Consider the following 288,358-nt stretch of genomic DNA (forward strand, 5'->3'; position numbering starts at 1 on the left):
ACAGAAATACAAGTTGGAGGCTTTAATGGAGCGAAAGCGGTTTTCTCATAGTTCTAGAGACTAAAAAGCCTAACTAATATTGTGGGTGCCTTGACTCCTTCCTGTAAGTAGTCCTGGGCATTGCTAGGTTGGTTCCTTGGCTTGTATGTGACTCTCACATAAAATCTTCTCCCAAGTCTGTTTAACAAGTTCTTTTCATAACTCAGAAGTGATTAGATTAAAAGCCCATTCTACACAGGTACCGGCTAATGAACAGAACAAAGAAAGCGATTTCTAAGGAGGATTTCACCCATAGGCTACAGGCTAGGAGTCACATATTTTAGGATGGGGGCATAATTCAATCCAAAAGAGATGTTGGAATCTCCCACTATGATGATAGAGTTCGTTAATTTATCCTGTCCATGTTTGTTTTATACATTTTGAAGTGTTTGTATTGGGGACACACATGCTTAAAATGGAAATCTCTTCTTGGTGAGCTTATTAACCTTTTGTAATTATGTGCCTTCCTCCCTTTCCATCCTCAATGCTGTGTTTTTGTCTTAAAATCAATTTCTGCTGACATTAATTCAGCAATACCAGCTCTCTTCAGGATAACATTTACCTGACATGCTATCTTTCATCCTTTTACTAGCAACCTTTCATATTTTTGTTTTAAGAATGACTCTTACAAATAGCATTTCTCTCCTATTTTAATCTCCCTGTCAATATTTTTCTTTTTATTGTGCTAAATATGTATGTAACAAAAGGTATGCCATTTCAAAATGTACTATTCAATGACATTATGCTCATCATGTTCAACTGTTGCCAGTATTCATTTCCAAAATTTTCAGCACTTTATCAGAAGTTTCGTGTTCTCTAAACTGTGCGCCCCCTTTGTCCCCTCCATCTCACCTGCCCCTGGTCACCACGAGTGACTTTTGGTATGTATAGACTTGTCTATTCTAGATATTTCCTATAAGTGGGATCATATAATGTTTGCCCTTTTGTGGTTGACTTACTTCACTGAATATCATGTTCTCAAGATTCATCCATGTTGCATCAGAACACAGGAATAATATTCCATCATGTGTATGTACCATCGACAACTCAATTAAACACGGGAAAAGAACATCAATAGACATTTCATTAAAGAATATAAATGGACAGAAAATACATGAAAAAGGAGATGCAAGTCAAAACCACAATGAAATATCACCTCATCTTCACTAGGCTGGCTGTGGTGCAATGAGGGGAAACAATAGGTGTTGCTGAGAATGTGGAGAAATTGGAGCCCTCATCCATTGCTGGTTGGGATGGAAGATGGTAGAGCCATTGCAGAAAAAAGTTTGGTGATTTTTCACTTTTCACAATAGCCCAACTTGGAAACAATTGATGAATGCTCGAATTAGTCATTTCTCTCCTCTCCATGTGCTGGTTTGATCAACAATTGCCAGGTATCCCCTGGAGACTTGGGAGCCAGCTTCAAGACCATGACTTTGACAGAATACACATTTAATTGTTTGCCACTTTTGGCCCCTGTTGAGGGTAGGCTAGTGTGGAATCCCCTGGTCACCCTTAAATACCCACATTCCCCAGCAAGTGTGTGAGGATAACTAAGCATTCAGGGACAAACATAATGTAAATTAATAATAACACCACATCTCAGAGGCAGCAGTTGATCTCAACACCCTTGTGGAAACCAGAGAAAGCAGCAAAGTAACCATAACCACACACTACACAGATGTGGATATGGAGGAGCCCCTGAAGGAGAAGTCTACCAATCCTCCCACGATGGAGATTACAGTGATGGTGTCCATTTACTGTAATTGACTGGATTAACCATTAGCTATAGAAAGGAGATATGTGCCATAATTCAAGAAATCAGGTATGCCTTGAAAGAAGATGCTGACAAAAGGAATAAAAAGTTAGAAGCAATAAAACTTCAAGCACAAATATAGTAAGTAAACAACAAAATATTAGAACTTGACAACATTGTGAATGAACAAAACAACAAGATACAAATATTGGAATCAAGAATCAGTGATCTTGAACATGAATCTCTCTAGAAAAAAATCTTTCAAGAAGACTGGGTTATAAAAATGACTCCTCCCAAACTCTGGAGATAAAATAAAAATGCTATGGGATACTATCAAAAGTAACAAAATATGCCTGATAAATTTCCTAGAATATAAAGAGGAAATAACAACTACTGAGAAAATACGAGGGCGTATACCCCCCCAAATGGATTTTTTTCAAAGCTATGTATTTAAATATTTTTATAAAACTTTCACCTTCAAAGTACTCTCCATTACACTTAATACATTTGTCAAATCTGCCATTCCATTCTTGGAAACATTTTTCAAGCTCATCAGTTTGTAAGGCTGAGTGCACCTCCCTTGTATTTTCCTTTACCTCCTCTATGACTTCATATTGGTGTTCTGTCATGTCCCTCTTCATTCTCAGAAACAAAAAGAATTTGCACAGAGTGAGGTTGGGCGAGTCAGGTGTGTGGGACAAGAGAGGCATGATGTTTTTTGCCAAAAACTGGCACACACAGATGACTGTGTGAGCAGGTGCATTGTCGTGGTGGCAAAACCAGTTCCCTGTCTGCCACAAATCAGGCCTTTTTTGGTCACACACTGTTATGCAATCTTGTCAGAACCTCTAAATAGAAAGCTTGATTAACAGTCTGACCTGGTGGAATGAACTCCAAATGTATTACGAGTCAACATTTTTTTTCCATTCGGGAAGTTGAGGATGTCCAGAATGAGGTTTGTCTGCAATGGACATTTCACCTTTTTTGAAATGAGAAAACCACTCGTACACTTGAGTTTTTCCCATAGTACTGTATTTGTAAGCTGCGTTCAACATCACAACAGTTTTTGCGGCATTTTTCCAGAACAGGAAACAAAATTTCACAGCCATACACCGTTCTTTTAAATCGGCCATCCTAAAAAAACAAGGTTGGAGCGAAACTACTTTTACGAAAAAATTCACTGTGACCAGAGAGAATCTTCCTAGGCAACAGCACTGGGTGCACTAATTAAGAACAAGTTGCTCAATGTTTGCCTAGTGGGAAAAATGCATACTATGAAAGCTCTGCTATATCCAGTATAATTCCATTTTTTGAGGGGGTACCCCCTCATAGTCAATGAAATATTAAGGCAGAACTTCCTTGACATCATTTCAGAACATAAAATAGCTATGCAGGGAGTCCACAGGATGCCAAACAGAATTCACCCTTAGAGGAAATCACCTTGATATATAAGAATCAACTTTTCTAATATTAATGATAAACAATCCTGAAAGCTGCATGGCAAAAAAGAACAAGCATATACAAAGGACAAGCAATCAGAGGAAGTTCAGATTATCTACCAAAACTATTCAGATAAGAAGGCAACTTATTCAAATACTGATTTATTCAAAATACTGAAAGAAAAAGTTGCCAACCATGAATCCTATCTATATCCAGCAAAATTATCCCTCAAATATGAGGGAGAAATAAAACCATTTACAGACAATGAAAAACTAAAGGAATTCATAACCATAACCACCTCTATAAATATAGTAAAACTAATTCTATGAACAGAATATCTACAACAACACACAATCTAAAGCATTAGAAAAGAAATTATGGAGAAAACATTCTACTGAAATAATACTCAAAATGAAAATGGAACTAAATAAATTAAAACAAGTAATCATAGATAGCATTCTGCTATAAAGATAAAATAAATCAAAGCAGAGGGAACAGAATAGATAATAAAAACTTGAACCGAGAAGATACTGAAACATTCACAAAATAAAACAAAGTATTTTGAAATGCGGAAAGAAAACTACACATATACATAAAAGCAACTTACCAAAAAATGAAAACTTCAACAAAACAAACACGATGAAAACCATGTATGACAAACTGTAAGAAAAAACAAAACAGCAAAGAGTAACACTAAGACAACTAAATAACTACCGGAACACAACATGAAACATGGTCATGAAAACTAAAAACAGTAACACCATATAAAAGATATAGCAAAATGACATCAACAAAACAATGTTTATCATAACAGGTGCCATTGAGTTGGCTCCAATGCCTAGCAGCCCTATGCACAACAGAATGAAACACTGCCTGCTCTTCTGCCATCCTCAAAATTGTTCCTATGCCTGAGCTGATTGTTGCAGCCACTGTGTCAATACCGAATGTGTCACACTGAATGTAAATGGACTGAATTCACCAGTTAAAAGACAAAGACTAATAGAACAGATTTTAAAAATGAACCTTTAATGTGCTGCTTATAAGAAATGCACCTTAGATATGTAGATAAACCTAGATGAAAAATCTAAGGATGGGGAAAAATATCAAGCTAACATCGGTCAAAAAGCCGGAGTAGCAATTTTAATTGCAAACAAAATGGAGATCAAAGTTAGTGGTATAATGAGAGACAAAGAAGGTCACTATATAATTATGAAGGTTTTAATTGAACAAGAAACCATAAACATAATAAACACATACACACCAAATGAAAATTCAAACTCGCTGCCATCGAGTCAACACTGACTCACAGTGACCCCTTGTGGGTTTCTGAGATTGTAACTGTTTACGAATAGAAAGCCCAGTCTTTCTCCCATGGAGCTACTGATGACTTTGAACTACCCACCATGTAGATTGCAGGCGAATGGAAACCACTACTCCACCATCAAGATACATTAATCTAATTCTTATAGAAATGAAGAGACAAACAGATCATAATATGATACTAAGAGACTTTAATATATCACTTTCAACTAAAGATCAACCAACTAGAAAGAAAATTTAACAAAGATACAAAACATTAACACAATCAACTAGATCTCGTATATATATAAAACACCTCACCCAACAAAACTTCATTTTACTTTCTTCTCTATAGCCCACAGAAGCTATTCTAGAAGATGCCATATTTTAGGGCATAAAGCAAACATCAATAAAATAAAAAATTAGTATAGTACAAGCCATCTTTCCAGATCATAACATTGTAAAATTAGATATCAACTATAGAATGATCAACTCTAAAACAACCCAAATATATGGAAATTGAATAAGACTTTACTTAAGAACCACTGGGTAATTGAAGAAATATCACAATTAAAAGATTCCTTGCAACAAATGAGAATGAAAATACAACACATCAAAACCTTTGGGACACAGAAAAAGCAGTGCTCAGAAGACAGTTTAAAGTAATATCTGCCCACATCAATAAGGGCAAAAAGAATTAAAGCAAACACACTACCACAATAAAAAATGTAGTAAAATAAACTATCAGATACTAGAGGAAAATAAATAATAAAGATTAGGGAGGCAATAAAGAATCAGAAAATTTGAAAACTATAGAAAAAATCAGTAAGACAAAAAGTTGGTTCTTTGAAAAGATTAACAAAATTTATAAACTAATGACAAACTTAACAAAGGAAAAGAATGGGAAAAAAACTTCTACAAATAAATTAAATGGATGATATTACAACAGAATTAAATGAGATTAAAAAATACAACCACACAGTATTATTGAAAAACTGTTTTACAACTAATTTGAAAATCTACAAGTGGATTAATTCCTAGAAATGCATTATTTACCCAAATTACCACAGAATGATGAAGACTATCTCAATAAACCTATATAACATGAGAAGAAATAAGTCTAGTCATAAAAAAAAATCTCCCCAAATAAAAAAGTCTGGGACCAGATGGTTTTACTGGGGAATTTTATCAAATATTAGAGAAGACTTAAGACTAATTTCATATATGCAATTCCACAATTAAACAAATGGACAATATACGATCAAACCTTGTGAAGCAACCATAACCCTGACATAAATCAGGCAAAGACCTCACCAAAATTGAAAACTACATACCAATATCTGTAATGAATATAAATGCCAAGATAGTCAATAAAATACTAGATAACAGGATTCAGCTAAGCATAAAAAATATATTAGGATCAAGTGGGATTGATACCAAATATTCAAATATTGGGAAAACAATCTATGTAATTTATCATATAAACAAAATAAAGAATAACCTTATATCATTTCAGAAAAACCTTTGATAAAATTCAACATCAGTTCCTGATAAAAACACTCAACTAAACAGGTATAGAAGAGAAATTTTTCAACATAATAGAAGCCATATATGTAAAACTAATAGTCTGCATTTCACAAATGGAGAGAAATTGAACTAATTTCTTCTTCAAACAGAAACTAGACAAGGTTGCCTTTTATCACCACTTTAATATAGTTCTAGAAGTTTTAGCTAGACTTATAAGACATCAAAAAGAAATTACAGATGTGCACATAGGCACAGAAGAAATAGAAATATCTTTATTTGCAGATGACATAATCCTATATAGAAAACCTCAAAGATTCCATTAAACAATTGCTTGAACTAACTGAAAAATTTGGAAGTGGAGCAGGTTATAAGATGGACAAACAGAAATCAGTTGAATTCTTGCATATTAAGGATGATGACACTGAAAAAGATACCAAAAGAACATCATTTATAATATTACACAAAAGATAAAATATTTCAGAATAAATCTCATCAGAAAACCAAAATACTTATGCAAGGAAGACTACAGAATACTTCAAGAAGTTGAAAGGAATGTCTACAAGCGGAACACATTACCATGTTCCTGGATATGCAGATTAATATTGCAAAAATGTCAATACTATGAAGATTATTTTACAAATTCAATGCAATTCTGATCCAAATGCCACCATAATTTATCAAAGAAATGGACAAACTATTACCAACTTTATATGGAAAGAAAGAAACAGGATAAATAAAACACTACTGAAAAATAAAACAAAGTAGGCTGTGGTAGTTACAAAATTGTCCATTTGAGAGTGAAGGGGTGGAGTCTAGTCTGTCTACTCTATCAATTGGGTCATAGCCAATGAGGCCTCCGTGTGGGCATGGCCTTCTCCTGAGAATTCTGGGAAATCTGGTATTTCCTCGTTGGAGATGGGAGACTCTCTACTCATACCCTGGGAAACATGCAGCTGACAAGACACATGGACCCACCCTGATGCAGAGACCCCTGCCAGCGCTGAGATGTTTCCAATGACACTGGATCCAAAGATTTTCTACACACTAGTCTGTGATCATCTACATTTGGCATCACTGCATGTGTTTTGTGAGTCTGAAGAGGACTTTATAGATTGGTATTGGACATATGGGCTAATATTGGACTTATGGACTTGATCTGGACTGGGCTGGGATGTGTTCTCAATATTCAATGGCTCTTGTTTGTCCACTCTTTCTTATACACATATGTGTGTCTCTATGAATTTGTTTCTCTAGTCTACCCAGACTAATGCATAGGCCTTTCACTCTCAGACCCTCCCATCTATATAGTCATGGTAATCAACACAGCCTGGTACTGGTATTACAACAGATAGGAAGAACAATGGATTAGAATTGAAACCCCAGACATACAACCAAGTACCTATAGACACCTAATTTTTATATTGGTTTTTCTTTTATTCAGATTATGTACTGCAATTGTCTTTATAATGGTATTGTCTTTTGTTGTTTATAAAGAATATTAGACACAAGCAAGGATCAGAAAAATAAGTCTTTATCTTAGTATAAGGGAAGCGAGATATCATAATTCGTAATTTCATCTTTTGAAACATCTGGGCAGAGTAAACATATTCCACATAACTTATATACTGAGTATAATGAAAAAAGCATAGATAGTGGTATAAAATCAAGTCTGTTTTGAGAGAGCATTCCATTTTTGTACAGCTTGTGTGAACATGACAGCATTTACACAAATGACAGTAATAGTTAGGACAGGGCCTATACCATTTTTAATTAAAAGATCATTTTATTGGGGACTCATAACTCTTGTTACAATCCATACATCAATTGCATCAGGCAAGTTTGTACATATGTTGCCTTCATTCTTTTCTAGACATTTACTTTCTGTTGAGCCCTTGGTATTGGCAACTATCTTTTTTCTCTCCCCCCAACTCTTATAACCCCTTGATAGATAATATATTGTTATTGTCATATATCACACCGACCACTGTCTTCCTTCCCCCATGTTTTCTGTTGCTCTTCCCCCTGGAGAAGGGTGTATGGTTATGTGTCAATCATTGCAATCAGTTTCCCCTTTCTCCCTTCTTCTACCCTCCTTCCTCCTACCCTTCTGGTCTCGCTATTCCCACTCCTGTTCCTGAATCCACGTGTTGTCAACTCCCATCCCTTATCTATACCTGTTTACATGCTCCACGCTAGTCTGAATTGAGAGGCAGCACTGGGGTCATGATAGTGGGGGGTGAGGAAGCCTCATGGAACTGGAGGAATATTGTGTGTTTCATCGATGCTTTACTGCACCCTGAGTGACTCATCCATTCCCTGTGGGGGGATTGTTCTGCTGTCTATAGAAGGGCTTTGGATCTCTTCTCCAACCCCCCTCGTTTTCAACAACATGTTTTTGTTTGTTTGTTTGTTATGTGTCTTCTAATGCCTGTTACCTGGTCCTGATGACTCCTCATGATCGCACCAGCGGTGTGGTTCTTCCATGTGGACTTGATGCTTCTCTGCTGAATGGCCGCTTGTTTAACTTCAAGCCTTTAAGACCCCAGATGCCATATGTTTTAATAACCAGGCACCATCCGCCTTCTTCACATTTGCTTATGCACCCGTTTTGTCTTCAGCAATTATGTCAGGAGGGTGAACATCTCAGACTGCTGATTTGTTAGATCAAAATGTTCTTGCATTGAGGGAGGGTATGCGCAGAGGCCCGAAGTCTGTCCACTACCTCAGTATATTGCCATAAAAATATATGTACATAAGCCAATACCTCTATTTTTGTGAATTAATGTATTTATATATGTACATACCTATGCTTATACTTCTATCCTTGCTTCCTAGATCCGTCCTCTGTTTCCTTTTACTTTCCTCCTGCCCGAGCATCACTTTCCCCTTATTTCCACCTCTTGGCACCTCTTCTTAGCTGGTTTGCTGTTGCTCTAACCCCTGCCCCCCTGATCCATATCTCCTCCTTGTTGTTGACTCTAACACCCTAGTTCCCCTGTCTATGGAGCTACCTGTACACTACCCCCTTCCCCCATAGCCCTCACCCCGAAGGTCTCCCTGGTACTGTTGGTCCTGCTCCTTTTTCCTCGGGCTGGCTTCTCATGCCTATCTTATATAGGTAGGCACACTATGACATAGCCCAAACTAATAATAATATTTATAAAGATTGAAAAAAAGAAAAGGAAGGGAAAAAAACAAAAAGAAGAAAGAGACAAAATTCCAGGTCTGTTCACTGGCCTTCATGACTATCCGGGAGCTGCCCCTCCCAGACTGGAGTCCATTTCTGGGGGCTCTTCAGGGGCTTTGTAGCTGCGCTTTGCTCCAGTTGCTGGTCTGTTATTTTCCTTCTTGGTTTGCCCTACTGTGGAGGGTTCAGACGGCACTACCTCCCTGCTGTGTGACCCCAACATTGTCCTCCTTTGCAGTCTGCTCCAGTAAGGGGACAACATGACATGAGCTGTTGTCAGCCGCCCTGCAGGGCCGTCGTCCTCCTCCTCCTCCTCCTCCTCCTCCTCCTCCTCCTCCTCCTCCTCCTCCTCCTCCTCCTCCTCCTCCTCCTCCTCCTCCTCCTCCTCCTCGGGGCCTGGTGTGCCAGCATGGGGTCCAGTTCAGCTCTTTTTCTTCTTCCTTCTTGGTCTGCATCTGTGTGGGTGTGGCACGCTGGCCCCTCTCCCCAACCTGTAGGATTAGTGTTGTCCTCTGTCACACCTATTTGTAGGGGGGAGGGGCAGTTTGGCCCTGGTTGGGGCCAGTCCTGTAGCTCTCTGTTCAGGCATTCTTCCACGCAGCCATGTTGCCCTCATGGTTTGGTGCACCGTGGTAGGGTCTGCATTCCCACTCCCAATTCTGAGACACGGAGATTTTTTGTAATCATTTTATTGGGGGCTCATACAGCTCTTATCACAATCCATCCATCCATCCATTGTATAAGTACATATGTACATTTGTTGCCATCATCATTCTCAAAACATTTGCTTTCTGTTTGAGCCCTTGGTATCAGCTCCTCATTTTCCCCTCCCTCCTCACTCCCCCCTCCCTCATGAACCCTTGATAATTTATAAATTATCATTTTGTCATATCTTATACTGTCCGATGTCTCCCTTCACCCACTTTTCTGCCTCCCATCCCCCCAGGGAGGAGGTTATATGTAGATCCTTGTAATCGGTTCCCCCTTTCCACCCCACCCGCCCTCCACCCTCCCATTATCGCCACTCTCACCACTGGTCCTGAGGGGATTCCCTGTGTTTCCAGTTCCTATCTGTACCAGTGTACATCCCGTGGTCTAGCCTGATTTGTAAGGTAGAATTGGGATCATGATAGTAGGTGGAGGAAGCATTTAGGAACTAGAGGAAAGCTGTATGTTTTATCCTTGCTACCCTGCACCCTGACTGGCTTGTCTCCTCCCCATGACCCTTCTGTAAGAGGGTATCCTGTTGCCTACAAGTGGGTCTTGGGTCCCCAGTCTGCACTCCCCTTCATTCATTCACAATGATATGATTTTTTGTTCTTTGCTGCCTGATACCTCATCCCTTTGGCACCTCGTGATCACACAGTCTGGTGTGCTTCTTCCATGTGGGCTTTGTTGCTTCTGAGCTAGATAGATGGCTGCTTGTTTACCTTCAAGCCTTTAAGACTCCAGATGCTATATCTTTTGATAGTCGAGACACCTAATTTTTGATGAAGAATTAAAACCTATTAACTGGGCAAGAGGCAGTCTCTTCAACAAATGGTGCTGGAAAAAACTGGATCTTCACATGCAAAAAAATAAGTAAGACCCATACTTCACACCATGTATAAAAACAAACAAAGACCTAAATATAAATCACACAATTATGAAATGCATCACTGAAACATGGAGACAAACTTAAGGACACTAATGCAAGGCATAAACACACTACTGAACATAATGAAAAATATCCACACTATAGAAGAGAAAAGAACTGGGACATACTAAAAATATGGCACTTATGTACAATAAAAGAGTAAACAGGGAACTCACAGGGAAAAATGTTCAGAAATAATACATCAGATAAAGGGCTAATCTCCAAAACCTATAGAAAACTACAACATCTTAACAAGAAAAATACAAATAATCCAATAAAAATGAGCCCAAGACATGAATAGACAATGTACCCAGGATGGCATACAGGCAGCCGACAGCCATATGCAGAAATGTCCAAGATCATTAGCAATATGAGAAATACACATTAAAACAACCATGAGATACCATCTCATACTGATACTTTTGGCAGCATTCAATAAAATGGAAAATAACACGTTTTGGAGAGGATGTGGACAGATAGGAATGCTTTGACATTGAAGGTGAGATGGCAGCATTGGACAGCCGCTATGGAGATCAGTACGGCACGTCCTTAAACTAATGCAAATCCTAGTACTTTGTGATCCAGCTGTCTCTGTACGGGTTATAGACCCTAAGAAATGAAAAGTAGAACACAGACAGATATGTACACCTATGTTTAGTGCAGCAATGTCAACAATTGTAAAAACCTGGAAACAGTTAAAACCCCCAACTCTACAGAGGAATGAGCAAACAAGTTCTGGAACATTCACACTATGGAATCTTACACAGAAATTAAAGGCAATGATAACACGGACAACACTAGAGAACATTGTGTTTCGTAAACTCAGTCTTACAAAGATATTTAATATCACCATTGTTATAAGCAAAAAAAAGAAATATGGTTTATATACCTAAAGATATGACTTTGACTACTACACGGAGACCAAGGGTGGGGGTGAAGAAAGGAAGGAGGGATTGGTAGAGAGGAGACAAAAAATAGAAGGTTTAATAGGGAAAAAATGAAATAAAAATTGTTCCATCATAAAAACAAAGCCTTCCAGAGTCCTTACCCCCTAGATCTAAATATTGTTCTGAGTGTCTGATAAAGGAGGAAAAGTAAAATTGAAGTAGACTTTTACTTTTTTCAGAAGTAAAGTCAAAGTGCTCCGTAACATCCAAGTTCATTTCAAACACATGGAAAAATATGTGTTTAGTGCATTAGCTTTATTATGACCGTGTATCAGGGTTGCTTGTTTCTACCATCCTAGCTGTCAGTTTGTTGCATTGTGATAGCCTGCGCGTTGCTGTGATGCCGGGTAACTGTGAGACCCTTGAGAAGAATGGCAAATCCGGAACACTTCATTGCACTCATGCAGAACTTGCACATGGATCAAGAGGAAGTTGTGTGAACAGAGCAAGGGAATCCTGCATAGTTCAAATTCAGGAAAGGTGTGCACCAGGGTACTTATTCAATATACTTATTCCATCTATATGCTGAGCAAATTATCAGAGAAAATGGATTATATAAGGAAGAATGAGGCATCAGGATTGGAGGAAGGCTTATTAACCACCTGAGATGGTCAGATGACACAACCTTGCTTGCTGAAAGTGAGGAGCACTTACTGATAAAGTCAAAGGATTATAGCCTTCCGCATGGATTGCAACTCAATGTAAAGAAGATGGAAGTCCTCACAACTAGACCCATACATAACATCTTGGTAAATGGAGAAATGCTTGACACTGTCAAGAATTTTGTCTTGCCAGGATCCATAAGTGCTCATGGAATCAGCAGTCAAGAGATCAAACGATGCATTGCATTGAGTAAGTCTGTTGCACAAGACCCGTTTAAAGTGTTGAAAAGCAAAGATGTTACCTTGAGGACTAAAGTGCACCTGACTCAAGCCATAGTATTTCACTCCCCTCATACGCATATGCAAATGGGACACTGAATAAGGAAGACTGAAGAAGAATCGACATATTGAATTGGAGTGATGGCGAAGAATATTGAAAATACCAAGAGAGCCAACACATCTGTCTTGGAAGGGTTCTAGTCAGAATGCTCCTTAGAAATGAGGATGATGAGCCTTTGCCCCACATCCTTTGGACAAGTCAAAGAAAAGGACATCATGCTTGATAAAGTGGAGGGGCCATGAAAAAGAAAAGGATTCTGGACAAGATGAACTGGTCCCCTGGCTGCAACAATTGGCTCCAACCTAGGCACAAATGTGAGGATAGCGCAGGCCAGGGCGCAGTCTTGTTTGTTGTGCATAAAGTCGCTATGGGTCAAAATCAACAGCACCAACAACATTCACCAACCACTCAACCTAGTGAGGAAGAAATAGAAGAATTGTACCAACGTTTGGAGTCTGAAATAGTTTAAACATGCATGCGCAATTATTAGTGTTTGGAATGTGAAAGTTGGAAACAAAGGATCGCTGAAAACAATAGCCATGGTGATAAAAACAAAATTAGAGAGTGACTGATGGAATTTTGTAAGACCAACAATGACTTCATTTCAAATACCTTCAATAAAAACTCCATAAATGTGGACTTTGCTGGATGAAATACACAGGAATCAAATATCTTTATAGTCTGGGTACTTTAGAGAAACAAATCCACAGAAACTCATGTATAAGAGAGAGTTTCATATAAAGGTTAAGAAAACATCCCAACCCAGTGCTGCCCAAACCCACAAGTCCAACGTTAACCCATATGTCCAACACCAATCCACAAAGTCCTCCATCTCACAAAACACACGATGATGCCGACTTCAGGAGGAAAGCCAAGTCAGTGAATATGTAAGCATCACAGTGCTGGCAGGGGTCTCCACATGGCTGCTCCAGCACCCAGGGCTACATCGGGGTAGGTCCAAGCGGCTTCTCCTCAGGGATGTGTTGCAGGAAGTGAGCCTTGTCAGCTGAAGCAGGGAACTGGCTAAGGCAGCTGCACCCTGGTCCAATCTTCAGAAAGCAAGAGACCCGAGAACTAGAAAGGCCAGGCTCACCGAGCCATTTATCCTCCCTCCCCTCCCGCCCCCGCCCTTCAATTAACCCCACATGTGTTTATCGGTCAGGTTGGCAAATAAACTAACTAAAGAAACACACAGGGCCAGGTCTACCCTGCCCAATAGGGTGGCCATGAGTCAGAGCTGACTCGATGGCAGTGAGCTTGGTTTTTATCCGAAGAAATAGAGCCCTGGTGGCAGAGTGAGTTCCACGTTAGTTTGTTAAACACAAGTTCAGCAGTTTGAACACAACAGCCACTCCATGAGAGAAAGATGAGGCTTTCTATTCCCATAAAGATTTACAGCCTTGACAACCCACAGGGGCAAGTTCTACTCTGCCCTATAGGATCACTTTGTTTCAGAATCAGTTCAAGGGTGATTTTCTCCCCTATTTTAGATTTTACAACATTGTTTGCATTCCTGGTCTGGCCTCCAGGATGAGAGTCCAGAAATATCTCCCACGGTCACTACATGCATAGTATTTCCCAACCAGTGTTATCATAGGAGTTTTTGGTGGTAACATATAAATTAAGTCCTTCCCACATATTGTGTGGTTTATTTCCATGAAGAGTTCTTATAGGAGAACCAGTAACCAAATCCACTGCCATAAAGTCAATGCCGACTCATAGTGCTCTTATAAAGGACAGGGTAGAACTGCCCCAGTGAGTTTCCTGAGACTTCAGCCTGAGGGGGAGGTGAAAAGTGAGAGGGACAACTGCTGGCTTCTCCGCGTTCCTTACATCGACAAGTGTCGTATCCAGTGTGAGATCAACTTTGATACTCCTGTGATGTGATCCAGGGAAGTTTCCACACTCACGGCATTCAAAAAGATTAATTCCTGGAGGATTTCTTGAAAACACAGTGAGATTTTTTTATGTGGTATTGGCATATACTTCATCTCTTAAACCATTTAATTGTTCAATCATATTAAGGAGATTTGAAGCAGAATAAGGTTGTTCCTTCATTAATTTCATCGAGGTTCTTTCCTGTATGATTAACTTGTCTCCTCTGTTGTTGCTGTTGATTTGTATTCCTTGTGAAGCGGAAATGTCTCCTCACATAGAGAACTGGGTGTTATTCTTCAAGTGTTGCAGCATTATATATTCACTGGATAACTTCTCTCCATCTTTTTGGCTTTGAGGGACTGATCCTTTACATTGAAGTTCACACTATAAAACAAAATAGAAAGGTGACTGCGGTCAGGTTTCTGAAGGTTTGTCATCATCTCTCCATAACCCACTCTTCCTGGCTAACCACCACCGCCACATCCTCAAGGACCACTGAGTCCATTTCCTCCCTCTGGCTCCCAGAGGTCTAAGGGACTGTGGCCTCTAAGTCCCAGGCGCCCCTTCAGGAAGAAGGGTGGAAGTGGAAGCAGAGCACCGGGCAGTTTGGAAACAGATGCATGATGTTTGGTTCACACGAGTCAGAGCTGTTGAAATCCTTCCTTGTGATTTATGGATATGCAAGATAACCGTGCTGGATCTCCAGCTGCCTGGACTCGATTCGTTCTCCTGCATCACACAGGAGACCTGGGAACGCACTGAGAGACATTGCTCCACCCCAGCCAGGAGTTTTCCAGAAGCAGCTGTGCTCTGGCAGGGAAGGGGAGTTGGGGGACCCTCCCAGAGGTTCTGGGAGAGGGGGAGGAGGGGCAGGGGGCTAGGGAGAGTGTGTCCAGGATCTGCAGCCACAGAGGCACAACTGGCCTCTCACAGGAGCAGGAATGTGATCTCAGCAGTGAGTTATTTTCATTTTTAAAAAAGTTGGCCGGGTGGAATGAACGAAGGGCAGGCTCAATATCAGCCAAAATAAAGCCAGGGGCCCACTGTGGAACAGAGCATCCATTTCTCATATATAAGTTCATGAAGAAAATTAGAACAAGTCCATGAGAGCGGACATACCCCTGGAGTGTACGCCACCAGAATTTTGAGCACATTTTAAGAACAGACTTGATGCACGGAGCACCAGATGAGTTGTGGAACGACATACAGATCATAGGGCATGAAGAAAGGAAAAGGTCATTAAAAGGACAGCAAAGAAAGAAAAGACCAAAGTGGAAATCAGAAGAGCCTGTGAAACTTGCTCTTGATTATAGTCATTAAAGCTAAAGGGGGGGGGGCGGGGGGAATGATTGAGAAAGCCTAAGAGCCCCCAATAAAATGATTTATTAGGATTTTAAAAATCCCCCCCTAAAAAGAATAAAAATTAAAAAGCTGAACAGAGAATTTCAGAGGGTAGCTTAAGAAGAAAGGCAGAGTAAAATAACAAAATGCGCAAAGACCTGGAGATAGAAAACCAAAAAAACGAATAACACTTTTCAAACTGAAAGAACTGAAAAAAAGTCAAATCTTGAGTTACAGTATTGAAGGATTCTTTGGGCAAAATATCAGAGCCCTGATGATGTCATAGGTTACCTTTAGGCCTGTTAATTGCAAGGTCAGCAGTTAGAAACCATTCCCTGCTCTGTGAAAGAAAGATGAGGCATTTCCTGTAATGAATTACAGTCTTGGAAACCCACCAGTTCAGTGAGTCAGAATCAATTTAATGGCTGTGAATTTGCTTTTCATTGGGTGGGCAAAATATTGAGTGATGGTGATGCAGGAAACATCAAAAGAAGGTGGAAGGAATACACAGACTCTTTGTATCCAAATGAACTGTTTGACATTCAGCCATTTCAAGGGGTAGCATAGTGGTTCAAGCGGAGCTAATCATACTGAAGGAAGAAGTCCAAGCTGCACAGAGCATTAGTGAAAACAAGTATCCTCAAATTGGTGGAATACCAACGAAAACGTTTCAGCATACTGACGCAGTACTGGAAGCACTCACTAGTGTATGCTAAGAAATTTAGACAACAGCTACCTGGCCAACTGAATGGAAGAGATCCATATTTGTGCTTATTCCAAAGAGAGAGACCCAACAGAATGCACAAATTATAGAACTATATCATTCATATTACATGTAAGTACAATTTTGCTGAAGACATTTGAAAAGCAGTTAGGATTCAGAAGACTAGCATTGCTGATGTCAGATGGATCTTGGCTTAATGTAGAGAATACCAGAAAGGTGTTTGCTTATATTTTTTGGATTAGTCAAAGGCACGTGACTGTGGAACCCATCACTATGTGAGATAATTAGTTTACTATGCCAACCTGGCTAATAAACACATGTGGGGTTAATTGAAGGGCAGAAGGATAAATGGCTTGCTTGGTGAGTCTCACCTTCGGAATTCTCAGGTCTCTTGCTCTGTGATGGTTAGACCAGGGTGCAGCTGCCTTAGTCAGTTCCCTTCCTCAACTGGCAAGGCTCACTTCCTGCAAGACATTCCCAAGGAGAAGCCACATGGACCTACCTTGATGCAGCCCTGGGTGCTGGAGCAGCCGTGTGGAGACCCCTGCCAGCACTGAGATGCCTACGTATTCACTGACTCAGCTTTCCTCCTGCAGCCGGTGTCATATTGTGTGTTTTGTGAGATGAAGGAGGACTTTGTGGATTGTTGTCGGACATAAGGGTTAATGTTGGACTTGTGGGCTTGGGCAGCACTGGGTTGCGATTTTTTTTTTCATGTGCACTTACCCTTTATATAAAACTTCTGTCTTATACATGAGTTTCTGTGGATTTGTTTCTCTAATGTACCCAGACTAACACACTATGGATAGCCTTGAGAAGAGTGGGCATTCCAGAACATGTGTGGTCATGCAGACCAAGAGCTAGTCATGTCAAATAGAACAAAGGGATACTTGGTGGTTTACAATCAGGAAAGATGTGGGTCAGGTTTGTACCACACTTCTGCAGTCTGGATGCTGAGCGAGTCATCAGAGAAGCCGGATTCTAAGAAGAATGCAGCATCAGAATTGGAGGAAGGCTTGAGGACACAGCCTTGCTTGCTTAATGAACGTGAAGAGGACTTGAAGCACTTGCTGATGGAGATCAAGGACTGCAGGCTTCAGTCTGGATTACAACTCAATGTATAGAAAATCCCACATCCTCACAACTAGGTCAATAGATGACATTATGATAAAGGGAGAAAACATTGAAGTTGTTGGGATTCTGTTTTGCTCATGGAAGCAGCTGTCAAGGAATCGGGTGATATATTGCACTGGGAAAATCTGCAGCAAAAGACCTACTGAACGTGTTAAAGAGCACAAGGCTGTTGCTTTCAGGACTAAGGGCCACCTGACTCAACCCATGGCATCGCACTCCACATCTGCGTGCAAAATGTGGACAGGGAATAGGAAGACCATAAAAGAATCGATGGATGTGTCATGGATGCATTTGGATGTACCGAGGGCTGTCAGAAGCACTAACCAATCTGTCTTGGGTCTCCTCTGCATGCCCCTTTAGAAGCATTCGGTCTCACATACTTTGGACATGTGATACAGAGAGACCAGGATGCTTGGTAAAACAGGTCATCGAAAAAGAGGAAGACCCTCGGCGAGATGGATTGACACAGAGGTTGCCGCAATGGGCTCAAACAAAACCACTTTTAGGATGGTGCTGGACTAGGCAATGTTTCAGTCGGTTGTACATGGAGTCACTGTGAGGCGGAACCAATGCAGTGGCACCCAACACTGACAGGGCAGTGTCCGTTTGATTGGATAGGAAATGGTAGGTCCCATTCTTTCACTCCTTTGAGAACGCTGTTGTGTCTTGGATGCTGGCTTTGTGGATACTCTGGCCTGCTTCTTGCTACGTTGTCCACAGTCTGCTCTTTCTACTATGAGACCTTCCTCTCCATCTTTCAGTCTTTAACTGTATTCAAATGCGGCACAACTATGTAGGGGTGTTCTAATCACTCTCCTTAGACACTCTGTGGATCTGTGTGTGTGATGTGAATGATAGAGCAAATACGGTTTCCTTTTAACAATTCATGTTCATTTTGTTTCATGTTTCCAATTGCAGTCATCACCATGTCATCGTACTGCCTCCCTGTGCTTCCTGTTTCCATTTCTCCTTTGCTTCTTTCTGGACTTGGCCGCTAAGCACAAGCTGCTGCCCTTTTGATCTGGAATGGCCTTTTCCATCTTAGTCTTTCACCGTTTTCGAATTCTATTTTTTTTTCTGACACACAGCATACATAGGAAGACAACACCAATCCACTCAGCTTCGGAGAGTGTATGCAAATGTCCTGTGCAGCCCGCCCCCAGCAGAGGGGGTCTGTCCAGGGGGGCACGGGGATGGCAGGGGTTGATGGTTTGATTTCTGGAGGGAGTCTGCCTGCTGAATGTTGTCAGAGCTAGTCTCGGGAGAGCTGCCGTACAGGAGACAGCATCTCATGGGTCGTAGACTGGAGGGCTTAAGGGTCTGTTCCCGCCAGGAGGTGACATGGTTTGAACTAAAATAGCTTGGGAAGCACAACCCAGCAGTTCCTGTCACCTCCAGGCCTGCCTGCGGGACAAAGAAGGACTTGTCTTGAAGGTGGGTCACACAACTGAAGGGTGTATTCAAACAAGGTCTTCAGGGAGTTAACCTTCCCTCACTGTCTGCCTCGGCCATGCGGGAACCCTCAGCAGATTAGCCCTGGGGCTTTTCAGAAGTGCTCGAAGTGGTGGCTGTTCTTTTCCAGAACAGGGATTCCGTTGATAAAGTATCCTCCTGGGCAAAGTGCCCGAAACGTGTGGGAGCTGGCTGATCCCTCCCCAGGCCGGAACCCAAAGGCCACAGCTCAGTGCTTTCTGGCCTGAGTGCAGGTGCCAGCAGGGCTCTGGGAGTGGAAAGACCATCAGAAAGCACCCCTGCAGGGCCAGTCTGCAGGGAGGCAGCAGGGGGAACCTAGCTGAGCTCCAGGCCCCTCCCTCCCTGCTCCGCCCCTCTTAACAGAGCTCCCTATAAGGCTGCTTGCCTGGAGTTCCAGCTTCCTTGAAATCTGGAATATGCAGACACCTCCGCAGGTCCTGTGGGCATGCCCTCGCCCCCACCCTTTCCTCTAAGGTCCCGCTTCTGTAATATTGGGCCCAGAGGAAAACAGGAGGCGGAGGGCTGAAGAGAGAAGGGGAGAGTCCTGTTTGGGGCTGTTTGGTACAAAAACAATGCATGGAGTGTGTCCTAGCTCCCAGGAGCTCCCCCCACGCCCACTGTTTAGTGTTTTGTGCTCTCCCAAGCTGCTGTCCAGAAGCGTGTCCCCCCATCTGACAAATGAGGAGAATCGGTTTTCTCGTTCCCCAGCTAACCAAGTGGCCCGTCGCCAGGCTGCACTCTGATCTACGTGCATGTCCTGATTCAGTGGCTGCTCTAAGCCAGTCCCAGTCTGCCCTGAGCACTGGCGAGAGGCCAAAGGCCTGGGACAGTCTGGGCTAGGTGCCTTGGCCCCCACAGCGGCCTCCATTGTGGTTGGTCAGGTGACTGGCCCTTTGGTCCAGGTCCCTAGGTGGTTGCGTCCACATTCAAACAGATGCTCCGTATGGCGGACCTTGGCAGTTTGTGGGGCACGGACCACTGGTCATTGAGGAGAATGAAGCCGTGTCCAGGACAGAGTGGAGAACCCTTTGGGAGGCCTCTTTTGGGGGCCTTTGTTTTGCTGGGCTACGTGCTCCCACGAATCCCTGTAAAATCTGCCCTTGTGGCGCAGTGTATTCAGTACTGGGCCGCTAAATGGGAGAGAGATGCAGCACTCCGCTTCGGGCTCATAGTCTGCTAGCCTTGGCCTCCCTCCACCCTCTGAGGGGTGGATCACCCAGTAAGCAAGGTAAGCACGCGTGGACTTCTGGGTGTTTACTTCCTCATCTGTCGTGAACCGTTGCACATGGGTTTTGTCACATGATGTGGTGACGAAGGTGAAACACTTTTCACCACAGATTAGAAAGCACCAGTAAACCCATGCTTGCCTCCCTGTCAAGGACTGAACATGGGAGCAGCAGCGTTGGGGTTAGGGGAAGGCGCCCTGGGATTGGAGCTGGGAGAGCCACCCAACCCTGCTTCCTGGAGTCCTACCGCGCTTCTGCTCTTCCGAGCCCTTTAGGGGGCCAGCTCGCTGGAATGTTCCTCTGACCATTGCTTTTGCTGGGAGGCCCCCTCCCTCCTCCAGTGGGTGACTCACAGTTTTTTCCTTTAAGTTTAAAAAAGGAAACGTGTCAAATTTAAGACTCAGCCCAGCACATCTATTTACAGTGCAGAGAAAGCTTGCAAGATGTGAAGCCTTTAGAACCTTATAAGGCCTCAGCCTCAAAGTCTGCAGCTAGCGCTTGTCACGCTCCAACTTGCGAGCTGGGAGGACCGCCGCGAGGGCAGCTGGCGGCCACTGGGTTGCAGATGGGAACGGACAGGTCTGAGGAGGGACCCCTTTCGACACTTCCTAGAGCAGTGGTTCTCCACCTTCCTCATGCCGCGACCCTTTCATACAGTTCCTCCTGTGCTGGTGACCCCCCTCCCCCCGAACCATAACATTATGTTCATTGCTCCTTCATCACTGTCATTTTGCTACTGTGATGACTTGGGCGACCCCTGTGAAAGGGTCGTTTGACACCCCCCCCAAGGGGTCGCGACCCACAGGTTGAGAATCGCTATCCTAGAGCCTAGACCAATCTACTGAGGGAAGAGTCCGTAGGCAGGTGCAGGTATATGTATACGTACTGGCACACACACAAATGTATGCGTCCACGTGTACGTGCACGCAAAGGAGCCCAGGTGACTGAAGGGGTACGAACCCAAAGTGGGATGCCTTTGACCCACTCTGTTGTCCCCTGGGAGAAAGGCTTGGAGATCTGCTTCCAAAATGAACACCACGTGGAGGTGCTATGAGCCGGAGTCCGTTTTGAATGGGCATCTATACCGTGACACCTAACAATGTGTATGCGCCTGGGCAGACTGCCGTGGCTTGAATAAGGTATAAGGCTGTAAGGAGTCCTCGGGGTTCGGGGCGGTGTTGGGAGGGGGAGGGGAGCAGGACTACTTTCGCTTCCTCTTTCCTGTCCCCGAATGGGCGTCCGTTTCCAGTGGCTGGAGTCTTGCTCTAAGTGGCAGAGCAGGGTGCGCGCTCCATGGCAGGAAAGGCAGTCTGGGGCATGGGCATGTGTTCCCTTCTCGCCGCCCTCACACATCGCTGCTCCTTCCCAGCTGTCAAGTGGCCTCAGACTCCTGCCCAGTTTCCCTGCATCCCATTCAAGCAGTGAGCAAGGGAAACCTAAGCCTGCTTTGGGAAGGCTTGTCACTAATGTATCATTGCCCTCCCACATTCGCTTGGTGCACCCTTGCCCCCGTCACCGACCCGGCTCTTCCCTCAGCCTGGAAAGTAATGGTCTTGCTCTCTGAAGCAGCTCTGCTCTGGCAGCCAACTGCACTGCCCTTCTCCAGGCCTCCCTGCCCCCTCACCTGGCTGAGCAGCTATTGGCTCTGTCTTCTGCTGTCTGAGACCAGAGGAAGGTCTAACCAGGACTGGTTATTGTGTCTGGGAGAAGCTCCTGTCCTGGGCGTAGGGCCTCATCCTGGGTCCAAGAGGAGCAGTGGCATGGCAGACACAAGGGCAGGCTTGGAGGAGGCCCCCACCATCTGCCAATGTCACTGCATCCCCCTGCCCTGGAAACACTGAGCCTGGGGGTGGGGAAGGCATTGAATGGCAAGCTGCCCCTCCCGCCAGGCCCTCACCCTAGGAGCCTCCATGATCCTGTCAGTGCTGGAGTGTGCGCCCTGAGCAGCCAGCTGGGCCCCAGGTGCTATTGGGGATTCTAAGACAAAAGGCTCAACCACCGCTCTAGCACAAGCTGGCTGGCCAATTTAGGGACAGAGACCCCCAGACAACTTCCCTTTGAGGGAGGTTCAGGCTGAAAGTTTACAGGAGTCCTCTTAGCATGAGGGCTTGGCTGCTTTCTGGCAGGAAGAGCTGCCTCACCCAGGTGGCAGCACCTTAGAAGGGGAAAAGAAGTGGAGGAAAAGAAGGGGGCTCCATGGGACAAGGACGGACGGGGGTGAGGTTTCTTCAAGGAGCAGGATCGTTCGGATGAGAGACTCACAGGCTTGCCAGCAGCCAGGGGCTGGTCCCTGGTGACAGCTGGATGACATTCTTCACACTGTCAGGAGTGAGGCTGAGACCATGAATCTGTTCCAATTCTTTATTTTTAAATCCCTCAGCTGGTTAAAGACATTGAAGGAGAGATGTGACAGTCACTTGCAGTCCCAGATGGGCCGTCACTTAGGTCCAGAAAGAGGCTCAGGGGACTGGGCTGAGGTCACTGGCTGGCCCCAGGGCCCTTTGCCAGGCCTTGTGGAAGCTGAGTGAGCAAGGGGGTCCCGTTCATGGGACTCACAAATGTTCCCAGCCACCCCTGAGCCCAGAGGGGCTGTGGGACCAGCGTTCTCTTGGGAAGCGGCTGGGATGGTGTGCTAAGGCGAGTCCTGGGGGCCCAGGCCCTTATTTTCTGGGGTTGTGGCTTTAGTGGAGGCTCAGCATCTGGACCCAGGCCGTCTGAGGGACCCCCACCCCCCGCTGTGTACGAAGCTGAGTCCACCCTAACTCAGGAAGGGGGCCATCTCAGGTGCTGGCATTCTCTGCTCCCAGCCAATAACCCCGGAGTTCTCTGTTTCCAGGCAGCCACCGCAGGGGCAGAGTACCAAGTGAGCAAGGGAAGCATGAGCCTGCTTGTGTTACTCATTTGCAATGAACAATGTGGTGAAACATATGAAACTGTTTATTACAGGTGAGCAAGTAGGTCCAAGTAAACCCGTGCTTATCTTGCTTGTTGGGTAATCGAACACTGAGCCGAGGCACCAGTGGTTTTATCAGGGCTAGGGAGTGGTTTCGGGTATTGGTCCTGGCTGGGGATCCCCCAACCTGGGTCTCTGGCCCTGCTGGCAGCCACATGACTGACTCACCTGTTCTTCTTCCAGAGCCATCGTTCTATTCCAGCCAGCCTGAGGTGCTTGCAGATCAGAGAGTGACACACAGCAAAGGACAGCCTGAGCCTTGGAGAGATTTGAACTAGGGCAGAGCCAGTCCCAAGGGCAGCTCAGACCCGTGGGGCCCCCACGCTGGGGCGACGGTGGGCACTTGGTCCAGAGCAGCAGAACCCGGGGCTTAGGTGTCCTTTCTTTGAGGGGTTCTCAATATTCAACCCACCTCACCAGTCCCATTTCCGAGCACCCAGCAGCACTGGCTCAGAGCAGGTCCTGGGTGAATCCAACTGTCAGTCACAGAGGGCAGCTGAGCAGGTAGATGTCACATGACTGCAGAGTTCTTAAGTCCAATCCTCCCTTCTAAGGGGGCTCTTTGGCCAAAATTCCACACCCTTGCCTTTAAACTGTCCCTCAGAGTTTTCTGATAGAAAATTCCCCTCTCTCTAACCATCAATCCAACACTCCGAGCCTTCACCCTCAGGTGCTTGTTCAGGCCAGAGCATGCTCGGTGTAACAAAGCCGTGTCTTCCCCCAGATGGCTTTCTGAGGGGGTTCAGGGAGAAGGTGCTCCTGGATGTGGAGCAAAGCAAAGGTACGAGGCTTCGGGACCCTTTGATAACAAGAAGCCGGAAAAACAAAGTCAACAGAACAGAGATGACTCGGCTGTAACTGATATCGAGAGCAAGCAAGCCTCCTGTCTTCTTGTCCAGAGATACATGACAAATGGCGAAGCTTCTCCGGCTTCCTGAGAGCTTGACTCTTCTCCCCCCACTTTTGACAGCGGGAGCATTTACTTCTCCCCAGCCAAGCAGTTCATGCACAATCTCCCTCATAAACAGCTGTGGACTGTCCAACTGATCTGACAGGAGGCAGATCTCAGGAGCCTCTGAGCCTGGCAGAGTGCCTGTCCTCCTGCCTGCTGACCTTGGGGGTGCCAACTGGGCATGTCTGCCTTCGAATGAGCAGGACCCCACCACAGCCAGAGGCAGGTGAGTTGGGGATGCTTTGCTGTGCTCACTGCTTGCTTGTTGCAGTGCTGGGCTTTAAGCCTCTTGCACACTGGCAGATGGACAGTGGAGCACACTAAGCCTCCATGCCTTGCCCCCCAGGCCCTAGATAGAGGATTTACCGCTTCTGAGTAGGGAGAGTCCCTGGCAGTGGCTTGTCCTGAGACAGGCCATTCTAACCCTTCAAGGCCCAGCAAGGTCAGCGCGGGTGTCTGGGCTCCCAGGGGAGGGTGGCGATGCTGCTTTGGGCAGCGCCTCGCTCGCTCAGCCATCTCTTCGTGGCCTGGGCCTCAGCTGCTTGCGGAAGGGCTCAAGCCTCAGAAAGCTGCGCTAGGGGCTTTGAAGCTGACAGCTGGCTGCCTGTGGAAATGCAGTGCTATTTCAGGGTTTCGTTTTAAAGAGGTTTCAAAGGAGAAGCTTGAGGCTCGACGAAATTGCTCATTAGGGCTCCTCTCCCAGCTGCTGCTCGACTGCGGGCCCAGTACAGCAGCTGTGTCTTTCTAGCCATCCACAGGCAGGTGGCTGCTTCATGCGCTCACCTAGGGGCCGGCAGCGCTCTGTAAGTTTGCTCCCAAAATGCCAGCAGCACAGGCTGTGCGCGTCGGAAATGATTCTCCGGGGAGTGTCAGGGGACTGACTCAGGACGGGCGGATGGGGGGGGGGGGGGGGCACACACACTTGTACACAACTGCCCCTAAGGAACTGGGGGATTGTGACCATTGAACCCTCAAAGGAAAATGGACTCGGCACCCCCCACCCCAGGCTGTCAAATGTAGAGCAGCTTGTCACTTCTCTGGGTGTGGCCCGGAGCCAGGTATGTGCCATGAGCTGCTTGCTCGCTGCAATCTGCTGCACAAATGCAAATCCCTATGGCAGAGGCCACCTTCCTGGCGCAGGCCCATCCCTCTGATAGTGCCTCATGCTCTGAAGGTTTGGTCATCTTCCCAGGTCAACCTCTCACTGGGGGGTGGAGTGGGGTGTTAAGTCCCGAGGGCCAAGTTCCTATTCATTTCTCTTTGTATTTTCACACCTGACACTGACAGACGGGCAGCAGGCTAAAGATGTGTTCAGGAAGGAAGGTGCAGTCTAGTCACGGAAGGGTTTCATGTACTTACTGTCATGGGAAGGGGACAGGGGAGGCAGAATGGAGGGAGATTCCAGTGTCGGAGAATGACTGGATGGACCTTGCCGAGGGGGAATATGGTGGCTTCTGCGAGAGAGGGGACAGAGTGTGAGCCTGTGCTCAGAGATGCTGCCCAGGTGGCCTCTCCTGCCGTGTCTGTGTGGCATCCACTCAGGGCTGTGGCACACGTCCCCTCCATGGCAAGTGTGTAGAAACTGCCCAAGGCCAAGTTTCCATCCTAGAGGCAGTGTCACCCCCAGCGGACACAAAGGGCGGGCTCTGCCCTTCACAGCTGCTTGTCTGCAGGAACCTGTCCTCCTGGTGGGGGTTCACCAGGCCCAGGGGCCCTCTGATCACTACCTCCAGTCATACCTACCTGAGAGGTTTGAAGGGACCGTGCTTCTGGGGCGAGGTCAAGCACACTCTATTTATAGCAGGGAAACATTGTTTCAGTGGGAACACACCACTAATTTTCGTGGCAGCGGATGACTCACTCTCCTGACAGGATGGGCTCACCCTGAGCACTAGGAGGTGGCATCAGGCCTGCTGGGAGGGGAGGTCATGCCACCTGGGCAGCAAGCCGCTGAAGTGGGGCCCTCAGTGAAGGCACCCTTTCGTTTTTGTTGGGTTCTAGAAGCTGTGGAGGCATTGATCGGCCATGATAAACCCTTTGAATCCGGTGAGCTGAATGTAACTGGGAGTGACATTCGCAATCTTGACAACAGAGAATTATGGGAGGGGAAGGCAGCCATACCAATGAAACCACCAGAGCCCACCGAAAAAAGCAAGGCATCACACCACCAAAGCCCCGCAGAAAGAATCATTCTATTGGGTAATCAGTTTGGTCCAGACACACTGCCTCCTGTTAGACACCCCTTTCCCCAGGTCTGTGTGTCGAGCTATTGCTGCTGGAAGACCCTCTTTAAGATGTGCCACTAGCTCATCCAACCTATTTCTGGAAATCTGAGAGGGCCAATTGAAGCTGCCTTCACACTTCACCCTGCACTCAGAAGAGACCAATTACCAGTTCCTCTTGAGTCCACATGCCCAGCTGCTGAGCAGAGGACCCCGGGGGAGCACAGGGCACGGCGGCTTCATCCAGAGCTCGAACAGGCTTCAGAACTCTTCGCTGCGGGTCTATCTGATGGGACGTTCCTTTGTGGCTGCACAGGGAGGTCAGGGGAAACAAAGTTCCCGATGAGGCTAGAGGACTGTGACTGACTTAGAACACAGTCCCTTACAGCCGAGAGCTACTGCATCTGGCACCCTGAGTTGGGCAGCAACTCCTGCAAATGTGAGGTGACCGCTTTCGTCAGGTACGTCATGGTCCCATAGGCCCCGCTGGGTGCGCTGTCGTAAAATAAATGGCAGATCCCTGTGGTCTCGTCTTTCTCCAGGCTGTCCAGGCCACAAATGCCCATCTGCAGCAGGAAGGAGGAAAGGGATCAATGAGCAGAGGCTGGCTGCCTCCCTGTGAGGAGGGCACTGTGGGGATAGGGTAGGGACTCGGCCAGGGCCCTGGATGTAGCTTGTAGGGCTGTTTGGAGTAAAAGCTCCTTGGCAACTGGCCTACATGCCTCCCCAAGTTCTGAGAGTTCCCAAGGGGCCACTGTGCTTACACTAACTGTGATGATGTTTCCTGCTGCCCCTTTCCTATTGGATGCCCAGCCTCCCCACAAGCTCCCCTCAGGATACCCACCTGGTCCTGCACGAACAGCTGGTTGGCCATCTGCACGATGTGGTCCACATGGATGATGCCTCCGAGGCTGGTCATCTCCGTGTCTGAGAGCATCGTCAGCACCAGGATCGCTTCTACCAGCAGCTGCCGATACTCAGGCTGGGGTACTCGATTCAGCACAGACTCTACGTGCACAGCGAACTTGATCTCATGCGGGGTCATCTGGCAAAGCAACCAGCAGCAACCAGGAGTGAGGCACAGGGGCCCTGCGTTCTGCCCCAGGTAAGCCACCTCACTGAGCAAGTCAGCCAATAGCACCCTTTGCCTGTCGCCCACCCTGAATGTGCTCAGGAGACTCCATGAGCAAACCCCTGCCCTGGGGGCCATGGTATCCATGGTTCTCATATAGGCACTGGGATCAGGGACCCTGCCTCACTCTCCTTCACGCTTCCCTGTGGCATGGTCCCTTGGGCAGAGGGAAAATGAAACCATCTATTTTGAAAAGACTGACCCGAGTCAATAAGCCAAGGCAGGCAGCTGCATGCAGCTAAGGAGCCGGGGCCAGGAGAGGTTTGTATGCTATGGGGAGCCCCTCCGTTCTCTAGGGGGATCTCTAAGGGGTCTGTGCCTAGTGGGACAAATCTTGGGTTCTTAGCACCAAGAAATGGGCAGAGCGCAAGGGTTAAAGGGCTCATCCCAGACCTCCAGACCACCCGACCAGAGCCCGAGTTATAAAGTGAGGTGGAACCAGCATGTGGCAACTTGTCATACCTCTTGTGTTGCTGAGGAGGGGAGGACGTAGCCATCAATGGAGAGCCCGTGGCACTGAAGGCAGAACACATATAGCACTTCTGTCACATACCAGAATGTGACCAGTAATTGAACGTGTGTTCATGTGCGGGCACACGTGTACACGCGGGCACACACCTCCAGTCGTTCTGCCTGGAAACCCGCATGAGGGCTGGAACACACCAGACTGCCTGTTATTTTTAGACAGCTTGTTCTCACTGCCCACGGGCTGTGTTGTCAATGGAACAATTCTGGAGAAACCAGCAGGGGGTCTTTCCGAGCTCGCAGGACCAATGCCCTCAGGCGCTGCTGCGTCCTCTTCTGTGGCGCCTCAGTCACTTGGCATTGAACTTGGCAACCAGGCCTGGCGGCTGAGAGGCCCCCTTTGGCGCCATAATAAAGGGTGGCTTTCATGGCTCCTGCTGGTTGAAGTGAGGCTCTGTGCCTTTGCAGGCGTCTATTTTGGAGATTTCTATAATAAGCACCAATCACAAAGGACCGCGGCACGTGCACAGACGCGCACACGCCCGCTTGTGGGTATAAATATCAAGCAGCAGCACAAGGAGGGAGGCGGCCTCTTCACAATAAGAGCTTCTTGGTGGGGAGCCAGGGGCAGCCCAGGGGAAGCGGGTGATGCCCCAGGATGAATGGGGAGATTTTCAAGGAATAGCTGATGGGGGTCTAATTGACTTGGCCCTGAATCAAGGCCCTGGCCCAGCAGGGCCACGGCCTTTGTCCCCAGAGCAGTTGAGGACATAGTGGTAATGTTGCCGTTTTGCATGCAGGCTGTCTTTGGCTCCTGAGCAGCAGCAGACTGAGGACCAGAGGCGGGGGTCTGTGAGGCTGCCCGTAGAGCCCAGGCCAGCAGAGGCCCAGGGCGAGGCTGTAAAGCCCACGTGTCTTCAGGAAGGGGGTGCAGGCAGCCTGCATTGGGGGTTGCTTTTCCCTCGTGCTAGAACCAAGAGCAGTTTTGGTGTGGGCCCTGGAAGTCCCAGTAAGTAGGCTCTAGGGCGGGCTTTGGACAGACAGAGTCTGGAGCTCAAAGAACAAGGGCACTGTTTTTGCACCCTGCTTACTCCATCATGGTGCCTGGGGCTGTGTCCCCAACACGGGTTTCTGCTGGTACTTGTACCACCCCCAGGCAGTTGGGAAAGTGAGTGTGGTGTGTGTGGGGGAGGCACTCAGGGTGGACGGGAAGATTCCATCAGGACTCTCTCCGTACTTTCTAGAACAGTGGTTCTCAACCTTCGTAATGCTGTGACCCTTTAAGACAGTTCCTCATGTGTGGTAACCACCAAGCTTAAAATAAATTTCATTGCTACTTCATCACTGTCAGTTTCCTACTGTTATGAATTGGGTGACCCCTGTGAAAGGGTTGTTAGACCCCCAAAGGGGTTGCAACCCATAGGTTGAGAACTGTTGCTCTACCCAGGAGCCTGTTGGGTGGGCCTGGCTGTCACAGGGTTTTCATGACTTCCCTATTTCCGCACCCCACCCCCGCACTGTTCCTTGTCCCATTTACTATGCTTTCAGGAGTACTGGGCCTCTCTTCAGGTGAGCCATAGGGTCTCCATAGGGGCCATGTCTGGAGACTTTTTAGCTAACTGGGGAATGGGGTGCTACTGATATCTGGTGAGTAGAGGTCAGAGAGGTTGTTGAACATCCCACAAGACACAGCGCTGCCAGACCCTGAACCCTGGTACGTGAGACTGGTACTACACCACTTAAAGGAGCGACACGTGCACCTTTGGAGCACGTGGCTTCTAGCAGCGACATCCTGAGTACATGGATGTGTGGGGCCCAAGCTCACCTTCTGGAGGAACGTCCACACCTTTTGGTAGAATCCCACGGGGACTCTGTTAATAGCGCCATCCAGCCGCCGCCTGCGCAGCCACTGGCCCTGCCGCTCCCCCCAGCCAATGTGATGTCCTCCCGAGTCCGTCGATGACGTGCCCGTGGGTGAGGAGGGGGTGCTGGATCTCTGCAAGAAAAGGCAGCAAATGACCTTCAGACCGTCCCCGTGCAGGGGGCCACTGGCAGGTGCTCGTCGCACGCTCTGTTACCAAGGAGAGCTGCTCTGAGAGGGCGCAGCACCCTGACTTGGCCTGGCCCATTTCTGTTTGACCTCTTTCCTTAACTGGGGTGCTAACGTGCCCCTTCCGCACACTCAGACACCCCGCCTGCCCAGGAAGGGAGTGGACATGGTGGGCCAGGCACTGGATGGAGATGGCCTGAGGGCCAACCTTGACGCCCATATCTATCAGGCTCCTGCTCTGCTGCTTCCTTGGGGCTTGGTCTCATCTGAGTAGGGGCCTCAGGAAGACGTTCCATAGCCTGTGAACAACCACTGGGGGAGCTCGCTGTGCTCTGGGAGCATGCTGGCTGGTGGTGAGGGTTCATTAAGGGGCGGCTGTTAAGAGCAGGCCTGCTAAGGGCTCGGTGCCTGGAACCCCATGGCCTGGGATATGGGGCCCCTGCGCTGTGATGGGAGAGCAGCCAGCTGGATGCTAGCTGAGCCCTGATCTTCTGAGAACCCCCAACTGCCTAGGGGAAGACAGCTCGAGAGGCAACTGGAAAGGTTCTAGGGTGGGGGGCTGGAGACCTGGCTCCCCTGCCCACTCTCACTGCCATCAAGCTGCTGTCACACCCTGGGCAGGGAAGGGAATGTCTCCAAGTGGCAACCTCAAAGGTACTGGTGGGGCAAGGGAGCCCCATCTCCAACACTCTGGAGGGCCGAGGACGGGCTCTTCTTCATATACTCCTTTCTCTTTGTTGGGATCTTATTTTGAAAGGGTCCTAGAGGAAGAGTCAGACTGGCCTGTGAGACCAGGGACTTCTAACACCTCCAAGGCCATTCTGAGGGCCACCTCCTAGGCAGTGAGTGAGTAAATCACTCAGTACTGTGGTTCCATGCAGGGCAAGGGAAGCCAGCCCAGGTTCCAGAAGCTTTCAGGACTTGGTAGGGAGAGCATTTCTCCACGGCCTGCCGAGAGGCAGCAGAAGCAGAGAATTGAGACTTGGCTCCAAACAGAAAAGCAAGCTCAGTTCAGGAATTTCTCAGCCTTCTAGATGCTTCTGAAAAGTACAGGTTGGGGAAGGTGTCAACATCAAAGGAAAACACACACAATCTCTGCTCACATCTTGGGAAGTGAAGGATGGGGCGGGAGGAAGCGAAAGGCAGTAAGAGGCCCCAGACCCTACGGACAAGGAGGCAGTGACGGGCTTCCCGACCTTGTTTACCACAGACTTGGAGGCTTGTGCACTGTTCGGCAGGGCCTGGCCCACAGAAAAGAACTAGAAAACAAAACGAGTCCACTCAGTCAGGGACAAGAACACTGGAAGGAGGTGGAGGGAGGGGGAGCAGCAGCAGCCAAAGCGCCCCAAGAGAGGAGGAGCTGTTCTTACTTGCACCACAGGCAGATGCCCTGCCTCAGGCAGCACCTAGCAGCCGGGCTATGCGGCCACCTCCATAAGAGAACCTGGTAGGAGGCCGCCCTTCTAATGTCCAACGACAGCAGGATAGAGGGTGTCTCATCAAGTCAGGACACACTTTATTTTCCAAAGCCACACCCCGAGATGGGGCTCTCTTCTGTCAAGGGCTGTGTAAATCTACAGCAAGCAACAAAACATCCCTAACAGGCCTAGAACGATAAGTCGTACCATGAACGACTGAGATCCGGCTGCTGCCTGCTGGTCAACTAGCAGCTCATCTAAGAATCCAGATTGCCAGGTTCCCTTCACTGCCGTATGAGCACCCGGGTGCACCCGCGACACGGAAAATGACATGGAACCGCTTACATCGGGAACCGATCCTTGATGCACACGGCCCACTACAAACCTTTTTCTGGGCCAATTAAGGCCTTCATGGAAGGAAGGTGCCAAGACCGCACTGAAATGGAGGGAGAAGGAACTGGCCATCTTCCCCAACAGCTAGTCACTCGGATGAGGGTGACCGAAGGGAGGGTGCCACCGAGTGGCCGGCAAAGGGACAGGTTTCTGAAAATAGGTTTCTGGCTTGGGAAGAGGAGACATTGAAATGGAGATCAGATAACGTTTTCCCCAGAGCAACGCATAGAGGCCATGTGGATGTATTCTGGTCTCCAGTGGTTGTCTGGGGATGGAGCCGATAACTTGGAGAAAGGGGACCACAAATTTCGGGAGGAAGGGAGGATGCAGGCCACAGGGGTAGTAGGAAAGCCCGACTTCCCACAAATTTTTCCCTCTTCGATTGAAATCCCAAGTGACCAGAAAGGCAGATGCTGTTTTGGGTGCAGTGGAGATTTTGAGTGACGGTGACCCCATGTGAGGGACGTTCTGCATGGAAATAGCTCACGAGATCTTCCCGTGGGGCCACTGGGTGGGTTTGAACCCCCAACCTTTCAGTTAGCAGTCGAGCTGGGCTCCTTGTGGAGAAGAATAGCAGTAGCCTGGCAGTGGAGATTTTGAGTGACGGTGACCCCATGTGAGGGACGTTCTGCATGGAAATAGCTCACGAGATCTTCCCGTGGGGCCACTGGGTGGGTTTGAACCCCCAACCTTTCAGTTAGCAGTCGAGCTGGGCTCCTTGTGGAGAAGAATAGCAGTAGCCTGGTAGTGATGTAATCACTGGTCAAATTTCCCTTTCTTTCCTTCTCTTTGAACCGTAGGAGTGAAGGGGCGGTGCCCAGAAAGTGCAAATGGTTACCATGTTCCACTGCTCACTGAATGGTTGAAGGTTCAAGTCTACCCCACAGTGCCTCAGAAAAAAAGGCCTGGCAATCTACTTCTGGGAAACTAGCCTTTTTAAAAAAAACCAACCCTGCTATTTGAGCAGGCACTTGGACGCCTCTCTCCAAGTATCCCATATCAAGTCAGAGTTTGATCATCTTTTTTAAAAGTCTGGGGGACAAGATCTCCTGCTTTTGAGCTCAACTCCATGCCTGTCTCCAGGGGCCACCTGTCCCAGCACCTCCACCGCAGCCAGCCCCAAGCAGAGACACTTCCCCTGCATTCGCATCACAGCCTCGTCCACATTCAGGAGTACCCACCGCAAAGACTAGACAAGGCACAAAGGATTCACCTGTTCATCAGCACTAAACCGCCTGGTCATCTGCAAGTAAGAGCACAGCGGGGAGTCAGCAGGAGCCACCTGGCAGCGGGGCGTCCCTGCCCTGGGGCTCACTGTCCGATGACTCGGCACAACACTGCCCGTGCTGCAGGGTGGGACTCATTCCAGTGGGTCCTCACGACCCACTTATGAAACAGAACATTGGAACGTGTTCCTCTCTGCAGGTTATGGGGTGCAGCGCCTGGCCCATTAGGCCCATTCAGTCCAAAGGAACTGAAAATCCAGGGACTGAAGCCCACTCTGAAGCCACCCCTGGCTGAGGGCTGGTGAGCAGCGGGCATCATGTGCTACTGCTATTTCTGTGGGCGATGAGTGACTTTTTTTAGCAGCTGTGGCCCACTTGAAAGAGCAGTTGTAGGGGACGAGGCTGACCTGGAAAAGGATGCTTCCTGCCCAGGTGGTGCTAGGGATGAGGGAGTGTGTGGCCTCCATAGGGCGTTACGGGCCCTGGTTTCTGTCCCTTCCTAGGCCGAGCCCAGGGAGGCACACCTTCCCTCCCTGAGCTGCCATCGCCAGGAGACCTGCGTACCTGTTTCATCTCGCTCTTCAGCCTGATGATGCCGCTCCTTTCTTGTTTGGTGGCACCAGTGTGCCCCACCTCATGGATGGAGATGGCAGGGCTGGATGTGGTGGAGTGGATGGGGCGCACTGGAAGGGGGAGAGACACAAGTGGTTTTCAGAAATGGCAGTGCCTGCCCTGACAGAGGAAATGCAGGGCTGCCTGTGACAAGCTGCCTTTTAGTCACGTCCTAACCTCACCCCGACCAACAATCACTTCCCTTAGAGAAGGGGCCTCTGTGGCCCTGGCAACAGTTTTCAGCATGCAAACTGGTACCTGGTCCACAGCTTGGCTCAACATGGGCAGCTGGGACACAGAGGAGGAGCAAAGGGCAAACGTCCCTTACGTCACATGCAGAAAAGGCCTAGCAGTCAGCAAAGGTGTACCTGGAGGACCGTTGTCATCAAAGTGACAATGGCAACTTGAAAGGTTAGACAAGACCCTTGGGGGGCAGTGAGTTTACAGTAATGAGAGAGCAACAATGGGGGAAAGGGAGGGGGCGATAGCCACACAACTGGAAGCACACCATCGGTGTCACGTGGAGAAACGGTGGGATTGGTGGATGCTCTGCTGTGTGTGTCCTCAACCAAAAGAAAAGATTTTCAAATACGGTGAACTGCCCAAAAAAGAAAGCAAACACTCACTGGCCATAAAAGCTATCACAACTGAATATGCGCTTCAAAAATCATTTCCTTCTTCTCTTAAAGTGTGTCTTCTTGTTTAATGATCTCACAATCACCTTTTCCTTTTACTAGTTTGTTGAGGGAGGAAGAAACACTGGCAGGGGAGTAGAGATGGTTGGGAGGCCCCGTGGGGCAGGGCACAGCACTAAAGGGACAGCGGAAGGAGAAGGGGGAAAAGACATTCAGGACTGATCACAATTCTAAGCCTGTTCACACTTGCTACTTCATAGATTGAACATCTGCAAGGACAAGTAATGCCCACCACCTCAACTCTCACTGTGGAGACCCGTCCTCCCACAGGGGGTCCTACAGGACACCAGAGACTCTGTCCACCTTGCTCAAGCACCAGTACCAGCTGATGTGTCGTCTATTGCAGCTCATGGAGACCCCATGGGTAACAGACTACAACTGTGCTCTCTATAGGACAGTCAACAGCTAACTTTCCAGGAATAAACTGCCAGGCCTTTCTTCTGAGGCTCCTCAGAGTGGACTCAAAGGCCAAGCTTCAGGGAAGTCACTGAATGTTTAACTCTAGGGACTCTTTTGTTCAAGCTGTTGTTACTGTCAAGTTGGTTCTGACTCTGGGTGATGCCACGTCTGCAGAGTAGATCTGCTCCCTGGGGTTCTCAGAAGCAGATTGCCAGGCATGTCTTCTGAGGTGCCTCTCGGAGGTCAAACCACTTGAAGCCATGGCCATTTGCTCCTTTTCATAGAGAGAATCTGAGCTTCATACATCCCCTCTCCAAAGCTCTATTACATGAGGATGGTTTGGGGTGATGCCAGGTGGGGTCACCTGGGCAATCTCTGGTTCGCCCCCCTCCACAGAGTGAAATTGCTTTTACTTACTGCTTCTTTCAACACCAAACTCTTTGCCACTGAGAATATGGTGCAGGAGACTTTTCATATCAAAAGGACTCAGGTTCATCAAACTCTCAGAGGCTTCTTCTCCTAAAGGCAATGTGTATTCAGTGTCAAGGACATAGGGTTGGTGACCGATGAGGACAGAGCTGGGTAATAGGGGGAGGGGCAGTGCTGGAACTCCTATTCCTCGGTGCTTGTAAATGCTGCTGCTGACACATGGATCCTAAACTAGGTTTTTTCCTCACGCTTCTGAAAAGAAGCCAAACTCACGGTCACAGAGTCCCTTCTGACTGAGAGACCCTCCATCAGATTTGAGACTGCCAGTCTTTATGAAAACAAGCAGCCTCATCTTTCTCCCAAGAAGCAGCTTATGGGTTTGAACTGCCGACCTTGCAGTAAGCAGCCCAATGTGTCACCCATGATGCCACCAGGGCTCTCTCTTTGGCACTTGATATGCTTAAATGAGTGGCCCTTCTTCCCCACCTGACAAACCAAAACAAAAGCCACAATGACTGCTATCCAGTCAATGCTGACTTATCGCGACCTTATAGGAAAGAGTAGAACAGCCCCTGTGGGTTTCTGAGACTGAAACCTCATCTCTCTCCCATGGGACTCGCTCTCTGCACTGCAAGGCACTCGCATGGGAGAAACTAGTTCAGCATGAGCACATCCAAAGCTGGGAAGCTCTAGGTCGAGACTACCTGGGTGGGCGACCCAGCTTAGCACAGTGTATATGCAGGCAAGGTGGCCCAGCACTGAGTGGTGGCAGGGTGTGCACCTCAGACCCACCGGACCAAGAGGCAGGCCCAGGTAGTGGCGGAGCATCCCAGACCTGCTGGACAAAAAGGCTAGCCCAGGTCCCCTGCCTCTCACCTGAGCAGTTCAGGCTCCTCGCCAGCTCCGTAGCCATCACCTGAATGATCAGTCCGATGCGGAGTCGCAGCATCTCCACAAAGAGGCTGGGCTGGGCCCTGACATACATGGCCAAGTAGACAACAATCTCCTAATGCCAGCACAGAGTGGGGGCAGCACTTTAGAGCCTGGGCAGGGTATGCACTAGGCCCTTCAGGTTCTGGGGACAGAAGGAAAAGCCCGCCTCTCCTGGCAGCCCCTAACCTGAGTGAGGACGGCGATGCTGATGTCCTGCCCACTGGCTTCATAGATGAGTCTTGTGAGTTCCTCCGGGGGGAGTGGCCTAGGAGGGAGAGGTGGATCACAGGCATGAGACAGTACTCCCTTTCCTCATGAGCAGCTCCCAGGCCAGCTCCCCGCAGTATGTGGCCCGGCCACTTACGCGGAGATGGTCTTCTCTCGGGGCTCAGGGGGCAGGCCCACAGTGAGCTGCTTCTGGTGGGACAGCAAGTCCGTGCAGGCCTATGGATTGGGAGGGGAGGGGCAGGGCCAGAAGAGTCACTGCCAATAGGTTCAGAAAGGTACCTCGACAAACCTTATGACCAATATGGAAAACTCTACACCCCAGACTCAGCCACCCAAGCCAGAGCTGGGTCCCAGTGTGGCTCTGCAGGGCCCGTGGGTGGGGAGCAGGGAGAGGGAGGATTCATTGTCTCTCCCTAGTACTTACCCAGGAGGGGTGGGTCACTAAGGGTTAACGACCACCTTCCAGTTCCCAGTGAGTGACACAATGACTAAAATACACGTTCTAGACCTTCCAGAACAGTGTCTGGGTGGGTGGGAGAGAACTAGTGGTCTCTGCACTGTGGGTGCTCTCAGAGGCCCGCCCATGATATCTCAGGAAACCTCCTGAGACTAAACGGGCAGTGGGGACATCAGACGGGCCTGTTTTGCTTGGGGCAGGGGTCGGGAAACAGCAGCTCGAGAGCTATATGCGGCTCTTTTGATAATGCACATGTGGCTCTGAAGTCAAACTGAAAAAATAAAACCATCATAGCTTCATTTACAGGATAATATTCAGATTTAACAGTGGTTGCATTTGTTTGTAAAAATAATTTGCGGTGAATAAAATTTAAATTGTTTTAAGGACTGGCTCTTCCGTTTCAACAGTTTGCTGCCTCCTGGCCTAGATGCAAACCCAGTGAGAGGAGAAACAAAGGCTGGCAGGAGATAAGGGCCTGGGGTAAATAGAAGACCCTGGGACAGCCCTGCCCACCAGCACTAACCTCTTCCAGGACCTCCACTTTCTTCCTGAGCAGGCCCGAGATGTAGCGAATCAAACCCCACTCTTGGTGCAGGCCGGCTTTGCCATATAGCTCGCTGAGGAGGGTGTGCACCGTGACCCCGTGCTGGCCCGAGAGATTTGTGTCCCAGTTGGCACCCCTGTCACAAAGTAGAAAACCCCAGAATTATGGTGCTGACACACCTGGCGTGAAGGCTGGGAATAGGTGAGCTCTCACTGTTACTCAAGCATGGAGCCTAACCTCAGGGTTGCATTCTCCAAGGTCCTGTGCGATGGGGGAGAACAGAAAGGCAGGGCCTCGGTGTGCTCGGAATCAGGAAGGGGAGAAAGATCTGAGGCACCATGAGAGCTGTACACTTACTTGATTACATACAGCATATACAAGATGTCTGCTTGGTCCTGGAGATTGGAGCAATCCTTCAGCTGCTCGACCAACTTCTCGCAGTCCACATCACCCTGGTCATCACAGGGCCACTGGAATTCGCCTTCTGGAGTCTGGCCGTAGGAAGCCAAAAAGGGTGGCGTGGGGGAGGGCAGAAGGAATTCACAGGCTTTTAGTAGAGAAGTGAATCCCCTCCCTGTGCTTCTGGAAATTTGGGGTACCTTTTTATTTGTGTGTTTTAGCTACTTTTGATCAGTAAGGCACTTCGTTGTCCATTTGTGAGGGACTGGGTTGAAGAGGTGAAAACGTGGGTGCAAAACTGACCTCTGTGATTGGAAAGCGGTAGCCTTTGGGGGAGGGGGAGAGAGGAAGTGGTGGGGACTGCACGGGTACATGGTTCTTCAGATACAGATGCTTCACTTGGGCACCATGTGTTAAAGAAAACAATACAAGACACACACACACACACACACAATGTAAGGTGGGTTTAAGAAAACCTAACCAATTGGGGTTAAATTGAAACTTTCTCCAACAGAAACTAGATCTTTGTACTCATGAGAGAAAGTATCAGAGTATATGAAGGGAAGCGATGGAGAAGTCCCTGCCCTGTCATTCTCTTGAGCAAGCTTCACTGTCTGTTAACATCCCCTGATAGAACTCTGGGAAAAAAACTCCACCCCACCCCCGCCAGCCTCCCCACCCAGACAGCTTTGCAAGTGGTACCCCTGGGCGGGCCAGCACAGACCTGGTTCTTGGGCTAGGTGGGGGTTACTTTATTTCCTCTCATGCTACATAGGTTCTGAGGGAAAGGAAGAGAGCCTGTACCCTTGCCCCAGCCCCAAAGCATAACGGTCTGTGCCAACCAACCCAATCCCCTGCCCCCTCCATTCCGACCCATAGCGACCCTGGATGGGGTTTCTCAGGCGGTCAATCTTTACAGGAGCCGACAGCCTCCTCTTTCTCCTGTTGAGGGGCTAGTGGATTGGAACGCTAACCCAGTGGTGAGCAGTCTAAAGCGTACTCGACAGAACCACCACACCAACTCAAATCTGATTCCCAAAGACAAACTAGTTGGGTTCTCTTCAAAATCTAGTGAGTGCTTCTAATTCTACCACAAGAAACACGACCCTTTGAGTTCAACTGTTTTCAAAAGCACCAGAAGCACCAATATCGAATATCTTACCATTTATTTTTTTTAAAAGATCATTTTAATGGGGGCTCTTCTAGCTCTTATGACAATCATACATCAATATGTAGCACGCATATTTGTACCTAGGTTGACATCATGATTATCTACACATTGAGTATATTTAAGCCTTTGGTATCAGCTCTTTTGACTTTCCCTCCCCGCTCCCACCCTTGTGACCCCTTGATCAATGTTAAAATATTCAACTACTTTACCTTTTTCAGCAGGGGCTGAGGAGAGTCAACAAGATTCAGTGACTTCCGATGGACACTCAGCATTCTCGTTGGCAGAGCCATGGGAACAACTGGAAAACAGCAGCATCCCGAGGGTCTTTATGAGGAGCGAGTATGGACCCAGAGACTCAAGCAGGAAGGGGAGGAACTGGGAGACAGAAGAGGGCCAAGCAAAGCCAGGAGTGGGGGAGAAGGACTTTTGAGAAGGATGATGAAGGAAGATGCCAGGACAACAAGCACCCACACACCAGGCCAGAAGGCCCCGTCTTCACTGGGCCCTCGTCCTGTGAACCTTCAACAACAACAACACTTTAATCTACTGAAATGACTCGAGAGCATGCTCTGAATTGAGGAGGAGGACAAGTAGCTCAGGAAACAGGGACTATCCCAGGATGACAGGCGTGCCCGGGCCAGTGCACTATCACACTAACAGAAAGAGGCTCCAAGAAAAGTCATGGGCCCCAAGGTTCACTGTGATGACTGACCTTGTGAAGTGTTGTATTGCAAGGTCATTGGAAGGTATATGTAGAAACAAAGCAAAGTGAAAAGAAAAGGCAATTATTAATTTCAGAAAGATAGAAAGTAAAGCATCCTTAAAAACAATGACATATCTGTGTTCATGAGACAGGAAACTACAGAGGGAAGGGGAGCTGAAAATGGAAAAAAATGTGGTTCGATTTTTTTAGTATATTCCACAAACAAAAGGGGGAGATATATATATATATATATATATATATATATAAACTATTAATAAATAAAAACAAGAGAAAGGTCCCCGCTTTGAAGACCCTCCATTGGTCTGAGTGGTTACCAAAGGAGGCAAAGAAAAACTGAAACAGACCTGAATTCTATGGTAACATACAAGTTCATTTTAAAAACAAACCAACCCCAAACAAAGTAAAACTGGCAATGTAATCGGTATACAATAATGCTCAGTGGGAAGTAATATTTCAACATATGTAATAATGCAAACATGAACACTGATGTAATTACTGAGTTGTAAACACCTAAAACCAAACCCATTTCCATCGAGTCGATTCTGACTCATAGGGACCCTCTATAGTACATCTTTATGGAAGCGGACAGTCTCCACCTTCTCCCTAGAGCGACTGGTGAGTTTGAATCCCCAACTTTGTGGTTAGCAGTCCAATGTGTACTTGACAGTGTCATCAGGGGTCCTTAGCTACAGTGGAAGGGGAAAGTAGGGGAAGCAGAGGAGTGACGCTGTAAAACAACTCAATCCACATCCACAAAACAGGAAGCCAACAGCGAGAGAATAAAACTGATGTATCACCAGGCAGTGGTCTGAATCCATAATTTTAGGAAAATGGAGATACGTAAATGACAGAAGAAACAGCTAACAGTGTTGGAAGTGGCTGCCTCTGTGATGGCTGGCCTGGGAGAGTGGGAAGGACTGAGGCTGGAAACCCCTGCATGCTGTCATTTAGAAGCCTTTGATCTTTAAAATTATGTCCATATATTACTCTGATAAGAGAAAGTCATTTAACAAGCAAAGAAGTGCTAGTAACATACATGGAATTTCCAAACCCTTTGCTTTTGCCATGACGGAAAGTATGTCCCGAGTGGAGTGGACGGCACTGAAAACATGACGGTCTTCTGTCTTACTAAGAGGGGGCAGATAGCACTTCAGAGACGTGCTTTGTAGCAGGTGGTTGATATACTGGTCAAGTTCATCTTGGCTGTCTGTAATTGGACAGATGAGACAAAGAGCCAATGAGAAAAAGCCTATGGCTGTGCAGTATGAAAATCAATCAACTGGAAGATGGCATAAGACTGAGACATCTGCACACCCACGCAAATCCCAATCATGTCACAAGAGTTCTACACAGATAATATCTATGCCTGCAATTTTACTGTCTGGAAAATCTCCCTCCCAGGAAAGGGGTCAGGGTAGACTGTACATCGCATCATCTGAAGATGAACGACACCATTCAGAAGACGATGTGACTGGTCCTTTTTGTTATGATGAGTGAGCTGAGCATGACGGAACCCCCACCCCAATCTCAACTAGGATCGAAAAGATCGGTCCCGCTAACCTAAGAGTACGGTCTATTTGAGGAATGCACTATGCCTAAGGTTCTATCATTAATATACACAATCAAGTCTAGATAATTCTACATACCATTTCCTTTGAAAATCCAAGCCGCATATTTCTGGTTCTTTGGTGAAAAGCCTTAACTCCTAAACCTCTGTCTGTCGAGGTTTAATAAAGCCTTACTTTGGAGGGCCTCGCGTGTAGGTTAGCTTTTAAAATTGACATCAAATTCATTTTAGTAGCAGCCAGGTGCTGAAAGCACCGCAAAAAGCACTCACAGGCTTACCTTCATTACAGGTGTTTTCTAAATAGCATCCTACATCAGAATCACTGTTGGGGCTTGAGCTGCCATCGCTGTCATCGTCAAACAACTTTTCATCACAGTCGGGGTCCAGGAAGGTCAGGTATGTGTAGAAAGAGGTGGTAAGAAACTCGGATAGGCTTCCCAGTTGCACTCTGCCAAGAAAGGCATTTCAGAAATGCAGGTGGAGGGTGCCCACACTTCGGACACAAAATCACTGCGCAGCTTTTCAACACGCACTGGTGTGGCACTTCTGCTAGAATCAATCAATGCACTAGTGTGGCACATGTAAGTAGGCAAGGGATCAAAGTGGAAACATGTACCATAGTAAAAGGCCTACAGGAATCACTCATCTCTTCCTCCCAAAGTTGTCAAGGATTTCATTTTGCTTGGGTCCATGATCAATGTTCATGGAAGCAGCAACTTAAGAAATCAGGTGAAATATCGCCCTGGGAGGATCTGCTGCACAAGACCTCTTTAGAGTGTTAAAGAGCAAGGAGGTCACTTTGAGGACTAAGGTGCACCTGCCCCAAGCCGTGGCATTTTCAATCACCTCAACTGCAGGTTGGATCATGACTAAGAAAGAGCAGGGTAAAATGGCTGCATCTGAATTATGGTGCTGGTGAAGAATAGTCAAAGTGTCATGGACAACAACTGTTCTGTTTCGGAGGAAGTACGGTCAGAGTGCTTCTTAGAAGGAAGATGGCAAGGTAAGAGACCCACTGTAAGTGCTCAGCAAATGGCTGACCGTGTTACCGCTACCATGAGGAGAGCGAACCTGACGGAAGAACTTATTTTGAAAAGTTCTCCCAAATCTCACGTCATCCACTGGGTGGGAACTTTTACAAACTGGAGGTCAAGGGCCTGAATATGGGTGGAGCTGGTAGCCAGATGGCTACAGAGGGATGGGGCCAGGGAAACCTTGGCCTGAGCTTGCCTACGACGGCAAACTCTGAAAGCGTAACAGACACCCAACTCAATGCTGCTTGAGACAGGACTCTCTCTCAACCATTAACAGGAACAACGGGGTTCAGAAGGTAGAAGACTTGGGGAAAAGTGGTCAAGGTCACTATGGTCATTCCAAATCACCTTGCTCCTCCAAAGTAGCCATCCTCTAGTTTCCGAATTGTTGAGAGAACTGCAGAGTGAATGTCTGAGCCATCGTTTGCTGAAGGAGAGAAGAAAAGTGAAGGATTTATTTACTTAATCTGGGAATACAACTTTTATTTTTTTGGTGGCATGCATTGAAATGTCTTTCTTAAGACAACCCAACATACTTAGGGCATAGAAGATTCCCAAGATATGCAACCCAACTGCTAAGGGACGCCCCCCAGTGCACATGGCTCTTCTCAGGGGAGCAGTTGTTGGCACTTTGGAAAGGGCCCAACCCGACACAGGGCCTGACCCAACCAGACGAAAAGGATGCGTTACTGAGCATGGTGTGGGTGATGGGAAAGGTGAGCGTGGGGCGGCCCGTCATCCGCCAGCAGGTGCATAGGTGGGCCAACTCGATCCGCAGCATCTCCACGATCATCTCATTGTCAAGAGCCAAGTAGAAATGATGCTGGTCAGTAAACTGAAAGGTAAAACAGGCCAGGTCACGGCCCTCTGTCAACCACCACCCCTCCCCGGCAACTGCACAACTTGTCAACCCAGGATGTGGTTCTAATCTGCCTCATCCTGAAGCTGCTGGCCTCGCGATGGATGGACGGGAGGTGCCCCAGCTTCATTAGCATGGAAGCGGAGCTGTGTACCCTGATTTATTCTCCGTTCCTTTCTACTGCTGCTGTCCCTGAAAGCAGATCAATAGCTCCTTAATTCCTCCTCCTGGAGGGCTGCTGAGAGCAGGTGAGCATAGAGACTTTGTTTACCTGATGGATGACCTCGTTATCATGGGCTAAAGGTACTGCTGCCTGATAGTGGTGACGATCAAATTGTCCTCTGGGTCTCGGGACTAGTCCGTGCTCAGCTTGGGACTGAAATTCATTACTAGGAAACATAACTAACAAGATTTTGGTGAAGAGAATGGGCTAGGATGGAAAAGAACAACTTAGGGCTGCAACTGAAAGAGCCCTGGTGGCATAGTAGGTTATGTGTTGGACTGCTAACTGCAAGGTCAGCAGTTCTAAACCACCAGCTGCTCTGAGAGAGAAAGATGAGCTTTCTATTGCCGGAAAGAGTTGCCTTCTCGGAAACCCCCAGGGGCAGTTCTACTCTGTCCTATATTTAGGCTGGCTATGTGTCGGCAGCCACTTGATGGCAGTGTGTGAGTGTGAGCCCTAAGACCCTGCAGCCCTCCCGGACCCAGGGGGGTGGGGGCTGCATTCCACACTCCATGGGGACAAAGCCGCCTTCTAGCTGTGTGGATGAAGGCAACGTATTAGGTACGTACTTCACGGGGAAGGCCCTTGTGTTTTGGGAAACGAAAACTTGGAAGCGGACTTCTATAAGAAGTCTAAACAGTGTAGTCCGTCTCCAAGCCAGGGAACTGGAGTCTGGAGCTCAGGGGGCGTGAAATCGCTGCTGCAAGGCTCGGGGATGAGCGGTGAGCCCATGCTGGGGCATAAAGTGAGGACTCCTGACTAAAAGTAAGGCCCCACACAGGGCGTGCCAGGAAGCATTTAGCGAGCACCGGCTGTGAGCAGACACTTGTGCTGGGAAATGGATGCCATGGCACATGTCTGGCTGAGCTCCAGGCACGCATCATCTCCACGGTCAAGCACAGGGGACCGGGGAATGGGAGGCTTGCTGTTTTGCTCGGGGCCCACGCTTCTCACCTGGGGAGTGAAAGTAAAAACTTGGTTCCTGATCACGTAGAGCTTTGAGGTGCCCAGGACACCGATGTGTCGATATGGCCGCCCGCTCAGCTTCATTGTCTTATTGCGTCCTATTGGAAAACCAAAGAGAAACTGGAGCTGGAGTCACCCAGGCGACTTGGGTTAAGGCTGGGATTCTTTGTCTGTGGGTTGTCCTGGAAGATGAGGTTAAGATAAGAATGATGAAACAAGCGCCAACCACTTTCTTTTAATGCACATGTATGAACAGCTGCTTCGACGTCTGTATAGAATAAAACTGGGAAAAGGCCTTTGTAAGTATTCACGGTCCAAGTATTTAGTACTCAGCTGTAATGCTAGAGTCACATTTTTTTCCAGAACTCAAGAGAAGTCCTCCCGTTTTTAATAGGCAAACAGGTATTTTCTGATACTTCAGCTACAAATGATGGATATGGCGAGTGACGGCTCGGCTTGTGGCTTTTCAAGTGGGGGCTCCTTATTTGAAGCTGAGCCAGTTCTCATCCACCCACCTGCCTGGCAACCCCCAGAGGTACGTGAGAAAAACAGCTTAGGCACCATCCAAACGGCAGACACACAGGCTCTGATGCTCCCCACAAGCCCGCTGAACTTGCAGATATCATAGCTCACCCCCGACTCCCAAGCTGGAACTGTGTTCCACCCTCACACCAGCATGCTGGCTCGTCCCTAGACCTACCAAGCTTGGCATATATGTGGCTCAGAATCCGGCCAGGCTGGACGCGAATCGGATGGATGTCAGCGATACTCTGAACGTTTATCCCATGCTTCCTCAACAACTCCTTGATGTGATTGTTTTCTGCCAACACAGAGACTGGGGACAAAAAGGGTGGTGGAAGTCAGAAATGGGTCTGTAGGGCCGTGAGTGAGTTCACCCCTGAGCCTCTAAGAGGAGTGGAAGAAAGCCGCCATCACAAGGTTCCCCTCATCCGCACGGCATGAAACAGCGGTAGACGTCATGAAGTCTGGTGCACATTATTAACTGGGTGACGCTCATTGGAGTCCCTTGCTCCATCAGGACCAGGTATGGCCCAGTGAGGCAGTGGCCCCAAAGGCCAGTATTGTTCATGTGGTTGGTAATTGCTCTCATATATTAAGTGCACAGTGACAACCAAACGTGCAATCTACCAGAAGGAGATGGTTTTTTTCTGCAGAAACCACCAATCTTGAGGGGGGGAGCAGGTGTGTGTGTGTACTGTGCTGTGACATTAGGTGGGGTACAGGAGTTCGAAGAGGCAAGAAAAGGTTTCAGGGCTTACCAGCAAGTGCCCTTGTGGTGCCTTCCAAGGAAGGCCATGAGGCACTCAGCAGAGAGCCTCGCAGAGCCCTAGCTGGCTCTGGGCCCTCTCAGGAGATGGTTGAAGAGGAAGGGGGGTGGCGGGGGCCTGTGAGAACGGGGGCCTGGAGATCAGAACAGAAGGTGTGACGTGACCTTCCCGTGTCTGTCAGGACCCGGTTCTATTTTCCAAAGAATAATCGGTATGAAAAATGATGCTCAATGAATTACTTGTGCCCCAGATGGGATCAAGGCTTAGAAAACAATTGCTTTGTAGAAATCAAATTTGTGGCTGGGAAGAAGATTATTGCCTTTGGGAGCCTCTGAGTTACAGAAAGTATGGCACAGAGCTGCTATATGCTAAAGCGTGCACCGGCCTCTGCTGTTTTCTTAAATTCAATCAGAAACTAGGGAACCATTTGAATTAAAAATAGCATGGTTTTTTCTAAGTTAATACGAATAGTAAATATGCTCACACACCTTGCACGACAACATCAGGCTTGATGGCAGTGGAAAATCTTCGATTTAAGGGATCGATTTCCCCGGTGGCCAGGAATCCCTGTGAAGAGAGGGCAACAGTGACGGCCGAAAATGAAGTCCTCTCGGACTCTCGCTATGTCATCCCTTCCTGTTTGTCCCCAGTCAATTGCTTATTGATGCTGAAGCAGCAGGGGCTGTTCTCAGCTGCCACTGCAGATGGCATGTACTAACGCTTCCAGAAAGGAGCTCTGGAGGTTCAGTGATGACACTCAGCCCCATCACTTGATATGAGTGCTAAGAATGGTGCCTGCTGGGGACTGGGGGGAGCCACCTTGTGAGGTGGCCACTGCTTTCAGTGCCGTTCCACAGGTGCCCAAGGTCAGCGGCAGAGCATGGCCTTGGCCCATGGCTGACTATCTCGAGGCACAAGGTTCCCCTGCCTGCTTGCCATGTGGATCCTTTCATTGGCTCTCACATTTTCGATGAATGAGCCCAGCCCCAAGGGAAAGGAACATGGTGCTCAGGGAGTCCTGAGGAGGAACTGGGTTGGATGCTGGGCCCAGGTGAAGGCCTGACACTGGAGCGGAAGGCCAAACACCAGGGTGGAGCTTCTTCCATCTCGCTGATATGGAAGGAAATCAAGTGCTGCAAGTTATGAGATGATCCAGGCCAACTTTTTCCGTTCAGATGAGGGAACCTAGGCCCAGAGAAGTTAAGCAACCTGCTCCATGTCCTAGAACTAGTCAGAGGCAGGGTTGGCTTTCCCAAGCAATATATGCACATTTGCCTTACTTGCCCTACCCCTAAGGACAAGCCCAGGGAGCCGAGCTAGACTCGTGGAAGCAGTGCTCTACCTCAACACAGGACCCCTCCTTTCACTGTGAGAGTTTTAGGGTGGCCTTCTGCCCCAGTGCTGTTCTGGCCTCCTTTCCAGAGCCTGCATGCCAACTGAGGGCCCACCCAGCTCCTTGCCCCAGGTTCTTCCGCCATAGCTTCCCTAGGGTGTTTGGCTGGGCAAGTCCCTTGTGAAGGCCTAACAGTACAGACTGAAGTTCGAGTTGGTTCACAAACATCGCCATTTCAAAAGCGTAAACCTGGGGGGCAGTAAGTGCTTAACAAAAAGGAGTTGGTGGCACCGGATGTTCTGGGTAAGGTGCTGTGGGTGGTTTGAGGGAACTTTGGATTACAAAATGCACCACAGAAAACCCTATCAGCTGCCTGTTCACCTATGGGATCTTGGAGTCCTTCCATTCCCTCTGCCTAAGGCAGGGCTAGGGTTGCCGGAAGCAGATCTAGGCCATTTCCAAACCCTGTGTCTGCTACAGACATGCTGAAGACGCCTCCAGATGCCTGCTGGCCAATAGCTCAGAGGGGCTCCAGGAATAGGCCAGGAGGAGCACTAGCAGGAAGGTAGAGAGGGCCTTGGCCTAAGCTTTGACTCCGAGCTGCTTTCATGGAAATACGAATCCATAAACCATGGCGTCAGAGCTGGGGTGGCGTAGCCCAGTGGACGTTAAAGGTAAGATGATGCAAAAGCCACCTGCAGGGGGCCCTGTGCATGCCAGCTGCCTGCCCTCCCGTGCAGCCGCCTTACCTCTGCCAGCAGTGAGCCGAGGATGTACAAGGACTGGCCCCACAGATGGGGCACCTTCCCTAGAGGCATTCTGTCCACCGTGTGAGGGTTCTTATACTCTTCATCGACCTGCCAAAGAGGACACGGCATCACTGAACAAGAAGGCCAAACGCCTATCATCAGGGAGCATTGCTGAGAATTTACAAAAGGGTAACAAACATGTCCTCTCCCACTTCCAGCTGCCCAGTCCAGTTCTGTGAGGTCCTGGAGAGGCCAGCCTGGAAGGCTACGAGCTAGGCACCGAGGCCACACTGCTATTGGCAGTGGGGACAGTGCTGGAATGGGCCTGGTTCTGGCCTAGTGCCATCCCTAGAGATTCATGGCAAGAAGCGATGACAGAGGTCTGCCTCTAAGTGCACAGTTCTGGATAAAGAATCTATGGCTTCCCATATACTAACTCCAAACTTACTACCATAGAGTTGATTCTGATTCATGGATATACTATAGGGAAGGTTAGAACTATCCCTGTGGGTTTCCCAGACTCTAAGTCTTTCCAGAAGTAGAACGCCTCATCTTTCTCCCACAGAGCTGCAGCCCCACATGTAACCACGATGCCAACTGGGTTCACATGACCTAAAGCCTAGGCCTAATGCCACTAGATGACACCTAACAACAAATGTCACACCAGGTCATCACTGGGTGTGAAGTTGTCCATTGCCTGGGGCTTATAAGCTTGTGCTTGCCTCTGAGGAGAATTACCAGTAGATGGCACTATTTTACCGAGGAAATGCAATTGAAGTACTATACTGGACTCCATTAAAAAAACCAAATTTGACCTATAGTTACCTCAGATAATGGAAGTTTTTGCTTAGATATAGTTTAGGTTACGTTAATGGTGGTGGAATAATTTGGAAAAGGATATCAATAACGGTTATACACAAAGAGTATAATCAATGGCTCTGAATTGTACATATAGAAGTTGTTGAACTGGAAAATGTTTTGTTGAGTATATTTTTGCCACAATTAAAAAATGATTAAACGAATCACAACGATTACAAGGAAGAAAATGTTCTAAAAATGATTTGGGTAATGATTACTGTATATACTCGTGTATAAGCCGAGGTTTTCAGCACAAAAAAATGTGCTGAAAAACTAGGGTTTGGCTTATACACGAGTCAGTGGTACCCCATTGAGGTGTAACATCTCCTGGGGCCCCCCTAACGTAACGGGACAAGCGCCCTTTATCTTGCGGGTGATTGCCGTTTCTCCACTGTTCATTCAAAGCCCCGCTGATACTGCAGGGCTTTGAATGTTTGTTTACTCACAACTAACTAGAGCCGTCCTATGACGTGGACAGCTCCAATTTGCAGAAGCACCCATAGTAATTCACTTACGCTGGCAGCTGAACTGGTAAGGATGTGGCTGTGCTTCATCTCTTCCCTCTGGTCCGTGTTAATTCACATCCTGCATCCTCCAGGCTAACACGTTGTGTGTGTGTGTGTGTGTGGGGGGGGGAGATTACCATGAAAGTTCTTTTTCAAAGTCTTGTTTTTTTATCCTATTAGAAATGAATATTCTTGAACCAAAACAAAAACACCATTCTTATGAGGCTGGTTTCAAAATGAAGGTTGTGTCAAGAGCAGAAGAGAGCAATAACAGTATTGCAAGTAGGGAATTCTGTGTTGATGAAAAGCAAGTGAGGGAGTGGCGGAAAATGAAGGCTGACTTGGAACAGATTCCAAAAGCTAAAAAAGCTCGTCATGGTTTAATGTCTTTTTATGGGGCTCTAGAAAGTGAATTGCAGAAATGGGTTATGGAGTGTCGTCAAAGTGGTTACTGCGTAACACACATGGGAATCTGCATACGTGCTGTTACAAATGGCTAAGGATGACAAATATAAAGCACCAGGCATGGAAAAATTTGCTGTGCTGCGTTAGCAGGATGGTGTACCCACTTCATGAATAGGTTTGGCCTACTATGTTTGAGACAATGAACAAAGATTTCCCAAAAAGTGCCACAAGACATTGAAGAAAAAATTATGTCCTTCCAGTCATTTATTATAAAACAAAGAAGGATTTATAATTAAGTCCTGGTAGATATTGGGAATATGGATGAAACTGCCGTGACTTTTGATCTTCCAAGCAACAGAACTGTGGCAAGTTTAGAAGAAAAAATCATTTCTCTCAAAACCACAGGAAATAGAAAAAAAACACTGTACAGTTGTTCTATCATGTTTGGCTAATGGTACTAAGCTGCATCCTGTCATTATTTTTAAAAGAAAGACCTTGCCTAAAAAGATCAATTTCCCACCAGGAATTACTGTGCGTGCACATGTTAACGGCTGGATGGATGAAGACAGAACAAAAAAATGGCTGGAAGAAATTTGGAACCAACGACCTTAAAGAAAAAGCCATCGTTACTTGTTTGGGATATGTTCAGAGCCCACCTATCGGAGGACATAAAAAAATTGGCAAAATCTAGTAAAGTTACTTTAGCAGTTATTCCAGGTGGGCTTACATCTGTACTGCAGCCTCTAGATATATCTTTGAATAAGACTTTTAAAGACCGTGTGTGAATGATGTGGCATGAATGCATGTCATCTGATCAAGTCCGACTAACAAAAGGAGGAAATCTCATGAATCCTGACATAGAGTTAATAGCAAAGTGGGTTCGAGATGCATGGACAGACATTCCAGAAGACATGGTGTGACGTGCCTTCCAGAAATGTAGTATTAGTAATGCTATGGGTGGCAGTTAAGACTGCGCTCTGTATGAAAATGACAACAGTGATGGTGATGACGGCGATCTCAGTGAGGACAGCGTCTATGATGACCTCACACCAGCTGAAGCTCTGCATTGGGATATGGATGATGATGATGAATCCAGTTTTGAAGGATTTTAACTCTACATTTTAGCTTGGTTGCTGATTGAGCTCAAAGAATAGTACTCTTAAGGTATCACTGTTGATACCTTATTGTTTTGGTTGAACCTATTTTCCACTTACTGTGCTGGATTACTAATGTTAAATGACTTGTCCTTTTATTTATGTTTTTATTTGAAATAAATATTTAAATACATTACCCCACTGATGTCTCAATTTTTTGTAATTTTATTTTCATTTGTTTTGATTATTGAACTCACCAATAGCTTCTGCATTTTCCACCCTAGGCTTATACTTGAGTCAATCAGTTTTTCTGGTTTCCCAGGTAATAATTAGGTACCTCTTCTGATACTCAGGTCAGCTTATATTCGAGTATATACGATATACAATTTTTCTTGATATGACTGAACTCGTTTATGTGGATGAAATGCCAATAAAACTGTTAAACAAAAACCAAACTCATTGCTATCGAGTGGATTCTGATTCATAGCGATCCTCTAAGACAGAGAAGAACTGCCTCTGGGTTTCTGAGGTGTTACCCTCTATGGGAGTAGAAAGTCTCATCGTTCTGCTGCAGAGTTGCTGGTGGTTTCAAACTGCTGACCTTGCAGTCAGTAGACTAACATGGAACCACTATGCTATCAGGGGGGCTTCTCCATCAGGTTCTCAAAAAGCTGAAGCAATTGGAGGATTATGTCCCATCAAAATAGTCAATAGTTTTCTCTCTTTTAAAACCCACGATGGCCTTTGGCTTTGTATGGCCCGTGACAACACTGGGAGGGCAATGCTATAAGTTGCCTTCAAAGGGACTCTGAGTCAGGGTGACTTCATGTGTCACAGAACTGTGACCCACAGGGCTTTTGATGGTAGATTTTCCAAGATCGCGAGGCCTTTCCTTCAAAGTGCCTCAGGGTGGACTTGAACATCCAGTCTTTTGGTTAAAACCAGCCAGCTGTTCTTAATCTTTTGATCTTGATCTCCAGCAATGGACAACCTTAGTAACCATTTTTTTCCCCCTCCTCCAGTTAAACCTAACGTCCATCGAAGGAAATGGGAAGCAGTTCTTCTTCTCCAGTGAGGAAAAGTAGATGCTGAATGGGGCTCAGGTTCTGCTTGTGGAGCAGTGGCCTTATTAGTGCATGGAGTAGACTTTTCAAAACGTGTAGTTAGAGTAAACATTCAGAAAGCCTAACATATGTAAATGAAATCGAACTGACCCATCAGCTCTCAGATACCCCAATGGAGTAAGGCTGTGGGAGGCACTGCTCCAGGGACTGTCTGTTGCCCAGGTGGGGGGTGGGGGGTTCACAGTTCCCAGGCTTGCTTTGACAGTGTTGTTGAGGTACCAAGAAGATGTGTAGTGTTAAGAAGTCTGCAAAGATCTAGAATGATAGGCACTAGAGGCGAAGAACAGGAGGTAGACAAGGCATCCAAGTCAAAAGACAGTTTTGTTCTGCCTCAGCCCCACCAGCCTGGTCGCCCAGCTGCTCTTGAAGGCTGTCATTGGCATGGCACTTTGCCCACCACCATGCCACATGCCTGCCCCTCCTGCTCAGACTAACTGCTCTGACCCCATCTCTTCCCTGCCAGATGGCCAGGCGGTAGAGACCAAGATGGCATGGAGGTCAACTTTGTAGCCCCATCAGCTTTGGTGGACACATTTCCTTAGTCTCAGGCAGGGTGGGAACATGACTGAGGCTTCTGATGTGATGAAGGAACCTCTCAGCTGTCATCTGGAAGCAGCTAACACAAAATGAGCTGCACATCAGAGTGCCCTAATCCGGAGCCTGACACAATTGTGAGCATGCTGCCTGGACCAGGAGGGTGTGGCAGCAGGAAAGAGAGACTTGGAGGGCAGAATGGAGCTCAGTTACTCACTGCCCCTGTGAGTTTTTGAGTCTGTAACTCTTTACAGGAGTAGAAAGCCCGTCTCTCTTCCTCAGACTGGCTGGTGGTTTCGAACTGCTGACCTTGCTGATTGCAGCCTAATGCGTAACCATTACGCAACCAAGGCTCCTTGAACGGAACTCAGAAGAGCAAAAATTGCACAGTACTTTTTTCCATATGTGCAGCCAGACTTGCCTCTCTGAAAGAAAAACGCAGCTTATGACACCTAGCACTTACTCTGGCCATTAAAAGGAACCTTTTAGTAGAACAGGGATGGCTATTATCCCACAAAACCAGTGAAATGTTCCCAATGCCATCTATTCTGATTCTGATTCCAGCTTCTAAGCCACCTCTGATCACTCAGTTCCAGACAAGGAGCAGCTAGAGTGGAGACATGAACTGCCTAGCCCCCAGACAGCTCTCATATCAGCATGTACACATCATATAGAGGAAAGGAAATTGACGCTTATGGGCCTTAGAGAAAAGTCAGTCTCCATGGCTCCACGGCCTGTGTTGTTCAATAATTGAAGAACATCATTTCTTAACTCTTGAATCTAGAACCGAATGCAGTCCTGAGAGGGGTGGGACGGGCAAGCTCATCTGTGCCTGCTCAGGTGAGGGTGCCCTTAAGCTTCCCGAGCCCAGGGCTAGGGGGTCCAGGGCTAGTGGGGCTGTGTGAGACCTCCCGGAATATTCAGTGGCCTCCAAGGCAACCTAGGGAGTCTGGGAGTGACAGCAGGCCAGGCGTCTGGCTCTAAGCTCTGAAGAACCAACCCAGCCATGGCCACCAAATTGATTCCTACTCAGAGCAACCCTGTTGGAGAGAGTTGAGCTGCTCCCCAGGGTTTCTGAGACTGAGGATCTTTGCGGGGACAGATACCCTCGGCTTTCTCCCCAGGAGCAGGTGTTGGGTTTGAACTGCAGACTTTTAAGTTAGCAGTCCAATGCCTAACCTGCAACACTACCAGGATGCCTTCAAAAGAATGAAATCCTCCTAAATAACTTTGGTTTAAAAACCACACAGCAAAAGTATTGCTGTGGAGTTGATTCAGATCCATAGGGAACCTATAGAACTGAACAGAACTGCCCCATAGAGTTTCCCGAGCTGTGGGACTGCCATTGCTTTTTCCTACAAAGCGGCTGGCGGGTTCAAAGAAATGATCCTTCACTTCATGGTTAAGCACGTGACCACAGTGCCACCAGGGCGTTTTAAAGGCTCCTAGCAGCAGCATCTAGCAGCAGGAGAGCCCTGGTGGCATAGCTGTTATGTGCTGGGCTGCTCTGCCAGGAGATGAGGCTTTCTACTCCTGCAGCACTGGCAGTCTTCGAAACACAGAGGCAGGTCTACCCTACCCTATCCTATCGGGTCACAATAATTCAGAATCGTACAATGGCAGTGAGTTAGGTTTAGTTTTTAGTAGCAGAAAATTAGACTTCTCACTCGAACTTAACTCCTTTGTTTGACGTTCTCATTGGCTTAACTGGGTCAATTATCTAGCACATCACCATTCCTTCTATGTGAAATGAAGCCAACAACAACGCAGAACTACCATCAGCCTCACTTATCACGTCCGTTCCCTGCAGGAGGCAAGTGACGTCCCCCTGGGCCCTGCTTGTGGAAGCCCAAGTGAAAGCATCCATGGCATGGATGTTCTCCTGGAGAGGTCCTGCCATTAGGCAGCAGTGTAGGGCTGGGGGGTCCAGGGGGTCCTGGAGCTTCTCGATAGTGGAGATGATGTTGCTCTCTGATGGGCCTTTGCATCCCATAAATGCAACAAGGACATTTTGAAGAGATCGGACCACCTAAGGAGGCCTTATGGTGTGAATGTCTTTCTTGGAATCATTAGACAGTCACGGGGAGATCTTTTCCCCAAGAAGATATTTGTCCCCTGGGATCCAATTTAGGAAGCTGGGTATTAAGAAACAATCTTAGGGAATCATTTTCTCTCCCGGATGTAGAATAAAAGAGCCCTGGTAGCAGTGTGGGTTAAGAATCTGGCTACTAACCAAAAGGCCAGTGGTTCAAACCCACTAACAGCTCTCCAGGAGAAAGATGAGGTTGTCTGCTTCTGTGGCAGCACTGGAAACTCTATGGGGCAGTTCTATGGATTTACCATGCATAGGAATTGAATTGGTGGCAGTGGAGGGGTGTCAGAACAGGGTACACAGCCGTGCTCTGTGCTCTCAGGGTAGTCCAGCCACTGCAGAGCCTCAGCTGATGACCATGTTCCAGCACGCTCCAGGTATTTTTCCAAAGTCCAATACACTTTTCCTTGGGGAAAGTGTGAGTTAAGGCAAAAGGTGGATAAAAATACCAAATGGCTAATCACTAACTGCTTTTGTCCTGGAGAGTGGTGCACAGGGCTCTGGGCCATGGGGTTTACCTTATCCGGCGGGATGGCATACAGTTCTGGCAACAGGTGAATCCCATTCGTGCCTCTGATTAATATTCCTTCCAGGGCCTCTCGGTACTCTTGGACCTGGAAAATCGCCCCACACCATGGGGAATGAAAGAGACCTTGTTAATGCTGGAACCAAACTGCAGTGCAGCATTTGACAACAAACAAATTAGAACCGGGAGCTGGCACGAAGACTGCACAAATATCTTCAGCTCAGAATGCAAGAAGACAAACTCAATGAGGACAGTGAGCATTCTCGGGAGCTAAACCCATTCAAGGGCCCTTTTCCTGGGTGGGTGTGTTTAAGCTCAGCCCTGCCTGCCAGGCTGTCACGGACAGGGACACAGCGTTCTGTCATCCAAGAGCTGTTTCTTCCTCAGAACCCCCCAGATTACTCAGGTCTATATCATGCATTGGCTTTCTTCACAGAGCCTTTTTTTAATCCATAAGCTAAACATTTCACTCTGAACTACCTTTTCTTAACTTCATCTCATCCAGTAGATTGTACACTTTCTGGGTTCATTTGCCAGGTCGGTGGGAAATGAAAGGCAGTGGGATCTGTGCTAGTAGGGATGCTGTGGGAGCATCTAAACGGAGCACCTGGCCCAGCTTTGAAGCAAAGAGACGGTCTCTTAAAAGCAGCAGCATTTACAATGAACCAAGTGAAGTGGCTGGAGTTGGAAAGGACATTTTAGGTATTTGAGGAGAAGGAGGGAGTGGGGGAGACAGATAGGTAGGTGGGTGTTGGTCTGGTCAAAAGACTGAAAGAACTGTGTGCTTGGGACACATGACTCAAGGAAGGAAGACAGGGTAAGAACATGGCGATAACCAACTAGAAAACAAAGGAGTCCATCCCCATAGCAACCAGGAAGCCAATTTAAGACTTTTAAACAAGGAAATTTGCCTTGGGATCAGATCACTGTAGCATAAGTATGAAAGATGGAAACAGTGGAGAGCAAAGCCAGAAGCTAGATCAGTTAGGAGGGTACTACGTTACATAAGATGTTAGCCATAAGCACCTATAAACTAGAGTTGCGTAAGTGTTGGGCTGCTAACTGCTAACTAAGGTTAGATGCTTAAGCCCACCAGCCACTCTGAGTAAGAAACACAAGACTATCTGTTCTCATAATGATTTACAGCCTTGGACCTTTACAGCCTGTATTAGGTTGCTATGAGTCAGAATTGACTTGATGGCAGTGGGTTTGGGGTTTTGTTTCTCAAGGACAGCAAAAACCACTGGCTGATCAGAAAAGCAGCAGCCATTCTTTGGCGGGTTCTCAATGCGCCACCCCTCTTAGCACCATTGCCCTTGTATAGTCTCTCTCCTTGAATATGGTATGACTCAGTGACTTGCTTTAAACAACAGAATGGAAACGAAATGAGTCTTCTTGGTCTGGGCCAAAGTCTTAAGAGCACTTGGCAGTTTCTACCTTTGTGCTCTGGGGAGAGATATGGGCCCTGTAAACAGCCTAACTGCTGTGAGAAGTCAGAGACAGCCATGTGGAGAGGCTGTATGGGAAAATAACCAAAGCCCCATTCAACTTCCCAGCTGAGCTTCCAGTCAACAGTTAACACCAACTGGCCAGCCATGTAAGCAAAGCCATCTTGGAAGGGGATCCCCCAGCTCCAAAGAGCCATTACCTCAGTTGACAAAAGCCAAGCTCAAATTGCAGAATCACGAGCAAATGAATAGAATATTTGCTGCTTACATTTGGGGTAAGTTTGTTAAATGGTAACAGAATCAAAGGCCTACACGCAGTTTTGCAAAATCTATGTTCTAATAATTAATACGCCAAAATCTATGTTCTAATAATAATTAATATGTTCTAATAATAATAATAATTAGCATGAACATGCTAATTATCAACACAACATTCACCACTTCCTCACCTGAACGGCATCCCCATTGAAGACTCCATCAATTATGAAATACGTCCAGAACACAGGCCACTCACATTCGATGTTTTCAAAGAGTTTGAGTTCTGCAGGATCATAATGCAATCGATTTGGGTCCTGGAATCAAATCAAGCATACATGCTCTAAAAGGAAATAGTAGATTGCATCCACAACACCACAGTACCCTACTGGCTCTCTCTGCCTCATCTACTCCAAGGCAGTCTTGAAATCGGTCATGATTAGGAGGATTCAACTATGGCTTAGGCACTGGGCAGCTAACCACAAGGCAGATGGTTCAAATCTACCAGGCACCCTGTAGGAGAAAGAGGAGGCACTCTGCTTCCGTTTCCCTTTACAGGGTACCTATGTGCTGGAATTGCCAAGATGGCAGTGGGTTTATTTGTTTTTACTATAATGGGGAGACATTATTTTGGCAGTTTTCCACAGATATATTCCAGCAAGGTTAATCTGGAATATACATGACTCCTTGGTAGCTTATTAAATTAAGGCAATCTTTGTCTCTGACCCATAAGTAGGAATTTGCCTCCCAGAGTGTTGGGCAGACAGTCGGCTTTATTGATCTCATTATATTGGTCACGTTGGCTAAGAACTGATGACCCTTGTCTACTCCTAGCTCCCTGTCCTTTTGACAAGCTCACTCGTATTTTACTGCCTAACTCCAGGCTTGCTGACTCCAAGATTAATGCACCCTTTCCGGTACCCCAGCACATCGCTGTAATCAATAGAGGGAGACTAAAATCGAGGCAATGTAGGTATGAAGCAGTCAGTGGATCATAAGAAGCGATCTTTGAATACAACCTCTCTCGGGGTTTTATAACCATCGCGAAGGAAGCGGCAGCATCCATAACGGCCCTGATGATAAAGGAGAAAATGCATTCATTACGCATCAGAGGAAGCAGCAGCATTTTAATTTTAATGCTAGTCAGCCCTCCACCCTCTTTCCCCTGGATCGTTTCATAATAAAATTTGTACCGAATGTTTTTTTTTTCTTTGTGGTGTTTTGCAATCAGTACAAAGAGTTCTATTCAAGCCTAAGTACAGTAAATTCAGATTTGATCAGTATGGTCCATTAGCCTTAGGGCTGTGAGCACAATGAAGGAACTCAGGCAGAAGCCACCAAGACAGATACGAGGGAGGACTGGCTTTCTTAGACCATCCCGGGCCTCTCACATCAGGCCCCGAATGTAACAGAGTCTCTGCCAGTCAGCAGCACCCTGTTGGGACTTGACAGGGAGGGAAGGAGAATCTTCTCTGCCGGGTTTCCCAGAGGAAGGCTCCCCATGTTTCTCGTCAGCTTACTGAATGTTACGAATGAATGGAGGCAGCAGTTTCTTAAACTGACCCCTTAAGCCCTGGGTCGCAGCTAGCTTCACAGCTTTAGGGGTCCATTCTCCAGTTTCTGTAGTGTCTTGAGGCTGCTGCAGCTGACAGGGCTGTGGTGTTGGTGGTAGGGGCAAGAGCACCCCTAGTAGCAGGAGGCTCAGCTAAGCACTTCTGGGAAAGGCTTTGCTCCTGGTATTAACTCCCTGCCTGCACTAACTTGCTACTGGGGTGTCTTTTGTCTTTTTCTCTGTAGACTCAGAATAGAACTTTTGCCTTCTTCCTGGGGTGTGACTGGCGGTCCTTTAAACCTTTTGTCCTCAGTGTGAAAGCAACTTTCACAGAATCAAACTTCAGCTGAGGAAACCTACAGTCTTTGTTCATTTTGACCTAAAGTTTCAGTTGACTGGAATTTTTAATAACATGCTCAGATTAGGCCTGTGCCAGTTACTACATTTCACTGGAGGGCAGAGTTTTTAACCTCGGGTACCCCCAAATCCCCCTCCTTTAGGCAGAAAGTTTGAGACTATTGGTGTGTGTTTTCTGTCACCAATTCCATCACTTTCAAGAAATTCTCAAAAGGGGGGGTGGTGTCTGTGATCTCTAAAGGGTTAAGCAGCTCTGCCTCATTGGTGGTGGTGAGGGGCCATTGAGTCAATTCAAACTCATAATGTTTTTATGTACAACAGAACAAAATACTACTAACTACTGTACCCTCCCCCAACTGTTCTTATGTTTGAGTGAGAAAAGGGGTCAATAGTGCTCGCCGAAGTTTGTTCTCAGCGAGTTAGGAACAGACTCAAGTTACTTCCCCACTTGGAGACCTCTGAGAAATGGAGAAGCAAGGCCAGGCGCGCGGCTCCATATCATCCTGGGCAAGCAGCACTTAGCACAAGCAAAAAAGGCGCCGGCACGACAGGCGCTTACCTGGAGCTTGGAAATAATTTCATTTTTGGTCACATTCACTAGGTTGACATCTTCCACTGCGAAGGCTGGGAAGGAAATAATGGAAAGCAGGCCTGCATCAATCTCTTTCGACGTCGATGCTCTCGGCAGCATGGAGAAGAGGATGGACTGAAAGGACACCAGAGGTATCTTTCACCGGGTGGCACAGACAGTGAGATACAGAACCCAGAGCCCAGGACCCAGTCAGACGCAGCTGCCAAGTGGGAGTAGAGCTTGGTCTTAACAACAAAGCCCTGCAAGGCCTTGCCTGGTGGGCCAATGGCTCCCGTTTCTTGGGGAGAAGTAAGGGATCAGGGAGTTCCCTGTGCTGGGAACTTCACCTTCTCCCTTCCTTCCAGGCCCGCCACAGACGGTGGCCTTTAGGAAAGGACTTTAAGTACCTCCCCCAGGACTATCTGTGTTGGCAGGCTGGCAGACAGAGACACCAGGAAGAATACACAGGGAATACCTAGGTCCACTGGCTGCAGAGCTCATGAAACTTCCACTAGATAGCACATCTATGAACACACACACCACCAGATTCTATTGAACTACATGTTCAAGAAGGACCAGATTAAGTGGACTAGGGAGGATGGAGAAAGTGGCATGATTAAGGCTGCTTTTTCTGCAGTTCACTGGCCCCCAAGCCCATGTCTTCGCTTCCCACTGTTTTCTAGGCCTTCTCTTTCTGGAGACAGGCATTCACATCCATAGCCAGTGTTTTCTGCTGAATGCTTTTGATGTATTTGACCTCTTTGGGTCTAGCACAGGACCTGCGACAGTGATCAATTATGTAATTGGTGAGTGCTTAATAGAGACCCCTCCCAATCTGGATCAAATCACTATTCTCTGGTTTGCATTTCATAGAAGCTCTATTAATTTGTCATTTCTATCACCCATATCATCTCTCCAATCACTGTTCCACAGCCCGTATAGCCAAGTGACCCAGTGTTCCCTCAACATTCCATTTGGGGCATTGTGATAAAGACCCATAGGGAAACCCCCTGTATTGAATGAACGTGAAACTGATTTTGCTTCCAGCGAAGCAAGGTTGCCTTGATCACTGATTCTATGCATACCACAGCAGGGAAGTGTCTTTTATTTGTAACGTAAATAAATGGTCTGAACCAATTGAACCAGAGAGGAAGACCCTTGTCTGTCCGTCTTATGGATGAGGAAACTGAGGCTTAAAGAAGCCATGTGCCACCAAGCTAGACAGGCGGGGGATCGGATCTAGGACGACTGGATGAGGCCACTTCTCTCGTCTCTGAAACGGGGAGCCCTGGTGGTGTAGGGAGTAAGCTCAGCTGCTGATTGAAAGGTGGGTTGAGCCCTCCCATCGCTGCATGGGCGAGAGCTGGATGAACAGCTTCCACAGAGCTTACAGCCTAGGAAACCCTGACGGAGCAGTTCTCTGTGCTACTGGGTCACTATGCATTGGAATCGACTCTAGGGCAATGGGTTGTGGCTGGACTAAAAGATCTGTTACCTGGCAGTGCTCAACCTCATCTGGCAGGACGTGGATCACTGACTTGCGTCCTCCATGAGCTCCAAAAAGGTCCAGTTCATCAATTGCCTCGAGCGCTGCCTACAAGCACAGGTAAAAGTTACTTTTCTTTTCCAGTGCACATGCCCTCCCATGTCTGCACGCCTTCGCTAAACAATGCTGTTTGCAGTGGCTCGGAAGCAGCGCAGAAGGCTGCTGCTCACTGCAGGAACAAGGCAGAGAAAGAGAAAACCATTTCCCACAACAGAATGTCTATTTGACCAAAGAATGAAGCAGGAACAAGTTCACAGCATGGTGTGTGCTTGTGGCTAAGGTCGGGGCCAGCTGTTCTTTACCCTATTGTAGCCATTCATGCCTCACAGTCGCATATCTGGTGCTTCAGAAAGTTCAGTCAGCAATAAGGATGTTTGCAGTCAGTTTCCCTTAACAGAGCACATTTACAGGGTGTGGGGGTGGGGTGTGTGTGTGTGTGTGTCTGTCTCTTTTAAAGACTAGCTCTGTGGCCCTTACTCTGTCCTAAAATAGATGTCAACCTTGAGGAGGAAGGGAGAAGGAAGGGAGGAGGGAGGGAGGAGGGAGGGAAGACAGCAGGAGACAGCCCAGCCTGGGCGCTCAGGTTCCATCAGCCTCACAGGTGAGTTTTGTTTGGGCTGAGAGTCTTTTAAACATGATTTGGAATTGGAATACTTTCACAGGAAGTTTCTCAGTCCCCAGTATTGTGCAGATCTGCAGGCTTCACACATTTACGTTACTTGCCCGCCCCAAGCTACAAAGTGGGCCTACTCTTCTGGCCCATTTAGGACCCAGACATAAATGATAAGACATCCCGCATCTAAAACAACGGGGTGAACCTCAATGACTCTCACGTGAGAGCCAGGGTTAGCCGGAGCGATTTCAGCTGTGGTCGTTTTACCTATGAATCTCAGCAGCTGCTCACTTGCAGCTCACTTTTGAAAAATGTGCTCAAACTCAAAACTCACTGCCGTCGAGTAAGCTCTGAGTCATGGCGACCCTATTGGTAAGGTGACCAGACATCCTGATTTTTAACAATTTTCCCCGCGTCCCGCGGCATTTTTAAAAAGTCCAGATTTTTGGAAAGAATGCACAAGCTAGGGTATATGGTTTTCGGCTCTCATGTGGCTATTTCACCAGGATATGAGTTTTATCAATGGTGTCCCACTTTACCAATGTTAAAATCTGTTCACGTTGCCTATAGAGCAAAGCAGAACTGCCCCTGTGGGTTTATGAGACTGTCACTCTTTATGGGAGTAGAAAGCCTCATCTTTTCCCCTTGAGAGGCTGGTGGTTTCATAACAAAGCCCAATGTGTATGTACCCCACTATGCCACCAGGGCTCCCTTGAAAAATTCTAGTCAGATTAGATCCAGAGTGTTCATAAAGCGACTCACAGCAACGCAGTAAGAAAGCAACCCCAAAAGAACAAACAGGTGGCTGTCACCTTGGCCATTCCGACAGAGCTTGCATTCAATTCCGGTATGCCCTGGTTCGTCTTATCTCCGCGTTCCCACATTCCATAATCCTGGGGGAGAGGAAGGCAGTAATCAGAGTTGATGAAAAAGGCAGGTGAGGAATGAGGGGTGGGAAAAACAAACAATTCCGTGATGTGAAACCGGTGGCCTCATCTCAAAAGCTCCCAAATCCATGGTTTTCTGTCATCAACTTCAGCTGATTTGGCCTCTGGGCAGAATTTGGGAAGTAAAACTTAGGCGGACAAAAGCTATGCAAAAACAAAACAAAACAAAAAACCTCTCTTAAATTTCTTTCTCCAGAAAGTTACATTAATTGGCATGGATCTCCAGACTTGTAGGAAATAATCTTTCATTTATCTTAAAATCAAATAGCTGCCCCTCTATTTAGCGAATCCCTTTGAATGTATATCAAATTATAAGCTAGAATAAAGAAACTCCAGCAACGGGGTTATATGTAGTTGAAGCCAATCGAACCCTTTAAGCCCTGCCAGTGGGGGCAGGGAGAGGGAGAGAAGCTCAGCGAGTAACTGGAGCCAAAGTTGAAAGGGGCTGCTGAGAACACTGCTCTGCTGCCATGGAGGCACTGGCTCTGAACAGTCCACACAGCAGACTTGGTATACTAGGGATGTCCAGAAGTTTGCGGAAAATTCCATTTTCTTTGAACTCCATTTTTCTACAAACTTTTGGAAGCCCCCACTCTGTGTACTCCATGCTTTTTAAAAAAGATCGTTATTTTCACTTTAAGGAACAAAAGCATTTGAAGCTGCTTTAAAGGCCAGGATGGAGATGCCTGGTGGAATTATTACCACCCAAGATTACGGAGACTGGGACCCAAGCCAAAGAGTGATGGTGTTACATGGATTTCTCTCTGAAGATGGAGAGTTTCAAACATGTGAGCTGTAAGAAAGACTAGGTGGGCCAGCGAGCCCTGCGGTGGGGCCCGGGGTCGCTTCCTTGGGTCCTCGGCCCACGCAGCTGTGCCTTTCCTCACACCACACGGAGCCAAGTACCATGCCCTCAAAGGCTGCTTTTATCAGTCACTCCCCGGCCAGTGTCTCTCCACGGTGTCTGCAACAGTGGTTCTCAGGCATAGGAACCACTGTGAGGATGGTGGAGGACCGGGGCCGTGCTTTCTTCTGTTATACACAGGGTCACAATGGATCAGCGCCAACTCAATGACACTTACCACCACCATCACCAACATCAACACCCCATCCACCCCAGAGGTTGGAAGGCAAAGACAAAGCAGCCACAGAAAGGAGGAAAGCTAAGAAAGGAAGGGACAGAGAAGCAGCAGCTAAAGAGGTGAGGAGCCCTCCTGAAAGAGCAGTCTCACAGGTCCAGGTTCAGACACTGGCGATGGAGTGGCTCAGAGGGACCCGGTACGGTGTGGTGGTGGTGATGGCAGAAATCCGGTGTCAGGAAGTCAGCTAAGCGAGCTGAGCAGGGTGCGAGGGGGCAACTGCTCCCTACTAAGCTCAGAGCTGGGGCAGTGAGCAGCGGAGCGGCTACCGGCAGGGAGGCTTGTCCTGAGGAGCTCAGAGGATGCCTGTACATACTTTTGTGTACGGGATGTGCACAGAAGAGAGCAAGCCTACTTGCCAGTGCTGAGAGTGGGCCTGCACTATGGGGGATCTTCCAGACTTTGCCTGCATGCTTTCTGATCCTCTTACTTCCTAAAGAAACCAATTAACTGTCAGTCTCCTCTGTGAGTTCTGGGTGACCATTGCAATGAATTCTCGAACCCAGACAAGAAGTAGCGAGTGCCTGTGCCAAGAGAGGGTGGCTGCTGCCAGAACAGTGAGAGGGGGCGAATGGAGGTATGTCTGGCCCCATCTCATGGCGATCAGCCTTGTGCTGGTGATTAGCCATCCCCCCAAGAAGGGAGAGAACTCAGATGTTACTACGACCACAATGCCAACACAGAGAACCTGGATGCATTACAAAAACACCAGTCCCTAAATATGTCCCAGGACCAAAAGGCACACACTTTGTAAGTGCAGGTGACACAATCTGATGGTGGCAGTTTTTCTAACCTCTGGTCAGTCCCAAACAGTCCAGCCCTCAAAGCCCTGTAGGGTTTGTAAGCCTCTTTTCCAGTTGGGACCAGCCCCCTGCAGATACTCCCAGGGATGGTACTTACAGCAACTTTATAGGCAGCTTCGATGTAAAACACCAGATTCTGTATGAAGGCCACCTCATCCAGGGTGAAAATGATGCGTAAGCCTGGGAAAGAAACGCACACAGTGAGGATGAGGCAGAGTCCACATCTCACACTTGGAATGCTTTGATCCTCATTTTCACTTTCCCTGTTGAGGCGTCCAACATTAAGTCTGAAGTAGGTCATAATGGTTCAATCTCGGAAGGAAAGGGACCACGAGAGGAGAGAGAAAGAGAGAAGAGAATAGGGAGAGAGGGGTGACTGGAGTAGATACTGGCTGACAAAGGAGGTGGGGAGCCTGTTGGATCTGCTCAGAGAAAGTCTATTGGCGCTATCCTTCAGCAAGTCAGAGAGTGGGTGCTGAGAAAGGATAGCTCCCACCTCTAGACGACAGCTCAACTCTCCTATAAGAAGACCCTTCCCAGAACGTGCGCAGAGCCACATCGACACCAAGAGTTGGCTTTGCGCTGGTGTCCTTCAAGGTACAGGGAGTTGTGGAGTATTTTGAAAGTATGACTATAGTAAAGCATGCACCTTAACATTGCTAAGGGGTGTTTTATCATAGCAACTCTACAGGGCAGGATAAAACTGTCCCTGTGAGTTTCCGAGACGATAACTCTTTACAGGAGTAGAAAGCCTCGTGTTCCTTCCACAGAGCGGCTAGTCGTTTCGAACTGCTGATTCGCATGTTAGCAGGCCAACGCATAACCACTGAGCCATCCTATTGGAACTGACTGTATGGCAGAGCGTTTGGTTTGGGCTTTTGGAAGGGTACTCTAATTAGTAAAAGATTAAGACAATTTGGCATCATGTACAATAGTCTTTGAGTCAAGTGTATCAGAAGAAATTAAGCAGATGTGATCGACGTTGGTATCGCAACAGTAGGAAAATAAATCCACGGGAATAAAGGAATACCTAAATGAGTTATAGTGAGATTCATTGATAGTCTTTAAATTACGTTATGAAGAGCTTGCAAGGTCAAAGAGGAAATGCCTACATTATAATATGCTATGTCTTAGCCAGACTAGGCTTATGGAAACAAGATGGCCTTAAATATATAAATTAAAATGCTACTAAAAAAAGACTTGGAGGAAAAACATTCAAATGTAAATTGCCAGTGGGACCTTTTTTTCTTTTCTATTTTCTAACAGGTCTATAGTAAGCTTATAACTTTCTTAACCCAAAGGGAGGATTTCTGATAGTCTTAGAGTCTGAAATCAATGGGAACCTGGAACTCGGGAGCAGGTCAGTTTACTGTGGAGGTGAAAAGAACTTGGACACAGCACTGAGGTGACCGCCCCCCCACAGAAACATTGGTAGCCAATTGTGTCCTGATGTGTGACAAAGGGCCACAGCCTGGTGGTTATATGGCCTCCGATCCAGGCTACCATCAAAGCTAGCAGCCATGGCTTCTACGGGAACAACACAGATGGTCTGGAAGTTGTCAGCCAACTCACAGCCCAGGCATGACAGGCTGGCCAGACCACCATGACCGCACAGCCGAGCTCTGGAAATGACGTTGCTTGAAGGTAATGTGGGTAGACAGGGCCTGTCCAGAGGAAGGTGGTCTGGAGAGTGAGGAGAAGCGCTGAGGAGAAGGGCTGCTGCAGTGGAGGAATTGCGACATTAGGTGGCTCCAGTAACTCGGCGAGAGGCACCATGAAGATGGGATCAGCAGAGAGCAGCTGGCAGAGCTGTCTCAACAGCCCTTGACCTGCAAGTGTCTTTGGCACTCACATCACAGACAGGGATCTTGCATTACCTGCCTGTCAGAGAGCCAAGTACCAGCTCTAGGATAAAGGAGCCGGCTTCTGTTTTCTATAAACAGCTGGTTTTCCACACTGAGTCATGCACTCCTTGAGGGAATGAGTCACTGGGCCTTGGGGATCAGGACCATAGTTTCAGGGGACATCAAGGTCTATTGGCATAGAATAGTTTGCAAAGAGAATGTTGCACATCCTACTTTGGTGAGTAGGGCTGGAGTTTTTAAAGCTTATGAGCAGCTAAAGGAAGAAGAAGTGATGAAAACTGAAAGACATATGGAAGCAATTAGCCCAGCAGACAAATAAACCATACGAACATCAGTCTCTGTGACTCTGAGACCTGAAGAACTAGATTGTGCCTGACTACCATCTCCAATTGCTCTGAAAAGGGTCACATTAGAAGGTCCTGGATAGAGTGGGAGAAAAATGTGGAACAAAACAATCATGAAAGAGACCAAGTATACTGGTTGGACAGAGACAGGTGGGACCCCCAAGACTGGTCTCTTTGTCACCCTTCAGGTCTAGAACTGAATTTACCGCTGTAGTAAAATAATCAACCATTTAAATCAGCAGGGCAGCATTTACCCCAGGACAAAGTTCACAGGACTAGGAGAGGATGAGGACCAGAAACAGAAAACACAGGGAGAAAGTGGAATCCACACAGCAGTTGAGGGGACTGCAATGGATGAGTTGAAACAACATGAGGATGAACTGATGATCCGCTCAGAAGGACTTTGCCTAATTCACAAAATGCTTTTTAAAAATGAAAAATGAACATTATTTGATATTCACCCAAGCTCCTTTCTGGATTGTCCCGTCCTGCACAAAGGACCTACTCACCTGAGGCTGTCATCTGAGCTAGGAAGAGGAGGAAGAGGGAGGTGGCATCCACCTGGAGGTGGCCCCACTGGTCGTCGCCCACCACAGTGCTGCAGGTAGCTGTGTTGTACTTGGCATGCAGGCTGTCCTTGGTACTCTGAGATTTCTTGAACTTCTCCACCTTGTCCACCTGAGGCAGAAGGAAAAGTGAGTTCCCATTAATGAAGGCTCCAATACCTGCATCAAGCCTCCAGGAACCAGAGGGGCAGGCAGCAGCTAGTGTTTGTGCCTGAGCTCTGCCCACCTACCAGAAATGTCCCAGCCCACTTGGATTTTAACAAGCGCTATAAGGTGAGGGTCAGGCTCAAGGACTTCCTTGTCTCTGTATCCCCAGCTGTGATGCATGCTAGGCACTCAATAAGAGAAGGGAAGGAGGGACATGGATGGACTTTGAAAACATTATATTAACGTAAGTCAAACATAAAAGAGCAAATATTCTGCAATCTCACAGATGTGAGAGATCTCGAACAGACAAACCCACAGAGACCAAGTAGAATCAGGGAGAGAAGGAAGGAAGAGGACCTGTTTCAATGTCAGCTTCTTGGTTCCTGATGATGAAAGGAGAAGACCAACTATGCCTTTGAAAACTAGGGGGCAGCTGATTGAGGATGGGACTGTGTTTTTGAACTTGGGAAGATCCTATTTTAATGTTCTGTCTACAGTACTGTAAAACAAAAACAAAGGCCCCTCAAACTCACTGCCATCAAATTGATTCTGAATCTTTACAGGAGCAGAAATCCCCATCTTTCTACCTTAGAGCAGCTGGTGGCTTTGAACTGCTGATCTTTTGGTTAGTAGCCCAATGCCTACTCCACTACACCACCAGGGCTCCTATCTGTAAGAAGTGCTTCATGAATTGTTGTATCTTCCTCATTGAAAAGACCAGAGAATCATAGTGTTAAGGTTTCAAATGAAAAGCATGGGTTATTGTTTTTATCTCCACAGGAAGGAGGGATCAAATTTCAACCCAGGGCTCCAAGACATGAAAGCAACATACTGGCATGAAGCAGGGAACCAATAGAGATGGCTGAGGGGCCAGCCCCAATCCCAACTACGTGGACAGCACCCTCTCCCTGCAGGAGAATTCACTTCAGAAGACAGCACTGAAGATACAGCCAGGGAGAGGGACATGTCTGATCAGAGCAACAGGAGCAAATGAAGGGAGAGGAAGAGAGAGTGGAACACATCCTGGCCCACCAAGCCCCAAGGATATTCCCATTCAGAGAAGCCAAAGACAGAGAGGATCATAAGGCCAGCCCCACTATGGGACACGACGTTCCTCACTGACCCATAGTGTTACAGGGGATAACACTGGAGACATCATGTGGGAATTATACCCAATCTGATCCCACCACACTGAGGCGAAACACTAAGGGCGTGCAACAGAACAGCAAGGGGAACAGAGCAACGAAGACCTCAGAGAATACCAAAAACAGACTTTGGGGCCAGGGTGTGGCACCCCATCAGACTCGACCAGAAAACACTCCTAAAGGTTAATCAACAGACCTTGACCTATTTACAGGCTTTTCTCTTTTTTTGTTGCTTTATTTTGCTCTGTCTTATTTTTGGTGCATATTGTTTTCTCTGCAGGTCTATCTAGATAAGATAGGCGAGATAAACAATCTGGAGGAAAAAAACAATGGACCGATGATTCTGGGGGGACATGGGAGAGGGGAAAGCGGGGGAACGGAAGTGGGTGTTAACAAACCCAGGGACAAGGGAACGACAAGTGATCCAAAATTGATGGCGAGGAGAGTGTAGGAGGCCTGGTAGGGCTTGATCAAGGGCAATGTAACCAAGAGGAATTACTGAAACCCAAATGAAGACTGAGCATGATAGTGGGACAAGACGAAAGTAAAAGGAAATAGGGGAAAGAACTAGGAGGCAAAGGGCATTTATAGAGGTCTCAATAAAGGCATGTATATATGTAAATATATTTATATATGACAATGGGGAAATAGATCTTTGTGGATATATTTATAGGTTTAGTATTAAGGTAGCAGATGGACATTGGGCCTCTACTCAAGTACTCCCTCAATGTAAGAATGCATTGTTCTATTAAACTGGCATTCCATGATGCTCACCTTCCAGACATGAGCACTGAAGACAAAGCAGGTGGAAGACAAAGTGGGTGCATAAGCAAATGTGGTGAAGAAAGATGATGGTGCCAGCTACCAAATGATATAGCATCTGGGATCTTAAAGTCTTGAAGATAAACAAGCGACCATCTAGCTGAGAAGCAAAATAGCCCACATGGAAGAAGCACACCAGCCTGTGTGATCACGAGGTGTCAATAGGATCAGGTATCAGGCATCAAAGAAAAAATCATATAATTGTGAGTGCAGAGTGGATACCCAAAGCCCATATGTAGGCACCTGGACATCCCTTTATAGAAGGGTCCCAGGGAGGAGATGAGCCAGCAGGGAACAGTGCAGCAATGATGAAACATACAATTTTCCTCTCGTTTTTTCATTCTCCCCCGCCCCCACTATCATGATCCCAATTCTACCTTACAAATCTGGCTAGACCAGAGGATGTACACTGGTACAGATAGGAACTGGAAATACAGAGAATTCAGGACAGATAAACCCCCCAGGACCAAAAATGAGAGTAGCCATAGCAGGAGGGTAAGAGGAAGGTGGAGGAGAAAGCGGGAACTGATCACCAAGATCTACGTATAACCCCCCTCCCTGAGGAAAGGAGAACAGACAAGTGGGTGAAGGGAGACATCGGACAGTGTTAAGACATGACAAAATAATAATTTCTAAATTATCAAGGGTTCGTGAGGAAGGGTGAGGGAGGGAAGGGAAAAATGAGGAGCTGATACCAAGGGCTTAAGTAGAAAGAAAATGTATTGAGAATGATGATGGCAACAAATGTACAAATGTGCTTGACACAATTAATGTATGGATTATGATAAGAGTTGTACAAGCCCCCAATAAAATGATTTTATATATATATACACAAACACACACACACTCTTTTATATACTAGAATAGACTAGAAGCCCTTGCTCTTTTAGAAGTGGCTTAATAAAATGTTTTCCGTATTAATCTCTTGCAAAGAAATTCTTAGAGACAACAGCCTTTCTGGCTGTAGTCCTATCCATCCAAAATACCACTCCCACTGCTGTCAACTTGACTCGTCGTGACTGTCTAGGACTGAGTACAACTGCCCCTGTGGGTTTCCACGGCTGTCAACAATCTTGACAGGGACAGAAAGCCTCATCTTTCTCCTGTCGGGCGGCACGTGGTTTGAACTGCTGACCTTTCAGGGAGCTGCTGAACCACGGCTCCTTCTGATCCTGGTCATATAATGCAACTACTGAAGGTCCCTTAGAAAGAGAAATTAAGCAATTTTTTTTCATTTTCCCTTCGTCTGAGAAGAAAAGTTCAAATGCTTTAAGATCTAAAGCTGTCAGGGCACGAAATACCCACACCGATCCGTGTCCAAGGGCACGAAATACCCACACCGATGATCTGAGGGCATGTGGGTTGTTTTGCACCTACCTGTCTCATCATGCACTGGAGAAGTCCCCGCATCAGTTTCACCACGTTCTGTGGAATAAAGGGGGCTCAGTTAGGGTTGGTGCTGCCCGGAGACCTCCGGAAAAGGCAGCTCCCCAGCGTAACCAGGTTGCTGCCATTTCCACTTTTTTACTCCATCACAGAGAAGGAAAAAATCTTCACCAAGTGGCTTACTCTCAAATAAAGGGGTTGGACCAGATGGTGTCTTCCGACACTGAAATACTGTGACTCACGGCCATTTTAGCAACAAGGTTTTTCTAAGCCCAGGCCCCTGGGGCATTATTGCCACTGTTGTTAAGTCTACCACACCATGCCTGCCCCAAAGTAATGACGCTTTGCCAACGTAGCCAATTGTGACATGGTTAGTGGACTAGTCAGGAAAATTCAGACAAAATGCAAGTGGCAGCCAATGTTACTGAATATTACAAGTCACTAACACAAAAGAATCAAAAAGAATATTAATTAATTTATTAGACACAATGTCCAGGCAGTGGCCAAAGCACTTAATCTGGATTAGCTCTAATCCTTTCAACAACCTTAAGAGGTGGGGGTTACTCTTGCCCCACTTTATAGATGAGGAACCGAAGGCGGAGAGAGCTGAAGTAACACTGCTATAGTCAAAGCTGGCAAGGGGTGAACAAAGCCATGCAAGCAGGCACGCAGGCGCGCACAAGGTCTGACTCTAGCTGCATCCCTCACTTCCTCCACAACTCAGGCCCATTTAAAGACTATTTGTGGTAGTTATATAGTTTCATGTCCACTTGAAGGTATATAGAAGTGTAGGGGTGGTATTCAACCTGTCACTCAGGCCACAGCCTGCTGGTGCCTCCTTGTAGGTGTGGCCATTCTCATAAGGAGGGCCCTGGGAACCTCCCCCGCCCTCTGCCTTCACCTTCCTGCTGGTGGACCCTGGTTGCCGCCAGAGCCCTGAAGATGCTTCCACCGCTATGGGATCCACACAGTTTTGCACCCACTGACCAGTGAGTCCTGCATTCTGCATCATTGCATATGGCTTCGTGAGTTTGAAGAAGGATTATGCTCTAGTATCTTACTTATGGACTAGAGTGAGACTAGGTTGGGATGTTTTCCTGATACACAATTACTTCTTGGTATAAAACTCTTTCTTACACATATGAGAGTCCCTGGATGTGTTTCTCTAGTCAACCTGGCCTAAAACACTATTCTTTGTATGTTTGATCAAAACTACTGTAAGACTACTTCATGAGGACCTGGAGCGGAAGAGATTGTGTGGGTCAAAGTCATTTTGCTTCAGGGCCTCCCCTCACAGAATGTACACAGCTTGTAAGGGAAGATGTCGTGAAGGGCTACAAAAGTACATTGCCAGTGAAGTCTGGAATGAATCAAGCTTTTAAATCCTTCTACCTCTAAAATCCTAATATTTTAGAACTTGACACTTGGAGGTCATATACTTTCAGAGTAGAAAATGTTCCCTCAGAATTATGAGGGTTATATAGCATTGTTATAATTAACACTGCCTACAGTCACTAGCATAAACAAAGTCTCCTCAAACACAGACAAGTCTTTTTCCATTACAAACAAGCACTGGGGCGGGGAAGCATCTGGAAATGTGGGCGTGGGGGTGTTCTGCTTGTACCAACGGCAAGGAGTCAGGGAGGCAGCTGGCATTTCATGAATAGGGGCCTGAATACTGACTGTCCTACAGTGCCTGGGGAAGTCGAACACATTGGGGAGCTGCGCCATTCAAGCCCAAGTGTTCTACTTCTCTGAATTCTCACACCTATCTGTTGTTTTCTGTTTTGCTAGGAACAGCCATCCTAGTGCAAATGAAGTGGCGTCTCATTGTGGTTTACATTTGCATTCCCCTAACGACTAAATGATATTGAGCATCTTTTCACATGGTTATTGGCCATATCAATATCCTTTTTGGAGGTTCATCTATGAGTCCTTTGAGATAAAATTGCCCATTGGAGATGGGAATGTAAAAATGGCCCAGCCGCCATGGAAAACCGCTTGGCAATTCTCCAGAAAGTTAAACACAGAATTACCATACGAACCAGTAATTCCACCCTAAGAGACAGGAAAACAGGGACCCCAAGAGATACTGGAGAGCTCTGAAAAGTTTTTGACAAAATGGAATTTTTCTACGAACTTTGTGCGGCCCTTGTACATATAAACCAATGTTCATTGTAGCATATTCATGATAGCCAAACAGTGGCAAAAACCCCAGTCAGTACCCACCAGCAGAGGAATGGATAAATAAAATGTGGTACATAATACTATGAGATAATCAGCTATCGACAGAAATGAACTGATACATGGTACCATATAGATGAATCTTGAAAATAGTATGCTAAGTGAAATCAGTGAGACACAAACATCGAGTATTACACTGTCCAACTTCCTGCTATGTTGGATATCAATCTAGAATATGCCAATTTCCAAAGACCAATATTTATTAGTGATTACTAGGGGCTAGGAAAGGGTCTAGCAGGGGTTACTGCTAAAGGGTTATTAAGTTTCTATTTGGGGTGATGTAAAACTATGTGTGTGTCTTCATGCACACACCTACTGAATACAATTCATGTCACTCAATTGTTCAACTGAAGATAGCTAAAACAGGCAACTTTCTGTTCTATACATTTCACCACAAACATTTTAGAATCATCTTTGTTTAGAAGGATAGCTTGTCTAGAAATAGGTATAAAATGGATAAAGGCTATATGTGCGAATGTATAGCCGGTTAGGCAAACAGATATCTGGGGGTTAGAAGTTTGGAGGGCTACCTTCCTAGCCCATGCGATCATGTTGGTTTTGTTGATGGGCAGATTCTGAGAGAGAAGACAACTGAGAGGTGGAGACTGTGTTGCTGGACACAAAGCAGAGGTCGACACCTCATGGGCCCACACAGCTACTTCCATGCTGACATCGAATGCAAGGAAAAGGTGTTGAACAGCCAAGACAGACCCAGGCATAAGCCCCCATTATTACCTGTTCCAGCTCATAGGCCTTGGCCTTGTCCTCGTCCCGGTCAGCATTCTTACGGTAGGCCATTCCCAGGCCCCACACGGCCAGGATACTGTAGATGTTGTCCCGCACCCAGGCATCCTTCTGCTCCTGGCTGGCTGAGAGCAGTCCCGTGACGGGATTCTATCCAAGAAGGATATGTGAGGACATGTTAGCCCAATTCCCACAGCCCCTGGGCAGTGAATGCCTACCTTTGGGCAAGGGTGGGAGGCGGGAGGGTGGGGGTTGGGAAAGGACTAAGGAAATTGGGGTTCCAGTCCTTGCTCTGCCACAAAAAGTGTGATCTTGGGCAAGAAGTCGCATCGCTTTTCTAGGACTCCGTTTCCTTATCTGTAGAGCAAGAATACTGGACTCGAAAATCTCTAAGGAACCATCTACTCTCAAGATCTCACTCTTACGCTTGCTCCCAGACAAGGATCACACTGTTGCAGGTGACAGAGCAGCAGCAGCAGCCAGTCGTAAAGGCTGCAAGGTGCTTATACCAGCTCTTCGCGTCCACGGTTTTAGATCTTCTTGGGTCTCACCGTACCACTTGGGCTTGTGGGCCAGGGAGGCATTTACCTAATCCAGGCCTTAGCTGCCCACCTATACTCTCGATACTTTAAATACCTAAAAACCAGGTGCTGAGCAAGAAGACATCTGGGAGTCCTACTTACCTATGATGTCACCTGTACTTACTTCAAATGACCGCTGAGTCACAAGAAAGCCAGGCCTGCACTCAAAAAAGTGTACATGTATCTTCACAGATTATTCATAACAGCCAAAATGTGGAAGTTACCCAATTGCCCATCAACTGATGAACGGATAAAGAAATTGGGCTATATCCACACAATGGGATACTGTTTACCCACACAAAGGGCTGAAGTCCTGATACATGCTATAGCATGGATGAGTCCTGAAAATGTTCTACTGAGTGAAAGAAGTCACACATATCATGCAATCCCACTAGCACGCAAGCTCCAGAATAGGCAAATGCACAGCAACACAGAGTAAATTGGTGGCTATGGGGAGGGGAGAATAGGGGCAGCCCCTTAGGGGCACAGAAAATCCTTTGGGGATGATAGAAAAGTTCGGGAGCAAAGTAGAGGTGTGGGTACATAACACTGTGAATGGATCAAAAGCCGCTGAATCATACTCTTTGAACAGATGAGCTGTGTGGTGTGTGAAGTCTACGTCAATAAAGCTGTTATCTAAAAATAAGCCAGTCCTAATAAAAATGGGGAAGTCAGGGAAAGTAACACATAAACTTACACCTGAGGAATTTTCCTTAAAAATGTCCAAAGAAATGTGCAGCTGCTAAAATACACCATAACCATCACAACCTTGCCAGCTTAAACAATATTACTTAAATATTTATAGGAGGATTTGTGAGCAATTTCTGTTGGAGGCTTTCAGAGTGTCGATACCAAGGTTATTAGGTTAAGCAACAACAACAACAAAACTGGCATAGCTTTAAATGGCCCAGTCTAAGGGAACTGTTTCAGGAGCTCTGGTGATGTAATGATTATGAGATGGGCTTCAATTCGCAAGGTCCGAAGTTCAAAACCAACAGCTGTTCAGAGGGAAAAAGATGGGACTTTCTACTCCTGTAACCAAGTACAGTCTCAGAAACTCAGAGGTGCAATTCTATCCTGTTGAGTCTGGATGGCAGTGATTACATACTTGAGTTTCTCTGTTAACAAATTTCTGCCCTCTACAGGAAGAACTGAAACTCTACACAGTCAACCACCACAAATCAATACTATTAATGTGAATCAGAACTGATGTCTACGAATTGACGGGGTGAAGGTACAAGCCATCTTCCAATAGTGGACTATAGAGGCTCTTTATTAAGACCACTGTTCCTATTCCCTAGCAACAGCCAGCATACACTCCTTTATCTGCCGAGGCCTGTTGGGTCAACCCTAACCCAGGATAAAGAAATCACCAGGCGACCACCACCCCGGCAGGTGTGCTCAAGTTCACAGAGACAAACAGCCTTCCGGTGACACAGCAGTGACTGCTTATACACAGTCTGTGTGGTTTGGATTACAAAATGTCACTGTCACATGAACTAGAAGACACCTCTTTTCTCCTTTAGTTTGGGCTCAACTGCTAATGTGCATGAGTTTATCCCCACCCAAAGCTAGATTGTGCCCTCCACCTCCTTCCACGATAGGGGAGCAGCAAGGGGGTCTAATAGCTGCCCAGGTGGAGGGTGAGGGTTACCTAGCATCTTCAGCAAGAAGCCCTTAAGAAGCAAGGCAGACAGGCATAATTTTTTTCAATTGAAAAGGGGGGAACCCAGGAGAGCTACTCCAAGCAGAGATGAGAAATGGGCAAATTATTGCTGCTGAGCTCAGAATTCTCTAGTGCAGTGGTTCTCAACCTTCCTCATGCCGCGACCCTTGAATACATTTCCTCATGTTGTGGTGACCCCCAAACCATAAAATTATTTTCATTGCTACTTCATAACTGTCATTTTGCTATGGTTATGAATTGGGCAATTCCTGTGAAAGGGCAGTTAGACCCCAAAAGGGGTTGCGACCTGCAGGTTTAAAACCACTACTCCAGTGCCTACAAGACAGAGTCTAAATCCCCTAGGTTGTTATATGAGGCCCACTGTGGGCTGGCTCTTGCTACCACATGCAACCTCATCACCTGCCTTTCTCTCTTAGGTGGGCTGGGGGGCAGAAAACCCCAAGTAACTAAGGGTAGCTTCCTGTGCCTCCAGGCCTGGGACACATTCCCTCCTCTGTGAAACCTTACTCAGTGCTGGGGGCAGTCAGCTTGAGCTATTCCTTTACCTGCATTAAAAAGAGCCAGATGCCAGAGGCTCCGGGTTCATCCCCACACCTAGTCCTTTCTCCTTTGGGAAAGAATCACTCAGTGCCTAGCACTGCCTTGCTCACTTCCTAGAGAGGAAAAGTACAGTACCATTATGCATATGAAATACCTAGGAGAGGCTAGGATAAATGTCTAAAATACAGGGCTCCGGAGCACCATGGTGGCAAAGCAAAGAGTAGGAGGTGAAAAATTCTGCTATGAAAAATGGCATAAATTGGCCAAATTTATTTGTTGTACTAGACTTTTGTTATAGCAACTACTATTCAAAATATTAAGGGGACCCTGGTAATGGCCATTTTTTAATGGGAATTATGCTAGCATTTGTCTAAAAGGATTGCACTGGTCACCAAGATGACTGGTTGTATAAGTCTGTTTATTCCTGTGAATGGATAGCTGGTGTACAATTTGATAGGTTAACCATTCCAAGAATGGTCTTGTAAATCGAAACTTTAATGTGCAGCAGCCTCATTCTTTACCTAAAGGGATCACAGGTGGGCCATTCTCACTTTCAAATGAAGTCTTCTTTTAAATCACTGCTTGACAATTTGCCCCCTCCCTCTGGGTTCACAAATAACTACAGCCAGCTGTCCACTGGCTTACAGGAAAAAGAACTGGGCCTGGGCGGGAGCCACGCATTCCAGGCCTCCATTTCACTGCAGCTCTGGCGCAGACCACAAGGCTTACCTTAAAGTCCCTGCGACTCACAGAAACCCACTGGGTCCCTTTGCTGGCAACAAGTGCGCTTACACCTTTACCGCTCTCCTAACCCGTTGCTGCGGGGTTGATTCAGACTCATAGCAACCCTACCCAACACAGTAGAGCTCCCTCATCTCATCGGGTTTCCGAGGTCAAAGTGTTTACAGAAGCAGACTGCCAAATCTTTCTTCCATGGAGCAGCTGGTGGGTTCAAACTGACCACCTTCAATGTATCAGCTGACCACTTAATGACTGTGCCACCCGGGTTCTCTACCACTCTCCTTCAAACCAAACACTCATACCATGCACTGAATGCCTATTGGTGCCACTTTAGGGCAGCGGAGAACTGGCCCTGTGGGTTTCTGAGACTGACTCTTTATGGGAGTAGAAAGCCTTTAGCTTTCTCCCACAGAGTGCTGCTGGTTAGCAGCCGACACATAACCACTACGCTACCAGGGCTTCTGACCACTGTCCGAAGACTGTAATTCTTTGCCTCTCACAACCATTCCCATGATAAGGTAGGATCACTGAGCTGTTAGACCTTGGCCTGGCATTGTGGAAACTTACAGAATACGTTCAAAGTCAGTGGGGCTGGTAGGGTCTTCCTGGCCAACATGGGAAGTCCAGTCCTCTGTCCTCAGGACTCGCCTGGGGCTGTAGTATAACTTTCATTTGAACAGAACTGCAGAAGTCTGCGAAACTGTCAAGGCTGGGTGCTCTGAACTATCCCATGGGGCTCTTCATCTGGCCTCTTCACCTGGAGTCTTCAGGTATCTGCTGGTGGGCTTTGGGAGTGGGGGTTCTGTGAGGCACTGGGAACTTTTTAGTGTGCCTTTTTCTCAGAACGTGGAGCCCTGATTGTGTAGTGGTTAAGCATTGGTCTGTGATCTGCATGGTTGGGAGTTCAAAACCAGCAGGGTGTCACTATGAATCAGCATTGAATCAATGGTAGTAAGTCTGAGAATTTCTTTTTTCTCAGGGCAGGGTAAGGCATTCAGCTTTCATATCATACATGGGTAACAAATGCACTTGAGGAAGATCCAATTCTCCGAATGCATTTTATGGAACACTGCGTTGTCCAATCTGCTGTGAGAACGATGGGATATTTACTTCCCTCAATGATAGTGTGACCTTTAAATATAAGTGACAGGGCTGCCAGAATTCGGGAGAACATTTGAAGAAATAATCCTTTAAGAATGTCACTACTGAAACACACAGAGGAAGCAGCAGGCAATGTTACTGGATACTGCACTCTGGGCTATCTGAAGTGTGTCTCTCCACTCCTCCAGCTTGAACCCATCAAGACAGAGGGCTGCCAGCTCCTCAGAAGGGTAGCCTGGACAAAACGTCCCTTGGGCTCTCTGGACTGGAGTTCTTTAACTGTGAAAAAGCCCAGATGAGTGGACTCCAGGGGCAGTGCATTATTTACTGTGGCGCTTCCAGTCAAAATCTCTCCCACCAAACCACCTTTGCCTGAGTCTGGTAAGAAAAAGGGGTGAGGAGATACTGATAGGATACACCTGTGAGTAATTGAGACCCAGATTTCCCAGTGCCCTCCCATGTATAAAAGGAGCCCTTTATAAGTCACAGGAGGGTGAAATCTCATTATCAGCAAGAGCCAGGAGTGGAGCATGTCCTCTAGACCCCAAGATCTCTGAGCAGTGAACCTCCTGGATCCAGAAGACAGCTGTGACTTCAGAAGAGCAGTAACAGCAGAACCAGGAGCCAGCACATGAAACAGAGAGGTGGACTGCCCAATCCGTGGAGCAAGTATAGCTGAGCCATTTTGGGCAAGAGGAAATGGTGTGTCTCTAGGCACTAATTGGGGAATCTGGGCTTGCTCACTCACAGAAGTGGAGCTGAGTATCTTTGAGCTGAGGCTTACTGGAGTGGAGTGTCCCTGGGCACTTAAATCAGAGTCAGATTTGCTGATCCTCAGAGCTGGAGCTGAAGGCCTTCAGGTGGAGGCTTACAGCTGAGTAGTTTACCCTTGGAGCATCTATTAGCAACCGCGAAAGAACTTTATAACGTGTCCTGAGGAACAACTCTATCCTGCACAGTTCTCACTTGCATTATAAACTTTTAACTTCCTTAATAAGCCCTTTAATAATGAATATTGTCTGAGTTCTGTGTACCCATTGCAATGGATATTAGAACCTAGATATAAAAATAGAGAGATCTACTTAAGACAACACACTGACCAATCTTTTGAGTTTGCTGCAAAGCTTGAGACACCTGTAAATCTCTCCCCCCTAAGGACTATCACTTTTCTCAAGTTGTCTGTCAGTGGTAGAATCTAGTTTTGGGTAGTATTTTTTTCTAATGGCTCAAAAAAAATTCAACCTCTATATTTAATTACAAATATATTTAAAGGCTCTTATACGTGGTGAACTTGCTCTAAAAATTGAGAACTTAAATAAGTCTTCAGTTTTCTAGGGCACTTATATCTGCCCTGGTGGTGTAGTGGTTACAGGTTGAACTGTCAACAGCAAGTTGAGCAGTTCAAAACCACCAGCCACTCCAAGGGAGAAAGATAAGGTTTTCTACTCCTGTACAGAGTTAGCCTTGGAAACTACCTGTCTTACAGTGTTGCTATGAGTCAGCAGTGAGTTGTATAACTGCCAATACTGATCATCCTAGACAACATTTCTTTTTCTTAATTGCTGAATGCACCAGTACAACAGAAGAGGTGTTTGGGAGATCCTTGATGTTTCCTTGACTCTGTAGGACTGCATTGCTTTTAAAAAGATATATAACATTACCCTTTATTGAGCTAACAAGTCCTTTGTAGACTTACTTTATTCCCGTTAATGGACGCTGACTTTTATCAAAGGCTCTTCCTACAACTATTGAAATTGTCCTAGTTTTTGACTCTTTGATTTACTTATACAGTAAATTACATATTTTTTTCTAGACTCTCCTTACATTCCTGAGATAAACCTCATTTGGTCATGTGACACACAGACAGCTGGAACTATTAATATTTTGCCTTTTTGTAACACTATTCATAAGTGAAGGTGGTCTATACATTTTATTTCTCACAGTTCTTATTTGGCGATGGTATCTTGGGGGACTGACTATAAAAGGAGTTGGGAGCTATCCTGCTTTATCTTTTATCTAAGATTGTTTATTATGATGGGTGGCTCTGGTAGTCCTCTGCCCTTGTCTTATTTCATGGTGCATACTGGGAAAAGTCCTCCAAACAAGCCCACTGCCTTCAAGTCAATCCCAACGCATAGCGAGCCTATTGGGCAGAATGAAAGTGCACCAGAGGGGTTTCAGGGCTGTAAATCTTCACGGGAGTGGACTGCCAGCTCTTTTCATCCAGATTGGCTAGTGCAGGGGTCCTCAAACTTTTTAAACAGGGGGCCAGTTCACTGTCCCTCAGACCCATTGGAGGGCCGGACTATAGTTTATAAAAACTATGAACAAATTCCTACGCACGCTGCACATAGCTTATTTTGAAGTAAAAACCAAAACGGGGCAAAAACACCTGGCGGGCCGGATAAATGTCCTCAGCAGGCCGCATGTGGTCCTCTGCAGGCCGCATGTGGCCAGCGTGCCATAGTTTGAGGACGCCTGGGCTAGTGGGTTCACGCTGCCAGCCTTTTGCTTGGCAGCTGAGCATGCTTAACCACTGAGCCACCAGGGCTCCTGGGTAGACTTCAGCTCTAGTAAAATCTGACTCTTCTCCCTACTCAAAGGGTACCCCTGGACAGTAGACTGCGGCTGACTGACCTATGCTGACTTAACTCACTTTAAAGTAATGTTTAATGCTGTCTGACAATTCGACTAGAAATCGCTAGTTCGTTCACTTTCTTACTCTCCTGAAGGACTAAATCTACTCCTAACTTATGTAAAAACTCTGATTATTCTGCACATTAATAAAGTATGGCTGGCAGTAAGTAGCCAATACCAACATGAGATTAATGCCGGCTGGGAATAGTTGAGGGTATGTGTCAACTTGGCTGAGTCATAATTCTCAGTGGTTTGGCAGTTATGTAATATTGTATTCATTCTCCATTTTGTGATCTGATGTAGTCAGCTTCTATTTTCACATGCCATTGATTTTTTTTGCATTAACAGTCTGGTCTTTGCAATTGGACATCCCCTTACAGAAGGGTCACAAGGAAGAGACAAGCCAGTCAGGGTGCAGTGTAGCACCAATGAAACATACAACTTTCCTTTAGTTCTTTAATGCTTCCCCCACCCCCTACTATCATGAGTCTAAATCTACCTTACAAATCCGGCTAGACCAGAGCATGTACATGGGTACAGATAAGAACTGGAAACACAGGGAATCCAGGACAGATAAACCCTTCAGGACCAATAATGAGAGTAGCCATACCAAGAGGGTAAGGGTAAGGTGGGAGGAGAAAGGGGGAACCAATCACAATGATCTACATATAACCCCCTCCCTGGGGGACGGACAATAGAAAAGTGGGTGAAGGGAGACACCGGTCAGTGTAAGACATGAAAAAATAATCATTTATAAATTATCAAGGGTTCATGAGGGAGGGAAGATGGGGGGAGGAGGGAAAATCAGGAGCCAATACCAAGTGGAAAGCAAATGTTTTGAGTATGGTGATGGCAACAAATGTACAAATGTGCTCGACACAACTGATGTATGTATGGATTGTGATAAGAGCTGTATGAGTCCCCAATAAAATTATTTTTAAAAAACAACCTCGTCTTTGGACAATACCCATGTTTCTAAGTGCAGAGTGGGTGTAGTCATAATTGTTCACCTCTCTTCTGGAACCTCCAGTAACACTTCCCCACATGAACTCTGGAAACCCTGCTGGCATAAATGGTTATGATTTGGAAAGCACTCCACACTGTCATCAGTTTGAAACCACCAGCCACTCTGAGGGAGAAAAATAGGGCTTTCTACTTCTGTAAACAGTTAGTCTCAGAAATTAAAAGGGGCAGTTCTACCCTGTCCTATAGGGTTGCTATGAGTCGGCATCCACTCAGTGGCAATGAGTGAGCAGTGAATGACGCAGTCTGAACTGAGGACCTCGCCTCTCCAGTCACGAAGGAAGTAAATATGATAGAAACGTATAACATGCCTCCCGGTTCTGGGGGATAAGCCACGGTCCTCTCCTGGGTGCAGCTACTTTAGCATTTTTATGCCACACCATACCCTCTCCCACCCATGCAAAGATTGATTCCAGCAATTCCGACTCCCACACTTGCATGATCAGTGTTTTCCTGTAGGAGTTTCTTTAATCAAATGACTAATGTCTCACAAACTATAACCTCCCGACCTTTATTGCTTTACTACTTAATCCATGTCATCTTTTAATTAGCCTATTCTTCTCATTACCAATTTTCACTCAAAAGCACTGCGTTGGTCCTTTTACTAGACCAAATAATCGGCAGTGACAGTGGACACGGGGTCATTACTTTTCTTTCTGATCACATATAATAACCACTCTCAACAATTTCATTACTAAGCTATCAGTCATAGACAATTCTTGTTTCTTAGCTTAGCCCAAATCTAAAAATTTTATTAAAAACCCAGCAAAGTGTTGATGGTGCTTCTTAAACTAACTGTCGAAAATCAAACTTGCAAAGGCCCTTTTCAGAAACACAGCCTTTTCATTATTTGCCTTAAAGACTCACATAATATTTGGCAACAAGTATAACTGGCAAATGAATAATGGAAAATGTCTTCCCTTTCACAGATACAAGAAAAGAAAATTAGTTGACATGTTCACAGATATGAACAGGCTTACTGTTAACAGAAAAATTATGAGTATGACATGTTTAATATTGAATGATTCCTAACAAGTGAAATGAATATAAGTTGATCTCAAAGAATAAATCAAACAGAGGGTTGGTGCTTGTAACAGCTGACATTGGCAAATGCCTCATAAACATCTGCATATTTCTACAAAAGAAGATGGGACAATGAGGCAAATTTTGGAAATTATCCATGCAGCTAATGTTCTGATCACTTAATGAGCCCTGGTGGTTTAATGGGGGAAGCAGTGGACAAACTAAAAGGGCAGCTGTTCAAATGCACCAGCTGCTCCACGGGACAGAGGCGAGGCTTTCTGCTCCCATCAAGAGCTACAGCCTTGGAAATCCAAAGGGGCAGCTCTCCCCTGTCTTATAGGGCTAGGAGTTGGGACTGTGCGATGACATCAGTGGGTTAACATCACTCAGGGAAACTGACCAGGCTTGAAATGGGCTAACGCTCACCCTGTGAAGAGTTAGGGAGCTATTTCCCACCTTGGTAAGCAGCCCAACTCTGCCTTTGGGAATCCCCAGACAGGCCCTGCTTGGAGTTCTGGTTGGCCAGAGGAGCATGGCCATGCAACCAAGGGAGCACACATCAAACATAAGTGGTTCTCACCAACTACCCACAAAGTCAATACAAATATAGGCTCAGACAACTTTGTTTTTAATCATTAAAATGTTAGGGAGGAAAGTCCAACCCTGCAGATTTGCTTAAATAAGAGGGCAGTCCTTTTGCTCCTGAGGTCAATAGTTGAGTCATTAGCATGGCCCAAGGCTGGCAGGAAGTATTTGACAAGGACTTCTGATGTCCACCCTGGAGGCATGTGGGGCTCTGCCTGAAGCAAAAGCCAGGGATCTGATGAGGTCTCTGTGCTCGAGACCCTCACTGTATTCATCACTGGAGAAACATTATGCTCCAGGACCAGAAAGAAACTCGTTGCTGAGTCAGGAACTTCCAGAAATGTATCACGAGCCAGAGTGGTCAGGTGAGGACCACCAGGCCTGGGTACTGACATGCGGCTCATCTCAATGCCATCATACCACCAAAAGCATCCACTACTGACTGTTTGCACACTAGGTGCCAGGTGATATACCAGGCACCAGTTCCACTTATATCTGTTTTGTCCCCAACTCAGTGGAGGAAGGTACTATTATGCCTATTTTACAGATGAGGGCCTGGGCTTAGAGAGGTGGAGTAAAGTTGACCTAAGTCATAGACGGCAGAGCTGGGGATACAAAGCCAGTCTGACAGAGGAATCAAGCTTAATCAACTCTCCCTATAATCCTTTCCATCAGAGTAACAAGGGAAAAGACCTCTCCACTTGGATTTGAAAAGACTTTATAAACATAATCACAATAAATTCCTCGGAGGAAGGGAAGAAAGCACATCAATTTGCCTGCCTACTACTCCTTCACTTCTCAACTTGAGCATTATCTCTGCAGACCTCTACCCTGTGATCCCCAAACTGGGTTAAAGGCCCTTCCTAAAGGCTCTTAAACTAAGGACTCCAACCCTCCATGTAAAATTCCAAAAGCAAATAGCTCTGGAAAGTGAGCGTTTCCCTAAGTGACCAGCAGACTCAGTGGGTGGCAAGAGATGACCCGCAATGAAGTGAAATGATGTTCAGTCTGCCTCCCATTCAGTAAGAATATTCTTATTTCAATGAAGTAATAGTGCATTGGGATAAGGACTGCAGCCCAGACCCTACTGCAGTTATAGAGATTATAAAGTACATGCACACGACCTTTCTAAACTCCAAATGGTTCTAATTTGTCAGCCACATCTGGTGCCAAGGGCCTCTGGGCTTATACTCTATCTAAAAATGTCACAACTTTTCTATGTACACCTACTACCTCACAGACTGCCTTGTAAATATCTGGTAGCTCACAAGTATTTCCTGAAATAAGGAAACAGGATAAATGGATTGGATGAGAAGGGAAAATAGTCAACAGCGTGGGAGAGACCATGGTTCCCAACTTGCAGGCTTAATGCCACTTCTTTCTGGGCCTCTGAGGAACCTATAAATAGTTACTGTTGAGTGAGGGCAAGCAACTTAACTGCTGTCCTCCATATGAATAAAAATAGTCCAGTGGACTTACATGATGGCCCACACTTAACTTTCACCCATTAATACAAAACCGTAGTAATGACCATAGTCATAAATCAGATCACAAGGGCACCTTCACAAGGCCCCTTGACCTAGAGTTCAGAAAGAACTGGGTTTGCAACGACTTTTTTGGCCTTGTGTTCTCAACCACAAAATAACCACCAGAGCAGCGCCCCTGCCCTCTGAGTCCTCACAGGTGGTTCCTATCAAAGTAATTCATGAGTGGGGGCAGCAGGTTTGGGCGCGCCCAATGCTAGGAAGCAGCTTCACTAGTCTCTACAGTCCCGTATCCTGAATTCATGCTTCATCAGGCTCTTTTCAACCTACATATAACTATCTTCACTTTTTTCCAGAATAAACAGAGTCCGTGCAGAGACCTATTTTGTAACCAGGGCACTCAGGAGTTCTCTCTGGTCCTCAATCTCAAGCAGTGATCTAAAAATTCATTGGCGATGAGCTGTCACAATAACTAGTCTATCCCTGGACTTGTAAAAAGATCCAGGGTGGGGTGGGGTGGGTGTGAGTGAGAGAGAATGGGAGGAGAAAGAGGAGAGAGGGCGAGTCAGGTGGCGTGGGGTAAGGGAGAGAAATTGTGTGGGTGTGTATTGGCTGGGAGAGGGCGGTGATCACCAGTCAGTGGGAATTGGATTCTAAGAGGAAACCTCTTAACTGCCAGATCACAGGTCTTGGGCGGGCGGAGGCCTGGGGAGGGCAGAGTTACCCTGGAAGTGTGGAGTCCCGCCTTACCTGGTAACAGAGAATCGTTTGCTGCACTAGCCGCGCATACCCGTCTAGGCGGACGCCGGAATTGCTTCTGCTCCGCATCTTCCCGATGTTCCCGAGGCGGTGGCGTCCAGCCTGCGGCGCAGAGTTGAACCCCCGAGGGCGGACCTGGGGTTCCGACCAGCGCAAAGGAGGTTAGCCGGCCGGGTGGGAGCCCAGGAGGTCGCGACGGTTTGAAATGCTCGTGCCGCGGAGTGCGGCGGCGAGCGAACCAACCAGAGCGCCGCTCGGCGGGGAGGCGCGGGGGCGGGGAGGCGCGGGGGCGGGGCCGAGGGCTGGCGCGCCGCCGGCCCCGCCTAGGCCAGGCCGCGGAGCTCCGGGGAATCCCTGCGGGTTTGGGGAGCTTGAGGAGAGAAAGCCTCAGGCAAAGCCTCTTCCGTCTGTCTCCGGACAGAAGCTGAGGGTACGGGGCTGTGGGCCGCGGCGGCCGGGCCGCTCCGCCCCCGCCAGTTCCCAGCCTCGCCGCCTGGCGGAACCCGCGGGATCCAGTAGGAAGGAAAGGGGCCAGCCCGCGGGAGCGGCGGAGACCACAGCACCGGGACAGGCACCAGGCTGCCCCTCCGAGTTCCCTTTACGTGCCCAGCCCACCGCCCGCCCTCCGGGGGTTCGGAGGAAACAGGCCCTCCCACCTCAGGTACCTGGGTGCCGTCGACCCGCCCCCGCAGGGACCGGAACTGGGGAGCCGGGCCTGAGGGGGGAGAATAAGTAGGCGGCCCGCTGTGGCCCCGCCCCCCACAAGACGTCACAGAGGGTTTCACAGCTACGCTTGCAGCCCCGCCCCCTTACTCTGAGCGGAGCCTAAGGTGGACCTGAAGAGTCCCACCCAGGGGAAAGAAAGAGGGCGGGAAGGGAAAACTCAGGGCGGGCCGCAAGACTGCCACCTTGAGCGGCCTAGAGGAGGTCCAGGGGCAGGCCTCCAAGTTCACTCGAGGCCCGAGAAACAGGCTACCCCATACGACCTAGTGGGCGCCCCCCCCATAGGCCTGGGTCTAGCCCTGACCTTGAATTCCATCCCACCCTTCCTTCCCATGGAATGAACCTGATGAGTAGTGGGGACCAGGCCAAAAGAGTAAAGGGCAGTGGGGGAAGGGTTCTGGAGCTGCTTCCCAGAGCAGACCCAAACCCATACTCTCTCTAACTTAAAATGCTTTACAGGTTCTGGTGGCTGCCAATTACCTGTAGTTCAAAATCTTGTATTCATTGCCCAGCATGAGTTCCATCGAACCACCAAGCTAATCGTTTCTGTAAGCTCTTTGCCAGTCTACATGCATTTAACCCAAGCCTTCCTGATGAAATGGTTACTTGTTGGGCTGTCAATTGCAAGGTCAGCAGTTCAAAACCACTGAGGTGCTCTGTGTGAGAAACTTGGCTTTCTACTCCTGTAAAAAGTTAGTCTCAGAAACTTACAGGGACAATTCTACCTTGTCCTCTAGGGTCACTACGAGAGTCAGTGGGCATTTTTCAGTTTATGCATTTACCCAGTAGACCTTTCTCCTTACCTATCTGAACCCTATCTTTAAGGATCAGTTCAGCTCCTCCCTCCTATTACAGTCCCCTGGGTCTTTGAATCCCATCAGCAATATCTTTAGGTTAGAGAATAGGATTTGGAGTCAGACCAAATTTGCAAATTCCAATTAAACTATTTCCAATTCTGTATTCGTCTGCATTTAAAAGTCGAGATTGTGCTTACTGTTTATTATTGTTTGGGTGTTTCTTCATTTGGCAGCCATGGTGGGATTATCTGATGATCTTTGCCTATTACCTGGGATTTCAGTCCAGCATAGAAATATTTTGTTTCTTGATCTCATTCTTTTTCAGATCTGCTATGTGCAAAACACACACACACACACACACACACACACACACACACACACACACACACACACACACACACACCCCTCTTGTGATTTATAGCCAGTGTACTTAGTTTTCCTTCCAGTGTACATTCTGGGGCTTTATTTGGATCTATGCTATAAAAGATAGTGCCACATAAACTTGAAAACCCATGATGAAATATACAGCAATGTGAATCAAGAAAGAAGTTTGTTCCTTTTTAACTTTCAAGTTAGTTTCAGTGATTAATTTTGGACTAAGAAGCTATGTTATATAAATATCAGTCTCATATCTTAATAATGTCATGTCCCTGAAATAGAAAACCTCTCTCTTGTCATCCTTACCCAGGAAGGCTGGCTCTTGTTACCCAGTAGAAATCTAGCTCTAAGTCATTTCTCAAATAATTATCAGAATCGGACATGGTATGGGGCAAGGAATGGGGTTTTTTAGACCTGAAGGAATTATTTAATGATCTTCATATAGATAAAAGCCTGGCACTAAGCCCTGGGGTACCACCACAGAGGATATGTGATCTGCACTAGAGGGTCTGCCCATTGTTATGTCAGAGGTCTTGTGCCCAGGCCACTTGCCAAAGTCCCAACTGGACACCAACAGATGTTATGCTTGAGGGCTCAGGTCTTTGCCTCTAAAGAAAAACACACCACCTGTTTTGTTCAAAGGACATGGCCGTTTGGAATTGATGTTCTGAAAATTGCCAATGTGCCAAATTCATTACTTTATATAACAATTTAATTTTAATCAATAGAATATAATCTAGTTTTTCCTCACAATATTTTAAGAAACCCCGATTTTTATCTCTATTTCATCTTCCTATTGCTAGTTTGAGTCTGAGAGACAAAAAGAGATGTGGTAGTTACATAATCTGTCAACTTGTGAATGGGTGGAGTCTAGTCTGTCAATCAAGTCACAGCCAATGAGGTCTCTGTGTGGACTTGGCCTTCTCCAGAGGATTCTGGGCTCTCCTGTATTACTCCCTAGAGGCAGGAGACTCTCTCTGCTTCTTCTCCCTGCAAGACATTCCTGTTGACAAGCCACATGGAGCTATGCTGATGGTAGCCAGAACCTTGGAGCTGGAGGAGCCATATGGAGACGCATGCCAGCACTAAGATCTTTCCACCACTGGATCCATAAGACTTTCCACCCACTGGCCTTTGATCTTCCTGCACTCAAAGTTATTGCATGTGTTGCATGTGTCTGAAGAGGAATTTAGACTGGTATTGGACATATGGGCTAATATTGGACTTTTGGACTTATGGCCTTGATCTAGACTGGGCTGGGATGTTTTCTTAATATACAATTGTTCTTTGGTATAAAGTTCTCTATTACACACATATGAGTCTCCCTGGATTTGTTTCTTCAACCCAGACTAACACAAAAGAAAACACCAGGAAGTACAAATATGCGTTCATGAGAATATCATTAGAATAGAAAACATACATATGTGTTCATGTGTGTGAAAAAGGTACAACTGTATAATAGGATTTCTCCATAGTGAAGAATATATTTATAAAAAATATGATAGGACTTCAAAAAATTGTGTGGAAAATTCCATGATCTTTTCATTCAATTTCCCCACAAACTTTTTGAAGACTTGTCATATCTGATTGATATTCAATTTGTATCTGCCCCAATTTCGTTCTTTTTTAAAAAAACAAGCTATGGCCAGTTTTATTAAAGAAAGCTATTTCAGGATTTATTTTTCACCAGTCTGTTCTGGCAATTATTGGGGTCCATGATGGCCAGCGTGCATACCCTGTAGTACTTACCGCACGCTGTGCCCAACTCGATGTTGTGGCCGCTGTAGTGATGGACACTAGTTTGGGCCAACATGGTGTAGTACTCGATTTCTGATTTCCTTATGTTCGGGCAGTTGTTGGCCAGGATGGCCTGTTTCGCTTTGCCTTGCCTGATCATCTTCAGTGTCTGCTTGTAGCCCAGGACGTACTTCTCACTTTTCATAACGAGTTGGAGCCTCGAATTGATGGACTCCAGCGACTTTTTCGTCCTCTTTGAGGCCACCATCTTCCTGTCTTAGGTGCCAGACGGCCCCCCAACCAAGATCAGCCACCAAGATGGTCTGGAAGGGAGAAAAAAAAAGCCCCAATTTCTTGATACTCTATCTTTGAGACTGAGGAGAAAAAAACAAAAGAATATGCTGATGATCATTCTTCACATCAAGATTATGTTCTTTGGGGGCAGCTCTACTCTGGCCCTTTTTGTCACTATGAGTTGAAAACGACTCCACAACACACAAGGACACACCCCTTCAGTCTCTCTCTTTCCCCTCAGCTCTATTTTGTCCTTCAAACTTCAATTGACAGCACAGTGAGAAGATGAAACAAAGACAAAATGAAGCCCCTATACAAGCAGACTCACTGCCATTGCGTTGATGCAGATGCATAGTCATGCTATAGGACAGGGTAGAACTCCACTGTGGGTTTTTAAGACTGTAACTCTTTATGAGTAGAAACCTCAGTGTATTTTCTGAGGAACAATTTGTGATTTTGAACTACTGACTCTTCAAATCGCAGCCCAATGCTTAACTACTATGGCACCAGAGACAAACAAAATGGACCTGAAAAGATGGCGTTTTGTATGATTTTCTGTATATGAAATCCAGGATGGGTGTGGTAGTTACATAATCTCATGTCAACCTGAGGGTATTAAGAATGAAGGGGTAGAGTTTATTCTGTCAACCAGGTCTCAGCCTGCCTCCCTCTTTCTCTGCTTCACCTTCCTATTGACAAGCCACGTAGAGCCACGCTGAGACCAGTGAGAACACTGGAGATGCTTCCACCACCACTGGATCCACAAGACTTTTCACCCACTGGCCTGTGGCCTCTTTTGGAATTTGCATCATGGCATGTGAATGTGTGAGTCTGAAGAGGAATTTATGGATTATTAGTCTCACATTTATGGGCTAATATCAGACTTATGAACATGATCTGGACTGGGCTGGTATGTTTTCTCAATATACAATTACTCTTTGATATAAAAGCTCTCTCTTACACTTATATGACTGTCTCTGGATTTATCTCATCAACCCGGTCTAACACAATGAGTAAATCTATAGAGTTAGTAATTGAATTAATAATTACCTAGGCGCATGGCAGGGTAGCATGGGGGTGGGGAAAGGGGACCAAACAACAATGAGTATGAGAAGAAAATGTTCTGAAATTGATTGTGGTGATGATTGCCCAATTCTTCTTAATATGAGTGAATGATTAAATTCTTATGATATGCAGAGTATATGCCAACAAAACTAGTTTAAAATAAGAAACTGAGGGAAAAACTTGTTATGCAGACAAAATGATGCCAAACAAATTCATTTGGAGAATTAGTCATTGGCTGAAGTGGCCTTCGGCAAAGGGAGCCGCGTCTTAGATGTCCTCAGTCAATACAGCCCAGTATCTCAAATGAAACTCCTTCACCATTCTTAATGAGAATAAGCTTGATGCTGCTAACTGGAGTTACTAGGGTTCCTTTGTGGGGTTAATGATTACAGTATATTTGGGGGTCAAACTCTCCCAATTTTTATAGGAACATTGTTTTATTAAACACTAGCCATAGCTCTAACATTCCTTGCTTCCTAATATTGGCACTACTTCCATCTCCTTATACTAGAGGCACAGATTATTGAACCAGTTTTAGATTCAAAGAAGGATGCTTCTCAGGAACGTCTCATTCCCTCTACCTTGCTCCTTATCTTTCCGAAAGTAAAAAAATAGCTACTCACTGACAGCCATTGAGTTGATTCTGACTTAGAGTGACAGCATAGCACTGCTCCTACGGGTCTCGGAGACTGTAACTATGTGAGTTGAAAGCCTTATTTTTCTCTTGATCAAGAGAATTTGGCTTAAAGATCACCACCTAAGACACAAATATTACTAAACATTTTGATCAAAGATGCTATTGAAGAATGCTGATCAAAGTAGGGTACATGCTATTTTTCAAATACTCATGAATTAAAACTGCGGAATTCCAAATGCTTAGGCTTAGGCTGGAGGATCCCCTTGTGGTGGTTACATACTTTCATAATTTCCAACTAGTATTGGACTTCTGGGCTAATATTTGACTTATCGACTTGATCTGGACTGAGCTGTTCTCGATATCCAATTGCTCTTTTATATAAAGTTCTCTCGTACACTTATATTAGTGTCTCTGGATTTGTTTCTCTAGTCAACCCAGCCTAACACATTATTGTACCTTGGGAGTGGGGTATTAGAGAAATGAATCATGAAGATGGAGAGTAGAAGCTTGTCTGACCTCTGCCTCATGGCACTCTTTCTTCCTTGTCTAGCTGGAGGCCCTATATAGTCATGCACTTTAATTGTTTTCTAGAAAAAACATGGGAAGTTAAAGTTTTGATTATTTTCTTTGGATATTCCCATTCGAAATGGTGAAAATGAATGTGATTAATGTAAATTTTGAGCTTAGGGGAAAAATAGTCTCTTAAACTTTTCCTCTGAGACCATGATGCATAGTCAAAATGGCTGAGAGAAGGTCAAAATGGCTGGCAGAAGACTCCACTCTGGCTTGATGCAGTCAGAGGCCTAAGGCTATGTTGCATATGAATAGTTTAGCTAAGAAAGTATCGTTTAGAGAAATAATGATTGAATTTGACTGTTTTAAGAAGGTGTTTAGGATCAGATTCTACTACGTTTATATAGATTTCTTCTGCTTACTGTTATTGATATAATGATTGGTAGAAATAATTATTGGGGGATATGAAAATAGAATTTGCAAACCCACTTGCCTTTAGACATTAAATTGGATCCTTAAATGGGGTTGGAAAGACTGCCTGCAAAGAAGGCTCTGAAACAATAAGCCCCACCCAGTGCTTTGAGTGTGCAGAACATTTGCATTTGAAAAGACTTGCTGAGTGGCAGAACTTGCTGTTGACAGACTGAAGGAGAAAATGGAATTTGGCCTTTTTGAATTTTGACCTGGTAGTTAGTTTGTGCCTGAAGCTGGAAAATTTGGAGCCATGAAGGCACACTCCTGTCTAGGACTGAATGTTAAAGGGAGCCTGTAGGCAGCCTGAAATGCTTGCTAGGTGACCACCTGGATCTTCTTGTTTAGTGGAAGTGGGAGAAACAGAGCCATAAAGAGGCAGGTTGAATATGACCACAGACACCTGTGGACCTGGTTCACAGGGAGTAGAGAAGAAGATGAGAGCAGATTGACTGGTCTGAAGTTCATGACCTAGCCAAGGGGGCTAGGGTTGTTCAGAATTTGTGATGGGGCCCCTGGTCTAAAGGTGAGACAACCAATGGGCACTCTGGTGAGTCTAAGTGAGGCAGTGTCCCACATTGAGTTGACCAGAACCAGACCAGATGAAGAGAAGATTTTTGAGCTTGTGAATTGGTGCATATGCTGTTGACTTTATGGATGGCCTGTCCTGATTTGACTTTGGTTATGGATACAGACTCGCAAGTTTCCAACTGGAATGAAGATTCTTCACATCAAAAAACATACTTGTTACCTCAGAGCACTGGGTTGATGTAAGTGGGCAGTAAAGAAATTGGATACTCAAAATGGGGAGGATAAAGGCATGAAGTAGCTGACTTACCAACTTTAATGGGTAGGGGAATATGTTGATAGGATTATAGGATTAAGATATAGGTGTTCATATAACTGCAATTGTTAGGTATAGAATATCTTTGTTTTGTTCATTTGTAGAATATTATATTTAAATAAGTCTGGTACATTTTGCATTATATGGATTTTAGTTTTATCCTGTTAGGCACAGGTATGACTTTATTATTATTTTGTTAACAAATTATTTATGTATGACTAGCTAAAGAGTTGTGTAAAGGTGTAAAGTTGACAAGGGGTGGTCTGTTATAGTTATACAATTTCATGTCAACTTGATAAATAAATATAGGGTGGAGTCTAGCATGTCAATCAGGTCATAGCCTGATGATGTCTCCTTGTGGGTATGGCCTTCTCATAAGGATTCTGGGAACTTCTTCTCTCTCTGCCTTGGTCTTCCTGTTAATAAGTCATGAAGAGACTTGCTGAGTTCTGTGAGAGCTTCTCTCTGTGCTTCATCTTCTTGTGGAAGAGCCACACTTGGAGAGCCAAAGGAGACATGTGGAGACCCGTGCCAGCAATGAGATGTGTCTACTGATATTAGATCCACAAGACCTTGCACCCACTGGCCTGTGATCTTGCATTTTTCATCATTGCATGTGACTGTGTGAGTCTGAAGAGGGCTTTGTGGACTAGTATCAGACTTACGGGCTAATATCAGACTTAAGGACTTGCTCTACATTGAGCTGGGATGTTTTCTCAATATACAATTGCTCTTTTATATAAAGCTCTCGCTTACATGTTTATGAGTTTCTCTGGAGTTGTTGATCTAGTTAACCTGGAATAATACACCCCAGAAACTAATGTACACAAATAATTTTGAAACCTTAAACGAATATAAATATTCCCTTAAAGTCTTCTTAAAACCAACCAGTAGTTTAAATGATGAAAATGCCTGCCTTGAGCGTTATGCTCTTTTAAGAACTATCTATATGGAATCACAGTGACAAGAGCAACTCAAAAGATTAGGTAGGAACCTCAGGGGGCAGTGAGCTTATGGGGAGGCATATCTCAGAAAAGGACAGTGAACATGGTTGCACAACTCAAGGAGTGTAATCAATGTCACTGAATTGTACATGTAGAAATGATGGAATTGGTGTAGGTCTCACTGTATATATGCTCAACAATGGCAACAAATACATTTAGCGGAAAAGAGAACTTACTAGGGTAAGTGGGGGGGAAGGGTGTAAAGGATATAAAATGTCTCACTCTTAGAGCTTAAGTGTCTTATACCTTCTTTATACACAGTAACTTTGTAGTGGTTGAGGATCTTGGAAGGAAAAACTGTAGAGGGTCAGTGAGTTGGGGTGAGGCCAGCTTTCCCTATTCTTGCCTCCCGCATACTAACTCCAAACTTCAAACTCACTGCTATTGAATTGATTCTGATTCATGGTGACCCATAGGACATGGTAGAACTTCCCTGGTGGGTTTCCAACTTTGTAATTCTTTATGGGAGTAGAAAGCCTCATCTTTCTTCCGCAGAGCAGCTGGTAGTTTCAAACTGCTGACCTTGCTAGCTTCTCAGACACCCCCAATGCCTTGCTCACCATCTTGAAATACTGCTGTTTGATGCTAAGGAAACAGGAATGTGGAGGGCATTCAAGATCAGGGCTCATAGAGGTCAGTGACAGCATGTTAAAGGAATCAGTAGTGGAAAGAATCATGGGAAAATGGAGAAGTCTCAGAAAGTGGTCTCATAAAGCAGAACTTTTGCTAATTTCAACATGTACCTGCTGTTCCCCATAAGATGTTACTTCCCCCATGCCACAGTGCTCAAGAAACAGAACACGAAATTTTTTCTTTGCGAAAGTTATGAAATGTACTCAACTACAAATTTATTTGATTGATTGTAACATTTTGTATCAATGTTAAGCTATTTGTTGATTTTTAACATTTTTGTTAAGATTTTTTTGTTTTTTTAACATTTTTTGTTAAGATTTTTTGTTTTTAACATTTTTGGTCAATTTTTAACATTTTGGGGTAATTTTAACATATAAATACAATTAAATAAATCTCAGGGAAAGATCGCAAAGGTAAATCAGCACTCACAGACATGTATTCCGATATGATTATGATTAATTGGGGCTACAACATTCATTTGAAGTATATGCATGAAAACCTTAGTGAAAGACCTAAAGGGTTTGGAAATGTCCCTAAGAAGGATGCACTGAGGCAGTGCTCAGAGACAGATCCTCTGTAACTAGAAGCAACCAGGGTGGGATACAAATAGAAACCCTAGCACTGTAGGAGAGTTCACTGTCCCCAGCAGCTGCTCACTCTGGTCCTTACACTCTTCCAAACTTAACATGTTTGGGACACAATAATTATAGCGCTGGTTAGGCCAAAGTGTGGCAGGCCTAACCACGAACAAAGTATCATGCAGTTGCCTTACTCTTAAAGAACAGTGAGATAATTTCCCCCCTACTGTGCATCTCTTCTCAAAGGTCACCCTACTCTTTTTTTCCCCTCTTCTGGAAGACTGAGAATTTGAGAAGTGGCAGTGTATGGATCTCATCCAGTGTCACAATTTTCGTGACATAGAGGCTAGATTTCCCTGCCAATCTGTGGCACAAAAATCCCTAATAGGGCAATAAGGGATGCTGTTGGGACTGGATACTAATATTGGGTGCCATACACAGTAGTACCCTGCACCAGGTTGCACACCCAACGGGGGTCAGTGGGCTCAAATTCAGCCCCACTGTTAGGCAAGCCTTCAGCCCTGGGGACTGTGTCCATCCACTAGGGGTATCTTTTCTAACTATTCAAAAGCACTCAGTGTAGGGGAAATTGTGGCACTGTCTGTTGACCTGATTCAGTCTGGCAGGCATTGTTCTTTTGAATAAAAATCAATGAAGTTTTTGCATTTCACACCCCATGTTATCTCCCTTTGGGGTTTTAGAATTCACTGAACCAGTACAATTTCTCCAAATTCTCACATTAAACAAAATAAGACAACCACAATTCTATACAAGAATAAATTTACCCAGTAGAAAATAAATATTTTTTAAAGAGAGAAGATTTTTTTGGGGGGGACATGTAGGTCACTAGACTTGAGCTCATATACAACTAAACTCACCAATAGGCTGAAGTCACGGTGGCTTTATAGGATGCTATCAGAGATAACTTAGCCTCTGTGACATGTGTCTGGCACTTGCCTGCTTTTTTTTTCCTACATGCATCTTATTGTTGGTGTGTTGTTTCAGACAAATGATAAGAACCCACATTGCCAATGTAATGTCTTCCCACAGCAACTACCCTCAGTGAACATACGCTCCCCCCAAGGTTGTTGAGTATAAACTAAGTTGGTTTTTCTACAGCTCACATTGCGTACAAGGTAAAAATGGTCATTTTCACACGGTCAAGAATCATGCTTTGATTTGGGAAAGAGGGATCACATTTGCTCAATAAAGTGTAAGCTGCCCCGCTTTGAAGTCCTTCTGAGAGCGATACGGTTTTTCCCATTGCACAGGTCTTCTTTCTCATTAAACACGTGCTGCTTCCCAGAGAAGTCATGAAGGCACACGTCCCCATTCTGAACACTGAAAGAAACACCGTTCTTCTCCGTAGATGCATTCCCTGCAAAAGGTAAAACCAAATTGGTGTCATGAGGAACCCATTGAGTCGGGGGGGGGGGGTTGTAAGAAACTAACCAAACTTGAAAATCACTTTATTCTTCAATATGCATGCGTTAAAACACACCTGGTTAGAAATGATCTATGATTCACTGCCATGTTTACTTTTCTTCAAGGAATCAAAACAAATTGGAGATTGACTCAGAACCCTGTTCACCCTGGCAGCTTTTGTTTTGTTTCATGTTTATGAAATGGTTACCACATCTAGGGAGCCAACACACCATATATACTCGTGTATGAACTGAGTTTTTCAGCACATTTTTAATCCAGTTTTTGTGGTCAAATTAGGTGCCTCAGCTGATATTTGGGTTGGCTTATACTCGAGTATATACGGTACCTTTTTTTATTTTTAAAGGTTCATTTGCCAATGCTGACTGGGCAAAGATTGACTTCAAGAAGTTGCATAGATGGAATATAACCTAACGTAAGCATTTGGTGTCCCCCAAAGGTTCAGGTTAGCAACGGTTCTTATGCATAGCCTCCCTTCCAAGGTTCTGGGCTCTTGGCGGTTCCTATCAAACAAAACTTTGTATGAGAGAAAACTAGAGTGACCAGAAGAAATATCTCTCCTAGATGAAACCAGCCCCCGCTGACTAAATCAGGCTGTGACTGATCCCCAAGAGGAAAGTACCAATTCTAAATGAAGAGGAGGCCTGGGGAACTGGGCTTTCTTGGGCAACTGTGGTATGAAGCTAAACTTCCTTCACCCCAAGCACGCCGTAAGTTGTTGGAAAACATAGCTCCAGCAGATTTATCCATCGGCATCTGCACCAGACTCCTTTAGAGTGTTGAAAAGTGCAGGGATATAACTCTTAGGACTTGGGTGCACCTGACCCAAGCCATGATATTTTATTTTCCATTGCCTCATATGCATGTGAAAGTTGGACATGGAATAAGGAAGACTGAAGAAGAATCAGCACATTTGAATGATGGTGCTGGCAAAGAATATTGCAAGTACCATGGGCTGCCAGAAGGACAAATAGAAATGTCATGGAAGAAGTACAGCCAGAATGATCCTCACAGGAAAAATGGTGAGACTTCATCTTACATACTTTGGGCATGTCAGTCCCCAGAGGACATCGTGCTTGGTAAAGTAGAGGGTACTGACTAAGAGGAAGGCCCACGATAAGAATTGCTACGGTGGCGGCACCTATCAACAGCAACAGCTCCAGTGGTCCTCCAGCTGCTTATTGACATCCTTCTGACCATTATACCATTGAGACAAAGATAAAGAGCTGAATAAGCAGTCCATTTATTAGTTTATGACTTAGCCCTAATGAGAACAACAGAGTTAAGCATACTTTATATATCATCTCACTTCTAACCCTATGGGGTGGATACTTATAGAGTTCTCGTAGCTGAAAGGATTTTTCAGAAGTTCGATGCTTTGTCCATGGTTATGGCCAAGTGATGGGAACAGTATGTGATGTTTCTGACGCAGTTCAAATAGGGCCTATGATTTTTAGAGGCAACTCTCCTGATTTGGTTATTTTGGCCCTGTTTCTGCAGTATACTTGAACAGGCACCATAAACAAACTATGACACTTCCAGCTGCTTTGGGGAAATAACTAAGTCTTGTGGGGGATAGATTACCATCACCCTATTCCAACCCTCACCCATTTCAAAGGGGACCAAGGAGCCAAGAATGTCCAGTGGATGTGATATTAGCTGTTTGGCCTTTTGGCGGCCCTAAATTCTATATCCTGCTCACTGCCACGTATCACAAGTAGCAGTGTCAAATAAGTTTTATCAAATAGCCATGTCAACATGTGCCACTTCCATTAAGTCCTTCTCCCGGAAGGATGACAACATACTGATTAGTCCAGGCAAGTGGGTAAGGCCTCATCTGTGAGCTCTTTGTAGAATCTAGACAACTCTGGTTAATGGATTCAAAGCTAAAAGTGTCTAGCCAAGCGAATGGGCTTGCTAGCAGGTTGTGAGTGTGAGGATTCTTGTTGACCCACCCTGTTCCTCTGGTTCCTCTATGTTGAACTCGGTCCTCAACCAGCCTGGATTCCCATCACCTCTACTTTGGCCGCCTGCAGTCCTGAGAGCAGCTTTTGCTGTGGATGCCACCACTCTCCCTTTGGTATCTCTCATAATGATACGAGGCCAGAGTGGCAGCCACTTCTTGTCCTTCAGGACAGCGGTTCTCAACCAGGGGCAATTTTACCTACAGGGGACATTATGGCAGTGTCTGGAGACATTTTTAAGAAGCCTCAGTGGCACTGTGGGTTAGACAACTGACACTGGGTCTGCTAGCTGCAAGCTTGGTGGTTCAAACCCATGAGCCAGTCCATGAGAAAAAAAACCCTGCTCCCATGAAGATTGATAAAGCCTCAGAAATCCTGTGGAGGGTTGCTATGAGTCAGAATCCACGTGATAGCAGTGGATTTGGAGACTTTTTTTAGAAGCCCTGGTGGTGCTGTGGGGTAGGTATTGGGCTGCTAACTCCAAGGTTGGTGGTTTGAGCCCCCAGCCATTCTGTAAGAGAAAAATGAAACTTGTCTGCTCCCATAAAGATTTAATGTCACAGAAAGCCTAGGGTGGGTTGTTTGGCATCAGAATTAACTCGGTGGCAGTGCGTGAGTGGGAGACATTTTGGGTTGTAATAACAGAGTGGGGAGGGAAAACAATTGGTCGTGGGTAGAAGCCAGGGTATCACTAACGATCCAACAAAGCACAGGACAGTCCTTCACAACAGAGAATTAGCCAGACCAAATGACCCTAGAGCTGAGGTTGAAAACAAAAGCCTGTTTGAATAGCCGCCTATTATATTTCATACATTTATACAGACCAGCCGGCCCTCCCACCTCTGGCCAATTAGAAGACAATGTGGTAGATAGGCCACCTCAGAAGCTTGATTTGAATCAATAACTAAAAGAACTACCCTCCTAATACAATCAATAAAGGCAGGTATGATTATATTCTCCAGAGAAGGAGAAAGCAAATGAGCAAAATGGAAAAAAGAATCCATGAAAATGCAAAAGATACCGTATATACTCGTGTATAAGCTGAGCTTTTTCAGCACATTTTTTAATGCAATCTTTGTGGTAAAGTTAGGTGCCTCGGCTGATATTAGGGTTGGCTTATGCTTGAGTATATCTGGTATATTAAAAAGCTAAAGAAGGTAAAGCTAGGCATGATGAAGCTTTGTGAGCAATCGGTAGCCCCAGTTGGAGGAAAGAGGCCAGGGTGGGGGGAGAGGCATGAATGATTCAGCTTGAAATGTCAGAATTCGAGCAAGAAGGCTCAGCCGCCATTCCTTTACATGCGGATGACCTACATGCCCACCAGCCTAGGTGGTCACAAATCATGTCTATTCATGGGGATTGGGGGCATTGCGACCAGGCAGAGCCCAGTGAGGGAAAGAATGAACAGGCATGACAAGTGACAAATAGACAGGTTTAAGAGTGTTGAAGATGCATGTGATGCTAGATGTGACTCATCTCAATGTCATCTCATGAGCATGACTGTCCTAGAGACAGCGCAGTACTGAGACCTTTGGGCCAGCCCTCGATTAGGATTAGCAACATTAAGTCTTGCAGAACGTCATCATGTCCCATCATAAAAAAGGAAAATCTTTTTAAAAAAAGTTGGTCTGGTATTTGCTCTGAAACGAATTCATTCATTTGGACTAATCCAGTTTCTTTGTGAGAAAGGAGCCACGCTTTGAACCATTCAGCTTCCATTTGCTTCCCTTGACTTTTGAGCAAAAAAAAAAAAAAAAGTCATTCACGGAGACAACTGCTTGAAAAAACAAAACAAAACAAAACACTCGCTAGAGACATACTGTATTGAGACATACGTACCATTCCCGTCTACGTGCACTGAGCAATCAGTATTCACTAGCAGTGAGGTGGAGTTAGTGGAGTTACTGTTTGACTGTAAGGAATTTGAAGAACTGGACACTCCTTGGTTTACAGTCTGCTTCTTTAAACCATTAGTAGCAGTTTTACTCCAGTCTATAGCAGAATAAGCATTACAGAAAAACAGGGCAGTATGTTGAAGCTTAAATGCAAGAGACAGATCAGTGTAACAAGTTCTAGCAACTACTTTCTCACTCCAAGGCCTCACAGAGAAGTCATGCATTTTGCAAGCTGGTGGGATCAAATGTATTTTACGTGAAGGCAACTATCTATTTGTCCTTTCAAAGAATACAAAGCCATCTATTGAAAAAAACAAAACCAAAAAATCTCCCTGCCATCTAGTCGATATCTCTCATAGAGACCCTAGAGAGCAGGTTAGAATGGCCCCATGAATTCCTTAGATTTTAATTGTTTACAGGAGTAGAAAGTCTTGTCTTTCTCCTGCGGAGCAGCTGGTGGTTTTGAACAGCTGACCTTGAGGTTAGCAGCCCACTACACCATCCGCACTCCCTAAAGCCATCTGTATGTGCCTGGAACTAAAAGCTAAGCTAATTTGATTACGTCTAGGAAGTCCTTGGATAAGGTAGTAACTCAGACACACTGACTGACTGGCTTAGAACACAAAACTACTGACGGTTCTTCAGTCCACAGAAAGGATCGAGCTCTGTACTCTTACTTTCTGAGTGCAGACTCTTGTCTTCCCCAAATCCCGTAAAGGTGATTGCTTTGGTGGCACTGATGTAATTGAGTTCCCTGGGTAGGACAAACAGTTACTATACGTGGCTGCTAACTGAAAGGTTGGAAGTTGGGAATCTACCCTGAAGCCACTGGGAAGAAAGGCCTGGCTACCAGCACACACACACACAAGCAACCCCTAATACCCCCCTGGAGCACAATTCTACAGACACACATGGGATCCCCTTGGGTCAGAATCAACTCAACTCCAACTTTTAATTTTTTTAATTGATGAAAAAAGAATTTAAGCTTTTCAAACGTGGTTTCCTCTTTCCTATTAAAACAGAGCTATTTGTGACACTAGGGGCAAATAACTTCAGAAGAACCCAGAACCCACCATATGCTAAAGCTGAGACACAAAGCCCCCCCCCCCCCCGCCGCCCCGACAGACTACAGCTGGCACCCAGACTTGTGGAGAAAAGGTGGAGTCCAGACTTTAAAAGCCATGAAGGTGAATATTCAAAATGATTTGGGTAAATGACAAGCATGAGCAGCAAAGGAAACCGAGTCTAAACATTCCACCATTGCTTCATGCAAGAAGCAGCCATCCTGCTAACTCTACTGCTCTTGACATTCCCAGATCGCACAAACTACTTTCCAGTTCCCTTGATTTTTGTTTTGAAATCATGCTCAGAACCAATCTTTTCTGTTGAGAAGGTGCCATTCAGGGAGGGCTGGCTTGGAGGGCCCTTGGGCAATGACTGCTTGGGACCTTGATCCACACAACCTTTACTTTAAGATATAAGAGGAGAGGGGGAAAATAAGGTAAATCTTTACCAGAATTTTCAGCCAGCCGCAGCTTTCCACAACAAAGATAGCGCCTCCATTGTTTCCGGACATTCTCTTTTGCTACGCAGTAAAAGATGAATATGAAAAATCCTAAGGGTGGGGAAACAAAACAAAAATATAACACGATGAATTCCCAGTTTACACCTAGATATCCATGTACTGACTTTACAAAAGATTCTGTGGCAGCTGTGGCCAGAGTGCCCTCCTGCAAATGGAATAAGTCATTCGGACTCCTGGCCACCCCTCATGTGTCAGCATTGAACTGTACCCTACAGTGTTTCTACCAGTTGATTTTTCAGAAAGAGGTCACTGGAAACTCTTCTGAATGTGGTGCCTCTTCGTGGACTTGAACGTCCAACCTTTCAGATAGCAAGCAGCTGACTACATTAAACACTGGCATTACCTAGGGACTCCTGTTAATTGAGTAAGACATCCAAAGCTGTGGGGAAAGCTTACTATAGAAAGGCATCCTAGGGGGACTCTGTCTTGGTAAGATAAAGACTACTTAGACAAGGACTGAAGGAGCTCTGGTTGCATAGTGGTTACTTGTTGGGCTGCTAACCACAGGGTCAGCAGTTCGTAACCACCCGTCTCTCCTTGGGAGAAAGAGGAGGCTTTCTACTTCCATAAAGGGTTACAGTCTTGGAACCCCCCTGGAGCAGTTCTACTTTGCCCTACAGGGTCGCTATGGGTTGGCATCGACTCAATGCCATTGTGTGTGTGCATGTGCTTAAGAAAAGGACTAACTTTCAACTTCCTAACTTAAACTTCACCAGCTCTCCTCTCATGTTCCGTCCTAGGTTTATACTCCCTTTCTTGGAAATGCAATCATCCCTCTACCCAGGAGCCCGAGGTGACCTAGGTGGTCCCCTCTCCATCTCCAAGTCCTGTCAAATGCTAACTCCTCAGTCATCACTCATTTCTCACTTCCTGACCAGGCCAACGGCCATGTCCTTTGTGTGAGCTTAGCCGCCCTGGTATAGCCTACTCCATCAATCTGTTCCTGTACCTCATGACACCCACCATTTCCTGTCCAGACCTGCTTGCAGAAATTCTCACTGGCACCTTGGCACACTGAGGTCAATACTCCAGGCTTGCAGAAGGCACTGTTGCGCCGCCAATCACCCACTTCTGTCTTCAACTCTGTGCCTCAGGGCTCCTCCCACAGTCCCATCTGTGTCTGTATACCAGGCTTTTGCCAATGAATATTTTCTCTCAACCCCCAACACTTCTGAACCTCCTATGCACACTTTTAAACATCAAGTTTGGGAGGCTACATGAGCCCACGCCAAAGACTGACATATTGCTTATACCCTCTCTGGGTTTATTGGCCACTCTAGGAGGCTCCCCTTGGGGGTTTTACGGGAAGAACAGTATGTAGGAAAGAGATAAAAATGAGGATACACTCTTTAGACTTCAGAACGCATCCAGATTCTCATTGTTATTGTTGACTCACTTCTGACTCATGGCGACCTTATATACAAAGAAGAGAATGTTGTCCCATCTTGGCGCCATCTTCACAATCATTGCTATGTTTGAGTCTAAGGAGCCCTGGTGGCATAAACTGCTAAGTGCTAGGCTGCTAACCCAAAGGCTGGGTGTTTGAACCCACCCAAGTGATCTAGTTCCATCTGGATAACAGCCAAGAAAACTCCAGGGGGACAGTTTTACACTGTCACATGGAATCACTCTGAGGTGAAATCAACTCAGTGGCACCTACCAACAACAACAACAACATGTTTAATTCTATTGTTTCAACCATTGTGTCAACTTATTCTCACTGAGGTTCTCCTCTTTAATCAATCCCAAAGCCTTAGGAATTAGGCATTAGTCTCTTTTATATAGATGAACCGTTGAGTTCCCTTTTTATGCTCACATTCTAAGGAGACGATGTTTTCTGGGGTGGGTGGATAGAATAATAAATTAGAGCGAAATAAAGAAAAAGAGGTAGTTTTGGTTTCTACCTTCCATGTTTATGATTCGTGTGATTATGAGCCGCCTTCTTTTTCTTTGAAAGTGTCTATTATATTTCACATGCTCATGTTGTCACAAGGAAGCACCATGTTTGTTAGTGCACAGTGGTGGCACGATGGTCAAGCATTGGGCAGCTTACTGTCAGGTTGGCTACGGGAAGCCACCAGCTGCTCAGGGGGAGAAAGAGGTGGCAGTTTGCTTCTGTGAAGATCAATCAGAGAGCCTAGGAAACCCTCTGAGGACACTTGACCCTTCCCGGCAGGGGCATTATGAAGTGGCATAGGCTCAGTGGAGCACAACAACAACATTGTTGGCCTATTAAACCTTTACTGGAAATCCTAAAAAGTGATCTGCTACTTTTTTCTGATTTTGCTTTTGATCCTATGAGAATAGCTCTATAAGACCTGGGCATACTGATCGTGTTGTAAGTAAAAACTTACAGCCACATATTACCTGTAAGCATACTACCTGGCCCCCTCCAAAGGTAAGAACTCATGGCCAAATTATGAATTTATTTTTTATCTCTGGTTGGGTTTGCTTGGAAAACCAGCAAAATGATCTATTGCTTGACAGTATGACAAGAGGCCACTCCAGGAACTAACCTCAATAAAAAGAAAAGATGGGGAGAAAGAGCAGAAAATACAATTAAAAGGTACCCCCACAGAGGATGTGAAACCAGGGGACAGTGAATTGTTTTTCTAATATAAACGTATTTGCCTGCTCAAGAAGCCCTGGTAGCTTAGTGATTATGGATCAGGCTGAAAACCATAAGGTCCACAGTTTGAAGCCAGCAGCCACTCTGGGAGAGAAATATGAGGCTCTCTCTCCCATAAAGAGTTACAATCTTGGAAATTCACAGAGGCAGTTCTACCCTCTTCTACAGAGTCACTGTGAGTCAGAAGCAACTCGATGGCAGTGGGTTAGCCTGCTCAGCCTCTACTGCTCAAGCACTGCCATTAAACCTGAATCACAGCAGAATACTACACATTAAAGAATGGTGATAAATCTGCAAAACACCTCATAACATGGGAATGGGAGGGAGGTAAATTCACTAACTAGAAAGAAGACATACATTAACTTGGGTGAAGGAAAGTAAGCACGCAATAAGGGGGAATTCAGAACAACGTGACCGAGGCAAAGGCAGACACTGGGAGTGCACAAGATTAAAGGCAGCTAAAGTAAATACTATGATGCACAAATTCCTGCATTAAACGTAATAATAAATAATAATCTGCAAGTGGATACATAGGCAGACATGTGAGCTAACAAGGCACGAGATGGCAAATGAGAGTTTACCTATGACTATAGATTAGGTTTGGCAGAGGATATTTCCATGTGTAGATATATGTGCAAATATAGGTAGACATATAATAGAGCATAAGGAGGTAAAGCTATGAAAACTGAGTCACAGCCTTGAGAGACGGAGTCACTGGGCTCGAGGGCCAGTGGGCGTGGCAGAGTTCACACAGATAATGGAAGTATCAAGCACTCCAAAAGGACAAACAAATCTGTCTTGAAGGACATATAGCCACCATGCTCCAGTCCTTAGAAAAGGACATCATGCTTGGCAACATGAAGGGGCACTGAAGAGGAAGACGGCCCTCGGTGGGACGGATTGACACGGGAGCTGCAACTATAGGCTCAAATGCAATCATGATTATGAGGATGGTGTGTGGCCGAGCAGCATTCATGCTGTTGTGAATTGGGTTTCTATGAGTCAGAACCCAACAACAACTAACACAGAACCCTCGAGAACGAACCCTGAGGTGCCATGGGTAAGCATTTGACTGCTAACCAAAAGGTAGGTGGTTTGAACTCACCCAGTAGCTCTGTGGGAGACTGGCCCACTGGTTATAGTCAAGAGAGGTTACAGCCAAGAACACCCTGTGGGGCAGTTCACGTGGGTTCACTATGAATCAGAATCAACTTGACACAGCACCTAATCACTAGGACCCTTCAGTTCCTATTAAATGTGAGAGAGCTCACCTTGTAAGGTATTAAAGATGGAAAAGAGGTACATGAACGTGATGTTAACTGGTCCCCAGGCAAAGAAGGCAAAACCCCAAGTAATCCCCAGCAAAAACGTAAGGCCGGCTACACTCCTGAGGTCTTGAATACTGGTTTTCCGCTGGGCCCCCAGTTGCTTCTTCTTTTTAATTCGACAGAGCTGGACCAGGACCACAATGAACATGCTGATGTTGAGCAGAAATACCACACAGAAGTATCCCACAACGGTAATGTAGAAGACAGTATGGTTGTTGATCCAGCAACTGGAATGAGGACGGGGGAAGAAATGACCAAACAGATCACAATACTGAAAAAGCGTTTGACATGATACAACAAATCTATCACATTTTACTGAAGCCGTGCCTCCAATTTCTTTTCTTTTTAATGGATAAAACTTCTGTTCTTGACAACCATGTATAGCTCGAAGAAGAACAAAAACATCTAAGAGCCTTTATTTAGGGCACTTGGTGATTGAAAGTCATTAAATAATATCTTTTTTTTAGGCATTCATGATTTGATTCCTGTAAACCCTTGTAACTTTATTCCCTGTGTCTTTATAAATATCAGGTAACTTCCAGTTATTTTTTAGCCAAAGTTTCTAAGACTAATGTTAAAATATTTCTTCTATTAAAAAAAAAAAACCAACGGAATGCTTAAGTAGCCCTGGTGGCCTAGTATGTTACGTGTCGGGCTGCTAACTGCAAGGTCAGCAGTTCAGTTTGGATACCACCTCTGGAAAAAGATGAGATTCTCTACTTCTGTCAAGAGTTACCATCCCAGAAACTCACAGGCTCGGTTCGACTTTGTCCTATCAGGTCACTGTGAGCCAGGTTTGATTTGATGGCAGTGAGTTTTGTTGTCGTTTTTAAGTAGTAGCGTGCCATTTCCACCTAGCTCATCTCCTTGCATTTGACTCTAGAGTGGACTTGGATTTATTCGGTGCGAGCCTGACTCACTAGATCGATTAGGCAGTCCATTTCCTCGGAGGCTTTGTACTCACAAGTCATCAGGTGAGCCATTGGGGAACTTCCCATAGGAGCCGAGCCCATAGTTATCTGGGGATATCACCAAGACAATAACCACAATCACAGCCGGAAGTCCTGGGAGATGGGAAAGATCGGTCACAAACTGTTCTAATAACCAAAGATAATGCGAACATCTAGAGATCATATTTGATATTATTGTGGCAGAGATTGGTTAGCTCCTTGTGGAGAGAGACTGGCACCTTCGCTGGACATCTCCCAGCTTCCCTTGCAGTTAGGGATATGTGGCTGCGTGACTAAGATTTGGCCATGGGATATAGACATAGTGAACTGTTCTACCTCCAGGTCATAAAAGCCCCCTGCAACATCTTGCATTCCTTCCTCACCGATATTCAGGGCAACCTTGGAAGCCATGCCTGAGGCCCAGCCTCTATTGGCTTCTATCCTGAATAATTGCAAGACCAGAGAAGAGCCAGCCCCCCTCCCACCCCCAGCCTCACTAACTAAAGTGTAATTCTCTCAGGTGTTTTTTTGCTAAGAGGACTCTCAGTGAAAAGGCTTAAAATGCCTTTTGCTGGAAGGAGTCCTCAGCCCTCCACCCCAACCATCTGGTCCACTTATGGATCTACACAGCCAATTTCAAGGCGCTAGCGAACCAAACACAATTTCTTCTTACAGAAGGGGGGAGGGTTGGCACAATCTCACATATATGATTTCATTGAATTCCTTTGTGGTTGTCTCTTTCAGCAACCTTGATGTATAATATTTCCTAAGCAAGATGCTTTTCTAGAAATAAAAATATTAGAGGTGTGGGAGCTTGCCCTTGCTCTTTCAGACAGACTCCATGGCCAATGTCAGCAGCAGGGCTTTATCTTTGGGGGATGAGTGGAGCCTAAGTATTGTTCTTCACAAAGATTGGGTGACGTAGTGAAGGACTATTTCGCTTGGAGAGAGGAAGGGGCCTGGACAGTGGAGGCTGTAGGACAGTGGCAGGTGTACTAAATAGGAGGCAGAAAGCCACACTTGGTTGTTTTTGAACTTCGTGAATCACGTCATCACTCTGAGCTAGTCCTTCACCGGGAGTTAGTAATAAATGCCATGCTAACTTCACTGACTTGTCTTAAGTGGGATTACTTCTGTCAAAATCCTTTGCAAAATAGGGTATCACCTACAACGTTGTATATCACTTGTGGACTATCAAAAGGACTCTGGCCGAAAGAGCATCAGTGTATTTTATTTCACCTCAAAGAGCAAAACTAAGATCCCTGGATAAGGGAGTGTACAGCCTGGACTTAATGGATGGTGGGACTTTCGGAAATGGTTATTAGCTCACCAACAATGGAAGTATCCAAGCAGAGATTAGGTTAACTTTAGTCAAGTCAAATTGAAAAAGTACATTGGAGAAGTCCTTGACCGCAGAAATCTTCATGATCTTTGGAGAACATAAGACATTGACACCCACCGCTAATGGGTCACGTGACCGGAAATGCAGTGCCAGTGTGGCGGAGGCATTAGGTTAGGCTTTATACGGGCTTCCCTCACTCTGGTCTCATCATGCAGGCAGGTGATCTCTGGGAGGTACAAACAGACTGAGGCACACTAGGAGCCTGGGACTAAGCATTTCGCTTCATTATCTCACCAACTTTTTCCATGTATTGAGTCCCTTCTATGTGACAATCAGAGGATCCATGCCTCTAGAAAAGTTTTATGCTCAAGTGTTTTAGAACAAAGCTTCTTCACCGTGGGCCGAGTAACTGAATGTGGCCATTGCAGTAAATTCAAAATCAAATGTGTCGTGAATCTGAGGCGCTGCTGGCAGCACTAGCCCATGTTGCAAATGTATCAGACAAAGGGGGTCACAGGTGGGAAAAGTTTAAGGAGCCCTGTATAATCTAGAAAGATGGGGCAAGCTTACTCTTGGAGCAGGTCAGCCCGTAAGGAGGCTCAAGCTGTTTTAGTTACTGGTCAGGTGTGACATGCTTCATAGTCTCTACTTGATTAAATAAAAGTCAAAACACTGGAGAAAAAAAAGCGCAAAAAGTCCCAGACTGAGTGCAAGCAAAAAGATAACCTACCCCAGCCAATGATGCAGAATTTCAGGATGTATTTTCGGATATAAGTATTAAACACTTTGACAAGGGCCAGGTACATGTGGAAGGCTTCCAGACCCATCCATGTGAACGAGACCAAGAGGAAATAATGAAGGAACACAGCCACCGAGATGCAGAGGTGTCGCATGCTGTACAGCGCAACCCACGAGTCCAGCAGGAACACCAGGTTCAGTAGGAGGAGAGCAGCGCACAGCTGGATGAGAATTTTAGAAGGGTAATCCCTCCGGATCTTTCTACAAGGAATGGACAAGAAGAGAATTAGCATGACATTCTGCCAACCTTTATAAGAGCACATCTGTCAGAGTGTCTCAGAATTCTAAGCAATTGAATTTTTTTGTTGGGCTAATATCTAAAGGCATCCTTTTCCTCTTTTCCAGTGTGGCAGGGGGTGTGGAGGGGGAAGGGCAAAGACAAACCAGTACCACCATCACCACAACAACATCTGTTATGACTGTGTGGGACTTTAGAAAATGGTTATTCCTATCTCAGTGGGACCTTTGACCTGCTGACTGTTAATCCATCCTTTTAAATAGTTTGCAGTGGAATCCACTGCTCACCCACTCGATTTCTCCCAAATGACTTCTAGAAACATTTCTGCTGCAATATTCGGGCCTTCAAAATATAGCCAGATTGCCCTATTATCCTGAGCTATTAGTTAAAATGAGATCATGGAAAGAAACTGTTTAAAGTATAGCTAAATGTAAGAGGTGTAGGAAAACATAGTAGTCTGTAACATGTACATGTTTATATCTGTGAAATTAGATCTGATGAAATCATCCCCAGTAATGGCTCGCCTTAGGGGAATTTAGTCTCGCTAATATTTCCGCGGGCCAACAAGTAGACCTGTAGTCACAGCTGGAGCTGAAATTTGGCATTGGCAAGAAATTTGTGCACTTCTTTATCAGAGCCCCCAAATCTAAATTCCAGAACTTACAGCTTGTTCCATTTAGTTCGTGTTATAAATGGCTTACTCTTTTCTTTACCAACAGAGTTTTTAGAAACTCTTCTCCAATAGTGACTGGAAGGATCTTTTCTGCTAAGCCATGAAAGAAATATGGTTACTTGGAATGTCACTCTGTTGTGACCAAGAAAGCCACACTCTTGAGGATTTTTACATCCTTTGTTCCTCTTCATCCTAGTACCACGGATAGATTTGATCTTTCATGTGTGCTTGGAAAAATTTGGAAACTTACTTCTTTAGCTGTGGATGATAGTACGGTCTATTTCAGGTTCCTAAGTTTCAGGGTCTGTATCCATCTTTCATTTCATATTCAACGTCTACTAGGAACCAGGCATTGTTCGGGGGGCACAAAGGCAATTAAAGTCGAGGTCCTACACATGGATTCAGCCTCGAGTGAGTCCCCTCCACTCAGTTGAGGGATGTGAATTGCCCTGTTATCAGGGAGCTATGTAAAGACAACTATCACAGACTAGTTTGGTCAAAATATGATATCTTATCATTTGATGTCCCCTTTGACCCATTTTAAAGCTGTTGCAGTTTTTTTTAAGAAGAGGAAATAAAGGTGGATCGAGCCCCTGATGAATCCCCTCTGACCGTGGGCCAGGGATGGGAATAACCTTACTACCATGCAGAATGCATTGGAAAAGTGGATTGTGGCAGATGCAGTGTTGAAATGTCATACCCTATCATTCGATCTCCCTTATGAGCCATTACAACAGGTTCTAGTTTTTAATACTTGATGCTTTCTCTTCTAGTGAGGTTTTTTTTTATCTTTTACTTTGTTATTCTTATTAGTTTTTAAAAAATGGTTTTCTGTATATAAAATCTAGACGAGGTAAATTTATAGAGACAGCACCTGGACTAATGGTTCTGTGGGGTATGGCAGGGAAGGTTGAGGGGAAATGGACAGCAAATAATGATGAGTGCAGGAACAAAAGCAAATCTTCCGAAACCGAAGTGGTGATGATTGTACAACTCTTCTTAATATGACTGCACTATTGAATTGTATGGAATGTGAACTATATTCTAATGAAAACACCACCATCCAAGGACTTTCCCTTCAGTGAGCTCCCAGACTAGTGAAAACCTCTCCTGACATTTCTCGATAGAAGGTTATACAGGATAGGGTAGGTCAAGGGAAGCAATTCATTAACAACGCATTTTGGAAACGAAGGCGAGGCATTCCAGAATATGTTTACAGTTGTGCACACTCACTCAAAGGCTATGTATGTCACAAGAGTAACGGACAGAAAAATGGATGACAGCCCGCAGCCGATATATGTGATAAACGTCAGAGCCATCATCTGAGCCGGTTGTAAGGATATTCGAGATAGGTCCTAGAAAACAAAATGAACACATCTTTTAAAATAACATAAAAGCAAAGCCACGATTCACATCTATCGAGTGTTCTAGATACCCAGGCATAGTGTGTTCAGCCCATCGACGAGGCAGGCACGCTTATTGTCATTAGCTAACGATACAGACACTGAAGTCCAGAGAGGTGAAGTAACTTTCCCAAGGTCACACAGCTAAGAAGTGGAGGAGCCAGGATTCAAATTTGGGTTTAGCGGATTTCCAGAGCCTGCAGATTTAATTACTGTGTGCAGGTGCCTTGGAAAGGCACTGGACCCAAGGGCCTAAAGCAGTGGTTCTCAACCTGTGGGTCACCACCACTTTGGGTGGGGAGGTAGAACGACCCTTTCACAGGGTCACCCAATTTCTAACAGTAGCAAAGTTACAGTGATGAAGTAGCAACCAAAATCATTTTATGGTTGGGGGGGGGGTAAACATGTGGAACTGTATTAAAGGGTTGGCATTAGGAAGGTTGAGAACCACTGGCCTAAAGACTCAAATTTCACTCCTGGCTCTTCAATGTCTTAGCTCTATGACTGTGGATAATTACTTAACAAATGAGTCTTCTGCCTTCACCAAAATGCTAATTACAACCTCCCACTCTACCTATCTTTTAGGACTAGCAAGAAGATGAAATAAGATTGTTTGGCTAAATGTTTTTGTGAATTTGAAAGGGCACGGTAAGCTAAAGAACTGTTATTGCCTCTTTTAGTCTGTGTTTATGAGCCCTCCTGATTGAAAGAGAGTAACTGAAAGAGAAAAATAATATGTAAACAACAACATTTGCATTCCATGTACAAGCATTTTCCTTTCCTGTTTTATTAGAGGAATAATTTCATTGGCCGCATTGTCACAAGATCATGGCCACAAGATCATGATCTCGGCTGACAAGTCAAAATCACTCATCTTATGGAACATCATGGTATATGATGTCCTGTTACCCCTCAGACAAAGAATCAAAGGCCACATTTTCCCATTTTAGCTGCTGAGTTCACCCCTGACTTACGGCAATCCCATGCACAAAGATTGGACCATTGTGATCCATGGGCTTTTTCCCTTTCTTTAATTATTAGTAAATCAGTTTATTGGGGCTCATACAGCTCGTATAACAAGCCATACATCAATTGTATCAAACACATTTGTACATACAGTGCCATCATCATTTGTAAAAGAGCCATGGGCTTTTTTTTCACGGGCTGATTTTTAGAAGTCATTCGCCAGCCCTTTCTAGCAACACACAAGCTGTCACTGGCAGACAGGTGGTGCGTGCACATAGGTACCTTGACTGGGAATTGAGCTCGGGTCATTCACATGGAAAGTGAGAATTCTACCACTGAACCACCCCTACCCTCTGGTACATTACCAATAGGACGCCAAAGCTTGTAAGGTGGTTGCAGGTACAGATGGTTTCATTCAGGGTCTTGTCTTGGACAGAGCAGCCATTGGGTGACCAGCCTCCTTTGCCACCTGTTGGCATAAAAAAGAATATCTGTCCTGTCAACAAGGCCGCGGTGCCAATGAGCCTCTCCACCCACCTTTCCAACAATTCCCTCTTCTTCCCCCTGCCCACTCAAGACTTCAAAAAGGGTATGACCGGAACCTACCATTTCTGCTCAAGTCCCAGAATACACAGATCACTGGCAAGTCTTTCTGCAGTAGAAATATAAATGAGCAACAATTAATTTACTGGGCTGAAAATAGGAAACCAGGATCATTTTAGTTCAGCGTATTATGCTTGGTTTTGGAAGGACACTTTCTATTTTATACGAGAACATATCTTCTACCCCAAAGCAAGTGAGCCCTACACAGGTCAGTTCTTTTTAAACTCCCCAAAGAGCATCAGAAGCACCTGGGTCCTTATTAAAAGACTCAGTAGGTTTGAGGTGGGGCCTACCACTCTGCATCTGTAATAAGCTCTCAGGGGGATGCGGATGCTGCTGGTCCAGGGATCGCACTTTGCGAGGCGAGATCATCAGTGCTTCTCAGTGTGAACTGAGCTGAGCAATGCCCTCTCTTTGGAAGGGAGAATCAGAGCTGCAGCTGCATACACTGAATGCAGCAGTGGATGAAGTGTGTACCCGCACCACCTCTTCTTGGAAGTGGGGTGGTCAGTTACTATTGTGGTTTGCTGCCATCAAGTTGGCCCCTAACTCATGGTGACTCTTCGCCTTACAGCACACAAGCAGCCCAGCTCTGCACCAGCCCCACTGAGGGTTTGTAGATGGGCTTTCAGTGACTGATTTTCAGAAGTATATTTCCACACCTGTCTTCCTAGTCCATTTTAGCCTGGAAGCTCAGCTGAAACTTGTGCAGCCTCATAGCAACAAGCAAACCTGCACTGGCAGACACTTGGCTAGCCTCGAACTGAGTCTCCAGCATGGAAGGGGAGAGTTCAAACCAGCCTCTGCTCACCTTGTTCGGCGTGATGTGCTTTAATGTGACGGTCACGTTCCTTGTCAAGTTTGTGACAGTCAGGTTAGCAACACTTGAGGATATGATGTGGCTGATCAGAGAGAGGTTACCAAGGTCAGGGTCCTAGAACACCAAAGAAGCAACAAAACGGTAAGGGGAAATGAGATCCCATCAAAGAAGTTTAGACTTTGAAAATACTCCTGAGGACTACGGAGTCTATATTCTCTCCTTGACACACTGAGACTCTTGTGGATGTATAATGGGAATCTAGCATTCACCCAGTGAAGCCGAGTTCTCCTGAGCTAGGAACCAAGCCTCTCTTGGGCCTCCATTTCTCCATCGGTAAAGTTGGGATAATAATCGTTCTGCCCTCCCAGGGTTGCTGGGAGGATTCCGGGAGTGGATGACTGGGAGTGCTTCCCATTGCGTTTGGCACTTGATCGTGGTTTGAACATGTCAAGAATGGGAACACAGCCTCCTCCCCAAAAGGCCCAGTGTTTAAAAATAAACTGCAATTCTGAAGCAACTGGTTGGGCTGAAGAATAATCGATGATTCAAAGAAACAACCCACCCCCAGCACATCAATGAAACATCCTCCTCACTCCCCCAACACACACACACACACACACACACACACTCACAATCAGACAGCAGTGGCCGCCGCTTTACCTGAAATAGGGCAGGCGTTTTGAAGAAGTTGAACTGAACTCTGGAAGCCAGCACCACATCATCCTTTGGCAAATTGCACAGCAGCGAGGAGGGGAGAGTGATCATGCCAATGCTGCTCTCAGGATCCGGCCTTTCCAGAGAAACCTGGCAACCAAGTGAACTGGTAAGAGATCTCTCTGGAGCTGGCATAATGGAAAGACAGAAAATGCAAGCTCGGGAGCACACAGCACCCTGTAAGGGGATTTGGTTGGTGGGGGCCTCCCTGTGAAGTGGATTCTACGGCAGTTGCAGCAATGAAAGAAAATAACAGCTGGAGTTAGACTACAGTGTAACACCATATCTTTTCCTCTGAATAGGATTGAACTATGCAATGGTATCGTGTATAAATTATATCCCAATAAAACTATTAAGGAGTGCAGAAAACAACCACTCAACATTGCCGCTGAGTGGACTCCAGGTCCAGGAGAGCTCATGTGCAAAGCTTTGCCTCAGGGGGGTTTCTGTGTCAGATTTCCTCAGCAGTAGCTTGCCAAGTCTTTTCCCCAGGAGCTGCCTTGAGCTCCGCAATTAGAATGGAAATGAGGCCTCCAGGCAGCACAGAAAATATGCTAAGGTTATAAAAAAAAAAACCAAAATGCCCCGAAGGGTAGGATCGTTGTAGACCCCTGAGGAGAGCACAGCAGCAGACACACAAGTTGGTCACAAGGTGGTGCCCCGTGTAGGGTAAAGTCTTCATAGACTCACATGCACTGGACCTATAAGGGAAGACTATAAACCTGTAAGAAGCAAGACCTGTGGTTTTACTTGGTCATTTCCAGCCATCAGGCTCTCTGGATAGAAAATGCTAGAAGCAAGATGGCTATTCTGCACCAGCATACGCTGTGTACTAGGTACATGTTATTGTTGTTGTCGCTCCATGCTGGTGCATTAAATTCTGACTCGTGGTGATCCCTATGACTATGTACAATGGATGGATCCCATAGGATTTTCTAGGTTGTCATCTTTATAAGAACAAGTCACCTGGTCTTGCCCCCACCAACTTTTCAGTCAGTAGCCAAGTGCTTGACCCTGTGTCCCACCAAATTCCCTAGAGCAGCCACCACACTTGTTGAGCTATTAAAATGGATTGATAGGTAGCCGATGTCTGTTTTTCCAGTTGCATAGGATTCCACCTCCCCATAAACACAGCTCCCAAAATTCCATAACCCAGCTGCTGAAGCATTAGCACTGGCCACAAAAAGGATCATCTAGAATTATAGGTTCCCAAACTGATTTGGCCTGTCCACCCCCCTTTTAAGGAAAAAAATTGCTCAGTGCCCTCCTGGCAATTAAGTTGTGTACTATTATTGCCCATAAACCAGGATAAAGTGAGGTATTGCCTTGCAATTCCTCCCTGCTGTGTCGTTCCAGAACTTCCCACCAGGGGGCGCGATCATCCACTTTGGGAAACCCTCCTCTTGCTCAATCAAGCTCCCTCTTTTCAGAGTCTGCAGTGCCTCCTCGTTGCAGATGTTTCATATTTTGAATAGCACTCCAAACTGTAAGCAGCAATTGCCTCGATCGTGAAGTGCAACTGAGATGACAATTACACAGGAGAAGCAAGTTCTCCACAATAAATTACAGGGTACCTGAATATTTTCAGCGTCTTCTGCTGCAAAGGTAGTTGCGTTGAAATTACTGGCATTCACTTTGATCACGGCCAGAGCCAAAGAAGGGGAGGTGAGATTTATGGCCTGGCTTGAAAAATTCAGTTGTAAGCCAATGTCAGCCACCACTTTCAGCAATCTGTCAAGATAGGGGCAGTTCAGTCAGAGCTCCCCCTCGGCCCTGCCCCTGAGCGATGCAAAACAGAGACTAGTAACTTGAGGAGCCGTGGGACACTCAGCACTTGGGAGAAAAGCTGCCATCAAGTTGGCTCCCACACATGACAACCCCATACACAATAGAATAAAATGCTGTCCCGCCCTGTGCCATCCCCAGGATCGGTTGCAACTTGGAGTCTTGGTCTTTACTGACTGTGAATCATCATAGCAACCTGCGATACTCCCCTGGTAGATGGGTGGTAGCCGTGCATGAGCTGCCGGATCAAACTCAAGTCTCCTGCACGGAAGACAAAAATGCCACTTCCCACCCAACCACCACTGCTTTTCTTTGGAGGAAATAACTGGGCTGTCGGCAATCCCGCAAGAAGCCCCTGTATCATTAACAGGCCTCCTCCCATCTCCCCACTAGGTTACCAAGCCATACCTTTGAGCCAGAGGGGCCAGCAAGGCCTGCGGGGAGTGAAGGAGGTTGCTGACTTGGGTGACCATTTCCCCTGCGCGGTTAGGCTCCAAGCTGCCAGAGGACAAAATATTCTCCAGGTGGCACACCTGTTTCTCGAGTTCTGTGGCCTGGAAGTTGCTGACGGTGAGAATGTCTATAACAAAGAGCCCAATCATGTTCGGAGCACAGAAAGGAAATACCACTAATCAAAGTAAACATACATTGATGATCCAACTCATTTCTAGGTATTTGCCAGAGGGAAATAAAAAGAATAATGAATAAAGCTGACGGTTTCCTTGTGAATGCTTATATCTCACCACCGTCCAGTTGGTTCGGACTCATAGGGACCCCATAGGTCAGGGTAGAATTGCCCTTGTGGGTTTCCAAGACGGCAAGGGTAGCAGAAAGCCTCTTTCTCCCTTGGAGCAGTTGGTGGTCTCGAATTGTATTCTAGGTTAGCAGCCCAATGGGTAACCACTACACCAGTGGAGCTCCTACAGGAAGAATTTTTTCTTTTCCTAAGGAGCCCTGGTGGTGCTTTGGGTTAGGTGTTGGGTTACTAACAGAAAGGTCAGAGGTTCAAACCCAGGAGCCACTTGGAGGGAGAATGATAAGGCTGTCTGCTCCGGTAAAGATTTAGTCTCAAAAACCTTATGTAGGGGTGACTATGAATTGGAATCTACTCGATGGCAATGGGTTGGGTAGGGTCACTTTGATAGCCCCAAACTGGACACAGCACCAATGTCCATTAAATCAGTGGTTCTCAACCTTCCTCATGCCGCGACCCTTTCATACAGTTCTTTATGTTGTGGTGACCCCCCAAAAATTATTTTCGTTGCTACTTCATAACTATCATTTTGCTACTGTTAGGAATCGGGTGACCCCTGTGAAAGGGTCATTCAACCTCCAAAGGGGTCGGGGCCCACAGGTTGAGAACCACTGCATTAAATGGAGAATAGATAAACTGGGGTACATCTATACAAAGAACTATTATTCAGCTATGAAAGTGACAGTATTCCTGATACAGTGGACAATGTGGACGAAGTACCAAATCACCTATGCATTACTTGAAGTGGAGGAACCGAGACTCAAAGGTCCACAGAGGGATACAAGGAGATTTGGGAGTAGTGACGTGTTATCTAGCTTGCTTGTGATGATGGCTAGTCACATGATTGTATTTCTCCAGCCTCATCGACCCATGCCAAGGATGAGTTTTGTTATATGTAAATTTTACTTCTATAAACTTGACCCTCTCCCTTTCTCTCTCTCCTCATATATGGATAGCATTTGCCATTTACTACTCTCTTCTGCTTAGATTAGAGAAAAATGAAACCAAGCGGGAGCATAGGAGTTGAGCATCAGTGGCTCCCAACTCTGGTTTTCATGTAGGCATTTGAACATGAAGGGGGCTTCAAAATTTGTAGGACAATGGAATTAAAATGAATTTTTTCCCTAACTTTTAGAAACCTTCTTGGGCATCTACTGGAATCCTGTGTACAGGATTTAATGTGGGTCACTAGGTGCTCTTTTGGGGGGCACAAAAATCATCCAACAAGCAGATCATGAGAATTCACCTTAAGTCTGATTTTAATAGTGTTTCTGATTGGGGAATAATACTATAAATATGTCTTTTGCAAAATTAAGTCTATTATTTTAACATTCTATTTTGTATTTGCATATTTCCTTCTAATCCTTATTCTTGCATGTTCACAGTTAACAACAGAGTGGGAGAGAGCTAGTCGTTCTTGTGTAATTACTGCCACAGTTGTACTTTGGTCAATGTAGGTTGAGGGGTCGTATCTCATTTAATCACGACTCTTTATGAAACCATTAAATTGGATCTACTTTTTAGCTACCAAGTAACACCACAACGCACATCTTTTTTTATGTGTATGTCACCTGGCTTCTGTTGCCGCACTTGCTGAAACTAAAGTCCCAGGTGCAGGAGATCACCTGGATAAGTTTTCCATATAGCATGTTAGCTTGATTGTCAGACAATCGCTGGGAAAGGTGGGCATCTTAGGTCCCCAATCACTCACTTTAATTCTCCTTTCTCCTTCAGCTGCCATTGAACCTCCACTGAACCAATGCTCTCATGAATTCATAATTTGGCTTTTAAATGCCCATATTTGTAAAACAAAAGACTTAAGAGAAAGCAGGGCAAATCCAGAGTCATTTAACAGAAGCTCAAAAGCTCCTGGGGGTGGTGGCACCATGGTAGATGAGGACCATCACTGATTTTGCCTCCTACCTTCCTAATGCCAGCAGTGGAACTGCTTCTTATTCTCAGAATTGAGACTCCAGAGAATACACAGAGAATTATTTGCTTCACTCCCTTGGCCCTTTATCTCTTTCCCATAAAGCCTGCTTTGTGAAAGTGTCACTTTGGTGTCCAAGGCCTTGTCACATATGCCATCTTTTTCAAACTAATGCACTTCATGAAATTATTTCAACCATGAAACAGAGCAGGCTGAATCAGAGGAGTTAAATGGCTAATCTGAGATCACATCGCTTCTGGAAATTTCTGCCCTCCCCTCCTCAGTCCCACTGCTGCCTCTCAATGACTGGCTGATCTTCAATAAAATACTTTTTTTTCACCTTTGGACCTTCTAGATGAATGGAACACCTCTGCTTAATAGTTCGAAAGTGTTTGGAGTGTTAAAAAGTGACTCAACACTATTTTGTAGAACTCACTCACTGCCATCAAGTCGATTCTGATTCAGAGTGATCGTATGGGACAGTGTAGAACTACTCCCTTGGGTTTCTTTGCAAGAGCCAACTGTTTCATCTTTCTCTTGGGGTGGCTGGTGGGTTTGAACTGCTCACCTTGAGGTTAGCAGGGCAATGCTTAACCCACTGCGTCACCTGGGTTCCTTTGTAGGAAACAGGAACCCAGAAAGTATCCATCTCAAGAAAATGAGATCTATACTTGCCTCTAAGAGCTATTTTCCCGCTGTCTTGGTCAAACTGGTTGGTCTTAGTCATATCTATCTCCTATGAATGCCTCAAGGAAAGCACTCAAAACCAACGAATGCTCAACTTATATCCAGATACCTTGGTTTGGCAGGCTGGTGGCTGCATCTCAGTAGCCAAAATGACACCCAGCGGGGGGCGGGGGTGGGGCATGGCTTCTCATACTCACCTGTCTTAAAGGATGAGCTGGTTGTGATGTCATTCTTAGGAGCAGCTGTGGTCGAAGCAGCAAGTGAGGATTTCACAGGCTGAGGAGTGGAAGGAACGCTGATCTGGGTTGTTGCGGAGGAGATGGCGTCAGAGTGGGGGGTTGTCGCGGAGGAGATGGCATCAGTGTGGGGAAGCGTGACAGTAGAATTGGGAGCTATTGGCGCTGAGGGCCGATGAGAGAGAAGGTGAATCTCTCTGGTGGGCAAAAGGGAGTTCTGGGGCATGGCTGGATGATCTAAAGGCTCAGCAAATGACAAGGCATGGGCCACTTGGGAGAGAATTGTGGTCTGAGGAGCAACTGGGAGAGGTTTGCTGGAAGAAGAAAGTGGAGGGCCATCCAGACACAGGATGGGATCCTGTAAATCACTGAAAGAGAAGCAGAGAGGCAGGAGTCACTAGTGAGCTGTGGAGAGACTTCCTCTGGCGGTCATCTGACACACCCAAGGTGATGCGGCCACCTCAGGAACCTGCTCCTCTCAGCCCCCGACATCCCATGACATCTGGGCACCTCTGTGGACCCTCCACTTGCATCCTCTGCTCTCTGGAAGAGGACTCAGTCAGACAGTGGGTAGCTTCATGAATTCTGGAGTTCGGCTACACAAGCTCACTGCTGCTCTGAGGCTTATCACTTAACCTGTGAGATTCAATGGAGGGGCTCATTTAAGATTTCCCTGTGCTCTGGGAGAGGGGGCAATAGAGTTTTTAAAGACATCGTACACTCTACATCAATGACAACAGACTCTCAGAGGGTGGGGCCTAGGTGTCTATGCTTTTGAACTTCCCCAGATGATTCCAAAAGTGCAGTCTCTCACTGCTCTGTGGTCTCGATCAGGGGTCGGCAAATTTTGCAGATGGAAGAGCCAATCCAGTCCCTCACAACAATTTAAAAATTATTTGAGAGCCATAAATATATATTTTACAGACAAATGGGATCACCATTATCTGAATACTATCCTTAAATATTTTCGAGTTTGACTTCAGAGCCACATATACGTACTAAAAGAGCCGCATATGGCCTGAGAGCTGCAGTTTGCTGACCCCTGCCCGAGAGAGTTGGGCCTTCAAAGGGATCAAGCACTATGAGTTGACAATGGACTTAACAGCACCTAACAATACTGCCCAAACTCATTGCCATCGGGTTGATTCTGACTCATTGGGACTCCAGAGGACAAAACAGAACTGTCCCTCTGAGTTCCTGAGGTGGGAAATCTTGATGGGAGCAGAAAACCTCGTCTTTTGCCCTCCAAGAGGTTGGTGGGTATGAACTGCTGACCTTATGGTTAGCAACCCATTACTTAGCTAACTATGCCACCAGGGGTCCTCTGAATAGCAATTTCCCCAGGCTTAGTGTTTTAATACATCCAGGAAACATGGCCCATACAGGGTAGACAGACTACATTTAGCTTTTAAGATTCAAATTTGAAAAGCCTATCCCCTCCCTTTTTTTTTTGAAATACAAATTTTCTCTGATTGTAGATGCATACATAAAATGCTACGTGACTCAAAAAAAAGACAATATCAACCCTACTGTCAGTAGGCAAGCCAATCATTTTGACCTTTGTGAATATTCCATCCACTTACTTGCCATTTTTTTCTATGTACATGTTTCCATGCCTGTGCTCACACCAGAGACAATATGATTTTTGTTGTCATCTGCTATTGGGATTATCCCTCACCCAACTTCTCTCCATTTCTCAAAAATCCACTGCCATGGAGTCAATTCTGACTCATCGTGACCCCTTGTGGGTTTCTGAGACTGTAACTCTTTATGAGAGTAGAAAGCCTAGTGTTTCCCAAGTAGCTGTTGGTGGTTTTGAACTGCCAATCCTGTGCACGGAAGCCCAACGTGTAACCACTACCCACCAGGGCTCCTCCCCCTATAGTCCTTTATGGAAATAGAAGGCTTTAGGAGCGCCTGGTGGTTTCATACTGCTGACCTTGTGATTTGCAGGCCAATGAGTAACGTGCAATGCATTACTCCAACACCAGGGCTCCTTATCCCCATTTAGGTGATACTATTTCGGTAGTGATTCAAGCTATGGTTGTACACTAGAATCACCTGGTGGTGGTCAGTGGGTGGGGGGTGGGGCTGTTAATGTCTCAATGCCTAGGCCCTACCCCAGACCAATTAAATTAGAATCACTGATAGGTAGCTGTATTTCTTAACTCTATATTTTAAACTAACTTTAGACTTAGAGAAACACTGCAAAAGTAGTACAGAAAGTTCCAGTGTACCCCTCTGTCAGCTTTCTCCAATTTTAATATATAAAGTCCAGAAGTAGACCCAAATACAAATGAAAAATTTCTATATGGCAGAGGTGGCATCTTAAATCCCTGGTAACAAATCGACCTTTTAAATAAATGATGCAAAGACTACTGGGTAGACACTTGAGAAAAGAGAAAATTAGATCCCTACCTCAAACCATACACAAGAATAAACTCCATATGAATTTGAGATCTAAGTGTAAAAAATAAAACCAGGCAAGTATTAAAGAAGAGAGAGAGAAAGTCTGTTTCTTTGTAACTTGGTAGAGGAACAACTTTCTAACTATGCCTCAAAACTTACAGTCAAGAAAAGACTGATATATTTAACAACACAAACATCAAGTCAAAAGAAAACTGACAAATGGGAAGAAACATTCAAAACAAACACCACAGGCAAAGTGCTTATAACATAAAAGTAGGCTTAGAAATTGACCAAAAATACAACACAAAAGTGAGGAAAAGACATGACAAAAAGATAGAAAAATGGCCATCCAATGAATGTACAGATGTGCTTTACACAATTGATGTATGTATGGATTGTGATAAGAATTGTATGAGCCCCTGATAAAACGTTTAATAAAACACATGAATAAAGGTTCAAAAAATTCTTAATAAGAGAACTATAACTGTTAACAACACCATTTCTTCCCCACCAGATGGGCAAATGTGCAAATATATGACAACACTTTCTGTTGGTAAGACTGTGCCAAATGAGATCTGTACAGATTTCAGGGGTGACCCCCATGTGTGGCCAAGCTGGAGAACCACTGGTCTATGGCACCGGCCCAAAGGGAAACTTCGGACAACAGAAAACTGCACTTTCTCTGAAATTGAGAGTTCTTCCTTCCTCCTAAAATTCCACAAATTCTTATTAAGGTGATTAATTGTTGCTTTATAAGGAAATGGGGGCCGGATGTTTGCTACATACCACTGTAGTTTTTTTAACTCTTCTGGGGATGAGGGGCAGAGGGTCCTGGCAGAACAACAGCACTGTTCTGGAGGAGACAAAAGAAAAGGAAGAAGTGCAAGGTCAGGAATAAGTCAAGGTAGATACTCAGAGCCATTAAGTGATATACTTCTCACAAAGGCTGCATTTGAAAGACCATTTGTCTAAATGACAGGTGAAGCAGGTTGGGTGTCATTCTATGGACAAGTATACACATGGAGTAAGTGCTCAAAAGTGTTGAACGAATGAATACTTTTTTTCTGTCATATGCATCCAATACCAATCAATGCTCAGTAACTCCTAAGAGGAATGTAGATGTAAATATATCCCAGTAGCAATCCATTGGACCGTCCAAAGAGAATTATCTCTCAATAGAGTAGATGTTGCTTCCTGCCCCCTCCTTTCATCTTTTCAAATACAATCCACTTAACCTTCACCCAGGTGCCCCTGGGAGGTGCAAATGGTCACAGTGTGCGGCTATTCACTGAAATTTGGAAGTGCCTCAGAAGAAAGGCCTGATGATCTTACTTCCCAGAAATCAGCCGTCAGAAACCCTCCAGAGCACAGTTCTCCTCCAACCCACACGAACGAACGGAGTTACCATGTAAAGAAGGAACTTAATGACAAATGGTCTATTAGAAAGTGGGGGTGGGGGAAAATGACTTTCTAAACCAAAAAGAAAAACGCCAATAAACCCATTGCTGTTCAGTCAACTCTGATTTAAGGGGCTGGAAAAATTTCCCAAGGCAAAAAGAGCCCAATCAGAAAACCCTAACAGGCATAAATATATTAATTATATTTTCAATGAAAAATATGCCAAAAGCCATGTGTGAATGAACACACCAAAAAAGAGACAACTTACCCATCTGTCGCATCTTTACAGCTTTTAAAGCTAACATTACGTCACATACATCCAGGGTCTCATTCAGTTTTATTGTGAATGTGCAGTTTAATGTGCTGTAAAGAGAAATAAGTGTATATAAACCAGCGTGCCACTACATTGGCAACCTACATGTAAGGGGACTACAAAAAGTTTCTGGAACCAATTCCAAGATCGTTGAAGTCGTTGTTTGTTCAGGAACTTTTGGAAGTTCCTCTCATTGAGATTTTTGTTTTCTCAAAGCTAGACTGGAAAAAGGGGGTGTAGATGCGGTTCGGTTGCAATATCATTCTGATGACCTGGGAAACTCCCACATAGAATGGTCTAAAGTTTGCCAGAAGCCTCCTAAGATATCCATATCTATGTGTATATGTGTGTGTTTGTTTATTTATTTATAGAGAGGTTGCCACTCACAGAGGTGGTAAACCAGCATGCAGGTTTTACCTCTTCGATGAAAAGGGCAGGGATGACAGTTGACTGCAAAGACAAGCACCGTGATATCTCTAGGCTTACCCACAGCCAGAAGCTTGCTTGGTGTCTGTAGACGGTTTGAATTTCCACCCTGGGGGCCCTTTCAAAACCAACCTAAATTAATATCTCAAAGTCTTGAAAAATTTAGAATCTGGCAGTTCAATCTAGATGACCAGAAAATGAGATCCAGTCTCTCCTAGGGACTGAACACATTCTCTGTGTTTCTCTCTTTATTTTGCCTTTGATCTAGGTGAAAAGAAAATTTGATGTTGCAAATAGGGAAAAGAAGGAAATTGACATGAAGTGCATGGATCAGAATTCAATAATACTTTCCATAGAAATTTGCTATGTTTTGTACCAATGAGTGGTGGAATGAGTAGAGACAGTCATTTTTTTTTTTGAGGACTTCACAGGGAATGTTCCCAGTCCAGGCAATGGGATTATCACTCTTTAAGCCATTGCCTTGTACACCCAGCATAGACAATGACCATGGCTTAAAAGGATGATCTGCCGAAGCCAAAATAATTGATGGAAAAACTCTGCGTTTCCCCCAAATACATTTTAAAATTTTGTTTCTCTTTCTTTTCAGTCTTTTCCTCCATCTTCTCCCAAGCCCATATTATATCCCTCCTTCTCTGTCTGGGTCTGGACGAGCCATGTTTTCACTATATTGATGGCCTTCGAGGCTAAGGACTCAGATGCTCTTTAGCTTCAAAGAACCAGAGGCAAATAGACAATATAACCCATGAATCTTTGTCTCAGAAAGAAAGAGGAGGATGAATGGGAGAGAGCTATAAGTACTTGGGAAAAAAGAATCATGTGAATCTAAAATGCCATGGGAATATAAATATCTATTATATACATTATATATTATATTTATATATATAAACTTTCTTCTAATATGTATACATTAGAAGAAAGTTTTTAAATTTAAAGCTTAGTCAAAGACTCTCAATACTTCTTTTTTCAAGGATAGATACAAAATAATATTTATAAAAGCATTCTAAAGGACTGACCTTTGGGCCTCTGCTGTAGCACACACTATAAAATATGTCTGAAACAACAACCAAAAATACATAAATTAGGTTAACAGTTGGAAATGCTAGACAAGATTGATGGCTAATCACTACATCACAGAATAATAGAATCCCATAGGCTCCTAGGTATACAAGCAGAACTTATATGCCCTGCAGAACTTTAGCATGCAAGTTCTGCTTGGATACCTCCAGTGACAAGGAGCTTAGTACCATACAAGGGAGCTCATTTTCCTGGAACTCTTGTTTTAAGAAATTTGGGGGAGAAGCTACCTCCCTGTAACGTTCACTCAGTAATGGCTCGTAGTTGTGATGCTTGGAGTGATTAAATAAAATTCATCTGTTTCTTTTTTCATGTGACAGATCAGGGAGAATTTTAAGACCTAGCTCTCCCCTACCCCGCTCATCCCAAACAGATGAACTCGGGTTACCTCACTCAGGGTTTGCAGGGTTTTGTTGAGTTCCGATCGTCTGTGAAAAGAACAAGAGTGAGAGATTGACATTAAGGAGACCATGAGAGACGCTAAATTTAAACGTCAGATTGTCAGCAATTAAATTAAGCACATGGTATTCACTGCGTACAATCTTCACTTTGAAGAAACACTAGGTAAAACAGGAATTTCTTATGTGGGAAAAATTAATCATTCATGAAACATGTGAAAACTAACCAGGTAGAAGTGGTGTCATTTCTAGCAAAGAGCGAGATATAAATTATGCTGAAATGACCTAGTTATTCATTGGGTTACTGCAGCTAGAGGCCGCTTCCTGGGGCTTCGGACCTGGTGGTCAACTGATCTGGCCCTGCTTTTCCGCTCCTCACAACGTCCCTTTAGGAATCTCTCTTATTCCTCTCCTCCGACCCGACTCCCACAATACTTGTACTTCATCCATGGGACAGAGCTTTGCATGAAGCGAGGATGAAAGGAATCTACTGAGAATAATTCACTCTGAAACAGTGGTTCTTAACTCAAAGTTACTCTGTCCCGTGTCTCCCACTCCCCCAACCTGACCCAGGGAACATTTTTGGAGCAGTTCTGAGTTGGGTTGCAACCTGCAAGGTGTACAGTTGGAATCCACCAGCCTCTCTGTAATGGCAGTGGGTTTGTTTGTCAATTTTGTAGACCTGTTTGGTTCTTTCAATTGGCGTTTAAAGGGTTGATTCTAACAAAAAACAAACAAACAAACAAACTCACTTTCATTGAGCCAATTCCAATTCCTAGCAACACTGTAGAACAGGGTACAACGGCCCCTTTGGGTTTCCCAGACTGTAAGTCTTTACCGGAGTAGAAAGCCTCATCTGATTAGCAGCCCAACACATAATTACTCCACCAACAGAGCTCCTTGGGTAGATGCAGAGATGCCTATAAGTAGCCCACAGAACAGTTCCCTAGCCCCCAAGAAAGAACTGTCTAGTCCAAAATGTCAATAGTGTGATGGTTGAGAAATCCTGCTTGAAGGCATTGGGCATCGTTCTAGGCCGCTCCAGGGACTGGGTGGAGACAGGCAGTCCAGTGGCAATGGTCAGCTAGTTCCTCAAGTCAGCAGTAGCCACTATTCCATAACTGTTCATAGGCTTCCTTCTTTCTGGAGTTTTTTTCTGGCCCCTCACGTAAGGTCAAATCACTCCAACTCTTCTTTCTCAGATTGCTATCCTGTCCAAGACACCTTCATTGTAGGAAGCAGACTTTACTGTTACCATTTGTTTACACCTCGAATCTTCCCGCCAGGCTCTAGACTCCTGGTCCTCAAACTTGACATTACACTGAAACTACCTATGGAGCATTAACGGCTACTGCCTGGGTCGCATGCCCTCAAACTCATTAAATTGTTATGGAGTGCATTTGGGAATTAAGAATTTTAAAAATCTCCCCAGCAGTTGAGTTTATCCCTACTTGTATCCCCAACGTCCAGTATATAGTACATGCTCAAGAAATGTTTAGAGTTGGGGATGGGGCTGGCTTTAGGGTTAGGGTTTGGGTTTAGGGCTATTTTTAGGGTTGATGTTATGGTTATAAGGAGCCCTGGTGACATAGTGGGTTACACATTGCTAACTGCAAGGTCAGCAATTAGAAGCTGCCAGCAGCTCCGCCAAGAAAAAAAAGATTAGGCTTTCTACTCCCTTGGGGGTAGTTCTGCTCTGTCCTACAGGGTCACTCTAAGTCAGAATTGACTTGATTGCAATGAGTTTGCTTTGGTTAGGGTTTGGGTTTGGCTTAGGTTTCATGCATGAATTAGGGTAAGGGGTTCATTTTATTGTTAAGATTAGGATTAGGATGTGAGTTTGGAATATGGTTAGGGTTCCTGTTAGAATTAGGATTGGAATCCATTAACATAAGTCACAGCCAGAATCCTAACCTTAACTTTAACACATAAATCCTTAACACATAAATCCTAAAAACAACCTTAAAACGGTAACCTTCTCACCTAAACCCTAACCCTAATTCAAAACCTAAACTTAATTCTAACCCAAACATTAACCCTTATATAAGCTCTAAATCCAAATTCAAACCTAATTCTAGACCCAATAAGGACCTTATATTAATACTAAACTTAATCCTAAATCAATCCCAAACCTTTCTCTAATCCTAACTCAAGGTCTAACTCTCTTCCTAGAGTTAATAACAACCCCAACATGAGTCCTAACCATACATTTAACACTAATTCTAGCCCTAAACCTAAAGCTGTACCTCTACCCATACCCTAAACATATCCATACCCATAACCACAGGTCCAACCCTCACTCAATTCTGAACCGTATGTTTAACTCTAGGTGAGCGTTTTCTCTGCTGGACAAAGATAAAGCTTTCTACTGCTGTAGAGTTACAGTCTCAGAAACCCATAGGGACAATTCTACCCTGTCCTATAGGGTTGCTACGAGTCAGCACTGACGTTTGGTTTTGGTGAATTTTGCCCTAAACTTAAGCCTAACCCTGACTCTAACATCAGCACTACTCCTATACTCAATGCTAACCCTAAATCTCATATTAAACCTAACTTGAGCAGTTAATATTAATCTTAGCTCTAATCATACCCTCCAAGTGCAAACCCTATCTTTAACCAACTGCTAAAAACAAAGGTCCCTCTAACTCCAACGCTAACCCTAACCCTAACTGTTAGCACTAACCATAATATGAGCTCTAACCTATGTAACCCTATTATGTCATCCTAGTTCAAATCTGAATCCTTTCAGGAACATTGCTACCCTCTGCTTTTATATCTTGTAGATAAATCTGAACCATTAGAAAAGGCTAGCTTTTCAGTATGAAGTCAAACATAGGCAGAAAGGACATGAACAATGCCCATTGAATCCCACTTCTCACTTAGTGAATCATTAACGACTATGTATCCTCTGCTCCACTCAGGTGTTGCCAACCCAAGAGGAGCGGCCTGGTTCAAACGTTAACTTGGATGCATGATCCATACAGAGTCTTCACCCAGGGTAAGCTTTTCCCGTCAGTGTTCTCAGAGATCATCTCTGTTGCTGCAGCTTCCTTGCCGTGAGGAAAAGACAGAGAACACGTCTGCTGCCCCAGTGTTAAGAGTCAGGGTGAGACTGTTCGGGGCTTAAATCAACTTGCTGGCTGATATCTGGTCCAATGGTCTAACTGATGGTGATGGTGGGTGCCCCTGAATTGACTCTGATTCATAGAAACTCCATGTAACAGAGTAGAAATGTCCCATTGCGTTTTCTAGGCGGTAATCTTTATATAAGCAAAGCACCACGTCTTTCTCTTGCAGTGCTGCCGGGTGGGTTTGAACCACCAACCTTTCAGCTAACAAGGCATCTACTTGCAATGTATCTCTCATTGCCTGTGCTGGTTTTTTGCAACTGAGGTATACGAACATGGACATCTTTCTAACGTTTGAATCATTGATGCTTCATGAAAGCGTGAACTACTGGCATACAGCATGGAGTTCTACCTTGAGCTCTTCTGTGAACTCTTTGTTCAACTGTGCTGGCTATTCAAGCAAATCATATTGAATCTCAAATACCCATCCAAATGAAAATACCGTGTTACCGTATAGCACAAACCAGAGGGTTGTTACAGGGAAATTAGTTCTTGACAGATGACAGCTGTTGGTTGCTAAAAAAAAACCCCTCAAGAATCCATGAGATCTACAACTTGTGTCTCTGTCTGTTTCTTTCTAACTTCCAGTTTCCAAAGACAGCTTACCAAATACTCAATAAATGATTACTCACTTCAGTTCACTTAGAGACAGGACTCCACCTAAAGTGCCATTTGCCATTTCTTGATTCTGTTAGAAGCACAAAATGATCAAGAATATAAGAAACATTGGTGTTAGTTTTGCTTTGGTTTTCATTCTCTAACAAGGTATTCTTCACTTTCCCAAACCCTTATGCTTAAAATGAACTTGTATGTCACTAGAGGCTCTAAGCCCATTCTATTTTACTTTCCTCCCTTTTTGCCCACTCAGACCAATATTTAGATCTGAGAGGTAAGGAATCTGGAGGGTTTTGTTTATTTGTGTGTTTTTAAGATTTGAACCTTTACTCTTGTTTGTTTGTTTCAAAAATTTATTTTGACTTTTTAAAGAAGTAATTTTATACAGTTAGTTACATAGCCCATTTCAATAAATGAAATCAGTAATAATATCCCATGAATCTCCCATAAATATGATCTTTCTTTTTTTCCACTCCCATCTTTCTTCCCTTTAGGTATCATTTTCTATTCTTCCGCTCTCCCTGTTCCCACCCCTGTCCGCACCCCTGTCCCTGGCCTCCTCATAGTCTTCAAATCTTATCTTTTGGTGTATAAACCACATTTACTTTTCTTTGTTTTTCCTTATAATAATGGTGCCATTAAATATTTATCTTTATCAGATGGACTAACGGCTAAACATAGTGTTCTCTACTTTTGTCCATGTCTTATGATGTTTAAGAGAGTTGTCAGTTTTTTAAAAATTGATGCAAACTATTCCATTATATGAAAGTACCAGAATTAGTTTATCCATTCCTCTATGATCAGAGCTTTTGGTTGTGTCCATGTTTTTGCTATTATGGAGATTGCCGCAATAAACGGCTGCTGTATTTTTTATTTCTTATTTATTTGTTTATCTTTTAATCATTTTATTGGGGGCTCATACAACTCTTATCACAATCAATACATACGTCAATTGTGTAAAGCACACTTATACATTTATTACCCTCATTATTCTCAAAACATTACATCTCGTAACACAATCCATACATTCCTCCAATGTGTCAAGCACATTTGCACATATGCTGCCATCATCATGTTCAAAGCATTCTCTTCCCACTTGAGCCCCTGATATCTACTCCCCATTTCTTCCCCCTCCCTCCCTCCTCAGTCCACCCTCCCTCACAAACCCTTGATAAGTTATAGATTAATTTTTCCATATCTTACAGCATCCTCCATTGCTCCTCACTCACTTTTCTGTTATTTGTTCCCCTGGGAGGGGGTTCTAGGCTGATCCTTGGGATCGGTTCTTCCTTTCAACCCCCACCCTCCCCTAATCCTCCTGGTATCTCTACTCTCCTTGTTGGCCCTGAGGGTTTTATCTATCCTGGATTCCCTGTGTTTCGGGCTCTTATCTGTAGCAGTGTGCATTCTCTGGTCTAATCTGATTTGTAAGGTAGAATTGAGGTCATGATAGTGGGGGGAAGGAAGCACCAAAGAACTAGGGGAAGGAAGCACCAAAGAACTAGAGAAAAACCGTGTGTTTCATTGTTGCTATACTGCACACTGACTCGCTCATCTCTTCCCCGTGTCCCCTTTGTGAGGGGATGTCCAATTGTCTACAGATTGGCATTGGGTCTCCACTCCAGTCTCCCCTCCATTCACCTTGGATATGGTTTTGTTCTGAGTCTTAGATGCCTGATACCTGATCCCATTGATACCTCATGATCACACAGGCTGGAGTGCTTCTTCCATGTGGGCTTTGTTGCTTCTGAGCTAGATGGCCGCTTGTTTATCTTCAAGCCTTTAAGTCCCTAGATGCTATATCTTTTGATAGCCGGGCACTATCAGCTTTCATCACCATACTTGCCCAGGCACCCATTTTGTCTTCAGTGTCGGGAAGGTGAGCATCACAGAATGCTGGATTGTTAGAACAAAATGTTCTTTTGTTAAGGGAGTACTTGAGTTGAGGCCCAATGTCCATCTGCAACCTTAATTCTTAACATATAGATATGAGTTCATAGTTCTGTTCCCCTCTCATTATATATTTACATATGTACATGCCTGTATTGAGGCCTCCATAAATGTCCCTTGCCTCCTGAATCTTTCCTTTATTTCCTTTTATTTCCCTCTTGTCCCACTATCATGTTCAGCCTTCACTTGGGTTTAGTAATTCCTTGCTGCTACATTGCCCTTGATTGAGCCCCACTAGCCTTCCTACAACCTTCCTTCCATTGATTTTATTTTACTTGTTGTTCCCCTGTCTCTGGGTTGGTGAGCCAATCTAGGTTATGGGTCAACTTTGGAAGATGATTCTTGGAGTCAATGAATTATACTTTCTGCTGCTAGAAGTATCAAATATAATTTCAAATTTTGACTACTTAATAAGATCATACTATATTAAGATTATTATTCAGCAGCAAAATTAATGAAAACTGAAATACAATTATTAGCATCATGCAATAAGTATTAGGAAGAAAAATAAGATTTTCAAAATACTGATTTTTCCATGTGATCATAAATGTAAATATATCAAATATCAAATCATCTGAACCTTGAACAAATCTCTAAATATACACATAATCACTTTTCAAGATTGCAATAAGAAAAATCTTTAAAACCTACCTGAGTAGCATTGCTTTCTTCAGGATACTGAAACATTATCTCACCTCTAAAAATTGCTAAAACAAAATTTCAAAAAGAAATTTGAGACTTCTATGCTTAAAGTTTAAGGATTCATGCAACATATTTAAGATATTATCAAGTTACTTTATCACTGGGGTTTCATGAAATTCTTTGTTATTATTCATATTTACTTTTTCTCTACCAGTAAGTTAAGTGGAAGCATGATGGCACGGAGGTTAAAGTGCTTGGCTGAGGGTTGGGATTATATATCAGTAAGTTACTCAATGCTTATTAAACATTATTTAGTCTGAATTTTATAAAACAATTCTAATAGTATTTAAAAAAGGGAAAATATGACAAGAGTTACTAAGTTGATTCTCCCCCAAATATGTAACAGCTAAGCAACTCTACAAGAGGATTTCAAAGAGTTCATGGGAAATGGAATGAAAAGTAATGGAATGTTTCTAAAAAAATTTTAAGTCCCTTCATATCTTTTCACCTGTCTCATTAGAACTCTAGTTCCCCTAAAGATTCTAACTGGGAAACGTGTTCACTACTGATCACTCAAAAAACATATTTTAAGTTGTTATTGTTACAAGTGGCATATAAGGAGGGAGGGAACACATTTCTCCACTGTTAGGAAAATATGTTTATGGCTGGCCATTTACATAAACCCAAGCCAAACTCATTGCCTTCAGGTATATCCTGACTCATAAGAACCATGTAGATAGAGGAGAACTGCCCTATAGGGTTTCCAAGACCATCTATATTTACTGGAACAAACTACCCTATATTTCTCCAAGGGAGTGACTAATGGAGTCAAATCACCAATCTTTCAGTTAGTAGCCATGTGCTTAACTGCTGCACCACCAAGTTCAAATCTTTCCTAGGAAAAAAACTGGAGATTTTTGCTTTGAACCCTCAAGAATATGGAAGGCAAATCCTCTGTTCAGGTGCATAATTAAATATGGAGTTTACTTCAGAAACAACAGAAAACCCTCTTCTCTCTATGCTCACTTTTGGAATTACTGGACTCAATTTCCATCTGCCTCTTTGTGCATTGAATACTCTCAGGGGCTATGACTCTATGTGGAAGCAGATAAAATAGAAAGCCCTCAACAGAAAGGCAGTGTATGCTTCATAAAGCACAGGGACCAAAGATTGGCCTCCTGAACCTTGGGCAAAGGTGTCATTAAGTTAGAGCCACCATTGTCTGTCAAGGACTAGATAATAAATATGTGAGATTTTGCAGTCATGTGGCCTCAATGGCAACTACTCAATTCTGCACAAGCAGAGACAGACAATAAGTGAACAAGTAGGGTAAGGTGTGTCCTAATAGAACTTTCAAAAGCCAGAGGCAGCTTGTAGTTTGAGCTGTAGTCAACCAATCCTTGTGCTGGAGAACTAGAGGTCTCCTTATTTGATCTTCTTTTACTGCACCCAAAGCACAGCAATTGGGCTGTATCTCGTGGCTCACTTCCATGTAATAAAGGCCACTAGACCAGTGATTAACATGAGCTATCATTTCAGCAACTTTCCTATTGGAGACCTCAGTGTCGGCATAATGATACTGAATTTCCATGTAACGCTTAATTTTATTAAAAGTAACCAAAACCAAAATCCAAACCCACAGTCATTGCGCTAATTCTGACTCATAACAGCTCCATAGGACACAGTAGAACTACCCTCTGAGTTTCCAAAACTGTAGTTCTTCATGGAAGCAGTCAGCCTCAGCTTTCTCCCATGAAGCTGCTGCTGGGTTTGAATTGCTGACCTTTTGTTTAGCAGCTTAATGTGTAGCCCACCAGGCCACATCTGCCTAGAATGACTTCTCCAAGTGAAACATCTATCAACTCTTTGAAATGTATTTAGTGTGTGAGCAAGTGAATGTGTGTGTTAGTACCTACACCTTTTCTCCTTCACCCTTTCCGTTTTCCAAGTTCATTCATCAGTCTTGTTGAACGCGAGTTGAGTCTCTGAGACACACTGGAAGCACAGCAGTAGCAGAGCAACCAGTCACCATTTTTTGACCCTCAGCCCAACTTTTGTTAATTTGGTCAGCTCCCAGTTGTTTTGCCGGCCCTCAGTTCCCTTAATGAGCCCAGAATGGAACCTGCAAGAAGTGAAGGTTTCTAGTTTCTGGCAGGGTATGGTGGAATTTCTGGTGCCAAAAGAGTTATTTGGTTCCCTGATGAGTGTGTTTTCACCAGACATGAAAACAAACGGTCAATTCAGTCACTTAATTGGGGAAAACATTACTTCAACCAGTTTTCTGGCATCTGGGATCCAAGATGACCAGTTGGGTTGATTTTTTTTTCTTAACCAAAATGTTCAATTTTCAAATAGTTATCAAACATGTAGACACAGCACCGAACTAGACATTAATCACCAGGCACAAAAATAATGCAATTATGTGGAATTCAGTAAAGCTAAGGGTAAGAGAAGCGGGAGAGAGAAGGGAGAAGAATTATACAATATATGAAAATGACATGCAATAAAATGTTAAAAAATCAAACCTAGCTAATATTTCCCTATTATAGTCTACCTGGAACATAATAACAGCAAAAAGCTGTGTTCATGGAATGTTCTTTCAAGTAGGATTTTTCTTGTCTTCTAAATTATCCAACTTTAATGTATTTTACTTGAAATAGTTACCTATGTTTTTCAAACAAAGTATTAAACATTGTTAAACTGTCAAACTAAATAGAATAAGAGGAAAACATTCCTAAAATGATTTTCTTACATTACTGAAGTCAGACTAAGTCATTCATACCATAAAACACCTGATTATCTTCTTCCTCCTTCCCATCATCCCTTGCCCCAGTTCAGTTTGTCATATCTGCTTCCATTTTGTTTTAACAAGGAAGGGAGCACAGAGAGCAAAATCAATGTGAGAGACATGGTCATTGCATTCCTCCTGGCTTGTAGCTCAAGGGAAAATATTCCCATTTCAAGACCAGTATGTTCTCAAGAGATTTCAATCTCAATTTTTTTATAATAGTGGACAATCTTAGTACGTTCGCCACTGGAATCACATTCAATTCAACTATGTGTACGTGAGATTGCAACCTTCTATCAAAGTGCTTCCTTTTATTCTTACCCAAAGACAACATCCAGTTTCTAAGCTTTATTACTTAAGGTCTTGTGAAAAGTTTGAGGGATTTAGGTAATATAAGAAGTGACTTTTGTTCACTATTAATTTCATTACAAATCTTATGCGTGAATTAATTCAAATTAATAACCAAGGGTATATTAGCTATGGATGTAAAGGTATAGTGAAAAATATTTAGTGTCTCGCATTAAAGTTCATTTATCCCCTTACTAGACAATCGGGAACACACCTTTAGCTAGGTCTGACATTTGCTTCTCTTTTCATTAGGGATGTAGTAGCCAGGTGGTATGAAAAGAGATCAGAGAGACACAGATCACACACAATATGGGAAAGATAAAGCGTTTTTCTCTAGGGAGCTAATAGATCCAGTAACATGTAGTACACAAGTACTAACCTGCATTGTTGCAAATAGATGACAGATTGTAGATATCTCTCTGGGGTTTGACTCCTGAAAAAAAAACAACAACACCCACAACCAAGCCAGTTAAATATGTCAACACTTGCAAATAGATGGCAATGTCAAGAGAATTCAGAAACTTAGGCATCCAATGTGGGCTGAAAATATTATAAGCAAAAGTGGGCTGAATGAATTCCACAAGAATGAGAGGTGTGAGTTTTCATTTATTAGTTGGCCAGCCATGGAGCTTAATTCTTTATGATTCTTTAGGTGTTCTGATCCGCAACTCCTTCCTAAAATTTCTTTGGCCCATTTCCAATTAATCCGTCTCCTGTCCACTATAAAGGGACCATGAATGTTAATCAAGAAGAATAACTTTAAATAGAAAAGCCCTTAATTACAGCTCCTCATTCTTTTTCTAGTAGGTGAGTCCATGAACATGCTAATATTGTCCTAATTCCTTATGCATATACTTTTTAATGAAATTAACATTAATGTCAGCATATCACTTCACATGAGCAGAAATGACATGATTAAAAAAATTTTTTTGACAAACACCTCCTATAGTCTATTGACTTTGGGAGTTTCCAAATACAGCCCCTGCCCTCAAGGAGCGTAGAATCTAGTGCAGGGGTCCTAAAACTACGGCCCGCCGAAGACATTTATCCGGCCCACCAGGTGTTTTTTCCCCGTTTGTTTTTTTTTTACTTCAAAATAAGATATGTGCAGTGTGCATACGGATTTGTTCATAGTTTTTTTTAAACGGTAGTCCAGCTCTCCAACGGGTCTGAGGGACAGTTAACTGGCCCCCTGTTTAAAAAGTTTGAGGACCCCTGATTTAGTGGGTGCTTTTGATGTTAGTTGACATCAAGTTGATTTCACTAGACAGAGCCCCTGTGTGTGCAGAGTAGAACTGCTCCATGGGGTTTTACAGGCTAATTCTCAGGCCTGTCTTCTGAAGTGCCTCCCGGTGATAGAGGCTAGTAGATGAGAGGTTAAAATAAGCTCAGGGTGGAGTCAAGGCCAGAAGGAGAGACCATACAGAGACACAAAGGAGATGGAGAAGAATTGTAGAGAAAACAAGCCCGTGTTAGAACAAAAAGCATCATACAGAAGCATGGGACCTGTAGGGTAAAAGAAGCCCATCTCTTCTCTGAGTCAAAAAGAACGTAAGGTTTACTGCTCTAAGAATCTTTCCTTTGTTAATGTCATCCTTCTGGCAAAGCCTAAGAAGCCCATAAAACATGCATAGAGCAAACCACCAAGGAAATAAGGTTGTTATATTCAGAAACACGTTGGTCTCCTTGTTGCTCAGATTTGGTCAGAATTATGTATGCAATGCTATTTCGTTTCCATGGCCCATTATTATGAGTCCTTAGTTCCTCTCTATAGGGAAAGGAGTATGGACCGAAACCAAAATTTAATTTGAGTTAGTGTTTGTAATGTGGTTTATGCAGAATGATTTTAGTTGATTTGTGGTGTGTAGACACCAGATCTTCAGCTAAGGATTGTGATTCTTTGAGCAAACTGAATTTAGATGCCAAACGTTACCTGACATGTAGATTTCTGTATTGTTCCACACCAATGCTATCCACACCAAAAGAGAAATATTTCATTTAAAATATAATTATGATTAAAATATACATTATGTAAATATTATAGAATATATAGACAGTGAGTAGCGATGTTTCCAATGCTCTTTACAATCTTTGATCTACTGCTTTCTAAGCTTGCCATTCTATCATCTCTCATCTTCTCTGAACTCTAGCTGCACCTTAATCTTTAGTGAAGTGTGTCTTTGCACTGCTTATTCATCCTGAGGATTCTCCTACCTACCCCCTCACTAATGCTAGGTCATTATCTTACAATTTACCCCAAGTACATGGCCACAGGACATTCTTTCAAAAAACTTATTCTGTAAAGGTTCAGAGGGTAAGAATTTTAGGCTTTTGTTACAACTACTTAATTCTACTATTCACTGTAAAAGAAGAGTAGTCAGGGATAACATGTAAAAAAATGGGTACAGTTGTGTTTCAATAAATCTTCATTTACAAAAACAAGATGGTGGGTAAAAGTTAGCCGGTGAGTCAAAGTTTAGCAACCCCATCTTTAAATCAACCAAAAGTCTTTGTTAATCATGTATGTTATGTGCCTAGACTTGCACCACGTACTTCTAAATAGATCCCTTTTGATATTAAATAGAGTTGGAGATTCACTGCTCCAAAAATATTTTCTTCATTTATTGTGTCTTATCGACAAACTCATTAGTACCAACCTTTCCATCTCCCGGGCCTCTAAAAAACACTCATACAATAATTGTCTTTGTATGCATATGGCTCATATTATTATGATTGCTTGTCTTGTCTCCTCCCATTGACTAGAAAATTCTTGAGGGTAAGCACTGTGTCTGATCATTATTATGTAGCCCCAAACACTTAGTACAACTCCAGGCACCCAGTGCATAAAAATATCTATCATTAGGAAAAGGTTTTCTTTTTTTAAGACAAGGAAAAAACACCAGCCGCTTGTTTAATTTTACATGAGTTATAAAAAAGAAAGTCTTGATATTGATAATAAGTCATACCTGATGTATTGAAGGTTTTTACTATAGTGATTTTAGCTTTGTCTGCAAAGAAGCAATTTAAATATTAGAGCAGAATTGTTGCCTGGTTTTTGGGGATGGGAAGAAAACCATTTTCCATGAGCAGTATTTTAGTGAAGCTATGAGAAAATCACATGGTTGGCACCTCTAAGTTGTCCTGGGAGCGGAATGGACAGGAAGCACATACGTAGCTCATAGAGCATCAGCGCTGGAGTCGGTCTAGGAATTGGATTCCCATGTCTACCCAGTTAGATAACACCCCTGACACACCCCATTGTTGGTATAATTCTATTTCCGTTTCCAAGGGCCACTGCTAGACAAATGAGTGTGGACTTAGACTTCAGATATGTATAATTAAGTCACCATCAGGACCTTCAAGGGATAGCTTGCAAAGAGCAGGTGACTGAGAGTAAAAACATAATAGAAAACAGGAAGCATAGGGTCTACCTAATTGCTACAATAGTCCACAATCAACAAAGTGCCCTGTTAATTCTATTGGAAGGTAAGATAGTGTCAACCCCATTGCATTGCAGTGATGGATCAAATGACTGCCAAATCAAGACCATTTAAGTACAGTCACACAAAAGCACTGGTCAAATGCAATGTCTTACAGGTAAATACTACCATGCTCTGATGAAGCAAACCCTGTCTTCCCAACACCCTTTGAAGCCATAGCTCAGGATTCAATCTCCAGATAATAGAGGACTGGGTTCGAGAGCATTGCTGTAAGGAGAAGCCATTAGAAAGGGCTACGTTGTGGTCACAGATTTGGGACTATCTCTTAGGATGAACTGGCCGGTTCTGAAGAAAAGACAACTCTCCGAGCTTAGAGCCTCATTTCAGAATGACGATGTTATTATTCTGACAGCTTCACAGGTCTCATTTGTGTAGATGTGATTGAAACGTTCTATTGCAACGTGAGACCCATAGCAATGATGGGTGGTAATTTCTTAGAGAGACTGTGAGCGTCTTGCATTACAATTCAGATAAAAAATACACTTGTATAATTCATTTCTGCAAATAGTTTCCTTTCCAGAGGAAACAGCCATGAAAGGAACTTCTGGTTCTACAAATCATGAAGTGAAAAAATACAATCTAAACCTTAGAATGAGAAACATTAAATGATATATGATGTAGTGATGTCATCTCAACAGAGGTCAGATGACAAAGATACTCTCCTCTCTTGCTGACAGCAATGTTATTGGATACAACCTTCTGAGAAGGCAATTGAGCAGAGGTATTAGGGACCTTAAAATACTCATTATCCTGCCCCATTAAGTCCAATCTTTGGAGAGCATCCTAAATAAATTGGGGACAAATGCAAAGATGTTGGCACCAAGATGTTCATTGCAACAATTTCTATTAAAAAATAGAAACAGCCATAATGTTTACATAGGCCTCACAATGGAATATTTTCATCATTAGTAGTATGGGACTCTAGAAAACATTTTGATATAATATTGAGTTACCGTATATACTTGAGTATAAGCTGAGGCATCTAATTTTACCATACAAAACTGGGGGCCTTTTGCAGCATAAAAATCGTGCTGGGAAAAAACTCAGCTTATACTAGAGTATATACGGTAAATAGGCATTGATGTGCTAAACCCAAGGTTGGTGATTCAAGCCCACTAGCTGCTCTGCAGGATAAAGATGAGGTTGTCTACTCCCACAAAGATTTAGCTCATAAAGATAAACCCTACACAGGGTTGATAAGAATCAGAATGAACTCCATGGCCGTGGTTTGGGGTCTTATTGAGTCAAAAAGGAAGATACAAAAATCTATGTAAACGATGGCTATTTTTAAGAGGATAGAAAGATAGATAATTGTTGGGTGCCATCCAGCTTATAATGAGCCTGTGTGACAGAGAAGAACAGCCCCGCTGGGGTTCCTAGGCTGTAATCTCTATGGGAGCAGATCGCCAGGTCTGTCTCCTGAGGCACTTCTAGGTGGATTTGAACTTCCAATCTTTCAGTTAGCAGCTGAACGCTTAAATGGAGCCACAGGGCTCCAGAACTATATCACACTAAATGGAAATATATAAAATGTATAGTAACAGTAGTAACCTTAAAGACCTCCATTTGCTTCTTTGTATTTTTCTAATATGTTCTCTCTCGCTCTCTCTCTCTCTCTGTCTCTTAAATGGATTATAATAAATAAATAGCACATTTTTTTAACCAGTGTGCTCTTAGCCACAACAGTTTGGAAATTTGGGGACGTGGTGATACCTGAACTATGGCTCAATGTCAATGTAAAACAAAACCCAAAATCTATGGAGTGCATTCTGATGAGCAGCGACCCTGTGTGCAAAAGGGTAGTAAGTAAATCACCAGTTGAGTTGAAGGCACCAGGAGGTGGACCAGGTGAGAAAGGAACACGGTGGTAGCCTAGTAGAGCACACACGTCTACATGGAACTCAAGAAGCTACAGAACCAGAGGATTCGGTTTAGAAAGAACATAATATTACCTGTTTTGTTTAAAGTGGTTAATATACTGGAAGTGGCATCTGAAATAAAATAACAAAAATTAGCATAACTCTGGGCATGGTTTGCAAAGGTGTGTCCTCCTGGACACTGTAAGCATTTTATTTTGCCTGAAATTTAGGAGACTTTCAGAGAGTGAGTGTCTTTCTTTCTGTTATTTTTATTCCTCCCCCAAAGCCCACCGATACTATTAAAGGTATTTGCTGCCCATCCTCTTACCACCCTCCTGCCTCCAACCCCAGGGTGAGTCCTGCACAGGTTCATTCACTCTAAATGTGTTTCCTGGACTAACGTTATGTGTCCAACACATAGCCAAAAGCCAGTGGCCATGGAGTCAACTTCCATTCCTGGTGACCCCAGGTGCATCAGAGGAGACTTCTGTGCTCCATTGAGTTGTCAATGGCCTTGGTGGTGCAGTGAGCTATGCGTGGAGCTGCTGACCCCAAGGTCAGCAGTTTGAAACCAGCAGTTGCTCTGTGGGAAAAAGAGAAATCTTTCTACTCCCAAAAAGAGTTGCTCTGTCTTCTAGGGTTCATTGAAATCAACTTGATGGCAGTGAGTTTTAAATTCTGAGGAGTTTTCTGTCATAGATCACTAGGCCTTTCTTCAGCGGCACCTCTCTGGGTGAGTTTGAACCTCTACACTTTTGGTTACCAGCAGAGCATCTTACCTGTCCAGGGACTCTAACATATAGCAATGCCCTTAACATTACCGGAGTTAAGTAAGTCCCTTCCTGCTACTGCACATTATGTTCCTTTGTGTCATCTATTATAATGAGAGTCCGGAAAAACTCACTCGCTCCCTGCCATTGATGTCGACGCATAGTGACCCTATAGAAGAGAGTCGAACTGCCCCCGTGAGTTTCCAGACTGTAATTCTTTATGAGAATACAAAACCCCATCATTAACATTAGCTTCAATACACTGTCCTTATATGCTTTGTACATGTTTACCTTCTCAAGCAATTGTTAAGTAATTCTTGTGTCAACTTGGAGTTCTCATTTTCACCTTGTTTAACTCAAAGTCCAATTTTAAACCCGCTGTTATTATTCTTTACATGAAAATCAGTCTAGAATTTGGTTCGCTCCCAAGCCAGCACGAACATGGTTCGACTTCAGTTTAACTACGGGACTCGCAGGGTCTAACAGGCTTCATCTGTAAACTGAAACAGTTATATTTGTTTGGTCTCTTGGGTTTTCTTTACGATTTGTTTAAATGTAGAGTTAACCAAGTAATTGATTCTGGGACTTTCAGGTTTAACCAATTACTGTTCTGACTGTTGTCATTTTTTGGCACATGTTTGGCTCCCTCCCTCCACCCATCCGACGATCAAAAGTTCTAACTCCTTAAAATTCGATCAATAATCATACCAGCTGTGAAGAGTGGCAGGGCATGACCGCAGTGCCATGGAAGGCTGTCTACCCACAGAGGGGAGGAACAGAATGTGCTGCTCTCCACAATGACCCTTTCCTCTGGCTCAAAGAGGAGGCCAATTGTTTTGTCTTCGTTTCATATGATTTAAAAACTGATAAAACCATCTGTAAACGGACTGTCTTTGAACGCGCTGTCTCTCCAAACCCAAGCGGAAATGTGTGGGAGTCACTGGATGTACTTTTCACATTTAAACAACTGTTCTATAAAACTTGCTGGCACTGTGTTAGAGAGCAAGTGAGATGGGGTACTCCAAATGAGTACTAAAAGAAACTAAATATTTTCTTCTCTAGAACAGTTAATGGTGGAGGGCTGTTCTCCCTCTGTGAGAACAAAAATGTGTTCATATTACCAGAAATTGTAGGTAGCTTTCCATGGCTGTGTTGGGCTGCTAATCTCAAGGTTAGCGGTTCAAACCCACTAACCACTTCTTGGGAGAATGATGAGGCCATCTGATCCCGTAAAGATCTAAGGTCTCAGAAACCCTATGTAGGGCCACTCAGTCAGAATGGTGGTGGGTTTTTATGTTTGTTTGTTTGTTTCCAAGGTGGACCAGGGTCCCTGGTGGCACAGTGGTTAAGTGCTTGGTTGCTAACAGAAAGGTTGACTGTTTGAACCCAGCAGATGTTCTATTCTACACGAGGAAAATGGGGTAGTCTGCTTCTGTAAGGATTACAGCCTAGTAACCGAATGGGGCAGTCTAGTCTGTCCATTTGTCATAGTCACCTTGACTTAGGTCCCATAATTCAATGAACCGTTTGTTGGTTTGTTTATTTGGAGGAGGAGGCTTTGCTTGGGGGTGAGGTATTGAAGCTACTTAAGAGACTCATATAATATAGAAGTTAAAACCTTCAATACCATTTTTGATATTTATATTCGTAGTGAGGGTTATTAATTTTCATTTGCTTCAGAAAAAGTCATTCTTACCATTGAGGCTTGTAGTTTCAACCTCTTTCAGCACCGAAGAGAAAAATAATACAAAGATATAATTAAATCCCAAACTTAACAAGTTGAGCTAAATCTAGGCTTAAATGTTTTCAAAATCTTGCCTGGAGTACCATTGGAGATGGGGATAAACCCGATCCGAGGTGATTCAGCTGCAGGAGGAAACAAATGTTTTTAATGAATGCATTTAAATCATTATTTATTGCATTTGAAGGAGTTAGAATATTTATACGTGGGGGTAAAAGTAAAACAGAACGAAAGAAAAATGTGCTGTCTGACCACAGTACACTATTTGGTTAAATCTGCAAGTCCCATCACCACTCAGTGGATCTACATCTACTCAAATTGTAGAGAAAACCCAAGAGACCAAATAAATACCACGGTCTCATTTTAGATGAAGAAATGGAAAGCTTTGATTACAAAGTCTACTATCAAAATCCAAACAAAATCCCCCCTACATATTCACGGCCGCTGAGTTGATCCCAATTCACAATGACCCCGTCAGACAGAGTAGAACTGCCCCTTTGGGTTCGTAAGGCTGTCAATCTTTCCGGGAGCAGACAGCCTCATCTTTGTCCTGCACAACTCGAACTGCCGACCTTGCTGTTAGCAGCCCAACTGGAAACCCACTATACTAGCAGGGCTTCTTTACAAAGCCGACTGGTACTTATACAATATTAAGAAATAAATATAAGAAATGGGATTTTCAATTATTTTTTTTCAAGCAGAACAGTCTAGAAACATTTCATATTTTTACTGATTTTCTGGGCTACAGTCATGATTGACATATTGGCTCCATTCTGTTATGCCGACACCTGGCAACGTTTCCCATAGTGAACATGAGCATTAAAAAAAAATCTTGACCCCCCAAACTCTACTCCCTAACACAATTTCCTGGTATGTTATTTTCGAATTTGACTGCTATTAAGACAATCAATCCAGTTATAAATTTTCTGCGGAGTGACTCCACTTACACAGAGGTCAGATGCTGCACACATTTGGTGTGTTTCAATATTAAAAAGAACCAATGGCTTGACCTCGACCCCCAAATGGGAAAAGCAAATACAAACATTTCTACCACTGCAGCAGGGAGAGCTTGGCTCTCTGCTGGTCAGGACAAAATTTGGGTGCGTCAAGGCGCTTGGCTAGCTTGTCTGTTTCAGGCGGCTCATGCGTTGGCTGAAACACACACACCCTGTCTGTCCTACATTATTGCTTCCATATTTTGTCATTTACTACATTTATGCTTTTTAAAAAAAAAATCCAAGCTATTTCTTGAGAAATAAAACCGTCCCTGAGCAATCTGAAGTATGGCGATGATATCCTTTCCTCATTGGACAAAGCATTAAAAAAAAACATTCATGACTGTTCATTCGTCCCCAAAGGAATCCTGGGGGCACAACAGTTAAACATGTTGGCTGCTAACCAAAAAGTGGGCAGGTCAAACCCACCCAACAGCTCCAAGGGCGAAAGACTTGGTGATGTGTTCTCGCCAAGCCTAGGAAATCCTACGGGGCCGCTCTCCTGTGTCATACGGGCTTGCTCTGAGTCAAAGTTGACTCAACGGCACCTCGGAACAACACTTCTTCCCGGTGTTGATGGGCGGTGATGTTGGTCCGAGGCCTGTGAGCACACTGGCCCTGAATGTCCACTTTGCACAGCACAAACCCAGAGCTCCTAGCTTCTAGGCTGGGACCCAATGCAGGGTGAGATCCCAAGATCCATTCCTCATTCGATACAGACGAAATTTTGCAAATCTAGCACTATGGTCGAGTCTGCTGAGGCTATTCTACGGGCAGACAAAGGCCACCCATGATTGTTAAGTCAATTCTGACTGGTTCTGAGGCTAGTTTGAACCCGTGACCTTTATGTAAGCAGCCAAGCGCTTGAGTGCTATGCCACCAGGACTGCTCCAGACAAATACAATGGTTAATTTTATCGTAGAAGCTTAAGAACTGGTGTGTGTGTGTGTGTGTGTGTGTGTGAGAGAGAGAGAGAGAGAGAGAGAGAGAGAGAGAGAGAGAGAGAGAGAGAGAGAGAGAGAGAGAGAGAGAGAGAGAGAAAGAGATTGGTACTTTGCAGTCCTGTGTTTGGTTCTTTTCCATTACTTATGTAATAAGATTAAAAACCAACAACAACCTTTTATTGTAAATTGGGTGAAGGCTTACAGAGCAGATGAATTTTACATTCAACAGTTCGTATTCCTTTTGTTTCAACTCATCCATTGCAATGGCCGCAATGGATTGTTATTGATCTCCTCCTGTGTTTACCATTTCCTTTTCTCCTTTCCTCACCCTTCTGAATGCTGCCTATTCAACCTCAAATGGTGATTATTCTAAGGTGTGTGTACCTCCCTTGGGTTACTGCTCCCATATTGAGCCACAGGGGTGTTAATTCATAGTATTCATCATTAAAAATTGCCATTAATTCTGGCTCATAGCAACCACAGGACAGAGTAGAACTACCCTGCAGAATAGGCTGCAAATCTTTACAGGAGCAGAAAGTCTAATCTTTCTCCTGCTGAATAGCTGATGGGTTCAAACTGCTGACCTTGTAGTTAACAGTCCAACACGGAACCTATTCTATCTTCCTATTTATTGAGGGTTTACTCTTAATGAAGCAGGCACTGTTATTCTCTCCCAGCTTACAGCTGAGGAAACAGAATCATTGCAAGGTTAAGGCATTTGTTCAAAGTCACACTTCCGGCAACGGGGATGGAGGAGCGTGGTCATATTTAAACGCAAGCAGTTTAGCTCCAAATAATGTGTGATTATGGGCGAGGTTTACTCTGTGAACCTCAGCTTCTTCATCTAGAATATGAATAAAATTATTATGTTGAGAGGTGAAGGGAAGGTATCTGAAAACTTCTAGACTCGTGGTACATGCACAAACAGTAATTGTTTTTGTTATTCATTTGATTTAAATAAATGAAGGAATTGTAGTTGAAGTTCGTTTTTATATAATGATGATGGTGTAGTAGGAATTCTGGTTGCATAGTAGTTGTATATTTGGGCTGCTAACTGCAAGGTCATGAATTCAAAACTACCAGCCACTCCATGGGAGAAAGATGAGGCTTTCTACTCCCATAAAGATTTATAGTCACTAAAACCCACAAGGGCAGTTCTACCCTGTCCTATAGAGTCACTATGAGTTTTATTGATTTGATGGCAGTGAGTTTTTTTGTTGTTGATAATGGATGGGTTGTGATTTGATTCACTCGTTAGGAGAAAAGACTGTTCTGGAATACCTAGCATCCCAGAAAGAATACAGAATTAGGAGTCAGAGAAGCTATGTGTTGTCACTGTACTGTGCAGTATGGGGTAAAAAGTTGTGTGACAAGTCATTCAATCACCCCAGGCTGCATTGTCTCATCAATAACAGAATTGGGCCACTGCCTCCCTAAGGTCCCATTTCCTTCCAGTTAGCAGCCTCAAATGGGGCTTCTGTCCTGGTTCTTATATTACTGGTCCTATTATAGATGCCTCTTTATTTACCTGCCTTACCATAATCCTGGATTCTCCTGAGTGCTAAGCCCTTGGAAGTCATTTGAAAAATAGCACATAAACCAAAAACCAAACTCACTGCTAATGGAGCCTATACTAACTCATAGTGACCTATAGGACAGCATAGAAATGCCCCCTGTGAGTTTCCCAGATTGTAATTCTTTACAGGGGTAGAAAGGTCCATTTCCTTCCGAGGAGTAGATGGTGGTTTCAAACTGTTGACCTTGATGTTAGCTGTCCAAGGTGCCACCACTACCCCCCACCAGTGCTCATCACAAGGCACTTGCCATGTTTATATTCTCAAGATACTTTAGGACACTTGTGAAGTGGAGCACTAAAAATAACTTGTAAAAGCCACAATTTACTCCGAAGTTTGGCCCACAATGAGTCAATGTTGTTAGGTGCCGTTGAATCAATTCCGACTCAGAGCAATCCTGTGTGACAGAGCAGAACTGCCCAATAGGGTTTCCTTTGGGGGAAGATCACGAGGTCTTTCTCCCTTGGAGCCTCCAGGTAGGTCCAAACCTCCAGCCTTTCAGATAGCAACCAAGTGCGGAATCAGAGAGCCGCTAGGGCTCCATGCCCACAGGTGCAGGATCATGATGTCTGTCATCTTATGTATGAGTACTACTGATTTCCCAGGTATACGGCATACTGCGACATCGAGTAGTTCGACTAAGTTCCATGGAGAAAAGGACTGTGTTCTACCTGACCATTGGCCATATTTCACAGAGACTTTGTAAAGAAGAATATTTTCCTCAAATTCCCCAAATCATGAAAAAACAGTCTTACCAGATGGCGATGGCAAACTGGAATTAGCAGCATTTTCTGTTGAGAAAAAAAAAGTGATTTGTTCAGTTAAATGGGATCAATAAGTTCATTGGTGTACAAAATAGTACGCTGTGCATCTTTATTAAGAGGCATTGGTAAGTTCACGGGTAGCCTTTTTGCATCCCATGCAGGATAAAAGGGCTCCATTCCTGGCCAATGTACCTCAGGCTTGTGTGCGCCTGTGAGGCTGAACAAGTTTCAGTGGCGCTCAGAGACTCAGACTGACTAGGAGGACAGGCCCAGCATAGGGATGGTGCAGAAAAGGGCAGCACTTTGTTTCCTTGTGTATGGAGTTGCCATTGGCTAGGGGCCAACTCCAGGGCCTATAATAACACAATGTTTTCACTGTGACTATAACATGAGCTGCAAATAACTACCAGAAGAGGGCAGTATGCTAATTTACGCTGATTTTCAGCAGGTTACTTACCATATATACTTGAGTATAAGCTGACCCAAGTATCAAACCAAGGAATCTAATTTTACCACAAAAAATGCATGAAAAATGTGCTGAAAAACTCTGCTTATACTCACGTATATATGGTGATCTGTCCTTTTCATTTCTCTATGATGACATATACAGTGAAGCCATAGGCATCCTGGTGGCGCAGTGGTTAAGCACTTGGTCACTAAAGAAAAGGTTGATAGCTGGAACCCACAAACTGCTCCACAGGCGGCAGATGAGGCTGTCTGTCGCCATACAGATTTCAGACGTGTAAACCCTGTGGGGCAGTTCTCTTCTGTTGTAGTGGGCCATTGTTGGAATTAAGTCCATAACAATGGGTTTGGGGTTCATGGTGAAGCCAGAGGGAGTATGGGTAACATAGTGATTGAAGTGCTTGGCTGCGAACAGAAAGGTGCGTGGGAGAAAGATGCTGCCGTCTGTTTTTGTAAATACTTCGACCTCGGAAACCGTGTGAGAACAGTTCCACTCTGTCCGATAGGGTCACTATGAGTTGGAATTGACTCAATGTGTTTGGATTTTTACTTTGTGTGAATCCCATCTTTCCAATCGTTAACTGTTGTAGGTGTTCTTCCCATTTTATTATATAACAATTTAGTACATTTTGAACTAAAGAAGGATGGCAAAGAGCCTCAGTTATTGGCTAATATGCTCATTAAGTCAAAACAAACCCAATCCACTACTATGTAGTTAATTTGGACTCACAGCGACCCTACAGGACAGATTAGAACTGGCAATTGGGTTTCCAAGGCTGCAAATCTTTATGGAAGAGGATGGGTGCATCTTTCTCCCTTGGAGCTGCTAGTGAGTTTGAACCACCTACCATTCCATTAGCTGTCAAATGCTTAACCACTGTGCCACCAGGGATCGAATATGTTCATTAGACTTTGTAAAAGGACAAAATGTGTGACCTGCATAAATTAAGCTTCCACTAAGTATGCTTCTTTTTACCACAGATTTTCTACATATGAAATACAAATTTTCCATTCTTATAATTTAAACTCGATCAATCCCCTCTGGATGTGTAAACTAAAGAGTTACTGAGTTATTTGTGCGTGTGTGTGTGTCTAAAATAATCATCACAAGCTATTATTCATAACCTGATTTTTATCATGACATTATATCCTGAACATTGTTCTAGATCATTCCACAGTTTCCTACAACACCATTTGTGATGGCTGCGGAGCATTTCATTAAGCAGATGCACCGTTAATTTATATAACACATTCCCTTTGGACAGGCATGTTGGTACATGCTATTTGTATGATTACAAACAATTCCACAATAAATCCCTCTGGCTATATGTTTGCATACATATTTGATTATTTCCTTCAGAAACTCCATGAATTCTGATCGCCAAATTGCTTAACAGAAAACATCAAGCATTTCATACTACCTTTTCCAGTGCCTGAGTATTACTTCCCCAAACCCTCTCCCATGGTGAAGGTTATCCTAAAAACTTAATTTTTTTTTAAATTACAAAGGAATAGTTGTTTCCACGGTGATATCTGGAGATATAATTATGAGGAAGGGAAAAGTATGTTTCAACAACAAAATTTGCATGGAGAAACATACTCGATAGCTGAAATGGTGGTCGGCTACTATTTGCTTTCTGCGGTCATTCCCATCAAAGTTCCACATTGTGGAATGCATACTTGAATGTGTACTCAAGTTCTCCAGTGAGGCCCTAATTTAATCGGGATTACTTTTTTTCTAGGTCTCTGTCCCTCATGTTACCTTAACATGCCACCAATGAAAGAATCTGTTAACAGGAGTTTAATTCTAAGAATACTCTTGTAAGCACAGAGGGGAAATCGGTTATTCATACGTTAGGAGGATTTAGGTACATTCCTCTGGCCATCTAGTAAAGACCTACCACACTAGATCATGTGCAAGAATATTAAGGAGTACGTAATATGGTTTGCTCTGAGAATGACCCTGTCTGAGTGGTGCAGATGAGGCGCCACAACAGGATATAAGCAGGGAGAAGCAGGAAGGTACTGGGGAAAAGTTGAATACCAGCAAAGGAGGATGGAGAGAGTAATGTTGGAGGGCAATAGAAGTGAATATGATTTTTTTTTTTACAATTTTGTCCAGAGCCTCTTCATAGTCAGTAATCCAACCTTTTCCACTGTGAAATCTTTTGACCAGAACTATGTACTCACAGGGCAAGGGACTTAATAGAATTGCAACCCTTTGTTTGGTACTAGAGGAAACGGACAACTCAAGGATGACCCAGGGCCAGAGCAGAGAAGGAAGTTTCCTGGGAAACCCACAGAATTGATCCACTATCTCTAGATAGTCAAGTTTGAGATGCACAGACTCACAATCAAGAGTGAAAACCGGATCAAAATGTAGATCAAGGACTAGAGCAGACCAGCCCACAGGCCGAGCTGACCTCAAAACAGGCGAGGCAGCACTCAGCTTGAAAGAACGGAATGGATTTGACAAATAAAAACTAGAGACTTTAAAATTGTTATCATCTGCGTTTTCTTTTTTTCTATAGGTATTTTTTGGGCTAATTGCTCAGTGACTAACAGTTTATTCACTCTTTCTGTCTCTCATTATGATGCTCCACACATCACTCATCCTGGTCCAATAGTGAGATGGCCTCCGAGGCTTTACATTTTCCTGAGTCCTGGCCCATGTTTCTCTTGGGCTCTTTCCTAACTTCCCGTTTGTTGCAACTAACGAGGTGGTCGTCATTTCCAATGAGTCATGTATTTGAGCTCCATGCCACTCTTGGGAGATAAATCATTTCCATTGTTAAAAAAAATCCATAAACAAAGAAAGGGAAAGCATTTAACATTTCAGATTTTCCTTTGGAAACTTACAAAGAACAAATCTGAAAGCATTATCCATTTATTGAAGTCTTGATTTAAGTCAATAAATAAAATGACTGTGATCTTTCTGTAACATTTATTCATTATGACTCCCTGGTGATTTTCTTTTTTTTAAGTCCATATATTCCAATTATGATGAGCATGACTTGGCATACATGAACTTGGGATGGTTGCCAAACAGAGACAGAATTGGAAATTCAAGAAATTGATGGAGTCTCTTTTCCTACATCGTCTCCCTGGGACATTCTTTCAAAGCTATTTCCACCTCCCAAATTCCCATCCTGCATGGCCAAGTGTGGTCTAAGCACTAGCATGTGAATGCTGGCATGCCATTGCCTTTCCAAGGCAATTTATCTAAGACCTCAACCCTCCATCAACCCCAACCATCCCCCTACTTGCTGGCAACACTAGCGAAATACATTAAGCTAAAAACTTTCGTGTTCACAATTTCTTTTTTTAAAATCATTTTATTAGGGGCTCGTACAACTCCTATCACAATCAATACATACATCCATTGTGTCAAGCACATTTGTACATATGTTGCCATCATTGTTGTCAAAGCATTTTCTTTCTACTTGAACCCTTGATATCAGCTCCTCATTTCCCCCTCCCTCCCTCATGAATCCTTGATAATTCATAAATGTTTTTCATGCCTTGCACTGTTCAATGTCTCCCTTTACCCCCTTGTTTGTTGTTTATCCCCCTGGGGGCGGTTATAGGTAGGTCATTGTGATCGCTTCCCTCTTTCTCCCCCCACCTACTCCTTCCCCTCCTGGTATAGCTACTCTCAATATTGGTGCCGAGGAGTTTATCTGTCTTGGATTCCCTGTGTTTCCAGCTTCTATCTGTACCCATGTACATGCTCTGGGCTAGCCATATTTGTAAGGTAGAATTAGGGTCATGATAGTGGGGGGGGAGTGTGTGATGCACACAATTTCTATTGTCATTGTAACAAAGTGTCATAAACTTCATGGCTTAAAACAACACACCTTTGTTATCTGAGTGTTCTGTGACTCTGTCGTGCAGTATCTGTTTTTAGATTAAAAATCAAGGTGTCCATGGGCTACATTCCTTTCTAGAAGCTCTAGGGGAGAGTTGATTTCTGGCCTATTGGGGTTATTGGGAGATTGGAGATCCTTGCAAGACTGAAGTCCCTGTTTTCTTGCTGGCTATAAATGGAGGGCTGTTTCCAGATTCTAGCTCATGGTCCCCTTCTACAATCTTCAAAGCCAGCACCAGTGGGTTGGGGAAAGCCCTCACAAGGTACTCTTTTGCCGCACCCCTTTCTTTGAGTCCATGTTTAATGACTCAAGTTATAATATTGGTTGGGCCCATCTGGATGATCCTCTTCATCCGGAGGATTTTTACTTAAATACATTTGCAAAGTTCCCTTTTCCATGTAAGGTAACCTATGTACACATTCTAGGAATTAGGATGCGGACATCTTTGGGAAGGGGCATTATTCTGTATTTTATTATTTAATCAATCAACAATTCTTTGAGATAAGTGGAATTAGCAGCCTTTCTTTCCCCTTTAATGCACAAAAAACATAGACTAGATGAGATTGAGTGACTTGGTCAAGACCTCATAGGAAATCCATTGTAGAGCTGGGATTTGAACCCCAGGCAGAGTCTAACCTCAGTACCTCTACTTTACTCTACTTTCAATGACTAAGTCTATAGACCACAAACTAGTGTAGAAATGTGGGATATTGTTATTACTAATATGTAGGGAACTACAAAATGTTTGTAGAAAATCTCAATGGAATTTAAAATTTTTAAATTTTTCATAGACTTTTTGAAATCCCCCTTGTGTTTTTCAATCATCTTCATCTGTCATTGTCTTCCAATTACCACTGCTCTTTTCCTAGCCAGAGCCTGATTTTCTCTTATTGTCAAGTGTAAAATATCACAGTCTCAGTATCTTCTAATTGGAAGGAATATTAGTGTCCTTTGCATCCAAATTCTCCTTTAATACGACAACCTATCTACCAAATGCACATAATCCAAATTAATCTCCTGGGCAAATTTTATCCTACCCACACCGGGGGACTCACCTGGATATCTCTGATTGTTTGACTTACTCACCAACATTTAAAAATCAGGAGCTTGCAAAGAGAATTCTCAGTTTTTACCCTGCCTTACAAAATTGGAAGTTTCAGAAGATGGCAAGTTTATGTCTGCTCTCTGGCCCTTTAAAACATGTCCTGACCAAAGAAGCCAATGGAGATAGATAGCTCTCTCTCTTTACAACTTCAAGTATACTTGAACTACACCATTCACTCGACTGTTGGGAATTCTGCTTTAACTTTTCAGCGGTACCGCGGCCAATCATTGTGGATTAATGACTTAACAGATATGAAAACTGTGTGATAAAATGTCCACTCAACTACACATACAAAACAGCTTTAAAAAATTCAGTGCCGAGCCACCATTTCCCTCAGCAATGACCTCACCGACAGAATCTTTGTTGACTTGTGCTTTTTCCGGAAGGCCCTCTCCCCAGCCTCTCCTGATTCCAGGATCGCCTCTCAAACCACCTGCATGCAAGTCCTTCGAAGTCATGGCGGGGTGTTTCTGCGGTTCTCTCTCTCTCTTTACTTTTTCCTGCCTGCTATTTGACACTGTAGCAGAGGTAGATGGAACATGCAAGACGGTTTTCTTAAACCTGTGACTGTGGTTAATCCTAGCAAGTGTTGACTTTCAACAGAAACAAAACAAACAAACCCCAACCCAAACTCCTGGCCATTCCATCGATTCTGACTCACAGTGGCCCTGTCTAGGGTTTCCAAGGCTGTAAAACTTTACAGGAGAAAATAGTCACATCTCCCCCTCCCTCCCCCCCCCCACACACTGCCTTGGAGCAGGTGGTGGATTCGAACACCTGACTTTCTGGTTAGCAGTCCATTGCTTTCCCAACAATGCCACTAAGGCTCCATCACCCTCAAATTGGACAGGAAAGAGAAAGGCTTTATCTTCTGTGAGTGGATCAAAAAAATGAGGCCTCAGCCATGGGAGATCAAAAGGGTAGCATTTGCCCTAAAAGCAAGTTCTGACGGCAAGAAGGAGGGGGGAAAAGGGTGAATGGAAACAGGGAACCCAGGAGGAAGAGGGAAGAGTGATGTTACATTGTAGGGATTACAACCAGCGTCTCAAAACAACATGTGTATAAATTGTTGAATGGGAAACAAATATACTCTGTATACTTTTTCTCAAATCACAGGAAAATGTTCAAAATACAATGAAAGGAAAATGGCTATGCTTAGCCCCTTTTGCATAAATATTTTAGAACCAATGGAAGTTTGTTATAAACTGGTGGCAGTCTTCTTCAGGTTTGGAAGATTGTCCCATAGAGAGATGAGCACTCTTATATGGGAACCCTAAACAAAACAATACTTTTCTCTTATTATCTTGGCTCTTTGGGGTTTGTGACAACAGACACTCTTCCAAGAACTGTACTTTCAGATTTTACTACATAACCAACAAAATGAATGAAAACATTTTTCATTTGGCACATCCCAAACGTGTTTACTCGAGCAATGACCATCTCACACCACAGTGCTCAAGAAGTAGTCTTACATAACATATTTATCAAACGATTAATAATGACATCAGTAAAGAAAACTGCAGCTCGGAGCGGATGGAACTTGCCAAGGATCAGTGGTTCTAGGTGGGCCTGGGACAAAATGGGAAGCAGATAAATGGGTTGCTGAGCCCCTTCGGCCCACTCCTGACCCCCAGAGTTGTGCTCTTCTTCCTTCTTCCAACAGTACAATCTACCTAGCTCCTTGTCCTGTTATCTCTCCAGACCTGATCTGGGCTCTCCGGAATGCTGGCAAGAATGAAGCCTTCTTAATCAGGAGATAAGGGAGAAAGAGGAGGCTTTCTGCTCCGGTAAAGAGTTACCGTCTCAGAAAAGTACAGGGACAGTTCTCCTCTGTTCTGCAGGTTTGCTGTGGGTTGGAATCAACTTGATGGCTGTGCGTTTGGCTGCTTGCTGCTTTGTTTTAAATCAGGAGTTTATACATGGCCCCTTACTCCAGGGTCTATGAAGGACATTTTGGAATTTCCTAAAACGCAAATGTGTGTGTATGTATGTTTCTATGAATGCTTTTTTTGAAAGGATAGACCCTTTCCAGAATGGGAGGGAGATTGTCTATTTATAATGAACAAGAACTCATGTACTCTTACTATAACCAGGCACTTAATAAATATTAAGTCAGTTAATCCTCATAACCACATGAGCTAAGTTCACCCCATTTTGCAAGTAGGGAAACAAAGACACAAACAGGTCAAGTCACTTGGCCAAGATGACTAGTAAAATATCAGAAGTAGGATCTGAGTCCCGCTCTATAGAGTGTACAAAAGCAAAGGACCACTGACCTACTTGGTGGAGACCCTGCTCTGCCAAGGAGGGGTGTATAATTTAGGAAGGAAGAGAGGCTTGGAAGAATGAGATAAAGCACTCAAATTCTTTCTCATAAGTGAAGGGTGCCCTGGCATCATTCTCCCTGTCCCAGTATACCTGGCATGTGACACTTAGCAAGTAATCTAGACTACTGCCCACCACCAAAACTGTGGCTTCCAGCTTGTTCTTGCTCTTCCCACCTTATATCCATCATCCTCTTTCAGCAGCTTGCCCTGTTGCCTTCAAATTCTAGCACACAAAAAATGAAGACATTACCTTTACACAAAAAATGAAGACATTAGCACACAAAAAATGAAGACATTAGAGTGTTTAACCCACTTTACAGCTGTTGATGATAAAATCCTCGTGGCAAAGTCTTTACTGTGTGTGTGTAACTGTCTTCACAGTCCTCTCCTGTGATTGAACCCTGATTTATCCAGCATGAAATACAGCAGTTCATAACCAATAGATGAAATAGTCTATCGCACCATTGCCTGATGTGGTAGCCACTAGCCAAGTGAGGCTATTTAAATTTAAATTAACGAGAGTTAGATGAAATTAAGAAATTCAGTGCTTCAGTCACACTGGCTGCTCAATAACCAGATGTGGCAGGTATTGAGTAGCACTGATACAGAAAATGTTTCTATGAGACGGTGCTGGTCTAGAGCGATCATGGCTAGGATTTTCTGAGTTTTTGTCATGTATGTTTCATACATTAACTCACTTAATCTGCATGTAACTATGCTATGTTAATTTTCAGCTAAGAAAACTGAAGTACACATATCTTGTTTAAGGTCACAGTTAATAAGAGGCAGAGATAAGATTGGAACCCAGGAAGTACAGAGCTTGTGCTCTTAATCTTACGCAGCCTGTAAAGAGGTCCCAGTGGCTCACAGGATGGAGCTTCCTGTCTTCAAGTGACTCCCTGAGGTTTGGACAATGAGGATCTCAGTAGTGATCACAAGAGATTGAAAAGTAGGATCCTTCATCACATTGGTTAAGGATAGGTTTGCAGACAATAATTGAAATTGCTGTCAATAAGCTGTCTATGTATAAAAAAGCAAATTGGTTATGTACCTGACAGTTATGCAACTGACACATGTACAATAATTACAAAAAGAGTAACTGCTGAGGCTGCTTGTGGACAACCAAAATGCGCATGGAATTTGGATTCTTGGTTTGAGGTCATGGTTTCGTGGAATATGCCATTTAATTGGCCTAATGTGTTTACTACTTCCGTTCTCCCTCCCAGCATATTGCATGAGGTCTAGGATCTTGAAAACTTGCTAGCAGTTATTTAAAGACTAACGAGTGATCTCCATTCACCTAGCATAACACAGGAATAAGAGTCTGGAATAGGAGAAGGATCTGGGACGTTTGACTAACTGCTTGCATGAACAACTGCCCCCTTTGACATGATCCCAGAAGAGGTGAGTGGTGCCCAACTGCCACTACTGAACATTTTGATCACAGATTCTATAGAAGAATCTTGGTCAAAAGAGGGGAAATGCAGAACAGAATTTCAAATTCTCATGGATTCCAGACTTCCAGAGCTACGAAAGTTGAATGAATCCCTGAAACTATTGCCATGAGATATGACATTATTGCCCTTAAACCAAAAATAACACCTGAAGTCTTTTTAAAACCCAATAATAATTGAACTTAATTAGTGTTTTATTTAAAGGTCGGCTTAGAGTATTATAGGATCTTATCAGTGGTGAGACTCAGCTGGTTCGCACTAGTTCAGCAGAACCTATAGCTAATTTTTGTTGAGTTCAGCAAACCGGTTATGAAAATGGCGCTTATAATCAGGGTTCTCTCTACGGAGCACAGCTAGACAGCCACCCAATGTGGACATCACACATTTACGTTCTGTACTCTTTCTTCAACAGTGGTGTTCTGATACCACGTTGAAATAATAAACTACCTTGTGGTATAGCTTAAAATTTTTTTTTAATACTTTAGAGCAGCGAACTGTTAAATTCTTTTAAACCCACCACTGGATCTAATTAACAACAGCAACTCGAAAGATTACATAGGAACTTTATGAGGGCAGTGAATTGTGTGAATGGAGGAGAAACAACTCATAAAAAGAGGGTGAGGATGGTTACACAACTCCGAGAATGTCAGCAATGCCAGTAACGCTAGAGCAGTGGTTCTCCACCTTCCTGATGCCGTAACCCTTAATACAGTTCCTCATGTTGTGGTGACCCCCCACAACCATCAAATTATTTTCATTGGTACTTCATCACTGTCATTTTGCTACTGTGATGAATCGGGTGACCCCTGTGAAAGGGTCGTTCGACCCCCACCCCCAAAGGGTAACAACCCACAGGTTGAGAACCACTGATCTAGAAAGTAGTGAATTTGTGTATGTTTTGCTGTGTATACGCAACAAGAAAAATAAACAGAAAGCCCAAAACTTAAACATTAAAAATGATTTGCTTGTTATATATCATATCACTTGCTAGTATACCCTAGAAGTATTTTAGATATTCCTGCCTAAGGGATTTTTGATCTAACAGCAGTGTGACTGCTGAATTTGTACATTTCAAATGTGTGAAAGCATTTTGGAACACTATGGCAAAGCTCTTAATAAGTACTTCTTTGTGTTGCCCAAAAAGAATAGGATTCTTCCCCTAATTTTCTTAGACTGTGTGAGGGAGGATGCTTACATGATCTTAAGAAAGAGGACATGGCTACCCTACCCCACCTGGCCCCATCTCACCTGCCATGGGCCAGTACTATGATGTACCTACAACCCAGGGGGAGAAAGGACAGAGCCAGATAGATGTATTGGTTACGCTAATATAAAATGCTGCAATAAAGCAACCCTGAAATCTCAAGGGTGTACAAATGATAAGTTGCTTTTCACAAGTGTGACGTCGCCTCAGCAGCCCCAAGTGGAGGGCTGGGTAGGGCAGGAAAAGAGGGGTTTGCAACATACTGGCAACCAGGGACTCAAGTTGATAGAGGCACAACCTCGCTCATCATGAAGAGTCCAAGTTAGCTCTAGAGGAGATGCAGACAAGGAAAGAGAGAATTAGGGGAATCAGATGGAAGAGTTTTGATGCCTGGCCCTGCAAGTGGCAAATATCATTTCAGCCCACATTCCATTGGCTCGAACTCAGTTGCAGGTCACTTCTAGCTGCAAGGGACATTGAGAAATGCAGTCTGTGTGCTGAAGATGAAAATGAAAAGGAGCTGGTGATCTGCCACATCAGATTTAATAGAGTACTGTGGTGGTTAGATTTTTATGCCCACTTGATGGTACTTATGTGGAGGTCCAACATTTCATTTAGGTAATAGCTTAGGGATATCTTCTTAGGGGTATGACCTTTATATAAAAGAGACACTGGGAACTTCTCTCTCTCTGGCCCTCCATCCTCCCTGCTGGCTAGGATTCTGTGTCTGGCTCCAAGGGTGATCCCATGTGGTCTGCTGATCCTGGGAGCCAACCTGGGAGCTGTTGACACCCTGCCATGTTCCCATACACTTTGGACCCGTGTAACAGTGTACTCACAGGCCTGTGATCTCCCTGCTTCCCGCTTCACCTTTCTGGTTCATTGGCTTATAGCTAATTGAGTCAGAAGAGGGCTCCAACCAGCATCAAACCCATGGATTTGGGTTGCACTGGGATGTGTTCTTGATAGAAAATGACTTCTTGATATAAAGTTATTCCTAGCAGATGGACATTGGTCCTCTAATCAAGTACTCCCTCAATGCAAGAACACTTTGTTCTATTAAACTGGCATTGTGTGATGCTCACCTTCCTGACACGATCACTGAAGACAAATGGGTGCATAAGCAAATGTGGTGAAGAAAGCTGATGGTGCCTGGCTATCCAAAGATATAGCATCTGGGGTCTTAAAGCCTTGAAGGTAAACAAGTGGCCATCTAGTTGAGAAGTGACAAAGCCCACATGGAAGAAGCACGAGGTGCCAATGGGATCAGGTATCAGGCATCAATGGACAAAAAAATCGTATCATTCTGACTGAGGGTGGGTGGGTGGAGTGAATACTCAAAGCCTATCTGTAGGCAACTGGACTTGCCCTTACAGAAGGGTTTAGGGGAGGAGACAAACCAGTCAGAGTGCAGTATAGCACCAATGAAACATAAAACTTTCCTCTAGTTCTTTAATATACGCCCCCCCCCCCACTATCATGATCCCAATTCTACCTTACAAATCCGGCTAGATCAGAGGATGTACACTGGTACAAATCAGAATTGGAAACACAGGGAATCCAGGACAGATAAACCCCTCAGGACCAATAATGGGAATAGCAATACTAGGAGGGGAAGGGGAAGGTGGGGGAGAAAAGGAGGGAACTGATCACAGTGATGTGCATATAACCCACTCCCAGGGGGACAAACAACAGAAAAATGGGTGAAGGGAGAATTCGGACAGTGTAAGACCTGAAAAAATAATAATAGTTTATAAATTATCAAGATTTCATGAGGGAGGGAGGGTGGGGTAGGGAGGGGGGAAAATGAGGAGCCGATATCAAGGGCTCCAGTAGAAAGCAAATGTTTTGAGAATGATGATGTCAACAAATGTCCAAATGTGCTTGACACAATGGATGGAGGGTTGAGAGAAGAGCAGTATGAGCCCCAAATAAAATGATTTAGCATACATAAATAAAACTGCCACAAAGTATTTCTTTTAAAATATGAAAAAATAAAGTTATTCCATATACAAATATGAGTGTCACAACCCAGCCTCACACCATGGTCATGAAATCATTGCTGTTGGTAGTTGCCCTGGAGTCCCTGCGAACTCATGTGGGTCCATCCCACAGGGTCAGAGCAGAAACACTACATGGGCGTCTCAAGGTTGTTGATCTTGCAGAAGCAGATCACCAGGTATATCTGCCTAGACACCTCCAGGTAGTTTCTAGACCTTTCAGCGCTTAACCATTTGCACCACCTAGGGGCCTATGGTGTCATTAATAACTGCTAATTAATGCCAGAATCACTCTCCAGAGCCTCCATTTTCTCTCTTTGTCATTTCTCATCATCTTGATGAGGTCAAAGGCATGAAATCAATATGAACTGGAGACAGAGGAGTCTGTCATTTTGAGACTGAATATGGATTCCCCCCGTTTTTGTGACTCACCCTCCTGGATTTGCTCCCAGCAAATATCCATACCACGGTTTTTCCCAGGACCCTCAAGATTGAGACTCCCATGTGATAAACCACAAAGACTCAGTTCTCTAAACAACCATGTTCCAGTAAAAGCCGCCAAAAGAACCCGGAATTATGGATCTTCCTACTGCATGGAAACCCTACTTAGGTGGAAACGTTGTATTTTTGAATTGCCTCTGTGTTGAAGCTATGTTGAACCTTAACCTTCATTGTCGGCAATGCTGGGTAGGTGATCCTGAGCAGTCCTTCAACCAAAAAAAGCCAAACTCACTGTATTGGGTTGATGCCGACTCATAGCGACCCTATAGGAGATAGGGTTTCTGAGATAGTAACTGTTTTCGGGAGTAGAAAACTCCCTTTTTTCCTGATGAGTGGTTTCAAACTGCTGACCTTGTGTATCACAGCCCAACGCAGAACCACTACACCATCAGAGCTATGTCTTTGTATATTGCTAGCCCCTGTTCTAATGCTTCTCCTTTATTGCCTTTAGCTTGCCTTGATCTGGGATTTCTCACTTTTAACAATCTGTATCTCTGACATAGGTGTCCCTGGAGGGTAAGAACAGTTAAAATGTGCTTGGCTGCTGGCCAAAAGATTGGAGGTTATAATCCACTCAGAGGCACCTCAGAAGAAAGGCCTGATGATCTACCTCTGAAAAGTCAGCCATTGACAACCCTATGGAACACAGTTCTACTCTGACACACGTGTGTTTGTTATCAGTTGGAGCTGACTTGAGGGAAACCAATTTTATCCTTAACTTGGTGTGTTTTCTGCATCTGAATAAAATTCCTGTGAACAATTCCTTTCCAATGGATGAATGAATAGGTCAAGTTTTAAATGTTATTCAGAGAATGAATGCACTGTGAAGGAGACTGACTTAGGTTCAATTCCTGGCTCTGCCTTGAGTAAGTTCTTTAAGATTTCTCTGCTTCTATTTTCTCATTTGCAAAATGGGAGTGATTATTTTGAATGAAATCATATTACATCGGCAGACTATTTTATCACAGTTCCAACCATCAATTTTAATTATTGTTAGCAGAGTATATGAAATATGCTTATCTACTCACTAATGCTTGGTTAGTGAGAACATCTATTGTTGGTCTAATTCAAGTTTCCTGAGCTTAGGGCTCCTTCTGTGATACGAAAGGGGTCCTTAAATCTGATGGTTTAAGGAAGATCTTTCCACACAATATGTCTCTGATCCCTTGAGGCCCCCTTTACCCCCACTATCATGACCCCAGTACTGCTTCCCACTCTGGACTAGACGGGAACATGTACATGGGTATAGGCAAGAGATAGAACTCACAACACATGGAACCCAGGAACAGGAATGGGAAGAGAGATACCAAAAGGGTAGGGTAGAGGGGAGGGGGGAAGAAGTGAGGAAGGAGAGGGTTACTGATCGCAATGAATGGCACATAACCACACACCCCCATCCAGGGGGAAGAACAACAGAAACCAGAGGGGAAGGGAGACAGTGGTCAGTGTGAGATTTGAAAATAATTAACAATCTATAATCTATCAAGGGGCCACGAGGGTTGTGGCAGGGAAGGAGGAGGGAGGGGGGAAAGAGGAGCTGATCCCAAGGACTCAATGGAAAGTAAATTTCTACAAAAGAATGGTGGAATATATGTACGAATATGTCGGATACAGTTGATGTATGGATTGTAACGAGTTGTAAGAACCCTCAATAAAATGAGCTTAGAAAAAAAGATCTTTCCCTTTCAGCCTAAAACAGTCTCTGGTTAACTGAGTCTCCTGGGGATAAATGTGTGACATTTGTTGCTCCCTGCCTCTTCCTTCTGGTAGTCAAGATGGTGTTCAAGTTGGGGGACAGAGTGTTCTTTGGGCAGCAGGGAGAAAGATCATTGTCTGAAAGTTACCGTATATACTCGTGTATAAGCTGAGTTTTTCAGCACAAAAAATGTGCTGAAAAACTGGGGTTCGACTTATACACAGGTCAGTGGTACCCCAGCGAGGTGTAACATCTCGCAGGTGATTGCTGTTCGTTCTCTGTTCATTCAAAGCCCTGCTGACACTGCGGGGCTTTGAATGTTTGTTTACTCACATCTAAGCAATCAGAGCCGTCCTATGACGTGGACGGCTCCATTTCTCAGAAGCACCCGCAGTGATTCACTTATGCCAGCAGCTGAACTGGTAAGGATGTGTCTGTGGCTGTGCTCCGTCTCTCCCCTCTGGTCTCTGTGTTAATTCACATCCTGCATTTCCCATCCCAGGCTTATATTCGAGTCAATCAGTTTTTCTGGTTTCCCAGGTAATAATTAGGTACCTTGGCTTATACTCGGGTCGGCTTATATTCGAGTATATATGGTAGTTCATCTAATACTGAACTTGACATTTACAAGGTAGACTGACACCACTGTGGAGGGTGGTGCCCATCTGAGCCATGGTCTATTCTCTCGGTATCACATCCAAGTCTCCTCCCAAATCCCCTTAGTCTCACCCCTGAGTGTCGTGTCGATCCCATCCTCCGTCTGGCCTCTAGTCTAGGTTGGTCACAGTCTTTGCTGAGGTAGCATTTTCTCCATGGCCATGGCAGCTCTGCTCTCATCCTTGGATCTCAACTACCCAGTAGGAACATAAGGCCAATTCAGTATCTTTCCTGGCAACACAGGGGCTGAGAGTAGCTGGGAAGGGACACAAGCCTCTCTGGCTTTCTCTCTGCCTAAATATACCATGGCATTGTTTCTTGTCTCTCCCATTCCCATGTGCTGAGATGCAGACCCCTGGGATGCCAAAAGGAAAGTGGGGGCAAAATGTTCTCTGCTTTCACGTTCCCCCACAACCCACGTGGAATCTCTATCATTCCTTGTCACTACCCCAGGTAAGGTTTCAAGACCCTAAGAGCTGACCTCATACTTGAGTAAGGTATGGAAAGTGGGCCTTGTAGGGGGACTGAGCATTTGAGAACCACCCAATGGCAAGTGTTTATCATCTCAATTTTCCAGACAGCTGTTGAGAGGGAAGAAAGCTGCAGGATTGGGTTTGGTCCTGGAGGCCAAAGTCAAATAAGACAGGCTTCCTGCCTTTTCGGAATCTCCAGTGTACTCCTGCAGTGCACGGAACCTCTCGGCACATGGAAGAACAAAGACTGGGGCGGCAGAAGCATATGAGGGAAAAAGAGAGCAGGGTCTTGGAGGAGGAGGATTACAGGCAGATCTACTCCTGAAAAAGCCTGCAGTGCAAAAAGCTCTAGGCCCAGCCCAGAGAGAGAGAGAGAGAGAGAGAGAGAGAGAGAGAGAGAGAGAGAGAGAGGGAGGGAGGGAGGGAGGGAGGGAGGGAGGGAGGGAGAGAGAGAGAGAGAGAGAGAGAGAGAGAGAGAGAGAGAGAGAGAGAGAGAGAGAGAGAGAGAAAGTTGGGGATTATAGCTCATGAGATCACCAAACTGGCTCAAGTGTGTAATTGTTTCCAAATGGGGAAGGCAAGGCTGCAAGAATAAAATTACAACCATCTTTCTGGAAAGAGGAGTTTCACCTAAAAGAAGACCCTCTTTGAAGACAAGACAAAGGCGTTTGGTTGTGGCAGCAGAACTAGAGGCTAAAGGTGAGCCTACTTACTTGCCAAAGTTCATTTGGGCTTCTAGTAGACCAAGAACAGTACCCTCAAATATTGGTAACTTACCCAATAAGATTTAAGGATATTTTCTCCTGGCCAGGGGCCTAACAAGAGAGTGTCAGACTCAGGGGCAGAGTTTCCAATAAGGTAAGCCTGGCAAATTTATGCTTACTTACTAATCTGTAGTGAACAGTTTCACATTGCAGTGAACAACATGTGAAACCGTTCACTACAGATTAGTAAGCACAAGTAAGCCATGCGTTCCTTGTTTACTAAGGGACACTGGGGAACCTCTAATGGGGTGGTGGATTACACGTTGAACTGCTAATAGCAAAACTGGCAGTTTGAACTCACCAGCCTCTCTGAAAGAGAAAGATGAGGCTTTCTGATCCTATGACAATTTGCAGCCATAAAAACTCAAAGGGGCAGTTCTACCCTGTCAGAGAAGGTTGTTATGAGTCGGAATCAACGTAAAAGTAGTGGGATGGGCTAAGTTTTGACCTTGGTTCCTGGGTACTCTGTCCCTGACAGGGATCATCTATTTGAAAAGAGGCCTTGATTCCTTAGAAATGTACTATGGGGTTGGGAGAGAGACAGATGCCAATCAAATGTAGAAGCAGAATCTTGAAGGGAAATGTGAAATTGTTCTGATATAGATTAGAAAGTAAGCACAAGTAAGCCTGTGCTTACCTTGCTTATTGGGTAATTTGACACTGGTCGGACCCACCTCTCCCTGCTGTCAAGAGCTACTGAGTCATGAGGCTTCCAGGGTGGAAGCTACTGTGTTTGCAAGTCCTGATCCCCCAGAGCCAGTGGGAGCGGCTGCTCTCTGATGACTTCCCCTGGGGCTCCTTCTCCCTGAGCCTCTCTGACACATCCATTCAGTCCTAAGGGTTCCCTGGGCTGCCCAGTGTGATGTAACCAGTACAGACTCACCAGCAGCAGGGGTTCAAATTCTAACATACCCACTTCCTAGCTATCTGACTCTAGGAAAGAAAATGACTTGCTCTTGGAGATTCCATTTCTTCATCTGAAAACGGAGACAAAAATTACCCACTCTGAGGAATCTGAAGATTACACCAGATAAAGTACATCCAGCCTCTAGAAGGACCTGCCGCAGGGAGGGCGGGCTCTCAAGAATCAAGTTTTCCTTACATACCACCCAGCTCGCCAACTCTCCAGTCTCCCTCCTCACCCAACACTCGCCAAACTCATGAAGTAGGTGAGGAATCAAGACAGGAAATGGCAAGTACAAAAAGATGGCTGAAGAGAAAAGGAGGCAATGAGGAGACAGATTTCATTTTGCTGAGAAATGAAATTGAGCAGGGCAGGGTTTATAGAGGTTGCTAATGTTTGGCTGGACCCTGGGAAAGGTTTCTTTTTGTCAAATGGAGAAGACCTCAGGAAGGAGAGGGAGGGAGTGGGGAAATGAGTCAGGGAAGAGAAGGGCAGTAACATATACTTTAATAAACAGGTTCCTACTCTGGGCCCTTAGGACTCAATCCAGCTTGGGAATGTTGGGAAATAATGCAGAACACATCTTAGAATCATCCCCCTGAGAGATGAAGAAATTGACCTTGAAACCACAACTCATTGTTTGGTGGGGGTTGGCTCCCTGGCACTTCTGGGTGACCCATGTACAGACCAAGCATGTCCCCATGGCCCTAGATCATTCCCTATTAGAGAGACGTGGGAGCTGTCAGCATGCATGGGAACTGTCTGGAGGTGACCCCTTGGGTGGGTCAAAAGGATACAGGGAGGTTACCAATAGCATCTATTACAGGTGGCTTAGCCTTAGACTACTCCACAGATTTGACCGTATGTTAGAGCCTGATAGCACTGACTCACAATTTAGGAGCAATTATGGTCTGTATTGGTTCTAATTCCCTCATGTGTCATAGTCTAATCCAACTAGAATGTAATATTTCTGGGGTCAGGGATACTGTCCTCTCAGCAGCTCGTGAGGCTGGACCCATAGAGAGCAGTTACTGATCACCTGATAGAGTACTGGCAAGTCAGTCCCTTTGGCCTTCATCAGAAACCAGATGCAAAGCATCCTGAACTGAATAGAGCCTGCCTTGCCCAAAGGTATTCAGGAATAAGGCGCCTATGAACCACGTGGGTCATTCATTCCAACACCCCGTGGCTAGCACATGGATAGATTCCGCCTTTTAGGTTTAATCTGTAGGTGCACAGAAGCCAAGCATTTGAGGCTACCATAGCCGAGTGGCTACGAATACAAAAGGCAGTGTCATGTGGTAGTTGAACACACAAACTTTGAGACAGAGCAGACTGCGCTGCAGTCCAGCGCTGCCGCGTCCTAGCTGTGCAACCCAGGGCAAGTTGCTGAGCGCACGTGTGCCTCAGCCTCTTCGCCTGCAAAACTGAGTTAATAATGGGATTATTGGATGCCCTTTAAATGACCTTAGCCTTTTCTTAGGGCCTAAAATAGCAGCTGACATGTAACTACTAAGTGATTATTAAATAAAAATAAACCCTCTAATTGGGTGCGCTGAAGGACAACTGGTGTTGATAAAAACCAAACTCACTGCCAGAGAGTTGAGGCCAACTCATAGCAAGCCTATAAGACAGGCTAGCACTGGCCCAAGAGGGTTTCCAAGACTGTAACTCTTTATGGGAGTAGAAAGCCCTGTCTTTCTCCCGTGGAGATTTCCAACTTCTGACCTTGTGGATCACAGCCCAATTCATACCCGCTACACCAACCGGGTTCCTGGAGTCATTGCTTAGGGGGTCCTAAGTTTTCATCAGTAGTGGTGGACTGACTTGGAAAGGGGTGATGGTTGTAAGATTACGGAATCCAAGTCAGATAAACCCCTCAGGGACAATTGGTAGTAGTGATACCAGAAGGGTAGGGAGAAGGTGGGGGAAGGAGGAAAGGAAGGGGGAACCACAATGATTGATGCATGATGCATAATCCTCCCCTCCCCCCAGAGCAATGAACAATAGAAACAAGGGAAACAGAGGTCGGTGTAAGATAGAAAAACAATAATAATTTATAATTTATCAAGGGGTCACGAGGGTGGAAAGGAGGTAGGGAGGGAGAAAAGCGGAGCTGCTACCAAGGGCTCAAATAGAAAGTAAATGATTAGAAAATGATGATGGCAACATATATGCAATTATGCTTGATACAATTGATCTATGTGATGTTATAAGAGCTGTAAGAGCCCCAAATAAAATTAATTTTTAAAAAAGATTATGGTGAATACAATGTCACTGAATTGTACATGGAAAAATCAGTGAATTGACAAATGCTTCCCTATAGTTATTTTTTAACCACAATAAAAATATTCTAGGGCCAGTATATAAAGAAACATATCCAGCTGCCTTGAGCAACCACTCGGGCTTCCCTACCAGAGTAGGTTTCACCATCCTGTCTACCCAGCTCTATTTACATCCCTTGTATTTTTAAAAACGTTCATCACTTTTAAATGTGTTTTTTTGTAAATGACTTATTCTGAACAGCTCTCATTTTGATGAAGCGCTCCCCTTTTCTCTTACCTCATCTACCCCTGTGATGGGAAGAACGCCCCCGATCCCCGGAAACATGAGAATGGAGATAAAACATCCAGCCCAGGCTCGGCCACTTCCTAACCAGGGATGACCCTGCGGACATTCACTCATCAGGAAAGTCGGGAGGCTGGATTTGGGCCCTGACAATCACACAGTGATTTTTCCCCCTCGGTTCATTTATTTTTTTTGCCCTAAATTTTATTTATTTTGCTGTTGAGGACATATACAGTAATTCTATTCTTTCTACACATAAAATTTAGGGACACCAATCAGGACAAGTTCCAAGCTGTACTTAAAGCATTAGCCAAAAACAAAAGGCTCCAGGAATTAATGGAATACCAATTGAAACGTCTCAACAAGGTGATAAAGCACTTGAAGTACACATTCATCTATGCCCCCAAATTTTGAAGACAGCTACTTTTCCAACTGACTAGAAGAGGACCCACATGTGTACTCATAACAAAGAAAGATGACCCAACACAATGCACAAATTAGAGAACAATATTAATATCACATAAAGTAAGATTTTGCTGAAGATCATCTAACAACGGATGCAGCAATGCATTGACAGGGGTTCAGGTTAGATCCAGAAGAGGGCACAGAACAAGGGATATCACAGCTGCCATCAGATGGATCTTGGCTGAAAGCAGAGAATACCAGAAAGGTGTTTACTTGGTTCATTGACTATGCAAAGGAATTCCACTGTGTGGATCATAACAAACCTTGAGAATGGGACTCCCGTATCACTTCATTGTGCCCCTTTGGAACTTGTACACACATCAAGAAGCAGTTGTGTGAATAGAACACGGGGATAGTTTAAAATCAGGAAAGGTGTGAGTCAGGGTTGTATCCTTTCACCATACTTGTTCAATCTGTACACTGAGCAAATAATAAGAGAAGCTGGCTTACACGAAGAAAAGTTCAGCATCGGATTGGAGGAAGGTTTATGATGAATTTGTGATACGGATATGCAGATGAAACAACCTTGCTTGCTGAAAGTGAGGAGGACTTGAGCACTTGATGAAGATCAAGGATGGTAGCCTTAAGTATAGATAACAGCTCAATGTAAAGAGAACAAAAATCTCCACAACTGGACCAATAGGTAACATCATAATTAATGGAGAAAATATTAGAGTTATCAAGGATTTCATCTTGCTTGGATCCACAATAAATGCTCATGGAAGCAGCAACCAGACACCAAACGACCCTTTGTGTTAGGCAAATCTGATGCTCAAGACCTCTTTAAAATGTTGGAAACCCAGGATATTACTTTGAGGACCAAGGTGCGCCTGATCCAAACCATGGCATTTTTAATCGACTCATCTGTATGGAAAAATTGGATATTGAATAAGGAAGACTGAAGAAAAATCGATGCATTTGAACTATGCACTGCCAAAAGAATAAACAAATAGGCCTTGGAAGAAGTAATCAGAATGCTCCTTAGATGGAATCTACCAAGTATTCAGGGAAGATCTGTCACCAATTATACACAGACTTTTCCAGAATATAGAAAAGTCCAGCAAACCCATTCTATGAAACCAGCATAACCTTGATACCAAAGCCAGACAAAGATAGAAAACAATTGACCGATATTCCTTATGAACATAGATGCAAAAATTATCAACAAAATTCTAGCCAATAGAATCCAACAACATATAAAAAACAATTCATCATGACCCAGTGGGATTCATCCAAGGTATGAAAAGATGTTTCAACATTACAAAAACAATCAAGAACAAGAACCACTTGATTATATCAATAAATGCAGAAAAAGCCTTTGACAATATCCAACACCTATTTCTAATAAAAAAAACTCTTCAAAAAACCGGAGCTCCAGCTGCAGCAGAATAAAACAGGACCCATATCTCACTTCATGCACAAAAATCGGAATCAAGATGTAGTAGAAACCTAAATGTAAACCCCAGAGCTATCAAGATCATCAATGAGAAGATTGGGACAAACCTAAGGGCCCTATTACAGAGCATATATGGACTACCAAATATAATAAAGGAAATATACACAGTGGAAGACAAAATAGATGACTTGGACCTATTAAAAATCAAACACTTATGCACATCAAAAGACTTCATTAAAAGAGCAAAAATGAGAAGCCCTTGATTGGGAAAAAAATTTAGCAATGACATAGCAGACAAAGGACTAATTACTAAAATCTACAGAATTTTGCAACACCTCAATAAGAAAAAAACAAATAGTCCATTTAAAAGGTAGGCAAAGGACACGTATATACAATCCAAAGGATGATACTCCAATGGCTAACAAACACATGAGGAAATGCTCACAATCACTAGCAAATCAAAACAACGATGAGACATTATCTTACATTCACAATAATATGCCAATAAAAAAAAAAGCAACAGAGAACATCAAATGATGGAAAGGGTGTGAAGAGATTGGACCGCTAATACACTGCTCATGGGCTTGTAAATATGTACAACCATTGTGGAAACCAATCTGACAATACTTAAAACAACAGGGAATAGAAACACCATATGACCCAGCATTACTTCTGCTGTGCATATATCCCAAACAAATAAGGAGAGAACACAAACAGACCATGTTCGTTGCAGTATAGTTAACAATCGCAAGAAGCTGGGAATAGCCTCAAGGCCCATCCATGGAAGAACGTATAAAGTCCCCATCTATGAACAATTTGTTCTTATGACATGGCCCTGCTATGGCTGCTATAGCAAAGTGTGGTGAAGAAACAAGATGGTGCCCAGCTCTCAGAAAGAATAGTGTCTGTTGTCTTTAAGGCTTGTCTTTAAATAAGCAGTCATTTAAGTTATGTGCCAACTAAGTCTGCATGGAACAAGCACACCAGCCTGTGTCATCTAAGGATGGCAAATAGAAAAAATATCCAAATCTGAAGGAGGGAATGGTATCAGAGCTTAAATTATGAAAATTTCATTGACAGAAGGCTATGGATGACAGTGGAAGCCCAAAATCAACTCAATAGCACTGGTTAAATAATATTAACATCCCAATCAATTCCTATGTAAGATTCTTTGCATTTACTATATTCTTCTGGAAATTACATGAACAGATACTACAACTCAGTATAGCTAGTTTGTTACTGCCTTCTTCCAGAATCTGTTTTCCTTGTTTCATACGCTTTCAAAGATCCCTTTGAAAACAAAACTGCTTTATTTATCTCCCTTAGAGTCCCATACAAAAGTTAGCTTTCATGCAGTATTTTAAAAAATAAGCAAGCAGAAAAACAAACCCAAAAGAAAAAACCAACAAAACATCCACTTACCTTCCAAGGATGTAACCAGGACAACATGAAGACAAATGATGACAAGGAATATCTTGAATGTCAGTAAAAGTTCTTCAGGTTTACCAGCATGACTGTACTGCCCTCCAGAGAAGAACATCCTGGAATGAAATCAGGAGGAAACAGATAATCATAGCTGCCACAACCAAGATACAATACCCCAAAGGTTAGTTCCCCAACAAAGAAACCTGTAATCCTGCATCTTTTAAATGATTATTGCCCCAGATAATTAGCAATACAGAACACAAAACATATATTTATTATTAGAGAGTTTCCTCACAGGAACAAGGCCATGGTGGTTCCGTGGTAGAATTATCACATTCTGTGTGGGAAACCTGAGTTCAATTTCCAACCAAGGCACGTCTTTGTGCCTCCACCAACCAATGGCCAGTGGAGGCTTGTGTGCTGCCACAGAGCACATTTCAGCAGAGCTTCCAGACTAAGAAAAACTAGGAAGAGACACATGACAATCTACTTCCAAGCCCCAGCCTATGAATACCCCAAGACTCACAATCCTTAACTGATCATGGGAATGGGCCAGGACCAAGAGACATTTCATTCCATTGTGCAGGAAGTGACTGAGTCACAAGCCAACTTGACAGCAGTTAAGAACAGCAACGACCCAGCTATATTTAAATGATAAGCAAGGTAGTTCATGTGGCTTTGTGGAAAACCCAATACATGTGAAATATCAAGAGAAGAAAAATTAAAGCACAAAATAGTACATACATAATTATTATCACCATGTAAAGGTTGAATAAAGACTGCTAAGAATCAGAAATGGTTTCAGGATCTTATACATAACCCACCCCTTTTTATATCTTGGTGTTCTTGGGTAGCACAAAAAGTTAAACGTTGTCTATTAATCAAAAAGTCAGCAGTTCAAACCCACCTAGAGGCGCCTCAGGAAAAACAAAGTCCTAGTGTTCTGCTTCCAAAAAGTCAAAGCCTCCAGAAAATAGACTTCTGACTTGGGGGACAGGGCTTGGCACCTCATCAGACTTGATCGGAAAACATACATAAGGGTCAGCAGACAGACCTGGAACTATCTGTTGTTTTTGTTTGTTTGTTTGTGTTTTCCTTTTCATTTCGCTCTATGTCTATCTATATAAGCTAGGCAGGACAAACAATTCTGAGGAGAAAACGATGGGACCAGCGGTTCTGGGGGAACATGGGAAAGGAGAGGCCGTGGAGGAGAAGTGGGGAGCCAACTCACTCAGAGATAAGGGAACAAGAGTTCTAAAATTGATGGTGAGGAGGGCATATAATGCAGGGTGGGGTTTGATAAAGAGCAATGTATCTGAGAGGAAATACTGAGAGCCGAATGGAGGGTGACCAAAAGGTCAAAGTCATGAAAAGCCTATGATGTACTGTCTTATTCTGAGGCACATGGTGTCGCCAAGAGTTGGAGTCAATGGCACCTGGTCTGTTTGGAGATAGTTTTTGTTGTTAAGTTCCAACTCACAGCAACTTTCATGTACAGCAGAATTAAGCACTGCTCAGTGCTGTGCTATCCTCACAATTGCTGTTGTGTTTGAACTTAGGGTTGCATCTAATGTGTCAATCTATCTCCTTGAGGGTCTCCTCCCCCCCCACTAACCCTATACCCTATGAAGCATGATCTCCTTTTTTTCAGGGAGATCCTGCTAACAAATCCAAAGCATGTGAGAAAAAGACTTGTAGTCTCCACTTCTAAGGAGCAATCTGGCTGTACTTCTTCCAAGACAGATTTGTTCATTCTTTTGCAAGTCATGATGTATTTAATGTTCTTCCCCAACACAATAATTCAAATGCATCAATTCTCTTTCAATCTTCTTTATTCAGTGTCCAGAATTCACATGCATAAGAAGCAATTAAACATGCCATGACTAGTCCTCAAAGTGACAGCATATAAAGAAGTCTCGTGCAGCTGATGTGCCCAATGCAATACATTATGATTTGTTGACTAATACTTTCATGAGTAGTGATTGTGGATTCAAGAAAAATGAAATCCCTGACAATGTCATCTTTCTATTTATCACGATGCTTTCTGTTGGTCCAGCTGTGAGGATATTTTAGGGTTTTTGTTTGTTGGTCCAGCTGTGAGTATATTTTAGGGTTTTTGTTTGTTTCATAAATGCGTTTTTTGGGATCTCAAACTGTTCAAGGATAGATATATTGCATTCCTCTTTTATGCATATTATTTCATAGTTACTGCTTACATTTTTAGGAGTCAGGAGGACAGTCAATATTTCTTAAGAAGCAAAACTTGTATCAGAGATTAATCTAAAATCCTCATTTACCATTCATGTATTCATTCATCTAACAAGTATTTCTCGAGGCCAATATGTACCTAATAAGACGATATGAGGGTTGGAGAGAAGTTAACCAGGCGAAGTGCACGTGGTGGAGGTGGGACAAGGCCTAGAAAGAGTGTGGCATAAATAAGTGGCAACTGTTTAGCAAATATTGCAAATGAATCTGTTCCTCTTCTGGTTGAGCAGTTGATCAACATGGCCTCATGACAGTCACCATTGGACACTGAGGGAGGAATACATCAACTAGATAATATTACAGCCCATCCTTGGGCTCACACACAGTGGAGGGGCAGAGAAAGCCCACTGGACACAACCAGAGGGGAAGTGGACCGAGCAAATCAGGTTCTATGTGTTGTCAGTTGGTAGAGCTCTTTCCCAAAGGACACTTGTGAATCCAAGCACCATGGCAACCTCTGGGAACTCTAGAGGGTGTATGCGGGCGTAGCAGTGAAGACTAAGGAGCACTGAAACAAAGGTCCCAGCCCTGCCAGGTAATGTCTGGATGAGTATGAACAAGTTATTTCCAAAGGTCCAGTTGCCCTATCTAGCAGATTGTGGTCACAGTATCAAGCCAATAGTGTTTCCAAGGTGATTAAACAAGAGATACATACATGTTGGTCTCCACTGTTAATGCATTATAAACATTAGCTATTTTCTTCATTCATTCATTTAACAAAGGTCTATTTTGCATCTCATATGTCCAGGGTGGAAAGGAGCCCTGTTGTACTACTACTGACCATGGTTCAAATCCATGTCCTCAGGAGAAATATGAGGCTGTCTGCCCCTCTAAAGATTGACAGTCTCAGGAACCCTATATAGAATTGACTCAATGACATTGGGGTTTGGGGATTTTCTGTCAAGGGTGAGTCTCTGGGTAGCACACATGGTTAATGTGCTCAGTGCTAATTAAAAGGTTGTCAGTTCAAGTCCAGAAGTGGGTACCTTGAAAGACTGGTTTAGTGATCAACATCAGAAAAAGAAAATCAGTCATTGAAAATCCCATGGAACACAGTTCTACTTTGATACTAATGGGATCCTCATGGGTTGGAATTGACTTGAGTGCAACTGCACTGTGCTGTTGTTTTCATTTCAATGTTGAAAATAAGGTAGAGAAAGCATTTTAGAGGATGAGGGCATAGGAGAGATACACCATGGTTTCTCGGTCTCGTGGAAAAGCTGGCAATCTTTCAGAAGCCTGTAATTTACCAGTTCCAGAGGAGTAATTCTTTCCATGGCTATGGTGTGCTAATGTCTTGAACCAAGACACCAAGTGAGTTTTTCCCTATCAAGGGGGTTTCCAAGACTGTACAGATGTGCTTTATACAATTGATGTATGTATATGTATGAACTGTGAAAAGAATTGTATGAGCCCCAATAAATTGTTTAAAAAAGGGGGTTTCCATTTTAAAAACACATAAATGGTATGATTTACCAATTATTCAATAATATGTAAATACATTATTAAAATGTGTCCTCCCCTTCAGCCTTTTTATCTGCTCTCTGTTCATAATGACATATTATCGATCCTCCCAAATGATTCTCGCCAATGAGAATGTTCATATAGCTAGGCAAAGACAGATCAATGTCTCTCTTGAGGAAAAATGTAAGCGTCTACCTCAGCTACAGTAAACAATATTGGTGGATCACGAAGACATAGTATTAGCCAAAGAAGCCAACCGCAAAGCAATGTACATTATATCCATTTCCATCCATAGGAAGAACAAAAGCAGCAAAACTAATCGATAGTGGAAATGATCAGGAGTTTGGTTATTTTGAGGACTGGCAATAGGGAGGAATAATCAGAAATGGGCGCACGAGGGCTTCTGACATGCATATAATATTGTTTCTTGACCTGTGTGCCAGTTACATGAATGTGTTCCATTTGTGAAATCCAATGAGTTGTACACCTATAGGTATATTATAAATGTTTCAATTAACAGCTTAAAAATGAATATGTTTTTAGAAATTCTGAACTCTGTTCCTCCTCCCAAAGCATTATCAATCAAAACAAACTCTCACTTTAGTGAACCAAATTTTACCAAAAAAAAAAAAAGTGGAATGCAAATCTCTTTCTTGTACAAATGCCATAGGTTCAACTCTACATGGAACTGGTTATTTCTTTGTTGACTTAATTGTGATTTAATTCACAAGAAGTATCTGTGCAGTTTGTTTCGGGGAGGAACTCAGAACTCACCTAGCCTCAAAGCCTCAATCTTCAGATGAAGAGACCCAGTGTACTCCAAGAGACTGGGTCAAGGCCATCTGGTTGTTTAGTAAGACACCTACTCTTTCTACCAGGCCACTGTGTCAATCTCCTGAGAATTTGTCTCGTAGGGAAACTGTTTTGAGCCCATCAGATGGAATGAATCAACAAATTAACCATGTGATTATACAACTTCATCATTTCTGCTGACTCATTCTTGAGCTTTGCCAACTCCTAGGGCAGGACCTAAGTGCTGTGCAAGATACGGTCAACGTTAAATTAATCATGGTACATAATGATGGGTTATTATGTGCTTGGATATAGGCCTCTGATAAAAATAAACTGTGCCTTTGCACTGAAGAGAGCATGTATTCAACTCCCAAAAGAGAACAGGAAAGGCTAGAAGGAAGGAAAATCAATTCCAACAGTCATTTTTAAAAGAGCATTTGACTCAAAAAGAACTTACTGTAGATGGGTCACCTCGTAACTCACTATAGAATGGACACCTCTGAAAAGCCTACTTTTAATTGTCAGTTTTGGAATGATCTTCCTCCAGGCTAAATATGTATTTGCTAACGGAAGAAACATTGTGGTATTTGAAGCATGTAGCTCCTATTGCCTTCTGAGTAAACTAGGGAACACCTTGCTAGCTCATAAAGACTCTAGTGTCACTGATCAAAAAAGAAAAATGTGTGGGTTTTGAAAACATAAAAGTAGTTTTTCACTTTTAAACTGGGACATTCATTGTCTGGGGAAGGCTAGGTTCGTTCAAAGCTACTTAGGTAATCATCAAAGATGATTTGAAGCGCCACCACCTCTCAGCTAATTGTCAAGGTGCAAAAGATGGCTGTTGAGATAGCATCCTTTACAGAGAAAGCTATTTTCTAGCATTTAAACAAAACAATCTATACCTTGACACTAGACAACCATGTATAAAGGTTATCCCAGATTCACCTTGTCCCATGGCCACATTTTATGGTTGTCAACTCTAATGTAAATGGCAACTCTGAGGATGTGCAGACCACGGGCTACATAACTATTCCATGGCTCAGACTTGGACCACTCTGCAAAATTGTTCTAAAGCTCTTCAATGTCAGAAAATACTATCAGTATAATTTTTTAAAAGGGCAAATTTTGATGGTAATAAATGATAAACATAACTAGATATTTTTCATCTAGATAAGGAACAATTAAAGAATCAAGATTTAAAAGGGGTGGTGAGATCGTTTGATACACTGTAGGCAGTGGTCTAGGTTTAGACTATTCTCTGGTTAACTGGTCGTGTTTGATTATACCATGGTTGCTATGATATATGCAACGATCAATATGTTTTACGTGAGTAATAACCAAGTGTCCTGGAAAGGTCTGTGTCTTTGAGATATTTACATTGAGTATTAGCTAACAAGACTAGCGCAAGAGGAAGTTAGAAAGGGAGGTGCCGGAGAGATTCTCAGTTCGGATAAAGCAAGAACAAAAGGTGAAAAAGCAATTGACTTGAATCGTTCAACTGTCAAAGAAATCAGATAATCTCAGGGTTGTTTTCTTAAGATCCTCTGGTTATTTGGATAACTAATTTTTTTTTAAAAAAAAGAACCAGGAAACATAAAGGATAAAGAAGCAAAGATCTCCAGAGAAGATCATTATGACTCAACGTAGTAGTGGAGGGGAAATATTTACAATATAATCAATCAATTCAAGCCTTGAAGACCCCAGACGCTATCTCTTTTGATTGCTGGGCACCATCAGCTTTCTTCACCACATTTGCTTATGCACCCATTTGTCTTCAGTGATCGTATCGGGGCGGTGAGCACACAACGATATGATATTTGTTCTTTGATGTCTGATAACTGATCCCTTCAGCACTTTGTGATCACACAGCTGAATACCGTAGGTTCTTAATCATATGCTACCCCTTGAATCATTCAATATTTTGCTCCTCTAATCCTTCAACATTGCAACTGGAGTTTTTTTCCTTCAGTTCTTAAAGGTTGAGAAGTGATTCTGCTATTCCTATTTGGGTTTCTAAATTCAGGTTTTTTCAAATACACCTGGAATATTTTTTTAATTGGCTGGGGTATAAAAAACTCACAACTTTTGACAGAATTGGAAAAGACAAATTGACAACACAATTAGGTTGGAATAGCAAAATGGTAATTTTTCTAAACAACGTATGTATGTGTCAAAGAAAAAAATGTACTTTGAAAATTATTTTGACATGAATAATAATAAGAGCATAACATTTTAAGATGGGTGGTCTATAGCTAAAGAGCTTTTAGGGTGAATTTTTATGTTCAAAACAGACATGTTAGGAAGAGGATAAGGTATAAAATTAATGAGTTAAGCTCAATGTCAAGAAATTTTAAAAACAAACAACACAAAAAACAGAAAAATGAATAAAAAATAAGAAGCAACTAATGAAAAGCCAAAAAATGACATTGAAATAAAAGACATTAAATACAGATTATCAACACCACCAAAGTTGTTCTTTGAGAAAACAATTCTGGGAAAATCAAGAGACAGAGAATTTCCTTGAGCTACAACCAGTAGAGAACAACCAATGGGAAGACTGACAAATACAGTGTAATTGCAAATGATGTACATATAAAAGATAATAGTATCTTAAGGTCAACTGTATTCAATAATTTTGGAAATTTGGATTAAAATGGGCAAATCCTGGTGGGGGGAGGGACAAAAAACTTACCAAGAAGAAATAAAAAAGGAATAGTAAGCCTGAGTAGAAAAATAGTCATTAAAAGGTTCACATTTTCCCACAAGGAAAACCTCCAGCCCCAGATGTTTTCACTGATGGTTCCATCAACTATTCAAGAAACAAGAATTCCAGTCTCATAAGAACCCAGAAACTAGATCAAGAGTGCACATGCCACCTCATTTGTACAGGCTAGCATACATAACCCTCGATGCCCAAACCTGATGAAGGAAGTCCTCACATTTTCACCTCTTATATAAATCAAGTGAGCCTACAGGCATGCCCACAGTTCTCGCCAATACTCACAGAACGAGCCTAGCAGCAATGTCAAATCTTGTAAATTGAGGTTATGTGTGTGAACATCGGACAAAAGGAACCATTCCAAACTCCAGCAACAACATTTTTTCAAGATAAGGTCATCACGAACTAAAGCCAGCACTGCTGTAGTAAGAGAAACAGCATCCCAGATGCCAAAAACCACGTCTCCAAGATGACAGCAACTGGGTTAACTGGTAAACGCTGAATACGAACGCTAAAGGGCACATGCACTGAAAGGAAAGCCAATAATGAACTACACCATGCTTACATCTCTAGAATCTAATGGAAGACAAATGATTTGCTTGGTATTTATAGTACAAAATAATTTTCCTAAAAAGCATAGAAGTAAACACTTTCTAATTAAAAAAAGAGCCTTATTCAATAAGACACTTGTGCAAGAGTAGGGAAAAAATTATGCACTTAGCAAAAAAATAAACTCACTACTATCACATTGAATTGATGCTGACTCGTGGCAACCCTATAGGGCAGCGTAGAATTGCCCCTGTGGGTTTCTGAGACTGTGACTGTTTATGGGAATAGAAGAAGCATATAAACACACAAGAATATCATGCATGGTGTCAGATTTTATCCTCTTTTTTTCTCATCCTCAAATGTCTCCACTCTCCTGCCTGCACTCTATCACACCCTTGACTGCCTACTCACGAATTGCAAGGCAAAGTGACAACCTACTTCATCTCTCTCCTCTCACTCTTCAGGCTCCTCTCCCAGTTCTTAGAAGGTATTCAATATGCACATGAGCAGAATAGGATCTGGTTCAAGAGCATGTATGGTAGAGCCATCTGCCTGCCTTCAAAACCCCCACCATGACAGTCTAACCCTGTGCTAGTTCCTCAAGCTTTCTGGACCATGAATTATTCACCTAAAAATAGAGGCAATGATAAAATACACCTCATAGAACCTTAAATATATCCCATCTCAAGACCATGTCACGAATGGATTGGACCCACTGAACATTAGCGACCGAACATCAGATGAACTGTGCGAAGACACCAAGGCCATCATCAAGGAAGAAAGCAAAAGGTCACTAAAAAGACAAACTAACTGTGGTTCTTTCTACCAAATTGGATGTCAGATGAGGCTCTGACCTTGCTCTTGAAAATAGAGTAGCTAAAGTGCATAAAAAATGAAGTAAAAGCGCTAAACAAGATTTCAAAGGGTAGCTGGAAAAGACAAAAGAAAGTATGATAATGAAATATGCAAAGACCTGGAGTTTAAAAACCAAAGGGAAGAACCCACTTGGCATTTTTCAAGCTGAAAGAACTGAAGAAAAACATCCAAACCTGAAATGCAATATTGAAGGATTCTATGGGCAAAATACTGAAGGCTGTTAACCAAACATTCACTGCTATCAAGTCAATTCTGAGGCATGGTGACCCTATAGGGCAGAGCAGAACTGCCCCTTTGGGTTTCCAACATTGTACTTTACGGGAGTAAAAAGCCTTATCTCTCTCGCTCACGGAGCCTCCAGCTGGTGGTTTCAAACAGTCCAAAGTATAACCCACTACACCATCAAGTGGAAGGAATATACAGAGTCACGGTACCAGAAAGAATAGGTTGTCCTTTCAACAGAAAAGTGGGTGAAGGGAGATGTCCGACAGTGTAAGATATGACAAAACAATAATAATTGATAAATTATCAAGGGTTCATGAGGGAGGGGGTAGTGGGAAGGGAGGGGGAAATGGGGAGCTGATATCAAGGGCTCAAGTAGAAAGCAAATGTTTTGAGAATGATGATGGCAACAAAAAATGTACAAATGTGCTTGACACAATGGATGTATAGATGTATGGACAAAGATAAGAATTGTATGAACCCCCTATAAAATGATTTTAAAAAGAAAGAAAGAAAACCCACAAAAAAAGAATAGGTTGTCCTTTAATAATTTCAGGTGGTAGCATATGATCACGATCTAAAGGTACTGGAGAAAAAAACCCCAAGTTGCATTGATGGCATTGGGGAATAAAAGGGGGGGGGGCGGCTTCAAGAAATGACTTCAGCACCTAGTGGCAACTACACCCCAGAGAGTTCTTTAGGAATTACATGAGGTCCTATCACAAAGGTCTTGGTATCATCAAGAAGTTTTTTTTCACTGCCATTAAGTTAGCAGCAGACTCATAACAACCACACACAACATGGAACAAAATGCTTCCAGTCTTGAGGCATCTTCATTATTGCATACTTCCAACCATTTTGAGCCATATGATTTTCTTTGCCTGGTTTTCAAATGAAAAATCTCTGGGCCTTTCTTTCTAGTCCATCTTAGTGTAAAAGCTCCCCCAGAAAACTGCTCAGCATTGTAGCAACATGCAAGCCTCCCCTGATGGACAGGTGAGTCAGACTGAGTGAAAGTGGAGTACTGGGAAAACCAAACTACCCACCCACACCCAGTGCCCTTCCTTTCTTTTATCATCACACAATGCCTATACCTGTCAAAAGTCCCAGCTTGGTCATCTACTGGCTGTATGACAGTGGTCAGATATTTCAAACTTATAACAACGATGGGAGTTTATCATGTAAACTAAGAGAGAATAATGATATGCCATTATCATTATAACCACTAGTTTCTCTGTTTGCAACATTTCAATGATTTCTACCAAGGAAGTCCCAGAAACAATAAATATTTGTGAGCTCTAAAGTCCTAAAGACTTGTACACATGCAGCTTTGAAAGTCTCTTACCAATCAGAATTCTGCTTCTAATCCCATTCTAGGCAGAAATTTGGGGGCCACGAGACGTTCACACTTTCTACTTCCAACCTGAGGAAAGCTTTCAGAGACAAGGAAGCAAAAATCCCAAATAATTGGAAGCAAAGGCTTCTTCTCCAGATTTGATGATACACTATCATTCCAAAAATCTGTACCTGTTGCTGCTTGTCTCTTCCAAATCAAATGGGTTACCAATTGCATTACCAAAAAGAAATGAGTCAGCAACAACCCCTCGCCACCCCTCCCCCCCCAAAAAAAACAAACACGAGGAGATAAATAAAGACAAGGGGACTCAAAGCCGGAGTGAGGTGCCAAACAAAAAGAAAAGGGTTGTTATGGGGGTGAGGAATTGGAACACAAGTGGACTTTTGAAAATACACTCAATATTTTCATTGTTTTTACAACATGGTTCCCATGGGCATGGCCTCACTTACCTGACAGGAAGTTCAGAAGAAAAGATGGAGAGACTGCAGAAATCTGAAAATGAAAAAAAAAAAATCAGGTCCATGGAAAATGGGCCTTCCTGGCACCAAAGTTTCGATACGACAGTCAGCCCACCAGCCAAGAGCCCAGCAATCCCCTACTGTGTAGCAAGCTTGAACTTGGCAGGAAAGTTACAATAAATAGAAAGGGAGACTGAAAACCCTGCCCTTAAGGAACTTATTATAAACTGGAAGGAGATGCCCAAAGCCAATTTAGGGGCTGACCATGTTAATGTTTTAGTAGCATATATTACTGCTCAGTCGCAGGTTTCATGAACAACACCTAAGGATGCTGGGGAGCTCCTATGGGGTACAAGTGATTAATGATCTTGGCTACTAATGGGTAGGCTGGAGGGTCAAGTCCAATCAGACTTGTCTCAGGCCTGGCAATCTACTTCCAAAGGATCATAGTCATGACAAGTCTTTGGAGCACAGTTCTACTCCGGAGCACAGCTTGTTGCTAGGAGTTTAAGTCAATTTGAAAGTACCTGCTTTGTGTATTTGTTTTTTAAAGCAGCTGCCTTTTGTTAGGGGCACTGAAACAAAGCCGTGGGCAGGCCAGATCCAGGATGGGGCAGTCCATTCTAGACACCATGTGTTTGCTACTGGTCTTCTCTGCAACATAAACTCCTTAATGTCAATGATTGGATCATTTATGTCTCCTATGACCCCAAGGTCATAGGGTGACTCTTTTTTCCAAGGCCATAAACCTTTACTGGGGCAGAAAGCCTCACTGCTCTCCTGTGGAGTGGCTGGTGGGTTTTGAGCCTCAGATCTTTCTTTCTCCACCCAAAACAAACACATCAAAATTAACTGTCATCAAGTCGATCCTGACTCATGGTGACCCTATAGGACAGAGTAGGACTGCCTCTGTGAGTTTCCGAGACTGTAACTATTCACAGTAGTCCGTAGAAATTTTCTTCTTTCTCCTGCAGAGCGGCTGGTGGTTTCAAACTTCTGACCTTCAGATTACCATCCCAATGCATAACCACTATACCACTAGGATTCTTTTTTTGTCCAGAAAAGAGCCAAATAAATAACTGTTGATTGTGAATTGGGCCCAGAGTTGAAAGGGTAGGAGGTGGAGGTGCCTTATTAATAATTAGAAAAGCATTAGCAGTGACTCAAGTGAAGGAGAAGGCCAGATGCATTCTGGGGGAATGAAACTGTTTTCCCACCCAAGACAGAGATCTTAGTATAATATTTCATTATTCTTGACTTCAAAACTAAAACAGCAGTCCAACTTTTAGCTTGCAGATGGTAGGCATGTCACACATTGGTGCCCGCCCCCACCCCCGCCAACACACACCTTATGTAAAATTTAGATATGTTGTAGCTGTTGTTAGTTGCTGCCAAGTTGATTCCAACTCATGGCAATCCCATGTGTGCCCCCTTGGTGGGTCTGCACCACCAACATTCTGGTTAGTAATCCAGCACTTAACCATTTGTGCAACCTAGGGACTGAACTTCAAACATAGGCATAAGGATTTTGAAGTCGAGATTAGAAAGAGGAAGCATTGTATAGTCATCTTGTAACCAACCGACTCATTCCTGGTTGCAGTCAACACAAAGTTAACTCAGAAGCTCTATGCTCAAAGATATACACATTCAAACCCAATTCACTGCCACAGAGTCGATTCTGACTCTTAAGGACCCTCTCAGACAGGGTCGCACTGCCCTTGTGGGTTTCTGAGGCTGTACATCTTTACAGGAGCAGAAAGCCTCATCTTTCTCCCAAGGAGTGTCTGCTGGTTTTCAAGTGCCGACCTCATGGTTAGCGGGCAACTTGTAACACAGCACACCACCAAGATTTCTTTCAAGAAGGAATACAGAGCGTGCATTCAAAGAGGAATTAAAGATTTGTGGTGAGTTTCTTCTATGGATTGCAATATATTCTTTAAAGGGGAAAAAGAAGGGAATAGTTCTTATTAAGTGTTCTTAATAAATTAAAGTCCAATATGCCAGAAAAACTTCATTAAGCAATGTTTAAAGAAGATGAAATGAAGGCCAACCATTCTTGTTTGCCCTGTCCCAGGACAAGCAAATTACAAACACATGTCCCAGGGCTCAATGTGAAGTCAGTGTAGGATTAACAATTGAAAAACATTAAAGCAATCAAACAGAGAAACAAGTCGATGATGACTCGAATATGGAAATCATTACATTGAACTTTCGTGAAAATGGGATTTTTCTACATAGGGATTTCTGATAATATTTTGATGACATTTCACCAGTCTGGCATACCATTTCTTGCAAAACCTTATTGAGAACCACAAGAAGCATGCTTAGTGGTTGCTGGTGGTTATGTTTTATTGATGCACAACAGAAAGCTCAGTTTCTCTGGGACTCTTTCATATAGGAAAATAGGGCAAGGAAACAAGGAAATTTATTTTGCCCTCTGAGTGAAAAAAAAGTTAAAGCCTAATAATATCCAAAATTGGAGAGTATGTGAGAAAAAGAGAGCTTTCACATATCATCTTGATATTTTAAATGACCATACCATTTGATCCAGTAGTTCTAGTTCCAGAAATTTTCCCTGTATGAATATTAATAACACAAAAAGTACACAGCAGTCACTGCAGAAAGCTATGCAAAGAAAGATATTGGATTGAGGTAGTTAGCTTATTGTGCCACCTTGGCCGATAAACACATGTGGAGTTAATTGAAGGACAGAAGGATAAATGGCTCAGTGAGCCTTGCCTTTCTAGTTCCCGGGTCTCTTGCTTTCTGATGGTTGGACTAGGGTGCAGCTGCCTTAGCCAGTTTCCTGCTTCAGCTGGCAAGGCTCTTCCTGCAAGACATCCCTGAGGAGAAGCCACATAGACCTACCCCGATGCAGCTCTGGGTGCTGGAGCAGCCGTGTGGAGACCCCTGCCAGCGCTGAGATGCTTACATGCTCACTGATTCGGCTTTCCTCCTGCAGTTGGCATCATAGTGTGTATTTTGTGAGATGGAGGAGGACTTTGTGGATTGGTGACGAACAGAGGGGTTAATGTTGGACTTGTGGGCTTGGGCAGCACTGGGTTGGGATGTTTTCTTTATATAAAACTCTCTCTTATATATGAGTTTCTGTGGATTTGTTTCTCTAAATTATCAAGACTAATACAGGCAGGTTGTGGAAAAGAATTTCAAAAGCATTTATGCGAAAATGACTGATAGCCACAGAGGTCTAAATTTAAGACCTACCTATTCTTTAGCTTCTAGAGCCCTCCCTATCCTTTTTGACACCACACAACCACCATATCCTTTATCTCCTCCAGAAGCTAAACCAGAATCTGCATCCAATCAGGACCAGCACTTCAGTAACAAAACATAGTGACTGCCAACTTCGGGGCTTCTTACATCATTGAAAGCAAAGGACAAGTCACAAAAGGAACTGTATCAACTTACGTAAGACATGGCTCATACACACAAGCTTCTCAGAGAACAGCAAATTCACCAATGGCTAGAACTAACCGAAACCTCCCACAGATGCAGAGTGCCCCAAACCATGACATCAGGGAGGCTGGGAATGAGTCCAACTTCCTCTATTTATGAAGTTGGCTAGACCCCAGGGTAATACCTGCATGAAGAGCAACAACAACAACAAAAGGTGGGGTGGGAGTCAAGCTGACTTTACAAGTGGTTCGGATGGGAGGCGAATTATCTCTGAGTGTCCTTAGAGCCCTACTCCAGGCCCTGGGAAGATCTCCGGGAAGCCACATACAAGACTCAGAACTTCAGGCTCCTAGGCTGGTTGGTCAGGCGTAGCGTGGCAGGCCATGCTCCAAGCATCCCAAGGACAATCAACAACCCTACAGGGGAAGTACACAGGCAACCGCAGCCCCGAGCAGTTGGCCCACATCCTCGAAGGTCACATGACACTGGTTCGAGGGTCAATCAAAGAGGAAAACTATGATTTGTAGCCTGTTGGCGGGTTCAGCCCTGCATCTGGAACATGCTGGTGACTAATTAGCAGTGACCCAGACAGAGGGGCAAGGGCTGGGTGGCAGTTCCCTGCGATGACACCAACACCACAGAAGAAAGAGCAAGAGGACAACGAAGCTTTGAGAAGTTGGGAATGGGGCTTGAAAAAAGCAAAGAGGCATGTCTTCATGCTGGTAGGAAAAAGAAATCGCACAAAAGAAGACCCTGGCTAAGGTAGGCTTGGGGATATATACAAGAGATGGGATGGTCTGGGGCTCTGACGCTTCATTGTTTTAAAGTGGTAGTGTCATTGAGGAACCAACTAAGGTGCTTCCAGAACCTGTGGTGACCTTCTTACTGATTAACTCAAAACTCACTGCCATCCAGTTGATTCTGGCTCATAGCGACCCTATAGGACAGAGTAGAAGCATCCCTGTGGGTTTCCAAGGCTATAAATCTTTATGGGAGCAGAACGCCTCCTCCTTCTCCTATCGAGTGGCTGATGGATGCGGACTGCTGACCTTGAGGTCAGCAGCCAGATGTGTAACCCACAACACCACTAGACCCTTTCCCTGTTGGTTCCGTTCCGATGCCACCATTCAAGATGGATTACATTGTGAGAAGGTTCTGGAGCACTGTGCAGATAAAGCATTCAACATTTATTGAAAGACGACTATGGTCCCACTCTCCAAGAAAGCATGTAGGGATGGTGTGTACAGGAGTGCCTAGCTAAGGGGACCACTGGGGCAGGTGTCACAAGAGTTATCCACAAGCTCCTGTCCCGGGTAATGATGGAAGCACCTAGGAAGGGTGCCTTATCTGGTCTGGGGAAATGGATCCAAGAAAACTTCCTCCAGGAGATAACAGTCAGGCTGCAACTCCCTTGCTGTGAAGAAATGGCAAAAACAAAACAAAACATTCCAAAGAGAGGAAACAGCCTGAACCGACTCTCAGAGCCAAGGGGCAGAGTAGGAAGAACTGATTATTGGTTTGAGCAATACAGAACATGGCAGAAAGGAGGAGGTCGGGGAGAAAGAGTAGAAAGATCAATGGAAGGTATTACAACTATCATCTACACAAAGACCAGGCAAAGCCCACACTGCACGTCCAGATGGAGGTTAATATAGATTATGAATAGTATCCATTATTATTCTATGAGCAGCTTTACTTATAGAGAGAAATTGGTGACTTGGTATTCTTCATCTTTACCAAGGGCAGAAGGAGCTAGCAGGTTACAAATTGGACCGCTAAACTCAAAGTCAAAGTTTTGAAACCACTTACTGCCATGGAGTAAATTATCTCACAGTTATCCTGTAGAGGGTTTCCAAAGATATAAATCTCTACAGGAGCAGATAGCCTTAACTTCCCCTGAAGGGACTGCTGGTGGGTTAGAAGTCCAGCACTTACCGGGAGGGCACCAGGGTTCATTGGAAGTATAAAAATAAACCCCAATATACAGAAAAGTAGTTTATAAGAAAGAGTTTTAAAATATCAATGAAATAATATTAAACAATATTTTTCATTTTAATTCAGCCATGATCAGCTGTGTGGTTTATCCTTCACCATCTTTTCACTATAGGAGAAGGATCCCATTCCTTTAGAGGTAGGCCAATTAGACAATAGTCATTGCCTTTGCTAGATCAGAAACAGACGACTTCTCTTCTCTGAACATATTATGTTCATCTTTGAAAAACCCCTTTCCAATTCTGCTGAACTCAGAGCAATTGTTCTGACAATAATTTTAGCTCTTTAAACACTTTCAGGAATTGCACGATTCACCCCAAATTTGGGGCTATCACAAAGCTGATACAAATGGCAGCTTGTCACCCTCTGGTTGTTTGGCACTTTTTTCTTTACATTATATTATTTTTACTGAAGTAACAAATGCAAGGGAGTAAAAATGCAGTATTTCATCGAAAGTATGATGAGTCTTATAAAATAAATGAATAAGTAAGTAAATATTACAAGTATAATTATGTCCATTTTTATACCTATGGACAGTATGAACATTACTAGGGGCCCTTTAAAAAGCTGTTATGCAGATGGATGTTAAAAAGAGTAATTTATGAATGATGAAGGGTTCATGATGTAGGGGCGAGTAGGGAGGGGGGGAAAATGAGCAACAGATATTAAGGGCTCAAGTAGAAGGCAAATGTTTTGAGAATGATGATGGCAACAAATGTACATATGTTCTTGACACAATGGATGTATGTGAAAAGAATTGTACAAGACCCCAATAAAATAATTTAAAGAAGAGTAAGGAATGTAAATGTGTGATTTCCACATTGGGCCACTGCCCAGCCATCCACCTAAGAGAGAACCCTGATCACTAGTGCCATTTTAATGACCAGTTTGCTGAACTCAACAAAACAGTAGGTATCATTTCTGCTGAAATGGTGTGAACTGACTGAATCCACCACTTGTAAGAATTATGCCCAATCTTAAGAAGTAGTGCATGTACAATTGTTTCTTTGGCAGCCACATTAATTTCTTATGTAGTGAAAAGAGCACTCATACACTTGAGTTTTACATGCAAGCCTTATGTTCATACACAGTTAACTAGCAGTGAGCCTCGTCTTCGATTTAGATAAACAATTCAATCCCAGTGGCCAAGCTTGACATTTTCTAGTTAATTCTTCATGCCTAACCCCACTGGGCATTTTTCTCTATTTACATTTTGCTTTGCTAGCGCATTTTCAACAATGAAACAAAATGTGGTTAAAAAGTCTACAGATGAGGCAAGAAGACGCTATTATATAAATAGGATTGGTCATACCAAGTAACTTAGAAAGCCACGTATGTCATATTTTCCTTTGTTTAGTATATCTTTGTTGTACATTTGACACTATTTAGGCTGGCGCAATATTTTTTCCCTATGTCCAAGTATATTTGACACGAGATATACTAAACACTTAACTGCTCCTTAGTTCAATTCCAGGGAGTAAATGATGAGAAAACTCTTGCCCATAAAATGTTTATTACTCCCACTGGAAATGAGTAAGATGTTACACTATTATCCAGCCTTGTCTGACAGAGAAAGCATAGAGGATAGGGAATTGGCAATTTATTAGTAGCATTTTTCAATTCGATGTGAGGGCCTCAAACTCAACCTTCAGATAGCTGTTTTTCTGCTGACTTTGCCAGTAAAAGAAATCTCTAGCCTTTCCCTTTTGTGAGAGATTGTAAAACTGGTCATAAACTCTTTCTTTCCCAGTATGCTTGTCCATTTGCAATGAGACTTGGTGTATAGTTCTCCACCTTTTGAATTGAACTGACCATGTGATAGGCTTTGCCCAATGGTACGTTAACTAATGTGATTCAAGCAGGTTCTAGAAAACACATGGGCATGGACGTTTGCTTGCTTTCATCTTGCAACTCCAACCCACCATATTGATACATAAGGAAACCGGAGCTAGCCAGCCAGAGGGCAAAACTCCCATGCCCAATCACCCCCAGTGCGTCAACCAGCAATTACCCAACCCTTAAGAACATCTAGCTGACTGGCAACTGGCAGCAGACTGCAAATGCATATATAAGCCCAACTGAAACCCAGAAGAAGCACCATCCAGTTGAATCTAGCCAAGATTTTGGACTACAGAATTGTGAACCAATTGAACAGTTGCTACATTAAGCCACTAAAATTTGGGTTGCTTTGTTATCCAGAAAAACTAACTTATAAACTCCTTTCTTATTTTGCTTCCCCTCCTCTCTGTCTTTCCTCCTGTTATTGGTCCCCCATTCCATCCCACCCCCACCCCCCCACTTTTCTTTCTATAAGTATCTATTTAAGGGCAAGGCTTGAAATAGTTTTCGTTTTAAACTTGCTTTGTTTCCTTCTAACCTTCCTGTGAAACTCACAGAAGCAGATTTTGCAGACCTTGTTAGGTAAGATCTGTGGGCCCTACTCATAGAAAGATCTATGAAGATTTCCTGGGGACCAGCAGACCCCAAGGTTGATTCTTGGCAGAGTAGTATGGCCCATCTTGGGGCATGTGCTGGGGAGAATCACCCTGGGAGAAGCATTTGTCAGTGAGTGTGTATATCATCCATACACTGGGTAGACTGAGTTGTGTTTTAGCCCTTTACCCACTACTCCTTGCCACCAGAAAGCCCCAACCGAACCAGTTGTCATCAGGCCCAACTTATGATGACCCTGTACACTTCAGAGGAGACCAGTGTTCCTTAGGGTTGTCAATGGCTGTGGTCTTTCCTTCTGAAGACCTTCCGGATAGACTTGAACCCCAAACCTTTCAGATAGCAACCTAGTCCATTAATGATCTGGACCATCCAGGGACTTTCTCTTGCCACGACAGGGGTTGTGTAATAAGAAAATGGACCTTCAAGTCAGACATTTAAGGGTTAAAGATCCCCCCTTTCTCTCAAATGACTCCTCAGGCTAAGGGAACATAAAAGATATTTATGACTACAGGAAACAACACAGTGGGCATGGTAAAAAGGCTTAGATTTCCACTTGTTTACTACGGGAATCAAAGAAAATCAATAGGCTCATCTTGCTAATGACATCAAACAACTCTGTAGAGCTCAAAAGCCTAAAGAAGGTCATTTCTTAAAATGCTTTTCTTTCCTCTTCCACATTTAGAGTCTGTACTCTATTCCCACTCTTGCTTATTTTTTTCTCCTAGAATAATGTTTTTTCGGATTTTTTAAAAGCTTACTTTTCCCTGGTGTCCTGGAACCTGCCACTTGTTTGTGGTTATGGCATTCATGTTTAGAAAGGTCAGATTAGATGTCAGGATTGGATAAATGTTCATTTTCTTTTTCTGAGGTCTCAAATGAGGCCCCTTTCTCCCTTGGCGTTTCCTGGACAAGTTCTCTTTTTCTTGAGGTACATGTATGAATGCAGTTCCCATTTGACCACCCAAACGTCAGGTGGATAGAGTCTAAAGGTTTCCATCCACAAAGTATAGATCAGAAGTATATCCTCAGGAAAAAAAGTTTCTTGTTTTTTCAATGCATGGCCTCAAGCATTTCATTACCCGATATTCCTCCATGGAGTCACTGGGGGTGCAAACGTAAGATCTCTGGGGTGCTGATGGAAATGTTGGTGGCTGAGTCCACCCAGAGGCACCTTAGAAGAAAAGCCAGGTGATCTAATTCCCTAACTGTGTGTGTGTGGAGGGTGGGGGGCATGGAGAGAGAGAGATATCAGCCTAGAAAGCCCTACAGCAGCGGTTCTCAACCTGTGGGTCACAACCCCTTTGGGGGTTGAACAACCCTTTCACAGGGTTCACCCGATTCATCACAGTAGCAAAATGACAGTGATGAAGTAGAAACGAAAATAATTTTATGGTTGGGGTGGGGTCACCACCACATGAGGAACTATATGAAAGGGTTGTGGCATGAGGAAGGCTGAGAACCACTGCCCTGGAGTTACTACTGGTGGAGGGAGTGGGGAAAGGGGGGGTTTGCTAATGTGGCATTGATTTTGTTGAGAATGGTGGTCACATCTGGAAAAGGATAATCCATGTCACTGCACTATACATACGTGTAGAAATTGTGGACTAGGCCAACATTTTGTTGTATATCTTTTCATCACCACCCTAACAACAACAAGGAAGTCACGGAGGAAGGGAGGGAGGGAGGGAGCAAAGAAAGCAAAACCCCTAGGAAACAGTTCTACTCTGCTACCCGGGAGGGAAGCTGGCCAGAGGCAGCAGCATCTGGACCGCAACTGGTTATGAGCCTAAAATGTCTAAGGAGAATGACTTGTGCTCCTCATTTGTTCTTAATAGCAATGGGCCCTTCCATTTCTGTGGCGACTCTTCCTGGACAAACTGTGGTGACTGACTTTATCCCCACCCAGTGCCTTGAAGTTGACCCTGACTCGCAGTGACCCTGTGGGACAGAGTAGAACTGCTCCATAAGGGTGCCTAGACTGAACCTCTCTACGGAAGCAGCCAGCCTCAGCTTTCTCGCTCAGAGTGACTGGTGGGTTGGAACTGCAAGCCTTTCTATCAGCAGCCCAATTCTTAATCCACTGCAAAGTCCTACCCCTGCTCAGTGCTGGAGGTACACTGGAGAGCAAGAGAAAACCCAGCCTTCGCAAAGTTTTTGGTCTTCTGGAAGTGGTAGAGATGGGAAGATATCATGCAAAAATGTACACCAAAAAGTGTCAAACTCCAACTATGAGAAGTGCCACAAAGAAGAGAGGCTAGCCGTCACTGTGAAGACAGCAGGGTTGGTTATAAGAGGCTTCCCATGGGAATGAAGCTGAAACTGGAAAATGAATGGGAGGAGTTACACAGCAAAGACCTTATCACCAAGGAGAGGATCCATTATGTTCACAAGACCAGTGGCAGGAAGGAAGACAACGTGGGGAAGAAAGTGAATGAAGGCCAGGGTGGGCAGGACAAAGGTGGCAGGGAGAAGGCCAAACCCAGATCACATGGGGCTCAGTGGCCAGGGTAAATATTGGGGTCTTGGTTCTAAGAGCAATGGAAAGTCCCCCAGAAAACTTTCAACAGAGGGTGGTGTAGTCAGAGTCACATTTTAACAAACTTCTCTCAACTGCTGAATGGAAAATGGATTGGAGGGAGACAGTGGACTTGCGAGGTCCATTCTGAGATTTCTGCTCTGAAAAGCTAAGTGAGTCAATAAAACATAAATCCAAGGGCAACCCATGGAAATGGAGATTATGGATTTGGTTGTGTGGTATGTGCCCCAGTGCACGCACGTACACACACTGAGATCTGAAATATACCATATATACTCAAGTATAAAACGAACATCAGTTGAGGCCCCGAATTTTACCACAAAACTGAATGAAAAATATGCTGAAAAACTCGGCTTATATACAAGTATACATGGTACTGAAATGTAATGAGATACATCAAAATAATCATACAAAAACAGATGTGCTTGATGCCAAGGGTCAGCAAATTTTTTCTATATTAAGTTCATAGAGCAATTTAAAACCCCCCAAAAACCTTTGAAGGCTATTTGGTCTCTGGGCAAACTACTCAATTCTGCTCCTGTAGCTCCACCATTGCCACAAACACTCTTTAAATCAATGAAAGGTTGTATTCCAACAAAACTTTATTTACAAAAACAGGCAGCTAATGGGACCAATGGTGCAGGACCAGGCAGCATTTTGTTCCATGGCACAGGGGTCAGTCAGTCCAGCTCCATGGCGGCTTGCAACACCAAAGACATCTCCAGTGTAGCTAGTGAGGGAGAGCCCCACTGTGTCTGGCCTAGAACAATACAGGAGCATCAAGATAGGATGGGGCCTATTATTGCAGAGACAGGGTAAAGGGGGGAGGATGGGGAAGAGAGTTCCTAGGAGGGCTTTTGTCTAGATTATAGAATTGCTCGGCTTCCCCTTAGAAGCTGCAAGCTGTGCCATCTCAAGCAACTTGTCTATATCCAAGCTAATCTTCTAGTTGTTGTCTGACTAGCCTTTTCCTTGTTACGATGATGATGATTAATGTTTGTCCCCTTCCCCCATCAGGATATTCTATCTGAAAGCACCCAAATCAGCTGTTCTTTTTGTTTGCCTTGCTTTCTAATGAGTCTCCTTGGCTCCACCAGAAATGGAGTTTGCTTTGAAGTCTGAGTGGTGTGAGGTAGGGTGAGGGAAGCCTGAGAAGGCCTCCAATGATGGAAACTCCTCTATCACTGTGGAACTTGGTTACAGCACCAAGCCCCGGCCTCTCATCAGAGCAGGGTCATCCATTTTTTCCTTTTTATAGAACTATCCTTTTGAAACTGCCCAGGGTTGAGATTTTTCAGTGTTGGGTTGTTTTTTTATTTCCAGGAGACCTGGCAAACAACTTGACAAGTTCATTGGTTTCCATTGACAGCCTGAATGGAGTCCTCTGCAGATGGCAACACTGTACACACAAACAGTCCATAAAAATCCTACCTCCCACAAGCGTCTGGGCCCTGCCATTTCCCAAATGACCCTCCTGCACTCATACACCATGGGTGGCTTCGCAGCATTTTAAAAAAATTATTTTTCCAAAACGGAGGTGTTCCAAGTGGTGTGGGAGTATCCTTTTTCCTTTGCAGAAAAGAAACTCACTCTCTGGCTGTTTGAGAGCAGACTGTAAGTGTCAAAGCTACTCTCAAAATCCATCACTTGCACAAGACCCCAAAGTCTCCATGATCCCTGAAATGCTTTGAACCATCTTGTTCCAAGTTCTGGCACTGAAACATACTGAGCCATAAGCAGTGATCATCTGTATTCATTGAAGCCTGAACTTGATGGAAGGTCATCAAATTTTCTATGAGATAGGCCATCCTACAGAAGTGGCTGCTAACATGGGTGAAGGGAGACAGCGGTCAGTGTTAAGACATGAAAATAATAATAATTTATCATTTAACAAGGGACCACAAGGGGGGAGGGGAAGAGACACAAGAGGAGCTGATACCAAGGGCTCAAATAGAAAGTAAATGTCTAGAAAATGAATATGGCAATATAGGTACAAATATGCTTGAAACAATTGATGCATGGAATGCTGTGAGAGCTGTAAGAGCCCCCAATAAGATGATTTTTTTAAGTGACTGCTACAAATCCTTCTACCATCCTTTCCTTGATCAACAATCCTCCTAAGGTTAATATTGATTGGCAATTCACAAAATCTTAGGAAGTGACTGGCTGTTCCTTCCTGAGAACTCCTGTTGCCTATCATTTAACTTTCCTCTCCATCCCTGAGATCTGCAAACCCATCTGTGGTCTCTTGCTCTTCAGTGCCACCCTTGCCAGAGAGAAGACAGGAGACAAATTGAAAGTGTCTGCTTCATAGTCACCTTCCACTGCTTTTGCTTTTCTGTAAAATGGTGCATCTGTCCCTGCCATAACCTAGGGGAACTCTCCTGGGGATCAGAGAAACTATGTTCAGCTTTGTCCTCAGCATGCCTTTACACCTGAACATTATATTCCTAGAGGAGACAATGATACAGGAAGAAGATGCAGTTTTCTCCATGTCATAAAGGAAGCCCTCAATTTAAAAGAATGTCACTACATGGCCATTTCTATGAAGACATCCATTTTGGCACAAGTCCGCCTAGGACTTTGCCTCAGGCCAGGAAACCTGACCTCCCAGTGTGTGTGTGTGGAGGGGGAGGGGGGCATTCCTTTTCAAGCAGTCCTTCCCCTCTGCTTTCTAGCTAGTGTTTTTCTGTTTGGGTGTTGGTTAGTTTCAGATGAAAATATGGGAGAAAAGCGAAGGAACCGAAATGCTAACAGGAAGGAACACGAACCGTCTGCACTTGGTTATACTGTCTAGCTACAGCTACATGGTTGAAACAGAAAATGCATTCCTTTTACAAATTGCTTTCTTCTTGATAGACATTCAAGATGCCAATGCTGGGGGTGGTGCTCTAGGTGGACTACAGCCAAGGAAGTCTATTTGTCCCACCTACTCAACTCAGACTCAAACTCAAATCCACTGCCATTGAATTGAGCCCGACTCATAGTGATCCAACAAGAGAGGGTAGAACCACCTCATAAAATCATTACAAGTATTAGTGGCTTGCTAAAATCTTTATGTTAGAGTGTGGTAACTATCAAATCAGAAAATAAAGCAGGGAAAAAGAAATTGTGCATGGAAGGGCATGATTGTAATTTGAAAGAGGAGGCCTGCAAATGGCTCACGGGAAGACCATCTAAGCCTCAAGCTCGCTGGGCATGTTAGGAAAAGAATCCTCAATCACCTCTTACCCTGGACAAACAAAATAGCATCCAGCAAGAAATTAGTCTGGATGTAATGGGGCCAAGTAATAGGTCAGAAGAACATTCAGTGAAGGGCTGCCATGTCATTTAGGGAAAAAATGACAGCCAAGGTCTCAAATGCTTACTGTGGCCATGCATAATTCATAAGTGCTTTTTTTGTATTAACTCATTTAATATCTGCAATGACACTTGGTGGAATAAGCATATCATTCAGTGGTCCAACTGATGCACTTGAGACTAAAACAAGGCACTATGAATTAATGGCGAAGTGTGATGAAGAAATGATATGGTGTCTGGCTATAAGATAAAGTAGCATCTTGGATCTTAAAGACTTATCTCAAAACAAGCAGTCATCTAATTCAAGAGTCAGCTAAGTCCATTCATAAGAAGCACATCAGCCTGTGTGATCCAAGGATTGTAAACAATAAGATCCAAGCCTGAAGGGGGGAATTCTAAACACTCCGCTTTCTGAACCCTTTGGATGAGAGTGAGACCCCCAATCCAGTGGCAGAGTCCTTATGTGGATTGAGTCCCAAGTGAACTCCCTCGGTCTATAACCTAGGAAGGAGAGCAGTCCTAATAGCAGACAAAGAGCACTGTAAAGTAGTTCGTAGACTGGAATATAATACCTTTTAATTCGATTGCCCTTTGGATCCACTTTCTATTTATGCTAAGCTATTAATATCCTCTGATTTTTTTCTTAGTTTGAGGTCTTCCTCTGTTTTATATGATCATCATTGCCGGGCCCTTTCTGTTGGTGTTCTTTTATCTTGTTTTGTGTGTTTTCTGTATAGGGAAGCCAGGATCGGTTAACTGAAATAATAATTACCTGGGCTCGTGAAAAGGGAGGTTGTTGGAAAAGGGGTGAAAACACCAGTGGGTCCAAAATGTAGTGATGATTGCACAACCCTTCTTAGTACGATGGGACTATTGAATTGTATTTTCTCACAGTTCAATAAAATAGATAAATAACTGCGGGGAAACCCAGAGCTGCGCCAGGCAAACGGCTAAGAAGCTGTGAAGGAGCCTTGATGTGCCTCAAATCTGCAGTGTGAATCCACCAGTCACTCCACGGGAGAAAGAGGAAGCTTTCTGCTCTCGGAAAGCTTTACCACATCAAATAGCCAAGAAAGGCAGTCTTTTCTGCTCTCTAGGGTCAAAATGGACTCCGTGGCAATGAGCTTGAATTCAGAAGGCACATTCATATGACTACAATCTAGGAAAGGAAACTGGTGCATGGAAAGGTTAGATAACTTGCTGGACGTTACAGAGTGGAAATTTGAATTTGGGCAGCCCAGCTTCAAATGCCTACACAACCATTGTTTTTTTTTATGTTTGTACCCTAGGAAGCTTCTCGTGATGACAACCTTGATTGTATGCATCACTGAGGAGTACGAGATAAGGAGGAGATAGGCAGCCCCGAACGCTCAACACTACACTTTGACAAGGTTGGCAACCACATTCATGTCTTTAAGCATCCATTCTATCCCTGGGAAAAGAAACAAGCCCAACCTCAGAATGCTGCTGTCACACAGAGATGAGACAGTGTTTGCATAGTGGCTCTGAAAGAGCTAAATCATAACAGGAACATTTTTTAATGTGAGTTTATATAAAATGCTGTATTTTCTCTGAAAAGGGTCAGATAGGAAATCTTCTCTCTAAAAGACAAGGTAGTAAGTATTTTCGGTCTTTCAGCCCATCCAGTTTACTGAGCTCTGCTAATGGAACACAGAAGCGGCTACAGATCATCGGTAACCAAATGAGTGTGGCAGTTCTAATAACACTTGTTTCATACCAACATCCGTGGAGGACTCGTCTGGGCTCACGGGCCATAATTTGCCAACCTAGAGTAATGTTATTTACAACTGCAACCCCTCAGCACCCCCGTACCTCTTCCTAGATTCACTTTTCTCCATAGCTAGTGCTATGTACCATGTGACAGACTCCGTCTTTTAATTCCTTGTTATTTACTCCCCCTGCTAGAAGTTAAGCGTCACTGGAGGCCCAATTTTTTTTTTCTGTTCAGTTTATCAATGGATCCCCAGTACCTATAAGAGCACACAACACATAGTAGGCACTTTATAAATATTTGTGGAAAAACACATAGATGATTGAATGGTGAGATGGTGGTGAAATCGACCTAATAGTGGGAAAAGAAGGCAAGTAAAGAAGAGAACAGAGAAAGATCACACCTAACTATCTAGGCAAAGAAGGACTACGCCAAATGAACCCAAACTCAACTTTGGAATTCCTTGTAGGCAAGTGGGGGATAAAGGATTATTTCCAAAACCAATTTTGTGGGTTGTGGAAATGTGGAAGAACGAAAGCCTTATAAAACAATTTCCAAAATAGTTGGTTAAAAATTAAGGGCTTAAATGAAATGAATTATTGGCTTGGTTTGGGTTTAGTGAATAGACTAGTTTGCGGTTTGTTCCAGATCAACTCATTCTGTGTGTGTGTGTGTGTGTGTGTGTGTGTGGTCACTCTTATTCCCTCCACTCCCTTGGAAAATGTGGGTTCAGTTGCTCACTGGGAATGAGTGGTTTGGAGGGGACTGTAAGGAATTGTTTTCAGCAGGTTTCGAAGGACAAACACTTATCTCTGTGCCTAATGTAGTTCAGGGATTCACATAGCTTGTCAGCCTTTTGGCTAAGGTCAAGTGTAGTTCAGGGATTCCCAGATTGTGTATTTGTTGTAGGCAATTTCAATAAAAACCCTAGCGAGGTTCTATATGGCACTTAGCACAGAGTGTATGTGCAAGAAAATGGACACTATTATTTGACAGAGAAGTGAGGAAAGGAGGCCTTGACTTCCCTTTTGTTACAACAAGCCAAATAATGTAGTATTTTCAGAGTTCAACAAACAGACCAGGTAAGCACATTTCAGGAAACCTGGAAGCAAACGAACGGACACTTGATACAGAGACGTAGGTGCCAGAGTTGATGCAGTTCCGGAGGGCAAGGCCCAAACCTTCAATCAACGGTTCTGGAGCAAGTAGTCATCCCCTCCTAACAGCAATCCACACGTAGGTCTCCTTTTGCATTTCCATCGGACTGAAATGATGTTGAAAGTCAATCCTTAAAACTCGAAAGGCACAATCTAAAACAATCTTGGGTCCTCAGAATAAGGACGCTAAAAACTACAAGTCGCAAAGGGAAAAATTTGACTGCATTAAAAGTTACAAACTTTGTTTATCAAAAACGCTATAAAGATAAACCCCAGACTGGAAGAAATCTGCAACATACAAACAAAGCATTTGTGTTCAGAATATATACAAGACTTCTACAAACCATTTAGGAAAATGCAGACAATTTTGGATGATAAAAATAGGCAAAAAGCTTGAATGAGCATTTCACAAATATAAAATTTAAATAGACAGTGAACATTAGCACTCGGGGAGACACAGATTAAAACCAAAAGACATACCATATCAAGCCCATCCTATTGGTAATCCTGAAAAGTCTGATTATGCTAAGTGTTGGAGAGGTTGCCAAATGTTAGGCTAGAATTATATGTCTCCCCAAAATGTGTGTTAGAATCCTAATTCCTGAGTGCAATCACTTTCCATAATGTAATTGGACCATCTTCCATAAAGCATTCTAACACAACGTGACCACTAAACATCACCGCTTCGAATTTTAAAAACAAAATGGATGTGAAGACACACGAACGAGAGGAGACAGATATTATGTAATGATCATCTGCAAGTCAAGGAGAGAAAGGATGCCTGGGAAGGAATCCACACTACCGAGACCTTGGTTTACATGTTTAGCATCCAGAATTGTGAGATGGACCCTCCGGAACCCTAAGCAGAGAGATGGTACTGTCTACAGATGGCGCACTATGGCTGGTGTAGAACAAGATCGTGACAAAGACTGCAGGCCACCTTTCCAAACATAGCTGTTTGGCATGGGTTCTGAACATGAGCACTACCTCATACAGGAGTCTTAAGACATGGAGTTTTGAGGGGAAAAGGTCAGGTAAGTGCATACTTCTAAACATATCGAAAGACTAATAACCCTGATTTGGATGGCATCAAATTGACATAAATGCACGGCAACTTCATGTGTGTCAGGGTGGAACTATGTTTCATAGGGTTTTCCATGGTTGGGGTTTTTTTCCCCAGAGGTAGGTCACCAGGCCTTCCAAGGCACCTCGGGGTGGACTTGAACCTCCAATGTTTTGGTTAACAGTCCAGTGTGTTAACCCAAGGACTCCAATTTGGGCCCAAGTAGAACCGAAATAGCCTAATATGCATTGATAGGTTTACAATACGCAAAAGGTCAGGTACAGTGCCAGGCTGGGGAGGGGGAGCAGGAGGAAGGGGACAGGCTGAAGCCACAACTAGAAGCCCTGAGAACTGAGGCAAAACTGGAATGTCCTTGAAACTTATGCCAGGGGCCTCCACACAGTACTGTGAAGGCCAAGAATGGAGGCCATCACCTAGGGGCTGTACAGTCAGCCCACAGTAAGGCCAGTGGAAGGAAGCATGGACGTAAGATGCAGCAGGATGTGGTTTGAAGGGGCCACAAGATGTGGTCTAGGGCTCTGTGACAGAACTCAGAAACACACTCCCCAGGGACAGAAGTGTCTGCTGGGGAGCCTAGAAAACCAACTCGGCTGACATAATCACTCAGGAACGCTTTCCAGTCCAATGAATGGTTGCTATCAGGCCAACAAAAGATCTCTACACTGATGAAATCCCCTTAAGACAAACTCCACGGGGCTCCCAAGCCATATAAACCCCAGCCCCCTGCCACTAAGTCAGCTCCAACTCTGCCTACCCCGTGTGGTACAGAGTAGAACTGCACTTGGCTGTATCTTTAGGGTAGAAGATTGCTAAACCTTTCTTCCACTACCTTTAGGTTGGTAAATAAAATCAAAACAAATCCATTGCTGCCAAGTCGATTCCGACATAGTGATCCTAATGGACAGAGTAGAACTGTCCTATCGGGTTTTCAGTAAATCTTCCTGGGAGTGGACTGTCATTTCTCCCACGAAGCAGCTAGTGGGTTTGAACTACCAACCTTTCAGTTAGCAGTCAAGAACTTTACCCCTGAGATGCCAGGGTTAGTAGATTGGTGCAAACCATTTGCACACCACCGCCAGGAACCTTATAAAATATCCTAAGCGGGACTTCATAAGTTCTCACTGCCATTGTGTCAATGATGACTCAGTCACCCCCCGCCCCCCCGTGAGTTTCTGAGATATTAGCTGTTTACTGGAGTGGAAAGCCCAGTCTTTCTCCTGAGGAACTGCTGGTTTTGAACTTCCAACCATGTGGACCATAGCCCAGTGAATAATCAATCACTACACCAATAGGGCTCCTTGAGGTTTTATCCCACCCGCAAGGGGTGCACCATCTCTAGGCACTGCAATACCAGGTTGGTATGTGGAGTGGATGGAGTAAGCAATGCATTTCATATATTGTCCTCAGATAGAGGACGTATCAGATTTTAAATCTGATAAGAACAGATACTAGACTCGATCTTAGCCAAAAAGCTGAAAAGTTATCCTTGGGGTTTTATAATAGGGGCAAATTCCCTTCCTGAACCTGGCCTCACAGACCCTGCCTTAGTTTGGATTCCTCAAGAAGCTGACAGAAGTTAGCTAAGATGAAAGTGCAAGTAATATATTTACAGGAGCACTGGTGTCATATTGTTGGGGGAGCTCATCCTAAGGTCGGCAGTTCAAACCCACCAACTACTTCTCCAGAGAAAAGATGAGACTTTCTACTTCCACAAACAGTTACAGCCTCAAAAACCGTAGGGAGCAGTTCTACTCTGTCCTATAGGGTGTGCTGAGTCAGAATTGACTGGGTGCCAGTGAGTTATTGCACATTTACCAGACTACAATGTAGTATTAAGCATACTATAAGCACTGGGAAACCAAACAATTTGTGTGACTTGCTTTATTGCTCCATCTGCTTTATTGCAGAGGTCTGGAACCAAACACACGATATCTCCGTAGCGCTGCCTGTAGTATCTTAGGTGGAAATGCACATTTTCAGCCGGAAGCTATGAAACTAGTCGGAAGCTATGAAAATAAGGGAAGAGGCACCCCTCCTCCCCTGCACTTTCAGAATTCACTGTAGACAACTTGTCATGGTACATTCTTTCCCAGTCTCTGAAAAAGATATAACTCAAAGATGATTGCTCAAGGACCTGGACACCCTCTCTTGGGATGTACACCTCTGCCTCCCAGTTTCCAGTAAGGAGATTGCCATAACTATGAGCATCTTGCCTTAAAAATGTTAGAACATTAGGAATTTTATCTTGAAAACGCGAACATAATGGGTTGTATCCCCTCACCTGTAGGAGGGATCTTCAAGCAATTTATGGAAAAATAGAATTGAACCATAATGGAATTTTCCCACCAGCTTTTTAAGGGTCAGACTCCTTTCTATCTTTGCAATCTTTTGGGGGGAAGGTCTATGAAGCAGTCCATCCTGCATTGATGCTCTATTTAGTCATAAAACGTTTCTTTCTCTTCCCTGTTTCTGGAGAGATGTATTTGGGTTGAGAGTAGCTTTTATTTTCATTGTCTTTCCTCAACTGGGTGACTGGAGCTTAATCCTTCTGAGCTTCCTTTTGGAAACTGATGTAGAATACCTGTTTCCACATTATCCCACTTGAGGTCAAGGGAGCTGGGGTATTTATCTACCCATTTTCTTCAGTCACAGGGAACTGTATCTGGGTGGACGGGAAGTGGCAAAAATGTTAATAATATTAATCCTTCCACCCTGCCATATTGGGTATGTCTTAGGGGAGAAAGACTAACAGGAACTTCACTATCTCTGAGTCAGTTCTGACTCATGGTGACCCTATGGGACAAGGGTCCTATATGTAATCCCTATGCCCCTGTGAGTTTCTGAGACTGCAACTCTTACGGAAGTAGAAAGCCTCTTCTTTCCCCCTCAGAGTAGCTAGTGGATTTGAACTGTTGACCTACTGGTTAGCAGCAAAACAAGTTAACTACTACGCCATCAGGAATCCTAGGGGAGTGAGGTAGTTAGTTTGTTGTGCCAACCTTGCCAATAAACACATGTGGGATTAATTGAAGGGCAGAAAGATAAGAGGTGCTGCGAGCCTCACCTTTCTTGTCTCTGGCTCTTGACCATCGGACCAGTATGCGGCTTCCTTGCTGGTTCTGTGCCTCAATTTGTAAGCTACACTACCTGTGGGACACCAAACCCATCAACTGTGTCACTGTAATTTGAGATTCCTTCAAGACCTGCTTCGCCACACCATTGGAATTTATATCTCTTGAGCTGGGGACTGTTGGACCCTGTCATCTGGCTGACTGTTAGTGACCAGCCTTGCTGTTTGCTGCCTGTGCCTGGATAGCCTGAATTGCTCTACAGAGGACTACATGGCAGCCCTCAAGACTTGAAGGACTGCCAGTGTCCCACAACTGTCTCATGGGAGTGAGTTGCACTGAGCCATTTGTACTGCTTTATAATTTAATTAACTGTGTATTTCTTATGTTATCTATCTGTATAAATATATATATAATTATTAGGTTGTGTTTCTCTAGAGAACCCGGTCTAACACAGGGAGAATAAGAAACCTTAAATTCAAACCTATAGAGACACATTTATTAAATTTTAAGACAAAGACAAGACTAAAACACATCCAACTGAGAGAGCCCATTATCATGAAGCCATAATGGTGCCCAAGGATTCACAGAAACAAAGCCACTTGAATAGGATAAGGAACTTGTGACAAAATCATGATTGGTAGATCAATTCATCGCAGTTAAAGGAGGGAATACGGAACCTCAAAAGGAACCCTGATTGAAATATGTACACTATTGCAGAGAGAACAAGCTTACAGGATTAGTTCAGGGCCCTCCGACCAAAGCAGTGAGGGTATTGCTCATGACTCTTCAACCCTAGTCCTTAAATTTTCAGGGAACCCTGGTGATGTAGTAGTTACACATTGGGATGCTAACTACAAGGTCAGCAGTTCAAACCTGCTAACTGCTCTGCAGGAGAAAAATGAGGCTTTCTACTCCCATAAACATTTATAGCCTCAGAAACCTACAGGGCCAATTCTACCCAGTTCAAAAATCAGAAATGACTTGATAGCAGTGAATTTCTTGACACTCCAATTTTTAGCAAGGGCACATGTAGGCAAGTCTCTGAGGGCTAGGCTGCCCCTACCTGGACTGGCTCGGGGCATTTTAGTAATCCACATTCAAGCACACTCTGCCAGAGGGCAAAGCTTTTCCCACTGCCAGTCAATGGACCGGAAGGACTCAATGGAGGCTGAATCTACGTGGAGACTCAAAATGGATTTAGGGCTCCAACTGGAACTGGTAGGCTTCCACAAACCTACTGCCCAGAATGTAAACTCGAATCCTGGTGTCAACATGTGCTCCAGCCATGAAATGCAGCCGCTTGTCGCTGGAAAGCGGCTGGGGTGGACAGAAGTGGTCAAGGCCAGGGATCTGGGTGGGGCACCACCAGCATTCGCGTCGGCCCCTGAAATGGACACCACCCAGTCTCTCTGGAATGAATGAGGAAGTACAAAAGCTTGAAGCCAAGAGAGAAAAGGGTGGTTTCATGCCTGCCCCACCCCACTCCTTTCTTCATGTCAGCACCTGGGGTTTAGTGTGTGTGTGCTTTGGTTTGGCGTGTGTTTGAAGAGTTCAGCAGTTTCTCCTCAGGTGTTTGGAATGTTTGGAGAGAGACCAAGTGAAGGGATTCGAGAGAGGTTGCTACTTCAACTTAGGACAAAAGTGTCAAACGCTGAGTCCAGTTGGGTCTCCCTCACCAGACCTCCTGCTGAGAAGCTGCCTTTCCATTCCATGGATACCAAATCAGAATGGACATCTTCCCAAGATCCCCAGGGGATCCTGTGGAAATACCCTATAAGGCACCTCACAACAAATATCGTTCCAAAATGTCCTTCGTTGACTTGTAACTTCCTTTCTATTCCCTTTCCTTCATTTCCTATTCCCTTTCCTTGGCAATATTAGGAATCAGTGCTTACCGAAGGAACACACAAAGTTCCTCTAGATCTTTGGTGCTTCCTTCCCCCCACTAGCATGACCTCAGTTCTACCTTACAAATTGAATTAGACCAGAGCATGCACATTGCTACAGATAAGAGCCCGCAACACAGGGAATCCAGGATAGATAAACCCCTCAGGGTCAACAAGGAGAGTAGAGATACCAGGAGGATTAGGGGAGAGTGGGGGGAGAGGGGGAATTGATCACAAAGATCAACCTAGAACCCCCTCCCAGGGGGATGAATAATGGAAAAGTGAGTGAGGGGCAACAGAAGATGATGTAAAATATGGAAAAAATCATCTATAACTTATCAAGGGTTCATGAGGGAGGACGGGCTGGGGAGAGAAGGAAAAGAAACGGGGAGCTGATCTCAGGGGTTCAGGTGGGAAGAGAATGCTTAGAACATGATGGTGGTGGCACATGTGCAGATGTGCTTGAGACATTGGAGGAATGTATGGATTGTGATAAAAATGTAAGAGCCCCTAATAAAAGTATTTAATTTAAAAAAGGAATCAGTGCTTAATCCCAAACTCAAATCAACCCCCCTGCCATGGAGTCCATTCTGACCCGAAACCACCCTCTAGGACAGAGACAAACTGTCCTTTGGGGTTTTTCACAAGAGGACAGAGCCTCGTTTTTCTCCTAAGAAGTGACTGGTGAACTTGAACCACTGGCCTTGTGCAACCCACTATGCCACCAGTGCTTACTAAGTCTGTCTTATTCTAAGGCTAGTCAGGGAAGGGAAACTTTGCCTCAATCGCTGTAAAACACATTTAGCTTTTCCAAGAAGGTAATCTGGAATTGACTCAATGGCAACGGTTTGGCTCTTTGAATTTTTAAACCAATCCAGTTCCATGGAAGAGTAGAATGAGAATAAGGCTCTAAGGAGATCCATGAAATGCTACTTGACACATTGGCCTATTTTCATCAGGATGGTGCTAGAACAAAAACGAATTATCATGACGCCTCGGTGATAAATATCGTGGCAGTGTGTTGCTCTTGACTCGTGTATGAACTCGGAGTACAGTAGGCATTTGGCCCAGTTTTTGAAAAAAGAGATTTTACTGGGTAACAGCTTCTCCAAATACCACTCCCCCCAAAAAAAACCCAAACCATAAATTCTGTCAAAAAGTCAACTGTCTAAATGACAGAATTGTGCTCATTTGTACTGATGGTTTTCCTGGAATCTTCAGTACCATATCTGAGGGGGCTTGAACAATCAAATTAAAACATGACATTATCCCCCCGTGAACTATTGGAAGTGCCCCCACCCCAGAGAATCCACTGAAAGATTTTTCAAAAACACAGCCATCCTTCCCACTTCCTTACTCCCATATATTCAGTGCGCATATTTCAGTGCAGAACCAAACTGAAAACTAAACTATCACTGCCCTGCAGTTGATTCCAATTGATAGTGACCCCATGGGACAGAGTAGACCTGTAACTCTTTTAAGAACACAACCAGCCTCATCTTTCTTCAGGGACTAGCTGATGGGTTGCGACATTATTTTGGTGTCCTCTCCCCAGATTTCAACACTGCACACAGACCATCACTTTTGTTATACTGGAGCCAAGGGTGACACGGATGCGATCAATTCTATTAGAAATAAAGGCAGGCAAGAATATCATTTCATTGGCCATCCCCTTCTTCCCACTTAATAACCTACATGCAATCCTCCCAAATGGAGGAGGGAGAAAATGGGTATGGCCGATTCACAGGAAAACCTGTCCATCTTCTGAAAGCTGAGCACTGGTCTATACGGCTGCTGTGAGTCAGAATCGACTCGATGGCAGGTAGTTTGAGTTTGGGGGTTTTGAGCCTTTTTAGTGAAATTCTACACTGAGAAATACGACACTCGTGAGTCCTGGAACCCCTGCATGGGTAGGAAGTGATTCCCTTTTGCCTGGACACTCTAGGAAGTAGTATAGTTTATACCTATGAACCAATTTATTAAATCACTGTTCTCACCAGAAGCTCCAGACTAGCCCCAAAGACACACATGTGCTCGTGGAAGAGAAGAGAGCATCTACTGACTGTCTGCCATGTACTAGCTTGTGCATGTTTAGGCATCACAAATGTAGGAGGGTAAGTCCAAAAGTATTGCTATATCCAAGAAAGAGAGGTGGGGGACTGAAATAGGGTGGAGGACTTGAGCAAAGTAGGCAGTTGGGATGGATTTTGGAAGCCGAATTGGCAAGGCATGTGTGGATTGGCTGTGGGGCATGAAACTCCTATGTTTGGGGCTTGAGCAATTGGGTGGTACCATAGAGACTGAGAATGGTCACACTGAAAACGGATCAGGTTTGGGGTAGAGGTGGCAGTAAATCAAGATTTTTGTCTCAGAAATATTGAGTTTGGGTAATATTTTTATTTAGAAATAATGAGTTTGAGAAGGGAGTCCCAGGACATGCCAACCTTGGTAGGTGGAGCGGAAGAGGAGGAGCCAGAAATGAAGACTTCAAAAGAGTTACCAGCTCAGGTAGGAAACCAAAGGAGGTGTGGGCTAAGGGAATCCACACGAAGAAAGTGTCCAAACACACAGAGGATGACTAATAAGCCAAATGTTGCTGCAAACTCAAGCACAATAAGTCGGCTAAGTAGCCACTTATTTGTCAATGTGTAGTTCATTGAGGTCTGACAACAGAGCTCAGGAAAGAATCCCAATTAAGTTGGGCAAATGACGAAGATTAAAATGTAATGTCCAGAAGACCTGGTTAGCAGGTTCCTTTGAGAAGAAGAAACCAGAAATGAGGGGGACAGCTTCAGAGGGCTGAGAAATCAATGGAAACCTTCTTTAGGACTGGAGATATGGTAGCATGGATGTATTGTAAACAGCAGGGAATGGTTCAGCTAAGAGAGAAGGTTTGATTAAGCAAGAAAGGAAATAATTAACAAATAGATTCTTCACAATTTGAGCACCAAAATACAACCACTGAAAAATCAGGACTTCATGAGTTCTTAATGGTAATGAATAGGAAAAAAGGGAGTCCGGGTAGTGCAGGGAACTAGGTATTGGACTGCTGACCACAAGGTTGACAGTTCAAACCCACCTGCCGCAATGAGGGAGAATGATGAGGCTGTCTGCTCCTGTAAATATTTCATCTCAGAAACCCTATATAGGATTTCTCTGTGTCAGAATTGACCTAAAGGCAATAGGTAAATAGTTAAATGTAAGAGAAGGCAGTGTCCTTGCTGAGATCAAACAGGGAAGGGTGGAGAGAATGCTAGGGTTAGAGAATTCTTCTTTCTCACCACCATATAAAGTTTGAATCTAGCAAAATCATCCCTGAACACTGAATCTGAAAGAAAATATTGATGAGGAAAAGGAAATGTGGATCTTCCTACATATTGCTGATTAGTTAAATACACAGTGAAGAAACCAGATACCACCTCGATCAGATCAAACTTAATGTCACCAAGAATGGTGCAATGGGCAGCTTAGGCTTCCTATGAAGAACACATCATTAGCTGTGCGGTTTTCTGGCCCCAGAGCATAACTTGAATCTAATCATACACAAAAAATCAGGCAACCCCAAATGATGAATGTTCTATCAAAAAAATAACACCACCAATTTAAAAGCAACACAGGTAAATACTATTATGTACACAATCTTGCAATCACAGTAATAACAGTGATCTATGAGTGGATATATAGACACACTGGCTGAACAGGTGTGGGAGAGAGAGTGAAACTATATATATGTGTGTGTGTGTGTGTGTGTGTATGTGGCCTATAAATAAATAAATAAATAAGTATATATATATATATATATATATATATATATATATATATATATATATGACAGAGGGCATTTCTACATATGCTTAGCAGCATACCTGGCCTCTACTAGGTGCCAGTAGCATTCCTCCATCCACAATTTGATTTCAAAACTGTCTTCAGGACGCACATCAGCCTGTGTGAAACTACTAAGACTATAAGTAACAAAATCCAAAATCAGAGTAGGAAAATGTATTAAATCTTACATTCTGAGCACCCAGTGTTCAGAAGGTTATGGATGATGGTGAAAACACAAAAATCCATTTGCAGAGACCCTCACAGGGACTAAGCCGCCATGAATCCCCTCTAACCATTGACCAAGGATGGGAAAACCCCTGCCCACAAAGTACATGAGAAAGTGTATTATTACAGAGACAGTTAGGTTAAAATTTAACACACCTTATCATTTCTTTTTCCTTTTAATCCAATGTTGTTCAGTTTTTTTTTATTTTCTGCTTTCTTTGGGGGGAAAAATGTAACCAAAGTCACTGAACAAGTTGTACAGAAATTGTTCAATGACAACCTAATTGGCTGTATAAACCTACACCAAAACACAATAATATTTTATTTTTTAAAAATGCCTTCAGGTATGGCCAAATGTCCCCTGAAGGTAAAATTATCTCCAGCTGAGAAGCACTGTGCTAAAAGAACAAAAGCAATAAGCATTATGTGTGTGTTGTTGTTGTTGTTATTAGTTAGTTGTTGTTCTTGTCGATTCCAACTCAATGAGTGCAGAGTCGAACTGTTCCACGGAATTTTCAAGCAGATCGACACCCCTGTCTTCCAATTGACCTGTCTTCCTCCAGGTGGGTTTAAACTACCAATCTATCAGCTAGTAGTCAGACACTTATGTAACTGTTTATGCCACCCAAGGACTCTTATCGTCTCCTCAATTGTTGTGTGCCTTTGAGTTCATCTCAACTCATAGTGACCCTACAGGGCAGAGTAGAATTGCCCACAGACAGATTATCACATTTTTCTCAGAGTGGCTGGTGAGTTCAAACCACTGCCCTTTGGGTTAGCAGTCAAGGGCTTAATCACTGCACCACTAAGGACCCTTTCTCTTCCTCTAGCCAAAAATCTGAGCTCACAGCTATCAAGTTGATCCTGTCTCATAGCCACCTTATAGGGCAGAGTAGCACTAGGGTTTCTGAGAGGATATCTTTCCTTGAGCACACAGCCTCATCTTTCCCCTGCAGATTGGCTAGTGGATTTGAACTGTTAACTTTGCAGTTAGTGATCAGATGCTTACCTCACTGTGACACGAGGCTCAGAATATAACCAATACAGTGCAGAAGATTGGTCTCAGTGAAGAAAAGAAAGAAGCAGCAACAGAAAACATCTCCAAAAGGAATGGAACCTCCCCTCTCCCCCCTCTGCCGCCCCCCCCCTTAGGATGTGGTGATTTTATTTTAACAATTGGTTAATCGTGAATAGGTGTGGGCTTTACATTTCAGGGCATCCATTTTGTAGTCAACAGTTTAAACTATTTATCAACATTGCCTCCCAGAGGGATGGAACATTTTAAGATTAAACTTTGAACTTTTACTAAACTAAATATGAGAAGAAACTTTTTAAGGAATAGGAATAGTTACCAGAACCCTACAGGTAGCATAATTCATAATGGTATTATTAGACACATTCCTATCAAAATCAGAAACTCCTACTCAACATTGTCCTGGAGGTAAGCCAAGCCACTAAGGCAGAAAAATAAAACGATCTGGGGGCTGGGAAGAGATAGCTCTATGTTATTGCTATTTGCAGACAATTTGATTGGCTACCTTGAGATTCCAAGAGAATCAACTGGAAGGACTATGAGAGCTACTAGCATTTCAGCAAGATGGCTTGAATATAATACAACAAAAAGCCAAACTCGTTGCCATCGAGTTGATTCTAACTTGCAGTGACCCTACAGGGCAGGGTTGACCTGTCCTTGTGGGTTTCTGAGGCTCTCTCTATATATATATCTTTGGGAGACAAGAAGCAGGCGAAGCCAGCTGGTGGTTTAAAAGTGCTCGCTTTGGGGTTAGCAGCCCAATGTATAACTCACGATACCACTAGGGCACTCAGAAATATTCCCATGTGTCATAATAGTAATTAGAAAGTGAAATGGAAAAAAATGCCTAAGAACAACAAAAATCCCCAGCACAAACAATCTTGGAATTCAATTAACAGGAACGGCTGACAGTGTGGTATTGGTGTAAGGATACACATCCAGATACAGGCAACACAACAGTGTCCAAATGTTCCACCCCATTGCCACTGACTTAATTCTAACTCGCAGTGACTGTATCGGACAAAACAGAACTGCCCCTTTGGATTTCTGAGGCTGTCAATTGTTACAAGAAGCTGAAAGCCCCTTCTTTCTCCCCCCTAGCAGCTGGCAGTTTCGAATTGCTGGGCTGGTGTACCATCAATTACTTTTTGATATAGGGGTCAGTGGGATATTGGGGGCACATGAGAATACAGGCTTTTCACCAAAGGGTGTTGGAACAACTGATTATCTACGTGGGAAAAAAAGTGTACCTAGACTCTGATTTCATACAAAAATAAACTTGAAGCTATAGACCTTGATGTAAATGATAAAACTCTAAAACATCTAGAAGCAAGTATGAGAGAAAGCCTTGATAACGGCTTACTTAAAGGGCTATACATGATCAGAAATGAAGAGAAAATAGAGACTTTCCAAAAGTTAAAAATGTCTGAAAGACATTATGAAAATCAAAAGGCAAGCAAGCCACAGACTGATAGAAAATTTTGACAATGGATATCGCAGACAGAGAACTTGTATCTGAGGTGATTCCAACGTTTGTGGAAAAATTCAATTCTCTTTGAATTCCATTTTTCTACAAACCTTTAAAGTCATCTTCCTATGAAGAGCTTACAACTCAATAATAAGACACTCACAAAACAAGGCTGGTCAGAAAGCACGTGATCATTAGATATCAGGGAAAGGCTAGCCAAAGCTTCAAAGAGATGTCTCCATATGCCCACTAACCAAATAAACCCATTGTCATCAAGTCAATTCTGACTCAGAGTGACCCTTCTAGGATAGAGTAGACTTGCTCTAGAGTTCCCGAGGTGACACAGAATTTCTGAGGCTGTGAATCTTTAGAAGAGCAGAGAGCCTCATCTTTCTCCTATAGAGTGGCTAGTACATTTGAACCATCAACCTGTGGTTAACAGTCCCATGCCTATCACACAGCACCATGATGAATCACATAGTCACTCTCAAAACTCATTGAATTGATTACGACTTATAGCAACCCTATAGGACAGGGTAGAACAGCTCCTGGGTGAGGGGTGGGGGAGGGGGAGGAGGGTGTTTTGCGACTGTAACGCATCATGGGAGTAGGTAGCCTCATCTTTCTCTCATGGAGAGGCTGGTAGTTTCAAACTGCTGACCTTGGGTTTTGCAGCCCAACTCGTAACCACGATGCCACCTCGGCTGAAATAAAAGAAATCAACAATAACAAGTCCAGGTTGGTTCTCTCATCCACTGCTGGTGGAATGTAAAATGGTACAGCTACTTTGGAAGCTTTGTAATGCGTTACAACAGTAAACCATACCACACAGCCATCTCACTCCTAAGCATCTATCCAAGTGAAATGACCAGTTACATCTACGCAAAAAGCTCAATGTGAATGTTTGTATGGCTTTATTCAGAATCACTTCAAATTGGGGAACGACTAGATTGCGACAAATCCACACAATGGCATATTTCTAAATAATAAAACGGACTGAGTAAGTGATCCAGGCAACAACATGGATGAATCTCAAATGCATTCAGAGGCAGCATCACTGATGGCTCCACTTATATGACATTCTGAAAAAGGCAATGGTAGGGACAGAAATCAGATGCAAGCTTGCCAGGGGCTGGGAGTGGTGGGAAGGGCTGACTACCAAGGGTCAATAGGGAATTGTTATGAGTGCTGGAATTCCATATCTTGATGACTGTATGCCATTTGTTAAAACACCGAACTGCACACTAAAAGGGTAACTTTTACTGTATAGAAATTATACCTCAATTTTAAAAGCATGGCATGGACTCATCAATTAATTAAATACACTTATAAAAGGGAACACAGTGTTCATAAGAACCTTATTTGAATGAGGGAATCTTTAAGCACCTTTTTTCAAATGTTCCCTCCAGTTCCCATAGGCCCTATCTCAGACCAGGCACCTAAAACTGAGTTCAAGGAGGAATAAGGACTTGCCTATTTTTAAAATCCTAAACCTTCCAGAAGAAGCTTTCTTCTCTCTCTTTTGAGGTGAGAAAAACCTTTCTTAGTGAAGCATGAAAAACTACCTCTCGGGTTTGTAACTGAGGGGAAAAAAAATCTCTCCTTTCTTATCTTCAGAACTATGACATCACAGAAACATATTCACCACTACGCCTTCTTTAAGAAAACAAACTGGGGCGCTGCCCAGTTTGTATCATGCATTTGAAGGTAACTTGGCACTCTGAGGCAACAACATGGAAAACTATATGTCAGTCTCCTCTGGACAGTGACAGCACCAGGGGCATCTGTAGTGATGTCTCCATTTTGTGTCCAAGCTGCCAGCCACATCAGAGCTCTCTTAACAGCCGCCTGGGCCGCCATAAAGCGCCTCTTCACTGGCGCTTCCTAACACCTGAGCAAACTCATGCTGCTCCTTCTGGAAAGGCTGTTCACAGTACCAAAAACAAAGCGGCTCGACTTTTCCTGCCAACTCAGCCAATGAAATTCCACTTCTCAGACTTCTCCCCCGCCCCCCTTCTGAACAAAATTGTATCCATAATTCAAGTTCGGGGTTGTTGTTGTTTTTCTCTCTCTCTCTTTTTCCAACTTTTTTTTTCCCCAAGAAAAGCACACACACCTGGAATCTGTGTTTTCCTGGCAGGACTTATTCACAGACCGAACCCCCGAGGCTGGCCCGGCATCTCTTCAGGGTTTTTTACTAGCTAACCCTCTAAAGCACTCCCACGGAATGGATTCTGACTCTGAGTCAGAACTGTCCTCATAGAATTTTCAAGACTAAATATTTACAGTGAGCAGTTCAAAACTACTAGTCGCTCTGATGGAAAAAGAAGAGGCTTTCCACTCTCAGAGTTACAGTCTCAGAAACACACAGAGGTGCTTTTACCCTGTCCTTCAGGGCTACTCCGAGTCGGAATCGACTGGATGCCAGTGAGTGAGTTTGGTTTTGCGTTTTAAATCTTTACAGAAGCAAATCGCCTCGTCATTTTTCTCCCTCACCATGGGTTCCAACCTCTGATTTTTTGGCTAGCAGCCCAGCGCTTAACACACTGAGCCACCAGGGAGCTTTCTAAACCTGCTCTATCCCCCTGTGAATGAAAGTCACCTTGCAGGGATATGGGAAAGATAAAAGCAGAGGGAACCTGATCAGGGCTGGCAGCACACTGAGGCCCTGTAAGACAATACCCCAGGACAGCTATAAAATTCGGCTACTTTTCTTTTCCATCTTTGCATTTGAGCCACAAAAGCCGCCAAACTAAGCCATGTCCAGCTCCTTTTAGATCTTGACTAGGCAAAATAGTATGGGATGTCCAGTACCGAGTCCTGTGGAAACAATGCACACGTATGTCACATGCTGTGCAAATGATGGTGATATCAACTTGGTTAAATCGTTTATTCATAATGAAGTATTGAGGCACTGTTGGCCATGGATGGCAACAAAAGTAGCAAAAAATGTAAGCACACGCAGAACTGGGGCTGTCATGCGCTGGCTTACCTCTTCAGATAGCAGAAGTTGATAAAGATTGGAACAATTGGAACACCGAGCCAAACTGCTATCATCCAGTGGATTCAGAATCCCCGGGACACTATGGAACAGAGTAGAACTGCACCTCTGGGTTTCAGAGAGCGTTCGTCTTTCCTGAAACAACCTCATCTTTTTCTCCCAACCCCTAGCTGGTCTTCAGTTAATACGCCTTCACTCTCCATCACTTGTCTACCCAAATCCTGATCAAAGAAACAGACAAAAGACTAGTAACATAATGTATAGGTCCCAGGACATGATGAAAATGGAGGGGGGGGGAACCTTTGTTTAAAAAATATCATTAAGAGTTTCAAGAGAGGGTCAAGAGAGTATTAAGCACACTGCTGGTTCCTGTTCATGGAAGCCAGTCTCTGCTATTCGATAGTATCTGTGGCTAGGAAACCCGTGTGAACTATAAGGCACTTCGCTATTAGCAAGAGTCTCAATGTGAATGCTGGGGGGTGTGAGGCGGTGGAGTCTGTAATGTCTAAAGCCCTAGTCTCTCACTCTACTGCTTTTTCCAGAGATTTTCAGTCTGTTGGACAACATGTAGTTTGCTGAAGGGCTCTGTCACAAAACTGGGGTCCAAGGACCCCCAACCTCAGCACTGGAGAGGGGGCAGATCTTCAGACTCTCTGATCCCCATCAGAACTCACTGGATCAGAATCTATAGACAAAATCCCTTGGGGATTCCTGTGCATAGTACAGACTAGCAGATTTGCCCGTTGCAGCAACCACGTAAGACCTGCCTCATCTGGGTAGCGGAACAGCAGCCTGCTCTCTTTCCATCTCCCAGAGGCTCAAATTTAATGGAAGCCCCAATGGAAACACGCTCACCTCTGCCCTCCATCCGCCTCCTTTTGGCATCCTCAACCATCTTGTCAGCTGGGGGCCACCTGTCCTGGCACCGCTGCACCCACCACTATCTGGCGCGGGAAACCGAGTCCTCCGGGAGTCGCGTCCCGTGGACCGTCCAGGCGCTCTGGACTCCTGGCTCCTTGCTACCCCGGCTGGAGCACTTTGCTCCCATGTCTAAGTTTTGGATACTCGCATCTCCCCTTGGGAAACGCGTCGCCAGAGTCCCCAGTCCCCAGGCGCGCGGTGTCCCCCTATCGGGGCGCTGGCACCCAGAGCTCCCCCTTTGCCCCTGCCTTTCCGGGTGGCTCGGGCCCGGCTCTGAGCCGCAGTCCAGTGGAGGGAGGATTCATCCCGCCGCCCGTCTCCTCTGGCCCCGGGGACAGCGCCCGCGCCGCCGGCGCTCGTCGCCAGCTCCCGGGCTCAGTCTGCGGGCTGCGAGGGGCCGAGCCATCCCGGCGCCCCGCGCTTACCTGCAGGTCCCCGCCGACGGGCTGGCTGCTGGCTCGCTGCGGCCCTCCTTTTCCCCGCTCCCGCGGGCCGCCTCCCTCCTCCTTCCTCCCCGCGGGCTGGGCGCCGCCCCCGGACCGCTCACCCGTGCCCGCCCGCCCGCCTCTCCAGCTGCCCAGCTCAGCGTGGCGCGGCCGGCGCTTGGGGCGGCAAGGCTGGGCGCGAGGTGGGGGAGAGGGCGGGGCGCGCAGGGAGGGGGCGGCGGGGCACAACGTTCCAGCCCTGGGGCAGCTCCGGCTTCAAGGCCAGCTCCAGAAGGCGCCCTGCTGAGTTGCTACCCTCTGGGAACCAAGAGATCCTGGGCCACCTGGTGTCCCCCTCCTCTAAGACCCCAACCCCCAGGCCCAGCCACTCCCCTGTAGAAGTCGCCCTGGTCCCCCTGATTGCCTGTCCCACCACTTTCGGTGTTGTGATAGGTTAGAACCCCTGAAGTCACCTCTTGGCCAGGATGTTCCTGACCAAGAGCTTAGAAACAAGAGCATCGATGCCAGATCACTTGGGATGAGGGGACTTTGGAGAAACCAGTGGAAGGGGAAATGCCCTGGGGGGTGGGGGTGAGGATTCAACTCTGAGGTTTACTGGTAAAGGACAGCAGTCAGGGACCTACACATTGTGGTCCAGGTGCCCTGCCTGCTGGAGAGCAGGGTATGCAGTGAGGTTCCTGATCACCCCCACCTTTGTCCTCTGGCATCACCTCCTCCCTCCCCGCTCTCCTAGAAGAAAAATGAGATGTGGAAGAACTTAGAAATTACTGCCCCCAACTTGCCAAAGTACCTCATTTTACAGATGTGAAAACTGGAGTGCCCAATGCTTTATAGTTTTAAAAGCACTGTTCTCAACGACGGGCTGGGGAGGGGGGTATATTCCATTTTTCTTTATGACCCAAATATATGCGCCTGACAGGGCAGAACAGCCTGTATAGCCTGACAGGCACTAGCATAGTAGACACTCCACAGTGACGGTCTTATTGGACGCACCACGGCGTGGGATACATGCTGGCTTTGTGAGAGGGTTGATTTGTTTTGCAAACACCAACTTATTAACACCCACAACACTCTGGCCTGATAAATGAATGGAAAGTATTTTCAGAGTGCCATTTTGACAGAAGGAGTTCAATGAGGTGGAGGTCAGGAACTTCATCCAGGTTACATAACAAGTCAGAGGCAGAATAATAAACCGACTCGATATTATTACTAACTCCAAAGGGTTAAAGGACTGAAGACAGGTTACGTGGATCTATCATGTTTGCGACAATTCTCTGTTCCCTTTGCTTGATGTATGTGTATTTTATTTCAATAAAAGGGTATATATCATATTAAAAGTCACCAGAATGTCTAAAGATTGGAAACAGAATAGGCCTGTCTTTCCCTTGAAGAAAACTGCTATTCAAAATATATTAAAAAGCCATTTTAAGGAAAAAATTTTTAAACTACAAATAAAAAAATGCACTCATAGGTTAAAATTTTTTTTAAAAAAGGAAGCTCTTCCAGCCAGGCTTTTATTTTCCTTGACACACATGATCAGATCATGTGACATCAAGACCCAAAGGGGAGCAGCAGGAGCTAAGACTGGAGGCAGGGGGCTCCTGGCCTTTCCCGGTGGAGGCAGCACCTTGTGTGTGCACAGGCCTACACTGAGGTACAATGCCTTCTCCACACCTACTGCCTTGTGACATGAAGGAAGGCTGCCAGTGCTCAGGGCTCAACCCTGATGTCCCTGCAGCGGGTGGGTGGATGACTAAGGCTCTTACCCCTCAGGGTCTTTGAGCAGGCCATCGTGCTTGGCCATTAGGCATCCATCAGCACACAGCCCACTGAAGTTGGAATGCTAGCGTCCTCGCCTCCACTCCCCTCCCTTCTTGTGGGCCTCTTCCCGTGGGCTTCGGCAAAGGGAGCTGGTCAAGCAGGGAAGCTCACCAGTGCTCCTGACAAGTTGAAACGCGCGACTGTGGCCAGATCATCTAAAAATAAACCATACAATGATCGCAGGCAGATTCATTGTTGCCAAAGGGACGCAAAGCACAAAGAGAACCTGTGATTTGGTTGCAAGACAGTAAGAATGATGGTGACAGCAACAGGCTAGATGCTGACACCCTTTCATCTTAATTCATTCTTCCACTAAATCCTGGTGGCACCAAAGATCTCCTTCTGCACTTCTGCAGAGAGGTCCACTGTCAAGGTCTGGACAGCAAGGCAGGAAGCAACACAATGTCACTCGAAAGGCCCTACTCTCTCAGCACTTAAATATGGAAGGTGGAAGGCTAGGGTGATGAAAGCACTAAATGGAGAATCAGAAACTGAGGGTGGGGGTGGGTGGAGAAGGGGGGAGGGGTGGCAGGGGAGAGAGTTGGTGATTACAGGCTTTGCCATGGAACAAATGAATCAGTCCAGCCACGCAGTGTCTCTGGGTCTCCATTTGCCCATTTATAAAATACCAACTGGTGAGATCAGTTTAAAGTCCAGGGGGAAGCATCAAGGGTTCATTTGGGGCTTTTTCCTGCCACCGCCACCAGTTGCCATCGAGTCCGCTTGGAGTCAAGGCAAGCCCAAGTGTTGCAGAGTAGACCTGTTCTGTTGAGTTTTCAACCCTGTGACCTTTCAGAAGGAGCCCCCACCCCCACCCCGGCAGCCCTATCTGCCGAGACACCTCTGTGTGGGTTCCAACTGCCAACCTTGAGGTTCATAGCCAAGCTCTTGACCATTTCTTTCACCCAAAGACTCCTGGGGGGACTTTAGGCCCCCAATAATCTCCATCAACCCCCCCTATACCCCAACTAAAAGCCATCTAAGTAAAAACTCGAGGAGATGTAGGGGTACAATGGGCTATGCATTAAGCCGCTAACCACAAGCTCAGCAATTGATTGGAAAAGAAGAGGCTGTCTACTCCAATAAAGAAAATACCGGAACCCTTAAGGGAACAGTTCTACTCTACCCTCTAGAGTTGCTCTAAGTCGGAATCAACTAGGTGGTAATAAATTTGGTTTTTGTTTTTAAGTGAGAACTAGGTCCTAGGCCAATAAAATAAGAGAAATCACCTAGCCAATATGGATCCCCACACTTCTGGATTTGCACCCACTTCTAACCAGAACACCTTGCCAAAGCCTCTCCTTCATGAAAATGCTAGAACCGCTATGGTGAAGATGCCTTAAATCATTCACTCATCCAACACACGCTTATTTGATGCCCTTGGGACTAGTCTAGATAACAAACAGCACCTCAAAATTCAATGCCTGCTTAACAAAGATTTATGTCCTACACTCTGTCTTCATCACAGACTAGAAGGAGGAATTCTGCTTCTTTCAGTCACCCAGGGACCCAGGCTGATGAAGTCACCTTTACAAATATTGCTGGTTGCAGAAAGGCGAATTCTAGACCACAAACGCTTAAATGGTCTAGCCTAGAAGGGATGAGCAACACTTCCGCTCCCAACTCATCAGCTGGGACTGCTCACATCGTCACACCCAGGCACAGTGGGCCAGGGCAGGGGATGCAGCTCTACCAGCGGCCCAGCAATCAGAGTGTTGGAAAGAATTGGGGAACAGCCTTGATGGATGATCAGCACACCTACTGCTTGCCAGACACCAAGTCCATAAAGATGGGCAAGATAGGGACCCAGTCTGCCAGACACTCACATCCAAACCAGAGTCTCTGGTGGGCACTTCTAACCCATTGGTTGATGCTCTTTTGGTGGCTTTAGGTGGGAAGCAGACCATTGACAGGGTGAATGAAGTCACTGTGTGATACAGCACTGTGTTTCCTCCAGTGGTCCTCGTGTCGAACATGTTGCACAACGGCGGAGAGAAAGAAATCACACTCTGTCTCGTGGGAGGCAAACTAAAGGCCCTCTCTTGTGCAAATCCTGAATGAAGGCATTCGGACATGTTGTCATTCTGGTCAATGAAAGTTACAAATGCCATTTAATGAAAAATGAAACCAGATTTTGTCCACCACGAAGATGAGCACGGAGTGACCAGCCCTTTCTGAGAATGTGTTCCAATTTGAAAGAACTGAGCGTGGCCCTGTGCCAACACAAATAACCAGAGAAGCCTCAGGAAAGTAAAGGCAACCCATTCAATCAGCAAGCCTGTGAAACTCCCCCTCCCCCGCCCCTCTTGGCAGTGAACCATTCCAGAGCCTCAGGAGGCAGAGAGGGGGAAGAGGAAGAGGAGCCCATTCTGTGGGGGGGGGGGCGCAGGCTGTGTCCAGGTCAGTTCTAATTAAAGGTCTCTGAACAGAAGAACCCACAAAGTCTTGGCCATGCAGTTGGGTTGTTTTTTTTTTCACCTTTGGTTACACAACTTGTTGTTAGGTGACATCCAGCCGGTTCCCAATCATAGCAACTCACAGCCACTTCATAGTACAGAATGAAGCACCGCCTGCTTCTGCACCATCCCCACAATCTTTCTTCCGTTTGAATTCATTGTTGTGGTCACGGTGTCAAGCCATCTTGGTGAGGGTCTTCCTCTTTGTCGCTGACCCTGTACTTTACCAAGCACGGAGTCAATGCCATTTGAATTGTACATGTAGAAATTGATTGGCTTATGTTCTGAACAACAGAAAATAAGACACTTTTAAAAAATCTATTTCGCATAGATTGGTCAGGCCCTGTCCATGCAGATTTACGAGAGCCTCTGAGGACTAACCAGACAGTCCCTCTAACCATTGACTCACACTGTCTTTGGTGGGGGTCTTGAGGTAACTCGGTCTGTGAGGGCATGGCTTGCTCCTCGGAACCCAGGTTTTGTATGACATTTAATCCTCATGACATCCCCATGAGGTCGCCGCTGTTACAGTCCCTTTTCTGGAGAAGAAACAACTGAGGGGCAACACCTCACACAGAATGCTCAGCTGAAGTAGGGTCACGCCTGCACAATCCCAGAAAGGTGGAGCAGGGACCGCTGTCCCCATTCGTTGAGGAAACTAAGGCTCAGGAGGAATCCTGTCTGCTGACCATCCCATTTAAAACTGGACCCTTGGTGGTGAAAATGGTTTGCTTTCAGCTGTTAAGCGAAAGGTCGGTGGTGCAAACCCAACCTGTGGAACCAGAACCGAAAGGCTTGGCAATCTGCTTCCTTAAAGAGTACAGCCACAGAAACCCCATGGAGCACTTCGATGCTGTCACATGGGAGGTCTCTGCGGGTCTAAATGGGCTGGAGCACAATCGATGTGGTCCTTTGCCTGCCTCTGAAGCCACAGGGCACAGGGTACATTTCATATATCCATTGTCCTCCTGGGGGAAGAGTCTTTGAGACTGCAGATGGTCTGCTACTCCCACGCGTTTCAGCCTCCCTCTGTGGATGGTGTCTGCCACAGTCATTGTGGTGGTGTTCTAATGGCAGGGGTCTGTTTTCTTCATTCCTTGTACATTAGTTCCTCGTGTTCTTCCATATCGCTCTCTCCAGGTCTTTGCTTATTCCGGCACCTATTTGTATCGCTGTGGGATCATGGATGATCATTCTTTGCTTTATATCTAACACTGTTCTTATTTATGCTGCCACGAAAACGAAAACTCTGCTGCACAAGACCTCTTTAAAATGTTGAAAAACAAGGATGTTACTTTGAAGGTTAAGGCGTGCTTGATCTATGGTATTTTCAATAGCCTCACATTTGTGTGAAATTTGGACCTGGTATAAGGAAGAGAAAGAAAAAAAGAAGAAGAAGAAGAAGAAGAAGAAGAAGAAGAAGAAGAAGAGGAGGAGGAGGAGGAGGAGGAGGAGGAGGAGGAGGAGGAGGAGGAGGAGGAGGAGGAGGAGGAGGAGGAGGAGGAGGAGGAGGAGGAGGAGGAGGAGGAGGAGGAGGAGGAGGAGGAGGAGGAGGAGGAGGAGGAGGAGGAGGAGGAGGAGGAGGAGGAGGAGAAGAAGAAGAAGAAGAAGAAGAAGAAGAAGAAGAAGAAGAAGAAGAAGAAGAAGAAGAAGAAGAAGAATTGATGCTTTTGAATTATAGTGTTGGTGAGGAATATTGGAAGTACCATAGACTCCCAAAGAACTAACAAATCAATCTTGGAAGAAGTAAACCCAGAATGCTCTGTAGAGGTAAGGATGGTGAGACTTCCTTCACCTCACGTATTTTGGGCACATTGCCAGCAGAGACCAGTCCCTGGAAAAGGATATCATGTTTGATAGAGGGACAACAAAAAAGAGATTGAGTGACGCACTGACTGCAACAATGGGCTCAAGCATTGTGAGAATGGTGCAGGACCAAGTGGTGTTTCATTCTGTGGTACACAGGGTTGCTATGAATCAGAACTGACTTGACAGCACCTGACAACAACATGCTGTTACTCAAGTTGTTCCAGCTTCGGTCATTGGGAAATCGTTCCAGTTGGTTCTTGTGCCCTTTCCTCACACCTCCGTTCTGTTTTAAATATTTCCATACTTTATCACACTGCAAACTGTCCCACTCTCATCTTCTATATTAGTTCTTATTGCCTTAAATCCATCTCTTTCTCTCCCCAACTATGTATGTATTTTAGTAAGTCATCAGGTGGAGGACCCACTGCATGAAGTATTCGATGCTCCATTTTATTGTTATTTGTTTATGGTGTTTTCATCAAGTTGTAATTATTCTCCCTGGTTTTAGTGTTTTGAGATTGGTGGAGGGGCGGGCTGCTAACCTAACTATACCCTTCATCATCCTACAATAATATTTTTGGTTTGCTCATTGGCCCCATACTTCCTGGGCCTCACATGTTGTTAGACAGTTTGGGTTATAAGCGTAAGATACCACAAATCTAACCGGATTAAGTCATAAGGAAATGTATTACATCAGGGAACAGGAAGACCAGGACCACAAAACAATAAGTCTGGCTCCTTTTTGCTATGATCCTTTCAGCTTGGCCCTCAGCCTAACTAACTTCCCTCAAGGTTGCAAGTTGGCTATAGGAAACAAAGAAGGCACCATGCTTCCTTGGTAGTGTTTGATATGAGAAAGAAAGGTAGTGGCAGGATATGTAGTAAAAAGGGAAGAAGGAAAAAGCAGAAACATCTCTTCCAACTGTGGAGCAAATACCTCCCCTTTAATCTGACTGGGTCAACATAGGTCAATATGACCATTTTGGGACCAATTACAACTGCCAGAGGGATATCACCCATGATTAACTTACCATATATACTCGAGTATAAGCCGATCTGAATATCGGCCGAGGCACCTAATTTTACCACAAAACTGCATTAAAAGTGTGCTGAAAAACTCGACTTATACACAAGTATATAGGGTAAATCTGGGTTTTAGGAGCCACTTACAGCCAAAAGGAATGGAGTTACCAGGGTTGGTAAAGACTAGCGGTTCTCCAATGTAATTCTATTTCAGAGTCACAAAATACAGATGGTTGGGCTCTACCACCAGAGGTTCTGATTCAGTAGTCTTTGTGGGGAATTGAAGATTTTTATTTCTGACTTTACATTTCTAGCAAGTTCCCAACTAATGTTAATATCATTAGCCTGCGAGCCACACTTACCGAACCACTGGACTAGATTCATCAGACCAACTTTGCAGCTTGGATAGGATCAGTGTGCCTGGAGGCAAATGGGTAGAGAAGTGGTGAATACTTGTAAAAAAAACTGGGGAAGGGAAAAATGGGTTCAAGGTCCACCTAACTTTGGAGCTGGAGTTTTCTGTACCTCCTAAATTGTGCATATAAATCCGAGAAACTAGCGTTTGTGAAGAACACTGGATCCAAATTGGAAGAAGACTCATTAACAACCTGAGATATGTAGGTGACACAACCTTGCTTGCTGGAAGCAAAGAGAACGTGAAGCACTTATTGATGAAGATCAAAGAATACAGCCTCCAATAGAGATTAAACCAACATAAAGAAAACAAAAATCCTTACAACAGGTCCAATAAGCAACATCATGATAATATAGAAAAGATTAATAAAATTGTCAAGGATTTCATTTTACTTGAATCCATAATCAATGTCCATGGAAGCAGCAGTCAATAGCGAAATCCCCCTGGAAGCAGCACACCAGCCGGTGTAATCCAGGGATTTTAAATAATAAAATCCAAGACCAGACGAGTGAATAATATTAGATTTTAAATTCCAAACATCAAGCTTGCAATAGACAATGGATGACAGTGAAAACCCCAAATCCATTTGCAAGCTCCCCACCTGGATTAAGCCTCTGGTGGCTCTCCTCTGACCGTTGACCAGGGATGTGAGTAGCATTGCTATCAGACAGCCCGTGCATTGGAAAGTGGACCAAAGCAGATGTAGTTAGGTTGAAACATAACACCTTATAATTTGTTCTCCTTTTTGACCCATTTAAAATTTGTTCAATTTTTTATTGTTCTCTATTATCTTATCAACTGAGTTTGTTCTATGTTTTATTTTGTTATTGAGCTTTGGGGTTTTTTTCCCTTTGCTTTTTGTTCTTCTTTATATGAAATACAGTATGGGTGAACCTATAGAGACAGTAACTGGATTAATAGTTTCTTGGGGTTATGTGAGGGAAAGTTGGGGGAAATGGGGAGCTAATAATAAAAAGTTCAAGAATGAAGGAAATGTTCTAAAATTGATTATAGTGATGATGGCACAACTCTGTTAATATGTCTAAACTACTGAACTGTATGATGTGTGAATTATGCCAATAAAACTGTTACATTTCACTCCAACTTCCCCTGTCATACTCGCAAAGAATCATTAATCCAGGTTCTATATCTATCTACTTACCTATCCTGGATTTCATATACAGAAAAACATGTTTTAAAAACGAACAAGAATAACAACATAAAACAGATGAAAACTTTAATCAAAAAGAAAGCAGAAAATATTAAAAGCTAGAACAAATGAAAGTGGATCACAAATGATAGGGTGCTAAGTTTCAGCCTAACTGCATAGTCTACAATCCACTTTCCAAGGCATGCTGCATGATAGCAAAGCTATTTATGTCCTTGGCCTTGGTCAGAGGGGGTTTCTTAATGGATATTTCCTGAGGACCTTTTACAGCATCAATAGATCTTTTTTGAGGATTTTTTTTTTACTATAGTGGGTTGAATTGTAACACACACACACCCCGCAAATGACATCTTGAAGTCCTAATCCCTAGTACCTGTGAATGAAATCTTATTTGGAAATAGGGTCTTGGCTGATGTAATCAAGTTAAGAGCACACTGGATAAGTGTGGGCTCTACATCCAATCACCTTAGGAGAGGGAAATTTGGAGACACAGAAGAGGGAAGATGGCCATGGCAAGACCAAAGCAGAGATGAGTGTGGGGCATCTATAAGCCAAGACATGCCCCAAGCACCCAAAGGTGGAAGAGAGAAGGGAGGATTCTTTCCCAGAGCTTTCAGATCGAGCATGGCTTTACCAACACCTTGATTTGGGACTTTGGGCCTCCAGAACGATGGGACAATCAGATGTTGTTGCTGTAAGACACTAAGTTTGTAGTAATTTGTTACTGCAACCCTAGAAAACCATACAATGATCAGGACCCTGCTAGAGTCCAACACAACCTTCTCTGACCACCCTGTTTACACTTGCAAATTCTCTCCCTCCTGGCCCCCGGCTGCCTAGCTCTTTGCCTGCTTGACTTTTCTCTGCAGCATGAATCAACAACTAATATACGACTACAGTACTTATTTGTTTTATTTCTGTTCTTTAAAACACCAAGAGAGCAAAAGAACAAATATATATATTTAATTGCTTTGGTCACTACCAGGTGCCTAGTCCTGTATCTGTCACATAGTTTGTATTCAATGCCTGATTGATGAACAGATGAATACCTGAACCATGAGTTTACGTGACAGGAAATAATGCTTTGGGTGATGGTGTTTCTAATCCAGCTATCTTGTAAGATGGCCCTGGCCTTGCTTGTGTAGACAGATGAATGGAAATGTGTATATTGACTATTCAAAGCTTCCACCCTCTAAAATTGGTAGTGCCAGCAACTTTCCTTGATCTTTTCCCCCACCTGAAAAAAATGTTCAAAAAACGCAAGTTATTCTCCAAGTTGCCAGTTAAGATGCCCAGTTTCCCTCTGGGAAACTGCCGCCTTGGCAAGAACAACAATATAGTCCCTTGCTCGCAACTGGAGAGGTGGAACTCTTAGGAATAAGTTCGGTCTTTTGCTTTTTCTTTCATCCTTAGTCCTTCGCTTCACAAAGCGAAATGTGATAGTAGCATCATTTCTGTAGGAATTTCTAAGAAATCCTTTTTTGCTGGCACATGAAAAGGACTCTCCTGGATGTCTGCCATTGGCCACGGAGCGTTAACACATTGTTGTTGGCTCAGCTGGGGATCCAAGATGAGTAAAATATTCTCCAAGCTCCTGTGGAAACACACAGCAAGTGTTTCCAACCGTACTGTATTATTTGACCCAAAATATTTTCCCCCCTCTTATTTGCCAATCCATGTGTTACTTCCCTCAAAACTCCAAGTGGCCTTCCTTTCCTGAGTTCCACAGTCCCTGGATTACTCAGGGCCACCATTACATAGTTTGGGGACCTTCAGCAAGTTGCCTGTCTGTGCTGGGTCCCTGGTTTTACATCTCATGGGAAGGATGTATTAGAGAAATGTGTCTCAAACTAATGTGAATCAAAATCATCTGGAGGAGTTGTTAAAACAGATGGCTGGGCCCCACTTCCAGTCTCTGATTCAGTAGGACTGGGGTGGGGCCCCATGGTTTATATCTCTAACAAGTTGCCAGATGATGCTGATGCTAATGGCCCAGAGACCACACTCTGCGAGTCACTGTGCTGATGAACTCAGAGGTTCATAAGGCTTGTTCATTCAGTGAATCTCTAAGTCTGACTCAAGGTTCTTTGGGTTGCAAGTGGCAGACACTTGACTCAAATTAAGTACAAAAGGGAATTTATATGCTTGCAAATATGGGAATGAATTGATTTTTTATTCTCACTCTCTTCTACTTTCCCTCTCTCTCTCTCAATTCTCCATTCTATCTACAATCGGACCTGATCTTCTACTTTTAGGTTAGGGATGCAACTACTGCTTCATTACCATATCTTCAGGTTCTAATGCCTAGAACGTGTTGTTGTCAGGTGACATTGAGTCAGCTCTGACTCCTAGCAATCCTATGTGACAACAAAATGAAACCCTGCCAAATCCTAGGCCATCTCCACAATTGTTCTGTTTGAGCCCATGGTTGCAGCCACTGGGACAAGCCATCTCATAGAAAGTATCTTCCTTGTTTTTACTGACTATCTAATTTACTAAGCATGATGTCTGTGGTAGTTACATAATCTGTTGTCAATTTGATACTATTAAATTATCAAGGATTCATGGGGGGAGCAGAGAGGGAGGGGAAAATGAGGAGCTGATACTAAGGGCTCATGTAGAAAGCAAATGTTTTAAAAATGATGATGGCAACAAATGCTCAAAAATGCTTGACACAATGGATGGATGTGTGGATTGTGATAAGAGTTGTACAAGCCCCCAGTAAAATGATTTAATTGTTAAAAAAAAAGAGTGAAGGGGTGGCGTTTAGCCTGTCAATCAGGTCGTAGCTTGATGACCTCATTTGGAGGCACTAAGGAGATGAATAGCTTGCTTGAGGCAGGACACACACTCACTCCTTGCAACACATTCCTGTTGACAAGCCACATGGAGCCAGAGCCCTGGAGCTGGAGGAGCCATGTGGAGACCCAAGCCAGCGCTGAGATGCTTCCACCACCACTGGATCCACAAGACTTTCCGCCCACTGGCCTGTGATCTTACTGCATTTGGAGCCATTGCATGACTGCTTGTGTCTAAAGAGGAATTTATGGACTAATATCGACATATGGAATAATATCGGACTTATGGACTTGACCTGGACTGGGCTGGGATATTTTCTTAATGTACAATTGCTCCTAGATATAAAGTTCTCTCTTAGACACATATGAGAGTCCATGAATTGGTTTTTCTAGTTTACCCGGACTCACACAATGTCATTTTCCAGGGACTGGTCTCTCCTGACAACATGTCCAAAGTATGTGAAGTCAGGACATCCTTGATTCTAAGGAGCTTTCCTACCTCCAAAATAGATTTGTTTGTATATCTGGAAGTCCATGGTATATTCAGAGTTCTTTGTTAACACGTTTTTCTCCACTCTTCCTTATCCGTTAAGTTTTCACATGCACATGAGATGCTTTAAAAGAACATGTCTTGGGTGCTCCTTGGTCGTCTCCCACTTCTGGCTCTCTGATCCTTGAGGGGCCTCTGCTAGCTAGCGCATCACACTTTCCACCCTCTGTAGCCGCGTCGCTGCGACTTCGCCACCATGTTCGAGGCGCGCCTGGTCCAGGGTTCCATCCTGAAGAAAGTGCTGGAGGCTCTCAAGGATCTCATCAACGAGGCCTGCTGGGACATCAGCTCGAGTGGCGTGAACCTGCAGAGCATGGATTCGTTCCACGTCTCCCTGGTGCAGCTCACTCTGCGCTCCGAGGGCTTCGATACCTACCACTGCGACCGCAACCTGGCCATGGGCGTGAACCTCACCAGCATGTCCAAAATACTAAAGTGTGCTGGCAATGAAGACATCATCACGCTAAGGGCAGAAGACAACGCAGACACATTGGCACTAGTATTTGAAGCACCAAACCGAGAAAAGGTTTCAGACTATGAAATGAAGTTGATGGATTTAGATGTTGAACAACTTGGAATTCCAGAGCAGGAGTATAGCTGTGTAGTAAAGATGCCTTCTGGTGAATTCGCACTTATCTGCCGAGACCTCAGTCATATTGGAGATGCTGTTGTCATTTCCTGTGCGAAAGATGGAGTGAAATTTTCTGCAAGTGGAGAACTCGGAAATGGGAATATTAAGCTGTCACAAACAAGTAAAGTTGATAAAGAGGAGGAGGCAGTTACCATAGAGATGAACGAGCCAGTTCAGCTAACTTTTGCACTTAGATACCTGAACTTCTTCACCAAAGCCACTCCTCTCTCGTCTACAGTAAGACTGAGTATGTCTGAAGATCTACCCCTTGTTGTAGAATACAAAATTGCTGATATGGGACACTTAAAGTACTATTTGGCTCCCAAGATTGAGGATGAAGAAGGATCTTAGACCCACTTAAAATCCAAAATCCAAGAAAATGAAGCTCTTTGAGAACTTGAGATGCCAGCATGCACTGAAGTCTCTGTCACTAAATCTGTACCACTGAGTGCATGTATAGATAGTGTTTTCTGTAAATACTCTATTTTTTCACCACTCTTCTAAAATTTGTGGGAAATTTCCAAAGTCGTCTATTAACCTAGAAATAATACTTTCTATCCTACCTAAAAGTACTGTTACACTTTTTTATAACACGGTCCAAGAATGTTTTTTTTCAGTTCAAATAAAGTTATCTGAATTTCAAATAGCAAAAAAAAATTTAAAAAAAGAACATGTCTTGGGTCAGATGCACCTTTGCTTTTTAACACTTAAAGAGGTCTTGGGCAGCAGATTTGCCCAATGAAATATGTTGTTTGATTTCTTGACTGCTGCTTCCATGGGAATTGATTGTGGATCCAAGTAAATTGAAATCCGTGACAATTTTGTACTTGTCTTCATTTATCATGATGTCTACTGGTCCAGTTGTAAGGATTTTTGTTATCTTCGCATTAAGTTGTAATCTATACTAAAGGCTGTACTCTTTGACCTTCATCAGTAAGTACTTCAAGTCCTCTTTCCTTTCAGCAAGCAAGGTTTTGCCACCAGCACATCGTAGGTTGTTAATGATCCTTCCTCTGATCCTGATACCTTATTCTTCCTCATATAGTCCCCTTCTTGGGTTATTTGCTCATAATACAGAATAAGTGTGGTGAAAGGATACAACCCAGACACAAACCTTTACTGATCATAAACCATGCAGTATTTCCTTGTTCTGTTTGAACAATTGGGCCTTGATCAGTGATCAAGTTTTGCAAGAGTATGATTATGTGTTCTGGAATTCCCATTCTTCTCTATGCTATGCATAGTTTTTGTAATCTACACAGTAAGAACATAGTTAATAAAGCCAAGATCCATCTAATGTCAGCAATGATAATCCTTATGTCACATCTTCTTCTGAATCTTGTTTGAATTTCTGACAGCTTTCAGGCGTATTGCTGGAGGCTATCTCCCAGCAAAAGTTTGCATGTGGCATTAATGGTTTAGACTATCTTCAGCATGTGGTATTAATGATAACGTTCGATCATTTACAAATTCTACTGGATCTCTTTCAGTTAGATGGTCACATGGCTGTCTTCCAGCCTTGCATCAGTTTCTTTAGTACCATTGGTCCTTGATCATGTTTTTCTTCCGGTCTTTCAGCTTGACAAATGCTTAGTGTGTTTTTCTCTCTTGATTTTCTAACTCCAGAGCCTTGCACATCTCATTATAATGGTTTCCTTTGTCTTTTCCAACTGTCATCTTGAAGTTCTGTTCAATTTTTTACTTCATCCTTTCTTCCATTTGCTTTAGCTACTCTACATTCTTGAGCAAGTTTCAAAGTCTCTTCAGATATCCACTTTTGGGGTCTGTTTAATGACTTTTTGTTTTCTTCATGTATCACATTCTTATGTCATACCATAGCTCTGAAAATATTCTGCTAATAGCGTTTAATGTATCAAATCTATTCATGAGATGTTCTCAAAATTCAGTTGGGATATGCTTAGGTTGTAGGTTGGCTCTCGTGGACTTCTTTAATGTTCTTTAGTATATGAACAATTGATAGTCTATTCTACAGTCAGCTCCTGGCCTTGGTTTAGCTCAGTGGTTTTCAACCTTTGGGTCACACCCCCTTTGGGGTTCAAACGACCCTTTCACAGGGTCACCCGGTTCATAACAGTAGCAAAATGACAGTGATGAAGTAGCAATGAAAATAATTCTATAGTTGGGGGGATCACCACAACATGAGGAACTGTATTAAAGGGTCATGGCATGAGGAAGGTTGAGAACCACTGGTTTAGCTGATGATATTAAGCTTTGCTATTGGCTCTACCCACAAACGTATTCAATTTTATTCTTGTCTATTCCATCTAGGTTTGAAGTCCAGGTGTCGTCATGTTTATGTTGTTGAAAAAAAGGTAGTTTCAATGAATAAATCATTGGCCTTGCAAAATTACATCATTTGATCTCCAGCATCATTTCTATCATCAAAGTCATATTTTCCAACTACTATTCCTTCTTGTTTCCAACTTTCACATTCTAATCACCAGTAATTATCAGTGCATCTTGATTGCATATTTCAGATTGAAGATGCTAGTAGAATTCTTCAATTTCTTCCTCACTGGCTTTAGTAGTTGGTGTTTACATTTGAATAATAGATGTATTAACTGATCTTCCTTGTTGTTGTTGCTAGGTGCCATCAAGGCCATTCTGACTCATAGCGACCCTATGTACAACAGGAAAAAATACTGCTTGGCCTTACACCATCCTCAAAATTGTTCTTAGGTTGGAGTCCATTGTTGCAGCCAGTGTGTCAATCCATTTTGACAAGGGTCTTACCATTTTTCGCTGTCGTTTTTACTTTTCACTTTACCAAGCACGATGCTCTTTTCCAGGTACTGGTCTCTAAACATCTTTGTAGGTGTATAGATATTATGCTATCACAGGCAGCATTGCATTTCAAGAATAATCTTGAAATGTCCTTTTGAGTATTAATGCAATGCCATTTTTCTTGAACTTTCCATTCCCAGCATAGTAAACTATATGATTTTCAGATTCAAAATGGCCAATACTAATCCATTTTAGCTCATTCATGCTAGAATATCAACCTTTATGTGCTTCATTTCATTTTTCCTTTAAATTTTTCTTTGGTCATAATTTATACCATCCATGGTTCTGATTATTAATGGATTCTTGCAGCTGTTCTTATGTTGAGTAGTGCCCCATCATCAAATGATGGTTCCAAAAGCTTTGCTCCATCCATGTCATTAAGGTCAACTACTTTGAAGACAGTCATATTTTGAATGTCATCCAACTTGAGAGGCTCAACTTTCACCACTATATCAGACAATGTTCCGCTGCTATTCATAAAGTTTCCCATGGCTCATCCTTCACCAGTAGAATGCCTACACCTTCTTCCCAGTTGGTTCTTAAGTCGGGCAGCTACACTAAAACCTGTTCATCACAGGTGATGCTGCTGGTATTTGATATCCCAGTGGCATAGTTTATAGCATCTCAGCAACATGCAAGCCATCATAGTATGATAAAATGACAGACTAGAACACAAACCCACTGTAGGGTTTCAGAGGCCATAAGTCCTTAGAAATAACTGTAACTTCCTCTAACAGTCACTGGTGGGTTTGAACAACTGACCTTTTTCCATGAGAAGTCCCAATGCTTACCTCATAGGTGCTTAACAAATTTTGAATGAATGAATAGTTTGAACTTAGGAAATCCAGAGACTTTTGAACTTGATGATCTTAATCCTTCTGGGTCCCTAACCCACTGTCATCAAGTTTATTCTGACTGATAGTGACCCTAGATAGGGTTTTCAAGGCCATAAATCTTTCTGGAAGCAGAGAGTCTTGTCTTTCTTCCAAGGAATGGCTGTTGGGTTTGAACCACCACCTTGAGGTTAGCAGCCCCTTGCCACCACCACTCCCATTCTGTATATACAGTAGATGTGAAATTTATTAATGTTTTCACACAGTTTATTTTTAACCATACTCAAGGTATCATAATAAAACCACCTCTTCCATTCTTTTGGGTTGGGGGTCGGGCAGGGCCATTCTGATCATACCTAATCTTTGGAACACAGCCAGATCACTTTTTCCCCTCAACATAATCTAATTAGTTCCCATTTCTATCCCTTTTAGTCTCTTCTAAGGTGAGCTAGTGAGTTTTTATTAGTTGGTAATTTAATAACATTTTATATATACATATATATTCACAAAGATAAACATCCCCAACCCAAGCCTATGTTACGGTGGCTTCCTTTTTAGGAAAATTATTGAATCAGGAGACCTGAGTTTTCTATCACAAACACTAATTCTTTGGGGATTTGATTAGCTCATTGATACTCAGAACCACCAGAAAGTTTAAAATAAATATTGATGTTTAAGCTCCATCCTCGGAAAATCATACTGAAATGGTAGGGGTATCAGGATTTTTTAAAGTTCCCCAGGTGGGTCTAATGTGTAAGCACAATTAAGAACCACTAGCTAAAGAATTCTAATTGAAAAATGCTAAGTTTAAAATCAGGATGTCAACCCCACTACTAAGAAAAAGCACTCAATCTCCCTACCAACCAACTGCCATCGAATCAATTCTATAGGGCAGAGTCAAACTGCTCCCTAGGGATTCCAAGACTTATTTTCACAACAGGAAATAGTTTCATATTTCTTCTAGGAGCCACTGGTGGATTTGAACTGCTGATCTTGAGGTTAGCAGGCCAATGAGCAACCCACTACGTCACCAGAGTTCTTTCTTCATTTCTTTTAAAAATAATTGTTGATGTATATATATTTTACATCATTTTATTGGGGCTCATACATCTCTTATAAAAATCCATATGTACATACATCCATTGTGTCAAGCACATTTGTACATTTGTTGCCATCATCATTCTCAAAACATTTGCTTTCTACTTGAGCCCTTGATATCAGCTCCTCATTTTCCCCTCCCTCCCCGCTCCTCTCTCCCTCATGAACCCTTGATAATTTATAAATTATTATTATTTTGTCATGTCTTACACTGTCTGACATCTCCCTTCACCCACTTCTCTGTTGTCCGTCCCCCACGGAGGGGGTTATATGTAGAGCCTTATAGTCAGTTTCCCCCTTTACCCCACCCTCCCTCCACCCTCCTGGTATCACCGTTCTCACCACTGGTCCTGGATTCCCTGTGCTTCCAGTTCCTATCTGTACCAGTGTACATGCTCTGGACTAGCTGGATTTGTACAGTAAAACAATCAACTTTCCTCTAGTTCTTAAATGCTTCCCCCTCCTGTCCCCACTAGCATGATCCCAATTCTACCAGGGTTGTTTCTTAATCTGCCGAAGATTCCATTTTCCTATTGTAAAATTGAGATATTAACAGTTCTCGGGTTGTTTCTTGTTATTCAAAATATGTTTAGAGAGACAAGAGTACTGGTATCATCTACGTGCTTCTTAGACATGCAAATTTCCAGGTCTCACCCCAGACTATCTGGATCACAATCAGTATTTGAATAAGATCCCCAGGTGATTCTTTTGCACATTTCCATTTAAGCAGCTTTGGTGTTGAGGGTTTGTTTAGTAGACTGCAGAGTGCATCCCAGGAGGCAAATGCTTGGCATATAATGGTTGTTGATTGCCTAATCTGGTTGATAACGTGGTGAACTTTACACCCAGAAAACATAAAATTCATTTTTTTTAAATGGCACTGTCAGTGGATTTTCATTTGAAAGCAAAACCCGATCAATGCATAAGTTAGAGTTAAAAGGTAACTGTTCACCAGGGAGATGTCGGACAGTGTAAAACATGAAAAAATAATAATTTATAAATTATCAAGGGTTCATGAGGAAGGGGGTGTGGAGGGAGGGGAAAAAAGAGCTGATACCAAGGGCCACAGTAGAAAGCAAATGTTTTGAGAATGATACGGGCAATAAATGTACAAATGTGCTTGACACAGTGGATGGATGTATGGATTGTTATAAGAGATGTATGAGCCGAAGGTAAACAAGCAGCCATCTAGCTCAGAAGCAACAAAACCCACATGGAAGAAGCACACCAGCCTGTGCTATCACGAGGTGTCAAGGGATCAGGTATAAGGCATCATCAGAACAAAAAAATCTTACCATAGTGAATGAGGGGGTGAGTGCAGAGTGGAGACCCAATGCCCATTTATTGGCCACTGGAGATCCCCTTGCAGAGGGGTGTAGGGGAGGAAATGAGCCAGTCAAGGTGCAATGTAGCAACTATGAAAAATACAACTTTCCTCTAGTTCCTAAATGCTCCCTCCCCCCACTATCATGATCTGAATTCTACCTTGCAAATCTGGCTAGATCAGAGGATGTACACTGGTACAGATAGGAACTGGAAACACAGGGAATCCAGGGCAGATGATCCCTTCAGGACCAGTGGTGTGAGTGGCGATACTGGGAGGGTAGAGGGTGAGTGGGTTGGAAAGAGGAAACCGATGACAAGGATCTACATGTGACCTACTCCCTGGGGGACGGACAACAGAAATGTGGGTGAACGGAGACGTCAGACAGGGCAAGATAGGACAAAATAATAATTTATAAATTATCAAGGGCTCATGAGGGAGGCGGAAAATGAGGGCCTGATGCCAGGGACTTAAGTGGAGAGCAAATGTTTTGAGAATGATGAGGGCAATGAATGTACAGATGTGCTTTACACAATTGATGTATGTATGGAATGTGATAAGAGTTGTATGAGGCCCTAATAAAACAATTTAAAAAAATAAAAAGAGATATATGAGCCCCCAATAAAATGATAAAAAAAGAACAAAAACTTCACCTACAAAACTGGTCATTTTCCTTTATAGTGAAAACTAAAATCATTTTACAGCATGTACTAATGAGTAGCTTTGGAAATAAATGTTGATTTTAGTTAAAGAGCCCTTCAAGGAATAAAATATGAATGCTGGATATAGACATCATGTAGGAAGTTGGCATGGAAAGAAAGTGGTCTACTCTGAGAATGATTAATAATGATGCTACCAACAACTACACCCCTGGTCTGGCAGGTCCAAACTGCAGACCTTTGGGGTTAGCAGCTGACCACTTAACCTTTGTACCACCTCGGTGGGTGTCTCTTCTAAAATCTGTAATGCCTTCAATTTCTCCTCTATGGGGGAAACAATCACCTCCCCCCAGCACCCCCCTTGAGTTTCTCATTTTTAGTCACACATTTTATTCATCTTTCCAGAAAATGATTCTGTGAAATAAGAGGACGCAAGACTATTCCTCAGATCCCATGGGGATTCTGTGTACAACCATCAGTCACACCCCTTATGAGGCAACTAACTTCTCATCAATGCAGAGTTCTTTTATCTTCTGGGGTGGCTCTTACACACAGAAACTACTAGTTAGAAGCGAACTTGGTCCTTGGAATTAATAGGCCGTTAAAACTGAAGGGACACATTCAAAAGTTGCTTTCTGCAGTTTTCAAGTTTGACTTCCAAATGTTTTATATCAAATAGATGTTTTTAATGAACATCATTGCATTATATAAAAAAATTGACAGAAACACTTCTAATTAAAGTAATGAACATTTTTTAAGTTTAACACTTTCATGACCAAGTTAATTGATGTTTGTTAGATATGATTGACAAGTTTTTTTTTTATTTTCCAGTAATGGAATGCAAGCCAAATAACTGAATCATGCTAAAATGTTGTTTATGTAAGATGGATGTTGAAAGAGAGTGTGTGGGAGGCATGTGTCCCCCTGGACTCAGGAGGTAAGATAGGTGGGTTGAGGCATGAGAAAAGTCACTTTTTCTTAGTAAATTCTTTTTTTGTGAAACGTTTGAAAACATGGGGTAGTGCCTAAGGGCACCACACAAATGATGACACATAATTGTTGTTCAAGTCTCCTCCTTTGTGCTGCATTCGCTTGCACTGCCTTCTAGACCCCTTTGACAGGTAAATGGTTCCAACCTCATGGGATGAGGCACAGATGATTTGCATCAAGATAAGGTAAGACACTTGATTACATTATCACCCAAACTACAGCTTCCAAAGGACACATGGGAAGCCATACACCTACTTACAAGACTGACTTCACTGTACAAATGACAGAATGTTTACACATTCACATTTCCAGGATGTTCTCCCTCAGAATACTCTGTACACCACGATTTGGCCCCACTGAACCTTTCTTCATTGTTCTATGTGCCAGATGCCAGCAAATGTTATAAGTGGAAAACTTGACCCTGAAGAGAAGCAAAATAATAATATGATACGAGAGGCAAAAATAATCCCACTAGCCGTGAAAGGATGTCAAGAATGCGTACTAGTTCTTCCCCATCTCTTCCAAAAAGTAGAAGGGCATGATCCACTTCCTAACTCATGCTATGAGGACAATATTAACCTGAAAACAAACGTTGAGACATTATCGGGAAAGAAAACCACAGACCACTATCTCAGGAAGATAGATCTAAATATTCTCAACCAAACCAAATCCAGTAACCTGGAAAAAGGAGCATACAACATGACCAAGTGGGATTTATCCAAAGAATGTAATGTTGATTTAACATGCAAAAATCAATGAATATAATACAGTGTATTGGTAGAATACAGCACAAAACCACATTACCATCTCAATAATTACTGGAAAAGTATTTTCACATTCAACGCACCTTCATGATAAAACTACGCAACAAACTAAGAACAGAAGAAAATTTCCTCAACCCAATAAAGAACATAAAAGAAAATCATACAGCTAACATCATTATTTTTTTAAATAATTTTATTAAGGACTCATACAACTCTTTTCACAATATGTACATGCATCATTTGTGTCCAGCACATTCGTACATATGTTGCCATCATCATTCTCAAAACACCTGCTTTCTTCTTGAACCCTTGGTATCAGCTCATTTCCCCTCCCTCCCCACTCTCCCTCCCCCTGAACCCTTGATAATTTATAAACAATTATTATTTTATCATATCTTACACCATCCAACGTCTTCCTCACCCAGTTCTCCGCTGTCTGTCCTCCAGGGAGGAGGTTACATGTAGACCTTGTCATCTCCCTCACCCTCCCTCCACCCTCCCGATATGGCCACTCTCACCACTGTTCCCGAGGAGCTCTTCTGTCCTGGATTCCCCGCATTTCCAGTTCCCATCCGTGTCAGTGTATATCTCCCGGTCCAGCCGGATATGTAAGGTAGAATTTGGATCATGATAGTGGAGGGGAGAGGGGAGGAAGCATTCAAAAACTAGAGGAAAATTGTATGCCTCATCATTGCTACACTACACTCTGACTGGTTCATCACCTTCCCACAGCCCTTCTGCAAGGGGATGTCCAATTTCCCCCAGATGGGTCCTGGGTCCCCACTCTGCACTCCCTCTTATTCACCAAGCTATGTTTTTTTGGTTTTGTTTTTTTCCCGTCTTTTATGCCTGATACCTGATCCCTTTGAGGCCTTGTCATCTCACAGGCTGGTGTGCATTTTCCATGTGGGCTTTGTTATTTTTCAGTTAGATGATCCCTTGTTTATCTTCTTGCCTATGGGACCCCAGATTCTATATATTTGACAACTTGGCACCATCATTCTTTAATAAAGACCGAATGCTTTCCGGCTAAGATCAGGTTCAAGACAATAATGTGTTTTCTCACTATAGGGTTGCAAGGTACAAGACCAATATATAGAATTTGTGTTTATTTTTCATAGGCTTACAATGAACAATCAGAAAATGAAATTAAGAAATCAATTCCATTTACCGTAGTATCAAGGACAATAAAATCCTTAGGAATAAAATTAACCAAAGAAATGTAAAGCCTATATTCTAAAAACCACATAATACGTTTGTAAGAAATTAAAAAGCAATATAAACAAAAAAAATCCTTGGTTGTGCATCGAAAGATTTCATATAATTGCTGTGGCAACAGCCCTCAAATGGCGGTAAAGAGTCAGTGCGATCACCATCAAAATCCTAGCTGGCATTTTTGAGAAGCTGACAAGAAGTTAATTTCATGTGGCTTTTCAAGGGACCCAGAACAGGCAAAGCAAAAAGTTGAAGTGTTAAGACTTTCTACTTTCCAATTTCAAAACTTGCTCCAAAGTAGCAATCAAAACCAAACCAAAAACTCACCTCCAGCATTCCGGGCCGGGTCTGTACTGCCCCTTCTCTCAGTGTTCCAGGAATTGGGTCTGTGAGAAACACGATGATTCACTCACAGACCATATCCTGACTCAAACCCTGCAACTGCAGCACCAGAAAGCCTCCTTCCCTTATCAGCACATACATCCTTGGCTCAAGCCCCATGTATGTCCCATCACTTCACTGCCAGGTGGGATTTCCCTGACTTAACTCATTGGGTCGCGGAATCTGCCAGGGAACTCAAGATCTCCTGTCCCTTTCTCTGCTCTCCCTTCCTTCCCTGGAGTTCTTTCCCTCAATAAAATCTTTCTCAACTTCACATTTCTGGCTCAATTCTACCTCTGCTCTGCGCCTCCATTTTCCACCTTTCAGTTTCTTTAGGGGATGATGAGAGGTTCTAAACTTGATTGTGGTGATGGCTGCACTACCCTGGGAATTAACTACAAACCACTGAATTACACTCTTTAAATGAGCGAATGACAAGTTATTTTATTGCCATCTCAATAAAACCCCTAATGAACTCTACCTCATTATAAGTAGATTCTGACTCATAGCAACCCTGTAGGAGAGGAGTAGAACTGTCACAGCTATAAAATCTTCACAGAATCCGACTGCCTCATTTTCCTCCTGCGAATTAGCTAGCTGCTTTGACTTTGAACCACCAATCTTTCAGTTGGCAGCCAGGCATTTTTACCACTGTGCATATCTCGATCAAGCTGTTAATTTTTAAAAAAAGATATCCATTAATGCCCTAAAACTAACTTATCAAAACAGATACCTCACTAATCGCCAGAGTGATCAGAATTCTCAAGCTCTGCCTGAGGTGATTATTTTTTTAAATTTTACTATGGGACAATAAAACATGTGTCAGCTGTGTGTGTGCATCATCTACATTTAGTCTGTATGTTCAAATAACCCCACATCAGAACTCCAATAAATGTGGGTACTGCTGTTTACATAATAGAATATTTATTCAAAGAATTATCTGGAAGACTTTTCCCAGCGTTCCAAAAGACTATTTTTTTATTTGGTTCCTCAGTTTTTTTAAATTGTGGAATAGAACATACACAAGGAAAAGCATGCAAGACACAATTAAACAGCCCAGCTCCTCAAAACAGTGACAGTGACCCTATCTTCCTACCCCCACAGCTCCCTCCCCTTCCTTTTCCTCAATGTGGTCTTTAAAGTCTGCCTCTTTAGATGTTTGAAAACCATTCTGCTTAGTTTTAGCTTTTATTTTATTTTGTCCATATGTTTGAAATGAACTTGTTTGTCACTAAAGACGCCAGGTTAACTTCAGTTTTACTTTTCCTTTATTTTAATTTTTTCCTGTTAAACCTTCCATTTTTGTCCCCATCCCTCCCCAGTCCTCCTTTCTCCCTGCTCTCTGTTATCTGTTTTGAAGGATTCTTGTTACACATGCCCCCCCAACTGATAACTCTCCCATTAAATGTTAATACTGAGGATACACTGTATATGTGCTTAGATGTGACCTTTTAGAAAGCTACAAGTCATCATAATCTAGGGTTGGGGTTTTTTTGCTCCCCCACAGGAACTCATTTTGACCCCTTTAGAAGCCTTTGATGTGAATAAGAAGCCAACAGGTTGTTGTGACATTACCAAAGCAGAGTAAAATATAACAGATCACAAATAAAAGAAAGGTTTTACATTAAAAAATAGGCAAGAGTTTGTGCTGGGGACACAGATAATTTTTTACAGATAAAAATTAATAAATAACCTAAAGTTATTTACAAAGGGAGGAACTCTAATGGTATAGTGGTTATGTGTTGGGCTATGATCCTCAAGGCCAACAGTTTGAAACCACCAGTCACTTTAGGAAAGAAAGATGGGAATTTCTACTCCTGTAATAGGTTACAGTCTCAGAAACTCACAGAGGCAGTTCTACCCTATCCTATAGGGTCCCTATGAGTCAGTATCAACTCAGTGCCAGTAGATTTGGGGAAAGTATTTAAAAAGAGCACCCTTTCAAAAGTGAGGGAAGAACGAGGAGGCAAAGGACATTTATAAAGGTCTAAATATAGGCATGTACGTATGTAAATATATTTATATATACAATGGGAGGGAATAGATCTGTGTGCTTATATCTATATGTTAAGGTTATATCTATATGTTAAGGCTGCAGATGGACATTGGGCCCAGACTGAAGTACTCCCTCAATGCAAGAACACTTTGTTCTAATAATCTGGCATTCTGCGATGCTCACCTTCCCAACATGATCACTGAAAACAAAATGGGTACATAAACAAGTGTGGTGAAGAAAGGTGATGGTGCCCGGCTATGAAAAGATATAGCATCTGGGGTCTTAAAGGCTTGAAGATAAACAAGAAGCCATCTAGCTGAGAAACAATAAAACCCACATGGAAGAAGCACATCAGTCTGTGTGACCATGAGGTGTTGATGGGATCAGGTAAAAGGCATCTAAGACCCAGAACAAAATCATACCCAATGTAAATGGGGGTGGGGGTGTGTGGAGTGGAGACCAAAGCCCATCTGTAGAAAATTGGACATCACCTCACAAAAGGGTCACAAGGAAGAGATGAGACAGGGTGCAGTATAGCACCGATGGAACACACAACTTTCCTCTAGGTCTTTAATGCTTCCTTCCCCCAACTATCATGACCTCAATTCTACCTTACAAATCAGATTAGACCAGAACATGCACACTGCTACAGATAGGATTCTGAAACACAGGGAATCCAGGATAGATAAACCCTCAGGGCCAACCATGAGAATAGAGATACCAGGAGGATTAGGGGAGGGTAGGGGCAGAAAGGGGGAATCGATCACAAGGATCAACATATAACCCCCTCCTAGGGGGACAAACAACAGAAAAGTGGGTGAAGGGAGACAGAGGATGATATAAGATATGAAAATAATAATCTGTATCTAATCAAGGGTGCATGAGGGAGGGTGGGTGGAGGAGGCAGGGGGAAAACTGGGGAGCTGATATCAAGAGCTCATGTAGAAAGAAAATGCCTTGAACACAAGTATGGCAGCATGTGTACAAATGTGCTTGACACAATGGATGAATGTATGGATTGTGATAAGAGATGTCAGAGTCCCCAATAATAGTATTTAATTAAAATGTATTACAGAAAGAACAAAAAACTAAACACAGGAAAAAGAGCCCCCTTTCTTTCCTCCCTGCTTCCTTCCTGCCCTCCCTTCTTTTCTTCCTCCCATCTATGAATTCTTTTTTGACTAGTAGGTGCCAAGCACCTAACCTTTTCTTAAACTCTCCTTCCATAGTTTCGTTTTTCTCCCTTCCTCCCACCCTTCCTAGATCCATGTGCTTTTTCTACTGTCTCCTAAAATAATCGATTCAAGTCCATGATCCTCAAGTCCCTGCAATGAAATGACTTATAAAAGATTGAAATTGTTATCATTCAGTGGTTGCCTTTCTTCTTTCCTTCCTTAGGTTGAGAATCCTAGTTCTATTCTAGATTGCAATAAGACCAATAACAAGACTACATATCCCACCTTGCCTTTCAGCTAGATTGGCCAATGCAATGTAAAGAAAAGTCATTAAATGGTTGTTTAGGAATCCTCTTTAGAAAGGGGGGCAAAAGGTATGTCTGTGTTTGTTTGGATAAATTAGAGAAACAAATTCATATACACTCATATGTGTATAGGAAAAAGCTTTATATAAAGAGCAATTGTACATTAAGAAGACATCCAACCGAGTCCAGCTCAAGCCCATAAGTCCGATATTAGCCCACATATCTAATACTTATCTATAAAGTCCTCTTCAGATTCACCAAACACATACAATGACACCAAATGCAGGAAGATCACAGGCCAGTGGGTGGGAAGTCTTGTGGATCCAGTGACATTGTAAGCATCTCAGCACTGGCAGGGATCTCCACATGACTCCTACAGCTCCCTGGACTCTGGCTGCATCAGTGTAACTCCATCAGGCTCGTTATGCATAATGTCTCGCAGGGAGTCACCCTGTATCCTGCCTTGAGTGAGCTATTTATCTCCTTAGCACCTCCAAATGAAGTAATTAAGCTATGACCTGATTGACAGACTAGACTCCACTCCTTCACTCTTAATCCTTTCAAATTGACATAGATTATGTAACTACCACAGCGTCTTTTGCCTTTCCTTCTCTCTTTTCAGCTGGTTAGAATACATATAAATATACAATGGCTTGTGCTCCAGCAGCTATATTGGATTCCGAGAACTTGAAGATGTAGGATGATAAAGCAAAAAAGACAAAAGAGCTCTGGGTTCTTGATGGCCATGAGCTTCTCTCACACATTGGACTGCTCACTTTTTAATTTATTATACATGGGGAAACAATCAACCCATCTGTGTTTAAGCCACCATTATTGTGGGGTTGCTGCTACATGCAGCCTCATTTAATCCTAGTTGATATTTTCTGGTGATAGGAACGGCATTTCATCAGAAATGAAGTTTTCACCAAAATCTATGGAAAATTTTCTGAAAGGTTTAGGCAGAAGCCAGCATGTAGGATTTAGGTCATCTTTAGAATTTTGAGATCCTTTGGGGAAGCAGCTTATATATTTATAAAAGTGGGAGCTGTGCTTTGTAATCTTAACAACTCTGCAAAATCATTCGAACTGTAAAATACTATTAAACATTTTACTTTGGGCTTTTATGAAATCATTTGTTTAAATAATTAAGTTGAAAAACACCTTAAAACAGGATAAAATATTTCTTTATCAAGTGGATTGGTTTTTTGAAATAGCCTTATTGAGATATAATTCACATGTCATGCAACATGTGCATAGATCAATCATATTAAGAAGAATTACGTGATCATCACCACAATCAAGACAAAAAAACCCCACAACAGTAACTGAATAAAACAGGGGAAAAAGCAGAAAATATTTTTTAAGTGGCACAAAATTAAAATGGGTCATAAGGGAGATCCAGCATTACGATGTCACTTTGTAACCTAATTACATCTACCAAAATCCACTTTGCAATGCACTCTGTTAGCTAAGCTACTCACACCCCTGAATTTTGCCACAGGGGATTCCCCAGAGATTTAATCCGAGCAAGGACCATGAAATCATCTACAGTGTTCCACAAATTGTGTCTTGAAATGGAATCTCTAATACAGTTTCTTCCTCCAGATTTGTATTTTATTATTTACAATCTTAGGTCACACAAGCTGGTGCGCTTCTTCTATGTGGACTTATCTATCCCCTCACTTAAATGGCTGCTTGTTTTAAAACACGACTTTAAGAGCCCAGACACTATTCTTTCTGAGAGCCAGGCATCAGTCAGATTCATTGGTAGTCTTTAACTCTGAGTAATATTCATGACACTTTGCGGTAGCACCCATATCTTCAGTTATCTCTTCATGGGGGTGAGTACTGAGTAGGGCCGTGCCAATAAGAAATAATTTTACTTAGATTAGAGTCACGATTAGATACGAGCTCAAAATCCATTCATATATCTATGGTTTATGTATGTTCCTAGTTCACTTTAGAGACATCATTATAAGTTTATTAGAGTAGTACATTATAAATTATTCCCATGGGGCATAAGGGTATTCTATTGATAATATCATTAATTTAGCCAATGGTATAAAATGCAAACTTTTGGGAAAAGGGAATTATATATGTGTAGGATGGCGTTTTAGACTACAACACATGGATTGTTGACTTGCGCAGATTCAAAACTTAAGTGACTGGATACTAATTACACGATTAAGGTCAGAGATAAGGCAAAACTTTGATAAAAGCCCTGGACTTGTTCAGAAGTGCAATTCAGATTTGTTTGGGGAACTGTTATACCTTGGGTTTTTTTAAATATTTGTTTCTTGGGCTTGTGCTGAGAAAATACAGATCTAGAGTAGGACTTTGATAAATCAGAGTTATCTTAACATATATATGCCCATGAAGGAACGTGGTCCAGTTGGTGAAGTGGTGTCTGGAACTACGTGTCTCCACAAAGAAGCTATCTCTGCTTAGTCACACCACCATTAAAACAAGTCTCCCCTATCAACTTGGAAATCACATGTAAGAATTCCAGTGGCTAAGAAAATATGAATCATTTCCATCCAGTGGAAAAGAAAAGTTGGATTACATTTATGGGATATTAAAAAGCCTATTGTGTTTGTGGGTATATTGCACATTATTTGATGCTGAGTTATGTCTTGAGCTATAGATCCCAGCACCAATATGAACATATATTTTCTGACTTCACGCCTAAGAAATTGGGGGCCAGCATGAAGCTGCCATTTCATATCCTTATTTCTAATCTCTTCCTGAATTTCAAGAGTACATTAGTCCATTCAAACACAAGCATATTTTTTCATCGACAAAAATCATATTGTAAATATTCTAGCTTTCCAAAGGGCACAGTTAAGCTGCTGAACCCCTTGAACTACCTTTAAAGAAAATCCTTCTCCATCCAGACCTTGTTGAAGCCATGAACAGCATCTTGTTGAAATTTACCTAATCACATTTTCCAGAAAAGCCCCCAAATGTTTATTTTGGTTTGAAGGGATAAAAATTGCTCGCTGGTTACTATAATGTGTGCTTGTATCACTCTGAATACCAGCCCTTGAGACTTACTAATTACGCATTCATGAATAATAAGTAGGGATCCCATGGAGAGGGTGGATAACCATGAATATGTATAAATAGCTGCAGAAGATGGTTCCCATAGCCAAGGACCCAAATGATCAGTGCCCACCTGAAAAATTAATTGGTTGTTTGTATGGGTAAGAGCAGCTTCCTTCAAATAAAGCCATGGAGGCATTTTGAAATAAAAATATAGCAGTTTAGAAGAAGGCAATAAATATAAATAAGGAAGGTGGACAGGCTTTGGAACAGATAGTTCTGAGATCAAATACAATTTATCCATTAGGGTTCCAGCTGGGATCTCTCAAGACATTTTAATGGGAGAGTTAACAGAGGTATGGGCGAAGCTAAGTGAGCTCTGGGGGCACCATGATTAAAGAGCTTGGCTGCTGAGAAGTTGATAGTTTGAGCCCACCAGCTGCTTTGAGGAAGAAAGATGTGATAGTTTGCTGCTTCTGTAAAGATTACAACCTTAGAAACCCCTTGGGAGCTGTTCTACTCCCTTCTATGCTATTGCCATGAATCAGAATCTACTCGATGGCTGCAGACTTAGGTTTCAGATTTTGAGCAGGACTAAGAAAACCACAAAAGAGATGTCAGGACACCCTGAGACATAAACAGCGAAAAGATCTTACTATCCTTGAGTGGCTGGGGCATTTAAAATAGCTTTACTCAAAAATAACTTGGTCTTTGTCATTCGCTCCTGTGACCAAAACACCAAGCCTATAGCCAGCAAGTTGATTCTGATTCCTTGATCCTATGTAGGGTTTCTAAGACTAATTCTTTGCAGAGCAGACAGCCTCAACTTTCCCCCATGAAGCAGTTGGCGGGGTTTGAGCTGCTTACCTTGTGGATAGCAGTCCAACGCCTGACCCACAGTGTCATCAGGCCTTGGAAACCCTATGAGTTAGTTCAATTCTGCATACATGGTATCACCATGAGTCAGAATCAATTCAATGACAACTCACCACAGCAACATTTCCATTGTATGGGCAATTGAAGATACAGGCTGTGTTAGGCTGGGCTGTCTAGAGAAACAAACCAAGGACACCCATGTATGTACGAGAAAAACCTTCTTATCAAGAAGTAATTTCATATCAAGAAAGCATCCCAGCCCAGTCAAATTCGTCCACAAGTCTGATGATAGCTAGAACCCCTTTAGACTCACATAGCTGCAGGCCAATGATATAGAAAAGTGAAGTGGAATGCAGGGAGATCACGAGCTGGTGGGTGCAGATCATGTGGATCTAAGGTCGGTGGCAATATGGCAACCACTGACAGCTCTCAGCGCCGGATGGCCCACATGGGGCCATCTCTGGAGGCAAACACAAGAGGTTCAGCAAACAGGAAGGTGAAGGGACAGAGAGAGAAGGATACATTCCCAATTTCTCCCTTATACAAAGGCCACACCCCTAAGGAGGCATCACCAGGCTGTCACCTGGTTGACAGGTTTGACACCACCCCTATACTTTCATACGGATTCAAATTGACATAAGATCTAACAACCACATAGACATTTTTGTTTCTAATTATAGCCAGTTTATCAATTAAAGGTAAGATTTCTGACCTCTGGAGCATGATCCATTAAACAGGCTGGCGTAATGTGTCAACAAGCTGACTTTTTCCATTAAACACATGACTTTTTACTTCATACCACCGTGAGTAGCATATCAGGGAGCCACGGCATCTCTGTTAAGGCTGTACACTAGTGTGATCCATTTAAAGAATAAAGCACAAATCCAAAAACGTAGAACGTCTCCGTTCTCATCTGGAAAAAATATTAAGCAAAAGGTCCAAGTTTTTTCTCCTTTGATTTGCAGGTGGACTCATAAAACATTAGCATTCTGGAGTCTACAGCTCCCCAAATTCTTCTCCACCTTCCTTTGAAGCCTGACATTCCTCTCTGAAATGGAGTCAACATAAGAAATGAAAATGGACCCGGGGGTGGTAGGAAGCATATTGGCTGAGAGGTCAGATGCTTTCCAGGCTACACAATTTGATAGAAGCAGAAAGGGAAAGAGTGGGTCCTGCTGAGATGGACAGAGGGGAGGTAGTGGGAATGTTAGCTACTGGTTATGTCAGGGAAGGAAAGCCCCAGGCTTGCATGGAATGAAAAAGCAGGGATAGTAGGAATATCGCTTGAGTAGTGCCAAGGTCAGAACTGTGAAGTCAATTTCATGTGCACCATCCAAAAGGTGAGGCCAAGACAGAAAACTAGTATTGGATGTTAGCTGTGCCTAGGGTCAATGCTCGAAACACCTCATAACAGGCACACTGCTGCCCTGGGTGGTATATAAGGTTAAGCATTGGGTTACTTACCAATAGGCTGGCAACTTGAACTCACCGAGAAGCACTTCAAGGGGAAGGCCTCTACTTCGGTAAAGTCATAACCAGGCAAACCCCGGGGAACGGTTCTACCCTGACACGCCTCGACTCCACAGTAACTTGTTTGTATGTGTCTCTGTGCTCCCCACTCTTACAATTTTGTTGGTATTCTGATCTAGAAATGCAAAACATAGAAATAGAATATCGTTAGATGAAGAGCTATAGTGATATACGTCTATGTATTATAATATTACATATAATATAAAGGCCACGGTAGTGCAATGATGGAGTTCTCACCTTCCCTTTGGGAAACATGGACTTGATTTCTAGCCAATGCACTTCAAGCTCAGCCAGCACTTGTCTGTCGGTGGAGACTTGCCTGTTGCTGTGCTGCTGGGCAGATTTCAGTGGCGCTTTCAGGGTCAGACTGGGAAGAAAGGCCTGAAGGTCTACTTCAGAAAATCAACAAGTGCAAAACCTGTGTACCACTGAGATCCAATCTGCAATTGGCCATGGTAGGTGGCACAGGACTGGGCAGCATTTCATTCTGTTGCGCATGGGTTTGCCATAAATTGAGGGGCAATTCAATAGCAGATAATAATGTATAACATACAAATAAAAAAGTATTCTCTAAATCCATATGCTTACCTTTTGTTAACCTACTTACTAAATCATCCATCAAATAATAGGGGACTTCAAAAAGTTTACAGAGGAATGGCATTGGATAATAGAGTTTTTCAAACTTTTTGAAGCCCTCTTGTAGTTAAAATAATTTCTCAATTAGTTGTTGACTTTCAGAAAATTTTGATATGGTCTTTTGTTTGACATGTCAGTTACTACCAAATAAAGTTCCCTAAGTGATCTGTGTTCTGAAGCAGGAAGCAACATCAATTCTTCTAATAACTTCAAGGTGATTAAATTGATAGTCATTCAGTGATTTGTAGTCTCAATTGGTTATCCATCTTAGTATCAGATTGTTCATGGTGCTGAAGACTCAGATTCTGCTGAATTCTTACATTTTAATAATATCTTATTGTGTTTTCAGTGGATGTTTACACCATAGTTTTAAGTTTCTGTTCAACAATTTCTACACAAATTGTTCAGTGACACTGATTACATTCTTCACAATATATGGGCATTCTCTTTTTTTCTGTTCTGATATTCTGCTTCTAGCAATGTAGTTTTCCTGCCCTGCTACCTTCTCATTTTTGTTGTGATTATTGACTGCTTAGTTTCATATAGATGACTCATTAAAGGGTAACAGTATGCAAGGATGAGATTCTTTGTTTCGTGAGTCAATCTGTCATTTAGCTGAAAGGTAAACTCGGGTCTGGTTTAGGCTCCAGTTAAAGAGTATCTCATAGCAATAATGTTGGGGAGTTCTCCAGTCTCAACTCATCCAGTAAGTTGGGATATTTCAGAAATCCAAATTCTGTTTCACAATACTCCCCATTCTATCAGGACCCATCTATTTAAGCCCTCATCAGAACAGTTAATATCAGTAGCGGGGCACCATCTAGTTCTTCTGGTCTCTGAGGAGATGAGGCAATAGTTCATGCAATCTATTACTCCTGTAGTCTAGGCTCTTTTTTCAGACTTTTTTTTTTTTTGCTGTAGAAGAGTAGAAACTATTAGCCGTATTAGCTGCCTACAAGTTTGAAGATCTTAGACACAACTCATTAAACTAGGATGCAGAGCATAAACCTTACAAACCGTATTTTGCCATGGACTGAGTTGGTGATAGAAACAATACTGCACATTGCATGATAGAATCTTTCAAGCTTATTCAGGGCACATACTTTTTCAACAACATAAACAGTGACAATATAGATTCCACCAGAAAGAAAACAGCAGGTTTCAAATTGACCACATTTGTGGAAAGAGATAGTATAGAATATTAATATTATCAGCCAGAATAAGGACAGGCCCAACTGAGGAACAGACTATAAATTGCTCATATGAAAATTCAAGTTGAAACTAAAAGGAATTAAAACAAGTCCTGTAGAGCCAAAATACAACCTTGACTATATACTACCTGAATTTAGAGAACATCTCAAGAGCAGATTTTAAATAGTGAATACTAATAATGGATGGCCAGACACGTTGTGGAATAACATCAAAAGCAATGTGCATGAAGAAAACTAAAAGGTCACTAGGAAGATAGGAATGAAAGAAAAAGCCAAAGTGTATGCCAGAAGAGAGTCTTTAACCTTGCTCTTGAATTTTAGAGTAGCTAAAATAACTGTAAGAAATGATGAAGTAAAAGAGCTGGACAAAGATTTCAAAGGACAGCCCGAGGAAACAAAGTATTATAATGAAGTGTACAATGACAGCGTTACCAAACCCAAGCTGAAATAATTGAAGGGAAAAGCCTTGAGTTTCAGTATTGAAGGATTCTTTGGGGGAATATTGAACAATACAGGAAACATCTAAAAAAGATGAAAGGAATTCACTAAGTCACTGTACTGAAAGGAATTGGTTACCATCCAACCATTTCAAAGGATAGCAAATGTTCAAAACCTGGGGGCATTCAAGGAAAAAGTTAAAGCTGCACTGAAGACTTTAGCAAAAAGACAAGGTTCCAGAATTTAAAGAATTACCAATCAAGATGTTTCAACAAATGAATAGAATACTGGAAGCACTCACTAGTTTATGCCGAGCGAATGCAAAGATAACAGGCCAAATGACTTGAAGAGACTAATATTTGTGCCCTCCTGAAGGATCCAACAGAGTGTGGAAATTATTGAACTCTATAATTAATATCACACTCAAGTAAAATTTTACTGAAGATAATGCAAAATTTCTTGCATATTTATATTCAAAAGGAGTAGTGAGATTCAAATAATTAAACAACCAATTTGCTGCCAAAATGACCATTTTAAGAATAAAAAATATATATACGAAAAGGTAGTTTATTATCTTATACAGTGAATACTTAAATTAGAACAATAAAAGGTATGAACAAAACTAGATTGTTATAAGAAATTTTAATGAAAATATTAAATATTCTTTAACAAAAATTAAAGTTGTTATTTAAGATATTTCCATATTGATTCTTCATTGGTGTCCTTACTTACAATATTCTTCACTTTTATCCAAGAATCATATGCTGGGTGATTTATCCTTAACTGTATTTTCACTGTAACAGTAGTATCCTATTCCTTTAGGCCCATGGTTCTCAACCTTCCTAATGCCGTGACCCTTTAATACAGTTCCTCATGTTGTGACCACCAACCATAAAATTGTTTTTGTTGCTACTTCATAACTGTAATTTTGCTGCTGTTATGAATTGGGCGATCCCTGTGAAATGGTCGTTTGACCCCAAAAGGGGTCATGACCCACAGGTTGAGAACTGTTGCTGTAGGCTAATTAGACAATAGTCATTGTGTTTAATAGATTAGAAAACAGATGATTTTCCTGAGTATATTATGTGCTTCTTTGAAAAGCTCCTTTCCACTTCTGCTGAGCTTACAGAACTTGTTCAGACAATATTTTTAGCTCTTTGCCAGGGATTTTATAATTCACTCGTAGTACCTCCTGGGACTTTGCGGTATAACACAAAGCTGAAACGGATGGCAGCGAGTCACCCTCTGGTTGTTTGGTACCTTTTCTCTTTACCTCGCATGTTTGTTTACTGACAAAACAAATGCACGAGCCTGAAACTGTAGTATTTCAGCAAAAGTATAATGAGTTTTGTAAATTGAATGCATAAGTATTACAAACATAGTTCTGGCTAGTTTTTTATGTTTATGGACAGAATGAACATTATTTTGGGTGCTTAGAAAACACTGTTGCATACCAGCATGAAGCAGGGAACCAGTAAGAGAGGCCTGAGGGGCCAGCCCCAAGCCCAACTATGTGGACAGCCCCACCTCCCCACAGAAGAATTCACTTCAGAGGACAGCACTGATGCTACAGGTCAGGGAGAGGGACATGTCTGATCAGAGCACACATGAACGAATGAAGGGAGAGGAAGAAAGAGTGGAGCACATCCTGGCCCACCAAGCCTTGAGGATGATATTCCCGCTCAGAGCAGCCAAAACACAGAAAGGACCACGACAAGACAAGACGTCCCTCACTGACCCATAGCGCTATGGGAGACAACATTGGAGACAAAGTATGGAAATTGTGCCTGATCTGAACCCACCGCACTGAGGCAAAACACTAAGGGTGTACAACAGAACAGCAAGGGGAACAAGAGCAATGAAGTCCCCAGGGAATACCAAAAATAGACTTTGGGGCCAGGGCATGGCATCCCATCAGACTCGACCAGAAAACACTCCTAAAGGTTAACAAACAGACCTTGAACTATTTACAGGCTTTTCTTTCTTTCTTTTTTTTTTTTGTCATTGTTGTTGTTTTGTTTCCTTTTGTTCTTCATTTTGCTCTGGTCTTGTTTTTTGTGCATATTATTATCTCTGCAGGTCTATCTAGATAAGATAGGCAGGATAAACAATCTGGAGGAGAAAACAATGGGACTGATGGTTCTGGGGAGGACATAGGAGATGGGGACGTGGGGGAAAGGAAGTGGTGTTAACAAATCCAGGGACAAGGGATCTAAAATCTATGGCGAGAAGGGTGTAGGAGGCCTGGTAGGCTTGATCAAGGAATGTAACGGAAAGGAATTACTGAAACCCAAATGAAGGCTAAACATGATAGCGGAACAAGAGGAAAGTAAAAGAGAGGAAAGAACTAGGAGGCAAAGGGCATTTATAGAGATCTAAATTCAGGCATGTACATATGTGTGTTAGTCTGCGTAGACTAGAGAAACAAATCCATGGACACACATATGTGTATAAGAAAGAGATTTATATACAAGAGGAATTGAACATTGAGAAAATATCCCAGCCCAGTGCAGATCAACACCATAAGTTGGATATTAGCCCATATTTCTGATGCCAATCTATAAAGTCCTCTTTAGACTCACAAAACACATGCAATGATGCCGAATCCAGAAGATCACAGGCCAGTGGGTAGAAAGTCTTTGGCTCCAGTAGCATTGGAAATATCTCTGCGCTGGCACAGGTCTCTGCATCAGGGTGGGTCCATATGTCTTGTCAGCTGCTATGTCTCCCAGGGTGTAAGCAGAGTCATCCACCTCCAAGGAAGAAATATTGGAATTCCCAGAATCCTTAGGGGAAGGCTATGCCCACACAAGCTATATCCTGATTGACAGACTAGACACCACCCCTACACTCCTAATCCTTAAATTGACAAATGATTATATATCTACCACAATATGTAAATATATTTCTATATGATGATGGGGAAATAGCTCTATGTGCATATATTTATAGGTTTAATATTATAGGCTATGCCCACATAGAAGCCTCATTGGCTATATCCTGATTGACAGGCAAGACTCCACCCCTATCCTCTTAATCCTCAAACTGACAAATGAGTATATATCTACCACAATATGTAAATATATTTCTATATGATGATGGGGAAGTAGCCCTATGTGCATGTATTTGTAGGTTTAATATTAAGGTAGCAGACATTGACTCAAGTACTCCTTCAATGCAAGAACATTTTGTTCTATTAACCTTGCATTCCATGATGTTCACCTTCCTGACATGATCACGAAAACAATGCGGATACATAAACAAATATGTTGAAGAAATCTGATGGTGCCTGGCTATCAAAAGATATAGCATCTGGGATCTTAAAGGCTTGAAGATAAACAAGCGGTCATCTAGCTGAGAAGCAACAAAGCCCATATGGAAGAAGGACATCAGCCTGTGTGATCATGAGGTGTCGATAGGATCAGGTATCAGGCATCAAAGAACAAAAAATCATATCATTGTGCATGAGGGGAGTGCGAAGTGGAGCCCCAAAGCCCATCTGTGGGCAACTGGTTATTCCCTTGCAGAAGGATTGTGGCGAGGAGATGAACCAGTCAGGGTGCAGTATAGCACCGATGAAACATACAACTTTCCTCTAGTTCTCTAATGCTTCCTCCTCCACCACCACCACCTGCCCACTATCATGATCCCAATTCTACCTTACAAATCCGACAGGAGGGGATGTACAGACCAGAGCTGGAAACACAGGGAATGCAGGACAAATAAACCCCTGAGGTCCAATAATGAGAGTAGTGATAAAAGAAGGGCAAGGGGAAGGTGGCGGAGAAAGGGGAAGCCAATCACAACGATCTACATATAACCCCCTTCTCTGGGGGATGGACAACAGGCAAGTGGGTAAAGGGAGACATAGGACAGTGTAAGACATGAAAAAATAATAATAATTTATAAATTATCAAGGGTTCATGAGGGAGGGAGAGAGGGAGGGAGGGGAAAAATGAAGAGCTGATACCAAGGGCTCAAGTTGAAAGAAAATATTTTGAGAATGATAATGGCAACAAACGTGCAAGTGTGCTTGATACAATGGACGGATGTATGGATTGTGATAAGAGATGTACGAGCCCCGATAAAATGGTTTAAAAAGAAAGAAAAGGAAACACTTTTGCACAGATGAACTTTGAAAAAAAATAATGCAATGTACATTTGTGATTGTCACATTGGACGACTGCCCAGCTGGCTATCTTAGAGAAAACTTTGATTACAAGAGCCATTTTAACAACCAGTTCGCTGAATTCAACACAAAATTAGGTAATGGTTCTACCGAAACTACAAACCGGCTGAATCCTACCACCACCCCCAGGGAACATCCATAAAGTCTAGCTGGATTCAGAAGAGAGCATGCCGGTTGCTGTTATGTACCCTCCAGTCGGTTCTGACTCAGCTATCCTATGCACAACAGAAGGAAACACCGTATTGTTGATCCTGTGTCACCTTCATAACTGTCATGTTTAGCTCAATGCTGCAACCACTGTGTCAATCCATCTCCCTGACGGGTCTCCCTCATTTTTGCTGACCTTGTCCTCTACCAAGCATGATGTCCGTCACCAGGGACGGGTTATATGCTGGGCTGCTAACCGCAAAGCCATCGGTTTGAATTCCCCAGAGGTTCTGAGGACTGCAGAAAGATGAGTGTGGCTTTCTGTTCCCATAAAGAGCTACAGCTTCAGAGACCCAGATTCCATTCGACTCTGTCCTATAGGGTAGGGCAGTCACTGCAAGTCGGAATGGGATCATTTTTCTCTAAATCACCAGCATCTTAGGAGGATTTTAAGTTCATTCAAGACTGTTCTATAACTAGACTCTGTGCCAACTGTGAGAATGTAGGAACAAACTTGACAGAGTAACTGGAAGAGCTAAGTAAATGAACAATTTCATATTTACATGTTATTGTGTGGTAGATAGTATGTATAGTTGTTTTAAAGGTGTGCTCTGAAACCAGACTGCTTGGGTTTAAATCCCAGCTCCGTCGTTAGCTGGCGATATGGCCTTGGGCACGTGCCTTCGCTTCGTGTGACTTACTTTCTACATCTGTAAGATTAAGCAGTTGCTGCTGTGTCCACGTTGACACATAGCCACCCTAAGTGCGTCAGAAAAGAACTGCACCCCATAGGGTTTTCAGTGGCTGAGATTTTCGAAGTCCTTCACTAGGGCTCTTTTCTGAGGCCCTCCTGGGTTAATGAGAACCAGTTAGCTGCCAGGTGCAGTAACTGTTCGCACCACTCATCCCCCCTCTGTATAGTTCCCCACACAAACTCAGTGTCATTGAGTGCAGTCTGATTCATAGCGGCCCTATAGGACAGGGTAGAACTTCCCCTGTGGGTTTCTAAGACTGCAACTCTTTATGGGAGTAGAAAGCCTCGTCCTTCTCCTTTGGAGTGGCTAGTGGTTTCAAACTGCTGACCTTATTGGTAGTAGCCCAAAGCCACCAGTAATAATATCTTTTAGACTAGACCACTAAAAGTGTTCTGTAAGTACCGTATATACTCATGTATAAGCCGAGTTTTTCAGCACAAAATATGTGCTGTAAAACTGGGGTTCGGCTTATACACGGGTCAGTGGTACCCCAGCAAGGTGCAACATCTCTCAGGTGATTGCCATTCCTCCCTTGTTCATTCAAAGCTCCGCTGACACTGCAGGGCTTTGAATGTTTGTTTACTCACATCTAATCAATCAGAGCCGTCTTATGACGTAGACGGCTCCAATTCTCAGAAGCACCCGTAGTGATTCACTTATGCCGGCAGCTGGACTGGTAAGGATGTGTCTGTGTTTGTGCTCCATCTCTCCCCTCTGGTCTCTGTGTTAATTCACATACTGCATTTCCCATCCCGGGCTTATACTCGAGTCAATGAGTTTTTCTGGTTTCCCAGGTAATCATTAGGTACCTCGGCTTATACTCGGTTCGGTTTATATTTGAGTATATACAGTAGGTCTCTATTACTGTTATTGAAAATGCTTCCTCCACTCTCCCCCACTATCATGAACCCAATTCTGCCTTACAAATCCAGGTGGACTGGAGGATGGATGTACACTGTACAGATAGGAACTGGAAACACAAGGAATCCAGGACAGATGAACCTCTGAGGACCAGTGGGGAGAATGGCGATACTGGGAGGGTGGAGGGAAGGTGAAGGAGAAGGGGGGAACAGATTACAAGGGTCTACATATAACCTCCTCTCTGGGGGAGGGAAAGTGGAGAAGTGGGTAAAAGGGGACGTCAGATGGTGTAAGAGATGACAAAATAATAATAACTTATAAATTATCAAGGGTTTGTGGAGGAGCGGGGAGTGGGGAGGGAGGGGAAAATGAGAGGATACCAGGGGCTCAAGTAGAAAGTAAATGTTTTGAGAATGATGAGGGAAACAAATGTACAAGAGTGCTTGAGACAATGGATGCATGTGTGGCTTGTGATAAGAGTTGTATGAGCCCCCAATAAAATGATTTGATAAAAAAAAATAAAGAAAATTTGAGTCTGGGAGAAGCATTAGAGGCTGACCTCCGACACATGCCAGGTTTGGTTTGAGATGGCCACAATAAAGTGATTTTCGTAATAAAGTGAGTCACATCAAATTTGTCGGTGCATATGGAAGTTAATATTTACGCTATGCTTATGGTCTGTTAAGTGTGCAATAGCATTAGGAAGAAGTTTGAAACACTGTGAGAATGACCAAAAAGTGACAGAGACTTGAAGTTGGCACACTGTGTTGGGAAAATGACTTTGATACAACTTTCTAGAGGAAGGGTGGTCACAAGCCTCCACTTTGTGAAAAAAAAAAACAAAAACGCATTATCTGTGAAGTGCAGTAAAGCCAAGAACAATAAAACAAGGCATGCCTGTAATCCTTTTGCCTTGGCATTAGCATTTCTTTACACGGAGTCTTATCTCTCCTACCAAATTCTAAAGTCCTCCAGGGCAGCTTTATCTTTACAAAGGGCCTATGCTTGACTCTCTACTTTTATCTTACTTAAAATTAAAAACAAAAAAACCCCTCCAGCATCCTCATGTCAATTGTGACTCACAGGACTTTGTAGGACAGAGTAGAACTGCTCCTTATGCTTTCCAATATAGCCATCCTTATGGATTGAGCCCTCCTTAATGGTGTACTGGGTTCCATGTTGGGCAACTAACCTCAAAGTCAGCAGTTTGAAACCACCAGTAGCTCTTTGGAAGAAAGATGAGGCTTTCTACTCCCATGAAGACATGTAGTCTCAGAAACAAAACAAAAAAAATTTTTTTAAAGCAAAAGTGGCATAGGGGGAAAAGCTACTGTATACAAACATTTTTGGGGTGAAGACTGTGTAGTATGGCAGAGACCAGACCCAAACCAGGGATGCACATGGTAGACGATGGTGGAGGAGGTGGGGAAAGGAAAATAAAAGGATGAATATAAGGAAGAAAAGGGGAGTGGGGGCATGGGGCACTAATCCACCCAAGGGGAGGGTATAGTTTATATCTCCACAGGGAAAGTGGGACCAGACTTCAACCCAATGCCGCAAGGTGTGAATGCAATATCCCGGCGTGGAGTAGGGAACCAGTGGAGAGTTTTGGGAGGCTGGCCCCAGCACCAAAAATTAAGTGGATTCCTGCCCCTCCCCCGAAAAGAATTTGTTCCAAAGGACGACATTGACTCTGCAGCTCTGGGAGATGGACATATTTGATCAGAGCACACGGGAGCAAATGAAGGGGCAGGAGGAGAGAGTGGAGCACAGACTGGCCCACCAGGCCGTGAGGATGATGTTCCTGAGTAGAGTAGCCAGTCCACAGAGAGAACAACATGGCTGGCCCCACTATGAGAAATGATGCCCCTCAATGACGAAGGGCGATACAGGGGACAGCACTGGAGACACAGTGTGGGAATTGCACCTGACCTGATCCCACCACACCGAGGCAAAGCACTGGGGGAGTGCAGTGGAACAGTAAGGGAATGGAGTGGCAAGGTCCCTAGGGAATGCTGAAAGTGGACTTTGGGGCCAGGGTGCGATGTACTACCGATGAAGAACACGGCTTTCCCCCAGATCCTGGATGCTTCCTCCCCCCAACTACCATGATCCGAATTCTACCTTGAAGGACTGGATAGGGCAGAGATTGTACACTGGTGCATATGGGAGCTGGAGGCACAGGGAATCCAGGGTGGACGATACCTTCAGGACCAGGGGTGTGAGGGGCGATGCTGGGAGAGTGTAGGGTGAGTGGGTTGGAAAGGGGAACTGATTAAAAGGATCCACATGTGACCTCCTCCCTGGGAGATGGACAGCAGAGAAGGGGGGGGGAGACTCCGGATAGGGCAAGATATGAAAAAATAACAATCTGTGGATTATCAAGGGCTCATGAGGGAGGGGGGAGTGGGGAGGGAGGGGGAGAAAAAGAGGACCTGATGCAGAGGGCTTAAGTGGAGAGCAAATGCTTTGAGAGTGATTAGGGCAAAGAATGTACAATTGATGTATGTATATGTGTGGATTATGATAAGAGTTGTATGAGCCCCTAATAAAATGTAAAAAAAGAAACACATGGGTTGTGAGTCCCAGTTGACTAGATAGCAAGGAATTTGATTTGAGTTTTAACATTTACAAGAACAGCCAGTCTCATCTCACCTGAGGAGTGGCTGGTACGTTTTAACTACCGCCCTTGCAGTTAACAGCCTAAACACTAAGTTCACTCTGCCTTTGCACTTAGTAGGTGCTCAGTAAACATCCACTAGCTTAATGAAAATCATTTAGTCCAAATCTGGGCCATCCTCAGGCCACTTCAATTGGGTGGTGAATTCACAGGTGTTGCCCCCTTCCCTAGACCAAATCCTGGAGGATGTCTGGGTTTGCTATCAAAGGAGAGGGGCAAATGGAAGTCGTGAGTCAGCTGCCTCATCCAGGGGGGTGCCACATTTTCATGTTGGACTTATGTTCATTCTCTCTTGTGAAGGCCAGGTGGTGTTCCTATTTCCATGGTGTAAATGTATTCTTGGTTACTTGGCTCTGGAGTTAACTGAGTGGGACCTCGGCACTCAAAAATCTACTGACCACTTTAATGTGAGGTGTTTGCCATGTTTGCTCTGGGGGAACCCAACTGTGAAGCATAGGATATGTATAATGATAATAATTGATACAAAGTATTATAGGGAATGAAGGGGAAGGGTGGGGTATAGAGAGGGTAAGGGGATTTGGGGAATAAATGATGAAGACGGGAAGGGGGAGGGAGCACTAGAACGGATCATGATTTTACAGCTGTTTTAAAGGCGATTCAACCATGGAGGTAGGGAATTCTTTTAGATGTGGAGGTGATTGTACAATTCCCCTGCATATGATCAAACAATTGAACTATTCAACTGTATGATGAGTAAATTATGTGCCAATAAAATTGTTGGGAGAAAAAAAATCTACCTCAGGAACCTTTAGCACTTTCCAACTCCCTAACCTCTTAATAAATTAACTGAAAGTGCTAGCCAGTGCAAGCAAGAGAAGTTTTTAATTCCACAAATCCAAGTAACGTTTTGTTCCCCTGAGAAGCCCATTTTTCCTTTTTCTTCATTGAGTAAACCGTCATTGACTGCGGAATTTTTCAGAAATTCCTCAGATTTCTTAAATTTTGACTCAAGTGGTTCTGAAAAGAAAACATGCCGTGATGGTTTGAATGTTGAATGATTTCCAAGTTGACATCCTGGTAGGTCTCTATTCTCAGTTGAACCTTAGCTGGACTTGATTAATTCTAGTAAGTGATGGAATGGAGATCGATGGTTCGCCTATTGCCAACATCACTGAAGGAAGTTGTGGCAAGTTGAGCTAATATATTTTTCTTTCCTACCTTGAGTATCCGTGCCTGGTTAATACCTTCATTATGATAATTTACAGAACTCAACGATCTCATTATTGAAGTGTTTTTTAAAATGTAATTTAATAAAAGATCAAACACTACTCACATATGACTCATGTAAACTTGCATTATGGGACAGGCAAGAATAAGATATGTGCTCATAGGCACTGTGGTCGATTTTTGAAGGAATTAGAGAATATAGAGCAGAAATTAGAGTTCTTCCCATCACACTTACAGCGTGATCAGGGTTAGTATTGAATATCTCCAGGGGAAAAGAGGGGTTTTGTCAGACCTTGTCAATATCCCACATCTATTCCCTCGGTACTTCTTTCTCTACTCCTAAAGCTGTATGCTGTGGACACATGTGACTCTTCCTGAAAGTATTTTGCTTGCAGTGTGTTCTGCTCATATACAGGGCAAGCTGGGAGTACAACAAGGTTAGTGTTTCTGGAAGCAGTTCTCAATCAATGATGGATAGAGAAATGAATACATCCTCCACCTGCCTTGTGCCTTAAGGGGAAAACTCTGAGCATGTTCTCCAATTGTATCCCAGGACTTCCTCTTGGGATTAGCTCCAGTTCCCTTCCCCAGTAACTGGTTTGATAGCATACATATTTGTGGAAATTACATAATCTGTTGTCAATTTGAGATTTAAGTGAAGGGGCGGAGTTTAGCTTGTCAATAAGGTCGTAGTTTGATGTCCTCATTTGGAGTTGCTAAGGAGATAAATAGCTCACTGGAGGCAGGACACCCACTCGCTCACTCCCTGGGAGACATTCCTCTGACAAGACACATGGAACTATGCTAGAGCCTTGGAGCTGGAGGAGCTACTTGGAGACCCCTGCCAGTGTTGAGATTTTTCCACCGCCATTGGATCCACAAGACTTTCTACCCACTGGCCTGTGATCTTCCTGCATTTGGCGTCATTGTATGTTTTGCATGAGTCTAAAGAGGAATTTATAGACAGGTATTGGACACATGGGTTAATATTGGACTTGTGGACTTGCACTGGACTGGGCTGAGATGCTCAGGGAATATACAATTACTCTTTGATATAAAGTTTGTTCTTATGCACATATGAGTGTCTATGAATTTGTTTTTCTAGTCAACCCAGACTAACATACTATTACTGACTTCTTTTCTTTCCTTGGGATCAATTCTCAAAGAAATCATTTACACTTGAAACCGTGTCTCAGCATCTGCTTCTGATAATTAATTCCTGATTCTGAAATCTTAGTTCGGATCGTTCCAGTTTTCTTCTTGATAATTTTGTACCTTTCTCAATTGCCTGCCCAGTCTTCTGTCTCCCATGCTTCCCTTTCTAAGAACATGTTGTTGCCAGATCACTTTTCCTCCCAAATCATTCCTCCGAAATGTCCTTCACTGGGTTGCTGTGGTACAGTGAATTATTTTATATGATTCTGGCAGCCACACTCTTTATGCATCTCACCAAATGACTGCCCATGAGTCAATTCTGACTAGTGACGACCCTATACAGGGTTTCTGAGACTATAAATCTTTATAAGTGCAGATACCTGTCCTCTACCCTGCCCTCTGGACTTCGAGATTCCTGTGAGCTGAACCTCCTTGGTCCAGAGACAGAGTTGTGACACCAGAGGAACACCAGAAGATCAGTGGCAATGGAGCTAGCAGAACCAAGAGTCAAAGCAAAAGACAGTTGGTGAGCTCCTCATTCAGGAAGCAAGTAAAGTTGAGTTCCTTAGAGCAGGAGGCTGGGTAATGGAGTGGGATGCCTCTAAGCACTTCATCAATGGAACTAGGTTTGCTGAGCCACAGAGCCAGAGCTGAGCGCCTTTTGGGCTGAGGCTTATGGTTGAGTGGTGTGCCCTGTGGGTATTTATTGGAAGTGCTAAAAGCTTTGTAGGACTGCCCAAGCAGGACAGAGGCCAAGGAGGCATGTGGCTGAGAGGCCAAGGACCAAAGAGAAACAAACCTGTGGGCTTGGATGAGAAGAGACACTCTTGATGGGAAGAACTATATCCTAAGCATTTCTGACCTTGAATTGTAACCTGTTAACTTCCCTAATAAACCTCACAATTTAATTCTCCATGAGTTCTGTGTGGCTATTTTAGTGAATTTTAGAATCCAGCAGAGAAATAGTACAACGGAAAGGATAATAGGAGTTAGAATTGACAAAGAAGGTTTGGACATAGAGAGGCATGTCTGACTTTTGCCTCCTAAGAATTAGCCTTGGGCTGATGTTGAGTTTGATTCTCTTTCCTGCCTAGTAATGCCAGAGGAGGTCAGATGGTGCCCTCACATCATTCTCACAGTTCTCCACATGCCAGCTGGGAACAACAGTCCAAACCCCTTTCATCATCTGGCTTATCCCTCTCCCAAGCCTTTGGTCCACTCCACCACCCTTGCATGTGTCCCACCTGTCCACTGACCCTTCTCCCAATTACCTACATAGAATTCTCACTCTCTAAAGTGGTTACGAAATATTTTTTGACTAAAAATGCTTACAAGAGAATGAGACAAATCACCCAGGCTTTATGCTTTAACCTCTCTCCCACGTAAAAGAAGTTCACAACACTTCTGTGCACTTACAGGAATTACTGTAAATAGATTAGAAACAGTTTTTTCTTTGTTAGGTCTTTCATTCCTAAGATAGGGATCTTAGCAGACCAGTTGGAATTCCAATGTGACTATCCTCCTGCAGGCTTCTTCGACCTGATTTTCATTTTTAACTTCAGAGGAAAATGAAGGCACCACTCTACCACTTGCTTTTCTCTACTGCAATGAGAAAAGCAAACAACAGCAACAAAACCCAGCGGCTATTGAGGTGACTCCAACTCATGGAGCCTCCTGTGTATCAATGCTCCATAGGGTTTTCAATGGCTGATTGTTCAGAAGTAGACAGCCAGCCCTTTCTTCCAGGACACCCCCAGGTGAACTCACGTGGCTAATTGCTCAGTTAGCAGCTTAACAGTTTACAACCCCCAGGACCTCCCACTTGCCAAATGAATGTGAAGACATGCAGACTGAGCAGAATACGAAGTCTCAGCTCTGTCCTAGTGCTGCCCAGAAAAGACTGGATGACATTGATCTGGTCGTGTCACTTCCCTGTCTTCATTTGTACAACATGTCTTCTTCACCTGTCCAACAAGGAGGTTGTACTCTCAAAACCATTGCAGAGGTCATGTGCTATGATTTGGAGATAAGGCTTCAGGGAATGGATGGGGGAGTAGATTCAAAGACTCAAAGGCAAATCTACATTTGTTCACTTGTGTCATGGATTTAATTTAGTTCACCCAGAATGCCATCTCATTGCTTAAGTCCATGGAAATGGTCAATGACCATGACCCATCAGGACACAAACGAAAGTCAACTACAGCCCCTGTTTCCCCCAGAAACGCCTGATTTCCCCTCCACTGATACCTCCTTGACCTTCAGACTGGATGACTGTAACCTGCTTAGCTTGATTCTGGCTTCCTTTCAAGAAAAATAAATATTGAATGTGAAATGAAAACCGCACATGTAATAATGTCTCGATTAATGAGGTGCTGAATTATATTCTTACTTTGCTATTGTTGGCAAGGGTGGTATTCTGCTGAATTCAAAACTATGGGACCAGTCGGAAAATAGGAATGCTAGTTGAATCTTTTGTGTTCACCTTGTGGTTTGTTGTCCATATGGCAGGGCCCCCAGCAGCTGGAAGATGGAGCAAGCAGGGCTGGCAGGGTGTGGGCGAGGAGTTTGAGAGTAGCCTCCATCTTCAACCTCCATATCCAATCTGCCGCAAGAAACATAAAACATACTTTCCTCTTGCCTGGCACTGGTGAAAGTTTCTGGGAAATGCCCATGAAACCACTTTGGGTCATTAACATATAAACGTTCAGAGGTTCCCAGCCGAGCTCACAGGGAGGGAATTAAGTCCTGCCCATTCTATTTCTCATGTGTCCCCCCCCCCCCCCCGCCAACAGCTCTTTGGGAAGGTGTCATTAGTCCCATTGTACACATGAAGAAAACCAGTCTTAGCAAAGTAGGTGACCCCCAAGGTCACAAAGTAAGCAAGCCAGGGTTTAAACCCAGGCTTTCTGGCTGAAATGCCAATAGTCAGAGTAGCCCCCACCTCCTCATACCCTTAGAAACACAGGGACATGTCCTCAAGGTGCATTTTCTAGTGTGCATCATGGCAGGTGGGGGTGAAAGTGGAAACCGCCTTTGTGAAAAATCAATTTTCACTATCATTAGACCTCTTGACTATATAATTCCACTTTTAGAACTCTTCCAGAAAAATAATGACCCTAGACCTGGAGGATCACCAGAAATGGGAGCAAAAGGATGCTTGTGATGGCGGTGGTTGCATGCGGTTGAGATGATTTTCAACACGTGGCAACCCCATGCAAAACCAGATTGGATCTTATAAAGGGGCTGCTGGAGAGGAGAAGGTTGTGAGGACTAGGGTCGTAAGTCTTCAGATAGACTCTCCAGCTCAGAGACTATACCAGAACCTTCTGAACAGGGCTCAGAGACTATACCAGCACGTGGAGAAGCTGAAGCCAATGAGACCTCTGACCCAGGCTAAAGGCTGTGTACACACAGTGTCCCTGGCTTTCTCCCAGATACTCAATGGAGACTTCACAGGGGACTGGGAGTTTGACATGCGTAGGTGGGGTTCAGCAGTCAGGGGACGCAAATGTTCATATCAAAATGATCTCTCAGTACCCATGGGTTATTAGTGTGGGACCTACGGCTTAGACATCATGGTACATTTACGCCCACTTCTTGCTGGGACATTTGATCTTCTAGAACAAGTTCTCCCTTCCCCAACATTCTACTTCTTGGCTCACTGAGTATGTACTGCCTTGCGGTCTTTTTTTGTTCTTTTTAGCCCGGGTGACCACCTTGGCTTTTTGACCCTTGAATTTGAATTATCTTTGCAATCTGGTTCCCACCAAGGACTGCCTTCTCTCTTCCTCTACTGGATACTCAAATAACCTTTAGTACCTAAAAGACTTATGCTTAAGAAGAGTTTAAATGGAATGGAAATAGCATTGAAAGACTATTTAGTTAATAATGCATATTAAAATATATACATGGCATGATTTTTTTTACTGAATGCATTGAAAACATTTAAAGGAAATATGGGAGAGAAAAACATACAGTGGGACTTCTAAATGGCTATTTATCCATTCTCTATTTCATCTTTATTTTTCATGAATAGGAAGGTATTATTTTATACTTACAAACAAATGGGCATTAAAATGTGCCCCTTCACCTTAGGGAACAGTGAAGTTATGTTAATGGAAGAGGAACTTTAGAAAGGGTAAGAATCTTTGCATTGCACAATTTGAAGAATGTCATCAATTTAACTAAATGGTTTGCATAGAAACTGATGAATCGATATATGTTTTGCTGTTAATATCTATAAAAACAACTAAATAAATTATACATATAACATATCAATGTAATACTTATATATATCTCACTCACTGCCATCAAATTTATTTTTACTGAGGGCAAAATTCTGACTCATGAGACAGGATAGAATTGCCCCTATGGGTTTCTGAAACTGTAACTCTTTAAAGGAGTAGAAAGCCTCATCTGTTCCCTCAGAGTGCCTAGTAGTTTTGAACTGCTGACCTTGTGGTTAGCAGCCCAATGCACAATTCAATATTGTATATAGATAAGTTATATATACACATATATATCCCTAATCAAGTCATGCTGCACCCCTGCTTATTGTGCCAAGAATAAAATCCAAAATCTGTACCACACACACACATGCACATGCACAAAATGCCCTCTTTCTCTCTCCTGAGGCTAACAAATGCACAGATCTATTCCATTTAGGTTGAAAAATAGATGAAATCTGTTGATATTTCTACAAGAACCCATCTGATTTTAGATGTAGTGGACGAGAACCAATCAATTTCCTAATTTAGCATCAGCTTGGGTCAGTAATGCTTTCCTGCAACCTCAGAGAGAGAATTGAGCAGTTCTGTATCTGGGGAACTGAGAATGGTACCATCCTGATGTAGGTGACCCAGGGGGGAATTGCTTTGTATGATGTGGCAAGTTAATGTTTGCAAAGAAAATGCTGTTCTGTTTTTCAAGTGTTTTCAAAAATAGCATATTAGGACTAGACAGTCTCCCTGTCCAATTGCTAAAGAACTTCCAGTTCTCATTTACAAGAGTAAAACGTGCAGCAAACATTGATCAATAGGCCAAATAGGATCACAGGGATTTTTATTAGATATTACTATAAGCAAGCACATATTTTAAAGACAGAGGTGACTTCTTGAATCTAACCAACTTGAGTTTCCACTAAGATAATAGTGATTTGTTTGTAGCATATTTAAAACATTTAAAGGAAATATGCTAAAACCTTATAGTCTTATTGTGGATTGGTGAGGTTATGGATACTTTGATGATCTCATTCTTTCTTTGATCTGAGAATCACTCAAACAAACAAACAAACTCACTGCCATTGAGTTGACTGCCACTCACAGCGACCCCATAGGACAAAGTAGAACTGCTCCTGTGAGTGTATGAGGCTTTTGCTCTTTATTGGGGCAGAAGACTTCCCCCTTTTCTTGCAGCAAAAAGAAGAAAAGAAGCTGGTAGATTTGAACTGCTGACCTTGTGGTTAGCAGCACAATTCATAACCCACCATACCACCGGGGCTCCTTCTGAGAATCACTCACCAAACCCCAAACTCACTGCCATCGAGCCATTTCAAATTCATAGCAACCTTACAGGGGAGGGTAGAACTGTCCCTATGGGTTTCTATGACTGTAACTCTTCATGGGAGTAGAAAGCTTCATCTCTCTCCCACAGAGTGGCTGGTGGGTTTGAACTGCTGGTCTGGAGGTTAGCAGCCCATAGCATAACCAACTACACCACCAGGGCACTCAGAGTTTACATTTCCTTGCACAAAGTTACAGTGACATATGTATTTTTAAAAATCCTTTGTAACTAATACTGTCATTAAGTCGCCCTGAGTGGAACAAACAGTTAAACCCTAGGATTCTAACTGAAAGGTTAGCCGTTTAAACCCAGCCACTGGGGTCTGGTGATCTGCTTCCGAAAGGTCATCGTCGTTTAAAACGTTATGGAGTTCCACTCTCCACTCATGGAGTTGCCTTGAGTCAGAATCGATTTGGTGGTCACTAGTTTTGTTTTGTTTTAGTATGGTGATTATGGTTTTAATTGGATCAGTTTCCTCTTCTCTGCATAAACACTAGAATTCACTGTATTGTGAAGAGCCCTGGTGACGTAGTTAGTTACCAGCCACTCCTCAGGAGAAAGATTGATAGTCTCAGAAACCCACAAGGGCAATTCTACTCTTTCCTGTAGGGTTGCTATGAGTCGGCATCAACATGTTGGCAGTAGATTTACTTTTTTTTACTACCGAATAGTGTATAAGGACCCATGGATTTGGGGCCACTCTAAGCAGCATCTCCCAGAGGGCATGGTGGCATCCTGGGTTATACTTTGGGCTGCTAACAGCAAGGCCAGCAATTTGAAACTGCCAGCCATTCCACTGGGGAAAAAATAAGGCTTTCTACTCCAGTACAAAAAAAAATTACACTCTAGGAAATCCACAGGGGCAGTTCTGCCCTGACCTGTATGGTCACCATGAGTCAGAATCAACTTGATGACATTGAATTTGGTTTGGGTTGGAATCAACATCTCCAATTTTATGCTACTGCTTTCCCCTCTCTGGACTTTTGCTTCCCTTCATTTATCCCCTCCAGTTTGTTTCATTTCCTGACTAGCTGATGGAGGCAAGTACGTTTTTTAAACTCTGACTCCTCCCAGTGTAAAGATTGATGTCGCTGCCATCGTAAAACAGAAAACTATAATACAACAGTCCCAAATGAAAATGGTGAGCAGATACTGATAAGCTAAGGCCATGAGTGGAGTCCTTGTGTGACACAAATGGTTTAAACTCACCCCAAGGTGCCCTGGAAGACAGGCCTGGTGATTTGCTTCTGAAAGTTCACAATCATTGTGAAACCTTTGGAGCAAGTTTACTCAGCACACAAAGGGTCTCAGGGAGACCCTACAGGACAGAGTAGAACTGCCCCTGTGGGTTTCTGAGGCTGTAACTCTGTGGGAGTAGAAAGCCTCATCTTTCTCCCAAGGAACTGCAGCCTAGATTCCAACTGTAGTCCAATTAGGGACCCACTATGCCACCAGGAGCCCTAAGCATCAAAATGACTTGATGGCAGTGAGTTTGGAGTTGATAGATCTTTTTGGGTTGTTGTTGTTATGAAAGCACTGGAGGTTGTAGTGATTTAGAAGAATAGTTTAATTAGAGATGCATGTGGTTACAGTTGGATCTTTATTTACTTCTAATGAAGAAAGTAAAAAGTCAAATTACAACAGACATCAATATAAAACCATAATTATAACAATTCTTATTAAGTTTGCTGTTGCCAAGCACTATGCTAAATGTTTTAGAGATGATGTGGGATTACACCCCTTGTTGTTAGATGCCATCACATCAATTCTGGCTCACAGCAACCCCATGAGACAAAGAAGAGATGCCTCATAGGGCTTCCAAGACTGAAATCTTCACAGAAGAAGGTCACCATAACCTTTCTTCTGAGGCGCTGAAGATCATGCAACAATGGTTGCAGAAGAACACTGACAGGGAGCGGTCAACGTTTCAGACCACATTCAAAAGAGGATGTGGAACAAGGGCTATCATTGCTGAGGTCAGAAGGATCTTAGTTGAAAGCAGAGAATATCAGAAAGATCTTTATTTGTATTTTATTGGCAATGTCAAAGTCATGGACTGTGTGGATCACAGAAAACTATTGATAGCCTTGAGAAGACTGAGGACTCCAGAACCCTTCGCTGTGCTCATGAAGAACCTGTATATGGATCAAGGGGCAGTTGTGTGAATAGAACAAGGGAATGGTTTAAAATCAAGAGAGGTTGTATGTTCTCACCAGACTCGATTAGTCTGTATGCTGAGGAACTAGTCAGGTCAGACTATATGTAGAAGAACAAGAAATCATGTTTGGAGAAAGGCTAAATAACAACTTTTTGATTTGGAGACGACAACCTTACATGCTGAAAGTGAGGACTTAAAAGCACTTGCTGATGAAGAGCAGGAATTAAAGCCTTTCATTTAGATCACAACTTAATATCACGAAATCAAAAATCCTCACAATTGGACCAATAGACAACCTCACGACAAATAGAGAAACTATTGCTGGCATCCCAATCAAGGCTCATGGAAGTAGCAGTCAAGAGATCTAAGCGACCCCCTGCATTGGGTACATCTGCTGCACAGCCCTCTGTAAAGTACTGAAAAGCGAGGGAGAAGACTAAGATGTGCCTGACCCAAAGGCATGATACCTTCAGTCTCATCATTGGCATGTGACAGTGGAACACTAAATAAGGAAGACCAAAGAACAATGGATGCATTTGGATTTTGGTGCTGGGGAAGAACATTAAAAATCCCAATGGACTGCCAAAAAAAACAAACGAACCTGTCTTGGAAGACGTACAACCAGAACGCTCCTTAGAAGCAAGGATGGAGAGACTTCGTCTCATGTACTTTGGACATGTGATCAGTTGGTCCCGAGGAAAGGATATCGTGCTTGGGAAAGTAGCAGGGCAGCAGAAAAGAAGAAGACGCCTCATAAGATGATGGACACTGTAGTTTGTAGGGTTTCTGTGAGTCAGAACCAACTTGACAGCACCTACCAGTAAAAGACAACTCAGCACAAGATTACACTGAAGGTAAAAATATAAAGGGAAAATACAGGTATAGCATCCACTTGCAGGCAAAAGAAAACATCCATAGCAATATAATTGAGCAGTCATCAATATAAAATATGATTCAAAATTAGTATTTATCTAACACTGAAGGCAGTAAGGGCTTTAGAAGGTTAAAACCATGAAATATTCCTCAAAGGTCTTTTCACAAGGACAGTGTGCTAGGCTTAAAAACATAAAAGTCTAATTCTTTGGACTATCTCAAGGCAGCACTATCAGTGTCAGCAGGTGAACGGGCTGAGAAAAGATATTTCAAGAAATGACACAAAGAGCTAATACTTTTAATACATAAGGAGTTTATGCAAATCCCTCAGGCAATTATTCATGCAAAGATAGACAATTCACAAAGAAGGAAACGCCGAAGGAGAAGAAACAGCTCAACCTCATCCATCTAAATAAAAGAAATTAGACCAGCAATGAGTGAGATAATTCATTTCTCTCACATTAGCTATTTAAAAAATCCTGGCAAGAGCATTGATGGAAATATAAATTGGGACTTTATTCTTTGGAAGTGATTCCAAAGCTTTTAAAATATTCATTCCTTTTGAAACAATAATTCCACTTCTGGGATTCAAGCCTACCAGCAGAATCAAAACTGCCAGACACAGATTTCTGAGCAAAGATGCTCAGGAAAATATTATTTATGATAATGTTGAGAGAGCCAGAATAGTAGATGATGGTGGAAATTGTTAGAAAAAATGTGGCATAGCCATATGACAATGGTATTAATAGCTTAAAATATATTTGAGGGATGTCTCTTAAAATAAAGAAATAATATATGGTATAATGGTTAGTAGAAAAAAGGCCCAATGCTGGTACACCGAATCTATCAACCAAACACTACATTACATGCATGATCTCATGTCAACTAAATGAAAAACCTATAGGAAAATACTAGAAGAAATCATGTAAGGCAGTTAATAGCATTTGCCTTCTGTAATGGTATTAAAGGCTGCACATTCTGCTTCTGAGTGCTTTTCTGTACTTGCTCAGTCATGTACATTGAGCCAAAAAGAAACAAACGCACATTGTCATTGAGTCCATTTTGACTCATAGTGACCCTCTCACACAGAGTAGAACTGCCCCCATGAAGTTTCCCAGACTGTAAATTCTTCCAGAAACAGACTGTCCCATCTCTCCTGCAGAGGGGCTGGTGGGCTGGAACCACCAATCTTTTGGTTGGCAACCCCAGCACTAGGCTCCTCTTAGGTTGAGCACAGGTTACTTTTAAAGCCAGGGGTTGGGAAAATTGAGCAGAAAAAATCACCTTCACTCTGTGACACTTGTAATTACAGCTCTTTTTAGGAATAAGCTATCTTGGCTACAGAAACTTGGACAATGTTGACCAAAAGTTAGTTTGTTGCAAGAATTTGGGGTACAAAATGAAAGCTTCAAAGAGCCTGATAAGAACATGAGTACTGCTATCTTCACATCAATTTTAATATGGTTTTTTAATATATTATGTTGATTTGGGGTAGAAATACACACAGCCAAACACACGTCTGTTCACGATTTCTACATGAACACTTCAGTAACCTTGATTAGGGATTCTGTGTTGTCACCATTCTCCCCCCCCCCCCCATATTATTGCATCACCATTAACTTTGGTTCTCTGCCCTTAAGGTTCTCATCTGTGCTTTAGATAAACTGCCATCAATTTACACTTATATTGAAAATTCTGTATCAGTGTTTGAGGCAAACATTCTGTATTAATGGGGTTAAACAGTTGTTTAATTTAATGATGGATTCATGGGTTAGTTTCCAGTCAAGATTTGAAGGTTCTTTCTAGGCATCTGATTTGGAGGTTTCCCCCATCTCAGTGGATTCAGGAATTCTGATTCCTATACCAATTTGAGGTTGTGTTCCATTCTTTGCCTCCTTTTGATCAAAGGAGCCATCTGTTGGCCCTTGGATCAAAATGTTCAGGAATGGTAGTCAAACATCACCGATTTCTTCTGGTCTCCAGGTGATGGCAGTAGTATGGTGGGGCAGCAATCCCTTTCCTTCTTCTTTCTCTGCTATTCTATGTGAACAGAGACTATTGTATCTTCTTTCGGTGCTCACTCATATGCTTACCACTCGGTCTCTCCCAAACCTGGGAGAGGTCATTCCATGCTCTCGCCTAGGTCACCTGCCTGCGTCAGGCTACAGTCATTAGCTCGTCAACTTCCACTGGGGAATTCAATTACAATGCGGAACAAACCATTGGAATCCGACCCGACGCACGTGATTTGTGGAAACAACAGCAGTTCATTTTGTGGTCACTTGTCATTAGTTGTCGTGGTTTGTACGCATTGTTTAAACCCTTTGTGGCTGTGTTCCAAGCGTTTTGCTACAATTTCCTTGGTTTTTGTGACTTTTTGTATTATTTTCAGATAAAAAAACATGGATCTTAAAAGTGTTTTTCAAAAGAATCACCATAATAAGGAACTGGTTGACCATGTTATCAACATTGATAATTTAGTAAACCCTTTTAGAAAAGAGTTAAGGGAACGCCAACCCCCGACCACAGTAGACAGTTCCTTTATTGAAAATATAGGTATTTTGTTCAAGATTTTTTGCATTGATTTTGACTTTTTACAAAATACTGAGTTGACCCTAATGCCATGATCACAATTAACAAAATTAATAACAATTCCTAAATATCTCTCACGCAGTCCATGATGAAATTTCAAGGCATTTGGGTAAAGAGAGGAGTGCTTTTCCATTGGTGGGCTTTGTGTAAAGCATTAAGGTGGGCAGATTTGTAGGACTACAGGAGGAAGGAGGGTAACCCAGACTAAGATGGTGGAGTGTCATGAAGGTGAAAAAAACAACAACAACAAAGTATTCCCGTTTGCTTCAGCAGTTTAATGCAAACGAAGTGTGCTCATCCCATTTCACCTGTGCAGATTCTCCTCACAGCATTTCACAATGTACTCAAGAGCTCATCTTGATTGCCTCTGAAACCATGCGGAAAAGGGACCCCTTGGACATTCTAACGGGAGACATTGCAATGCTAATTTGTTCTTTGTATCAAAGGGTTTGAGGGGGGGATTTGTACATTTGAACATGAGCCAGGATTTGGCATTAACTTTCTAAATGATCTGGTCATAGTCTACTGCATTTGCAGTAACTGCCAGGGATGAAACGGCTTTTCCTGATCAACTGGAACTAAGGGAAAGTAGCTTGGGACACAGAGTGGCAAGACAGAGCAAAATAAAAATCACCATAACTCCTCCTAGCTGGCCGCTAAGCACCTTCGCTTTCTTTTATCTTCCTTGGCAGAATTTCTCCTGGGAAAATGCGTGCTTTTTATTTTCTAGCCAACATGGGTGAGCTGGTCCTACAGCCAGGTTCAGTGGGCCTCGATAGTCTTTCGCTCACTTAATCATGACAGGAACCCTCTAAAGGAGGTAGAACTGTTCTGTCTACTTTTATAAAGGAGGACATGGAAATGTAGCCAATCAGTCCTTGGATTACAAACATCCAACTTATAGACGACTTATATTTACTTGCCTTTTTTGACTCGACCCCCACCCACAACAGATTCTTCATCACAATCCCCTTCACTTACTGCACCTGCAGTTTTTAAGTCATTGAACCAGCCAGTGGTTCTCAACCTTCCTCCTGCCGCGATCCTTTCATGTTTCCTCATGTAGCGGTGACCCTCAACCATCACATTATTTTCGTCGCTACTTCATCACTGTCATTTTGCTACTGTGATGAATCAGGCTACGCCTGTGAAAGAGTCGTTTGACACCCCAGCCCCGCAAAGGGGTTGTGACCCACAGGTTAAAAACCTTTGCTGTAAGCCTTCTCTTGCTCTAACCAAGTCAAATAAAAAACAATTGACTTAGAGTTGATTCCCACTCACCCTAGTGGCCCTGTGGGACAGAGTAGGACTGCCCTATGGAGTTTCTAAGACCGGAGTCATTAGAAAAGCTGACGTCTACATCTTTGTCCCGGGAATGCCAAGTGCTTTAGTCATCGTGTCGTCAGAGCTACCTCTTGCACTAAAACCAAACCCCAAACCCACTGCCATCCAGTCACTTTCGACCCACAGCAACCCTCGCTAGGGTTTTCAAGATAGGAAAACTTCACAGGAGCCAACAGCTTCATCTTTCTTCCAAGGAGGCTGGTAGGTTAGAACCTAAGGCCTAACCCCTCCCCCAGGCTCCTTGTCTTGCCCTAAAGTAAGGCACCTGTTCTGATTTACCTATAAATTCGACTTAAAGACACAAACAAATCTTGTTCGTAACCCAGGCCCAGCCTATAGAGAAAAATTAAGGCATAATTTGCATGAGGTGATGCAGCTCATATCACTCTTTGGAAAGAAAAGTTCAGGCAGCATTCACAAGGGCTTCTGGAATGATGGTGCCATGATATTTGTACACATGGTCTCATCAGATCCCCTGGCTTCCGATGCTTCGCTCTACTCCAGCAATAATTTCACTTTACTGGCCTAGCTTTCCAAAAATTAAAGTCAGGCTCAGTTGTAGTGCCATGCTGAGTCCTATGGAAGTCGAGGCAGAAAGAAAAGTGGGCAATGGTGATCCTGTCTTTCTTCAAAATGCTGATATTTTGTTAATCACAGACGGTTCCATGAACTTTGATTTTTTATTTTTTGAAAAATATGGAATTGAAATATTCCTTCTTTTAACGTTTTCCTGCGGACAGGGTGAAGATTTGTTCCAGCTCATTCTCTGCAACATCACTTACCCTGCTTCCTCCCGGGTTTCCGCTTTCTCTTCTTCCTCCTCGCCTAACCCGTCTGAATGTTGCCCTTGGGTAAGTACAGCCTTTTTGATCTCTAATGGTTGATGATTCTAAGATTTGAACACCTCTCGAGTGTGATTGTGCCCCTTGTAGACCTGTCCATTGTTTGGCTGAAAATTGAGCTAAAGGGATGAGTTCATTTCCGGATCTGAAGGGCAACTAAGGGCTGTAGTTTTGGAGGCTGATCTCTATCCCACCAGCAATCCTGGTCTCTTTTATGATTTTGAGTTTTGTTCCATATGTTTCTCCCACTCTCCCCAGGACCCTCTAATGCTATCTCCTTCCGAGTACGGTATATACTTGTGTAGAAGCCGAGTTTTTCAGCACATGTTGTAATGCAGTTTTTGTGGTAAAATTGGGTGCCTCGGCTGATATTCGGGTTGGCTTATACTTGACTATATATGGTAGTTTGTCAAAATACTGTTTTTGAGTACTTGTTTGTTTTGGCACCCCCCTTCTGTTTTGCACCTTGAATGATTCAACACTCTCAAGCCCTGTGTCCATTTAAATGTTTGCACTCACATACAAACAACTACATTTTTACAAATGAGAAAAGTGAGACCAAGATACGGAAAAATGAAATGCTTTCCTCAAAGTCACGCAACTTATTTGTGCCAATTCTTTTAGAAGTAACTCGTGTACCACCTCATTCTCTACTAAACTTCCATTCTTTAAATTGAAATAAATCCTTTAGCCAAGCATAAGGAGGTGCACAAATAGATGGAATTCACAAATCAGCCCCAAATTTTAATCATTGGTTTTAGAGGTCAGTTGTGTCAACATATTGCTGGTGGTGGTGTTGGTGCCACTTTTGCTTTTGAACACTTTAAAAGTTTACAAGATTTGCCCAATGCACTATGCTGTTTGAATTTTTGACCGTTGTTTTTCTTTGTTTATCATGATGTTGCTTGCCAATCCAGGTGTGAGGATTTTAATTTTCTTTGTGTTGAGGTATAGGCTATACTGAAGGCTGTATGTCAGCTTTGATCTTCAGCAGTGAATGCTTCTTGTCCTCTTCATTTTCAGCAAGCAAGATTGTGTCATTTGCATTAGTCTTTCTCCCAATACTGGTGCCACTCTTCTTCAGAGCGTTAAGCTGCTCAGATGATTTAGTCAGCAGAAGGATTGATTAAGTATGATGAAAGGATACAACCTTGATACACACCTTTCCTGATTTTAAACCACACAGCTTTGCTTCGATGTACATCCAGGTTTTACACGAGCACAATCAAGTGTTCTGGAATTCCCACTGTTTGCAATGTCATCCATAATTTGTGATCCACACAGGCAAGTGCCTTTGCATTATTAGGTACTTGCATATATGTGGTGATATTGAACAATGAGACTATCACCACCATTTTCAAAGTATTCATAATCATTCATTGATGTAGTACCTGATATGGATTTTTTTTTCATTTTTCTTTTTTAATGGCACTGCCAATGGGGCACAAGATGATCCCAAAATATATGCAGATCAACTCCTTTGTTAGATTAGCCTTTGAATGAACCTGCATTAAATCAAATGACCCTGGGTTTTATTGAAGAAAAGAAGAAACACAGTTGCCCGTTTCAATGAAGAAAGAAAAGACAAATACACGAACACACATGAAATGAACACAATGTAAAGTTGTAAGAGACATTGTTTCTGGGAAATTGTTTGTGCTTGTCTGATTCATCTGAGGTTATGTATCTCCATTTATTCAAGAATCAGGTTATTAATGAGGTCATAGCCTCTGAAAGAGCATGTCCTGCTAAGGATATTTTATTAAGTAAACAGATGCCAGGTTCTACTCAAAACACTGGGAATACTAAGAGGCAAATTCAGGACCCTGCTTCTCAGTGGGACTGGGGCGCTAAAAGGTCACCAGGCAAGAATTAGAACACACAGAGAAGTTCAGCAAAGAATCGTTCCCACTTTCGATCTAAATCCTTTTTTAAACCAAGTCAAAGAAAGTGGCAGTGAGAACCCCAACTGTTAGTTTTTTCTTCCCCCGATGGGTGACGAATGTGCCTTATCTGTCAACAAATGAGATTTCCAATATTGAACCTCAAACTTAACCCAGCCAGCCAGCATACCTGGACCCAGGCAGATCTTGTGCACCCCAGGAATGGAGCTTGTCCCTAGAGCAATGAAAGAGAATGGTGGCTTCCTAGGGACAGCTTTCACGCGTAAAGGAGGGATTGAAACCACACATCCCCATACATTGTCTGGTGTGAACAGTGTGATGTATAGGTATATGCATGTATCCATTGATACTCTAATCTGGCTCCTTATGGTGTTTACTTACTATTGGAAAGACCTAATCCAGGGTCAACATTCCAGTGGTGGTGGCTTTACATGATAACTGTGGTTATATAAGTGCATACCCAAGAGATTGGTTAATAAACATGGTAAAAATTATTTCCATTGGTGAATTAGCTCAGGCAGGATATATATACACGATCCACCTGCTAACAAAAGGTTGGAGGCTCAAGTCTATCCAGAGATGCGCCGGAAGACAGGCCTGGCAATCGTCTTCTGAACAATCAGCCACTGAAAACTCTATGAAGCCCAGTTCTCCTGGGACACACGGGGGGTCACCCCGAGTTGGAGATGATTCAATCAGTGGTCACTGGATTTCATTTTTTCATTGTTGGAAACCAGCTCGTGAGCCACAAAAGCACCAAAGTCAGTTTTCAGTTTTCCTTTCCCTCCTTTTGGAACCCCTCACACCAACGTGTAGGTCTGATGGGGAAGGACAAGTGGGCGGTTTTCAAGGCTGTGATCCTCTCCCTTTTTATTTTTGTTTTGAATGTATTTATGTATGTATTTGTTTATTTTTCCTTTTATTTGGAAAACATCGTATAGCTAGCTACACAGCCCAACCCTTCCGAACACTGAGTCTCCCAGTAAATCACCACGTGTGTGGCTCTTTCTTCGGCTTTCCTTCTCCCCCGCCCTTCATTCCTCTCAAACCCTCTCCTGCCCACCCCAAGCCTCGGCATAGCCTTCTGTCTTTTTCCTTAGTGTGGAAGTGTCTTATGTTTTTCCTTGATAAGCACGGTGTCATGATATTTTTATCTGTATGAGATTGATTAATTTTGCTGAGCCGAAGGATTTCCAATTTTGTCCAGGTCATGAGGTGTTTGACAGACTCATCATTGTTTTGTAGAGGTGCATACTATTTCACTGGGTGTATAGACCAGAGTTTACTTATCCATTCCTCCACAGATGGGGTTTTGGGTTGTTCCCATTTTTTTTTTGCTGTTTTAGAAATTGCTGTGATAAACGTGGGCAGTGTGCATCTGTATCTGTTCATATTTTGTTCTTTATTTCTTTGGAGGAGAGGTATTGGAAGGTCACATGGCGTAACTATTTGTCATTTAAAAAAGTGCCATATTGTTTTCCATAGTGACTGGGCAATTCTGCAATTCCACCAACAATGTATGAGGGTTTCAGTCTCTCCAATCTCTCCACATCCTGTCCAGTGTTTGCTGGTTTTTGTGTTTTTAAAATTTTACTTAAAGTGTTGATGGGAGGTGAATGCTCATCATTGCTATAATTTGTATTTCTCTTACAGTTTGTAATTATGAATAATTTTTCATGGTTGTTGCCTGCTTGAATGTCATCTGGTCAATTATCTATTCATGTCTTGTGCCCATTTTTGATCGGATTATTTGTGTTTTTCTTCTTCGGGTGTTTCAATTTTCTATAGATTTTTGAAATTAGCCCTTTATCTGATATATCATTGCCAAATGTTTTTTCCAGTCTGTGGATTCTCTTGATGAATTCTCTTAATGTACATGAATGTTACATTCCCAGTCATCTATTTTATTTTCTTTAGTATGGGTATTTTTCAGAGGTTTTTAAAAATTTTACTGGCCCAACTGCCTTTGCAGAAATGAAGTATTACGAATTGAATAAGCCCAGCAGTCTAATGTCCTTGGAGCAGTGTCCTGGGTCTGAAGCCTCGCTGGTCCCGTGTACTCCATGCCTTGGAGGACTTGTTTCTAGACTTACAGGCCTTGTGGAGTGACCTTTTCTTGTAAGGTACTTCTTGTCATGCCTAAGGACAGAGAGTGGGAAGTCCCCATGTCTAGAACAGGCTTCCTGCATGAATGTTGTTGTGCCTTATTGTTTGCTACTGTTGAGTCAGCCCCTACTCAAGGTGAGCCCATCCCTACTCAACAGGAAGAAGTGGTGCCCACTCCTGCCCTTATGATCAGCTGGGGATCAGACCATTGTGATCCACAGGATTTTCATTGGCTGATTTTTCAGAAGTAGATCACCAGGCCTTTCTTCTTAGTCCATCATAGTCTGGAAATTCTGCTGGCATGTGGAAATAGGAAAATTAGAGTGGCAATAATAGGTGTAGATTGTGTTTCCAAAGATAATTGTAACAAATGCAACTTCCTAAGTGTTAATTCGTTCTCTGTGGGTATGGATATACATAGAAACCAAGAGTGTCTTCATATGTTTTATATGTCCAATAGATGATTGACCTCTGCTTAGGTAGTAGCTGGCACATGGTAATTTCTCAAGAAATAACTGATGAATGAATAAGGGATTAAAGCTAGAAGCATTATGTCTGTGTAGTTACTGGTTGTCAGGTTATCAAATTACTCCTATGCTTATCATCTTAAAACAATGAACATTTATAATCACACAGTTCTGGGGGTGAGAACTAGGGACTAGTTTGGCTGACTGGTTCTGGGCCAAGGTCTCTAATAAATCTACAATTAAGATGTCATCTTGCAAGTCAGGACTAACTTCATTGAGACTTGCCTGAGGCTAGAGATTCCCTTCAAACCTTCGTGCTGTTTTTATTAGCTTGAGGCCTGCATTCCTTCTCAGGCCGCCTCTCTATATAGGGCTGCTCACCACCTGGCAGCTGGCTTCCCCCAGAGTGAATCATGGCAATAAGAGAGACACAAAGAAAGCAAAAGTGATTTAGAGGCACCGCTTTCATGTCTCCGAACACCATCATTTGGACCTGGTTCTGTTTATCAGAAGGGAGTTACTCCGCCAACAATTCAGGGAAAGACTAGCCAGAGGTATCAGGAGAATCATCAGGCCCCATCCTGAAGGCTGTCTACCATACCTTGTGGATTGTTCATGGACTCTGCAAACAGAAACCTCCACCCCCTGTCAACCTAACGCTTAGACAAATACATTCTTTTCTGTGAAAGTGTTGTAAGTGATTTATTAACCTTTTCCTCAGAGCTTGGCAAACATGGTGACATGATCACGTCATGGCAACAAGTCAATGGGCATTCATGACAACTACCTTTGCTCTGCAAAGAACCTGAGCAGGTTCGGAGGAATTGCTTCCAGATCACTTTTAGTTTGTGTGTTTCACAGCACAAGATCATTTCTTGACTAGATTGAACATTCAGCTTGCATTTCTCTACCCCATTTCCACCAATCCAGCAAAATGAGATTGTGTCCCTGAGTAGTGCGAATGGGGAATGTGTACAGCTGCTGACCAAAAGGATAGAGGTTTGAGTGTCCCCCGCCCCACCCAGAGATGCCTCAGAAGAAAGGCCTGGAGATATACTTCCCAAAAGACCAGCCATTGAAAACTCTGACACACATGGGGTCACCATGAGATGGAGTTGACATAAGGGTCCATTTCATGTAAACTCTTATTCTAAGATGTGTCATTCCAATTATAGGATTGCCCTCAAGAAAGTGGTCGGTGTTTTCTTCCATGAAAAATTATTTTCTGGATTTTAAAATACACACCATTTCACCTGAAGTCAGAAAAATGAAATGCTTTGTTTGTTAAGGAATTTAATAAATAGTGTTGGGCTGAGGGTTTTGTTTGTTTAGTTTTTTCAGAACAAAGTGGTTTCATATGAGGTTTTCCAAGTTGACAAGCCCACCTAGTCATTCTATGAGTTAAAGATAGAGACCCTTTGTCTATTTAAAGCCCATTAATTTCTGCTGCCTTGGCAGCTGGTGCCTGCACAACTTTATTCTTTGAACGAGTCTCTTCAGGCTGCAGATAAAGTCTCAGAATAAAGCAAGTAAAGGGCCTTAGGGAGCAGACATGGTAACATGGACAAAACTAGGTGCAAGTACAGAACTTTTTAACTGAACTCTCCCAATGGACTACAATTCGTCTCTTGGAGGTTTGAATCCACCCAGTTTATCATACTGTTGGTGGCTTGTATGTTTTTTTTAAAAAAATCATTCTATTGGGGGCTTGTACTATGCTTATCACAATCTATCCATCCATCCATTGTGTCAAGCACATTTGTATATATGTTGCCATTATCATTCTCAAAACATTTGAGCCCTTGGTATCAGCTCCTCATTTTTCCCCTCTCCTGGCTCCTCCCTCCCCCATGAACCCTTGATAATTTATAAATTATTATTTTGTCATCTCTTACACCATCTGACGTCTCCCTTCACCCACATCTCCGCTGTCCGTCCCCCAGGGAGGAGGTTATATGTAGATCCTTGTAATCTGTTCCCCCTTTCTCCCTCACGTTCCCTCCACCCTCCTGGTACTGCCACTCTCACCACTGGTCCTGAGGGGTTCATCTGTCCTGGATTCCCTGTGTTTCCAGTTCCTATCTGTGGGTTGCTTGTATGTTGCTGTGCCACTAATATTTCAAATACCAGCATGGTCGCTCATAATGGACAGGTTCAGCAGAGCCTCTAGTCTAAGACAGACAAGGAAGAAAGCCTACCTATCGACTTCTGATTGCCACAGATCATGATCAGACTTATTTGCTTAGGAGGGATCGATTGCTGATGGACATCATGTGTGGTGAAGTAAAGGACCATGGAGGGTAAAGGAGACCCTCTTTGAGTTGGAGTCTATCATTGTGCCAATCCAACTTGAACAATCACGAGGAAGACATGGCACCAGACAACATTACATTCTATTGGATATAAGAACAGCACCATGAGTTGACGATCTATCGGCCTATCTATGTCAGTAGAGAAATGGCGCTTGCCCACTAGCTAGCAAAGAAAGAAAGAAGACTCCAAAGAAGAGGCATCCAATTACACTGTAACTGCAAATAGCTCCACACAGCCTCTTTCCCCCAAATGATTTTGCACCGTGGCTGCCAAACCTGACCCAGATGGGTTTTTTAAATCCATCTCCCTGGATCACATCTACCTTTGGCTGATTTTTGCTCAATGCGGTACATATGAGACAAAGATCTTGGTCCTTACTTAGCATTTTCTACCACCTTGGCAACCTCTGTGGGGCTGGTAACTTTAGCCATTAAAAAATGCTTTTACAACATTTCTGTGTAAGAATTAGATGAAGGGTGTTTTTCTTTGAAGTCGGCTTCTAGTTAGGATTTTAGATATCACTTAACCAACTCAGACTGTACCTTTGTGCTCACATTGTGGACCACGTGTCCACGGGGTCTATTAACTTTGTACTTCAAGGCTGGATCAGTGGACAGGAGTAAACTTATCAATGCCAAGACATCTTTAGAGAATGGTGATTTCATCAGGTGGCCATTTCTCCTTTACTTAACTAGCTCTCTTTCCTATCACATGCTTGAATCGCCATTTCTGTTGGTCCCCATAGTGCTTCTCAAACATTGGTTGGCATAGGAATCCCTTGGGGCTCTTGTTAAAATGCAGGTTCTGATTCCGCACTTCTACAAAGCTTCCAGCATATGCAAATATGGCGAGGCCCAGACCAAGTTTGAGTTGCAAGGCCTTAGAACCCACTCAATGGTAATTAGTGGCACAAATGGATTTGCTTTACTAGAGACCTCATTGTTCCTCTGCGCTCCCTAGGGTTAAGAAAAAACAGCGTCTTACCTACAGAGTCTATGAGTGTCTCAAGGAAAATTCTTAGCTATCACTTTGGTTTAGTATGTTTGAATAAAGGTGATATTGTTTGGCCCACTGGAGATCGATGACCCATTCCTTGTTTCTAATGACTAAATGGGGTGAACATTTTTAGCAATTGTCTTTTCCCTTTAAAATGTCGGCACATTAGCTGTGGTTTATTTACTTAGTTTGAAGTGATCTTTGATGCTGCTCAGGAAACACTCTCAGGCTATTTTAAGATAATTAATCATGTTGACTTAGCAATTGGCTTCTAAAAGCTTTTGTAATGTCAATACATTCTCAAGGACGTTCAATGTCAGTTCATCAGCCCCCTCCCTCCCATTTATTTCTTTCTCTCTTGAGTAACTGGTCCAGGTTCGAATGTTGCACAGGAGAAAAGAGATTCCAAGTTCAAATACAATTTATAGAAACACATGTATTAAGCTTTAAATGGGGCAAAAACAAAGGCAAAGATACAGTCTATGGATCATGAAGACCATAACGGTGTCTGAGGATGTACAGAGACTTGGCCATTAAACCTGACATGGACAACAGAGGCGATTGTTATAAAATCATGATTGGCAGCAGATCAATATATCACCATTGCAGGCTGAATTACATAATTGGGAAAGAAATCACATGTTGTTGCAGATAGCAAAGCTCACAAAATTGGTTCAGGGCCCCTTGGACCAAGACAGCGAGGGTATCTATCACCCACATCTCTGTGGCCCTAGTATCCCAAATTATATCAGGGTCCTACCTGGACAAGTCCCTGAGGGCTAGGCTGCCCCTCCCTGGACTGGTAGCAATCGACTTCCAAACACACTCAGCTTGAGAGTGAAGCTTTTCGCGTTGCTTGTCAATAGTCAGAAAGAATCCAGTGGAGTTTGAATGTACCTGGATACTCAAAATGGACCTGGACTCTCACTGTAAAGCATAGCCTTCCTAATGCTTAGCATTTAAGTTCTAACATATACCGTATATACGTGAGTATAAGCCACCCCGAATATCAGCCGAGGCACCTAATGTGACCACAAAAACTGCATTAAAATGTACTGGAAAACTAGGCTTATACACGAGTATATACGGTAATATAGGGAGATTTCAGTGGTTACGCGTTGTGCTGAAATCTGTAAGGTCACCAGTTCGAAAGCCACTCTGCAAGAAATAGATGGGCTTTCTTCTGCCATAAAGAGTTCCCATCTTAGAAATTCACAGGGGCAATTAGTTGCATCCTGTTCGATAGGGTCGCTATGAGTTGGCATTGATTCTATGGTAGTGAGTTTAGTGTTTTTACAACTTGAGTTGCAATTTCATAATTGATGATTTCCCTTGGTTGTATGAAGAACTAACTATATTTTTGTTACATCTCCCTAGGTAGAGGAACCTCAAGAGCCACCCTGCCTGGGTGCAAACACTAATACTGCTTCATTACGAGCGATCTGACAGTAATGAAACATAGGTCTCTTAGCCTCAGCTTCCTCAATTGAAAAATGGGGATAATAAAAGTACTTTCTTTATTGGGAAATTGAAGGACTACTACCTGGTGCATAGGAAGTGCATACTAGAAGTTACCTATTATTTTAACACCATTCAACACAATTGCATATAAAGCATCTAGCATGGGTCATCACAATTGATCTATGAGGTTGTTATGGTTTTTAGGAGCCATTGAGTTGATTCTGACCCACACCGACCCTGTGCACAGCAGAACAAAACACTGTATGGTCCTGGGCCATCCTCACAATTGTCCCTGTGCCAGAGCCCATCGATGCAGCCACCATGCTGATTCATCTCCTTGGGGGCCTTCCTCTTTTCTGCTGCCCCTCCACTTTACCAAGCATGATGTCCTTCTCCAGGGACTGCTCTCTCCTGACAAGATGTGCAAAGCACGTGAGACGAAGTCTCCAAGGAGCACTCGAGCTGTATTTCTTCCAAGACAGTTTTGTTTGTCCTTTCAGAAAGCTGTGCAATCGATATTGTTCTCTATCGGGTTCTGTCTATGTCTAAAAGGGACCAGTCTGCCTGCAGAAAGGCAAGCTGCTTGCTGGGGTGGTAGTCACATCTGCTCATAACATCATGGGGTGCAAAATGTAATTGTTTCTACCCACTTTCTCCCACCCATGCTGGCTTCTCTAAGAACATAAATGTTGAAGAGGTTTTGGAACACTGAATACCCCACACCAAAGAAACAAAACAATAATTGCTATAAGCTAGAATCCTAGGAGCCCCGTGGGGGTGGGAGGCAATCGGTAAGGACTTGGCTATTAACCAAAAGGTTGGTGGTTGGAACTTTCCAGAGCTCCGAGAAACATCTTGACAATCTGATCTTATAAAGATTAGAGCCCAGGCAACATTATGGAACTGTTTTACTCTATCACATGAAGTCAGGGTGCGTCATAATCAGCCCCATGGCACACAACAAGAACACTTTAGTATTCTACCCTGGCATTTTATTTTCAATTTCTGGATTTCTAAAGCATTCTGTGGTACCCACCCACTGTTAGCAAATTAATTCCAACTCATAATGACTACATAGGAAACAGTAGAATTGCCCCTTTGGGTTTCTGAGACTGTTTTTAAAAATGTATTGGAGCATACAGCCTCATCTTTCTCCCTGAGAGCAATTGATTGTTCTGAACTGCTGACCTTTCCGTTAGCAGCTAACCCACTATGTCACTAGAGCTCCTTAAAACCTTCTATGGTACAACTCAATTAATATTCACTTTTGTATTAAGTTCGCTGCCCTGAAGTAGAGTCTCTATTACGTACATTAAACATGATGCAAGACAGCATAGGCAATTGGTAGTAAAAGAGCAAGTGTGTGCAACTTACTCAGGACAGGAGGAAATGCTCCGGTCAGATTCTGAGCCATGGGAAGATTCGAAGTGCTGTCATCATAATGAAATATCAGCTGAGAGCTTTCTATTTTTAGAACTGGGCTCTACATCTAAAAGAATTTTGGTTAATTTCTACAATGGCCAGAAAAGGTTTGTTTTCATTTTTTAATTGTGTTCCAATTTGCTATCCTAGTCTAAATCATTGTTTTTTATTGTGCTCTTTAAAAAATCATTTAACAAATATTAAGAGTATATTATATGTGCAAACAATGGTAAACTGTAGTCACAATTGCATATTGTTAGCTGTCGTCTAGTTACTCCTGACCATTGGCAACAAGAGAAACCAGCACTGCCTGGTCCTGTGCCATCCAGATGATCAGTTGTTGAGCAGATTTTTGTGGTCCATGGGGTCTACACTGGCTAGATAGTTTCCAGAAGTCGATCACCAGGTCTTTCTTCCTAGTCAGTTTTCAACTAGAAGTTCCGCTGAAGCCTACCACATGCAAATGTCCACTGGTGGCAGCACATGAGATTCATTGGCTGGGCGTGGAAGTTGGGTCTCCCATAAGGAAGGAGAGAGAATTCTAGCACTGGACCACCAGTGTCCCTTTATTTAAAACAGTGATTCTCAACCTTCCCAATGCCATGACCCTGTAATACAGTTCCTTATGTTGTGGTGACCCCCGACCATAAAATTATTTTTGTTGTTACTTCATCACTGTCATTTTGCTACTGTTATGAATCGGGTGACCAATGTGAAAGGGTTGTTCAGGTTGAGAACCCCTGAGCTAAATGAATGAATGGAGGTAAAAATCTTTTGTTCTTCAATTGGGCAAAATATCCACATATACCAACTTGAAGGTACAGGTTTTGTTTTAACATACAGGCATAACAAATGTTGGTGGCAAAAGCCAAGATTAATTGTGTGTCAGTGTGCATTCTCTGAACCTTTGAATGTCTGAAAGTCATTCGATTGAAGCTCACTTTACTTATTTATTTTTTTCTGTTACCAAAGGAAAATAGAGTCAAGTTACAATTAGCCCCTTCCTTCAAGAGGACAGTACTGGTTTCCTATGTTGCTGGAGGTTGAGGCAATCGAACAGATAGGCTATTTTATATCCAGCTCCAGGGACTCTGGTGGCCCATTGGCAAAACATTCAGCTGCTAACCAAGAGGTTGGCAGTCAAACCCACCCAGCGGCTCCATGGGAGACAGACTTGTTGGTCTGCTCCAGTAAAATTACAACCGAGAAAATCCGACTGAGTAGTTCTATTCTGTCACATGGGGTCAAAAGGAGTCCAAGTCAATCTTATGGCACCTAACAATAACATGGCACCCTCATTAATATGATCATTTTGACACTAACGTCTGTTTGTGAACCAAGAAGTGTTGCCTTGGAAGATCCATTGAGGTCGTTGTTAGGTGCCATCCAGTCCTCTCTGAGTCATGGCAGTATAACAGAATGAGCCAATTGTAGCCACTGTGTCAGTCCATTATGTCGAGGGTCTTTATTCTTTTCATTGCCCCTCTGCTTTACCAATCATTCATGATGTCTTTCTCCAGGGGCTGGTGTCTTCTGACAACATGTCCAGAATGCATGAGATGAAGTCCCGCCATCCTCGGCTCTAAGGAGCATTCTGGCTGGACTTCTCCCAAGACAGCTTTAGTGGGTCTTTTGGCAGTCCGTGGGGCTTCCAATATTCTTCACCAGCTCCATAATTCAATTTGATCGCCTCCCTTTTGCCTTCTTGAGCATTGATTGTGAATCTAAGCAAGACAAAAATCTTTGACAAATTTCAATAGTTTCTCCATTTATCATGATGTTAACTATTGATCCGTTTCTGAAGATTTGGGTTTTCTTGACATTGAGTTGTAATCCATACTGAAGGCTGCCATCCTTGATTGTCATCAGCAAGCGTCTCAAGTCTTCCTCGCTTTCAGCAAGAAAGCAGTTGAGGTAATTGTTTGAAAAAGTTTAAAATGGAAATAAATGTTCAATGCGTGTATCAGAATCCTTGATTTTTCATGCCCCATAAGTCAGAGGAGAGCTTGATATTTTGTGTGTGTGTGTGTGTGTGTGTGTGTTTTTACAAGAGAGCTTGATATTTTTATAGGAAAATCTCACTTTCCTAATAATCACTTTGATGGTAACATTACTGTTTCTCTTTGCCACTCAAGTGTCTTTACTTGTCATAAAATAGGGTATAAAACTTCTCAGTTCAAGCACATAACACCTTAAATATTCATATGCATAGCTTTTCATCTTTGCTATTCTAGTCCTGTTCATCCTTAAATGTAATGGTGCTAGAAATTCCCTTTTTGCACTTTTTCCCCATAGCAATAGTTACTGGAGTATGTATGTATGTATGTATGTATGTATGTATGTATGTATGTATGTATTTATCTCTAGGCTATCAACGTTTATATTATTATTATTAATCAATTTATTGGGGGGCTCTTACAGATCTTATGACAACCCATCATTCAATTGTATCGAGCACACTTGTACATATGTTGCCATCACCTTATCCAAGACATGTTCTTTCTACTTGAGCCCTTGGTATCTGCTTCTCTTCCCTCCCCCTCCATCTGCCCACCTTTGTGAATGATTTCTACTTGTTAATTACAGATAAGAAACTTGAAGTGATCCTGATAACCTTCCTAGGAGTCTTGACGGCATAGTGGGTTAAGCTTTGGGCTGTTGACAGCAAGTTCAGCAATTCAAACCCACCAGCCACTCCTCGAGAGAAAGATGAGGCTTCCTCCTCCTGTAAACATATACAGTGTCAGAAACCCACGGGGGAAGCTCCACTCTATCCTATAGGGGTGCTATGAATTCAGAGTTGACTTGATAGCAATGAAGTTTTGCTTGTTTGCTTTTGAGTTTGGTAACCCTCCTAATCAGAGAGGCAGGTGTTCACACACTGGTTTGCTTCTTTGTGTTCAGTGATTAAAGTAAGCTTTAGAAGCTTCAAGTGATTCAAGTGAATTTTCCCCCACCGTTGGAAGGGGGAAGTCATAAACATGAAGGCCTTGAAGCTTAAATGTAATAAACAGGAGGTGAAGAAGGTGGGCAAAGGGGCAAGTGCCCTATCCACTAGTTCTTAGTAGCTCTTTTCAACATTTCTCTTACTTTTCAACCCTAGTCTTCTGGTTAATCCATTTATCATAGCAGTTACTGTATATACTCGTGTATAAGCCGAGTTTTTTAGTACATTTTTAATGCAGTTTTTGTAGTAAAATTAGGTGCCTTGACCAACATTCGTGTCGGCTTATACTCGAGCATATAGGTAGTTCTTCTATTACCCAGGTCCATAGACTTTAAAATATAATAATACACTTTTTGAAACCAACTAAACCAAAGCAGTTCCTGCTGAGTTGTTTCTGACTCCTACCGGTCCTGTAGGACAGAGTAAAACTGCCCCGTATGGTTCAAGGCTGTCATCCCTAGTGGACTGCCGCTGAGCGGCTGGAAAATTCAAACCACGGACTTTCCAGTTAGTAGTCGAGTGCTTATTCATTGTACCACCAGGGGCTCTGGTCCTTGGAATCAAAGACACGCAGACAAGGACCAGTGTCTGCATTTCATCCCACACAGAAGGCTCGGCATGTCTAAAAATAGAGATTTTGATTCAGTCATCTGGGGGTTTGCCTGGGAGTCTCCATCTTTAACAGGCAGCCCCAAATGAGCTGAGATGTTACAAGTGTCTGCCAGGCCCTTCTTGGGTTTCTGCCACTTGCCATGAGACAAGTATGCCCCAGATAGTAGCGGGTTCCAGAATGAGAGACATGTGGCGCAGACCTCAACCTGATTCATAGCCTTAGGCCGAGCTGCCATTGTTGACCCACAGACATAGGAGTGAGAATAGTAAGTGCTAGTGCTAATAAGCCATTAGGATTGGGGGTTGTTTCTTAGGCAACATCATCATCCCACCAGCAGACTAATCAAGTAGGGACCTGCCATTTACTTGCGGCTCATTCCTCACCATGAGCTCTTTGAATCCACAAAATTGCCTCTGAAGTCTAATAATGCTCTCATCTTTTCATGAACCGTTAGCCTAGAGAGGGTAAG

The 288,358-nt window shown here is 43.6% G+C and overlaps 2 protein-coding genes, 1 long non-coding RNA gene and 2 pseudogenes across 10 annotated transcripts; 2 read left to right on the plus strand and 3 right to left on the minus strand.

The window, feature by feature from the left end:
• Positions 1-26,626: 26,626 nt before the first annotated feature.
• On the minus strand, positions 26,627-86,510 carry PHKA2 (phosphorylase kinase regulatory subunit alpha 2). 3 transcript variants are annotated; one of them, XM_075539625.1, is made up of 34 exons: positions 86,431-86,510; positions 85,757-85,900; positions 73,596-73,754; positions 70,608-70,655; positions 67,060-67,228; positions 64,439-64,521; positions 62,265-62,345; positions 60,789-60,887; positions 59,282-59,428; positions 57,833-57,886; positions 57,008-57,130; positions 55,103-55,198; positions 47,972-48,079; positions 46,378-46,456; positions 45,301-45,435; positions 44,589-44,698; positions 43,243-43,387; positions 42,901-42,979; positions 41,797-41,966; positions 40,988-41,158; positions 39,437-39,525; positions 38,015-38,148; positions 37,637-37,793; positions 36,793-36,872; positions 36,615-36,693; positions 36,372-36,501; positions 35,484-35,585; positions 33,925-34,043; positions 33,348-33,377; positions 31,529-31,582; positions 30,099-30,269; positions 28,271-28,324; positions 27,521-27,721; positions 26,627-27,242 (listed from the first exon to the last, which is right to left on the minus strand). In XM_075539625.1, the coding sequence occupies exons 2-34, from the start codon at positions 85,832-85,834 to the stop codon at positions 27,072-27,074; spliced, it is 3,705 nt and encodes a 1,234-aa protein (XP_075395740.1). In that variant the 5' UTR covers positions 85,835-85,900; positions 86,431-86,510; the 3' UTR covers positions 26,627-27,071. The 3 variants fall into 3 exon arrangements, with proteins under 3 accessions (XP_075395740.1, XP_075395738.1, XP_075395739.1); XM_075539623.1 differs by lacking the exon at positions 31,529-31,582; XM_075539624.1 differs by lacking the exons at positions 31,529-31,582; positions 33,348-33,377.
• On the plus strand, positions 86,101-129,235 carry LOC142435028 (uncharacterized). Of its 2 annotated transcripts, none has more exons than XR_012781219.1 (3): positions 86,101-86,426; positions 96,711-96,826; positions 129,143-129,235. It is a non-coding gene; the product is annotated as an uncharacterized LOC142435028 (long non-coding RNA). The 2 variants fall into 2 exon arrangements; XR_012781218.1 differs by lacking the exon at positions 129,143-129,235 and adding an exon at positions 106,406-106,674.
• Positions 95,164-215,460, minus strand: ADGRG2 (adhesion G protein-coupled receptor G2). Of its 5 annotated transcripts, XM_075539626.1 has the most exons (30): positions 215,345-215,454; positions 181,809-181,851; positions 171,110-171,228; positions 147,831-147,866; positions 143,649-143,687; positions 143,518-143,541; positions 141,145-141,183; positions 138,659-138,700; positions 137,626-137,661; positions 136,072-136,125; positions 132,566-132,621; positions 129,982-130,037; positions 126,212-126,251; positions 125,763-125,800; positions 124,258-124,352; positions 123,378-123,444; positions 120,144-120,550; positions 116,984-117,155; positions 116,365-116,521; positions 114,737-114,880; positions 114,068-114,190; positions 113,260-113,305; positions 113,019-113,122; positions 111,518-111,639; positions 109,306-109,574; positions 107,248-107,347; positions 106,227-106,510; positions 102,255-102,356; positions 100,686-100,838; positions 95,164-96,817 (listed from the first exon to the last, which is right to left on the minus strand). In XM_075539626.1, the coding sequence occupies exons 3-30, from the start codon at positions 171,225-171,227 to the stop codon at positions 96,633-96,635; spliced, it is 3,108 nt and encodes a 1,035-aa protein (XP_075395741.1). In that variant the 5' UTR covers position 171,228; positions 181,809-181,851; positions 215,345-215,454; the 3' UTR covers positions 95,164-96,632. The 5 variants fall into 5 exon arrangements, with proteins under 5 accessions (XP_075395741.1, XP_075395742.1, XP_075395745.1 ...); XM_075539627.1 differs by lacking the exon at positions 138,659-138,700; XM_075539630.1 differs by lacking the exon at positions 100,686-100,838.
• LOC142435147 (U2 spliceosomal RNA) lies at positions 200,809-200,973 on the minus strand (annotated as a pseudogene).
• A 12,036-nt stretch (positions 215,461-227,496) lies between the features above and the next one.
• On the plus strand, positions 227,497-228,429 carry LOC142433934 (proliferating cell nuclear antigen pseudogene; annotated as a pseudogene).
• The last annotated feature ends 59,929 nt before the right edge of the window (positions 228,430-288,358 follow it).

The sequence above is a fragment of the Tenrec ecaudatus genome, chromosome X (genome assembly GCF_050624435.1).
Source record: "Tenrec ecaudatus isolate mTenEca1 chromosome X, mTenEca1.hap1, whole genome shotgun sequence".
Classification (NCBI taxonomy): domain Eukaryota; kingdom Metazoa; phylum Chordata; class Mammalia; order Afrosoricida; family Tenrecidae; genus Tenrec; species Tenrec ecaudatus.

Coding starts and splice junctions, on each gene's coding strand:
- PHKA2 (XM_075539625.1), bottom strand. CDS start 85,834: ATGCGGAGCAGAAGCAATTCCGGCGTCCGCCTAGACGGGTATGCGCGG. Junction 67,229..70,607: donor TCCAGTGCATGATGAGACAG/GTAGGTGCAAAA, acceptor CTTCTGCCTCAG/GTGGACAAGGTGGAGAAGTT. Junction 35,586..36,371: donor GAGGAGCCTGAACTGCTCAG/GTGAGAGGCAGG, acceptor CATTGCCTTTAG/GAGAAGAAGCCTCTGAGAGT.
- ADGRG2 (XM_075539626.1), bottom strand. CDS start 171,227: ATGTTCTTCTCTGGAGGGCAGTACAGTCATGCTGGTAAACCTGAAGAA. Junction 114,881..116,364: donor AAGACGCTGAAAATATTCAG/GTACCCTGTAAT, acceptor CTTGGTTGCCAG/GTTTCTCTGGAAAGGCCGGA. Junction 113,123..113,259: donor CTGGGACTTGAGCAGAAATG/GTAGGTTCCGGT, acceptor TTATGCCAACAG/GTGGCAAAGGAGGCTGGTCA.